The sequence below is a fragment of the Oncorhynchus mykiss genome, chromosome 14, assembly GCF_013265735.2.
Source record: "Oncorhynchus mykiss isolate Arlee chromosome 14, USDA_OmykA_1.1, whole genome shotgun sequence".
Taxonomy (NCBI): Eukaryota; Metazoa; Chordata; class Actinopteri; order Salmoniformes; family Salmonidae; genus Oncorhynchus; species Oncorhynchus mykiss.
In genome coordinates, this window is record NC_048578.1 from 28,063,036 (window position 1) to 28,351,393 (window position 288,358).

General features: G+C 44.2%; 4 protein-coding genes and 1 pseudogene across 10 annotated transcripts; 3 read left to right on the forward strand and 2 right to left on the reverse strand.

The window, feature by feature from the left end:
* Window positions 1-36,232: 36,232 nt before the first annotated feature.
* Window positions 36,233-61,106, reverse strand: LOC110489096 (LON peptidase N-terminal domain and RING finger protein 1). The gene is made up of 11 exons (XM_021561670.2): window positions 60,307-61,106; window positions 57,872-57,990; window positions 53,366-53,488; window positions 48,558-48,882; window positions 48,388-48,463; window positions 48,170-48,284; window positions 46,372-46,493; window positions 44,053-44,211; window positions 43,706-43,868; window positions 40,000-40,149; window positions 36,233-39,871 (listed from the first exon to the last, which is right to left on the reverse strand). Exons 1-11 carry the CDS (start codon window positions 60,602-60,604, stop codon window positions 39,722-39,724), a joined length of 1,800 nt encoding a protein of 599 aa, XP_021417345.2. The 5' UTR covers window positions 60,605-61,106; the 3' UTR covers window positions 36,233-39,721.
* An 8,106-nt stretch (window positions 61,107-69,212) lies between these two features.
* On the reverse strand, window positions 69,213-71,069 carry med7 (mediator complex subunit 7). Its single transcript, XM_021561671.2, has 2 exons — window positions 70,930-71,069; window positions 69,213-70,386 (listed from the first exon to the last, which is right to left on the reverse strand). Exon 2 carries the CDS (start codon window positions 70,375-70,377, stop codon window positions 69,628-69,630), a length of 750 nt encoding a protein of 249 aa, XP_021417346.2. The 5' UTR covers window positions 70,378-70,386; window positions 70,930-71,069; the 3' UTR covers window positions 69,213-69,627.
* Window positions 71,070-79,040: 7,971 nt separating this feature from the next.
* LOC118938756 lies at window positions 79,041-92,716 on the forward strand (annotated as a pseudogene).
* A 1,310-nt stretch (window positions 92,717-94,026) lies between these two features.
* LOC110487766 (cytoplasmic FMR1-interacting protein 2) lies at window positions 94,027-158,202 on the forward strand. 2 transcript variants are annotated; one of them, XM_036943248.1, is made up of 30 exons: window positions 94,027-94,210; window positions 109,892-110,041; window positions 110,135-110,224; window positions 110,908-110,985; window positions 119,472-119,573; window positions 119,738-119,919; window positions 120,833-120,929; window positions 127,368-127,496; window positions 129,737-129,841; window positions 130,771-130,859; window positions 131,227-131,464; window positions 131,667-131,819; window positions 134,042-134,181; window positions 134,529-134,676; window positions 134,864-135,017; window positions 137,822-137,978; window positions 138,156-138,252; window positions 138,362-138,438; window positions 138,531-138,639; window positions 140,217-140,336; window positions 140,724-140,923; window positions 141,112-141,199; window positions 141,305-141,448; window positions 141,592-141,682; window positions 142,406-142,536; window positions 154,162-154,234; window positions 154,375-154,469; window positions 154,758-154,996; window positions 155,211-155,358; window positions 155,974-158,202. In XM_036943248.1, exons 2-30 carry the CDS (start codon window positions 109,925-109,927, stop codon window positions 156,139-156,141), a joined length of 3,759 nt encoding a protein of 1,252 aa, XP_036799143.1. In that variant the 5' UTR covers window positions 94,027-94,210; window positions 109,892-109,924; the 3' UTR covers window positions 156,142-158,202. The 2 variants fall into 2 exon arrangements, with proteins under 2 accessions (XP_036799143.1, XP_036799144.1); XM_036943249.1 differs by lacking the exons at window positions 154,162-154,234; window positions 154,375-154,469; window positions 154,758-154,996; window positions 155,211-155,358; window positions 155,974-158,202 and adding an exon at window positions 150,968-152,157.
* A 190-nt stretch (window positions 158,203-158,392) lies between these two features.
* Window positions 158,393-176,999, forward strand: LOC110487767 (hyaluronan mediated motility receptor). Of its 6 annotated transcripts, none has more exons than XM_036943252.1 (20): window positions 158,393-158,576; window positions 158,985-159,089; window positions 159,255-159,340; window positions 164,015-164,092; window positions 164,435-164,623; window positions 165,012-165,098; window positions 165,409-165,520; window positions 165,671-165,712; window positions 165,807-165,880; window positions 167,476-167,549; window positions 167,731-168,098; window positions 168,301-168,437; window positions 168,554-168,789; window positions 172,462-172,578; window positions 173,146-173,343; window positions 173,807-174,311; window positions 174,384-175,132; window positions 175,382-175,448; window positions 175,641-175,817; window positions 176,049-176,999. In XM_036943252.1, the coding sequence occupies exons 1-20, from the start codon at window positions 158,531-158,533 to the stop codon at window positions 176,199-176,201; spliced, it is 3,600 nt and encodes a 1,199-aa protein (XP_036799147.1). In that variant the 5' UTR covers window positions 158,393-158,530; the 3' UTR covers window positions 176,202-176,999. The 6 variants fall into 6 exon arrangements, with proteins under 6 accessions (XP_036799147.1, XP_036799149.1, XP_036799146.1 ...); XM_036943254.1 differs by having other exon boundaries at window positions 173,807-174,176; window positions 174,363-175,132; XM_036943251.1 differs by having other exon boundaries at window positions 165,412-165,520; window positions 173,807-175,132.
* Window positions 177,000-288,358: the final 111,359 nt, after the last annotated feature.

Consider the following 288,358-nt stretch of genomic DNA (forward strand, 5'->3'; position numbering starts at 1 on the left):
TCCCAATACATTTAATGAAGACAGCTTCTCCATCCTGGAGGGGGAAACAATAATTTCCAGGCCCAGGTTGTCTGTGGTGACCTAAATGCCAGAACTGGACAAGAACCTGACACCTTCAGCACACAGTGGGACAAACACCTACCTGGAGGTGACAGCATTCCCTCCCCCATATGCTCCCCTAGACACAACTATGACAACATAACCAACAAAAACAGGTCACCACTCCTGCAGCTCTGTCGCACGCTGAGTATGTACATAGTCAATGGTAGGCTTCTAGGGGACTCCTATGGTAGGTACACCTCAAATCAAATCAAATTTTATTTGTCACATACACATCGTTAGCAGATGTTAATGCGAGTGTAGCGAAATGCTTGTGCTTCTAGTTCCGACCATACAGTAATATCTAGCAAGTAATCTAACAATTACACAACAACTACCTTAAACACACAAGTGAAAAGGAATGAATAAGAATATGTACATAAAAATATATGGATGAGCGATGGCTGAACAGATGCAGGCAAGATGCAGTAGATGCTATAGAGTACAGTATATAGATATGAGATGTAGGGTACGTAAATATTATATAAAGTGGCATTGTTTAAAGTGGCATTGTTTAAAGTGGCTAGTGATACATTTATTACATACAATTTTTTATTATTAAAGTGGCTAGAGATTTGAGTCAGTATGTTGGCAGCATTCACTCAATGTTAGTGATGGCTGTTTAACAGTCTGATGGCCATGAGATAGAAGCTGTTTTTCAGTCTCTCGGTCCCAACTTTGATACACCTGTACTGACCTTCCTTTCTGGATGATAGTGGGGTGAATAGGCAGTGGCTCGGGTGGTTGTTGTCCTTGATGATCTTTTTGGACTTCCTGTGACATCGGGTGGTGTAGGTGTCCTGGAGGGCAGGCAGTTTGCCCCCGGTTATGCGTTGTGCAGACCTCACTACCCTCTGGAGAGCCTTATGGTTGTGGGCAGAGCAGTTGCCTTACCAGGCGGTGATACAGCCCAACAGGATGCTCTCGATTGTGCATCTGTAAAAGTTTGGGAGTGTTTTTGATGACAAGCCGAATTTCTTCAGCCTCCTGAGGTTGAAGAGGCGCTGCTGTCTGTGTGGGTGGACAATTTTAGTTTTTTGTCCGTGATGTGTACGCCGAGGAACTTAAAACTTTCCATCGTCTCCACTACTGTCTCGTCGATGTGGATAGGGGCCTGCTCTCTCTGCTGTTTCCTGAAGTCCACAATCATCTCCTTTGTTTGTTGACATTGAGTGTGAGGTTATTGTCCTGACACCACACTCCGAGGGCCCTCACCTCCTCCCTGTAGGTCGTCTCGTCGTTGTTGGTAATCAAGCCTACCACTGTAATGTAGTCTGCAAACTTGATGATTATGTTGGAGGCGTGCATGGCCACGCAGTCATGGGTGAACAAGGAGTACAGGAGAGGGCTGATAATGCACCCTTGTGGGGCCCCAGTGTTGAGGATCAGCGGGGTGGAGATGTTGTTTCCTAACCTCACCACCTGGGGGCGGCTCATCAGGAATTCCAGGACCCAGTTGCACAGGGCGGGGTCGAGACCCAGGGTCTCAAGCTTAATGATGAGTTTGGAGGGTACTATGGTGTTAAATGCTGAGCTGTAGTCGATGAACAGCATTCTTACATGGGTATTCCACCATAAAAATAATGTTCCACCATAATTTGCAAATAAATTCATTAAAAATCCTACAATGTGATTTTCTAGATTTTTTTATTTATTTTGTCTGTCATAGTTGAAGTGTACCTATGATGAAAATTACAGGCCTCTCTCTTATTTTTAAGGGGGAGAACTTGCACAATTGGTGGCTGACTAAAAACCTTTTTGCCCCACTGTATCTATCCTATCCTGCCTTTCTAAGGTCTTTGAAAGACAAGTCAACAAACAGCTCACCGACCATTTCGAATCCCACCGTACCTTCTCCGGTATCCGAGCTAGTCATGGGTGCACCTCAGCCACACTCAGGGTCCTAAACAATGTCATAACTGTCATCGATAAGAGACAATACTGTGCAGCATTCATCGACCTGGCCAAGGCTTTCGACTCTGTCAATCACCACATTTTTATTGGCAGCCTTGGTTTCTCAAATGGCTGCCTCATCTGGTTCACCAACTACTTCTAAGACAGAGTACAGTGTGTCAAATCGGAGGCCCTGTTGTCTGGACCACTGGCAGTCTCAATGGGGGGGCCACAGTGTTCAATTCTTGGGCTGACTCTTTTCTCTGTATACATCAGTGGTGTCCCTCTTGCTGCTGGTGATTCTCTGATCCACCTCTACGCAGACGACACCATTCTGTATACTTCTGGCCCTTCTTTGGACACTGTGTTATCTAACCTAACGTCAATGCCATTATCTAGCTTCAATGCCATACAACTCTCCTTCCTGTGGCCTCCAACTGCTCTTAAATGCAAGTAAAACTAAATGCATGCTCTTCAACCGATTGCTGCCCGCACCTGCCCACCTGTCCCGCATCACTACTCTGAACAGTTCTGACTTAGAATATGTGGACAACTACAAATACCTGGGTGTCTGGTTAGACTGTAAACTCTACGTCCAGGCTCACATTAAGCATCTCCAATCCAAAATTAAATCTAGAATCGGCTTCCTATTTCGCAACAAAGCATCCTTCACTCATGCTGCCAAACATACAATCGTAAAACTGACTATCCTGCCGAGCCTTGACTTCGGCGATGTCATTTACAAAATAACCTCTAACACTCTACTCAGCAAATTGGATGCAGTCTATCACAGTGCCATCCATTTAGTCACCAAAGCCCCATATACTACCCACCACTGAGACCTGTATGCTCTCGTTGGCTGGCCCTCGCTTCATATTCGTCGCCAAACCCACTGGCTCCAGGTCAGCTATATGTCTTTGCTTGGTAAAGCCTTATCTCAGCTCACTGGTCACCATAGCAGCATCCACCCGTAGCACGCGCTCCAGCATGTATATTTCACTGGTCACCCCCAAATCCAATTCCTCCTTTGGCTGCCTTTCCTTCCAGTTCTCTGCTGCCAATGACTGGAACGAATTGCAAAAAATCACTGAAGCTGGAGACTAATATCTCCCTCACTAACTTTAAGCACCAGCTGTCAGAGCAGCTCACAGATCATTGCACCTGTACATAGCCCATTTGTAAATAGCCCATCCAACTACCTCATCCCCATACTGTAATAAAAATAATAATAATGTGCGCCTCCTTTTTTTTGCACCCCAGTACCTCTACTTGTACATTCATCATCTGCACATCTATCACTCCAGTGTTTAATTGCTAAATTGTAATTATTTCGCCACTATGGCCTATTTACTGCCTTACCTCCCTTATCTTGCCTCATTTACACACACTGTATATAGACTTTTCTATCGTGTTATTGACTGTATGTTTGTTTATTCCATGTGTATCTCTGTGTTGTTGTTTGTGTCGCACTGCTTTGCTTTATCTTGTCCAGGTCGCAGTTGTAAATGAGAACTTGTTCTCAGCTGGCCTACCTGGTTAAATAAAGGTGAAAAAAAATATATATATAAAATCAACAGCAACCTTGGGTAAATCCTCTGCATTATCATTAATAGCAGACTCATACATCCCTCAGTGAAAATAATGCACTTAGCAAATGTCAAATTGGCTTTTTACCAAATTATCCTATGATAGACCACATATTCACCCTGCACACCCTAATTGACAAACAAACAAACCAACACAAAGGCAAAATCTTCTCATGCTTTGTTGATTTCAAAAAACTCAATTTGACTCAATTTGGCATGAGGCTCTGCAATACAAATTGATGGAAAGTGTATTGGGGAAAAACACATGACATAATATCCCATGTACACAAAGAACAAGAGTGCGGTTAAAATGGTCAAAAAACACACACATTTCTTCCCATGGGGCCGTGGGGTGAGACAGGGATGCAGTTTAAGCCCCACCCTCTTCAACATATATATCAACTGTCACGACTTCCGCCGAAGTCGGTCCCTCTCCTTGTTCGGGCGGCATTTGACGGTCGACGTCATAGGCCTTCTAGCCATATCTGATCCACTTTTCATTTTCCATTTGTTTTGTCTTTGTTTTACACACCTGGTTTCAATCTCCCAATTACTTGTTCATTATTTAACCCTCTGTTCCCCCATGGTTTTTGTGAGTGATTGTTTGTATGTATACGGTCCATTATTGTGGGCTAGTTTAATGTGTTGTATATATTTGATTTATTGAATAAAGTACGTTCATTACTCATAGCTTCTGTCCTGCGCCTGACTCCTCCACACCAGCTACACACAGGCCGATTACATCAATGAATTTGCTAGGACACTACAACAGTCGGCAGCACCCGGCCTCACCCTACTAGAATCTGAAGTCAAATGTCTACTGTTTGCTGATAATCTGGTGCTTCTGTCACCAACCAAAGGAGGGCCTACAGCAGCACCTAGATAATCTGCACAGATTCTGCCAGACCTGGGCCCTGACTGTTAATCTCAGTAAAACTATTATAATGGTGTTCCAAAAAGGTCCAGTCGCCAGGACCACAAATACAAATTCCATCCAGACACCGTTGTCCTAGAGCACACAAATAACTGTAATACCTTGACCTAAACACCAGCGCCACAGGTAACTTCAACAAAGCTGTGAACGATCTGAGAGACAAGGCAAGAAGGGCATTCTACGCCATCAAAAGTAGCATAAAATGTGACATACCAATTAGCATCTGGCTAAAAATACTTGAATAAGTTATAGAACCCATTTCTCTTTATGGTAGTGAGGTCTGGGGTCCGCTCACCAACCAAGAATTCACAAAATGGGACACACCAAATTGAGACTCTGCATGCAGAATTCTGCAAAAATACCCTCCGTGTACAACATAAAACACCAAATAATGCATGCAGAGGAGAATTAAGCCGATACTTGCTAATTATCAAAATCCAGAAAAGAGCCATTAAATTCTACAACCACCTAAAAGGAATTGATTCAAAAGTCTTCCGTAACAAGGACATCACCTAAAGAGAGATGAACCTGGAGAAGAGCCCCAAAGCAAGCTGGTCCTGGGGCTCTGTTCACAAACACAAACAAATAGACCCTACAGAGCCCCAGGACAGCACCACAATTAGACACAATCAAATCAAGAGAAAACAAAGAGATAATTATCTGACACATTGGAAAGTAATTTACAAAAAAACTGCGCAAACTAGAATGCTATTTGGCCCTAAACAGAGAGTACACAGTGGCAGAATACCTGACCACTGTGACTTAACCAAACTTAGGGAAAGCTTTGGCTATGTACAGACTCAGTGAGCATAGCCTTGCTACTGAGAAAGGCCGCCATAGCCTGTCTTCTCTTGAGAGCCAGGTCTGCCTATGTGCACACTGCCCACAAAATGAGGTGGAAACTGAGCTGAACCTCCTAACCCCCGCCAAATGTATGATCATATTAGAGACACATATTTCCCTCAGATTACACAGATCCACAAAGAATTTGAAAACAAACCCGATTTTGATCAACTCCAATATCTACTGGGTGAAATACCACAGTGTGCCATCACAGCAGCAAGATTTGTGACCTGTTTCCACAAGAAAAGGGCAGCCAGTGAAGAACAAACACCATTGTAAGTACAACCTATATTTATGTTTATTTATTTTCCCTTTAACCATTTGCACATCGTTACAACACTGTATATATACGTAATATACTTGTAATGTCTTAATTATTTTGGAACTTCTGTGAGTGTAATGTTTACTGTTCATTTTTATTATTTATTTCACTTTTGTATATTATCTACTTCACTTGCTTTGGCAATGTTGACATATGTTTCCCATGCAAATAAAGCCCCTTGAATTGAATTGAAGAGAGAGGCAGAGAGAGAATGAGAGCGAGAGCAAGAGAGAGATATGTATGGTGGTTGACATGATGACAGATGAGGAGATTACAGAGCAGGCCTAGTCGCCACCACGATCAAACTGCAGGCATCTCATTGGACGGCCCTCTCGAACCCCAGCCAATCACAGAAACAGATGGGGTCAAATGAAAAGAAACAGGATATAGCTCCCATTTAATACAATATCTCACCCAAAGGAGCTAGAAAACCTTCTGTTAGAATACCTTTGCTCAAAGCAGTGATTATATTGTCCAAAACATCACTTTTAATGGACTTTTAGGCAAAGCAGAATACTTTTTGGCCGGTTGTAAAAGTTTAGTTTGAGGGTAAGATATTTCAGTTAGGTTCAGTTGAAGTCAAACTATGTGTTTTTTCAATGTCAAATGTCCTCTCTGTCAATGGTAATATCCTACACTGAAACATTCTTAGCTCGAATTTAGGCCTGGATTCAAACAGATTGAGCGTTAACCCGCTTTGGCAGGAATCTGCAGATGTTCTGATGGTATTGGAGGTGTAACTGCGTTATGAGCTCACATATCAGTGAGTGGCTGCTCGTGTGTCACCAACCAGTCCCTTCCTTATTATCCCTACTGCATGAGAAGTTGAAAACGGCGATGGAAAGTGTAGGCTCTGTCGAGGACAGAAATAATGACAGTTTTTATGTTCATTTGGATGGGGGGGGGGTTTATACTATAGCCTATAGTTTTAATCACTCATTCAAGTGTTTGAATTTGTAATGCGGCTGCATGTGATTGGGAGATATAAAGATTTCCTTGCATCGAATGGTTTCCGTGATAAACTAATGCAAGGAGCAGCTGCTGGATTTGACAGCACTAACAAAGTTCCGCCTCAAAACAATCGTTATGCGGATGTCGGCTAGCGCGAATCTGATAGCCCTTACTTCAGCTTCTGTTCTTAGTATAGAACTAATGCATATTTATACAGTACAAAAATATAAACGAAACATGTAAAGTGTTGGTTCCATGTTTCATGAGCTGAAATAAAAGAGCCCAGAAATGTTCAATACGCAAAAAGTTTGTCTGAAAAATGTTGCGCACAAATTTGTTTGCATCCCTATTCGTGAGCATTTCTCCTTTTCCAAGATAATCCATCCACCTGACAGGTGTGACATATTAAGAAGCTGATTAAATAGCATGGTCATTACAGTGCTTGGGACAATGAAAGGCCACTCCAAAATGTGCAGTTCTGTCACAACACAATGCCACAGATGTCTCAAGTTTTAAGGTTTTAAGGGAGCGTGCAATTGACATGCTGACCACAGGTATGTCATCCAGGGCTGTTGCCAGATAATTGAATGTTCAATTATCTACAATAAGCCGCCTCCAATGTCATTTTTGAGAATTTGGCAGTACTTCCAACCGGCCTCACAACCGCAGACCACGTGTAACCATGCCAGCCCAGGATCTTCACCTGCGTGATCATCTGAGACCAGCCACCTGGACAGCTGATGAAACTGTGGATTTGCACAACCACAAACTGTCAGAAACTATCTCAAGGAAGCTCACCTGCGTGCTCTTCGTCGTAACCAGGGTCTTGACCTGACTGCAGTTTGGCGTCATAACCGACTTCAGCGGGCAAATGTCACTGACACGTTGGAGAAGTGAGCTCTTCACAGATGAATCTCGCTTTCAACTACTGGGCGAGCGGTTTGCTGATGTCAACGTTGTCAACATTGTTAGTGTCCCATGGTGGCAATGGGATTATGCTATGGGCAGGTGTAAACTACGGACAACAAAAACAATTATGTTTTATCGATGACAATATAAATGCACAGACATACATTGACAAGATCCTGAGGTCCATTGTCGTGCCATTCATTCGCCGCCATCCCCTCAAATTTCAGCATGACAATGCACAGCCCTATGTCGCAAGGATTGAAAAACAATTATTCCATGGCTTGCATACTCACAATACATGTCATCACCCACTGAGCATGTTTGGGATGCTCTGGATCAATGTGTACGACAGAGTGTAACAGTTCCCGCCAATATCCAGCAACTTCGCACGCAAATGTGTGTATGTGTGTGTTTGTGTGTGTGTCTACCCGTATGCTATGTGAGTGTACGTAAGTGTGTGTGTTGGTGTGTGTGTTGGTGCGTGCTGGTGTGTGTGTGTCTGACAGTGTGTAATGTATGCGGGTGCGTGGTCGTGATTGTGGTAAACAGGCAATGTGAAGTAAAGCCAGTAGAATGATGGATTCCCAGTATGTGAGAGTAACCAGTGAACCTTAAACTCAGTCTATTGAAGTTTAATAACATTCTGAATGTCACAACGCACGACAGCCGAGAAATCTAATCCCTGTTCCCCACAGAGAAAGAGAGGCAGACAGACGTCTCTCTCTCTCTCTCTCTCACCACTCACTTTCTCAAACGGACACACACACAAAAATAGGCAGTGGAAATGTCTTTGAGATGGTCTGCAGTGATTTGAAACAGTGTTTATGCAGAGCAGTTAAATAAGTAGCAACTCCAGTTGATCATATCCCATGATGCTCCAGTTGATCATATCCCATGATGCTCCAGTTGAACAGTCATATCCCATGATGCACCAGCTGATCATATCCCATGATGTTCCAGTTGATCATATCCCATGATGCTCCACTTGAACAGTCATATCCCATGATGCTCCAGTTGAACAGAGTTCATATCAGAGTCATATCCTATTATGCTCCAGTTGAACAGAGTCATATCCCATGATGCTCCAGTATATATTTTACCTCTTGGGGATGTCATTCGAAAACATAATGTTAACTTTCACTGCTATGTGGATGACACATAGCTCTACATTACAATGAAACATGGTGAAGCCCCAAAATTGCCCTCGCTAGAAGCCTGTGTTTCAGACATAAGGAAGTGGATGGCTGCAAACTTTCTACTTTTAAACTCTGACAAAACAGAGATGCTTGTTCTAGGTCCCAAGAAACAAAGATATCTTCTGTTGAATCTGACAATGAATCTTAACGGTTGTACAGTCGTCTCAAACAAAACTGTGAATGACCTCGGCGTTACTCTGGACCCTGATCTCTCTTTTGACTAACATATTGTCACGGCTGGCTGAAGGACTGGACCAAGGTGCAGCATGGTAAGCGGACATTTTAACTTTATATAAAAATGACGCAGACAAAACGAAGAACAAAAAAACAACCGTGGAGCTTTGGGCTATGTGCCCTGAACAACTACAAAGTTAACTTCCCACCAAAACAGGTGGGGGAAAAGGGTACCTAAGTATGGTTCTCAATAAGAGACAACGATAGACAGCTGTCCCTGATTGAGAACCAAACCAGGCCAAGACTTAGAAATACCAACAAAGAAAAAAGGACATAGAATGCCCACCCTAGTCACACCCTGGCCTAACCAAAATAGAGAATAAAAAGCCTCTCTATGGCCAGGGCGTGACAGTACATACAGCTCTACTTTCCGGCTACCCGGATAAAGCACTAAATTAACTTCAGTTAGTGCTAAATACGGCTGCTAGAATCCTGACTAGAACCAAAAGATTTGATCATATTACTCCAGTGCTAGCCTCCCTACACTGGCTTCCTGTCAAGGCAAGGGCTGATTTCAAGGTCTTACTGCTAACCTACAAAGCATTACATGGGCTTGCTCCTACCTATCTTTCCGATTTGGTCCTGCCGTACATACCTACACATACGCTACGGTCACAAGACGCAGGCCTCCTAATTGTCCCTAGAATTTCTAAGCAAACAGCTGGAGGCAGGGCTTTCTCCTATAGAGCTCCATTTTTATGGAATGGTCTGCCTACTCATGTGAGAGACGCAAACTCGGTCTCAACCTTTAATTCTTTATTGATGACTCATCTCTTCAGTAGGTCCTATGATTGAGTGTAGTCTGGCCCAGGAGTGTGAAGTTGAACAGAAAGGCTCTGGAGCAACAAACCTGCTTGGCTGGCAGGTTCCCCTCTCTCCACTGGAATTCTCTGCCTCTAACCCTATTACAGGGGCTGAGTCACTGGCTTACTGGTGCTCTTCCATGTTGTCCCTAGGAGGGGTGCATCACTTGAGTGGGTTGAGTCACTGACATGATCTTCCTGTCTGGGATGGCGCCCCCCCTTGGGTTGTGCCGTGGCGGAGATCTTTGTGGGCTATACTCGGCCTTGTCTCAGGATGGTAAGTTGGTGGTTGAAGATATCCCTGTAGTGGTGTGGGGACTGTGCTTTGGCCAAGTGGACGGGTTTATATCCTGCCTGTTTGGCCTTTTCTTGGGGTATCATCGGATGGGGCCACAGTGTCTTCTGACCCCTCCTGTCTCAGCCTCCAGTAGTTATGCTGCAGTAGTTTATGTGTCGGGGGGCTAGGGTCAGTTTGTTATATCTGGAGTACTTCTCCTGTCTTATCCAGTGTCCTGTGTGAATTTAAGTATGCTCTCTCTAATTCTCTCTTACTCTCTTTCTTTCTCTCTCTCGGAGGACCTGAGCCCTAGGACCATGCCTCAGGACTACCTGGCATGATGACTCCTTACTGTCCCCAGTCCACCTGGCCGTGCTGCTGCTCCAGTTTCAACTGTTCTGCCTGCGGCTATGGAACTCTGACCTGTTCACCGAACGTGCTACCTGTCCCAGACCTGCTGTTTTCAACTCTCTAGAGACAGCAGGAGCGGTAGAGATACTCTTAATGATCGGCTATGAAAAGCCAACTGACATTTACTCCTGAGGTGCTGACTTGCTGCGCCCTCGACAACTACTGTGATTATTATTATTTGACTATGCTGGTCATTTATGAACATTTGAACATCTTGGCCATGTTCTGTTATAATCTCCACCGACACAGCCAGAAGAGGACTGGCCCATCCTCATAGCCTGGTTCCTCTCTAGGCTTCTTCCTAGGTTTTGGCCTTTCTGGGGAGTTTTTCCTAGCCATTGTGCTTCTACACCTGCATTGCTTGCTGTTTGGGGTTTTAGGCTGGGTTTCTGTACAGCACTTTGAGAAATCAGCAATGTAAGAAGGGCTATATAAATAAAATTGATTTGATTTGATTTGAATAGAGTCATATCCCATGATGTTCCAGTTGAACAGAGTTCATATCCCATGATGCTCCAGTTGAACAAAGTTCATATCCTCTGATGCTCCAGTTGAACAAAGTTCATATCCTATGATGCTCAGGTTGAACAAAGTTCATATCCCATGAAGCTCCAGTTGAACAAAGTTCATATCCCATGATGCTCCAGTTGAACAAAGTTCATATCCCATGATGCTCCAGTTGAACAAAGTTCATATCCCATGATGCTTCAGTTGAAAAGAGTTCATATTCCATTATGCTCCCTTTCTTGTCTGATCACTTCTCTGTTTAATATCTGCTCTGAAAGCTACACCACGACAGCCGTGACATCCTCCAGTTTGGTGTGTGTATGTGTGTGTGTATGTGTGTGTGTGCGTGTGTGTGTGTGTGCGCGTGTGTGTGTGTGTGTGTGTGTGTGTGTGTGTGTGTGTGTGTGTGTGTGTGTGTGTGTGTGTGTGAGCTTTGCTGAATGAAAATAAAATAACAATATGCACCTCTCTTTACAATGACAGCACAATGAGACACACACACACACACACACACACACACACACACACACACACACACACACACACACACACACACACACACACACAGGCCGTCAGTGCAGTATAATCCCCCTTGACTGTGTGCTAGAGTCCGTCCCTGCCACAGCTCCCTCTCTCTACATCAATAATTGAGCACCTCAGAAGGCAAAGTGATCGGAAACAACCAAGTGTCCTTTTAACATATTCCTTTTGAGCTGTTCCCTGCCTGACACAGAGAAGAGAGGAGTACTACCCTGCTACTATACTACTACTGCACTGCACCGCTACTGCACCACTACTGTACTGCAACTGCACTGCTACTGTACTGCAACTGCACCACTACTGTACTTCTACTGCACCACTACTGTTCTACTACTGCACCACTACTGTACTTCTACTGCACCACTACAGTACTGCAACTACACCACTCTACTGTACTGCTACTGGACCACTACGGTACTGCTACTGCACCACTACGGTACTGCTACTGCACCACTACTGTACTGCTACTGCACCACTACGGTACTGCTACTGCACCACTAATGTACTGCTACTGCACCACTACTGTACTGCTACTGCACCACTCTACTGTACTGCTACTGCACCCCTACTGTACTGTTACTGCACCACTACTGTACTGCTACTGCACCACTCTACTGTACTGCTACTGCACCACTACTGTACTGCTACTGCACAACTACTGTACTGCTACTGCACCACTACTGTACTGCTACTGCACCACTACTGTACTACTACTGCACCACTACTGTACTGCTACTGCACCACTACTGTACTACTACTGTACAACTACTGTACTACTACTGCACCACTACTGTACTGCTACTGTACCACTACTGTACTTCTACTGCACCACTACTGCACCACTACTGTACTACACCACTATTGCACTACTACTGTACTGCTACTGCACCACTACTGCACTACACCACTACTGTACTACCACTGTACTTCACCTGCACCACTACTGTATTACTACTGCACCACTACTGTACCTCTACTGCACCACTACTGCACTACACCACGACTGCACTACTACTGTACTGCTACTGCACCAGTACTGTACTCCTACTGCACCAATACTGTACTGTTACTACACCACTACTGTACTGCAGCTGCACCACTACTGTACTACTACTGCACCTCTACTGTACCTCTACTGCACCACTACTGCTACTGCACCACTACTGCACTACACCACTATTGCACTACTACTGTACTGCTACTGCACCACTACTGCACTACACCACTACTGTACTACCACTGTACTTCACCTGCACCACTACTGTATTACTACTGCACCACTACTGTACCTCTACTGCACCACTACTGCACTACACCACGACTGCACTACTACTGTACTGCTACTGCACCAGTACTGTACTCCTACTGCACCACTACTGTACTGTTACTGCACCACTACTGTACTCCTACTGCACCACTACTGTACTGCAACTGCACCACTACTGTACTACTACTGCACCACTACTGTACTGCTACTGCACCACTACTGTACTGCTACTGCACCACTACTGTACTGCTACTGCACCACTACTGTACTGCCACTGCACCACTGCTGTACTGCACCACTACTGTACAGTACTGCACCACTACTGCACCACTACTGTACTGCTACTGCACCACTTCTGTTCTACTACTGCACCACTACTGTACTGCTACTGCACCACTACTGTACTGCTACTGCACCACTACTGTACTGCTACTGCGCCATTACTGTACTGCTACTGCACCATTACTGTACTGCAACTGCACCACTACTGTACTGCTACTGCACCACTAATGTACTGCAACTGCACCACTACTGTACTGCTACTGCGCCTCTACTGTACTGCAACTGCACCACTACTGTACTGCTACTGCACCACTACTGTACTACTACTGCACCACTACTGTACTGCACCACTACTGTACAGTACTGCACCACTACTGCACTACTACTGTACTGCTACTGCACCAGTACTGTACTCCTACTGCACCACTACTGTACTGTTACTGCACCACTACTGTACTGCAGCTGCACCACTACTGTACTACTACTGTACTACTACTGCACCTCTACTGTACCTCTACTGCACCACTACTGCACTACACCACTACTGCACTACTACTGAGCTGCTACTGCACCACTACTGTACTCCTACTGCACCACTACTGTACTGCAACTGCGCCACTGCTGTACTGCACCACTACTGTACAGTACTGCATCACTACTGCACCACTACTGTACTGCTACTGCACCACTTCTGTTCTACTACTGCACCACTACTGTACTGCTACTGCACCACTACTGCACCACTACTGTACTGCTACTGCACCACTAATGTACTGCAACTGCACCACTACTGCGCCTCTACTGTACTGCTACTGCACAACTACTGTACTGCAACTGCACCACTAATGTACTGCAACTGCACCACTACTGCGCCTCTACTGTACTGCTACTGCACAACTACTGTACTGCAACTGCACCACTACTGTACTGCTACTGCACCACTCCTGTACTGCTACTGCACCACTGCTGTACTGCAACTGCACCACTACTGTACTGCTACTGCACCACTACTGTACTACTACTGCACCACTATTGTACTGCTACTGCACCACTACTGTACTGCAACTGCACTGCTACTAAATGACTACTGCACCACTACTGTACTGCTACTGCACCACTACTGTACTGCTACTGCACCACTACTTTTCTGCTACTGCACCACTACTGTACTACTACTGCACCACTACTGTACTACTACTGTACAACTACTCTACTGCTACTGCACCACTACTGTACTACTACTGCACTGCTACTAAATGACTACTGCACCACTACTGCACCACTACTGTACTGCTACTGCACCACTACTGTACTACTACTGCACCACTACTGTACTGCTACTGCACTGCTACTAAATGACTACTGCACCACTACTGTACTACTACTGCACCACTACTGTACTGCTACTGCACTGCTACTAAATGACTACTGCACCACTACTGTACTGCTACTGCACTGCTACTAAATGACTACTGCACCACTACTGTACTGCTACTGCACTGCTACTAAATGACTACTGCACCACTACTGTACTGCTACTGCACTGCTACTAAATGACTACTGCACCACTACTGTACTGCTACTGCACTGCTACTAAATGACTACTGCACCACTGTACTGTCAGGGCCCCAGCTGCCTGACTACTTAACATTACCTTGACCCATAATAAACCAACAGTTGAATATCTGTGACTAAAATTTAGCTCAATGCCATTTTAATTCAATCCGTTCAGGAATTCAATTAGGTTTCAGTTCAAACACTTTACAACGACATGTATAGTCGTATAGGATTTCTTCCCTCTTGAAATGGAATGAAATTCCAATTATTTTCCTGAATTGTGTCCGTTTAAATTTATTTGACCGCAATTCTGACTGTCTCTCAAATGGGCTGAGACTCAGGTCACAGGGAGTGCACTATAAGGGCAACGGGATGCCATTAGAGACTTACACCTGTGTCTACTTGCCTTGCTGCTGACTGTTACTAAAGATTAGGCTGTGTCCCAATTGGCACCCTTTTTCTGGTCAAGGGTAGTGTACTATATAGGGCACATGGTGTTATTTGGGATGCACACCAAGAAATATGGGTCTGTGAGATGTTGGGAGAATATGGTTAATGACACCCCATCTGTTACATAGGGTGTCGCTGCTGTAACATACCTATCTGTTACACAGGTCTGTTACAGTAATGACACACTATATGTTACATAGGTCTGTTACAGTAATGACACACAATCTGTTACACAGGTCTGTTACAGCAGTGACACCCCATCTGTTACACAGGTCTGTTACAGTAATGACACACTATCTGTTACATAGGTCTGTTACAGCAGCGACACCCTATCTGTTACACAGGTCTGTTACAGCAGCGACACCCCATCTGTTACACAGGTCTGTTACAGCAGCGACACCCCATCTGTTACACAGGTCTGTTACAGCAGCGACACCCCATCTGTTACATAGGTCTGTTACAGTAATGACACACTATATGTTACATAGGTCTGTTGCAGTAATGACACACTATCTGTTACATAGGTCTGTTACAGTAATGACACACTATCTGTTACATATGTCTGTTACAGTAATGACACAAAGCAAACTACCCTATATAGAAAGGGACAGTCTGAGAAAACCCCTGAAAACCCCAGTTTTCTGCTTTCACCTAATGGGTGAAGTTTGAACTGGGAAAAGGGAAGCGGATTCTAGATTTTTGCCAAAGGGCAACGTTTACCTGGGGCTACTATAGTGTGAGGATATAACTTCCAACTGAACAAGCTCACAGGGAGAGAATCAGCATTCAAGTACCAAGATTTAAAACAACCATTGAACATCCTATAATTGATTTAGTGTTAAGCTCCCAGTGAGAAAGACGAGATGAAGTCAACTGCTGGAGGAAGTTAACTGAAGGAGTGGAGGTGACTAAAATAATGTTGCTGTTTTAGTCTTTGTATCTAACTCATTCTCTCTCTCTCTCTCCAATTGAAGTGCTCTATTGGCATATGTTAACATTGCCAAAGCAAGTGAAGTAGACGATAAACAAAAGTGAAATAAACAATACAAATGTACATAAATTATTACACACAATATTACACGTTCCAAAATAATAAAGACATTTCAAATATCTTATTATGTGCAAATAGTTTTTACAAAGGTGTTTGTTCTTCACTGGTTGCCCTTGTGGCAACAAGTCACAAATCTAGCTGATCTAATACAGTATGGCCATACATTTGGCAGGAGGTTAGGAAGTGCAGCTCAGTTTCCAGCTCATTTTGTGGGCAGTGTGCTCATAGCCTGTCTTCTCTTGAGAGACAGGTCTGCCTACGGTGGCCTTTCTCAATAGCAATGCTCACTGAGTCTGAGCCTGTACATAGTCAAATCTTTCCTTAAGTTTGGGTCAGTCACAGTGGTCAGGTATTCTGCCACTGTATACTCTCAGTTTGGGGTCAACTAGCATTCTAGTTTGCTCAGTTTTTTTGTAAATTCTTTCCAATGTGTCGAGTAATTCTTTTTTTTGTTTTCTCATGATTTGGTTGGGTCTAATTGTGTTGCTGTCATGTTCTGTGTGGTATATTTGTGAATAGAACCCCAGGACCAGCTTGCTTAGGGCCTCTTCTCCAGGTTAATCTCTCTGTAGGTGATGTCTTTGTTACGGAATGTTTGGGAATCGCTTCCTTTTAGGTGGTTGTAGAACTTAATGGCTCTTTTCTGGATTTTGATAACTAGCAGGTATCGGCCTAATACTGCTCTGCATGCATTATTTGGTGTTTTACATTGTACACGGAGGATATTTTTGCAGAATTCTGCATGCAGAGTCTCAATTTGGTGTGTCCCATTTTGTGAATTCTTGGTTGGTGAGCGGACCCCAGACCTCACAACCATAAAGGGCAATGGCTGATATGACTGATTCAAGTATTTTTATCCAGATCCTAATTGGTATGTCCAATTTTATGTTCCTTCTCCAGGTTCATCTTTCTGTGGGTGATGGTGATGATCAATTTGTATAGCAGACCCTCATGCCAAATTGAGTCAAAAGCATGAGAAGTCTTTATCTTTGTTATGTTTGTTAGTCGAACAAGGTGTACAGGGCGAATATGTGATCTGTCGTACGGTAATTTGATAAAAAGACAATTTAGCATTTGGTCAGTATATTGTTTTCATTGAGGAGATGTGCAAGTCTGCTGTTAATGATAATGCAAAGGATTTTCCCAAGGTTGCTGTTGACGCATATCACATGGTAGTTATTGGGAGCAAATGTATTTCCATTTTTGTGGATTGGGATGATCAGTCCTTGGTTCCAAATATTGGGGAAGATGCCAGAGCTGAGGATGATGTTAAAGAGTTTTAGTATAGCCAATTGGAATTTGTGGTCTGTATATTTTAACATTTCATTGAGGATACCATCAACACCACAGGCCTTTTTGTGTTATAGTGTTTGTATTTTGTCATGTAGTTCATTCAATGTAATCGGAGAATCCAGTGTGTTCTGGTCATCTTTAATAGTTCATTCTAAGATTTGTATTTGATCATGTATATGTTTTTGCTGTTTGTTCTTTGTTATAGGGCCAAAAAGATTGAATAAGTGTGACATGGTTAGGTTGAACCCAGGTGCAGAGAAGAGACCAGACGAGGAATCAGTGGTTAAGGAGAAATATAATACTTTACTGAGAAACGGTAGCCACAGGATCACAGTACACTAGAAAAAACAAACACTAAGTCTCAAAAACTCACTCAGGAAACGAACGCACACGGTAAACAATTACATTTTCTGCAAATCATAAAACACACCTCTTTTAACACACCCCCCCCCCCTTCTAGGAGTGGCTTCAGCTGTGGAGCCAGGGCAACCACCATGTAGTTGGTTGAAGTACCGAACAAGTCCCCAATCCAGGATGTCCCGGGCAGGCACCCATGTCCGCTCCTCAGGGCCATAGCCCTCCCAGTCCACCAGGTGCTGCAGGGTGCTTCGAACCCGACGAGCCTCCAACAGACCTCGGACATTGTAGGCTGGGAGACCATCAATAAGTCGAGGGGGCAGAGGGGCAGGTGTGGGAGGGAGAGAAGGGACTGGTTCTTACCAGCCTGAGATGGGAGACATGGAAGGATGGACAGACCCTAATAGACCTGGGAAGCTGGAGACGATAGGTGACCGGGTTGATTGATGCGACTCGGGATCTTGAATGGTCCTACGTAACATGGAGCGAGCTTCCGTGAGTCTACTTTTAAGGGAAGATCACTGGTGGACAGCCACACCTGTTGCCCAGATCGGAGGAGCCGAAGAGGCCTTCGGTGCCAGTTTGCCTGATGTTGGTGTTGGTCAGAGGAGAGGAGCGGAGCAAGGAGGATCTCACTCTGATCCAGGTGCGGCAACATTGTTAAATGAACGCCTTGGCTGATGGCACCCCCGCTTCGGCCTTTTGTTCAAGAAACAGGGGGAACCGAAATGACACTCAAACGGCGACAGTCCAGTGGAAGAGTTTGGCAGTGTGATCATACTCCACCCAGACATGTAACTTGCTCCAGTTGCTGGCCTGGGTGGAGACGAAACAGCAAAGGAACTTCTCCAGCTCCTGGTTGGCCCGCTCCATTTGCCCATTCGACTGTAGGTGGAATCAGGAGAGACTCACTGATGGCCCCAACAGGGAGCAGAAGGCTTTCCAATACTGTGCAACGAACTGGGGCCCACAATCCGAGAAAATGTCCTGGGGAAGTCCGTGTAGTTGAAAGACATGGCTAATCATGTTATCAGCCGCCTCCTTCGCTGAGGGCAACTTGGGTAAGGCAATGAAATGGGATTCCATGGAGAACCGATCAACAACCACCAGGATAGTGGTAAGCCCTTGGGATGGAGGTAACCCTGTGAAAAAGTCTACGGACAGGTGGGACCAGGGACGGTTGGGGATGGGCAGAGGGTGGAGCAACCCAGCCGGTTGCTGTCATGAGGACTTGCTTTGGGCACAGGTAGAACAGGCCAGAACAAAGGATCTCACATACTCAATCATGTTGGGTCACCAGAATTTCTGACTCAGGAACTCCAGTGTCCGATTAACCCCTGGATGCCCAATTAATTTAGAGGAGTGTCCTCATTGTAGTTGTCGGGAATGGGCTGATCGCGGAACATAAAGTCTGTTAGTGTCTCCCCCGCTGGGGTCAGGTCTGAATACTTCATATAACAGGGGCCACAATGCGGGAGCTAGGGATGATGGGCTCAGAGTCCTTCTCCTCTTTAGAAACATTGTGTTGGCGGGGAGGGCGTCTGCTTTCTGATTCTTGGATCCTGGGAGATAGGCTAGTGTGTAATCGAACCTGTTAAAAAACAGCCTTGCGAGCATTCAACCTCTTGCCTTCTTGAATGTAGACCAAGTTCTAATGGTCCGTCCAGATAACAAAAGGATGAGGTGCCTTTGGAATGAAACTTGGGTATGTGGAACTCACACTTCTCTAGCTTGACATGAAGTTGGTTCTGCAGGAGGCGTCTCAGGACTTGGCGGACATGCAGTATGTCTTCCGGAAGGGTGTCATTGACCAATGCTTGAAAGACTGCCAGTGAGTTCGAAAACCGAAGGGCATGACTAAATACTCATAGTGACCACTAGGGGTGTTAAAGGCAGGTTTACACTCATCTCCCTCCCTGATTCTCACCAGATTGTAAGCATTGCGGAGGTCCAGGTTGGTGAAGAATTGGACCCCTTGGGCCAACTCCAAGGCAACTGACATCAGGGGTAGGGGGTAACGATTCTTGATCGTAATCTGGGTTCAGCTCTCTGTAATCCATAAAAAGCATGCAGGCCTCAATCCTTCTTACCTATGAAGAAGAAGCCTGTACCAGCTGGCGATGTAGAGGGGCGAATGAAACCTGCCTCCAGCAACTCCCGCATCTAATTGTCCATGACTGCTGCTTCAGGAGGGAATAAAGAGAGTAGGAGCTCTATGGCACAGTCGTATGGACAATGGGGGTAGAAGGGTGGCGGCTTGTCTCTTACTGAATGCCTCCTGGAGGTCGAAGTATTCGGGAGGGAGAGTGGAGAAGTCTTGATCTTCAATGGATTCAGGAGGACACTGCAAGGCTCTTGGTGGGGGTCTTAGACATTTAGTCTGGCAGTCCTTACCCCAGTCTAGTAGGTGTCCCGTGGACCAGGAGAATAGTGGGTTATGTAACGCTAGCCAGGGGTACCCTAGGATAAGGGGGTTCTCGGGAGCAGTGATCAAAAGAAAACTAAGTCTCTGAGTGGTTCACCCCAACCTGCAGTAGAATGGGCTTGGTCTGATATTCCACCTGACCGGAGTCAATGGGCCGTCCATCGAGGGCTTGAATCTGCAGAGGGATGGGACACTTCATGCAGAGGGATGGGACACTTCATTCTCTATGTTTTTGGTTGGATAGGTTTCTCAATTTCTTTCTTAGGTTTTTGCAATCTTCATAAAACCACTTTTTATTGTTGTTAATTTTCTTCAGTTTTCTGTTTGAAATGTTTTGATTTGATAGGGAAGCTGAGAGGTCAAAAACACTGTTTAGGTTTTCTACTGACAAGTTTACACCTTCACAATTACAGTGAAGCGTTTTGTCCAGGAAGTTGTCTAAAATGGATTGAATTTGTTGTTGCGTAATTGTTATTTGGTAGGTTAATACACTACTTTCCTTCCATCTATAGCATGTCTTAATATTATTCAGTTCCTTTGTCTTGAATGCCTCATGATTGAGTATTGCTCTGTTCAAGTAGACTGTGATTTGGCTATGATCTGATAGTGGTGTCAGTGGGCTGACTGTAAACTCTCTGAGAGACTCTGGGTTGAGGTCAGTAATAAAGTAGCCTACAGTACTACTGCCAAGGGACGAGCTATTGGTGTACCTGCCGTAGGAGTCCCCTCGAAGCCTACTCTTTCTCTCTGTGTGTGTTTCTAATGCATCCTCTCTTCCTCTCCTCTCTATGTCTCTCTCTCCACCCCTTATCCCCTCTTTCTCTCCAAACACCAACCCTTTCAGTCTCTCGCTCTCTCTTGAATAAAACCCCCCAGAATATATTCATATTCAGGAGGCAGCTTCTGAACCATCACACCGGTGGAATGTAAATTGATTGGTTGTCGCCGGGCGGAGTGGCAGAGGAGGGTGAAGGGGAAGAGAGGGTTGGGGTGGCGTAGCGGGTTCCATTGTGTGGTGTTTTTTTTAAGTCATGGCATTTTTAGATGATTATACTAATCCACCCCACCCAGGACCTCTCAGCCCCTCAGACCCTTTATCGCTCCTCCAACACACTCTGTCACTCATTAAAAGGCAATCACAGGCGACCAACTCTAACAAACCTTAAAGCTAAAGGGAAGATGAAGGGGGGAAGTGAGAGGGGGGAGATTGGGAGAGAGACAGAGAGAGAGAGAAAGAGAGGGCGAGAGAGAGAGAAATTACAGTTGGTCGGTCATCCAGCGTTCCTTCTCTTCTGAACGTGACACGAGGAACATAAATGTTCTTTCTAATCACTTCTGTTGGAAAACATGTTTAAGAATCTCTTGGTCGTTTTCGTTGTTTTGTTAATCCGTGTTAACAGGCTGTCCTTTAAATGAAAGGGAGGGATTATAGGAAACGTATGGTTGGGGTTTAAGGCAGCTGGTTGCACGTTGATTGTTTTTACTAGGCTTCTGAAACTCACTTGCATTGCACTTTTGAAGTCTCAGAGATTCAGACAATTTCTAAGCTGACTCACCCTGAGCCAAACACCTGAGAGCCAACCAACACCTCTTGATCTTGAAATCCCACACACACACACTGAAGTCCTGGCGTTAGACACACACACATGCAAGCACGCAAGCACCTCTGTCCCCCCTACCACTAGTCTAGTCCTCTAAAAAACTCTGCCTCCCCCTACCACCAGGCTACTCCTCTGCCTCCTCTGACTAACTCAGACTCCTGCAAACAGCACAATATATTCCCTATATATTGCACTACTTTTGACCGGAGTCCATATGCACTATATAGAGAATAAGGTGTCATTTGGGACTCTACTACAGATCAGATCCCCAATCAATCAATCAATTGTATTGATAAAGACCTTTTTACATCAGCCGATGTTACAAAGTGCTGTACAGAAACCCAGCCTAAAACACCAAACAACAAGCAATGCAGATGTAGAAGCACAGTGGCTAGGAAAAACTCCCTAGAAAGGCAGGAACCTAGGGAGAAACCTAGAGAGGAACCAGGCTCTGAGGGATGGTCAGTCCTCTTCTGGCTGTGCCGGGTGGAGATTATAACAGTACATGACCAAGATGTTCAAACGTTCATAGATGACCAGCAGGGTCAAATAATAATCACAGTGGTTGTAGAGGGTGCAACAGGTCAGCACCTCATGAGTAAATGTCAGTTGGCTTTTCATAGCCGAGCATTCAGAGTTAGAAACAGCAAGTGCGGTAGAGAGAGAGAGTCAAAAACAGCAGTTCCGGGACAAGGTCAGGGTTCCATAGCCGCAAGCAGAACAGTTGAAACTAGAGCAGCAGCACGACCAGGTGGACTGTGGACAGCAAGGAGTCATTAGGCCAGGTAGTCCTGAGGCATGGTCCTAGGGTGCATGTCCTCCAGGAGGGAAAGAAAGTGGGAGAGGGAGTGGGAGAGAGAGAATTAGAGGGAGCATACTTAAATTCACACAGGACACCGGATAAGACAGAAGAAGTACTTAAGATATAACAGACTGACCCTTGCCCCTCGACACACAAACTATTGCAGCATAAATACTGGAGACTGAGACAGGAGGGGTCGGGAGACACTGTGGCCCCGTCCGACTATACCCCGGACAGGGCCAAACAGGCAGGATATAACCCCACCCACTTTGACAAAGCACAGCCCCCACACCACTAGAGGGATATCTTTAACCACCAACGTACTACCCTGAGACAAAGCTGAGTATAGCCCACAAAGATCTCCCCCACGGCATGAACCCGATGGGGGCACCAAACCCGGACAGGAAGATTTGCAGGATGCTTTACTGTTGGCATGACACAGGACTGATGGTAGCGCTCACCTTGTCTTCTCCGGACAAGCTTTTGTCTGGATGCCCCAAACAATCGGAAAGGGTATTCATCAGAGAAAATGACTTTACCCCAGTCCTCAGCAGTCCAATCCCTGTACCTTTTGCAGAATATCAGTCTGTCCCTGATGTTTTTTCTGGAAAGAAGTGGCTTCTTTTCTGCCCTTCTTGACACCAGGCCATCCTTCAAAAGTCTTTGCCTCACTGTGCATGCAGATGCACTCACACCTGCCTGCTGCCATTCCTGAACAAGCTCTGTACTGGTGGTGCCCTGATCCCGCAGCTGAATCAACTTTAGGAGACGGTCCTGGTGCTTGCTGGACTTTCTTGGGCGCCCTGAAGCCTTTTTCACAACAATTGCACCACTCTCCTTGAAGTTCTTGATGATCCGAAAAAAGGTTGATTTAGGTGCAATCCTACTGGCAGCAATATCCTTGCTTGTGAAGCCCTTTTCGTGCAAATCAATGATGACGATACGTGTTTCCTTGCAGGTAACCATGTTTGACAGAAGAATAATGATTCCAAGCACCACCATCCTTTTGAAGCGTCCAGTCTGTTATTCAAACTCAATTAGCATGACAGAGTGATCTCTAGCCTTGTCCTTGTCAACACTCACTCCTTTGTTAACGAGACAATCACTGACATGATGTCAGCTGGTCCTTTTGTGGCAGGGCTGAAATGCAGTGGAAATGTTTTTGGGGGATTCAGTTCCTTTGCATGGCAAAGAGGGACTTTGCAATTAACTTCAATTCATCTGTTCACTCTTTATAACATTATGGAGTAAATGCATCATACAAACTGTGGTTGTAGACTTTGTGAAAATGTATATTTGTGTCATTCTCAAAACTTTTGGCCACGACTGTACAACCATCAAGATTAATTGTCAGGTCCAACAAAATATCTCTTTGTTTCTTGGGACCTAGAACTAGCATCTCTGTTTTTTCAAAGTATAAATGTAAAACATTTTCCACCATCCGCTTCCTTATGTCTGAAACACAGGTTTCCAGGGAGGGCAATTGGGGCTTGGTCTGACGCCATCAAAAGGTAATTTTCCACCTTCACGAGTGCAGTCTCAGTGCTATGATGGGGTCTAAAACCAGACTGAAGTGTTTTGTATACATTGTTTGTCTTCAGGAAGGCAGTGAGTTGTTGTGCAACAGCTTTTTCAAAAATTGTTGAGAAGAATGGGAGATTCGATATAGGCCAATAGTTTTTTATATTTTCTGGGTCAAGGTTTGACTTTTTCAAGAGAGGCTTTATTATAGCCACTTTTAGTGAGTTTGTTACACACCCGGTGGATAGGGAGCCATTTATTATGTTCAACATAGGAGAGCCAAGCACAGGAAGCAGCTCCTTCAGTAGTTTAGTTGGAATAGGGTTCGTTATGCAGCTTGAAGGTTCAGAGGCCATTACTATTTTCATGAATGTGTCAAGAGATATAGGATAAGAAATCTTGAGTGTCTCCCTTGATCGTAGGTCCTGGCAGTGTTGTGCAGAATCAGGACAACTGAGCTTTGGAGAAATACACAGATTTAAAGAGGAGTCCGTAATTTGCTTTCTAATGATCATGATATTTTCGTCAGTTCATGAATTTATCACTGCTGAAGTGAAAGCCATCCTCTCTTGGGGAATGCTTGATTGTTCTTATTCTCCTCAATTAAGTTGGAAAAACAGGATGTCGTTTGATGTAACCGATTAATGTACTGTACTCTTTCCTCAGTCTTTCTGCCTGTCTGTCTGCCAAAGGCTTAGGAAACAGTACAGTAAATTTATGGAAATGAAATGCATTAAAAATATGGAGTTGGAGAGCAGTTATCATAGAGTGTGATTCAGAGGTCTCTGAGACCTCTCTCTTTCTCTCTCTCTCTCTCTCTCTCTCTCTCTCTCTCTCTCTCTCTCTCTCTCTCTCTCTCTCTCCCCTTCCCTCTCTCTCTGTGTGTGTGTGTGTGTGTGTGTGTGTGTGTGTGTGTGTGTGTGTGTGTGTGTGTGTGTGTGTGTGGTCTTCAAGCGCTCACAGTCTCACGTCAGAATTAGAAGTCCATGTTTTTCATGGACATCAAAATTCAAAGTGTTTACTGTCAAGTTTAGGCATTAACTATGAATTTTTAGGTTAGGCATTAGCGCTGAATGATTAAGGTAAGGGTTACGTTTTGGGATAGGCTTAAAACAAAAATATCAAAAACAACTTTATATGAATGGATTCGAATATGCAACTTTCAACCATCCACCATCCCCATCCACAAAGCCCCAGCAAAACTGAAACCTACTTGAAGGTAACAGCACTCACTGTTGCCCCTAGTGGCCCGTTTTTATGTCATCTCCCAACGTCCTCAGACATGGATGGATGCGGAATACTGACTTGTATGACGGGTGACCTGGCTGGTACGGTAGGCAGGCTCAGTGCTCAATGTGCCCATGGATGACAGAAATCCTTCCCTATGTTCCCCAAATCCCCCACAGGGAGGAAAACAGACTGGACAGATTGTGTGTGTTGTGTTTCAGTCCAGGCTGTGCTTACTGGCTTTGGTGTGTGTGTATGGTTTATTCCAAGGATTTTGAGAGTGTGTATTCTTCTAGTTCTGAAGAGTTCCAAAGTGTGTGTGTGCATCACGTTCTCAGGCTTTGAAAATATTGTGTTTTGTGCAGCTTGTTCCAGAATTTAAGAGAGAGTACTAGATTTGACTGTTATCATATGCCTCCTCTAGTGTCCTGCAATGCTGGTAAAGCACACACACACTCACACCGCCAGCTCCATCTCCACGACAACAGCGAGACAAAACAATGCTCAAGGAGAAAGACCACAGAGCTATGTGATAATGAAAAGTGTCCACTCTGATAACATGCAGGGGGAGAGACAGACAATCAGATTCCAAGTAGGACAGATATCTTTGTCCTGTTGTGTATTCATTGGAACTGTTTGTTTTTTGGGCATATCCCAACTCTCCCTGAGACACCATCGGAGAGTGGAATCAAGACCAGGTTTTGCAATTATTAACAGCGACCCTGAAGCAATTAGGGTTAAAGGCACATTGACACATTTTTCACCTCGTCAGCTCAGGGATTCAAACTAGCAACCTTCTGGTTACTGGCCCAACACTCTAATCGCTAGGATATCTGCCTTTGGTTAGATACCAGCAGGAGAAAAGTAGCCAATCACATACCAGGTAGGAGAAAGGTAGCCAATCAGATACCAGTTAGGAGAGAGATAGCCAATCAGATACAAATAGAAGAGAGATACCTACTCTTACACAACTATCAGAAGTCCTATCCATTCATCCAGACTAGGCAGGGAGGCTCACTGGGTCCACCCAAACAACCATCACTCAAATCTCTTTTACTCAAACCAAACATAAGCAAACACATATCACAAACCCATAGCCTATTAACAGAGTATGCCAAAGCTACCACAACAAGGGTGAAAGAGAAATGGGGGAGGGATCTTGGGACCCAGATCAGAGAAGATCAATGGTCTGAAATGAATTAGCAATCCCAAAGAGTTTACATTAATACAAGATACAAGCTCTGTCAGTACAAATGTATTTATAGATCGTATATAACACCTTTAAAAATGACTCCTCTCCACCCTGGGGCGGCAGGGTAGGGTAGGGTAGGGCAGGGCAGGGTAGCCTAGTGGACTAGTAACCGGAAGGTTGCAAGTTCAAATCCCCGAGCTGACAAGGTACAAATCTGTCAATCTGCCCCTGAACAGGCCCACTGTTCCTAGGCGGTCATTGAAAATAAGAATTTGTTCTTAACTGACTTGCCTAGTAAAATAAAGGTAAAATAAAAATAAAACACTGCCCTCACTGTAAAGCAGACACAGGAACTCTATAATATCTGACATGAGCCAGCCATAAACATTAACAGTGGCGGCTGAAGATTGAAAATATCCTTCACAGGCAAATTGAACTCCCATGAGGACAATCCTTGATGATCTGTCCAATCTACATCTCACTTCTCAGAAAATAAAGCATTTCTTTAGCCAGAATCAATGTCTGTGGCTCGGCGGAAATCTAATTGCCATAATAAAAAAATCCCCATCAAAATCCGTCTGTTTAAGCTAGAGATATTTTTTTCATGGGCTTGTGTCTCAATCTCCCGCATTGGCCGATGTCAACCTTCCACATCTGGGGTGGAAGGTGGCAGAGCCACAGCAGTGTTTGTCAGACCAGGAGACATCACGAAAACGTCTGTAGCATCTGAATGGCTTGGCCAACAAACTAAAATGAAAAGATGAGACTCTCATGAACACAATGGTGTTCTCCATTTTGCTCTACAAATCCCACAAGTGTCACAGGACTCGTCTGAAGGTAACCCTGTACCGGTACCGCTGATGCGCCAACTTCTGTCGTCAATCCAACTGTTGTACCCCATCAGAACCCCCAAAAATGCTTGTTTTACTCCGATGTTTGTAAACAAAGTAAATGTAAACACTAAATAGACTCAAAACATGGTTAAACTATAATTGTGATGTCATTGACGGTCAGTCCTTGCATCCATAGCTCTGTCTATGAATTTGAGACCAGGCTCATCCCTTTGATATTGTTTGAACTGCTGATATATTTTTTAAATGTATACTCCTGTATACTCCTGAAATTGAAAATAAAATAGCTAAGTGTCCTTGGTATGACCATCTTAAAACAATTCCATATGTTAGCTCAGTAGAAACCCAGGCCCTTAGATCTTAAAGGGGTGGAACCATAAGGATCCTCCTACTATCACTCAATGGATTAATGAGGTCCGTTTTTGCATGCCACTAGAAAAACATGACAAAGGACATGCAAGGTAGTCCTTTCACAAGCCCTGAGATCCCTGGTTAGAATACATAGAGTCATTATAGAGACTTACTAGTGGGTAATGTACGTGTGTGTAGTATGTGATCTGATGTAGCATCTAGAATGGTGTGTTTGTATATGTATTCAGGCATTATTGTATGATATAATTGTGTGATGCATCTATATGCTGTGTGTTGTTTTGTCTCATTGATTGTTGTGCTGGTAATGTGGAAAAACAACATATCAAGTCACACCCACATAAATAGAATGACCAATCATTGGCTTGAATGGGGACGCCTGTTCTATTCATTCTATTTATAGAGTCATACCAATGTCTGATACCTTCGGGTTAGGGTTATGGTTACGGTTGAAGTTGAACTGGGGTGTGGACATGAAGCTAGGGTTACGTTTAACCATTTCCCTGCCCATAACCTTAACCCAAACCCTTTTGTCTGGTTACTTCCTGGTTCAGACAGAATAACTTCCAAAGGAAAACCTAACTAGACTCTTTCTGTTCTCCCTTTGTTATAGGGTTTACTGTAATAACCAAGCCAAAGGCTCAACTGGAAACATTATCTGGGGAACAGGTAGGGGGGAATAGAGAAAAAGGGAGGGAAAGAAAGAGGGAAAGAGTGAGAGAAGGAAGTGAAGTGAAGAGCACTAGCAGCCAGCTGTCTCTCAGCAGGAGTTCACTCAGCCAATCAGTGAGCTGATCAGATGACATCACATCCCCCGCAACGACACAGCTTCCTGTGTCACCCATCCTCCGTCTCACCACGGGGCGGTCCAACTGGCATCAAGACATTCTCTTTCTTTCTCTTCCCCAGTGACAGGTTTGTGACGGAGCTGTGGAGCTCCATCAACCACAAAGGGGAACAAAGTTTGAAGAGTTTTCCACCTGAGTAGAGTTTAAATTCCCCCCAGGGAACAAGTCATAAATCTTAGCTGTTAAAAAAGACGTTTCAAGTTTGACACCCAATGCACAGTGTTTCCTAAAGAAGTTGTCAGAGTTTGTTGCAGCTTTTTTTCACCTGTCTGTGGAGAGGAAAGGAGAAAGCGAGAGGAGAGGAGAGGAGAGGAGAGGAGAGGGAAAGGAGAGGAGAGGGAGAGGAGAGGGAGAGAAAGGAGAGGAGAGGGAGAGAAAAAGATCATTGGGGAAAAAGATCATTGAATTCCTCTCGGGTCTCTCTGAGTCTCTGTAGTTCCCTGATTGCCTCCATCAGTGTGTCTGATTACTCTGTTCCCTGAGCTGTAGCAGAACGTGGTGTTTGATATGTTTACCCTCTCAGAGACACATATAGAGACCGAGGGAGGATGGGTGCTGAGTACTCCAGGGTTTATCACAGAGACCGAGGGAGGATGGGTGCTGAGTACTCCAGGGTTTATCACAGAGACAGAGGGAGGATGGGTGCTGAGTACTCCAGGGTTTATCACAGAGACAGAGGGAGAATGGGTGGTGGGTACTCCAGGGTTTATCACAGAGACAGAGGGAGGATGGGTGCTGGGTACTCCAGGGTTTATCACAGAGACAGAGGGAGGATGGGTGCTGGATACTCCAGGGTTTATCACAGAGACAGAGGGAGGATGGGTGCCGGGTTCTCCAGGGTTTATCACAGAGACAGAGGGAGGATGGGTGCTGTGCACACCAGGGGGTTTATCACAGAGACAGAGGGGGGATGGGTGCCGGGTTCTCCAGGGTTTATCACAGAGACAGAGGGAGGATGGGTGCTGTGCACACCAGGGGGTTTATCACAGAGACAGAGGGAGGATGGGTGCTGTGCACACCAGGGGGTTTATCACAGAGACAGAGGGAGGATGGGTGCTGGGTACTCCAGGGTTTATCACAGAGACAGAGGGAGGATGGGTGCTGGGTACTCCAGGGTTTATCACAGAGACAGAGGGAGGATGGGTGCTGGGTACTCCAGGGTTTATCACAGAGACAGAGGGGGGATGGGTGCCGGGTTCTCCAGGGTTTATCACAGAGACAGAGGGAGGATGGGTGCTGTGCATACCAGGGGGTTTATCACAGAGACAGAGGGAGGATGGGTGCTGGGTGCTCCAGGGATTATCACAGAGACAGAGGGAGGATGGGTGCTGGGTTCTCCAGGGTTTATCACAGAGACAGAGGGAGGATGGGTGCTGTGCACACCAGGGGGTTTATCACAGAGACAGAGGGAGGATGGGTGCTGGGTACTCCAGGGTTTATCACAGAGACAGAGGGAGGATGGGTGCTGTGCACACCAGGGGGTTTGTCACAGAGACAGAGGGAGAATGGGTGCTGGGTACTCCAGGGTTTATCACGGAGACAGAGGGAGGATGGGTGCTGGGTTCTCCAGGGTTTATCACAGAGACAGAGGGAGGATGGGTGCTGGGTTCTCCAGGGTTTATCACAGAGACAGAGGGAGGATGGGTGCTGTGCACACCAGGGGGTTTATCACAGAGACAGAGGGAGGATGGGTGCTGGGTACTCCAGGGTTTATCACAGAGACAGAGGGAGGATGGGTGCTGTGCACACCAGGGGGTTTGTCACAGAGACAGAGGGAGGATGGGTGCTGGGTTCTCCAGGGTTTATCACAGAGACAGAGGGAGGATGGGTGCTGGGTTCTCCAGGGTTTATCACAGAGACAGAGGGAGGATGGGTGCTGGGTACTCCAGGGTTTATCACAGAGACAGAGGGAGGATGGGTGCTGGGTTCTCCAGGGTTTATCACAGAGACAGAGGGAGGATGGGTGCTGGGTACTCCAGGGTTTATCACAGAGACAGAGGGAGGATGGGTGCTGGGTTCTCCAGGGTTTATCACAGAGACAGAGGGAGGATGGGTGCTGTGCACACCAGGGGGTTTATCACAGAGACAGAGGGAGGATGGGTGCTGGGTTCTCCAGGGTTTATCACAGAGACAGAGGGAGGATGGGTGCTGGGTTCTCCAGGGTTTATCACAGAGACAGAGGGAGGATGGGTGCTGTGCACACCAGGGGGTTTATCACAGTGTTGTAGGGATTATACAGCAGAGAAACAAGCCACCTTTATCAGTGCTTTACCCTCACATATGCAAACACACACACGCACGCAGACACACTCAGCATCCTGTCAAATCATTCTAATCCCTAGCGCCGCATAAAAAGGGCAAAGAGTGCCACAGAAAACACACAGATTTGTCAAATTGAGCTCTCGCTCTCTTCCACTGTCTCTCTCTCCCTCGGTCTCTCTCTATCTCATCCCTTCATTCATACCTCCGTACACACATCTTCCTGTATTAGCTTAGTACAAATTGTCTCTCAAAACATTTCACACTTCAAGGACAAAGTTCGTTCATTTTCTAATTGATATTCCTGCTCTCCACTTTGTTTTCCTCTCACCTATCAGCTCTCTGTTCCTATAGCAACTAAGTGGCACTCAGTGTGTGTGTGTGTGTGTGTGCACATGCGTGTGTGAATGGTTTCGTGCTTGACTGACTCTTTAGATGAAGAATACACAGTGTAAGACCTTATTGTCATCCCTTTTTCTCATTTCTGATTGGCACCAAGGAAATTACATTTGTTTTTTTGCTTCTGATGATTTGTGGAATTTTGACACCTGCTCCATCAGACACACAGATAACTGTGTGTTGTTCAACGTTTATTTAGCCATTATTTAACTAGGCAAGTTAGTTAAGAACAAATTCTTATTTACAATGACGGCCTACCCGGACGACGCTGGGCCAATTGTGCGCCGCCCAATGGGACTCCCAATGACAGCCGGATGTGACGTAGCCTGGATTCAAACCAGGTACTGCAGTGACGCCTCTTGCACTGAGATGCAGTGTCTTAGACCACTGCGCCACTCAGGAGCACAATGTACAGGCAACCAGGTGAAAAATCCCAACAGCAATGCTCCCAGGTAGAGAAATAGAGGCTGCGAGAAGAGCCCTGTGGCTTCAAGCTATTTGGAGTGGGAGATGTGGTAAATGTGGGGACCCGTATGGAAAACATTTCATCACAGGTACGACCTAACTTGTTTAGTATAGTTTGTAACTCCACTCACTCATGTCTAGGAGGTGAGAACGGTAGGGAGACGCCATGTTGAAAGGTCCTCTTCAGACATGCTGTACTGTTCTTAAATGTACTAATGTAATTGACTAAAACAAGCAGACAAGAAAATTGTGTTTGAAAAAGGTCAAGTTTTTGCTGTGAGCCAATGGAGTAACCTAGGTAACCATGGGTTTCCTTCCCCCAAAGGCGGGAGGGGCCGCAACATTCTATCTAATACCAACTGGGACTATGCCCAGAAAGCTCAAGGCAATAATATAGTGACATTCTCCCATTCACTTTGGAAGTATTTTCTGTTGAAATAGATTTGCATACATGTTTCTGTCTCATACACACTTGAGCCACACACACAACCTAGTATTGTTTTAATCAGCTTGCCTTCAGTTGTCTGTAAGGTACCCTGGGCTGGTACACTTCATGAAAAATGCACTGCAAGTGGTTTGATTTGGCTTTATGTTGACTCTCTTGAAGAGAGCTAGCCAGTTTGTAGTCCCAAAACCGGAAATAAGCTACATCTGGTTCATTCAGCTATTCCTATGGGGAAAATTAATGGGGAAAGAATATCGTTTTGGAATAAACACCAAAAATGAAGTTAACACACGCATTGATTGACCTTCTACGTTTTATTCTATGAGGTAATGTCAGTCAGTTAACATTACTTTCATGATTTAGGGAGTCTTTATGTGCTCTCTGTGACTGCTTTTATTACATAAATAGTTAAAAATTCACAAAAAAGTCATGTTAGCTGAGGAAGATTATATCATAGAACAAAAATGATATGTATAATATCTCCTAATCCTGTGTTTACCAGACTTTACCATGGAGGAGTTAATGCTTACAAAAAGACGCCATTACTACTGCTCTCTCTTGAACAACTGTTCTCTTCAACAGAGTAATTCGCTCTACTTCCTGTTCCATAGAAGAACTCCAGCTGTCCATCCATAGCTACACACTGACCCCTGGTGGGGGCTTTGGTCATTACATCTGTATACATTTTAGAGAGATTCAAACATAATAATAATAATAATAATAATAATATGAAATGCTATTTAGCAGACGCTTTTATCCAAAGTGGATTATAGGCATGCGGGAAAAGAACACACTAAAATGGCAAGCGCCACACTCTACCAACTGAGCTACAGAGGATATACACCGAGTGTGCAAAACATTAGGAAAGACCTTAATATTGAGATGCACCCCCTTTGCCCTCAGAACTGCCTCAATTCGTCAAGGGGATGGATTTTATAAGCTGTCAAAAGCATTCCACAGGGATGCTGGTCCATGTTGACGCCAATGTTACCCACAGTTGTGTCAAGTTGGCTGGATGTCCTTTGGGTGGTGGACCGTTCTTGATTCACACGAGAAACTGTTGAGCATGAAAAAAGATCTTGGGAATAATAGAATGACTCTACTCCACTTCCTGATGGATCCATAAATGTACGATTGACTTTATTTAAGCCATTGGCTCCTATCAGGAGCATAGGCAATTGACCAATGTCCTCACTCGGATCAAGGCAAGATTTTCCAGGTTACATCAGTCGATGCCACTCAACTATCTCTGCCTGGATGTCTCCACTCCAAGGGTTTCTGGGTAACATTTGATTGCCAATCATCAAACTATCATTCAAACAAACAATGAATCAATCAAATTTATTTAAAAAAAACATAACATACAATTTCATTTGAAAAACTTTATTTATAATATTAACATTTGAAACATCATCCAGGGATATTTGAAGCAAATAAATCCATAAAGTATTGTACGGTTCTTCACCGGTTGCCAGGCAGCTTGTACACAGCAGAACAAGGGTGTATAAATATCAACTGTTTAGACAGAGTAGTGTAGTAGGCTAGAATGGCTTCCTGGCCAATACCTTTCCTCTATCATTTAATGTATATATCTCATTCGATAGAACTACACTGGCCAGAGAACACTAAATTAACTGAAGTCTCTGATGATGACTTGTGTCCTTATGTGTCAAAATCATTCCCAATCATTGGTTCTGATCCAATATCCACACTAGTGTACTAGCTACTTAGTATGAAGCAACGTAGTATGGAAGCAGTACAACACACCTGTCTATGTGTACCTACACAACTGAACATTCCTGTCTGTGTGTACTTACACAAGTGAACATTCTTGTCTGTGTGTACCTACACAAGTGAACATTCCTGTCTGTGTACCTACACAAGTGAACATTCCTGTCTGTGTACCTACACAAGTGAACATTCCTGTCAGTGTACCTACACAAGTGAACATTCCTGTCTGTGTACCTACACAACTGAACATTCCTGTCTGTGTGTACCTACACAACTGAAAATTCCTGTCTGTGTACCTACACAAGTGAACATTCTTGTCTGTGTGTACCTACACAAGTGAACATTCCTGTCTGTGTGTACCTACACAAGTGAACATTCCTGTCTGTGTGTACCTACACAAATGAACATTCTTGTCTGTGTGTACCTATACAAATGAACATTCCTGTCTGTGTGTACCTACACAAATGAACATTCCTGTCTGTGTGTACCTACACAAGTGAACATTCCTGTCTGTGTGTACCTACACAAGTGAACATTCCTGTCTGTGTGTACCTACACAAGTGAACATTCCTGTCTGTGTGTACCTACACAAGTGAACATTCTTGTCTGTGTGTACCCACACAAGTGAACATTCCTGTCTGTGTACCTACACAACTGAACATTCTTGTCTGTGTGTACCTACACAACTGAACATTCCTGTCTGTGTGTACCTACACAAATGAACATTCTTGTCTGTGTGTACCTACACAAGTGAACATTCCTGTCTGTGTGTACCTACACAAGTGAACATTCCTGTCTGTGTGTACCTACACAAGTGAACATTCCTGTCTGTGTGTACCTACACAAGTGAACATTCCTGTCTGTGTGTACCTACACAAGTGAACATTCCTGTCTGTGTGTACCTACACAAGTGAACATTCTTGTCTATGTGTACCTACACAAGTGAACATTCCTGTCTGTGTGTACCTACACAAGTGAACATTCCTGTCTGTGTACCTACACAAGTGAACATTCCTGTCAGTGTACCTACACAACTGAACATTCCTGTCTGTGTGTACCTACACAACTGAACATTCCTGTCTGTGTACCTACACAAGTGAACATTCTTGTCTGTGTGTACCTACACAAGTGAACATTCCTGTCTGTGTGTACCTACACAAGTGAACATTCCTGTCTGTGTGTACCTACACAAATGAACATTCTTGTCTGTGTGTACCTACACAAATGAACATTCCTGTCTGTGTGTACCTACACAAGTGAACATTCCTGTCTGTGTGTACCTACACAAGTGAACATTCCTGTCTGTGTGTACCTACACAAGTGAACATTCCTGTCTGTGTGTACCTACACAAGTGAACATTCCTGTCTGTGTGTACCTACACAAGTGAACATTCCTGTCTGTGTGTACCTACACAAGTGAACATTCTTGTCTGTGTGTACCCACACAAGTGAACATTCCTGTCTGTGTACCTACACAACTGAACATTGTCTGTGTGTACCTACACAACTGAACATTCTTGTCTGTGTGTATCTACACAAATGAACATTCTTGTCTGTGTGTACCTACATAAGTGAACATTCCTGTCTGTGTGTACCTACACAAGTGAACATTCCTGTCTGTGTGTACCTACACAAGTGAACATTCCTGTCTGTGTGTACCTACACAAGTGAACATTCCTGTCTGTGTGTACCTACACAAGTGAACATTCCTGTCTGTGTGTACCTACACAAATGAACATTCTTGTCTGTGTGTACCTACACAAGTGAACATTCCTGTCTGTGTGTACCTACACAAGTGAACATTCTTGTCTGTGTGTACCTACACAAGTGAACATTCCTGTCTGTGTGTACCTACACAAGTGAACATTCTTGTCTGTGTGTACCTACACAAGTGAACATTCCTGTCTGTGTGTACCTACACAAGTGAACATTCCTGTCTGTGTGTACCTACACAAGTGAACATTCCTGTCTGTGTGTACCTACACAAGTGAACATTCCTGTCTGTGTGTACCTACACAAATGAACATTCTTGTCTGTGTGTACCTACACAAGTGAACATTCCTGTCTGTGTGTACCTACACAAGTGAACATTCCTGTCTGTGTGTACCTACACAAGTGAACATTCCTGTCTGTGTGTACCTAAACAAGTGAACATTCCTGTCTGTGTGTACCTACACAAGTGAACATTCTTGTCTGTGTGTACCTACACAAGTGAACATTCCTGTCTGTGTGTACCTACACAAGTGAACATTCCTGTCTGTGTGTACCTAAACAAGTGAACATTCCTGTCTGTGTGTACCTACACAAGTGAACATTCAAAAGAAAGAAAAAAAGGGAAAGGAGAAAGTCTTTTTTTATTTTTATGATGAATAGTCGGACCAAATAACATGGATACCACTGCTGTCAATTAGAGAAAACAGGTCATGCAGATCTATTATACTGTGCAAGAATAGAAGTCTTCTTCTCCAATAATAAATCATTCGGGAGAGGGGAGTCGCCTCAATCAAGGACAAGTCAACTGTAGTCAATTTCCACCCAGTTGTTCATTTTAATAGTCAAGTCTGGTTCCTGGATAGAGCACAGACACTGATCGCTACCTGTTCTCATGTACATCATAATCACCTATGAGGATAAACCATGCAGACTTCTGCCTGTTCCTGATCAAAGTCCCTTTGAGTTGAATTAGCCAGGGGAATTCAAGATGGCCGAAGTGTAAAGTGATCAATGTTTTTGATTGGACCTCAAGTCTTTATGTTTCCATCGGCAAACAATCAGCTGAAGACGTCTATACACACTTCCTGTACATGTCTGACAGCCAGTGATCTGTAGTGATCCAGTCAAAATCTGAGCTTTAGAGTCGGTCTACATTGGACCTCATGATCGTTGCTGTATTGCGCATATTCAGAAAGCTGCTGTGGGTTCTAAGGTTCTGTGTGGGTACTGAACTGAACATAGCCGGTCAGATTGGATTTTACTTAGATGACCCGTCTAAACCAGCTCCAAAAGCGGTTTTCAGGAGTGTCAGCATCAACCACGTCCAACTGAACCAACTGAAGCCAAACTAACAAAAGGCAGGCCTTCCTCAGCGATGTTAGAGGGAAACATGGGCCACCAGGTTAAATGTTTGACTTATCCCCTGAGGTCAGAATAACCTAGGGCCGAGGCCCGGCCTGCCCGTGACCAACCATCCGTCCATTTGTCTGTCTGTCTGTCCTTTGGAGGGGTATCGTCGTGCGTAATGTCAGGCCTTTAAATGTGCCCCTCCAAAATCTAGCACACACACACACACACACACGTCAGTCCAATCACAGAGGGTTATTATCTATATTATAGCTACACTACTGTAGTCTATAAACAGGCGAGTTACAATGCTGAGTCACCTGTCTGTGAAAAACGATATGAGGTCAATCTAATGTGTCAGGTGGTAGCTGGTCCTTCACTGTCCAGCGGATAGAAAACATGGGGAATTCATTTCATCTTAATAAACATTTCATGACTGAATCCAACTAAATCTCTAAATAAAAACACACAATAACAGTATCTATGGCACAATTATTATAGTAGAAAAACACAGCTTGTGTACGTTTTCACCCAGTTCAAGCCTGTCTGTTAGTAAATCATGTTAAGATTTGCAGTTTCAACATTCCATGGAATGTGGCACTAATAAACTCAAAAAAGAAAAACAACGTTTGTCTATTTATTCCCTTCTGCTCAAACACAAAATGCTGCCTCCTAGTGGATGGCCAGGCACTGTAGTCCCCAACACTAGTGGTGAGAGGGCCACATGGGTAGGGGGCGCTACAGGGGGCAGAGGGTGGTGTGAGCCTGGGATGGGCTAGGGAGGCAACTCCTTTCTGTCCTGCCTGTGGGTGTGAAAGCTACCAGACCTGGGTTAAAGGAAATATTATTTGATTTATTTATTTCCAAACACTTTGAACGATTGACTGAGACTGATGGACATGGTGTGCACTTTTGGGACTATTGCGTCAGGCAAAATCACTAAAGTGCAACTCAAGCATTTGAAAGAAAACCCATACTATTTAAACTCAGGAGTGGTAGCTTTCATATTACACAGGTAGTCTCTTCAATACACACACACACACCTCTACTTTCCAACAAAGCATCAACTTGTTTGTGTTGTCAGAGGGAGGACTGCTATCCAAAGACTGTTTACATACAGGAAGCTGCTGTAGGGAGAACGGCTCATCATAATGTCTGGAACGGAGCTAATTAAACGGCTTCAAACACCTGGAAACCATGTTTACTGTTTTTGACACCATTCCACTGATTCTGCTCCAGGTATTACCACGAGCCCATTCCCACCAATTAAGGTGCCACCAGCCTCCTGTGCATACATACATATGCATGTGTACAGAACAACACACCTGTTTACACATGTGTAGAACAGCTAAGCTGTACCACCTGTCTGTCTTTTTCCACTTTATGTAACAAAGACCTGGGACTGAATCCCAAATAGCACCCTATTCCCTATATAGTGCACTACTTTTCACCACAGTCCTATTGCGGCCCTGATCAAAGGGAGTGCACAATGAAGTGATTAGGGTGCCATTTGGGATGGAACCCTGTTCAATACATCTTCAAACACTAAAGAGAAGGCAGGCTTCAGCAGCTTTAATTCACATTACTCTGAAATATTATTATTTTCACCCAGGCGGCGCCTTCTTATGTTTCAATGTTTCATAATAGATCATTACTGCAATAACACACTAATATTACATCCTACTCAATATTAGTAACAAGGCAGTAAAGATACAGTAACTGCAATAGTAATTATACTGTAATGCTTAGTCACTCAAAATGGCTGCTGACTGTGTTTGTCACAATATAGTAGCTTCCCAAGGTTTTAAAGAACCCCCCAAAAATACAATATGATTATTATAAACTATATATAACTTTAACCCAAGCCTTATAAATAGCATATTGTGCGCTACCCAGGAAATCAAGTTGTCAGCTCTGTCAGACTGAACCATCTGTGTCACTTTTTTAAATAGCTTTTCTTCAAGCACTTTACAGCCATAGTAATCAGATCATCTGATTCTGAGATGGTTGGTTATATCATGCATGGGGGTCAGTTGCCATGGCAGTGTTCTTTATGCTTGGCTGATAAGGGAAATAGTGAGAAAATGGACACCTAGTGGTTATCTGAGATATTACCACCAGGTTTGCATCCCTTGGCAAGAATCAGAACAGTTTGAGTTTAACCTTATACTGCAGGGGTGTCACACTTATTTTGCCCTGGGTGCTGATGGACATGGTGTGCAACGAGGTCCGGAAGGCCGCAATGAAAATGTGTTCCATTTCTTTGCCGTCAAAATTTATAAGAAATAGTCCAATATATCCAACGTTAGTGACTGTCTATCTTTAATTTGAGTGATTATTAGCGAGCTGGACACAAACAAGAAACAATATAGTTTCAAGTATTTCAAGCTAGTTTCACCCAAAAAGCACCTTTGATTCAATCTGATTTTTACCTATGATGTATCTACGAACAAACACATTATTCATGTAAGTGATAAAACAATCTCTTTCTGCTCTTGGCCAGGTAAAATGGGTTCAAGCTAGGACATATGATCTCCATGGCGACAGGCTCTAAACCTAATAACATCTTGCTGAAGATACAGGGGTGGGGAGTGGGCCTGACAGGTAGTGTATGTGGGGTCTGTGTGTGAGTGATATATTAGTGGGTGTGTGTGTGATGTTTCACGTTATCCAGTCTGTAGAGCTGATCCTCTCCTCTGTGTAGGGTACTGGATAAGCGGCAGAAAGCCCAGTAAACCTGTATCCCTTTATCTCCTCCTCTTCTCTAGCTCTGGGAGAAGTACTCCAGAACCATGCGCAGGTGTCCCAGGCGGTCGTTGAGGGAGGGCAGGGACAGGACGGTCGTCTGGTAGGCAGGATCCAGCTGGAGAACTGACAACAACCACCAACACCACGCTGGACCGTTGTTGGAAGCCTGATGGAGAGAGACAGGGAGATAAAAAGGAGAGAGAGAGAGAATGGGGAGATACAGGGGATTTTCGATACTAGATGAGTGCTGGTCTGGAAGTGATCGGCAAGGTCCATGTGTGTGTGTGTGTGTACCTGTATGTTGTTATCCTTGTCAGGCATGGTTCCATACTGTCTGCTGATCTGTTCTCTGAGCTGTGTGTTGAGGAGTGTGTACCAGTCCTGGGCCTGCTCATACACACTGTCATGGAGGCTCTGCAATAGCTCCAACTCTGACCCCTCAGCCTAGAAACAAAGGAGGAGATTCTCAATGCAAAATACAATAGATTCTCTTCTCTTAAGCAAAAAGGGTCGTTAACCTATGGTTGAACCGACTCAACTTAGCTCTGGGATGTTTAGATAAGGCAGCGAGGGTTTTCCTGGGTTTTCCATGATCTGAAACTGTCTTTTAAACAGTGATGGATGAAGGTGACCATTCCAGAAGTTAATCTAGATAAGTGTGTGTCTGGAGTGAGCGTGCTAGTGGGTTGGAATGAACTTTTCAACTTTGTTGTGTCCTGGTTGATAGTTTATAAAACGTTTTTTCCTCCTATGACGTCATATGTTGTATATAAACTGTTGTTCGTTACATGGCAGCGTGCTCCGAGAATAAATACTATTATCTAATTTTGATAAGACTGGTCTCTGTCTATTTTATGCAAATAAGAATCTTACATATTCTCATAAAATAGACTAAGTGAATTCAATTAATGAAAACATATTGGAATTATGAAATTATAATAACAATTGGTGACAGAAGCACCAGATCATCAGCAAACAGTAGACATTTGACTTCAGATTTTAGTAGGGTGAGGCCGGGTGCTGTAGACTGTTCTAATGCCCTCACCAATTCGTTGATGCATAAAATTGGGGGGGAAACGCATAGTAACAGCACACTTGTTTGTGTACATGGATTTTATAATATTGTATGTTTTTCCCCAAAACCATTTTCCATCCATTTGAATAGCAGACCCTCATGCCAAATTGAGTCAAAAGCTTTTTTGAAATCAACAAAGCATGAGAAGACTTATGTGTGTTAGTCGAACAAGGTGTGCAATGTGAATATGTGGTCTGTTGTACGGTAATTTGATAATTAATACAATTTAGCATTTGCTCAGTACATTGTTTTCATTGAGGAAAAGTGCAAGTCTGCTGTTAATGATGATGCAGAGGATTTTCTCAAAGTTGCTGTTGACACATCCCATGGTAGTTATTGGGATCAAATCTGTCTCCACTTTTGTGGACTGGGGTCATCAGTCCTCGTTTCCAAATATTGGAGAAGATGCCAGAGCTGAGGATGATGTTAAAGAGTTATAGTATAGCCAATCTGAATTTGTGGTTTGTATATTTGATAATTTCATTGAGGATACCATCAACACCACAGGCCTTTTGGGGTTGGAGGGTTTGTATTTTGTCCTGTAGTAATGTGCTTGGAGAATCCAGTGGGTTCTGGGAGTCTTTAATAGTTGATTCTAATATTTGCATTTGATCATGTATATATTTTTGATAGAGGACCAAAAGGATTGGAGAAGTTGTTTATCCGTGCATCTCTATTTGGGATAGATGACTCGCATTGGTTTTTCATTAGTGTGTTCCAATATTCCCAGAAGTGGTTACATTCTATGGATTCTTCAATTACATTGAGCTGATTTCTGACGTGCTGTTCCTTCATTTTCTGTAGAGTAATTCTGCATTGTTTTAGTGATTCACCATAGTGAAGACGTAGGCTCAGGTTCTGGTTTATCAATTCCTGTCTAAGGTTTTTGCAATCTTCCATCAAACCATTTGTCATTGTTGTTCATTTTCTTAGGTTGCCTGCTTGACAATTTTTGATTTGATAGGGAAGCCGAGAGGTGAAATATACTGTTTAGGTTTTCTACGGACAAGTTTACACCTTCACTATTACAGTGAAACATTTTGTCCAGGAAGTTGTCTGAAAGGGGTTGAATTTGTTGTTGCCTAATTGTTTTTTGGTAGGTTTCTACACTACTTTCCTTCCATCTATAGCATTTCTTACTATTATGCAGTTCCTTTGGCTTTGATGCCACGTGATTGAGTATCTCTTCAAGTAGACTGATTTTGCTGTGATCTGATAGTTGTGTCAGTGGGCTGACTGTGAACACTCTGAGAGACTCTGGGTTGAGGTCAGTGATAAAGTAATCTACAGTACTACTGTCAATGGATGAACTATAGGTGTACCTACCATAGGAGTCAACTTGAAGCCTACCATTGACTATGTACAGACCCAGCGTGTGACAGAGCTGCAGGAGTTGTGAACCATTTTTGTTGGTTGTTTTGTCATAGTTGTGTCTAGGGGGGCATATTTGGGAGAGAATGCTGTCGCCTCCAGGTAGGAGTTTGTTCTGAGTGTCAGGTTCTTGTCCAGTTGTGGAATTTACTAGGTCGCCACAGAGTAGTACATGTCTCTGGGCTTGGAAATGGTTGCTCTCCCCTTCTATGATGGAGAAGCTGTCATCGGGGGGGGGGGGGGGGGGGGGGGGAATATTGCTAGCACACAAGGACATTTTTCTCTGTTGAGATAAATTCCTTATTAATTTCTAGCCAGATGTAAAATGTTCCAGTTTTGACTAATTTAATAGAGTGGGTTGGGTCTACTCTACTACTATACCAAATTAGCATACCCCCTGAGTCTCTTCCTTGTTTCACACCAGGTAGTTTGGTGGATGGGACTACCAGCTCTCTGTAACCTAGAGGGCAACCAGTGGGTCCGTCTCCTTTATACCATGTTTGTAGTAGGATAACAATTCTCTTTAGGCCAAAGGCAGATGACCTCAGAACTTGTATGTTCCAGGATGACATGGTAAAAGTTTTGGATTCCATTGTGTCTAGTGTTGTTTTCATGTAGTTTAGGCTCTGACCTTTACAGTAGGTGTGAAGAAAGCATGCTGAGCCTTTAGTGCGCGAGCACACACACACACACACACACACACACCTCTAAGGTATGCCTGGTTGAGCACTGAGCATTGCTTTTACAAACTGTTGCTTGGAAACAGGCCAAGTACCAGAAAAACACTCACTGAACAACTAGCTAATAAAATAGCATTTGTAACCTTCCCCTGGAGTGTTAAATTCAACCAAAACTCTGCATTCACAGGGGTCATCCAGGGCCAGGATTAGGTTAGAACAACCTGTGATAACTTACCTTGTGGTCCTGCATGTATTCTATATCAGCAGTGTGGTATCTAGCTCTCTTCAGTGTGTGTGGGATTGTACCTTGTGGTCCTGCATGTATTTTATATCAGCAGTGTGGTATCTAGCTCTCTTCAGTGTGTGTGGGATTGTACCTTGTGGTCCTGCATGTATTCTATATCAGCAGTGTGGTATCTAGCTCTCTTCAGTGTGTGTGGGATTGTACCTTGTGGTCCTGCATGTATTCTATATCAGCAGTGTGGTATCTAGCTCTCTTCAGTGTGTGTGGGATTGTACCTTGTGGTCCTGCATGTATTTTATATCAGCAGTGTGGTATCTAGCTCTCTTCAGTGTGTGTGGGATTGTACCTTGTGGTCCTGCATGTATTCTATATCAGCAGTGTGGTATCTAGCTCTCTTCAGTGTGTGTGGGATTGTACCTTGTGGTCCTGCATGTTTTCTATATCAGCAGTGTGGTATCTAGCTCTCTTCAGTGTGTGTGGGATTGTACCTTGTGGTCCTGCATGTATTCTATATCAGCAGTGTGGTATCTAGCTCTCTTCAGTGTGTGTGGGATTGTACCTTGTGGTCCTGCATGTTTTCTATATCAGCAGTGTGGTATCTAGCTCTCTTCAGTGTGTGTGGGATTGTACCTTGTGGTCCTCCATGTACTCTATATCAGCAGTGTGGTATCCATCTCTCTGTCCTCTCTTCAGGACCCTGAAGCGACTTCCTCCCACACAGTCCACATACGAGCGGCCGTCAGGCAACACCTCTAGGCTATGAATCTCCAGCATACAGCCGTAGTCTGCAAATCTGGAGAACACACAGAGACACACAGACAGAGTTGTTGGAAGCAAGCTGAAAGAGTTATGTGAAAGACAATCAGATCCCCAGCACAGTGTGGCTCAGCATAGTAGTGTAAAAGGGGAAGAGAGTCAGATACACTCAGGGTTCATTTTCATACCAGTATTTTCAGATTGTATACATCACGACCCACCCTTTTCCATGTTCGTAGCTGCACATGCCAAACTTCCTGGTGCCCGTCTCCATGCATCGTCTCATCATGAGGCGATAACGAGGCTCGAAGATGTGGAGAGGACAGGGCACGCCCGGGTACGCCACCGTACACACAAAGATAGGGATGTCCTTAGTTAGACTGGGGGATGGAGGGAGAGAAACAGAGAGCGAGACAGAAAGCAGAAAGAGTGACAGAGGATGAAAAAAAGAGAGGATACAGAGAGACAAATATATATTTAAATCAGGGTAACAGTGGTGTTGAGGAGATGTGTATTTGATACACACAGTCAAAAGTTTGGACTCACCAACTCATTCAAGGGTTTCTTTATTTTTACTATTTTGTCAAATAATAGTGAAGACATCAAAACTATCAAATAACACATGGATTCATGTAGTAACCCAAAAATGGTAAAACAAAGTAGCCACCCTTTGCCTTGATGAAAGCTTTGCACACTCTTGGCATTCTCTCAATCAGCTTCATGAGGTAGTCACCTGGAATGCGTTTCAATTAACAGTTGTGTCCCCTGTTAAGTTATTTTGTGGAATTTCTTTCCTTCCTAATGCGTTTGAGGCAATCAGTTGTGTTGTGACAAGGTAGGGGTGGTATACAGAAGATAGACCTATTTGGTAAAAGACCAAGTCCATATTATGGCAAGAACAACCCAAATAAGCAAAGACAAACGACATGCCATCATTACTTTAAGGCATGAAGGTCAGTCAATGCAGAAAATGTCAAGAACTTTTTGCAGTCGTAAAAACCATCAAGCTCCATGATGAAACTGTCTCTCATGACAACCGGCACAGGAAAGGAAGACCCAGAGTTTCCTCTGCTGCAGAGGATAAGTTCATTAGAGTTACCTGCCTCAGAAATTGCAGCCCAAATAAATGCTTCACAGAGTTCATGTAACAGACACATCTCAACATCAACTGTTCAGAGGAAACTGTGTGAATCAGGCCTTCATGGTCGAATTGCTGCAAATCAAATCAAATGTTATTTGTCACATACACATGGTTAGCAGATGTTAATGCGAGTGTAGCGAAATGCTTGTGCCACTACTAAAGGACACCAATAATAACAGACTTGCTTGGGCCAAAAAAACACAAGCAATGAACATTAGACCGGTGTAAATCTGTCCAATGGTCTGACGAGTCTAAATTTGAGATTTCTGCTTCCAACCGCTATGTCGTTGTGAGACGCAGAGTAGGTGAACGGATGTTCTCCGCATGTATGGTTCACACCGTGAAGCATGGAGGAGGATGTGTGATGGCGTGGGGGTGCTTTGCTGGTGACACTGTCAGTTATTTATTTAGAATTCAAGGCACACTTAACCAGCATGGCTACCACAGCATTCTGCAGCGATATGCCATTCCATCTGGTTTGCACTTTGTGGGACTATCATATGTTTTTCAACAGGGCAATGACCCAACACACCTCCAGGCTGTGTAAGGGCTATTTGACCAAGAAGGAGAGTGATGGAGTGCTGCGTCAGATGACCTGGCTTCCACAATCACCCGACCTCAACCCAATTGAGATGGTTTGGGATGAGTTGGACCGCAGAGTGATGGAAAAGCAGCCAACAAGTGCTCAGCATATGTGGGAACTCCTTCAAGACTGATGGAAAAGCATTCCAGGTGAAGCTGGTTGAGTGAATGGCAAGAGTGTGCAAAGCTGTCATCAAGGCAAAGGGTGGGTTCTTTGAAGAATATAAAATATATTTGGATTTGTTTAACACTTTTTTGGTTACTACATGATTCCATAGGTATTATTTCATAGTTGATGTCTTCACTATTATTCTACAATATAGAAAATAGTAAAAATAAACCCTTGAATGAGTAGGTGTCCAAACTTTTGACTGCTACTGTATAAATATTTCAGATTTGCTCTTGTCCAGCAGCTGGTGTTGTTGCCTTGTGCGGTGCTTTGCCAATAACCTCACGGTCACAACGTCTACTCTCTACTGTATGAGGAGCCTGATGCCCGATGCCCGTTGCCATGGTTACCATTAAGGTTGCCAACTCGACCCCAAGCTCATTCTGTCGAGCATATGATAGCCAATCAACAAGTTCACGTTTCAGTCTTATTTCATTCAGGCATTAAGAATTTCTACCAAAATAGTTCCAAAGCTCAGTTTACAGGCAAGGGCCAATTTTGGTAGCCTGGTTAAAGTAGACTGAACGCTGCACTCAAAGATGAAACATAGAGAAATCAGATTGGGTGCCAGGTTACCGTTGTGGGAAACTCTAGAACAAACCGACCTCCGTTTACCCCTGGTTACAGTGCGTCAGCGACAGGACTCACTTGGATAGTTCGGCCATCTCAGTCTCGTGGACCTGCTTCCTCTCATCCAGCTGCAGGGGGAAGAGGTGAGACATGATCTCCTGCAGCAGCACCGTGGGGTTGTACTTCCTGTTCTTAAAGTACTACACAGGAAAGAAGAAGTGATTCCGCATTATTGGGAAGAAAAGTAACAAATAAGTGCATCCCAGTTAAAGCGATCTCCCTTGGGTTATAAACATGATAGCGACATAAAAACAGGACAAGCAGACCTTCCATTGCAATTGTTTCATTATGATGTTACATACAATGTGTTTCTGATTGAGTCCATGTACACAGACAAAGGCTCTAGTTATGTAATAGTGTACAGACAGTGTCTTGCAAAAGTATTCAGGCCGCTTGGATTTCTTTACAAAGTGGGATTCAAATGTATTTCATTGTAATTTTTTGTCAACAAACTGCACAAATTACTCTGTCAAAGTGGAATAACTATTCTATTCTTCTAAAGATTGATAGAAATGAAATAACTCAAATATAGTTGTTGTATAAGTATTCATCTCCCTAAGTCAATACATGTTAAAAACACCTTTGGCATTGATTACACCGGTGACTCTTCTTGGGGAAGTATATAAGAGCTTTGCCCACCTGGATTGAGCAATATTTGACCATGATTCTTTAAAATAAATCTTCAAGCTCTGTCAAGATGTTGAGGATCATGGCTAAACACCAATACAAGTCTTGCCACAGATTTTGAAACAGATTTAAGTCAAAACTGTAACTTGGCCACTCAGGAACATTCACTGTCTTCTTGGTAAGCAACTCCAGATTTGACCTTGTGTTGAAGGTTATTGTCCTGCTGAAAGGTGAATTCCTCTCTCAGTCTCTGGTGTAAAGTAGACTGAAGCAGGTTTTCCTCTAGGATTTTGCCTGTGCTTAGCTCCATCCAGTCATTTTTATCCTGAAAAACTCCAAGTATTTGCCGATATCAAGCATACCCATACCATGATGCAGCCACCACCATGCTTGAAAATAAGGAGGCAGATACTCAGTGATGTGTTGTGTTTTCCCATAAGGACTTTGCATTTAGGACAAAAAGTGTATTTTTTAGTAGTATTACTTTTGTACCTTACTGCATACAAGATTCATGTTTTGGAATATTTTATTCAGTATTTTTGTATTATTATTTTCACTCTGTCATTTATGTCATTATTGTGGAGTCACTACAATGTTGATCCATCCTCAATTTTCTCCTATCATAGCCATTGGACTCTGTAGCCATTTCAAAATCAACAATGGCCTCATGGTAACATCCCTGAGCAGTTTCCTTCCTGTCCTTCAGCTCAGTTCAGAAGGATGACAATATCTTTGAAGTGTCTGGGTGGTTTAATACATCATCCACTGCATAATTATTCACCTAACCATGCTTAAAGAGATATTCAATGTCTGATTTGTTATTGTTACCCATCTACCAATCACTGGCCTTCTTTATGAGGCTTTCCAAAAGCTCCCTGATCATTGTAGTTGAATCTGTGTAAGGGACCTTACAGAAGTAATTTAGGCTTGCCTAAACAAAGGGTCTGAATACTTATGCAATGACTATATTTTAGTTATTAAGGTTTTATTTATCTTATACTAAAAAAAACATCTTCCTCATCTACATTACATAGTATTTTGTGTTGATTGTTGACAATAAATGTGAATACTGAATATTTTTGCAAAGCAATATAGTTACGTAAGCCCTAGTTACGTAGGCCATAGTTACGTAGGCCATAGTTACGTAGGCCATAGTTACGTAGGCCATAGTTACGTAGGCCATAGTTACCTCCTGTAGTGGCTGTTTGCAGAGGGGGCAGCGGAGGTTGTGGTCTAGGCTTCTCTCGAGGCAGGTCCTACAGAAGGTGTGTCCACAGGGAGTGGTCACTGGCTCATAGAACAGCCTGTAGAGGTACAGCATTAAGATCAGAGTACAGCACAAGTTTCTCAACAATAACACAGTACCACAATACTCCACAGGATGTACCACTTATGGAAACTACTAACCTGATACAGAGGGGACATTCAAAGTCAGACACAGTGAGGACACTCAGAGATTCTCTTCTGTCCAGACGGCAGCCTCCTGAGGGAGACAACATAGAACCAATATCAACCATCTACATGTCTCTTCTCTCTTCCCGTATGTGTGTGTGTGTGTGTGTGTATGTTCTATGTACCCCTGCTGTGCCTCTCCTCCCTCCTCCTCATCATCATCTCCTCATCATCCTCAGCTGTAGGGAGGAAGGACACGGCCTGACAGAGACTGAGACAGCACTCAGTACTGGTCCCATGTTTCACCTTTGGCCCTGTCTCCAAGTCTCCTCTCCTGTCCCCGTCTGCCCCCTCCACCTGAGGGTATCGGAAGCTTTTGTTGAGGCAGTGTGTGTGGCTCTCAGGGAAGAGGATTGTGATGGGGGGGCAGTGGCCTCTGAGGTACTCTGAGACCACCTGGAGGATCTGGGGCACCTCCTCAGGCACTGACATGCCCTCCGTCTCCAGAATCTGACCAGGGAAAACATACACACAGATCAATCTATCCATCCATCCATCCCATCCATCATTTAAAAACATTATAGTGTTACTTCATAATACACGTTCCATCATTATAAACTTATCCCACAACAAAATTCATCCTACAACATCAGACGTGGCTTTAATCAATCAATCCATCAACCATTCATTTAGAAACCCACAACTTGCTGAATATTTCAAAATGACTAGGCTGAACATGTAAATGACTAGGCTGAACATGTAAATGACTAGGCTGAACATGTAAATGACTAGGCTGAACATGTAAATGACTAGGCTGAACATGTAAATGACTAGGCTGAACATGTACAGTGCCTTGCGAAAGTATTCGGCCCCTTGAACTTTGCGACCTTTTGCCACATTTCAGGCTTCAAACATAAAGATATAAAACTGTATTTTTTTGTGAAGAATCAACAACAAGTGGGACACAATCATGAAGTGGAACGACATTTATTGGATATTTCAAACTTTTTTAACAAATCAAAAACTGAAAAATTGGGCGTGCAAAATTATTCAGCCCCCTTAAGTTAATACTTTGTAGCGCCACCTTTTGCTGCGATTACAGCTGTAAGTCGCTTGGGGTATGTCTCTATCAGTTTTGCACATCGAGAGACTGACATTTTTTCCCATTCCTCCTTGCAAAACAGCTTGAGCTCAGTGAGGTTGGATGGAGAGCATTTGTGAACAGCAGTTTTCAGTTCTTTCCACAGATTCTCGATTGGATTCAGGTCTGGACTTTGACTTGGCCATTCTAACACCTGGATATGTTTATTTTTGAACCATTCCATTGTAGATTTTGCTTTATGTTTTGGATCATTGTTTTGTTGGAAGACAAATCTCCGTCCCAGTCTCAGGTCTTTTGCAGACTCCATCAGGTTTTCTTCCAGAATGGTCCTGTATTTGGCTCCATCCATCGTCCCATCAATTTTAACCATCTTCCCTGTCCCTGCTGAAGAAAAGCAGGCCCAAACCATGATGCTGCCACCACCATGTTTGACAGTGGGGATGGTGTGTTCATCTGTGTTGCTTTTACGCCAAACATAACGTTTTGCATTGTTGCCAAAAAGTTACATTTTGGTTTCATCTGACCAGAGCACCTTCTTCCACATGTTTGGTGTGTCTCCCAGGTGGCTTGTGGCAAACTTTAAATGACACTTTTTATGGATATCTTTAAGAAATGGCTTTCTTCTTGCCACTCTTCCATAAAGGCCAGATTTGTGCAATATACGACTGATTGTTGTCCTATGGACAGAGTCTCCCACCTCAGCTGTAGATCTCTGCAGTTCATCCAGAGTGATCATGGGCCTCTTGGCTGCATCTCTGATCAGTCTTCTCCTTGTATGAGCTGAAAGTTTAGAGGGACGGCCAGGTCTTGGTAGATTTGCAGTGGTCTGATACTCCTTCCATTTCAATATTATCGCTTGCACAGTGCTCCTTGGGATGTTTAAAGCTTGGGAAATCTTTTTGAATCCAAATCCGGCTTTAAACTTCTTCACAACAGTATCTCGGACCTGCCTGGTGTGTTCCTTGTTCTTCATGATGCTTTCTGCGCTTTTAACGGACCTCTGAGACTATCACAGTGCAGGTGCATTTATACGGAGACTTGATTACACACAGGTCGATTGCATTTATCATCATTAGTCATTTAGGTCGACATTGGATCATTCAGAGATCCTCACTGAACTTCTGGAGAGAGTTTGCCGCACTGAAAGTAAAGGGGCTGAATAATTTTGCACGCCCAATTTTTCAGTTTTTGATTTGTTAAAAAGGTTTGAAATATCCAATAAATGTCGTTACACTTCATGATTGTGTCCCACTTGTTGTTGATTCTTCACAAAAAAATACAGTTTTATATCTTTATGTTTGAAGCCTGAAATGTGGCAAAAGGTCGCAAAGTTCAAGGGGGCCGAATACTTTCGCAAGGCACTGTAAATGACTAGGCTGAACATGTAAATGCCTAGGTTGCCTTCTGTGACATTGCATTTCTAAAACGTATCCAACCTCAGATAACCTGAGGTTAGCCTACAACTGACCCTATAACTGTAACCGGTCCTCTAACTGACCATTTAGCATTTATGTAGAAGTGTTTAAATTGACTGATATTGTCCCATATCATATCCTTTTCTAGCATAGATGACCCCTCGCCTTAGTTGACCTGACACAGATAAGTGTTAGTAGATCGTCTGACAGTGTTCCATGACATATCATAGCATTTACAATGCTAGCCTGTCCTTGAATAACCCCACCCAGTCAGTCATCCTTGTTCTTGGTATACTGTTCATCAGGGGTGGATGTTATATGGCCCCCAAGCCAGATTCATTCCACGAGTCCATTCAATCCGGCCCAGGGGAGGTTTGAGGATTTTTTTTAACCTCCAGGACACTCTTGAACGTCTAAAACTAGGTAGAAAGCATGTAGAAACACTAATGGATCAATACATTTTCAAATAACTTTTTCTGGCCCGCAAATTGCTTTTGAAAAACAGATCTGAATTTTGAAATCCGATGTGGTCCTCGGGCTGAAATCATTGCCCACCCCTGCTGTATATAAAATCAGCAAAAAAAGAAACATCCCTTTTTCAGGACCCTGAAATCCAAATAACTTTGCAGATCTTCATTGTAAAGGTTTTAAACAATGTTTCCCCATGCTTGTTCAATGAACCTGTGGAACGGTCGTCAAGACACTAACAGCTTACAGACGGTTGGCAATTAAAGTCACACTTATGAAAACTTAGGACACTAAAGAGGCCTTTCTACTGACTCTGAAGAACACCAAAAGAAAGATGCCCAGGGTCCCTGCTCATCTGCGTGAACGTGCCTTAGGCATGCTGCAAGGAGGCAAGAGGACCGCAGATGTGGCCAGGGCAATAAATTGCAATATCCGTACTGTGAGACGCCTAAGACAGCACTACATGGAGACAGGACAGACAGCTGATTATACTCGCAGTGGCAGACCACGTGTCACAACACCTGCACAGGATCGGTACAGCTGAACATCACACCTGCGGGACAGGTACAGGACGGCAACAACAACTGCCCGAGTTACACCAGGAACGCACAATCCCTCCATCAGTGATCAGACTGTCCGCAATAGTTCTGAGAGAGGCAGGACTGAGAGGCAGGTCCTCACCAGACATCAACAGCAACAACGTTGCCTATGGGCACAAACCAACCGTCGCTAGACCAGACAGGACTGACAAAAAGTGCTCTTCTCTGACGAGTCACGGTTTTGTCTCAACAGGGATGAGTCAGATTCACGTTTATCGTCGAAGGAATGAGGGTTACACCGAGGCCTGTATTTTGGAGGTGGAGGGCCCGTCATGGTCTGGGATGGTGTGTCACAGCATCATCGGACTGAGCTTGTTGTCATTGCAGGCAATCTCAATGCTGTGTGTTACAGGGAAGACATCCTCCTCCCTCATGTGGTACCCTTCCTGCAGGCTCATCCTGACATGACCCTCCAGCATGACAATGCCACCAGCCATACTGCTCGTTCTGTGCATGATTTCCTGTAAGACAGGAGTGTCAGTGTTCTGCCATGGCCAGCGAAGAGCCCAGATCTCAATCCCATTGAGCACGTCTGGGACCTGTTGGATCGGAGGGTGAGGGCTAGGGCCATTCCCCCCAGAAATGTCCGGGAACTTGTAGGTCCCTTGGTGGAAGAGTGTGGTAACATCTCACAGCAAGAACTGGCAAATCTGGTGCAGTCCATGAGGAGGAGATGCACTGAAGTACTTAATGCAGCTGGTGGCCCCACCAGATACTGACTGTTAGTTTTGATTTTGACCCCCCCCCCTTTGTTCATGGACACATTATTCAATTTCTGTTAGTCAGATGTCTGTGGAACGTTCAGTTTATGTCTCAGTTGTTGAATCTTGTTAGGTTCATACAAATATTTACACATGTGAAGTATGCTGAAAATAAACACAGTTGACAGTCAGAGGACGTTTCTTTTTTTGCTGAGTTTAGTATACAGTACGTGTTGAGATTGTCTAACACTGTTCCAAGGCATCCCATTCCTTAAAGCATTCCTAGAAGCAGCAACTACCACCCATTCCTTAAAGCATTCCTAGAAGCAGCAACTACCACCCATTCCTTAAAGCATTCCTAGAAGCAGAAACTACCACCCATTCCTTAAAGCATTCCTAGAAGCAGCAACTACCACCCATTCCTAGAACCTTAACTGACCCCATACAGTCATTCAGCCAGGCAGTCACTGACACACTAAGCTAGTGAGACTGAATGAGCCAGTGAAGCAGTCAGGCAGACAGTCAATGAGTAGAAAACAGTCAGTCAGTGAGACTAACTCGAACAGTGAAACAGCCAGTAAAGCACAGTCAAGCCGACAGTCAGTAAGGGAAAAATAGTCAGTAAGTAACTGGACCAGTGATTGGTAAACAGTCAGTAAATGAGCCAGTTGGTAAATGAGCCAGTCAGTGTTGGCTATAGCTACTGACCTTTTTAATCTGGCTCTTGGCAGGAGTGAAGTCGGACTGTAGCTTGAGACAGCGGTGAAACTGGATCAGGGCTTCAGACTGACGACCCATCTCCAGTAATACATTACCTTTACGAAAGAAACCCTGGGGAGAACAGACAAGAGAATACTGGATGAGAGAGAGACTTAGATATAGAGAGAGACGGAGAGAGAAAGACCCAAAGAAATCAGAAACATAGACATCGTCATCCTACAAGAAACATGGTGGAGGAGACGGACCCACTGGTTGCCCTCTAGGTTACAGAGAGCTGGTAGTCCCATACACCAAACAACCAGGTGTGAAACAGGCAGGGGGTATGCTAATTTGGTATAGAGCAGACCTAACTCACTCTATTAAATTACTCAAAACAGGAATATTTTATATTTGGCTAGAAATTCAAAAGGAAATTATCTGAACAGAGAAAAATGTCCTCCTGTGTGCTACTTATATCCCCCCACAGGAATCCCCATACTTTAATGAAGACAGCTTCTCCATCCTGGAGGGGGGAATCAATCATTTCCAGGCCCAGGTAAATGTACTAGTCTGTGGTGACCTAAATGCCAGAACTGGACAAGAACCTGACATCCTCAGCACACAGTGGGAAAAACACCTACCTGGAGGTAACAGCATTCCCTCCCCCATATGCCCCCCTAGGCACAACTATGACAACACAACCAACAAAAACGGGTCACAACTCCTGCAGCTCTGTCACACGCTAGGTATGTATATAGACAATGGCAAGCTTCAAGGGTACTCCTACGATAGGTACACCTATATAGCTCATCTCTTGGCAGTAGTACTGTAGACTACTTTATCACCGATTACAACCCAGAGTCTCTCAGAGCGTTCACTGACACAACTATCAGATCATAGCAAAATCAGTCGACTACTTGAACAGAGCAATACTCAAATCATGAGGCATCCAAGACAAAGGAACTGTATAATATTACAAAATGCTATAGATGGAAGGATAGTAGTCTGGAAACCTACCAAACTTTAGACAACTTCCTGGACAAAAACATTCCACTGTAATAGTGAAGGTGTAAACTTGGCAGTAGAAATTATTATTTAAAATTTTACCCCTTTTTCTCCCCAATTTCGTGGTATCCAATTGTTTAGTAGCTACTATCTTGTCTCATCGCTACAACTCCCGTACGGGCTCGGGAGAGACGAAGGTTGAAAGTCATGAGTCCTCCGATACACAACCCAACCAAGCTGCACTGCTTCTTAACACAGCGCGCATACAACCCGGAAGCCAGCCGCACTAATGTGTCGGAGGAAACACTGTGCACCTGGCAACCTTGGTTAGCGCGCACTGCGCCCGGCCCTCCACAGGAGTCACTGGTGCGCGATGAGACAAGGATATCCCTACCGGCCAAGCCCTCCCTAACCCGGACGATGCAAGGCCAATTGTGCGTCACCCCACGGACCTCCCGGTCGCGGCCAGTTACGACAGAGCCTGGGCGCAAACCCAGAGTCTCTGGTGGCACAACCACTGCGCCACCCGGGAGGCCCCCGGCAGTAGAACATTTTAACAGTATATTTGACCTCTCAGCTTCCCTATCAAATCTAAACATTTCAAACAGAAAACTAAAAACAATAACAAATTTGATGAAGAATGCAAAAACCTAAGAAAGAAATTGAGAAACTAGTCCAACCAAAAACAGACCCAGAAAACCTGAGCCTACACTATGATGAATCACTAAAACAATACAGAAATACACTACGGAAAAAGAAGGAACAGCACGTCAGGAATTAGCAATGTAATTGAAGAATCCAAAGACTAACCATTTTTGTGAAAATTGGAAAACACTATATAAACTACAATACAAAGAGTTATCTATCCAAAACAGAGAAATATGGGTAAACCACTTCTCCAATTGTTTTGGCCTTATAACAAAAACATAGACATGATCAAATATAAATCTTAGAATGAACTATTAAAGATGACCAGAACACACTGGATTCTCCAATTACATTGAATGAACTACAGGACAAAATACAAACCCTCCAACCCCAAAAGGCCTGTGGTGTTGATGGTATCCTCAATGAAACGATCAAATATACAAACCACAAATTTCAATCAGCTTTACTTAAACTCTTTAACATCATCCTCAGCTCTGGCATCTTAACCAATATTTGGAAACATGGACTGATCACCCCAATCAACAAAAGTGGAGACAGATTTGATCCCAATGACTACCATGGGTTATGCATCAACAGAAACCTTGAAAAAATCCTCTGCATTATCATTAACAGCAGACATGTACATTTCCTCAGCAAAAACAATGTACCGAGCAAATGTCAAATTGGCTTTTTACTAAAACTACCAAACCACGTATTCACCCTGCACAACCTAATTGACAAACAAACAAAACAAAGGCAAAGTCTTGTCTTGCCATGCTTTGTTGATTTCAAAAAAGCTTTTGACTCAATTTGACATGAGGGTCTGATGTACAAATTGATGGAAAATGGTGTTGGGGAAAAACATACAACATTATAAAATCCATGTACACAAACAGGTTTGCGGTTAAAATTGGTGACCTATTATGACAACAACTGATCTGAAAACACAGTAGACTATTGAGCTGTACCCATAGATGACAGATCATTAAAGGGGAATAAACAGTGATATTAAGGGAAAACGTAGAAGCTGCAGCAGGCGTATAGACACCTAGGCAGGCCCGATTCAGTTACACCAGAAGATACTGTAACCTCGCTCCTGGTATGGTCTGACTTTCTACTTTTAAACTCTGACAAAACAGAGATGCATGTTCTAGGTCCCAAGAAATAAAGAGATCTTCTGTTGAATCTGACAATTAATCTTAATGGTTGTACAGTCGTCTCAAATAAAACTGTGAAGGACATCGGCGTTACTCTGGACCCTGATCTCTCTTTTGAAGAACATATCAAGACTGTTTCAAGGACAGCTTTTTTCCATCTACGTAACATTGCAAAAATCAGAAACTTTCTGTCCAAAAATGATGCAGAAAAATGTATCCATGCTTTTGTCACTTCTAGGTTAGACTACTGCAATGCTCTACTTTCCGACTACCCGGGTAAAGCACTAAATAAACTTCAGTTAGTGCTAAATACGGCTGCTAGAATCCTGACTAGAACCAAAAGATTTGATCATATTACTCCAGTGCTAGCCTCCCTACACTGGCTTCCTGTGAAGGCAAGGGCTGATTTCAAGGTTTTACTGCTAACCTACAAAGCATTACATGGGCTTGCTCCTACCTATCTCTCTGATTTGGTCCTGCCGTACATACCTACACATACGTTACGGTCACAAGACTCAGGCCTCCTAATTGTCCATAGAATTTCTAAGCAAACAGCTGGAGGCAGGGCTTTCTCCTATAGAGCTCAATTTTTATGGAATGGTCTGCCTACCCATGTGAGAGACGCAAACTCGGTCTCAACCTTTAAGTCTTTACTGAAGACTCATCTCTTCAGTGGGTCATATGATTGAGCGTAGTCTGGCCCAGGAGTGTGAAGGTGAACGGAAAGGCTCTGGAGCAACGAACCGCCCTTGCTGTCTCTGCCTGGCTGGTTCCCCTCTTTCCACTGGGATTCTCTGCCTCTAACCCTATTACAGGGGCTGAGTCACTGGCTTACTAGGGCTCTTTCATACCGTCCCTAGGAGGGTTGCGTCACTTCAGTGGGTTGAGTCACTGATGTGATCTTCCTGTCTGGGTTGGTGCCCCCCCTTGGGTTGTGCCGTGGGGGAGATCTTTGTGGGCTATACTCGGCCTTGTCTCAGGATGGTAAGTTGGTGGTTGAAGATATCCCTCTAGTGGTGTGGGGGCTGTGCTTTGGTAAAGTGGGTGGGGTTATATCCTTCCTGTTTGGCCCTGTCCGGGGGTGTCATCGGATGGGGCCACAGTGTCTCCTGACCCCTCCTGTCTCAGCCTCCAGCATTTATGCTGCAGTAGTTTGTGTCGGGGGGCTAGGGTCAGTTTCTTATATCTGGAGTACTTCTCCTGCAATCTCCGGTGTCCTGTGTGAATTTAAGTATGCTCTCTCTAATTCTCTCTTTCTTTCTCTCGGAGGACCTGAGCCCTAGGACCATGCCTTAGGACTACCTGACATGATGACTCCTTGCTGTCCCCAGTCCACCTGGCCGTGCTGCTGCTCCAGTTTCAACTCTTCTGCCTGTGATTATTATTATTTGACCATGCTGGTCATTTATGAACATTTGAACATCTTGGCCATGTTCTGTTGTAATCTCCACCCGGCACAGCCAGAAGAGGACTGGCCACCCCTCATAGCCTGGTTCCTCTCTAGGTTTCTTCCTAGCTTTTGGCCTTTCTAGGGAGTTTTTCCTAGCCACCGTGCTTCTACACCTGCATTGCTTGCAGTTGGGGGTTTTAGGCTGGGTTTCTGTACAGCACTTTGAGATATCAGCTGATGTACGAAGGGCTATATAAATTAATTTGATTTGAAATTTGATTTGACATAGCACTCTAATAACATGGTGTTTCTTACCTCTGACCAGTTGGGGTGAACGCAGCAGAGGTCTTCCAGGTCCCTCAGGGCATCAGAGAAAAGTCTCAGTCCCATATTGGCTTCCGCTCTCCACACCTTTAGACTCACATCACCAGGAGCTGGGCGAGGGAGGGAGGGAGGGAGGGAAGGAGTGGGAGGGAGTGGGAGGGAGGGAGGGAGGGAAGAGATAGTTCAATATAATTAACAGTGATCACTATCAGTGATTGTAGTATGACAGTTTCCCAGTCAGAATTGGTTTAGTTCGATTTGCCCTTGCAACTGCAATGCATAGGGAATATTAGATAACAAAAACCTGAAGTGACATGAGCTCAACCCAACTTCATTCTTGCTACAAATTGCACATCTGATCTCATACCCTCACCTTCCCTCCTCCCCCAAGACCAGGTATGCTACCTACTAGTTTTACAGCGAAGCCTGCAGAGTATTAATATAATGTGATTATGTGTATCAAAACAATGGCACAGCAGGGTTGCATTAAAACCAGAAATGCCATGCATAGTCCTGTGTGGTGCGTAGAAACGGTTATTTATGCAAAGTGTTTGGTGCACGGACACCCCCAGTATGACAAACCAGACAGAAAAGCAGTTAAACTACTGGTGGGTGGAGGAGAAAGACTCGTCACAGACTTACTCTTATAGGAAGTTGTTTCATTCTCTGTTGATCCACATTGAATGTAACGACAGACCATTAGTATGAGCCTTCACTATGAAACATAACTCCCTCACACCTCTGCATGTCTGTTACACGTTACTACCAATCTGATCTCAGCACCCAGAAACAAATCAGCCGCAGGATAAGGCTGTCACGAGAGTCACGACTCCAAACAGGGGGGAAAACCAGCAATGACAAAAATGCACCACAAGAAAGACAAGGAAACTGTGCCTATCACCTCAGGAGTAACCCTGGTCACCTTCCTAAACACTGCTGTGCTTCTCTGGCGGAGTGTCACGTGTGAAGACTACTGGCATTACTGACCAGCCATAGCAAAGAGGAACATTAACGAAGACGCAGGCACGCACGTGTGTCACCCACTCACAACAGATTACATGTCACTGGACCCAGTGTTACAGAAGTCTGGCTGAGTTGTTTGTGTACATTGATTTTATTATGTATGTTTTTCCACCAAAACAGCTTTCTATCAATTTGTATAGTAGACCTTCATGCCAAGATGAGTCAATTTGTATAGTAGACCTTCATGCCAAGATGAGTCAATTTGTATAGTAGACCTTCATGCCAAGATGAGTCAATTTGTATAGTAGACCTTCATGCCAAGATGAGTCAATTTGTATAGTAGACCTTCATGCCAAGATGAGTCAATTTGTATAGTAGACCTTCATGCCAAGATGAGTCAATTTGAGCCTCTGACCTCAACCCCATCGAACACCTTTGGGATGAATTGGAACTGCGACTGTGAGCCAGGCCTAATCGCCCAACATCAGTGCCCGACCTCACTAATGCTCTTGTGGCTGAATGGAAATAAGTCCCAGCAGCAATGTTCCAATATCTAGTGGAAAGCCTTCTCAGAAGAGTGGAGGCTGTTATAGCTGCAAAAGGGGGACCAACTCCATATTAATGCCCATGATTTTGTAATGAGATGTTTGACGAGCAGGGGTCCACATACACTACATGACCAAACGTATGAAAGCTCAGGGTGAGCAACCTCAGTTTCTTTAGGCAATGTTGGACCACTGTGACTGCAGTACTGCCTCCCACCCACCATGTGGCTCTTATGTGACAAGGCTATGGGCTACAAGAGGGAGTGCATGCCAGGCAGTGGCAATCTCGGTGGGGCAAACTCAACAAAAATAAAAATGTTGATACATGCCAGCAAAGCCACTACATAACACAACACTAAACAAGAGCACTGAGCTTTTACATTGCTTGCAAACTGATACTTGACACGTAAATGCCAAAAAAGCACGCAAAACAAGCACACAAAAAATATATATATATTTTTAAACAGGTGGGGCTCAATGCCTTGAATGACGGGTCGCCAATGATGCCAGGTCACTACACCACTAGCATATTATAGCAGTTCCAACAGTATTTTATTTAACCAGGAAAATACCGTTTTGCAAGGGGGGCTTGATTGTGTAGTCTATATTGCACTGAAGACAAAATCATTTCATCTAAACACATTAACATATAGGAATGAACTTCAAGTGCGTTTTTATGTGTCAGTATGATCATTTTATTTCATACGTCTTGGCTGGAGGTTTTTCGGGCAAATAGCTGTTTATGGTAAATTTACGTAATTAGGGTCGTGTGGGGCTTTTATAAGTGGGTGGATTCCATTTTATACAACGAACATACACATTTGATCATAGGTCTGTCCTGCAGCCTACTCGAGGGTTGCATAAGGAGATGTCTTCCCCAAACGTGCTCAAGTTCACACATTATTTTTAGGAACCTACCTAGTCGTATCCCTTCATTCGCGATGCGTAAAGCTTCTGTGAACTCGCTGGTTTTGAGTTTCTCCAGAATATGACACTTTATCCTCGTCTCTTCTGGGCAGCACTTCTCAATGACACTGAATAGTAGGATGTTGTTCTTGATGTTTTTGGCGTCTCTCTGTTTAAATATTTCCTTGCAGGCTGGACACCCGGATGACAAGTAGTTCCCCAGGCAGCTCCGGCAGAACGTGTGACCACAGGACATGGTGGCCGGTTCACACATGAGGAACAGGCAGATTGGGCACTCAAGTAGATCCATGGTGGCACAGTTGAGGGGTTATGTCACCACCGCCGGTCCGTGAGCAGTTTGAGTCCCTATCTAATCACCATCTAAGCAACGACAGACACTCTTCTCCGATTAACATGACCTGACTGCTAGACTCTCTGATTTAGTAAACAAAGGCTAGCGGAACCCAAGATCCAACCATAAAGACCTTAGTCTAATTCCAACTGACAAAACCCTTCCGATTCATTCACATGCGTTTTCCAAGCATAAAGTATTTGGTTTGGAACAACACCACGTAACGTCTTCTCTTTCCTGGCATCATGATGAACAGAAGGTCCGATCGTCTCTTCGCGGCTGGTTGTCTTCAACTCCGAGATCCATCAACACTAGACCAATATTGGGTCAGAATTTTAACAACGATTCCTTGAATGTTTCTGCCCAACTCTTACTGTAAAAGCACAGCCGGGAGAAGTAGGCTTCCTGCTCTGATGCGCATCGTGTGGATAGAGCTCGAAAAAGCCCAAGCCACACAGTGTAAGGCTTACCTTACATAAATAAAGATCATGTGACGGGAACGCTGGGTATGCTATTGGTGGACAGACCCGAGTCCCGCCCTGTTGTGAAACCGATTTCATAACACGCTTTTACTCCGACTGCTAGTGGCTTTATATATTTCTCGAAAATCATAAAACGCGCACCGACAAGTTACTAATCTCCAAACGCTATTATAATGACCTGGGCCGCTCTAGTGATCTAAATACAGGGAATCTGCCGCCTGCAGAAACATGATGTGACAGAAACACGTGAAACGTTTTTTTTTTCTGGCGTCTCTTCATTCAGGCTCATTAACTGCCTTTAAAAGAAATAGCTGATATGGCTGACTTGCTTAAACAAATGTGGTTTCTACTGACAATTGAGATGTACAAACTATGGCGTAAGGGGACGACAAGCAGATACGAGAAAATCCGTAGTTTCCATTAAGACATTAATGAACGAGATAGGACCGACGTGGTCAATATAACTATTTGTTCAGCAACATAATTCAGAACATGGGCCATTCTTACAGTATTCTCCCTGTAAATCAGAACCATAGGATAAATGAAGGGGGCATACTCTGGGATGCTGGCCTTCTAGGCAGAGATCCTCTGTCCAGTGTCTGTGTTCTTTTGCCCATCTTAATCTTTTATTTGCCAGTCTGAGATATGTATTTTTCTTTGCATCTCTGCCTAGAAGGCCAGCATCCTGGAGTTGCCTCTTCACTGTTGACGTTGAGACTGGTGTTTTGCAGCTACTATTTAGTGAAGCTGCCAGTTGAGGACTTGTGAGTTGTCTGTTTCTCAAACTACACACTCTAATGTACTTGTCCTCTTCCACAGTTGTGCACCGGGGTCTCCCACTCCGCTTTCTATTCTGGTTAGAGTCAGTTTGCACTGTTCTGTGAAGGGAGAAGTACACAGCATTGTACGAGATCTTCAGTTTCTTGGACATTTCTCGCATGGAATAGCCTGCAGTTCTCAGAACAAGAATATAGACTGACGAATTTCAGAAGAAAGTGCTTTGTTTCTGGCCATTTTGAGCCTGTAATCGAACCCACAAATGCTGATGCTACAGATACTCAACGAGTCTAAAAAAGGCCAGTTGTATTGCTTATTTAATTAGCACAACCGTTTTCAGCTGTGGGGTTTCTACTGATCAATTATTCATTAAAAATGCTAAACTTGGATTAGCTAACACAACGTGCCATTGGAACACTGGAGTGATGGTTGCTGATAATGGGCCTCTGGTTGCCTATGCAGATATTTCATAAAAAATCAGCGGTTTCCAGCTACAATAGTAATTTACAACATTAACAATGTCTACACTGTATTTCTGATCAATTTGATGTTATTTTAATGGACATAAAATCTGCTTTTTTTTTCAAAAACAAGGACATTTCTAAGTGACCCCAAACTTTTGAACTGTAGTGTACCTATATTGATATATATATATATATATATATAGAGTACCAGTCAAAAGTTTGGACACACCTACTGATTCTAGGGTATTTCTTTATTTTGTAGAACAAAAGTGAAAACATCAAAACTATTAAATAAAACATATGGAATCATGTAGTAACCAAAAAAGTGTTACACAAATCAAAATATACTGTATATTCTTCAAAGTAGCCACTCTTTGCCTTGATGACAGCTTTGCACACTCTTGGCATTGTCTCGACCAGCTTCACCTGGAATGCTTTTCCAAAAGTCTTGAAGGAGTTCCCACATATGCTGAGCGCTTTTCTTTCACTCTGCGGTCCAACTCACCCCAAACCATCTCAATTGGGTTGAGGTCAGGTGATTGTGGAAGCCAGGTCATCTGATGCAGCACTCCATCACTCTCCTTCTTGGTCAAATAGCCCTTACACAAGCTAGAGTTGTATTGGGTCATTGTCCTGTTGAAAAACATGATAGTCCCACTATGCGCAAACCAGATGGGATGTTGCTTAAGTGTGCCTTGAATTCAGTGTCATCAGCAAAGCAACCACACACCATCCCACCTCCACCTCCATGCTCCACGGTGGGAACAACACATGCGGAGATTATCCATTTACCTAATCTGCGTCGCACAAAGACACGGTGGTTGGAACCAAAAATCTCACATTTGGACTCATCAGACCAAAATACATATTTCCACCGGTCTAATGTCCATTGCTCGTGTTTCTTGGTCCAAGCAAGTCTCTTCTTTTTGTTGGTATCCTTTAGTAGTGGTTTCCTTGCAGCAATTTGACCATGAAGACCTGATTCACGCAGTCTCTTCTGAACAGTTGATGTTGAGATGTGTCTGTTACTTGAACTCTGTGAAGCATTTATTTGGGCTGCAATCTGAGGTGCAGTTAACTCTAATGAACTTGTCCTCTGCAGCAGAGGAAACTCTGGATCATTTCCTACGGTGGTCCTCATGAGAGCCAGTTTCATCATAGCGCTTGGTGGTTTTTGCGACTGCACTTGAAGAAACTTTCAAAGTTCTTAAAATTTGCCAGATTGACTGACCTTCATGTCTTAAAGTAATGATGGACTGATGTTTCTCTTTGGTTATTTGAGTTGTTCTTGCCATAATATGGAATCGGTCTTTTACCAAATAGGGCTATCTTCTGAATACCACCCCTACCTTGTCACAACACAACTGATTGGCTCAAACACATTAGGAAGGAAATAAATTCCACAAATTAACTTTTAACGGGGCACACCTGTTCATTGAAATTCCGGGTGACTACCTCATGAAGCTGGTTGAGAAAAGGCCAAGAGTGTGCAAAGCTGTCATCAAGGCAAAGGGTGGCTACTTTGAAGAATCTAATTTTAAAATATATTTGGATTTGTTTAACACTGTTTTGGTTACTACATGATTCAATGTGTTATTTCATAGTTTTGATGTCTTCACTATTATTCTAAAATATAGAAAATAGTAAAAAAAATAAAGAAAAACCCTTGAATGAGTAGGTGTGTCCAAACTTTTGCAAAAATAGATTTACAAAGAATATATATATATATATATATATATATATATATATATATATATATATATATATATATCACATTTACATACGTTTTTAGACCCTTTACTAAATACTTTGTTGAAGCACCTTTGGCAGGGATTACAGCATTGAGTCTTCTTGGTTATGACACTACAAACTTGATCTGGCTGGTTCACTCAAGGACATTTAGAGACTTGTCCCGAAGCCACTCCTGCGTTGTCTTAGCTGTATGCTTAGGGTCGTTTTTCTGTTGGAAGGTTTACCTGGCACCACACCGTCAGAGTGCCTAACTCCTCTCTGTAGGCCATCTCAACGTTACTGGTAATCAGGCCTACTACTGTTGTGTCGTCAGCGAACTTGATGGAGATGGAACTGTGTGAGGCCATGCTGTCGTGGGCATACAGGAGGGGGCTGAGGACACACCTTTGTTTGGCCCCCAGGGTGAGGATCAGTGTGGGCACCTGGCCCAGACATAGAGGAGAGCTGGGACGAGTGGAAAGCTGGGACAAAAAAATAAACGAGGCGAAAATAATTAACAGATCAATTTTCTCAGATAACACAGAAGCTAGAATGTATTGAAGTCCAGCATGTTCCTAAGTTTTGTTTTCATTCATTTGTATGATATAGCCCATTTTCACTGCACCAGTTTAAATTAGCCAGAGATAGTTTTGAGGAGATGGGATACTCCATTGGAATCGTATTAATGGCCATTGTCTACGTTGCCCATGCGTCTTCAATTGGCCACACGGTGCATTATGGCCTATTCTGGGACAAGGTGAGCTCTCCTTTAAGTAGTGAATGGGAGTCAATTGGGCGCTATCTCAAAAACCCAACATTAGCATGAATATCATGAACCAGAAGTACACTACAAATCTTTTCCGAGATTTGAGATAAATCACATGATCTCTGTGATATTCTATAGGTTTGTAAAAGTGATATTACATACTTTCAAGGACAATAGGAAGGTTTCTGAACATTTGCCACGTTCAAAACAACTGGGAACTCTGTACTCGGAAATCTTAGACTTCCGACTTTAGTGCATTCAAGACAACTGTAAACTTGGGGAAAAACAAGCTCCGACTGGGAAAAATTATTTTGAACGATCATCCAACTCGGAATTCCAAGTACGGAACTCTGGCAACTTTCTAGAGCTCCGACATTCCGAACTGACATTCACTGATGTCATGATTACATCTCATATTTCTCTGAGTTCCCAGTTGTCTTGAAAGCACCATCCTACCCTGACTTTGAGAAGGGATTGCGTGGTGATTGGTCGACAGTCTGCTGGGTGAAGCATAAAATGGTTCATGTAAGGGTTAATGTAAGAGGTAGGTGTTAGGGTTACTCACTGAGCACACACCTGGTTGAATCAATGTTGTTTCCATGTAATTTCAAAGATATTATGTTGGACAAATGTGGAATAGACGTTGAATTGACATCTGTGCCCAGTGGGTAGGGAAGGGACGTCCCAAAGCTCATTTTAGTTTTCCTGAATTCTTACGATATAGCCTATTTTGACTTTGTGCCTGTGGTAACTAGTGGAAACCCCCATGTTCCCCCACTGTCAGCCACTGGGCTTCCTCTCATCACCACATTTGGTGGTGAATGAAAATGCCAACCCAAAGCTTCATATTTATACGTGCAATGAAACATCTGTCTGTGTTAACTGTCTGTGTTAACGAGGCAACACTCCATTTAACTCCTCCTCCACATTTACTGGATTGGCTGAACAGTGCAGAAGAGACCCTCCCCTGACAGGTTTTTTTCTTATTTTCAAGACGTCTGTGCCAGGGTTTGTCACAAATCACCACAGCCACAAAGCCAAAATTGGGCTATTGTCAAATTTCATGAAAAATAAAATTGGTTTCGGTCTTAATTTAAGGTAACGGTTAGTAATAAGGTTAGCAGTGTGGTTAAGGTTAGGTTGAAAACCTGGGATGCTGGTGAGGGGAGGACGGCTCATAATAATGCGCAAATGGATACCGCTCCAGCCATTACCATGAGCCTGTCCTCCCCAATTAAGGTGCCACCAACCTCCTGTGATTTAAAATGTAATAAGAGAAATGATAGAAACAGGCGCGGTTTATGACTTTGCAGCTGTGACAACCCAACGACCTGTGCTGTTGCCAGAGGATCTTTTGTTTCTTTTACGCCTGCTAGGTTAGACCATGCACCGCCTTCACCCAATCTGGATTTGTCCAAATAATCAACGGCACAAACCCCAAACAGGAACAACTGCTGCTTGTAATCACATCATTCTGTGAGCCTTGACATGTTCTCACCGTTTCATCTGTCCATGAGTGATTGTGCAACAAAAAACATATTAGATGATTATTACAGCCTACTTGGCATTCCTTTAAACCCAACAAATATATGTGTTTTATAACAGCAGGGCAGGCTAAGTTGGCATCCCCATATAACCCAAATCAAATTGTATTTGTCACATGCGCCGTATACAACAGGCGTAGATCTTACAGTGAAATGCTTACTTACAAGCCCTTAACCAACAATACAGTTTTAAGAAAAAAAAGTGTTACAAGTATTTACTAAAATAAACTGAAATAAAATAACAAATAATTAAGGCGCAACAATAAAATAATAGTAGCAAGCCTACATACAGGGGCACCGGTTCCATGTACAGTTCTTCAGCTAGCTCCCCCTCCTCGTCCTACAGTAGTCTAAATAAAGCTGTAAACTCTCTGACCTTTCCCCCTTTGTTCTCCATGGCACAGGTAACACACATTATGTATGTCAGGGTTAGCCTAATTAGGGTTTAATCCCTGGTCCATCACAACACCTTTCCAGTTTTGGGGTAAATCACTGGGCGTGTGTCTCTGGCCAAGATAAGGGTTGTGTTTTAAATGGCACCCTATATTTTTGATTGAACCTTTTATTTAACTAGGCAAGTCAGTTAAGAACAAATACTTATTTACAATGACGGCCTTCCCCTGCCAAACCCTGACCCGGATGGCGCTAGGCCAATTGTGCGCCGCCCTATGGGAATCCCAATCACGGGATTCAGCCTGGAATCAAACCAGGGTCTGTAATGACACCTCTAGCACTGAGATGCGGTGCCTTAGACTGTTGCGCCACTCGAGAGCTATTCCCTATATTTGGCACTACATTTGACCAGGGCTCTGCACTATGTAGGGAATATGGGATCTGGTCAAAAGTAGTGCACTATGCCATTTGGGACGGGAAAAAAGGGATTGGAGCCATCCCTACAACATGCAGGTAGGTAGGCCAATAAGGCCATTTATTTAAAGACCGACATATCTAAACATAGTCAATCTGATGATAGGACACCCAGCCTTTAGCCCAGGTCAGCCGTAGCCAACTCTCCTCCTGGAAAGCTGAGCTAGCCTACTTGGTGTGCAGGTCTTTGCTCCAGACCAGTGCTAATACAACTGATTTAGCTAATCAATTGGGTTCCTCAGTGCCTTGATTAGCTGAATCATTGAATCAGGTGTGTTAAAGTAATCTCGGAACAACAGCCTTCCCACCTAGCATCTACAGACCCACATAATGCATCCCCTATGTCTTTCATAGACGGTCTAGGATTCTATAGCAACCACTTGAAAATGTAGGCCTCTCCTGACTTGAGTAGGAGTTCGATATCTGGGGCAGTAGTGTTGTTTTGATTGCTCTGCACAAAGACAGGGCCGACTGGTTAGGTAATGTATTGTGCTTTCTGTTTCTGTTGAAATAAAACATGCCTGATGTGACTACAGACTTCACAGACATGTTGAATCAGAGATAGTAGTATCTAGGCTACATTAAATACAGAAAAACAAGGCAATTATTTCCCAACGAGTTTTGTTATTGAACATGTTTTCATAACACAGGAATGGAAATTCAGATTCACATTTCACGGGCAGCAGTATATCTGTCCTCATTGATCCAAAACGAACACCACATCAATTCAATGCTTGTATGTATGCCGTAATAAGGGAATTAGAATCCTCCTAGGGGTTCAGTGTATCTGTCTGTCTATGGGACTAATGTACTAACATACTCAAATCAGTGGAGGCTGTTGGGAGGAGCTATAGGAGGACGGGCTCATTGTAATGGCTAGAATGGAATCAATGGAACGGTATCGAACACAAACAAATGGAAACCACGTTTGACTCCATTCCATTAATGCCATTCCACCCATTAGTGCCCTCCTGTATCTCATCCCACCAGCCTCCTCTGACTCACACCTTATCTTACACAACAAAGGCTTGCCTGCAGTACTAGCTCACCCCATGTTCTATAAGGTTTCAATTTCTTCGTCTGTCACCACCAATGAGCAATCTCACGTTACTGCATGTTTTAGTAGTTACATAGCACAGACCTAGTCATGCACTATGTAAATTATCCCAGTAATTGAATGGGCAAATCCCCATTTCAGCAGCAGTGCCTTCTTTAGGGTACAGGGCACTGTGTTGCCAAAAGGTTTGTGATTTACCCACTAAATTGTTGGGAGCATTTACATAGTGTGAGACTATTTCTATACAGTTTACTCTGGCTCAGTCAGCACCATCTACTAAAATGTTTGGGTGTGTACCAGCTCATGCTGTTCACTAGGCTAGGGGAAACTTCATCCCGGAGCGTGTCTATGTCACAACACACTAACCTCTGTCTCTCTCCAGCCAAACAGTGACAGAGACTAGGGTAGTGTAGCACACCTCTGACTGAGACATTAGCTCACATTGCTACAAGTATATAAGCTTACATAGCAAGCTGCTACACAAAGCTTCACAGACTAAACCCTTTGTCTAACAAAGACTGTTGCAGTATCACTGACATTTAATCACATTAGGTTATGACATGTGAATAGAGTTCAGGTTTGATCATAGTGCAAGATCTTTTCAGCATTCTTAGACTACATAGTGTAATGCAGTGATTCAGCTCCTAAACATGTTGTTTGTTCGTTCACACACGGACTCATCTAAGGTATGAAATATAACTAAGTAGAAAAGTGGTTTCTAGCCAGGAATCAGTTTTAAGACAACCTGAAAGGAATCAGCAGGACCCACTAGTGGTATAATACAACCAGTCTTAGATTAAAACTAAAAAAAGGGTGGTAGGCCTAATTGTCTAATACCATGATAGTGAAAATCAATCATATAAAATAGAATTACTCAATTATGTTACAGGACTTGGAAGTTGCTTTATTAACTTATCAAATTATGAATTTTAAAGAGCATCCAAACGTTAATGATAGCCCAAAACAATTCTGAACAAGGAAGGTGTTTATATTGTCCATGACACTTCATAGTCCATGAAAAATACTATAAAACTGCACAGCATATGTGATCAGAACTAGATTAAGCATACGGCACAATTAAACAGACCAATAACAGCAATAAAACAAACATACCAAAACAAGAGAAACCTATATTCAGCAAGGTGAATCATTTTGATTCTGAACATTACATATAGAAATATAATGAAGAGGACTCAATTCACAACAGACAATCTGTTTTACAGAACACATTTCTATCTGAACGTTCTTCATCATTACAGCCTTCTATAGAGACCCCAGGCCTAAATACAAAACTCAGGCAATCTCGTCGATAATACTACACATTGCTGCATCCTTGTCCCATACTCTATCCTTCTTAGCAGCACCACCCATGCTTTTGTCCTGTTGTGGCCCAACAGCCATACAGCTAGCCCCAGCCTCCTCCACTTCCATGGGCTCAGTCTTTAGCCTGACGGCCAACCCCAACGCTCCACCACCCCTCGCCCCATCCCCTACCCCACTCGAGGCCTCAGTCTGCAGCAGGTCATCGGGCAGGGAGGCCAGGCATCCCTGGATCATCTCCATGACCCTCTCCAGATGTTTCTGGAACCTCTCTGCAGTCTCCAGGCGCTGTCTCTTCTGCACTTCCATCATCACCCTCAAGGTCTCTCTGGCCTGGTGCGGACGGTACTCATTGATCAGATGGTGCATGTGGACAAACAATAGCTTCAGGTCCTCCAGCTTCTCCTCTCTCTTTATACTGCCAGGGCTCTTGATCAGGATGTCCAGGAGATCCAGGAAATTCACCAGGATGGACATGTTGAGCTTCTTGAGCTCCCGTTTGTGGTGAAACTGCATGGGGTGGAGCCGCTCGATGCCCTGGCTCTCCAGCGGTCGGATGATCAGGTCGTCACACTGGAACTGGTTGCCGAACATCATGTAGGTGTCTCGGATGGGAGGAGGGGGTTTGGGGGCGAGCCCCTTGCGGATGTTCTCCTCAGTGTACTCCTTGATGTACTGCATGGGAGGGGGAGGTAGGGCACTCACCTGCTGTGGTTCACCCATGGTGGAGGCCTGGATAGAGGAAGATGGGATGACATTTATTATAGCCTCCCACATTACTTCATCTTCCCACTTTGCCTTTATAGATGTCTTGTCATTGATAACAAATAAGCTGGGGAAAGAACCTGATGGCTATCATCCTGCTGATTTACAAAGAACATGGCTTACCTCTCTATATAGACTGTATTATCAAAGATATTTATGACTAGGACAATTTATAGGGTTCCCCTATTAATCTGGTAATAGTAGCTAGCTAGTAGCTAGCTTTGTGAGATACCCACCTTCTAGACGCTCATGCGTGACTACCTGGCTAGCTAATTAGCGTAGCTAGAAGTGTGTAGGCCAGCTGGACTACGTTGTCTAAAGGTAACCTGCTGAGCAAGGGGGACTAATGCGCTAGTTACAAGCCTACAAACGGATTGTGAACAATCTAGCTAGCTACAGTATTTTCAGTTGATTCAGTATCTAGCGAGCTAACGTTAGCTAGCTAACATGCGAGCTTGGTAGACTTGGAAGTCATTTCACAACAAGGAATGATACAAAGGCAAAACATACCTTTCTATCGCGTCATCAATTACTGCATTTAATATAGACTGAATTCGCCACCACAACTAACGTTATAGCTTTTCACAAGAAATGTGTTTGCACGACTTCGCTTCTCGTTTCCCTTTCATGCCCCTGTCATCCCATCCCATTGGTTGGATTTTTGTTTGACATGATTTGTTAGCAGTGCGGATTGGCCAGTTTCTCGTCAGTAATGCACGATTTGATTGGTTTTCACAGACTGGCCGCTTCATTTGATGTATTTTGGCAAGTTTCTTTAAGTGTTTCATCCAACACACTTGTACAATGTAAAGGTTTGTAACAAAGTGGCGTAAGAGAGGTCGAAAGTGCGATGTTCAATCTGACATAAATGAATGTCTCATTGTGATGTTCAACATACAGGTAGGTAACTGCCATAATAAAGGAAACACCAACATAAAGTGTCTTAATGGTCCAATGCAGCTGTTTATTTAAGTGATAATGTCCGATAAGCAGATGTTTGTAGGATTTACTGGCATGGGTGTTTGTCTCCGGCCGGCAAACCCTGACAATATATCCTCTAAACACCGGCTTCGAGGGCATTATCACTTTTACACAACGGGTTACCAACATATTCAAATAATGATTTACATATTTTAATTAAACACGCTATTTTATAAATGTATTCATACAATTTCATCTTTCCACAATATTTAGTCCCGAAACAAATCTAGGGTTTCTACCGACTGGTCGTTCGTTCTATCGCCTGAGAATCAAACCTGTCGTTACGTCTTTTTTTTCGGTATATATGTGTAACTGTATAACTTTAGACCGTCCCCTCGCCCATTCCCGGGCGCGAACCAGGGACCCTTTGCACACATCAATAACAGTCACCCACGAAGCATCGTTACCCATCGCTCCACAAAAGCCGCGACCCTTGCAGAGCAACTGACTTGCCTAGTAAAATGTAAAAAAAATACAAATTAAACAGTGCCATCCGTTTTGTCACCAAAGCCCCATTCACTACCCACCATTGCGACCTGTACGCTCTCGTTGGTTGGCCCTCGCTTCATACTCGTCGCCAAATCCACTGGTTACAGGTTATCTTCAAGTCTCTGCTAGGTAAAGCCCCGCCTTATCTCAGCTCACTGGTCACCATAGCAGCACCCACTCATACCACACGCTCCAGCAGATATATCTCACTGGTCACCCCCAAAGCCAATTCCTCATTTGTTCGTCTTTCCTTCCAGTTCTCTGCTGCAACCGACTGGAACGAATTGTAAAAATCTCTGAAGCTGGAGACTCACATCTCCCTCACCAGCTTTAAGCACTAGCTGTCAGAGCAGCTTACAGATCACTGCACCTGTACATAGCCCATCTGTAAACAGCCCATCTATCTACCTACCTCATCCCCATACTGGTATTTATTTATTTATTTTGCTCCTTTGCACCCCAGTATCTCTCTACCTGCACATTCATCTTCTGCCAATCTACCATTCCAGTGTTTAATTGCTATATTGTAATTACTTCGCCACCATGGCCTATTTATTTCCTTAACTTACCTCATTTGCACTCACTGTATATAGACTTTTTGTTTTCTTTTGTTCTACTGTATTATTGACTGTATGTTTTGTTTATTCCATGTGTAACTCTGTGTTGTTGTATGTGTCAAATTGCTACGCTTTATCTTGGCCAGGTCACAGTTGCAAATGAGAACTTGTTCTCAACTAGCCTACCTGGTTAAATAAAGGTGAAATAAAAAAAATAAACAACACCAAACAATACATAAATTGCACTATAACAGTGACAAACTGTCACACCCTGGTCAAAGTATTTTGTGTTTATCTTTATTTATTTGGTCAGGCCAGGGTGTGGCATGGGTTTTTGTATGTGGTGTGTATTTATGGGGATTGTAGCTAGTGGGGTGTTCTAGCTAAGTCTATGGCTGTCTGAAGTGGTTCTCAATCAGAGGCAGGTGTTTATCGTTGTCTCTGATTGGGAACCATATTTAGGCAGCCATATTCTTTGAGTTTGTCGTGGGTGATTGTCCTTTGTGTTCCTGTCTATGTGTTTTTCACCAGATAGGCTGTTTTAGGTTTTCGTTACGTTCATCACGTTCTTTATTTTGTAGTGTTTGCATTGATTCGTGTTTTACGTTTGTTCATTAAAACATGGATCGCAATCTACACGCTGCATTTTGGTCCGACTCTCCTTCTCATCAAGAAAACCGTTACAGAATCACCCACCACAAACGGACCAAGCAGCGTGTCAACAGGCAGCAACAGCAGCGTAAAGAGGAATGGACATGGGAGGACGTTTTAGATGGCAAGGGCTGTTACACTTGGGAGGAGATACTGGCTGGAAGAGATCGCCTCCCATGGGAACAGGTGGAGGCACTTAGGAGAGCAGAGGCAGCCGGAGAGAGGAGCCGGCGATATGAGGGAACACGGCTGGCAAGGAAGCCCGAGAGGCAGCCCCAAAAATTTCTTGGGGGGGGGCTAACAGGGAGTATGGCTAAGCCAGGTAGGAGACCTGGGCAGACTCCCTGTGCTTACCGGGGGGCTAGAGAGACCGGACAGGCACCGTGTTATGCAGTGGTGCGCACGGTGTCTCCAGTGCGGGTGCATAGCCCGGTGCGGTATATTCCAGCTCCGCGTGTCGGCCGGGCTAGATTGAGCGTCGAGCCTAATGCCATGAAGCCGGCTCTACGCAGCTGGTCCCCAGTGCGTCTCCTTGGGCCGGCTTACATGGCACCAGCCTTGCGCTCGGTGTCTCCGGTTCGCCTGCATAGCCCAGTGCGGGCTATTCCACCTCGCCGCACTGGCAGGGCGACCGTGAGCATTCAACCAGGTAAGGTTGGGCAGGCTCGGTGCTCAAGACCTCCAGTGCGCCTGCACGGTCCAGTTTTTCCAGTACCACCTCCACACCCCAGCCCTCCGGTAGCAGCTCCCCGCACTAGGCTTCCTGTGCGTGTCCTCGGCCCAGTACCACCAGTGCCAGCACCACGCATCAGGCCTACAGTGCGCCTCGCCTGTTTAGCGCTGTCGGAGCCCTCCTCCTCTCCAGCGCTGTCGGAGTCTCCCGCCTGTTTAGCGCTGTTAGAGCCTTCCTTCTCTACAGCGCTGCCGGAGTCTCCCGCCTGTTCAGAACTGCCAGTTAGCATAGAGCTGCCAGTTAGCATAGAGCTGCCAGTTAGCATAGAGCTGCCAGTTAGCATAGAGCTGCCAGTTAGCTTAGAGCTGCCAGTTAGCAGGGAGCTGCCAGTCTGCAAGGAGCTGCCAGTCTGCATAGAGCTGCCAGTCTGCATGGAGCTGCCTGTCTGCAAGGAGCCGCCAGAGCTGCCTGTCTGCAGGATGCCGCCAAAGCTGCCAGTCTGCAAGGAGCCGCCAGAGCTGCCAGTTAGCAAGGAGCCGCCAGAGCTGCCAGTTAGCATGGAGCAGCCAGGGCCGCCAGTCAGCATGGAGCAGCCAGGGCCGCCAGTCAGCATGGAGCAGCCAGGGCCGCCAGTCAGCATGGAGCAGCCAGTCAGCATGGAGCAGCCAGTCAGCATGGAGCAGCCAGAGCAGCCAGTCAGCATGGAGCAGCCAGTCAGCATGGAGCAGCCAGTCAGCATGGAGCAGCCAGTCAGCATGGAGCAGCCAGAGCTACCAGTCATCATGGAGCAGCCAGTCAGCATGGAGCTGCCAGTCGACCAGACTCTTCCAGAGCTGCCAGTCGACCAGACTCTTCCAGAGCTGCCAGTCGACCAGACTCTTCCAGATCTGCCAGTCGACCAGACTCTTCCAGATCTGCCAGTCGACCAGACTCTTCCAGATCTGCCAGTCGACCAGACTCTTCCAGATCTGCCAGTCGACCAGACTCTTCCAGATCTGCCAGTCGACCAGACTCTTCCAGATCTGCCAGTCGACCAGACTCTTCCAGATCTGCCAGTCGACCAGACTCTTCCAGATCTGCCAGTCGACCAGACTCTTCCAGATCTGCCAGTCGACCAGACTCTTCCAGATCTGCCAGTCGACCAGACTCTTCCAGATCTGCCAGTCGACCAGACTCTTCCAGATCTGCCAGTCGACCAGACTCTTCCAGATCTGCCAGTCGACCAGACTCTTCCAGATCTGCCAGTCGACCAGACTCTTCCAGATCTGCCAGTCAGCCAGGATCTGCCGAAACCACCAGCCAGCCAGGTAGATTCATCTCACTCCTGAGCTTCCCCTCAGTCCCGAGCTGCCTCAGTCCCGAGCTGCCCCTCAGTCCCGATCTGCTCCTCAGTCCAGTGGGGTTCTGGGTGAGGACTACTAGGCCATGGTCGGCGGCGAGGGTGGACTATCCAGGGACGCGAGGAGAAGGGACTAAGACATTGATTGAGTGGGGTCCACGTCCCGCGCCGGAGCCGCCACCATGGACAGACGCCCACCCGGACCCTCCCTATTGTTTTGAGGTGCGTTCGGGAGTCCGCACCTTAGGGGGGGGGTTCTGTCACACCCTGGTCAAAGTATTTTGTGTTTATCTTTATTTATTTGGTCAGGCCAGGGTGTGGCATGGGTTTTTGTATGTGGTGTGTATTTATGGGGATTGTAGCTAGTGGGGTGTTCTAGCTAAGTCTATGGCTGTCTGAAGTGGTTCTCAATCAGAGGCAGGTGTTTATCGTTGTCTCTGATTGGGAACCATATTTAGGCAGCCATATTCTTTGAGTTTGTCGTGGGTGATTGTCCTTTGTGTTCCTGTCTATGTGTTTTTCACCAGATAGGCTGTTTTAGGTTTTCGTTACGTTCATCACGTTCTTTATTTTGTAGTGTTTGCATTGATTCGTGTTTTACGTTTGTTCATTAAAACATGGATCGCAATCTACACGCTGCATTTTGGTCCGACTCTCCTTCTCATCAAGAAAACCGTTACACAAACGGTGCCCACAAACTGTTAGGTCCTGCGTAAAAGCTTTTTTTTCCAGCACCATGGAGTGAATCCTTACCACTGCTACACTTCACTATCAGCAAAGCCTTGTCTGGCAGCGATTCAGCCTCATTTACTGTCTTTAAAAAAAAACATAGCTGATATGGCTGACTTGCTTAGACAAATGTGCTTTCTATTGACAATTGAGATGTACAAACTATGGCATAAGGGGATGATGAACAGATAAGAAGCATTCCGTAATTTTGATTAAGACATTAATGAGTGAGCTAGGACAGACGTAGTCAATATAACTATTTGTTCAGCACTTTTGAAATGTACAGCGACAGAATTCAGAACATGGGCGTTCTTACAATATTCTCCCTGTAAACCAAGTCAGAACCTTAGGACAAATAAAGGGGGCATATAAGCAGACAATGAAAGCTCTTACAATATTTAATGATTACATTTCTTTAAAACAGGCTATAGGCTACATGTGCACCACCAAATCAGAAAAGTAGGCTAAGTTATGAGGGGGAAAGGGACCAAATTATTATGGTGAGGCACATGGGCTACTAACAGCTTACTAAACAACATACATTTTCTGGATTTATGGAGCTTTCAAGACAATTGGGAATTCGTTTTAAAAAAACAAGGTTGAATCATGACGTCAGTGATCTTCAGGTTGGAGCTTGAGAAAGAGGCCAGAGATCCTGACTTGGAAATCCTGGATGACTGTTCAAAATGTATTTTCCCTGTCAGAGCTCATTTTTTTTCCCTGTTCCCAGTTGTCTTGAAATCACTGAAGTCTGAGATTCTCCAGTTGTTTTGAATACGGCGGAAGTCATGTTGGATTGACAGCATGGCCAATGTATTCAACCTTTTCTGGCCCATAGTGTTAAATGTTTATCCTTTTATGCTTGGAAAAGAGACACTTAAACCCAGACTTAGACCACACACCCACTCCACTGAATAGCAGGCTAGTGATGGCTTTGCAACACTTGCAGTTAGCCCTGATTCCTTCCAAACCACTCATTGTTGAATTAGTGATATCTAACTTGTTGGGTAATGTTTATGTCTAACTTGTTGGGTAATGTTTATGTCCAATGGCCGAAGACCACTGATAGGCTTTATCTATAATTTCTCTTCATATGACAAGGATTGAAAATGATTTGCCTGTAGATTGTCAACTTGATTCATGATGATGACTGCTTGTCTTGCTTGCTAGCTAAGAGTTTGTTTGTTAACATGATCATTCCAATCAAAACTACGGTCTATATAAGTTATTTGATGTCATTTTATCTGTGGCCAATGACCTTGAGCCTTCTTGGATGGGCAATTCTAATGAAACTCTATGGCAGCACCCAAGGGGCTTGAATGTTCGAGCGCTCCCCGTAGATTTTGCAGTGACATAGTGTTGCCATGAGTAACAAAACACTGAGCCAATCACAGCTCAACTAGAGAACATTACCAACCCCTACACTCCGTATTTTCCGCTGGCTGCCCCACCACCACAGAAAACACTGAGCTAGCCTGAAACGCCTGCATTTTGGAACTGCCTTACTCAAGAAAGCAAAAACAGAGACCATGTTTGTATTCTGCTTTATTAACTCAATGATGATTTGTTTTTTACATTGTTTGCAAACTGATATGCGACACGTATTAATGCCAAAATTACATGCAAAACAGGCAACCCAAAAATATATATATTTCTTTAGCTAAACAGGTGGGGCTCGAAACAGATGGGGCTCTGATATATAGACCAATGATAGATGATAGATGAGTTTATTAGTCAGATGCACAGGGTCGCAGATGTAATCGCAGGGTGCAGTGAAATTAATATTCGCCGAGCTCCAACAGTGTGGGTAGGAAGTCTGAAGGGCATGAGGGGGACAGGTTGAGCAGGTGGCTGGCTGCCTAGTAGCTTTTCAGCAGCCTGATGGTCTGGGGGTAGAAGCTATTGGCCAGTCTGACAGTTTTTGCCATGATGCTCCTATACTGCCTGCGTCTGAGTGATGGAAGCAGGGAGAAGAGACCATGACTCGAGTGGCTGAGGTCCTTCATTGTGTTCAAATCAAATCAAATCAAATTTTATTTGTCACATACACATGGTTAGCAGATGTTAATGCGAGTGTAGCGAAATGCTTATGCTTCTAGTTCCGACAATGCAGTAATAACCAACGAGTAATCTAACTAACAATTCCAAAACTACTACCTTATACACAAAAGTGTAAAGGGATAAAGAATATGTACATAAAGATATATGAATGAGTGATGGTACAGAGCGGCATAGGCAAGATGCAGTAGATGGTATCGAGTACAGTATATACATATGAGATGAGTATGTAAACAAAGTGGCATAGTTTAAAGTGGCTAGTGATACATGTATTACATAAAGATGCAGTAGGTGATATAGAGTACAGTATATACGTAGACATATGAGATGAATAATGTAGGGTATGTAAACATTATATTAAGTAGCATTGTTTAAAGTGGCTAGTGATATATTTTACATCAATTCCCATTATTAAAGTGGCTGGAGTTGAGTCAGTGTGTTGGCAGCAGCCACTCAATGTTAGTGGTGGTTGTTTAACAGTCTGATGGCCTTGAGATAGAAGCTGTTTTTCAGTCTCTCGGTCCCAGTTTTGATGCACCTGTACTGACCTCGCCTTCTGGATGATAGCGGGGTGAACAGGCAGTGGCTCGGGTGGTTGTTGTCCTTGATGATCTTTATGGCCTTCCTGTGACATCGGGTGGTGTAGGTGTCCTGAAGGGCAGGTAGTTTGCCCCCGGTGATGCGTTGTGCAGACCTCACTACCCTCTGGAGAGCCTTACGGTTGTGGGCGGAGCAGTTGCCGTACCAGGCGGTGATACAGCCCGACAGGATGCTCTCGATTGTGCATCTGTAGAAGTTTGTGAGTGCTTTTGGTGACAAGCCAAATTTCTTCAGCCTCCTGAGGTTGAAGAGGCGCTGCTGCGCCTTCTTCACGATGCTGTCTGTGTGGGTGGACCAATTCAGTTTGTCTGTGATGTGTACGCCGAGGAACTTAAAACTTACTACCCTCTCCACTACTGTTCCATCGATGTGGATAGGGGGGTGTTCCCTCTGCTGTTTCCTGAAGTCCACAATCATCTCCTTAGTTGTGTTGACGTTGAGTGTGAGGTTATTTTCCTGACACCACACTCCGAGGGCCCTCACCTCCTCCCTGTAGGCCGTCTGCGTGTTGTAGGTGTCCTGGAGGGCAGGCATTGAGCATCCAATGGTGCATTCGGCTGAGCGTACCACCCTCTGTCGAGCCTTGTGGTCAGTGGTGGTGGAGTCGCCATACCATGCCATGATGCAGCCCGACAGTATGCTCTCAATGGTGCTCCTGTAGACCACCGCGAAGAGGCTTCCCGTGTGGGGCGCAGTGGTCTAGGGCACTGCATCGCAGTGCTATCTGTGCCACTAGAGATCCTGGTTTACGTCCAGGCTCTGTCGCAGCCGGCCGCGACCGGGTGACCCATGGAGCGGCTCACAATTGGCCCAGCGTCGTCCGGGTTAGGGAAAGGGTTTGGCCGGTAGGGATGTTCTTGTCCCAAGTCACTAGCGAGTCCTGTGGTGGGCTGGGCACAATGCACGCTGACATGGTCATCAGGTACACAGTGTTTCCTCTGACACATTGGTGAGGCTGGTTTCCGGGTAAAGCGAGCAGTGTGTCAAGAAGCAGTGCCGCTTGTCAGGGTCGTGTTTCGGAGGATGCATGGCTCTCGACCTTCGCCTCTCCCGAGTCTGTACAGGAGTTTCAGTGATAGGACTGTAACTACCAATTGGATACCACGAAATTGGGAAGCAAAAGGGGTAAAAAAAAAAGAATATTATAATATTAAATATATATGAAAAAAAGCTACAAACAAAATAAAACAAAGGAACAAAAAATTGGAAAAAGAAAGAAAAATAAAAAAGGTCCCTGGGGAACATATCACATCTCTTCAGGTTGAAGAATTGCTGCCGTGCCTTCTTCACCTCAGTGTCTGTGTGATTTTACCATTTCAGATCATTGGAGATGTGTATACCTTAGGAACTTGATGTTTTTCACCGTCTCCACAACAGCCCTGTTGATGAGGATGGGAGCGTGGTGTCGTGTCTTTGGCTATGCCGGATTAATTGATAAAACATGCTATTATATAAAATTATGTCTCAGTAATTAATATCACCTGATTGAGCTAATCATGTAAATGTAATTAACTAGAGAGTCAGGCACCACAAAATAATATTTATAGAGCTGTTATCTTCCGAACAAACTTAAAGACCTAGTAATATTTTACATCAATAGCAATCAATATCAATCGTCATCTTACTTTAGTCTCATCATCTGAAAGTTGTAAATTCTTGGTTATCTGCAAGAACCCTGGCTAACAAGTTGAATCAGCAATACAAAATGGGGTTTAATTATATATTTACTAAATACCTAACTAATCACACAGAATTCACATACACACAATTAATCATAACTTGATTACAAATGACATCATAAAGGAAAACGTCCCTAGCGGGCGGAACAGATATGACAGCTTGTTACACAAAGGAAAAGGGGCTGGGTTGATTGAAAGAGCGGGAGACTGGGGAACAAAGGAAAAAGCTGTGCTATCGTAAATACAGTGTCTTATGCATTCTAAATTACCACCCATTTGGAAAAGGAAAATGCAAAAAATATTTACTCTGAGCTGCGCTTCAGTAGGTTGGTGGTAGATGGAAGGCCGTGTTGCCAAACCGAGTCCTTTGTCCTTTGAAGAATGTCTCTTGTTGTCTATTGGATAAGTTGTAGTAACGTCGTAGGGTGATAGACTGTATACTCTGTCTGTTCCTTCCTAATCTGTGTTCACTATGCTCCCCACAGTAATCTTGAAGGGGACTCTCATCAAGAAACCTCAACAGAAGCGAAGGACGTCGCCCTGCAATTACAAGGAAAGATGATTTGTCTTGGACACCCAGGACCTGATTAATTCTGAACAGCGCCCTGGGGCATGTACAATATTTATTGATAAATTGTGTGGTTTGTTTGTTTAATAATTGCTGGCAAGAATTACATTTAGTTGAAATTATTTTACAGTTCAGCAGTGTAATTTTTTTAATCAGATATTGAGTTATGAAGGAATACGACTTTTACATGACAGTTGCTTTATGGAGGTTGTATTGTTTGATGTGCAAATGGAAAGTTGTGAAGATGTTAATAGTTAACTCTATTCAAAAAGCCCAGCCAGAAAGGCTGCATTGAGCTCTCCAATATCAACTGTGTGGAGATAGTGTGCAGTGAAGTCCCAATCCCCTGCAGCAACAAGTACCCCTTCCAGGTAAGACCACTGGAAAGCTAATTACTGGAAAGCTAATTACTGGAATGCTAATTACTGGAATGCTAATTACTGGAATGCTAATGACTGGAATGCTAATGACTGGAATGCTAATGACTGGAATGCTAATGACTGGAATGCTAATGACTGGAATGCTAATGACTGGAATGCTAATTACTGACAATTGGGAACACTTTACAATGACGTTCATTTATAAATAAGCCATGACACAGTTTTTTCAATTATGCATAAATGTCTCAACAGGTTGTCCACGACAACTGTTACCTATACAGTGGGGCAAAAAAGTATTTAGTCAGCCACCAATTGTGCAAGTTCTCCCACTTAAAAAGATGAGAGAGGCCTGTAATTTTCATCATATGTACACTTCAACTATGACAGACAAAATGAGAAAAGAAATCCAGAAAATCACATTGTAGGATTTTTAATGAATTTATTTGCAAATTATGGTGGAAAATAAGTATTCCAGATGACATGAGGATGTCCATACGTTTAAAAGGGCTAATTTCAACTACAACCTAACGAAATTAACATTTAGTTCCAGAAATGTTAGGACTGCTGTACTAATGTTTAAAATGGCAAATTACAACGTAAACTGTAAACGTACGTGGCCTAGGAAAGGACAGACAATCTCAGAAGAAGGACAGGGTACTTTAACCTGTTAAGTCTATAGGGGCGCTATTTCATTATTGGATAAAAAAACGTGCCCGTTTTAAGCGCAATATTTTGTCACAAAAAGATGCTCGACTATGCATATAATTGACAGCTTTGGAAATAAAACAGTCTAACGTTTCCAAAACTGCAAAGATATTACCTGTGAGTGCCACAGAACTCATTCTACAGGCGAAACCAAGATGAAACTTCAAACAGGAAATGAGCAGAATCTCTGAAGCTCTGCTTCTCCCTCCAACCCCGGACCCACAGGTAAATATGCATGATAAGTCACCTCTATTTACTTCACTGTGCCTGTAAATGTACAGTATGTTGCTGAGTCACATTAATGCTAATGATCAGTGTTTCCCTTACATCGTGCCACTAGCGGCGGCTCTCTGACCCGGGCCAGAGGGTGGTGTGGTGGTAGCGCTACAAAACTACAGTCCCCATGAAGACACAGACCTGCCCCTTCACAAAGACCAGGAGTACATCCTGACTGACAGTTCCCACCATAACTGGTGGACGGTACAGGACCACAGAGGGTAAGGAGAGACAGCGTGATAACCATATGACAACGCTATGTCAACCCCATGACAACCCCATGACAACCCCATGACAACCCTATGCCATATGATAACCTTATGACAACTCTGTGATCCTATCTGTAATATGTATTATTGGTTTTATAGTTGTACACACCTACAGTATTCATCCCATTTTGTCCATTCCTTCAACAGAAACTCAGGTTTTGTACCTTGCATGTACTGTATATAGCGGAGAAATCCTGCAACAACTTCAACAGGTTTGAGTGAGTCTGATATATACCAAATACGATTTTCCTGACTATTTATAAAGTATAAAATAACATTTGTACCCTGTTCAGCCTTTTATTTCAGACATCTTATTGGTTGTCTTTGTTGTTTCTAATTCACACTCTTTTTTTGCAGATGGTACAACAAAGACATAACGAGAGGGAGAGCTGAGGAACTTCTGATCACAGAGGTAAAACAACGCCGACCATCTTCAACTTGGTATTACACTGTACTACGGAAGAAAGAGGAAAGACATGTTGGGCTTGATTCAATCAAAAAGCAAGGTTATCAGAATTACAACCAGACTAAACTGAAACTAGAGAGAAAGCATTTTTTGTAATTTTTTGTAAGTTTTTGTAATCCCTAAAAAAGACATATATGCACACCACACCACACCACACACACACACCACATGCACACGCACGCGCACACACACCACACACACACACACACACACACACACACACACACACACATACATACATACATACATACATACATACATACATACATACATACACACAGACACACAGACACACACAGAGAGTGAAACATGACATTTGAAACTGCGGTGCAGTTTACTCAGGTCCAGGATTTCCTGTTGTAAATATGTCATGCTGGATTTTACAGACAGATGAGACATGGTGCATGGTGACAGTGGAAGGGTTGTATAGTGTGACAGTGGGAGGGGAGGGTTGTATAGTGTGACAGTGGGAGGGTTGTTTAGTGTGACAGTTTGAGGGTTGTTTAGTGTGACAGTGGGAGGGGAGGGTTGTGTAGTGTGACAGTTTGAGGGTTGTGTAGTGTGACAGTGGGAGGGGAGGGTTGTGTAGTGTGACAGTTTGAGGGTTGTGTAGTGTGACAGTGGGAGGGGAGGGTTGTGTAGTGTGACAGTGGGAGGGTTGTTTAGTGTGACAGTTTGAGGGTTGTTTAGTGTGACAGTGGGAGGGGAGGGTTGTGTAGTGTGACAGTTTGAGGGTTGTGTAGTGTGACAGTGGGAGGGGAGGGTTGTGTAGTGTGACAGTTTGAGGGGAGGGTTGTGTAGTGTGACAGTGGGAGGGGAGGGCTGTGTAGTGTGACAGTGGGAGGGTTGTTTAGTGTGACAGTTTGAGGGTTGTTTAGTGTGACAGTGGGAGGGGAGGGTTGTGTAGTGTGACAGTTTGAGGGTTGTGTAGTGTGACAGTGGGAGGGGAGGGTTGTGTAGTGTGACAGTTTGAGGGTTGTGTAGTGTGACAGTGGGAGGGGAGGGTTGTATAGTGTGACAGTGGGAGGGGAGGGTTGTGTAGTGTGACAGTGGAAGGGGAGGGTTGTGTAGTGTGACAGTGGAAGGGGAGGGTTGTGTAGTGTGACAGTGGAAGGGGAGGGTTGTGTAGTGTGACAGTGAAAGGGGAGGGTTGTGTAGTGTGACAGTGGGAGGGGAGGGTTGTGTAGTGTGACAGTTTGAGGGTTGTGTAGTGTGACAGTGGGAGGGGAGGGTTGTATAGTGTGACAGTGGGAGGGGAGGGTTGTGTAGTGTGACAGTGGAAGGGGAGGGTTGTGTAGTGTGACAGTGGAAGGGGAGGGTTGTGTAGTGTGACAGTGGAAGGGGAGGGTTGTGTAGTGTGACAGTGAAAGGGGAGGGTTGTGTAGTGTGACAGTGGGAGGGGAGGGTTGTGTAGTGTGACAGTGGAAGGGGAGGGTTGTGTAGTGTGACAGTGGAAGGGGAGGGTTGTGTAGTGTGACAGTGGAAGGGGAGGGTTGTGTAGTGTGACAGTGAAAGGGGAGGGTTGTGTAGTGTGACAGTGGGAGGGAGGGTTGTGTAGTGTGACAGTGGGAGGGGAGGGTTGTGTAGTGTGACAGTGGGAGGGGAGGGTTGTGTAGTGTGACAGTGGGAGGGGAGGGTTGTGTAGTGTGACAGTGGGAGGGGAGGGTTGTGTAGTGTGACGGTGGGAGGGTTGTGTAGTGTGACGGTGGGAGGGTTGTGTAGTGTGACAGTGGGAGGGTTGTGTAGTGTGACAGTGGGAGGGTTGTGTAGTGTGACAGTGGGAGTGGGAGGGTTGTGTAGTGTGACAGTGGGAGTGGGAGGGTTGTATAGTGTGACGGTGGGAGTGGAGGGTTGTGTAGTGTGACAGTGGGAGTGGGAGGGTTGTATAGTGTGACGGTGGGAGGGGAGGGTTGTGTAGTGTGACAGTGGGAGTGGGAGGGTTGTATAGTGTGACGGTGGGTGGGAGGGTTGTGTAGTGTGACGGTGGGAGGGGAGGGTTGTATAGTGTGACGGTGGGAGTGGAGGGTTGTGTAGTGTGGGAGTGGGAGGGTTGTATAGTGTGACGGTGGGAGGGGAGGGTTGTATAGTGTGACGGTGGGAGTGGAGGGTTGTGTAGTGTGGGAGTGGGAGGGTTGTATAGTGTGACGGTGGGAGGGGAGGGTTGTGTAGTGTGACGGTGGGAGTGGGAGGGTTGTGTAGTGTGACGGTGGGAGTGGAGGGTTGTGTAGTGTGACGGTGGGAGGGGAGGGTTGTATAGTGTGACGGTGGGAGTGGAGGGTTGTGTAGTGTGGGAGTGGGAGGGTTGTATAGTGTGACGGTGGGAGGGGAGGGTTGTGTAGTGTGACGGTGGGAGTGGGAGGGTTGTGTAGTGTGACGGTGGGAGGGGAGGGTTGTATAGTGTGACGGTGGGAGTGGAGGGTTGTGTAGTGTGGGAGTGGGAGGGTTGTATAGTGTGACGGTGGGAGGGGAGGGTTGTATAGTGTGACGGTGGGAGTGGAGGGTTGTGTAGTGTGGGAGTGGGAGGGTTGTATAGTGTGACGGTGGGAGGGGAGGGTTGTGTAGTGTGACGGTGGGAGTGGAGGGTTGTGTAGTGTGGGAGTGGGAGGGTTGTATAGTGTGACGGTGGGAGGGGAGGGTTGTGTAGTGTGACGGTGGGAGTGGGAGGGTTGTGTAGTGTGGGAGTGGGAGGGGAGGGTTGTATAGTGTGACGGTGGGAGGGGAGGGTTGTATAGTGTGACGGTGGGAGGGGAGGGTTGTGTAGTGTGACGGTGGGAGTGGGAGGGTTGTATAGTGTGACAGTGGGAGGGGAGGGTTGTGTAGTGTGACGGTGGGAGTGGGAGGGTTGTGCAGTGTGACGGTGGGAGTGGGAGGGTTGTGTAGTGTGACGGTGGGAGTGGGAGGGTTGTGCAGTGTGACGGTGGGAGGGTAGAGTGGGTGTTGTCTATTTCAAGCTCTTCTCCTTTGGGGAGTCTCACTGTGTAATCATGTCAAGCCTTATTCCCATAAATTGAGATTGTAAAAGCAATTTCCACATCACTCAAGAATGGTATGACATACAAAAAATTCAACCTAATGGACTCAACAGACACAATTATGATTCATCCTACTGAAATAAAATGTTGTGTTTGTTTGTGCAGGGTAAGAAAGGAGCTTTTGTGGTGCGAGACTCCAGGCATGCAGGCGTCTACACTGTGTCTGTCTTCACTAAAGCCCCAGGGTAACTACTGCCTGTTTCAGCCATGTCACTCAGCTTCAATGACAGTCAGTTAAAGGGGCAATCAGCGATTGGTATTGGGACATCCCTAGCTCTGTCTATGAATTTGAAAGTGGTTACATGTCTCCAGCCCCATCCCTCAGCTTTTTACCAAAACAGTGGTGGGTTGTCTGTTTGTTTGAACTGCATATATATGGCATAGTTACATGATGATGAACCATGTTCATATCCAACGGGCAGAAGAACCCGCGGGTGAAGCACTACCAGATCAGACAGTCAGAGGCAGAGACGTCCACGTTTTACCTGGCAGAGAAATACCTGTTCAGCACCATTCCTGAGCTCATCCAGTACCACCAACACAACGCTGCAGGTATTTACGTTATCTGTGGCTCACCTGAGCTACCTAATACATCTGTTTACAGCCAGGCCAGTGTGACCTATTTGGACATGCACCACAAGACTGTGTTTGTTAGTCCGTTGAGATAAAGGCACCTTCAGGGGTCATGTAAGGTTTCACCAGCACACGTGGATCTCCCACAGTAGAGAGGGAGATGGGAGAGGAGCGTTAATGTAGTTTGAAATGGTTCTATACGTTCTATGGTCCCGATGTTCTTCCCTTAGTATAGCGTGGAATCGTTTCCTTGCATCAACATTCTACAGAGGAAACTGCCTGTAAAATAATAGTTCATGAGTTCTATTGTTGAGGCAGAATAGCCTAATCCCTCTACATTATCTAACTCCCAGTATATGCAAATATAGTTTTGTTGTTTCATCTTGACATTCAACCTGTGTGTGTGTGTGTGTGTGTGTGTGTGTGCGTTCGTGTGTGGTGTGCGTGTCGTGTGGGTTCGTGCATATGTGTATTCTCTGCAGGTCTGATCACCTGACTGAGGCATCCTGTCTCTCAGGGTAGAGAGAATTCTCAGAGCCCTGCGGAACTCTCAGAAGGTCAGAGGTTGACCTGCTGCTTCTGTCTCCAGGCAGCCAGCAGCAATTTTGTTTGGTTATTGATTATGAAAGGTATCATAGAGATAGTTAGAGGACTCATTTTTGCATCTGTGCCATTATGGTGTCTGTTACAGCATGGGCAGATGAGTCCTCTAACTATCTCTATGGAAGTTTCCTAATCCTGAATTACATGACAATTCTAAAGATCAAACACAAAGCAGATAACACACCAGACGCTTATATGTTATAGATAAGTTACTGTGTAATAAAGATATGCTTTAACAACGCATATGCATGATAGTGAGAATTGGCGTGTGTTTTGCTATTCTAAAAGCATTAGGACTGTGATGACATAATTGGTGATGTAAGGTAGACTTGTGTGATGAGGTACCCAGGTGTAGCAGCCCCAGCTGTTACCAATAGGCAGGCAGCTCCACCAGACCCTGAAAACGTCCAGACAGGAGGGACTACCTGGAGGAGAATGTGGCAGGCAACCACAGTGTACCATGTTGTGTTCAGCCTTGATGTATTTTCCAATAATTGCATTAGTATGTCATTATTACCTCTGCACTCTCTCTCCCCCTTCCCCTCTTTCCTTCCTTCCTCCCTCTCCCCCTCCCTATCTCTCCCCCTCGCCCCTCGCCCCTCCCTCCTTCTCCCCCTCCCTCTCTCTTCCCCTCACCCCTCCCTCTCTCTGTCTCTCCCTCCTCCCTCCCTCTCCCATCTCCCCCTCTCTCCCTCCTCCCCCTCCCCCTCTCTCCCTCCTCCCTCCCCCTCTCTCTCTGGTCTTCTCCTGAGGTCATCAAGTACTGCAAGTTCAGCAGCAAGTCTGGTCCTTTGGTAGGTTTATTAATCCTCTCTGAGAGAGTCTGGTCCTTTGGTAGGTTTATTCTTCCTCTCTGAGACCGTCTGGTCCTTTGGTAGGTTTATTCATCCTCTCTGAAACCGTCTGGTCCTTTGGTAGGTTTATTCATCCTCTCTGAGAGAGTCTGGTCCTTTGGTAGGTTTATTCATCCTCTCTGAGAGAGTCTGGTCCTTTGGTAGGTTTATTCATCCTCTCTGAGACCGTCTGGTCCTTTGGTAGGTTTATTCATCCTCTCTGAGAGAGTCTGGTCCTTTGGTAGGTTTATTAATCCTCTCTGAGACCGTCTGGTCCTTTGGTAGGTTTATTAATCCTCTCTGAGAGAGTCTGGTCCTTTGGTAGGTTTATTCTTCCTCTCTGAGAGAGTCTGGTCCTTTGGTAGGTTTATTCATCCTCTCTGAGAGAGTCTGGTCCTTTGGTAGGTTTATTCATCCTCTCTGAGAGAGTCTGGTAATTTGGTAGGTTTATTCATCCTCTCTGAGAGAGTCTGGTCCTTTGGTAGGTTTATTCATCCTCTCTGAGACCGTCTGGTCCTTTGGTAGGTTTATTCATCCTCTCTGAGAGAGTCTGGTCCTTTGGTAGGTTTATTCATCCTCTCTGAGACCGTCTGGTCCTTTGGTAGGTTTATTCATCCTCTCTGAGAGAGTCTGGTCCTTTGGTAGGTTTATTAATCCTCTCTGAGAGAGTCTGGTCCTTTGGTAGGTTTATTCTTCCTCTCTGAGAGAGTCTGGTCCTTTGGTAGGTTTATTCATCCTCTCTGAGAGAGTCTGGTCCTTTGGTAGGTTTATTCTTCCTCTCTGAGAGAGTCTGGTCCTTTGGTAGGTTTATTAATCCTCTCTGAAACCGTCTGGTCCTTTGGTAGGTTTATTAATCCTCTCTGAAACCGTCTGGTCCTTTGGTAGGTTTATTAATCCTCTCTGAGACCGTCTGGTCCTTTGGTAGGTTTATTCATCCTCTCTGAGACCGTCTGGTCCTTTGGTAGGTTTATTCATCCTCTCTGAGACCGTCTGGTCCTTTGGTAGGTTTATTCATCCTCTCTGAGACCGTCTGGTCCTTTGGTAGGTTTATTCTTCCTGTCTGAGAGAGTCTGGTCCTTTGGTAGGTTTATTCATCCTCTCTGAAACCGTCTGGTCCTTTGGTAGGTTTATTAATCCTCTGAGAGAGTCTGGTCCTTTGGTAGGTTTATTCTTCCTCTCTGAGAGAGTCTGGTCCTTTGGTAGGTTTATTCTTCCTCTCTGAGAGAGTCTGGTCCTTTGGTAGGTTTATTCATCCTCTCTGAAACCGTCTGGTCCTTTGGTAGGTTTATTAATCCTCTGAGAGAGTCTGGTCCTTTGGTAGGTTTATTAATCCTCTCTGAGAGAGTCTGGTCCTTTGGTAGGTTTATTCATCCTCTCTGAGACCGTCTGGTCCTTTGGTAGGTTTATTCTTCCTCTCTGAGACCGTCTGGTCCTTTGGTAGGTTTATTCATCCTCTCTGAGAGAGTCTGGTCCTTTGGTAGGTTTATTAATCCTCTCTGAGACCGTCTGGTCCTTTGGTAGGTTTATTCATCCTCTCTGAGAGAGTCTGGTCCTTTGGTAGGTTTATTCATCCTCTCTGAAACCGTCTGGTCCTTTGGTAGGTTTATTCATCCTCTCTGAGAGAGTCTGGTCCTTTGGTAGGTTTATTCTTCCTCTCTGAGAGAGTCTGGTCCTTTGGTAGGTTTATTAATCCTCTCTGAGAGAGTCTGGTCCTTTGGTAGGTTTATTCTTCCTCTCTGAGAGAGTCTGGTCCTTTGGTAGGTTTATTCATCCTCTCTGAAACCGTCTGGTCCTTTGGTAGGTTTATTCTTCCTCTCTGAGAGAGTCTGGTCCTTTGGTAGGTTTATTCATCCTCTCTGAAACCGTCTGGTCCTTTGGTAGGTTTATTAATCCTCTCTGAGACCGTCTGGTCCTTTGGTAGGTTTATTCATCCTCTCTGAAACCGTCTGGTCCTTTGGTAGGTTTATTAATCCTCTCTGAGACCGTCTGGTCCTTTGGTAGGTTTATTCATCCTCTCTGAAACCGTCTGGTCCTTTGGTAGGTTTATTCTTCCTCTCTGAGACCGTCTGGTCCTTTGGTAGGTTTATTCATCCTCTCTGAGACCGTCTGGTCCTTTGGTAGGTTTATTCATCCTCTCTGAGAGAGTCTGGTCCTTTGGTAGGTTTATTCATCCTCTCTGAGACCGTCTGGTCCTTTGGTAGGTTTATTCATCCTCTCTGAGAGAGTCTGGTCCTTTGGTAGGTTTATTCTTCCTCTCTGAGAGAGTCTGGTCCTTTGGTAGGTTTATTAATCCTCTCTGAGAGAGTCTGGTCCTTTGGTAGGTTTATTCTTCCTCTCTGAGAGAGTCTGGTCCTTTGGTAGGTTTATTCATCCTCTCTGAAACCGTCTGGTCCTTTGGTAGGTTTATTAATCCTCTCTGAGACCGTCTGGTCCTTTGGTAGGTTTATTCATCCTCTCTGAGAGAGTCTGGTCCTTTGGTAGGTTTATTCTTCCTCTCTGAGACCGTCTGGTCCTTTGGTAGGTTTATTCTTCCTCTCTGAGAGAGTCTGGTCCTTTGGTAGGTTTATTCTTCCTCTCTGAGAGAGTCTGGTCCTTTGGTAGGTTTATTCATCCTCTCTGAAACCGTCTGGTCCTTTGGTAGGTTTATTAATCCTCTCTGAGACCGTCTGGTCCTTTGGTAGGTTTATTCATCCTCTCTGAAACCGTCTGGTCCTTTGGTAGGTTTATTCTTCCTCTCTGAGACCGTCTGGTCCTTTGGTAGGTTTATTCATCCTCTCTGAGACCGTCTGGTCCTTTGGTAGGTTTATTAATCCTCTCTGAGAGAGTCTGGTCCTTTGGTAGGTTTATTCATCCTCTCTGAGAGAGTCTGGTCCTTTGGTAGGTTTATTCATCCTCTCTGAGAGCGTCTGGTCCTTTGGTAGGTTTATTCATCCTCTCTGAGAGAGTCTGGTCCTTTGGTAGGTTTATTCATCCTCTCTGAGAGAGTCTGGTCCTTTGGTAGGTTTATTCATCCTCTCTGAGAGAGTCTGGTCCTTTGGTAGGTTTATTCATCCTCTCTGAGAGAGTCTGGTCCTTTGGTAGGTTTATTCATCCTCTCTGAGAGAGTCTGGTCCTTTGGTAGGTTTATTCATCCTCTCTGAGAGCGTCTGGTCCTTTGGTAGGTTTATTCATCCTCTCTGAGAGCGTCTGGTCCTTTGGTAGGTTTATTCATCCTCTCTGAGAGAGTCTGGTCCTTTGGTAGGTTTATTCATCCTCTCTGAGACCGTCTGGTCCTTTGGTAGGTTTATTCATCCTCTCTGAGACCGTCTGGTCCTTTGGTAGGTTTATTCATCCTCTCTGAGAGAGTCTGGTCCTTTGGTAGGTTTATTCATCCTCTCTGAGAGCGTCTGGTCCTTTGGTAGGTTTATTTGTTTCTCTGTGAGACTGTTGTCAGACACTGAGCTTCTTCAAATTCTAAACCGTTATCATATTAGAGGTATGATGAATGAATGTTGAATCTCCTCTCCTCCCCTTCTCCCCACTCCTCTCCTCCTGCCCTCCCCTTCTCCCCACTCCTCTCTCCTCCCCTCCTCCTCCCCTCTACTCTCCCTTCTCGCCTCTCCTCTCCTCCAGGTGTGTTTATGTGGGAGGTGTATACTGAGGGGCGTCTGCCCTATGAGAACCGGTCTAATCTTGAGGTGGTGGAGGCCCTGAATGCAGGTCTGTGGCTGCTAAAACCGAGACAGGCCCTAGAGGCTGTGCACCTCCTCATGGAGTTGTGCTGGAAGGAGGTGGGTGGGAAGAACCTACCTGTTTCACACCTGTAGCTTACTGACTCACCTGTACTGTTAGTGTAGTGCGGATGGGTGTAGTGTAGTGTAGGTGGGTGTAGTTGGGTGGGTGTGTGTGGGTTGGTGTAGTGTGGGTGGGTGTGGTTGTAGTGTGGGTGGGTGGGTGGGTGGGTGGGTGGGTGGGTGGTTGTAATGTGGGTGGGTGTGTGTAGTGTGGGTGTGTGTAGTGTGGGTGGGTGTAGTTGGGTGGGTGTAGTTGGGTGGGTGGGTGGTTTTAGTTGGGTGAGTGTGGGTGTAGTTGGGTGGGTGAGTGTAGTTGAGTGTAGGTGTAGTTGGGGGTGTGTAGTTGGGGGGGGTGTATGTAGTTGGGTGGGTGTGTGTGGGTGCGTGTGGGTGGGTGGGTGGGTGGGTTGAATTATTTGAATCAGTGCTAGGGTAAAAAATGAAATTTGAACCCCTTGGGGTCCCCAGGACCGAGTTTGGGAAATATTGCAGTAGACAGACTCACCTTTACCTTAATGATTCAGCTTGGTAGGTTGGTTCACCTGTACCTTACTGATTCAGCTTGGTAGGTTGGTTCACCTGTACCTTACTGATTCAGCTTGGTAGGTTGGTTCACCTGTACCTTACTGATTCAGCTTGGTAGGTTGGTTCACCTGTACCTTACTGATTCAGCTTGGTAAGTTGGTTCACCTGTACCTTACTGATTCAGCTTGGTAGGTTGGTTCACCTGTACCTTACTGATTCAGCTTGGTAGGTTGGTTCACCTGTACCTTACTGATTCAGCTTGGTAGGTTGGTTCACCTGTACCTTACTGATTCAGCTTGGTAGGTTGGTTCACCTGTACCTTACTGATTCAGCTTGGTAGGTTGGTTCACCTGTACCTTACTGATTCAGCTTGGTAGGTTGGTTCACCTGTACCTTACTGATTCAGCTTGGTAAGTTGGTTCACCTCCACCTTACATAATGTCTTGTGATTGAGCTGTCTTTTCCTGTGTAGAAACCAGACGACCGTCCTTCCTTTGCTCTCCTGCTGCACGAGCTGGCCTCGCTCTCAGACCTCTGAGCCTGAACAAACAAGCTTTTCAGCCAAACCTGGTGTGCTAACCAGCTATCCGCGGTGAATCATGGCAGAATAATTTTGCTCAACCAAACTGAAGATACTGTATGAAATATACTTAGCTAGCTGTGTTTATGTTATTTATTAATTTCCTTCAAGTTTCTATTTATTTTGTAGCAAATCATATTTTTATAAAATGTAGAAATCTACTTCTCTTGTGTCTTGATACATTTTTTCTGTCTATTGTGTTAATTAGTTGTTTCATAAGCTCACTTTAGTTTGATTTTACTGTCTGTCGCTCAAAGTCTGACCATCAGAGGGCACCCACAACCCATTTACCCATGATGTCATAATGCAGGCTATTCCCATCATCTACAGACTTTCTTATGTACTAGGATCTCTGTATAGCAGGCTACTGCAGTTTTACTACCAAATAACCACAATGCATAATACTCATTACAGTTCACTTGTCTATACCGTAACTGTAGTAGTCTAACTGTAGGTGGGTTTAATGTATCCAGTGTTCTCACGCAGACACACAAACACACTGCCCTGATAAAGTATGAACTGAGTCTGTGGGTTCCAGACAGCCCTACATGCCTGCTCTGGTTGCTGTGACAACGAGGTCTGACTGGGTACAAGAACTGGCATAGTAATACCCTGTCAGGCAGAAAGTATACATAGAATTACAAGTATGATCTCTGTGGGAGTATGGATGTATCTAGATGAATATAATAGATAAATAGAGATATATCGACATATACAGAAGCAGATAGATATAGATAACTCCATACAGTAGGGTACCTATGCAGTTTAAGGGCTTTTCCATTAAATCTCTATACAATCCATTGTAAGGTGACTGAATGAAATACTCAAAATATTTAGTTTTCTTCTAAAAACACCTGTGCCTCTATGGCATACTAGGCCTATACAGTTATGTAAAGGACTGGACGCTGTATCCTGTGTAGTTGATGTGATCAAAGTTCAGTTTGACACCATCTGTCCTGGAAACCGGGTCATTGACTTGCCTGTGCTGTGCATGGTAAGTAAGTAATATCCTGCAATATCCAATCAAATGGAAATGGGGAAGAATGTGAAGCACGTTTCAATGTTGTCCTAATGGCTATGATATAATTTCAAGGGGAATAGTTTTTTAGAGAATAGCGATAGATAGGTGACATTGCAAATACATTGTTTCATTTTGACGATACAATAGCCTCATCGCAAGGTAGAGTGTTGGTCTGTGCAACAACATTGGCCATATTCAGCACCACAGTTCCATCCTCCTGCCTGTGTGTGAGTAACTGTCTCTTTAAGGAAATGCACTTGCAGCCATTTTCTGCTCTTTGTGTGGGGTAGATTATAACGGATAGGCGCTGAGAGAATCGAGATCATCAGTCGGAGAAAAGGCCAAAAAAAACGTCAGTAAAACATTGGATTTTCGTCGCGGAGTTAGACATTGTCCGCCCAAATTTTCCTGGACGGACATGCAAGTTGCAGGTAAGTGCAAATGTAACGGAATATGCTGCCAGCACTCGGCAAATATGTGCGGGTAGCCTACGCTCGCTTCTCGACGGGAGGCTGCGATGGATGTTGAGAACCTGCGGTGTGTTTCCACTCTCTTGCATGGTGCACCATCATTTTACCATTGGAAGCAATTAATGTCTTTTTATTTTTTACATTGAAAACAAACGCATCGGATTCGATCATTCATTTTTGCGACCGTTTGCCTCTTCACTTATTCCGTGATGTGAATGAACCCCCCCCCCCCCCCCCCCCCCCCCAGTTATAACAGGCAGTGTATTGATAGCGTCATACTACGAGAGATGGGTGGGGTGGCAGAGGCTATAAGAAAAAATGCGTTTTCTTAATTTTTACATGAAAATACTACGGGAGATATGAATATCACACAATACATTTGATTGTCTTAGTAAAACATTTATACAATTGTTATTTTATAGGTAAATGTTCCAATAGATATATTGGCTACAGCTAGTGGAGGTTAGCTATTTAACGTGTGCTCTACCCGTAGACTAAATTCCTTATAGTTTAGATTTGTTTAATCATACACTGAACAAAAATATCAACGCAATATGTAAAGTGCTGGTCCCATGAGCTGAAATAAAAGATCCCAGAAATGTACCATATACACAAAAAGCTTATTTCTCTCAGATTTTGAGCACACATTTTTTACATCTCTGTTAGTGATAATTGTATCCTTTGTCAATATAATCCATCCACCTGACAGGTGTGGCACATCAAGAAGCTGATTAAACAGCATGATCATTACACAGGTGCACCTTGTGCTGGGGACAAAGGCCACTAAAATTTGCTGTTTTGTCACACAACACAATGCCACAGATGTCTCAAGTTTTGAGGGAGTATGCAATTGGCTTGCTGACTGCAGGAATGTCCACCAGAGCTGTTGCCAGAGAATGTAATGATAATTTGTCTATCATAAACCACCTCCGACATAGTTTTAAAGGGGGGGGGGGGGGATAATAAAGCCCTTTTGTGGGGAAAACCTCATTCTGATTGGCTGGGCCTGGCTCCCAAGTGGGTTGCCTACACCCTCCCAGGCCCACCCATGGCTGTGCCCCTGCCCAGTCATGTGAAATCCATAGATTAGGGCATAATACATGTATTTCTATTGACTGATGTGAACTGTAACTCAGCATAGTATTTGAAATTGTTGCACGTTGCGTTTTACATTTTTGTTCAGTATATTTTCTAATAGGACTTTTAAGTGGGCTATCAGCAATTTGTTACAATGTTTTCGTTAAGCATCACCTCATTGACAAAAGGCAGGTTTACAATGTAGACAAATGTTCATTGTACGATGCGTCCTTCCAACCCAGGCCCATGATGCTGTTCTAGCCAAATGCACGGATGGCAGGTTCACCGTCTTCCATTATGTAGCCTGTCGATTCTCTAACCTCAAATTAATGTTTTTTTTCCCCACCTCTCAAATAATTAATAACCATTTTACCTTGTTTGACTGTAATACTTGAAAGATTTGTTTATTTGGGTCCCCATTAACTTTTGCAGAAGCAGCAGCTACTTTTTCTGGGGTCCACAAAAAACACAGAACATGACAAGTAACAAAACATTGATAGACGAGGACTAACAATGACTAACAAGACAACTGTTTGAGCTGAATGTTATTTGATTATGTAGACAATCTATAATTTTTTGACAATATTATCAGACATGAATCAAGATGGGACAAGACCAGAGCCTGAACAACTAGTACAGTTCATTTTCTTGTGTCAAAAAGGCAGAACATATTTTTATGTAACATACATACCTCTCCCCATCTTCACAACAACTTTGTCATTATGACTTGACCATGGTAAATGACCATCCAATGTTATACCTAGAAGTTTAGCTCAACTTTATCAATGGTCACACCCTTTATGTACAACTCCAGTTTAGGTCTTAGAGAATGTTTTGAACCAAATACAATGTTTTAAATGTATTTAATACCAGTTTATTATGAATCACCTTCGAATACTGACTGTAACTCCTTATTTAGAATTTCAGTGAGCTCACTGGCTTTGGGTGCTGGCATGTAGAATATGGATTGATCCATGTACATAGCCATTCTACCTTTGTGTAAGACCAGTAGCAAATCAAATAGCTAAGAGTAACGGCCCAAGGCAACTGCCCTGAGGGACACCGCACTGTACATATGTGACCCATTTCAGGAAACTAGGTCACTACTTCACAGGAGAACCGTTTGAACATAAACTTTTTAAAATCAAAATGTGTTTTTTTGGCAGAAATGCCTTCTCGAACATGTGAACTTTCATGTGCCTTAATACCAAACTTGTATGCCATCTGTAAATACAAATGAAATTGTTAAATTGCGAGCCTAATTGGTTTAGCCACAGAAAAGTTAGCAACCTTCCCGCTAGCCATGATTGGCTGAGATGAGTGGGCTGGACATGCCAAGAGATGAGTTTGGATTGGTCTGTCATATAGCATGGTTCTGTCTATTTGAGCTGGTCAGTATGTTTAGTTAATCCTGTCTAACGTGGCTTTTAAAATGTATGTATATTTTATGTATATATTTTTTTACACGTATCGCATAGTAAAACTGCCTAAGTGTTTCTCTCCACTTTCTGGAGGACCGAATATTGAAGTCAGTGGAATTCGAGTATGGTTGCTAAGGAGATGGAGAAAACGCCTGTCTCCGGATTACATCTTCGAACTAAGGACAACCATGGCATCCGACAGGAGACACATCCATCCATGAATGATAGTCTCGCTAGCTACATTTTCAGATAATACATGTTTCTAATTTTGACAAAGTCGTTTCATTTCAAGTTAAAGTGTACTATTAGCTAGCTAACATTAGCTTTCTGGCTCGCTAGCTGACGCTATGTGTATTATCTTATTATTCCTATCTCAGAGCCATTTGCTTGGCTAGCTATAGACTGTTAGCTAGCTAACATTGAATCCAGTTGGTTAGCTACCTGCAGATTCATGCAGGGTAGTAACTCCATGAGTTGGGATTATGGTTCATTGTTAACCATTTTGTATGCGTTTGTAAATTCAGTCTGTTCATCTACTCTGATTTCACTCTCCGCTGAGTGTGAGTGTGCCAGAGCGCAGAATAACTGATGAATATGGCCGGTGTCAGTAAACGTTGGCAAAAAAGCATAATTAAATTGTTGCCAGCAGCACAGTTACAGTCAACAACGCTCTGGATAACATCAAAATAGCGCAACCAGCTCTGCTAGGGTGAGTAAAATGGTCAGAGTGGTGTGTTCTCTCATTTGTCTGGAAGCAGCTAACAAGCAAGCCAATGTTACCTTGGTGCTTGACTGCCGTTGAGAGGTCAGAACGTTCGGATCAACCCTACTCATCGGCCAAAGTGCACTGAACGCTCCGAGAGCGAAACGCTCTGAATTTACAAACGGACAATCTGACATCACAGTTGCAGTTACCAACACTCTGGATAACATAACAGCCTAACCAGCTTTGAGAGGGTGAGTAATGCTCCGTGAGCAGTTCTCTCATTTGTCTGGAAGTAGCTAGTTAGCTTGGGTGCTTGACTGCTGTTGTTACTACAGAACACTCAAGAGATGGATGGGGCTAAAGCTTAAGAGGGTGTGAACGATGCTGAATGGGTGTAGACAAGGAAGGGCTCTCCAGTAGTGGTACCAAAACATTCAACGGCCATTTTCTCAAAAGTGAGTTTACAAGTTTATCAACTTTCCTAGCAGAATTATTTTCCCATTGTTCCTTAACTGTAGTGTATGATATACCATTTTGAAGCTTTGAGTCTCTACTTTTATCTAATGTAAAAAACACTATTTAAAATGTTGCTACATTAGACCAATTTGAGCAGGTCGGTCACATATCGAATGTTAGAGAAGCTTCCATTGAAGAACACTCTCTGGGTTCTATTGGATAAATAACTCTCCAACCATGTGATAACAATGTATGATCAATAACATCAAAGACTGCACTGAAATCTGACAATACAGCTCCAACTGTCATCTTATTATCTATTTCTTTTAACCAATCATCTGTCATCTGAGTCAGTACAGTACAAGTTGAGTGCCTTCTCTATATTATATGCATGCTGAAAGTCTGCAGTTCATTTGTACTCTACAGTTCATTTGTACAATAGCATTGTATTTGGTCAAACACAATCCTCTCCATCAGTTTACTAAGAACAAGCAGTAAACTGATTGGGCGGCTGTTAGAGCAAGCAACGTGTGCTTTACTATTTTTAGGCAGTGGAATTACTTTAGCTTCCTTCCATGCCTGTGGGGGGACACACTTATTTGTATCACATTAGGCCCAACCTTTGGCACTTTGGGTTTCCTTGTTATTGCCAAAATTCTGTCATCTTTGCATTTTAGATTGTAAATAGTGTTCACACATTCAGTTACCTTATCATTTTCTGTCCTTCATTAAAACATTCCTTATTGCTGGGAGCCAAATTCTTCACCCACAGTCTAGTAATCCTCAAATACTTTAAGTACTTGATAGTTAAATGCTTTGTCCGGCACACCGAGGAGATCCTACATTAGTCCTAATTTCTCTTAACTGTTTGGCTAGAAATTAGACTGGGTTGGGTTGAATGCGGAAGACACATTTCAGTTTAACGCGTTCAGTTGTGCAACTGACAAGGTATCCCTTTCCCCTTATGGTCACTACAGCCAATGGCAACTGATATTGCTTTGGATTAAAGCAATGCAGCTTTAGTGAAGATATGATCAATGCAAGTAGATGTGACAAATCCAACACTATTGGTAAAAAATATACCTCTCTGTTATCACACACATTATCAAGCATTGCACACTTATTATCTAAATACTGACTGTTTGCACTGAGCAGCACACTAAACAGCGCTTTTAGCACTTAGCAGCTCTGTTAGCACTTAGAAGCTCGGTTAGCACATAGAAGCACTGTTAGCACTTAGAAGCTCTGTTAGCACTTAGAAGCTCTGTTAGCACTTAGAAGCTCTGTTAGCAATTAGAAGCACTGTTAGCACTTGTTGGCCTATAGCAGCACCCCAAAGAGGAGGTTTAGACGAGTCAGGTGAACTTGCAACCACAACACTTCAACACATTGTTTTACGTTACAGCCTAATTCTAAAACGGATAAATAAAAAACATCAGCAATCTACACAAAATACCCCATAATGACAAAGCGAAAACAGTTTTTTTATAAATTTTAGCTAATTTATTTAAAATAAAAACAGATACATTATTTACGTAAGTGTTCAGATCCTTTGCTATGAGACTCAAAATTGAGCTCAGGTGCATTTTGTTTCCATGTATCATCTTTGAGATGTTTCAACAACTTGATTGGAGTCCACCTGTGGTAAATTAAATTGATTTGGAAATGATTTGGAAAGGCACATGCCTGTAAGGTCCCACAGTTGACAGTGCATGTAAGAACAAAAACCAATCCATGAGGTTGAAGGAATTGATCGTAGAGATCCGAGACAGGATTGTGTCGAGGTACAGATCTGGGGAAGGGATCCTAAACATTTCTGCAGCATTGAAGGTCCCCAAGAAAATTGGAACCACCAAGACTCTTCCTTGAGCTGACCGCCCGGCCAAACTGAGCAATTGGGGGAGAAGGATCTCTCTGTACTTTGCTCCGTTCATCTTTCCTTCAATCATGACTAGTCTCTCAGTCCCTACCGCTAAAAAAACATCACCACAGCATGATGCTGCCACCACCATGCTTCACCATAGGGATGGTGCCACGTTTCCTCCAGACGTGACGCTTGGCATTCAGGCCAAAGAGTTCAACCTTGGTTTTATCTGACCAGAGAATCTTGTTTCTCATCGTCTGAGAGTCCTTTAGCTGCTTTTTGATCAACTCCAAGCGGGCTGTCATGTGCCTTTTAGTGAGGTGTGGCTTCCATCTGGCCACTCTACCATAAAGGCCTGATTGGTGGAGTGCTGCAGAGATGGTTGTCCTTCTGGAAGGTTCTCCCATCTCCGCCGAGGAACTCTGGAGCTCTGTCAGAGTGACCATCCCCTCCGTGACCAATGCCTTCTCCCCCGATTTCTCAGTTTGGCTCGGTGGCCAGCTCTAGGAAGATTCTTGGTGTTTCCAAACTTCTTCCATTTAAGAATGATGAAGTCCACTGTGTTCTTGGGGACCTTCAATGCCGCAGACATGTTTTGGTACCCTTCCCCAGATCTGTCCTTCGACAGAATTCTGTCTCTGAGCTCTACGGACAATTTATTTGACCTCATATGGCTTGGTTTTTTGCTCTGACATGCACTGTCAACTGTGGGACCTTATATAGACCGGTGTGTGCCTTTCTAAATCATGTCTAATCCATTGAATTTACCACAGTTGGACACCAACCAAGTTGTAGAAACATCTCAAGGATGATTGATGGAAACAGGATGCACCTGAGCTCATTTTCTAGTCTCATAGCAAAGCGTTTGAATACTTATGTAAATAAGCTATTTCTGTTCTTTATTTTTAATACATTTGCAAACGTTTCTAAAATCCTGTTTTCGTTTTCTCATTATGAGGTATTGTGTGTAGATTGATAAGGACATTTTTTTCATTTAATCCATTTTAGAATAAGGCTGTAACGTAACAAAATGTGGAAAAATGGAAGGGGTCTGAATACTTTCCGAATGCGCTGTATATTAATATGGACTAGCCCTTTCCTTGGTAGCTTATTGGAGATGGACAGAATACGTGTGTGTGTGTGTGTGTGTGTGATGTTGGGCTGAAGCTACTGAAAGATGAAGGAATGTGTCCGTATTTCATCAACCAATCCGTTAACCAATTGTGTGGGTAGCCACTACACTTGCTGCGGGCTGACATCATCACTGTGTTAATATAGATGCTATCTGACCCCCTGTTTCCAGTCCTATTGGTTTATTCCCTCTCAATTATTGAACGATTAAGTGATAAACTGAGCACCGATTCATTGGTGATTGCATGGCCAGTTATCAATAACCACCACCTTGAATCCCAACCACAGATGGTAGTCTACACACTACACTACCACTACCTTGAGTTTATTGAAGCCTGAGGAAAGGGACCTACTAGGCAACATTCCTTGGCCCTCTCTTTTCTCTGAATCTGTCACTAGGTTGGGTCATGTGACCTCCCAAATGTATTTTGCTCAGGAATATTCGTGAGGTGTGTAATGTTATTAGTTGGTTGGAATGTAGATTTGTGACATCATGAGGGAGTTACTGTTGTAGTGCGAGGATGGTTGTGTGCCCCCCACACACACACACAGTCCAAACCATCATCTCTCCCTGAATATGAATTCCTCTGTCTGTGTTCCACTATGTCGCTCATAAACTGTGTGTGTGTGTGTGTGTGTGTGTGTGTGTGTGTGTGTGTGTGTGTGTGTGTGTGTGTGTGTGCTCAATATGAGGCGAGGATGGTAGAAAATTCTGAGAATGCCCCGAGGGAAACCCATTGAGTTGTGTGACCCGGACGTGACACACTTTCTCTCTCTTTCTCTCTCTCTCCCCTTTCTTTCTTGCTATCACACTTCCTTTTTGCCTCTCAAATGTGCTTTATTTGCATGATATCTAAACTTGACTCTCAACCGCAGTCATAAATGTATATCATAAATGAATGCCCATATCTCTCTACTCTCACTGCTCTCCTTAGACCAGGGGTGTCAAACTCATTCCATGAATGGCCTAGTGTCTGCGGGTTTTTCGTTATTCCTTTCAATTAAGACCTAGACCTAAACCAGGTGAGGGGAGTTCTTTACTATTTAGTAACCTTAATTCATCAATTAATGTCAAGTGAGGATAATGTCAAGTGAGGAGCGAAAACTCGCAGACAGTCCACCCTCTGTGGAGTGAGTTTGACACGTGCCTTAGACTAGCTTCTCATCCTGTATAGGGTTGGAGATGATGATAAGGAATGGCTTGGATAGAGATATCTATCTCACTCCTCCTCCTACACTCAGCCCTCTCCTCCCCCATCCTCCATCTACAGTCACTTCTCCTCCTACACTCAGCCCCCTGCTCCCCCATCCTCCGTCTACAGTCACTCCTCCTACACCCAGCCCCTCTACTCCTATGTCTTGTCACTCCTCAGCCTACACTCAGTCTCCCTCCTCCTCCATCTAGTCACCCTTCCTCCGTCTACAGTCACTCCTCCTCTGTCTAGTCACTCCTCCTCCTATACTCAGTCCCCCTCCTCCGTCTAGTCACTCCTCCTACTATACTCAGCCCCTCTCCTCCCCTCCTCCTCCGTCTACAGTCATTCCTCCTCCTACACTCAGTCCCCCTCATCTCCCTCGTCCTCTATTTACAGTCACTCCTCCTCCTACACTCAGTCCCCCTCCTCCTCCGTCTAGTCACTCCTGCTCCTACACTCAGTCCCCTTCCTCCCTTCCCACTCCCCTCCTCCCCTGTCTAGTCACTCCTGCTCCTACACTCAGTCCCCTTCCTCCCTTCCCACTCCCCTCCTCCCCTGTCTAGTCACTCCTCCTCCTACACTCACTACATGACACAGATTGCCAATCTGTGCGTAATTGAGATTTCCACATAATCTATCAATTAGGACTGACCTCAATTATTCGACTTGTATTTAGGCTGTTGTTCGACCGAGATTTTTTAGTTGAGCAGTAGCATATATACAATACCAGTCAATTTGGACACACCTACTCATTCAAGGGTTTTTCTTTATTTTTTACTATTTTCTACATTGTGGAATAATAGTGAAGATCATCAAAAACATTAAATAACAACATATGGAATCCTGTAGTAACCATAAAATTGTTAAACAAATCAAAATATATTTTATATTTGAGATTCTTCAAAGTAACCACCCTTTGCCTTGATGACAGCTTTGCAAACTCTTGGCATTCTCTCAACCAGCTTTTTGAGGTAGTCACCTGGAATGCATTTCATTTAACAGGTGCGCCTCGTTAAAAAGTCTCTGGTGGCACAGCTAGCGCTGCGATGCAGTGCCCATAGCCACTGCGCCACCCGGGAGGCCCCAATATATATTTTTAAACCTGCATATTTAGTTAATATTGCCTGCTAACATGAATTTCTTATAATTAGGGAAATTGTGTCACTTCTCTTGCGTCTTGGTAGGCAGCAGCAGGCTTGTAAGCATTCATTCAAACAGCACTTTCATGCGTTTGCCAGCAGCTCTTTGCTGTGCTTCAAGCATTGAGCTGTTTATCACTTCAAGCCTATCAACTGCCAAGATTAGGCTGGTGTAACCGATGTGAAATGGCTAGCTAGTTAGCGGGGTGCGCGCTAATAGCTCTTCAATCGGTGACGTCACTCGCTCTGAGACTTGGAGTAGTTGTTCCCCTTGATCTGCAAGGCTTTTGTGGAGCGATGGGTAACGCTGCTTCGAGGGTGGCTGTTGTCGACCTGTTTCTGGTTTGAGCCCAGGTAGGGGCGAGAGAGGGACGGAAGCTATACTGTTACACTGGCAATACTAAAGTGCCTATAAGAACATCCAATAGTCAAAGGTATTTGAAATACAAATGGTATAGAGAGAAATAGTCCTATAATTCCTATAATAACTACAACCTAAAACTTCTTACCTGGGAATATTGAAGACTCATGTTAAAAGGAACCACCAACTTTCATATGTTCTCATGTTCTGAGCAAGGAACTTAAACGTTAGCTTTTTTACATAGCACATATTGTACTTTTACTTTCTTCTCCAACACTTTGTTTTTGCATTATTTAAACCAAATTGAACATGTTTCATTATTTATTTGAGGCTAAATTGATTTTCATGTATTCTATTAAGTTAAAATAAGTGTTCATTCAGAATTGTTGTAATTGTCATTATTATTATTTTATAATAAAAAAAATCTTTAAAAAAATGGCCGATTAATCGGTATCGGCTTTCTTGGTCCTCCAATAATCGGTATCGGTATCAGCATTGAAAAATCATCGGTCGACCTCTACAAGATAGGTGTGGTTTACGGAAGATAGCCCTATTTGGTAATAGACCAAGTCCATATTATGGCATGAACAACTCAAATAAGCAAAGAGAAACATCAGTCCATCATTACTTTAAGACATGAAGGTCAGTCAATCCGGAAAATTTCGAGAATTTTGAAAGTTTCTTCAAGTGCAGTCTCAAAAACCATCAAGCACTATGGTGAAACTGGCCCTCATGAGGACCGCCACAGGAAAGGAAGACCCAGAGTTACCTCTGCAGAGGATTAAATCATTAAAGTTACCAGCCTCAGAAATTGCAGCCCAAATAAATGCTTCACAGAGTTCAAGTAACACACATCTCAAAATCAACTGTTCAGAAGAATTGCTGCAAAGAAAGCAATACTAAAGGACACCAATAAGAAGAAGAGAGTAATGGACTCTAGACAGGTGGAAATCTGTCTTTTGGTCTGATGAGTACAAATGTGATATTTCTGGTTCCAACCACCATGTCTTTGTGAGATGCAGAGGAGGTGAACGGATGATCTCCGCATGTGTGGTTCCCACCGTGAAGCATGGAGGATGAGGTGTGATGGTGTAGAGGTGCTTTGCTAGTGACACTGTCGATGATTTATTTAGAATTCAAGGCACACTTAACCAGCATGGTTTGCGGGTAGTGGGACTATCATTTGTTTTTCAACAGGACAATGACCCAACACACCTCCAGGCTGTGTAAGGGCTATTTGACCAAGAAGGAGAGTGATGGAGTGCTGCATCAGATGACCTGACCTCCACAATTACCTGACCTCAACCCAATTGAGATGGTTTGGGAGGAGTTGAGTCAAGGAAAAGCAACCAAAAAGTGCTCAGCATATGTGGGAACTCCTCCAAGACTGTTGGAAAATAATTCCAGGTGAAGCTGGTTGAGAATGCCAAGAGTATGCAAATCTGTCAAGGCAAAGGGTGACTACTTTGAAGAATCTCAAATATATTTGATTTGTTTAACACTTGTGTTTTTTTCTACATAATTCCTTAAGTTATTTAATTTTAGTTTAGTTTTGATGTCTTCCCTATATTCTACAATGTAGAAAATAGTAAAAATAAAGAAAAACCCTTGAATGAGTAGGTGTGTCCAAACTTTTATAATATATAATATATCGTTTTTTTATGGCACACGAGACACCTGTCAGTGTCCATCTCAGTGAACTAATCCATTGTGGAGGCTGAGACTGATCCATACTGGAGGCCGCGGGGATGGCACAGTCCAAGAAGGGGAGTGTGGCTGCACAATGCACATCTCTCTCCAGAAAGCACTCTCTCCCGCTAATTTGTGCACATTCATTGTTTCATAACTTCACTGTGTGAATTGTTTGCGTTTTGATTGTTAGTGTCCATCAATTCCCCATTACATATCACCAGTAGTACATTTACCGTTAATTCTTATCGTTTCTAATCTACAATGTTTGTTTAGTTACTGTCTGTTAAAGCATTCAATACATTATTATTCCAGTATTTTACTGTTCTCATTGTCAGTGGACACGTTTGCAGAGCGCCCAACCAGTGTTTATCTTGTGTGTTTTGTCAATTTAGTCATTGTCTTTTCTTTTGAGCGCTCCTGTCAATGTTGAGTAAGTACGCGCACCTGATTACGCATAGTTGTCGCAGACTATTCATGATGTCACTATCAAACTTGTTGTTGTTATGAAAAGGTATAAATACAGAAAATGACAGGCTGCATGACATCAGCAGCCTGGTGGTCCAAAATAGCATAACTGGTGTATTTTAACACCAATAAACCCATCCGTTTGAAAATGAATTTAGTATATGTCAATCTAGCAAACCAGGCAACTAAAGCAACAATGTTTTGGTTAGTTTCTAGTTAGCTAACGTAAACTCACCCCATTCCGTACAAATGTGCGCAACCGCAACATTCAAACGAGGCTACAAAGAAAACTAATGCGACTGTAGCCACTGTGTTGACTTCAAAATCGTGGGTGTGAACAACGTTTCTATTCAAGCGTTGATCGACATGGTAATGGCTCTATAGTATTGGAGAAAAGTTGAAAAAACAGATCCTCTGTTACATTGTGACGTGTCATGTCGTAACGTACAGCACGCATAAAGCAACTATTTCTGTCTTACAATCTCTCTCCACCAGGTGTAGCACTTCTCTCATCGTTTAAAAACAAAAATAGGACAGTGACGGGGGTAAGGGGGGATACCTAGGCATTTTTTGCGTCATCATTGCATGCGATCATCATTCTCAAGTACTTCTAAAATCACTTTAGCACCGCCCTAAAAACCCGATTTTCAAATAGGTATGTAATGACACATTATATAAACTCTTTATAGTGTTTTATTTACATTTCAGAGGCGATAAGGTGATAAGTTGGACAGATCGAGTGAAAAAAAAGTACTTTTCCCACACAGCTCCTCTCCTTCTCACTATCACGCATTAGTATCGCTTCCCCACCCGCCAATTCAGTTTCAGTAATTCCGTTAGACTTTTCGGTGATTTAAAAAAAAAAAAAAAAAAAAAATAATAATATATTTTTTGTGGAACATTGATGGAATGTTTCATCGCTGCAACTCCCCAACGGGCTCGGGAGAGGCGAAGGTAGAGTCATATGTCCTACGAAACATAACCAGTCTAACCACGCTCCTTAACACCTGCCAGCTTAACCCGAAGCCAGCAGCACCAATGTGTCGGAGGATACAGCGTTCAACTGGGGACCCTCAGCCCTTAGGCACCCGGCCAAACCCTCCCCTAACCCGGATAATGATGTGCCAATTGTGCGCCGTCCTATGGGACTCCGGGAATGAACCCGGATCTGTAGCAATGCCTCTAGCACTGCGATGCAGTGCTTTAGACCGCTGCGCCACTCGGGAGGCCCTATGGAATATTTTTCTAACCCTCAGAAAACTGGACACATTAATGTTATTGTAACGTCCCATGAAACGTATCTAGAACATTTTAATATTGTTATTTCTGATAACATGGCAACCATGGTTTGGTGGAACGTTGATGTAATATTCTCCCTCAGAAAATTCTGAGAACATTGTAACCACGTTCTAGAGAAGTTCGGTGTGACACTAACTTTAACACAAACATGCTAAAAATGTTCTCAGAAGGTTTTTGCTAACATAGAACGTTCTCTTTACTAACAGAAAACGTGTCACTCAAACATTAGGGGAACATTACAAAAACGTTCTCTCCCTAGAATTGTTAGCTGGGCTCTTCCCTCCTCACCCCCCTTTGTCTCCCTTACTGTTCCTTCTTCTGGCTGGAGGAAATTAAGCCGATTTTTATCAGGCTTGTCAATCAGGTCAGACTTAAAAACACACTCCTGAGAGGCACATGATGTAGAGGCTAAGCCCTGGGCCAGACAGTGTGTCGTCCACTATGTAGGGAATAGGGTGGCATTTGGGACATAGACACACACTGTTCCTGCTCAGACCCAGACTGGCTGTAAGGGTCTATGGTCTTCTTGACAATCCAGGTATACAAGGCTTCTGTGTGCAAGAGAGCAATAGTGTAGTCGATTGATTGATGTGCCTTTCAGTAGTGCTGTTTGGTAAGCTATATGTGTATCTTTCAGTAGTGCTGTTTGGTAAGCTATAGGTGGGCCTTTCAGTAGTGCTGTTTGGTAAGCTATAGGTGGGCCTTTCAGTAGTGTTGTTTGGTAAGCTATAGGTGGGCCTTTCAGTAGTGCTGTTTGGTAAGCTATAGGTGGGCCTTTCAGTAGTGTTGTTTGGTAAGCTATAGGTGTTCCTTTCAGTAGTGTTGTTTGGTAAGCTATAGGTGGGCCTTTCAGTAGTGCTGTTTGGTAAGCTATAGGTGGGCCTTTCAGTAGTGCTGTTTGGTAAGCTATAGGTGGGCCTTTCAGTAGTGCTGTTTGGTAAGCTATAGGTGGGCCTTTCAGTAGTGTTGTTTGGTAAGCTATAGGTGGGCCTTTCAGTAGTGCTGTTTGGTAAGCTATAGGTGGGCCTTTCAGTAGTGCTGTTTGGTAAGCTATAGGTGGGCCTTTCAGTAGTGTTGTTTGGTAAGCTATAGGTGTTCCTTTCAGTAGTGTTGTTTGGTAAGCTATAGGTGGGCCTTTCAGTAGTGTTGTTTGGTAAGCTATAGGTGTTCCTTTCAGTAGTGCTGTTTGGTAAGCTATAGGTGTTCCTTTCAGTAGTGCTGTTTGGTAAGCTATAGGTGGGCCTTTCAGTAGTGTTGTTTGGTAAGCTATAGGTGGGCCTTTCAGTAGTGTTGTTTGGTAAGCTATAGGTGGGCCTTTCAGTAGTGCTGTTTGGTAAGCTATAGGTGGGCTGTTCAATAGTGCTGTTTGGTAAGCTATAGGTGGGCCTTTCAGTAGTGTTGTTTGGTAAGCTATAGGTGGGCCTTTCAGTAGTGTTGTTTGGTAAGCTATAGGTGGGCCTTTCAGTAGTGTTGTTTGGTAAGCTATAGGTGGGCCTTTCAGTAGTGTTGTTTGGTAAGCTATAGGTGGGCCTTTCAGTAGTGTTGTTTGGTAAGCTATAGGTGGGCCTTTCAGTAGTGTTGTTTGGTAAGCTATAGGTGGGCCTTTCAATAGTGCTGTTTGGTAAGCTATATGTGTATCTTTCAGTAGTACTGTTTGGTAAGCTATAGGTGGGCCTTTCAGTAGTGTTGTTTGGTAAGCTATAGGTGGGCCTTTCAGTAGTGTTGTTTGGTAAGCTATAGGTGGGCCTTTCAGTAGTGCTGTTTGGTAAGCTATAGGTGGGCCTTTCAGTAGTGCTGTTTGGTAAGCTATAGGTGGGCCTTTCAGTAGTGCTGTTTGGTAAGCTATAGGTGGGCCTTTCAGTAGTGCTGTTTGGTAAGCTATAGGTGGGCCTTTCAGTAGTGTTGTTTGGTAAGCTATAGGTGGGCCTTTCAGTAGTGCTGTTTGGTAAGCTATAGGTGGGCCTTTCAGTAGTGCTGTTTGGTAAGCTATAGGTGGGCCTTTCAGTAGTGCTGTTTGGTAAGCTATAGGTGGGCCTTTCAGTAGTGCTGTTTGGTAAGCTATAGGTGGGCCTTTCAGTAGTGCTGTTTGGTAAGCTATAGGTGGGCCTTTCAGTAGTGCTGTTTGGTAAGCTATAGGTGGGCCTTTCAGCACCATTTTTGTCAATCTTCAATCAAGTGTTAATGACCTACTTGTCTGCATGTGAATTAGCCTACTCAGCAGTTTGATTTCAGTGCAGAGCAGACAGAACATGTATACCATTATGTATACCAGTGTGCTACATAACATTCAGCAGTATCATGTCTGAACGACAATTAAACACAGGCAATTTACTGCTCCTTCTCTCTCTCTCTCTCTCTCTCAAAAGAATGACGGCGTTGTCTAGCATTACAAAATGTCTTGTTCTCACTATTGTCTTTTCATGGTGTCACAAAGGCTGTTTGTCTGATGACATTTATCTGCCAGTTGTAAAAGGGAAACATGCCATGCCCAGTGCCCACACTGTGTGGAGAGACAGGGAAGCACACACACAGACGTACAGGTTACAGACAGACAGACAGACAGGTGCACAGACAGACAGACAGACAGACAGACAGGTGCACAGACAGACAGGTGCACAGACAGACAGGTGCACAGACAGACAGGTGCACAGACAGACATATGTGCTGTAGCAAGTGGTTCCTAAAGAGGAAATGAGAGCGAATACCAGCCAATGTATGACAGTTCTCCTGGTGGAAGGAATCTATACTGGTTTAGATTGGGATTTGTCCTCTTTTTATTCTTTCTTTTACTGAGAGTTTGTGGTTTGCTTCTCTCTCTGTCTCGCTCTCTGTCAGACTGGCCGGTTGTGTGAGTGACCTCTTGTAGCCATGACGACCCACGTGACCCTGGAGGATGCTCTGTCTAATGTGGATCTGTTGGAGGAGCTGCCCCTCCCTGACCAGCAGCCCTGCATCGAACCTCCACCTTCATCCATCATGTACCAGGTACACACACACACACACACACATACATACGCACCTGAGATTTCTAATTAATTGCAAGAGTACTAAACTCTCTCTCTTTCTTGTTCTCTCTAGGCTAACTTCGACACAAACTTTGAGGACAGGAATGCGTTTGTGACGGGGATAGCTCGCTATATCGAGCAGGCTACTGTCCACTCTAGTATGGTGAGGAAGCAACCTGGAGGGATTGGTTTGGAACGGGGGTTGGAGTTGGGCCTCTGTGCTTTGTGGATACTTTAGTTTTTCAATGGGAACAGTTAGGGAATGATTCTCAGATCCTTTTCATCATTATTCTCAACTCTTGGCGAACATACAGACATACACACAAATTCACACATTCACACACCCACCACAAAAGAGCCTTGTGTTTTATTGTCATTTCTGCACTGAGGGTTTGGCCTTGTTAGCGGTTTCTGTTGACGCGCACACACACACACACACACACACACTGAGGGATGAATCAGGCAGTCACTAGGCTAGACCTCTTCCTGAATGTAATGAATAGGGAGTGTGATTTGACTGACAGAAGAGGAAACTGTCTCTTAAATAAACTTTTAAATCAGGAAGTTCCATTCAGATAAATTATCTATTTTCCAACAGAGACCTGAGGTTACTCATTTGTCTAGAGAAGTGTATTTCACACTAGAGAATATTCACCGTAGTGAATGCAAGTGTGAGGAGATATTACACAGAAAGCATTTTATAACAGACTATTTTAATAACAATTTTATGTTTTGAAACATACTTGTGAAGATTAATCAAGAAAATATGCATACGTTTTGGTGCATCCATCATAGGATGGCCTGTGTTGTATGTCTAATGTGTATAACTCTGTTCTCTCTCGCCAGAATGAGATGCTGGAGGAGGGCCATGAGTACGCTGTCATGCTCTACACCTGGAGAAGCTGCTCAAGAGCTATACCACAGGTAACTCTCTCTCTCGCTCTCTCCCTCTGTCACTGTCTCTCTCTTTGTCTCTCTTTCTCCTCACTTTCACACAATCACAAGATAGTGTAAGCATAAACAAAGAAAAGGTACTCTGTAATAGGCTTGGGCAGTATCCCAAAGAGAATGCTAACGAGCGCGTTGCCAACGTTTTATACAGTCTCTGACATAAACTATTTGCAGATCAGATATCCCAGCTCATAAAAGTATACTAGTAACTAAAAAATGCTACTCAGTTTGCTGAACACACAAAACAAATATAAGACAGCAAGGCCCTTGATCCAGAAGGGGATTCTCTGCTGTTACCAAGCGATGCTTGATTTTGGAAGAAGCTAATCACTTAGCTACTAAATTAGTAAACTAAATGCACAACTACAGAGCATTTAGCATATTTTAGGCTGTTAACTTAATAGTTATAAGATTTCTAGCTGGCAAACATTTAGTTGTGAATTCCATACTATAGCTAGATTACCATGGCGTGTGCTGCACAACATTGAGTGACTCAAAACGCTCTGGTCTCTCGTCGTTGTGTGCTTGTAAACAAACACCACGTGACTGAGGACTAAGCTTCATCATGAAAAACGATGTGACGGGTGAAATGAAGAACACAACATATTGCACAAGTTGACTGCAGGTATTTACATAAAAAGTACTTACAAATATTCAAATGTATTAACAAACTAAAAAGGTATTGCAAAACCATCCCGTGGCTATTTCCAAGTACTCCGGTATATGGTATTACCGCCCAAGCCTACTCTGCAATGAGAAGGGTAGAAGGGTGTTCTTTCAATAACCCTCGACTTCACCACACGTTCCTCCGCTGTCTTTTTCTCATTAGAACAGTTCAACCCTAAACATGCAAATTAGTCTATTTTTACCACGTCACTCACCACTCTACAACCACAGTCTACTTTACAGTTAACTGCCAAAATAAAGGAAACACTTAAAAATGCTGGGCATGTCATTATTTTGAACATGATTTTGGCTACCATAACTATGTTTGCCCGGATGACAATGCCCCCATCCACAGGGCAGGAGTGGTCACTGAATGATTTGATGAGCATGAAAATGATGTAAACCATACACCATGGCTATCTCAGTCACCAGATCTCAACCCAACTTAACACTTATGGGAAATTCTGGAGCCACGCCTGAGTCAGCGCTTTCCACCACCATCAACAAAACACCAAATTATGGAATTTCTGGTGGAAGAATGGTGTCACATCCCTCCAGTAGAGTTTCAGACACTTGTAGAATCTACATCAAGGTTGAAACTGTTCTGGCTCATGGTGCCCAACGCCCTATTAAGTCACTTCATGTTGGTGTTCCCTTTATTTTGGCAGTCACCTGTATATCAGCCAGAAAGGGAAGCTGTAATAGTATTGTAATGTATTAGAGCTGAATTTGTAACCTCAGGGACACATAATTTGTTTGCTTCCCAAATAGCACCCTATTCATTATGTAGTGCACTACTCTTGACCAGGGTCCATAGAGGCCATTTGTGACACACAGGGTCCATTTGTCATCCCCATAAATGTTAAGGTTAGGGGTAGAGCTGGGCGATATGGACAACTCCATATCGTGATAAATTGCCTGAATTGATGCGATGACGATAAATGGAACGAAAAGTTTAACATTAATGTGCACCAGTTGTAGCCATCAATTGTCCCATTAACAATTAGCCATATTAAAAACTGTCGTTATTTTAACAGGGTAGACATAGAGACCTATGTCTATTTTACAAATATAATACAACATAAATATACACATACAGTGAGGGGGAAAAAGTATTTGATCCCCTGCTGATTTTGTACGTTTGCCCACTGACAAAGAAATGAGTCTATCATTTTAATGGTAGGTTTATTTGAACAGTGAGAGACGGAATAACAACAAAAAAATCCAGAAAAACGCATGTCAAAAATGTTATAAATTGATTTGCATTTTAATGAGGGAAATAAGTATTTGACCCCCTCTCAATCAGAAAAATGTCTGGCCCCCAAGTGTCTTTTATACAGGTAACGAGCTGAGATTAGGGGCACACTCTTAAAGGGAGATTTTTGACATGCGTTTTTCTGGATTTTTTTGTTGTTATTCTGTCTCTCACTGTTCAAATAAACCTACCATTAAAATTATAGACTGATCATTTCTTTGTCAGTGGGCAAACGTACAAAATCAGCAGGGGATCAATATTTTTTCCCTCACTGTATCTTATAGGGATATACAATACCAGTCAAAAGTTTGGACACACTTACTCATTCAAGGGTTTTTCTAGTTTAAAAAAATGTATTTTCTACATTGTAGAATAATAGTGAAGACATAACAACTATGAAATAACACATATGGAATCATGTAGTAACCAAAAAAGTGTTAAACAAATAAAAATATATTTGAGATTCTTCAAAGTAGCCACCCTTTAACTTGATGACAGCTTTGCACACTTGGCATTCTCTCAACCAGCTTCTAGGTAGTCACCTGGAATGCATTTGAATTAACAGGTGTGCCTTGTTAAAAGTTTAATTTGTGGAATTTCTTTCCTTAATGTGTTTGAGCCAATCAGTTGTGTTGTGACACGGTAGTGGTGGTGTGCAGAAGATGGCCCTATTTGGTAAAAGACCAAGTCCATATTATGGCAAGAACAACTCAAATAGGCAAAGTGAAACATCAGTCCATCATTACTTTAAGACATGAAGGTCAGTCAATCCAGAACATTTCAAGAACTTTGAAAGTTTCTTCAAGTGCAAGTCGCAAAAACCATCAAGTGCTGTGATGAAACTGGCTCTCATGAGGCTCGCCACAGAAAAGGAAGACCCAGAGTTACCTCTGCTGCAGAGGATAAAGTCATTGGAGTTACCAGCCTCAGAAATTGCGGCCCAAATAAATGCTTCACAGAGTTCAAGTAACACACATCTCAACATCAACTGTTCAGAATAGAATTGCTGCAAAGAAACCACTACTAAAGGACACCAATAAGAAGAGACTTGCTTGAGCCAAGAAACACAAGCAATAGAAAGCATTCAGGCCCCTTGACTTGTCACATTTTGTTACGTTACAGCTTTGTTTTTTTCCTCATCAATCTACACACAATACCTCATAATTACAAAGCAAAGGTTTTCAGAAATGTTTGCTGATTTATAAAAAATTACAAATAAACGGAAATTACATTTACATAAGTATTCAGACCCTTTACTCTGTTGAAGCACCTTTGGCAGTGATTATAGCCTTGAGTCTTTTTGGGTATGACGCTGCAACTTGGCACACCTGGATTTGGGGAGTTTCTCCCATTCTTCTCTGCAGATCTTCTCAAGCTCTGTCAGGTTCGATGGGGAGAGTTGCTGCACAGCTATTTTCAGGTCTCTCCTGAGATGTTCGATGGGGTTCAAGTCCAGGCTCTGGCTTGGCCAATCAAGGACATTCAGAAACTTGTCCTGAAGCCACTCCTGTGTTGTCTCTGCTGTGTGCTTAGGGTTGTTGTACTGTTGGAAGGTGAACCTTCACCCCAGTCTGAGATCCTGAGTTCTCTGGAGAAGGTTTTCATCAAGGATCTCGCTATACTTTTCTCCGTTCATCTTTCCCTTGATTTTGACTAGTCTCCCAGTTCCTGCCGCTGAAAAACATCCTCACAGCATGATGCTGTGGTACAGCATATACTGTACCACAGCTGTATGTTGGTACCCTTCCCCTGATCTGTGCCTCAACACAATCCTGTCTCTGAGCTTTACATACATTTCCTTCAAACTTATGGCTTGGTTTTTGCTCTGACATGCACTGGCAACTGTGGGACCTTATGTAGACAGGTGTGTGCCTTTCTAAATCATCTCCAATCAATTTAATTTACCGCTGTCATAGTCTACCTAGAAGATAGCGAAGGACACAGGCGCAGGACACAGGTAAGAGCAAAAAACACTGTATTTCCTCAATCCAAGAACGGAACAAAAATCCCGTTATCAAACAAGGACAAAACAGGACTGGAATTCCAACACACACAAAAGACAATCACGCACAAAACAAAAAGGGAAACCAGAGGGTTAAATAAGGAACATAATTATGAGATGGGAACCAAGTGTGTAAACAGACAAAACAAAAGGAAAAATTAAACATGGATCGGTGGCAGCTAGAAAGCCGGTGACGCCGAACGCCGCCCGAACAAGGAGAGGGAACAACTTCGGTGGAAGTCGTGACAACCACAGGGGGACTCCAATCATGGACTCCAATCATGTCTCATAGCAAAGAGTCTGAATACTTATGTAAATAAGGTATATCTTTTTTACATTTTTTATAGATGATTTTTTTTTTAAATCTAAAAACCTGTTTTCGCATTGTCATTATCTGGTATTGTGTGTAGATATAATATTTTTTATTTAATCCATTTTAGAATAAGACTCTAATGTAACAAAATGTGGAAAAAGTCAAGGGGTGTGCATACTTTCCTGAAGGCACTGTACATACAGTCGTGGCCAAAAGTTTTGAGAATTACATTAATATTAATTTCCACAAAGTTTGCTGCTTCAGTGTCTTTAGATATTTTTGTCAGATGTTACTATGGAATATTAAAGTATAATTACAAGCATTTCATGTCTGTCTGGGACTTCTTTTTGGTTTATGTCTATGTTCTGTCTGGTTGTGTATTTCCTCTCTGTTCATTTTGTCTGGCTGTCTTCCTTTACGAAACAAAAACATTTCAAAATGGCATTTTCACATGTTGAGCTTAAAGTCGTGGCCAAAAGTATTAAGAATGAAACAAATATTAAGTTTGCTGCTTCAGTGTCTTTAGGTATTTTTGTCAGACGTTACTATGGAATACTGAAGTATAATTACAAGCATTGCATAAGTGTCAAAGGCTTTTATTGACAATTACATGAAGTTGATGCAAAGAGTCAATATTTGCAGTGTTGACCCTTCTTTTTCAAGACCTCTGCAATCCGCCCTGGCATGCTGTCAACTTCTGGGCCACATCCTGACTGATGGCAGTCCATTCTTGCATAATCAATGCTTGGAGTTTGTCAGAATTATTTTCTTTTTCTTTTGTCCCCCCGCCTCTTGAGGATTGACCACACGTTCTCAATGGGAATAAGGTCTGGGGAGTTTCCTGGCCATGGACCCAAAATATCAATGTTTTGCTCCCTGAGCCACTTAGTTGCTCCATCATGCTGGAAAAGGCATTGTTCGTCACCAAACTGTTCCTGGATGGTTGGGAGAAGTTGCTCTCGGAGGGTGTGTTAGTACCATTCTTTATTAATGGCTGTGTTCTTAGGCAAAATTGTGAGTGAGCCCACTCCCTTGGCTGAGATGCAACCCCACACATGAATGGTCTCAAGATGCTTTACTGTTGGCATGACACAGGACTGATGGTAGCGCTCACCTTGTCTTCTCCGGACAAGCTTTTTTCTGGATGCCCCAAACAATCGGAAAGGGGATTCATCAGAGAAAATAACTTTACCCCAGTCCTCAGCAGTCCAATCCCTGTACCTTTTGCAGAATATGAGTCTGTCCCTGATGTTTTTCCTGAAGAGAAGTGGCTTCTTTGCTGCTCTTCTTGACACCAGGCCATCCTCCAAAGGTCTTTGCCTCACTGTGCGTACAGATGCACTCACACCTGCCTGCTGCCATTCCTGAACAAGCGTTAGGAGACAGACCTGGCGCTTGCTGGACTTTCTTGGGCGCCCTTCACAACAATTGAACCGCTCTCCTTGAAGTTCTTGATGATCTGATAAATGGTTGAATTAGGTGTAATCTTACTGGCAGCAATATACAGTGCCTTGCGAAAGTATTCGGCCCCCTTGAACTTTGCGACCTTTTGCCACATTTCAGGCTTCAAACATAAAGATATAAAACTGTCTTTTTTTGTGAAGAATCAACAACAAGTGTGACACAATCATGAAGTGGAACGACATTTATTGGATATTTCAAACTTTTTTAACAAATCAAAAACGGAAAAATTGGGCGTGCAAAATTATTCAGCCCCTTTACTTTCAGTGCAGCAAACTCTCTCCAGAAGTTCAGTGAGGATCTCTGAATGATCCGATGTTGACCTAAATGACTAATGATGATAAATACAATCCACCTGTGTGTAATCAAGTCTCCGTATAAATGCACCTCCACTGTGATAGTCTCAGAGGTCCGTTAAAAGCGCAGAGAGCATCATGAAGAACAAGGAACACACCAGGCAGGTCCGAGATACTGTTGTGAAGAAGTTTAAAGCCGGATTTGGATACAAAAAGATTTCCCAAGCTTTAAACATCCCAAGGAGCACTGTGCAAGCGATAATATTGAAATGGAAGGAGTATCAGACCACTGCAAATCTACCAAGACCTGGCCGTCCCTCTAAACTTTCAGCTCATACAAGGAGAAGACTGATCAGAGATGCAGCCAAGAGGCCCATGATCACTCTGGATGAACTGCAGAGATCTACAGCTGAGGTGGGAGACTCTGTCCATAGGACAACAATCAGTCGTATATTGCACAAATCTGGCCTTTATGGAAGAGTGGCAAGAAGAAAGCCATTTCTTAAAGATATCCATAAAAAGTGTCGTTTAAAGTTTGCCACAAGCCACCTGGGAGACACACCAAACATGTGGAAGAAGGTGCTCTGGTCAGATGAAACCAAAATTGAACTTTTTGGCAACAATGCAAAATGTTATGTTTGGCGTAAAAGCAACACAGCTGAACACACCATCCCCACTGTCAAACATGGTGGTGGCAGCATCATGGTTTGGGCCTGATTTTCTTCAGCAGGGACAGGGAAGATGGTTAAAATTGATGGGAAGATGGATGGAGCCAAATACAGGACCATTCTGGAAGAAAATCTGATGGAGTCTGCAAAAGACCTGAGACTGGGACGGAGATTTGTCTTCCAACAAGACAATGATCCAAAACATAAAGCAACATCTACAATGGAATGGTTCAAAAATAAACATATCCAGGTGTTAGAATGGCCAAGTCAAAGTCCAGACCTGAATCCAATCGAGAATCTGTGGAAAGAACTGAAAACTGCTGTTCACAAATGCTCTCCATCCAACTTCACTGAGCTCGAGCTGTTTTGCAAGGAGGAATGGGAAAAAATTTCAGTCTCTCGATGTGCAAAACTGATAGAGACATACCCCAAGCGACTTACAGCTGTAATCGCAGCAAAAGGTGGCGCTACAAAGTATTAACTTAAGGGGGCTGAATAATTTTGCACGGCCAATTTTTCCGTTTTTGATTTGTTAAAAAAGTTTGAAATATCCAATAAATGTCGTTCCACTTCATGATTGTGTCCCACTTGTTGTTGATTCTTCACAAAAAAATACAGTTTTATATCTTTGTTTGAAGCCTGAAATGTGGCAAAAGGTCGCAAAGTTCAAGGGGGCCGAATACTTTCGCAAGGCACTGTACACTGCTCAAAAAAATAAAGGGAACATTTAAACAACACAATGTAACTCCAAGTCCATCACACTTCTGTGAAATCAAACTGTCCACTTAGGAAGCAACACTGATTGACAATACATTTCACATGCTGTTGTGCAAATGGAATAGACAACAGGTTGAAATTATAGGCAATTAGCAAGACACCCCCAATAAAGGAGTGGTTCTGCAGGTGGTGACCACAGACCACTTCTCAGTTCCTATGCTTCCTGGCTGATGTTTTTTAGTCACTTTTGAATGCTGGCGGTGCTTTCACTAGTGGTAGCATGAGACGGAGTCTACAACCCACACAAGTGGCTCAGGTAGTGCAGCTCATCCAGGATGCCACAGCTCGCATTCATTCATTCAGATCTAGGATGTGTTATTTTAGTGTTCCCTTTATTTTTTTGAGCAGTGTACTTGCCGGCAGCAATATCCTTGCCTGTGAAGCCCTTTTTGTGCAAAGCAATGATGACGGCACGTGTTTCCTTGCAGGTAACCATGTTTGTCAGAGGAAGAACAATGATTCGAAGCACCATTTTCCTTTTGAAGCTTCCAGTCTGTTATTCAAACTCAATTAGCAAGACAGCCTTGTCCTTGTTTTCACAGGTGTGAGTGTTGATGAGAGAATCACTGACATGATGTCAGCTGGTCCTTTTGTTTGCAGGGTTAAAATGCAGTGGAAATGTTTTTGGGGTTTCAGTTCATTTGCATGGCAAAGGGGGACTTTGCAATTAATTGCAATTCATCTGATCACTCTTCATAACATTCTGGAGTATATGCAAATTGCCATCATACAAGCTGAGGCAGCAGACTTTGAAAATTAATATTTGTCATTCTCAAAACTTTTGGCCACGACTGTATAACACAATCATGGGAAACACAAATAAAACATCACAAATGACCCAGAAAAACAGTTAAATTTCATTTCACATTTCTCTATTATAGGCTGCCTATCGTAATGAACGATAAGAAAAATGTCTGATAAGTGATCGTTGTGGTCTGTGGTGATAATTTTCAGTTTATCATCTCAGCGCTCGTTAGGGAGATCTGAGTGAGCAGGCTGTGTTCCCCTCTGTGTTCTCCAGGTGAAGTGTAACGAACAGCCCAACAGGGTGGAGATCTATGAGAAGACTGTGGAGGTGCTGGAACCAGAGGTCACCAAGCTCATGAAGTTCATGTACTTCCAGGTGAGAGACCAGTGATGGATGTATTCATTAATACATTTAATGGGTTGTTCATTCATTTTATCATATTTGAATTAGAACTCTGTCAGTCAATCATATCAGTCCTAAATATATCTGAGAATCTCTTTTCTCTCTATCGTCTCCTTTTCCCCTGTCCTCCCCTGCAGCGTAAGGCCATCGAGCGTTTCTGCGGGGAGGTGAAGCGTCTCTGCCACGCTGAGCGGAGGAAAGACTTTGTCTCTGAAGCCTACCTCCTCACCCTGGGCAAGTTCATCAACATGTTCGCTGTGCTCGACGAACTCAAGAACATGAAGTGCAGCGTCAAGAACGACCACTCTGCCTATAAAAGGTACGGAGGGAAGACAGACACAATGTGGAGGTGCATCTCAATAGCCTGCAGTGGCTTCCTCTCCCTATCACCTCTCCTATGCCTGCACTGATCCTGAAAACACAGGATAGGGGAAAGCAGTGTAGTAGAGGCTAAGGGGGATTTGCTTTCACCTGTCTAGGTTCCTTCACATTAGCTCAAATGAAGGAAAGTGGAGTCCCTGGGTTCGCGCCCAGGCTCTGTCGTAACCGGCCGCGACCGGGAGGTCCGTGGGGCGACGCACAATTGGCCTAGCGTCGCCCGGGTTAGGGAGGGCTTGGTCGGTAGGGGTGTCCTTGTCTCATCGCGCACCAGCGACTCCTGTGGCGGGCTGGGCGCAGTGTGCGCTAGCCAAGGTGGCCAGGTGCACGGTGTTTCCTCCGGCGCATTGGTGCGGCTGGCTTCCGGGTTGGATGCGTGCTGTGTTAAGAAGCAGTGCGGCTTGGTTGGGTTGTGTATCGGAGGACGCATGAATTTCAACCTTTGTCTCTCCCGAGCCCGTACGGGAGTTGTAGCGATGAGACAAGATAGTAGCTACTAAACAATTGGATACCACGAAATTGGGGAGAAAAAGGGGTAAAATTCAATAAATAAATAAATAAATAAATAAATAAATAAATAAAATAAAATGAAGGAAAGTGATGGAGTGACAGGGCCAATTTACCCCACTATTGAGATGCACCCAATTGACTCATGTTAAACAGTGTTGTGAGGTGCTGTTACAGAATTAGATCTGTGGTATTATTTGTCTTCAGGGCGGCTCAGTAAAACAGAAGCTGTGAGGTGCTGCTACAGAATTAGATCTGTGGTATTATTTGTCTTCAGGGCGGATCAGTAAAACAGAAGCTGTGAGGTGCTGCTACAGAATTAGATCTGTGGTATTATTTGTCTTCAGGGCGGCTCAGTTCCTGAGGAAGATGGCTGACCCTCAGTCCATCCAGGAGTCACAGAACCTCTCCATGTTCCTAGCCAATCACAACAGGATCACTCAGGTGTGTGTGTGTGTGTGTGTGTGGTGCAGTAGCAGTAATAGTGTGTATATTTCTCTGTAGTGTCTGCAGCAGCAGTACTAGTGTGTATATTTATCTGTAGTGTCTGCAGCAGCAGTAATAGTGTGTATATTTCTCTGTAGTGTCTGCAGTAATAATGTGTATATTTCTCTGTAGTGTCTGCAGTAATAGTGTGTATATTTCTCTGTAGTGTCTGCAGTAATAGTGTGTGTATTTCTCTGTAGTGTCTGCAGCAGCAGTAATAGTGTGTATATTTCTCTGTAGTGTCTGCAGCAGCAGTACTAGTGTGTGTATTTCTCTGTAGTGTCTGCAGTAATAGTGTGTGTATTTCTCTGTAGTGTCTGCAGTAATAGTGTGTATATTTCTCTGTAGTGTCTGCAGCAGCAGTACTAGTGTGTATATTTCTCTGTAGTGTCTGCAGTAATAGTGTGTATATTTCTCTGTAGTGTCTGCAGTAGCAGTACTAGTGTGTATATTTCTCTGTAGTGTCTGCAGTAGCAGTACTAGTGTGTATATTTCTCTGTAGTGTCTGCAGTAATAATGGGTATATTTCTCTGTAGTGTCTGCAGTAGCAGTACTAGTGTGTATATTTCTCTGTAGTGTCTGCAGCAGCAGTAATAATGTGTATATTTCTCTGTAGTGTCTGCAGCAGCAGTACTAGTGTGTATATTTCTCTGTAGTGTCTGCAGTAATAATGTGTATATTTCTCTGTAGTGTCTGCAGTAGCAGTACTAGTGTGTGTATTTCTCTGTAGTGTCTGCAGTAATAGTGTGTATATTTCTCTGTAGTGTCTGCAGCAGCAGTACTAGTGTGTATATTTCTCTGTAGTGTCTGCAGTAGCAGTAATAATGTGTATATTTCTCTGTAGTGTCTGCAGCAGCAGTACTAGTGTGTATATTTCTCTGTAGTGTCTGCAGTAGCAGTAATAGTGTGTATATTTCTCTGTAGTGTCTGCAGCAGCAGTACTAGTGTGTATATTTCTCTGTAGTGTCTGCAGTAGCAGTACTAGTGTGTATATTTCTCTGTAGTGTCTGCAGTAGCAGTAATAGTGTGTGTATTTCTCTGTAGTGTCTGCAGCAGCAGTACTAGTGTGTATATTTCTCTGTAGTGTCTGCAGTAGCAGTAATAGTGTGTATATTTCTCTGTAGTGTCTGCAGCAGCAGTACTAGTGTGTATATTTCTCTGTAGTGTCTGCAGTAATAGTGTGTATATTTCTCTGTAGTGTCTGCAGTACTAGTGTGTATATTTCTCTGTAGTGTCTGCAGCAGCAGTACTAGTGTGTATATTTCTCTGTAGTGTCTGCAGCAGCAGTAATAATGTGTATATTTCTCTGTAGTGTCTGCAGTACTAGTGTGTATATTTCTCTGTAGTGTCTGCAGTACTAGTGTGTATATTTCTCTGTAGTGTCTGCAGTAATAGTGTGTATATTTCTCTGTAGTGTCTGCAGCAGCAGTAATAGTGTGTATATTTCTCTGTAGTGTCTGCAGTAATAGTGTGTATTTCTCTGTAGTGTCTGCAGCAGCAGTACTAGTGTGTATATTTCTCTGTAGTGTCTGCAGTAATAGTGTGTATATTTCTCTGTAGTGTCTGCAGCAGCAGTAACAGTGTGTGTATTTCTCTGTAGTGTCTGCAGTAATAATGTGTATATTTCTCTGTAGTGTCTGCAGCAGCAGTACTAGTGTGTATATTTCTCTGTAGTGTCTGCAGCAGCAGTAATAGTGTGTATATTTCTCTGTAGTGTCTGCAGTAATAGTGTGTATATTTCTCTGTAGTGTCTGCAGTAATAATGTGTATATTTCTCTGTAGTGTCTGCAGCAGTAGTAATAGTGTGTATTTTTCTCTGTAGTGTCTGCAGCAGCAGTAATAATGTGTGTATTTCTCTGTAGTGTCTGCAGTAATAGTGTGTGTATTTCTCTGTAGTGTCTGCAGCAGCAGTAATAGTGTGTGTATTTCTCTGTAGTGTCTGCAGTAATAGTGTGTGCATTTCTCTGTAGTGTCTGCAGTAATAGTGTGTGTATTTCTCTGTAGTGTCTGCAGCAGCAGTACTAGTGTGTATATTTCTCTGTAGTGTCTGCAGTAATAATGTGTATATTTCTCTGTAGTGTCTGCAGTAATAATGTGTATATTTCTCTGTAGTGTCTGCAGCAGCAGTACTAGTGTGTATATTTCTCTGTAGTGTCTGCAGTAATAATGTGTATATTTCTCTGTAGTGTCTGCAGTAATAGTGTGTATATTTCTCTGTAGTGTCTGCAGCAGCAGTAATAGTGTGTATATTTCTCTGTAGTGTCTGCAGCAGCAGTAATAATGTGTGTATTTCTCTGTAGTGTCTGCAGTAGCAGTACTAGTGTGTGTATTTCTCTGTAGTGTCTGCAGTAATAGTGTGTATATTTCTCTGTAGTGTCTGCAGCAGCAGTACTAGTGTGTATATTTCTCTGTAGTGTCTGCAGTAGCAGTAATAATGTGTATATTTCTCTGTAGTGTCTGCAGCAGCAGTACTAGTGTGTATATTTCTCTGTAGTGTCTGCAGTAGCAGTAATAGTGTGTATATTTCTCTGTAGTGTCTGCAGCAGCAGTACTAGTGTGTATATTTCTCTGTAGTGTCTGCAGTAGCAGTAATAGTGTGTATATTTCTCTGTAGTGTCTGCAGCAGCAGTACTAGTGTGTATATTTCTCTGTAGTGTCTGCAGTAGCAGTAATAGTGTGTGTATTTCTCTGTAGTGTCTGCAGCAGCAGTACTAGTGTGTATATTTCTCTGTAGTGTCTGCAGTAGCAGTAATAGTGTGTATATTTCTCTGTAGTGTCTGCAGCAGCAGTACTAGTGTGTATATTTCTCTGTAGTGTCTGCAGTAATAGTGTGTATATTTCTCTGTAGTGTCTGCAGTACTAGTGTGTATATTTCTCTGTAGTGTCTGCAGCAGCAGTACTAGTGTGTATATTTCTCTGTAGTGTCTGCAGCAGCAGTAATAATGTGTATATTTCTCTGTAGTGTCTGCAGTACTAGTGTGTATATTTCTCTGTAGTGTCTGCAGTACTAGTGTGTATATTTCTCTGTAGTGTCTGCAGTAATAGTGTGTATATTTCTCTGTAGTGTCTGCAGCAGCAGTAATAGTGTGTATATTTCTCTGTAGTGTCTGCAGTAATAGTGTGTATTTCTCTGTAGTGTCTGCAGCAGCAGTACTAGTGTGTATATTTCTCTGTAGTGTCTGCAGTAATAGTGTGTATATTTCTCTGTAGTGTCTGCAGCAGCAGTAACAGTGTGTGTATTTCTCTGTAGTGTCTGCAGTAATAATGTGTATATTTCTCTGTAGTGTCTGCAGCAGCAGTACTAGTGTGTATATTTCTCTGTAGTGTCTGCAGCAGCAGTAATAGTGTGTATATTTCTCTGTAGTGTCTGCAGTAATAGTGTGTATATTTCTCTGTAGTGTCTGCAGTAATAATGTGTATATTTCTCTGTAGTGTCTGCAGCAGTAGTAATAGTGTGTACTTTTCTCTGTAGTGTCTGCAGCAGCAGTAATAATGTGTGTATTTCTCTGTAGTGTCTGCAGTAATAGTGTGTGTATTTCTCTGTAGTGTCTGCAGCAGCAGTAATAGTGTGTGTATTTCTCTGTAGTGTCTGCAGTAATAGTGTGTGTATTTCTCTGTAGTGTCTGCAGTAATAGTGTGTGTATTTCTCTGTAGTGTCTGCAGCAGCAGTACTAGTGTGTATATTTCTCTGTAGTGTCTGCAGTAATAATGTGTATATTTCTCTGTAGTGTCTGCAGTAATAATGTGTATATTTCTCTGTAGTGTCTGCAGCAGCAGTACTAGTGTGTATATTTCTCTGTAGTGTCTGCAGTAATAATGTGTATATTTCTCTGTAGTGTCTGCAGTAATAGTGTGTATATTTCTCTGTAGTGTCTGCAGCAGCAGTAATAGTGTGTATATTTCTCTGTAGTGTCTGCAGCAGCAGTAATAATGTGTGTATTTCTCTGTAGTGTCTGCAGTAATAATGTGTGTATTTCTCTGTAGTGTCTGCAGCAGCAGTACTAGTGTGTATATTTCTCTGTAGTGTGTGCAGTAATAGTGTGTATATTTCTCTGTAGTGTCTGCAGTAATAGTGTGTGTATTTCTCTGTAGTGTCTGCAGCAGCAGTAATAGTGTGTATATTTCTCTGTAGTGTCTGCAGTAATAGTGTGTATATTTCTCTGTAGTGTCTGCAGTAATAGTGTGTATATTTCTCTGTAGTGTCTGCAGCAGCAGTAATAATGTGTGTATTTCTCTGTAGTGTCTGCAGCAGCAGTAATAATGTGTATATTTCTCTGTAGTGTCTGCAGTAATAGTGTGTATATTTCTCTGTAGTGTCTGCAGCAGCAGTAATAGTGTGTATATTTCTCTGTAGTGTCTGCAGCAGCAGTAATAATGTGTGTATTTCTCTGTAGTGTCTGCAGTAATAATGTGTGTATTTCTCTGTAGTGTCTGCAGCAGCAGTACTAGTGTGTATATTTCTCTGTAGTGTCTGCAGTAATAGTGTGTATATTTCTCTGTAGTGTCTGCAGTAATAGTGTGTGTATTTCTCTGTAGTGTCTGCAGCAGCAGTAATAGTGTGTATATTTCTCTGTAGTGTCTGCAGTAATAGTGTGTGTATTTCTCTGTAGTGTCTGCAGCAGCAGTAATAGTGTGTATATTTCTCTGTAGTGTCTGCAGTAATAGTGTGTATATTTCTCTGTAGTGTCTGCAGCAGCAGTAATAGTGTGTATATTTCTCTGTAGTATCTGCAGCAGCAGTAATAATGTGTGTATTTCTCTGTAGTGTCTGCAGCAGCAGTAATAGTGTGTGTATTTCTCTGTAGTGTCTGCAGTAATAGTGTGTATATTTCTCTGTAGTGTCTGCAGCAGCAGTACTAGTGTGTATATTTCTCTGTAGTGTCTGCAGTAATAATGTGTATATTTCTCTGTAGTGTCTGCAGTAGCAGTACTAGTGTGTATATTTCTCTGTAGTGTCTGCAGCAGCAGTAATAGTGTGTGTATTTCTCTGTAGTGTCTGCAGTAGCAGTAATAGTGTGTATATTTCTCTGTAGTGTCTGCAGCAGCAGTAATAGTGTGTATATTTCTCTGTAGTGTCTGCAGTAATAGTGTGTATATTTCTCTGTAGTGTCTGCAGTAATAGTGTGTATAATTCTCTGTAGTGTCTGCAGCAGCAGTAATAATGTGTATATTTCTCTGTAGTGTCTGCAGCAGCAGTAATAGTGTGTATATTTCTCTGTAGTGTCTGCAGTAATAGTGTGTATATTTCTCTGTAGTGTCTGCAGTACTAGTGTGTATATTTATCTGTAGTGTCTGCAGCAGCAGTAATAGTGTGTATTTCTCTGTAGTGTCTGCAGCAGCAGTAATAATGTGTATATTTCTCTGTAGTGTCTGCAGTAATAATGTGTATATTTCTCTGTAGTGTCTGCAGCAGCAGTACTAGTGTGTATATTTCTCTGTAGTGTCTGCAGTAATAGTGTGTATATTTCTCTGTAGTGTCTGCAGCAGCAGTAATAGTGTGTATATTTCTCTGTAGTGTCTGCAGTAATAGTGTGTATATTTCTCTGTAGTGTCTGCAGTACTAGTGTGTATATTTCTCTGTAGTGTCTGCAGCAGCAGTACTAGTGTGTATATTTCTCTGTAGTGTTTGCAGTAATAGTGTGTATATTTCTCTGTAGTGTCTGCAGTACTAGTGTGTATATTTCTCTGTAGTGTCTGCAGTAATAGTGTGTATATTTCTCTGTAGTGTCTGCAGTACTAGTGTGTATATTTCTCTGTAGTGTCTGCAGTACTAGTGTGTATATTTCTCTGTAGTGTCTGCAGTAATAGTGTGTATATTTCTCTGTAGTGTCTGCAGCAGCAGTACTAGTGTGTATATTTCTCTGTAGTGTCTGCAGTAATAGTGTGTATATTTCTCTGTAGTGTCTGCAGCAGCAGTACTAGTGTGTATATTTCTCTGTAGTGTCTGCAGTAATAGTGTGTATATTTCTCTGTAGTGTCTGCAGTAATAATGTGTATATTTCTCTGTAGTGTCTGCAGTAATAATGTGTATATTTCTCTGTAGTGTCTGCAGCAGCAGTACTAGTGTGTATATTTATCTGTAGTGTCTGCAGCAGCAGTAATAGTGTGTATATTTCTCTGTAGTGTCTGCAGTAATAGTGTGTATATTTCTCTGTAGTGTCTGCAGTAATAGTGTGTATATTTCTCTGTAGTGTCTGCAGTAATAGTGTGTATATTTCTCTGTAGTGTCTGCAGTAATAGTGTGTATATTTCTCTGTAGTGTCTGCAGTAATAGTGTGTATATTTCTCTGTAGTGTCTGCAGTAATAGTGTGTATATTTCTCTGTAGTGTCTGCAGTACTAGTGTGTATATTTCTCTGTAGTGTCTGCAGTAATAGTGTGTATATTTCTCTCTGTAGTGTCTGCAGCAGCAGTTGGAGGTGATTCCTGGCTATGAGGAGTTGTTAGCAGACATTGTCAACATCAGTGTTGATTACTATGAGAACAAGATGTACCTGACGCCCAGTGAGAAACACATGCTGCTCAAGGTAAGAGCCTCATCTAGCTCTTTGTCTTACCTGCCTTTCTCTAGATACCTGTCTCTGTCTGGATCTTAACTACCTGTTTCTGTCTGGATCTTAACTACCTGCCTTTCTCTAGATACCTGTCTCTGTCTGGATCTTAACTACCTGCCTTTCTCTAGATACCTGTTTCTGTCTGGATCTTAACTACCTGCCTTTCTCTAGATACCGGTCTCTGTCTGGATCTTAACTACCTGTCTCTGTCTGGATCTTAACTACCTGCCTTTCTCTAGATACCGGTATCTGTCTGGATCTTAACTACCTGTCTCTGTCTGGATCTTAACTACCTGCCTTTCTCTAGATACCTGTCTCGGTCTGGATCTTAACTACCTGCCTTTCTCTAGATACCTGTCTCTGTCTGGATCTTAACTACCTGCCTTTCTCTAGATACCTGTCTCGGTCTGGATCTTAACTACCTGCCTTTCTCTAGATACCTGTCTCGGTCTGGATCTTAACTACCTGCCTTTCTCTAGATACCTGTCTCGGTCTGGATCTTAACTACCTGCCTTTCTCTAGATACCTGTCTCTGTCTGGATCTTAACTACCTGCCTTTCTCTAGATACCTGTCTCGGTCTGGATCTTAACTACCTGCCTTTCTCTAGATACCTGTCTCTGTCTGGATCTTAACTACCTGCCTTTCTCTAGATACCTGTCTCGGTCTGGATCTTAACTACCTGCCTTTCTCTAGATACCTGTCTCGGTCTGGATCTTAACTACCTGCCTTTCTCTAGATACCTGTCTCTGTCTGGATCTTAACTACCTGCCTTTCTCTAGATACCTGTCTCGGTCTGGATCTTAACTACCTGCCTTTCTCTAGATACCTGTCTCTGTCTGGATCTTAACTACCTGCCTTTCTCTAGATACCTGTCTCGGTCTGGATCTTAACTACCTGTTTCTGTCTGGATCTTAACTACCTGCCTTTCTCTAGATACCTGTCTCTGTCTGGATCTTAACTACCTGCCTTTCTCTAGATACCGGTATCTGTCTGGATCTTAACTACCTGCCTTTCTCTAGATACCTGTCTCTGTCTGGATCTTAACTACCTGCCTTTCTCTAGATACCTGTCTCTGTCTGGATCTTAACTACCTGCCTTTCTCTAGATACCTGTCTCTGTCTGGATCTTAACTACCTGCCTTTCTCTAGATACCTGTCTCTGTCTGGATCTTAACTACCTGCCTTTCTCTAGATACCTGTCTCTGTCTGGATCTTAACTACCTGCCTTTCTCTAGATACCTGTTTCTGTCTGGATCTTAACTACCTGTCTCTGTCTGGATCTTAACTACCTGTCTCTGTCTGGATCTTAACTACCTGCCTTTCTCTAGATACCTGTCTCTGTCTGGATCTTAACTACCTGCCTTTCTCTAGATACCTGTTTCTGTCTGGATCTTAACTACCTGCCTTTCTCTAGATACCTGTTTCTGTCTGGATCTTAACTACCTGCCTTTCTCTAGATACCTGTCTCTGTCTGGATCTTAACTACCTGCCTTTCTCTAGATACCTGTTTCTGTCTGGATCTTAACTACCTGCCTTTCTCTAGATACCGGTATCTGTCTGGATCTTAACTACCTGCCTTTCTCTAGATACCGGTATCTGTCTGGATCTTAACTACCTGTCTCTGTCTGGATCTTAACTACCTGCCTTTCTCTAGATACCTGTTTCTGTCTGGATCTTAACTACCTGCCTTTCTCTAGATACCTGTTTCTGTCTGGATCTTAACTACCTGCCTTTCTCTAGATACCGGTATCTGTCTGGATCTTAACTACCTGCCTTTCTCTAGATACCGGTATCTGTCTGGATCTTAACTACCTGTCTCTGTCTGGATCTTAACTACCTGCCTTTCTCTAGATACCTGTCTCGGTCTGGATCTTAACTACCTGTCTCTGTCTGGATCTTAACTACCTGCCTTTCTCTAGATACCGGTATCTGTCTGGATCTTAACTACCTGTCTCTGTCTGTATCTTAACTACCTGCCTTTCTCTAGATACCTGTTTCTGTCTGGATCTTAACTACCTGCCTTTCTCTAGATACCTGTCTCTTTCTGGATCTTAAAATGCTAATAGCCTCCTTACTCTTGCTTAGCGGTCCTCAACTGTAGCTTCCAGTAGTGTTCAGAATATGTAGAGTTATATCTGAATGTCCGTCAAATATCATTGATCCAGCTTTGTATAAGATCACTGTGTTTATGTGTGTGTATCTGTGTGTGTCAGGTGATGGGTTTTGGTCTCTATCTGATGGACGGTAACGTCAGTAACATCTACAAACTAGACGCCAAGAAGAGGATCAACCTGGGAAAGATTGACAAATTCTTCAAGGTCAGTGTGTGTGTGCTCCACACCAAAACAGCCATCTAACTTTTCATTGTGGCTCTGTCTGTACTTTCACATCATGATATTCTTTGATCACCCTCCTCCCCTTTTCTGTGTGTGTGTGTCTTGTTTGATTCCTTCCTGACTGAATCATCTCTGTCTGTCTGTCTGTCTGTCTGTCTGTCTGTCTGTCTGTCTGTCTGTCTGTCTGTCTGTCTGTCTGTCTGTCTGTCTGTCTGTCTGTCTGTCTGTCTGTCTGTCTGTCTGTCTGTCTGTCTGTCTGTCTGTCTGTCTGTCTGTCTGTCTGTCTGTCTGTCTGTCTGTCTGTCTGTCTGTCTGTCTGTCTGTCTGTCTGTCTGTCTGTCTGTCTGTCTGTCTGTCTGTCTGTCTGTCTGTCTGTCTGTCTGTCTGTCTGTCTGTCTGTCTGTCTGTCTGTCTGTCTGTCTGTCTGTCTGTCTGTCTGTCTGTCTGATTCTCTCTCTTTTTCTCTTTCTTTCTCTCTCTGTCTGTCTGTCTGATTCTCTCTCTTTTTCTCTTTCTTTCTCTCTCTGTCTGTCTGTCTGATTCTCTCTCTTTTTCTCTTTCTTTCTCTCTCTGTCTGTCTGTCTGATTCTCTCTCTTTTTCTCTTTCTTTCTCTCTCTGTCTGTCTGTCTGATTCTCTCTCTTTTTCTCTTTCTTTCTCTCTCTGTCTGTCTGTCTGATTCTCTCTCTTTTTCTCTTTCTCTCTCTCTCTGTCTGTCTGTCTGATTCTCTCTCTTTTTCTCTTTCTCTCTCTCTCTGTCTGTCTGTCTGATTCTCTCTTTTTCTCTTTCTCTCTCTCTCTGTCTGTCTGTCTGATTCTCTCTCTTTTTCTCTTTCTCTCTCTCTCTGTCTTGTTTGATGCTTTCCTGACTGAAGCCCTCTCTCTCTCTCTCTGTCTTGTTTGATGCCTCAGCTGCAGGTGGTGCCTCTGTTTGGAGACATGCAGATAGAACTATCACGTTACATAGAGACCAGCGCCCACTACGAGGAGAACAAGTCCAAGTAAGAACATCAGCCATCTTTAGCTCATAAATTCAGACCTCTAACAAGTCCTGAACCCCAGCTCCTAACTCACAGGTGTCAAACTCATTCCACGGAGGGCCGAGTGTCTGCAGGTTTTCACTCCTCCCTTGTACTTGACTGATGAAATAAGGTCACTGATTAGTAAGAAATTCGCTTGCCTGGTTGTTTAGGTCTTAATTGGACACAAATTGAAAGGAAATAGAAAAAAACAGCATACACTCAGCCCTCCATGGAGGCCCTCCCCCCTATCCCCTGACTCTCTCTCTTGTAGGTGGACATGTACCCAGAGCTTCACCTCCCCCAGTACAACCTATGTGAACCCTGACCTCTAACCTCTCTCCTACAGGTGGACGTGTACCCAGAGCTCCATCTCTCCCCAGTATAACCTGTGTGAGCAGATGGTTCAGATTCGTGATGACCACATCCGGTTCATCTCTGAGCTGGCTCGCTACAGTAACAGTGAGGTAGTGACCGGGTCAGGTCTGGACAGTCAGAAATCAGATGAGGAGTACAGGGAACTGTTTGACCTGGCACTCAGAGGGTTACAGCTGCTGTCCAAGTGGAGCACACACGTCATGGAAGTGGTGAGTAGGGGTGTGTGTGTGTGTGTGTGTGTGTGTGTGTGTGTGTGTGTGTGTGTGTGTGTGTGTGTGTGTCAAAGAAGGGGCAGTGTGTAGTCCGTTCTTGGTCCCATAAAAATATCATTATTTGAATGAATAAAGTCATTATATTTCTACCAGGTCCTGTGATTTTCAGTTTACTCTGACACCATATTCTCTCTCTCAGTACTCATGGAAGTTGGTCCACCCGACAGATAAGTTCTGTAACAAGGACTGTCCTGGCACAGCGGAGGAGTATGAGAGAGCTACACGTTACAACTACACCTCAGAGGAGAAGTTTGCCCTGGTCGAGGTCATCGCCATGATCAAGGGACTGCAGGTCAGAAACACACACTGTACCTACAGAGAGCTTTGTCATGACATCGTTGGGAGACTTACAGAATAGTAACATAGCAGCATTTCACCACCGTGCATCTTGGTTGAAATGTGGCTACATTGGTGGTGATGATGGTGGAGGTAATGGAGGTGGTGGTGATGATGATGGAGATGATGGTGAATGAGGTGGTGGTGATGGTGGTGATGATTATGGAGGTGGTGGTGGTGGTGATGATTATGGAGGTGGTGGTGGTGGTGATGATGATGATGATGATGAATGAGGTGGTGGTGATGATGATATGGTGATGATGATGATGGAGGTGGTGGTGAATGAGGTTGTGGTGATGTAGGTGGTGATGATGGTGGTGGTGATGATGATGGAGATGGTGGTGAATGTGGTGGTGGAGGTAATGGAGATGGTGGTGGTGGTGGTGATGGTGGTGATTATGATGGTGAATGAGGTGGTGATGATGGTGGTGATTATGATGGTGAATGAGGTGGTGGTGATGATGATGATGGAGGTGGTGGTGGTGATGGTGATGGTGAATGAGATGGTGGTGATGATAATGGAGGTGGTGGTGGAGGTAATGGAGGTGGTGGAGGTAATGGAGGTGGTGGTGGTGATGATGTTGAGGTAATGGAGTTGGTGGTGGTGATGGTGAATGAGGTGGTGGTGATGATGGTGGTGGAGGTGGTGGTGGTGGTGGTGGAGGTGGTGATGATGTGGAGGTGGTGATGATGTGGAGGTGGTGATGATGTGGAGGTGGTGATGATGTGGAGGTGGTGGTGATGGTGGAGGTGGTGATGATGTGGAGGTGGTGGAGGTGGTGATGATGTGGTGGTGGAGGTGGTGATGATGTGGAGGTGGTGGTGATGGTGGAGGTGGGGATGATGTGGAGGTGGTGGTGATGATGTGGAGGTGGTGGAGGTGGTGATTATGTGGAGGTGGTGATTATGTGGAGGTGGTGATTATGTGGAGGTGGTGGTGGAGGTAATGGAGGTGGTGATGATGGTGGAGGTGGTGATGATGGTGGAGGTGGTGATGATGGTGGAGGTGGTGATGATGGTGGAGGTGGTGATGATGGTGGAGGTGGTGATGATGTGGAGGTGGTGGTGATGGTGGAGGTGGTGATGATGTGGAGGTGGTGGTGATGATGTGGAGGTGGTGGAGGTGGTGATTATGTGGAGGTGGTGATTATGTGGAGGTGGTGATTATGTGGAGGTGGTGATTATGTGGAGGTGGTGGTGGAGGTAATGGAGGTGGTGATGATGGTGGAGGTGGTGATGATGGTGGAGGTGGTGATGATGGTGGAGGTGGTGATGATGGTGGAGGTGGTGATGATGTGGAGGTATTTATTTTTGTGTGTATTTTGTTATGGTGGTGGTGATGGAGGTGGTGGTGGTGGAGGAGGGGCTGGTTGTGGTGGTGGTGATGATGATGGTGGTGGTTGTGATGGTGTTTGTGGTGGTGGTGGTTGTGATGGTGGTGGTGGTTGTGATGGTGGTGGTGGTTGTGATGGTGATGGTGCTATTTGGTATTTTTGGGGGTATTATGGAAGAGGGGGTGGTTGTGGTGGTGGATGGGGTGGTTGTGGTGGTGGTTGTGGTGGTGGAGGGGGTGGTGGAGGGAGTGATGGTGGTGGAGGGAGTGATGGTGGTGGAGGGAGTGATGGAGGTGGTGATGGTGATGGTGATGGAGGTGGTGATGGTGATGGAGGTGGTGATGGTGATGGAGGTGGTGATGGAGGGGGGGGGGTGGTGATGGAGGTGGTGATGGTGATGGAGGTGGTGATGGTGATGGAGGTGGTGATGGAGGGGTGGTGATGGTGATGGTGGTGGTTGTGATGGTGCTATTTGGTATTTTTGGGGGTATTATGGAAGAGGGGGTGGTTGTGGTGGTGGATGGGGTGGTGGTGATAGTGATGGAGATGGTGGTGGTTGTGATGGTGATGGTGCTATTTGGTATTTTTGGGGGTATTATGGAAGAGGGGGTGGTTGTGGTGGTGGAGGGGGGGTGGTGGTGGTGATAGTGATGGAGATGGTGGTGGTTGTGATGGTGATGGTGCTATTTGGTATTTTTGGGGGTATTATGGAAGAGGGGGTGGTTGTGGTGGTGGAGGGGGGGTGGTGGTGGTGATAGTGATGGAGATGGTGGTGCTGGTGATATTTGTATTTTTTTTGTATATTATTATGGATGTGGTGATAATGAGGGTATCTGTGTTGTAGGTGTTGATGGGTCGTATGGAGAGCGTATTCAACCAGGCCATAAGGAACACCATCTATGCAGCCCTGCAGGACTTTGCCCAGATGACCCTCAGGGAGCCTCTACGTCAGGCCGTACGCAAGAAGAAGAACGTTCTCATCAGGTACCATACTGGCTGCACTCATTCTTGTTCAACTAGTAACACATTTCAGGCAAGATAACCTCCTAAGATGTTCTGTAACATCTTGTTTTCTAGGTGGTCTTGATAAATAAAAAAAACACCTTGAAAAAAAGGTTCAAGTCCCCTCAAAGGCTCATGTGTGCATATGGCACAATTCTCACTGTTTGCTAGAGACAGAATAACCATGGACCTTCTATAGTTAGCTAGTCTGTCCTAAATGGCACCCTAACCCCATGGGCACTACATAGGGAATAGTGTTCCATTTGGGTTACGTCAGATGGTCATTTCCTATAATGCTGATTCTCTGATAACCCTTGGTCTCTCTCTAGTGTCCTGCAGGCAATCCGTAAGACCATCTGTGACTGGGAGGGGGCTCGGGAGCCTCCCAATGACCCCTGTCTCAGGGGGGAGAAGGACCCCAAGGGAGGGTTCGACATCAAGGTGCCCCGCAGAGCTGTGGGACCCTCGAGCACACAGGTACACCAGGGGGAGAGAGAGAAGGATAACAGAGGGCTAGGGGAATTAGGAACAGGGGATGGAAGAGACAGATGTTGGTCAGGGATAAAGGCAGGTTGTAGGGGCAGGATCAAGTACAGGGACTTTGAAGGGAAATGGTAAGAATAGTATTATTTCGTTTTTTCTCACTCTCTCCCTGTCTCGCTAGCTGTACATGGTTCGTACCATGCTGGAGTCGTTGATAGCTGATAAGAGTGGTTCTAAGAAGACTCTACGCAGCAGTCTGGATGGACCCATAGTACTGGCTATAGAAGACTTCCACAAACACTCCTTCTTCTTCACTCACCTGCTCAACTTCAGCGGTATGTACACACACACACACACACACACACACACACACACACACACACACACACACACACACACATGCTTTCCTATCAGGGCTCAGGATAAGACCCATATGCAGACAGTTAGAATAACAGACGTTTATTATAAAACGGGGCAGGCAAACTATAGGTCAGGGCAGGCAGAGGTCCAGGGCCGTGTCAAAGTGTACAGAACGACAGGCTCAGGGTCAGGGCAGGCAGAGGTAAGTAAGTAATCCAGGGCAGTGTCAAAGGTTACAGAACGTCAGGGTCAGGGTCAAGGCAAGCAGAGGTCAGTAATCCAGGGCAGTGTCAAAGGGTACAGAACGTCAGGGTCAAGGCAAGCAGAGGTCAGTAATCCAGGGCAGTGTCAAAGGGTACAGAACGTCAGGGTCAGGGTCAAGGCAAGCAGAGGTCAGTAATCCAGGGCAGTGTCAAAGGGTACAGAACGTCAGGGTCAGGGTCAAGGCATGCAGAGGTCAGTAATCCAGGGCAGTGTCAAAGGTTACAGAACGTCAGGGTCAGGGTCAAGGCAAGCAGAGGTCAGTAATCCAGGGCAGTGTCAAAGGGTACAGAACGTCAGGGTCAGGGTCAAGGCAAGCAGAGGTCAGTAATCCAGGGCAGTGTCAAAGGGTACAGAACGTCAGGGTCAGGGTCAAGGCAAGCAGAGGTCAGTAATCCAGGGCAGTGTCAAAGGGTACAGAACGTCAGGGTCAATGCAAGCAGAGGTCAGTAATCCAGGGCAGTGTCAAAGGGTACAGAACGTCAGGGTCAAGGCAAGCAGAGATCAGTAATCCAGGGCAGTGTCAAAGGGTACAGAACGTCAGGGTCAAGGCAAGCAGAGGTCAGTAATCCAGGGCAGTGTCAAAGGGTACAGAACGTCAGGGTCAGGGTCAAGGCAAGCAGAGGTCAGTAATCCAGGGCAGTGTCAAAGGGTACAGAACGTCAGGGTCAGGGTCAAGGCAAGCAGAGGTCAGTAATCCAGGGCAGTGTCAAAGGGTACAGAACAAATGATCAAAACCGGGATAACTAGAAAACATGTGTTCAAGAAAACAGGAGTAGGAAAAACACGCTGGTAGGCTTGACGAGACAAACTGGCAACAGGCAAACAGAACACCGGTATACATGCACAGCGGAGAATGGGGAAGATGGGCAACACCTGGAGGGGTTGGAGACAATCACAAGGACAGGTGAAACAGATCAGGATGTGACACTTTCTTACACTACCACCCTCAAGATCGTCATCAATCCCCACCTTGTACTTTTTTCTTTCCTTTCCCTCCTGTAATAATATCATGTTATTCACCTTCTGTCCTGTAATAATATCATGTTATTCACCTCCTCCTGTAATAATATCATGTTATTCATCTCCTTCTGTAATAATATCATGTTATTCACCTCCTCCTGTAATAATATCATTTTATTCACCCCCTCCTGTAATAATATCATGTTATTCTCCTTCTGTCCTGTAATAATATCATGTTATTCATCTCCTCCTGTAATAATATCATGTTATTCACCTCCTCCTGTAATAATATCATGTTATTCACCTCCTCCTGTAATAATATCATGTTATTCACCTCCTCCTGTAATAATATCACGTTATTCTCCTTCTGTCCTGTAATAATATCATGTTATTCACCTCCTCCTGTAATAATATCATGTTATTCACCTCCTCCTGTAATAATATCATGTTATTCTCCTTCTGTCCTGTAATAAAATAATGTTATTCACCTCCTCCTGTAATAATATAATGTTATTTACCATCCCTCCTGTAATAATATCATGTTATTCACCTCCCCTCCTGTAATAATATCATGTTATTCACGCCCCTCCTGTAATAATATCATGTTATTCTCCTTCTGTCCTGTAATAATATCATGTTATTCACTTCATCCTGTAATAATATCATGTTATTCACCTCCCCTCCTGTAATAATCATGTTATTCACTTCATCCTGTAATAATATCATGTTATTCACTCCCCTCCTGTAATAATATAATGTTATTCTCCTTCTGTCCTGTAATAATAGCATGTTATTCACTCCCCTCCTGTAATAATATCATGTTATTCTCCTTCTGTCCTGTAATAATATCATGTTATTCACCTCCTCCTGTAATAATATCATGTTATTCACCTCCTGTAATAATATCATGTTATTCATCTCCTCCTGTAATAATATAATGTTATTCTCCTTCTGTCCTGTAATAATATCATGTTATTCACCTCCTCCTGTAATAATATCATGTTATTCACCTCCTGTAATAATATCATGTTATTCTCCTTCTGTCTTGTAATAATATCATGTTATTCACCTCCTCCTGTAATAATATCATGTTATTCACCTCCTGTAATAATATCATGTTATTCTCCTTCTGTCCTGTAATAATATCATGTTATTCATCTCCTCCTGTAATAATATCATGTTATTCTCCCCCCCTCCTGTAATAATATCATGTTATTCTCCCCCCTCCTGTAATAATATCATGTTATTCACCCCACCTCCTGTAATAATATCATGTTATTCTCCCCCCCTCCTGTAATAATATCATGTTATTCACCCCACCTCCTGTAATAATATCATGTTATTCACCTCCCCTCTTGTAGAGGTGGTGCAGCACTGCTGTTACTACATAAGGTCGATGCCCACGCTGAAATCTAATTGGGGGGGATTTTCCACAATGCTGGAAGGGGGACCCCGAGTGAAAAGGGACACTGCAGCACTGTTGTTTCCTGTCTCAAATGTGGTTCAGAAAGTGCTTCCTCTAATAATGTCATGTTATTCCCTTCCCATCCTGCAGAGGCGCTGCAGCACTGCTGTGACCTGTCTCAGCTGTGGTTCAGAGAGTTCTTCCTGGAGTTGACCATGGGTCGCAGGATCCAGTTCCCCATCGAGATGTCCATGCCCTGGATTCTCACAGATCACATTCTGGAGACCAAGGAGCCATCCATGATGGAGTAAGACCCTGTTTAGACCACTCTGTGTGTGTGTGTGTGTGTGTGTGCAGGTGAGAAAGAGGAAGTGATGGAAAGTGACAGAAAGATGGTGTGTGTTTGTCTCTCTGTTGTCATTGTGTCCATACTGAGTCTGTGTGTGTTTGTGCCTGCTGATGCCATCCTGACTGTTTCTCCCAGGTATGTGTTGTACCCTCTGGACCTCTACAATGACAGTGGCTACTACGCTCTGACCAAGTTCAAGAAACAGTTCCTCTACGATGAGATCGAGGCTGAGGTAAACTAGCACAAAACAAAGATGGCCGCCTCAGAAATCAAATAATGACAAGTAATTCATCGGCAATCCCCACAAGAGTAGTGAGTTACGGATGCTGTTTTTCCTACAGGTGAACCTGTGCTTCGATCAGTTTGTCTACAAGCTGGCTGACCAGATATTTGCCTACTACAAAGCCATGTCTGGAAGGTAAGCGACGGCTGGAAACTGAATCATGTTGATATGGGGTGGGGGGGTTAAATCAAGCAGTGAAGGATGTTGTTGTGTGTTTTGCTCCACAGTGTCCTCCTGGACAAGCGTTTCAGGGCAGAGTGTAAAAACTATGGTGTGATCATCCCCTACCCCCCCTCCAACCGTTATGAGACGCTGCTCAAACAGAGACACGTACAGGTAGGTCTGTCTTACATCGCCCTGGAATACACCCTGGCAAGGGTGACCACAGTCCTGCCTTTTGGCCCTTTGTTACTTACAAAAAGCATGTGTCTAATGGAGAGCTACAAAGGAAGGAAATAGCCGATTTAAACCGACAGATAAAAGGTCATTTCGTAAAACTTGAGGCTCTCTATGCTTATTAGTTGCGCTTCAATTAGCTTGCTAGCTAGTTTGGTGCAGCGGGAGGGAGATTTATTTTGTGTGTGGTGGGAGGGGGGATTATTAATGTGTTGGCTACACTGTCCTGCGAATGTCCCGAAAAATCATCCCGCTGTCCCGAATTTGGGTATTTAAACTTGGTCACCCTAGTCCTGTCATACGCCGCCCTGTCATACGCCGCCCTGTCATACGCCGCCCTGTCATACGCCGCCCTGTCATACGCCGCCCTGTCGTACGCCGCCCTGTCGTACACCGCCCTGTCGTACGCCGCCCTGTCGTACGCCGCCCTGTCGTACGCCGCCCTGTCGTACGCCGCCCTGTCGTACGCCGCCCTGTCGTACGCCGCCCTGTCGTACGCCGCCCTGTCGTACGCCGCCCTGTCGTACGCCGCCCTGTCATACGCCGCCCTGTCATACGCCGCCCTGTCATACGCCGCCCTGTCAATGGCCGCCCTGTCAATGGCCGCCCTGTCAATGGCCGCCCTGTCGTACGCCGCCCTGTCGTACGCCGCCCTGTCGTACGCCGCCCTGTCGTACGCCGCCCTGTCGTACGCCGCCCTGTCGTACGCCGCCCTGTCGTACGCCGCCCTGTCGTACGCCGCCCTGTCGTACGCCGCCCTGTCGTACGCCGCCCTGTCGTACGCCGCCCTGTCATACACCGCCCTGTCATACACCGCCCTGTCATACACCGCCCTGTCATACACCGCCCTGTCATACGCCGCCCTGTCATACGCCGCCCTGTCATACGCCGCCCTGTCATACGCCGCCCTGTCATACGCCGCCCTGTCAATGGCCGCCCTGTCAATGGCCGCCCTGTCATACGCCGCCCTGTCATACGCCGCCCTGTCATACGCCGCCCTGTCATACGCCGCCCTGTCATACGCCGCCCTGTCATACGCCGCCCTGTCATACGCCGCCCTGTCATACGCCGCCCTGTCATACGCCGCCCTGTCAATGGCCGCCCTGTCAATGGCCGCCCTGTCATACGCCGCCCTGTCATACGCCGCCCTGTCATACGCCGCCCTGTCATACGCCGCCCTGTCATACGCCGCCCTGTCATACGCCGCCCTGTCATACACCGCCCTGTCATACACCGCCCTGTCATACGCCGCCCTGTCATACGCCGCCCTGTCATACCTGTCATTGCGGTACACTTTCAGAGATCTTTGTGAGACTGACCACATGGTCAGTTTTTAACATTAAATCACACAACACCTCTCTCTCCTCTCCTCTCTCTAATTTCCTACTCTCTTCCCCCTCTCCTCTCTCTCTACCGCACTCCTTTCCTCACTCTATCTCTCTCATCCTCTTCCACCTCTCTCACTCTCTTCCCTCCCTCCCTCCCTCTCTCTCATCCTGTCCTCTCTCTCTCTCCAGCTCCTAGGTCGCTCCATCGATCTGAACCGTCTGATCACCCAGAGGATCTCAGCAGCCATGTACAAGTCTCTGGACCAGGCCATCAGTCGCTTTGAGAGTGAAGACCTCACCTCCATTGTGGTGAGAACCAGGAGAGGGGCATACTGTATACTGTGGTCTCAACCTTCACACACACACACACACACAACCCTCCTTCACACTCCCAGTCCTGGGTCATATGTACTCTCTCAGATAGCATACTGTCAGTCCTTGGTAACATATCACACACTAGGCTCATTCTCATAGGCCCTTTCCTGTCCTCTGGGGCCCATGACCTACTGGCCACATTATATTACCAGCTTTAATTATCTGTCTCACCATTCCACCCATCAGCAGTTGATGTTGTTTATGATGTTGATTTTTCTCTCCCATGACTCAATCACTCACTACCCCACCCCTCTCTCTCTTTTTCCCTCTCTCTCACTCACTACCCCACCTTTCTCTCTCACACACCACTCCACCCATCAGGAGTTGGAGTGGCTGATGGACATCAACAGACTGACTCATCGTCTGCTTTCGAAGCACATGACCCTGGACAGCTTCGACGCCATGTTCCGTGAGGCCAACCACAACGTGTCTGCCCCCTACGGACGCATCACGCTCCATGTCTTCTGGGAACTCAACTTTGACTTCCTCCCCAACTACTGCTACAACGGCTCCACCAACCGGTCAGTGGGGGGGGGGGGGTCATTATTGATAGTCTCGGACATGTTCCCTAGCTTACAGTTCTTTGCAGGTCTACCAATACATCGCTCAGGTTCAGCAGTTGGTTATCTATATTCCATTTAGTCATTACCTAAGTGGACTCCTGCTCATGACCCCTTACCTCTAGCTCGTTCATTCTTTGTGTCCTCAGCTTCGTGCGGACTGCCATCCCCTTTACCCAGGAGCCTCAGCGAGACAAGCCGGCCAACGTGCAGCCGTACTACCTGTATGGGTCTAAGGTATGTACTGTATACGGTCTCCTATTTGAGTACAACTCTAGAAATGAGAAACATTTGTAACTATTTTGAGAGCATGCTTCTGATGTTTTTTTCACCCTCCCCCAGCCTCTGAACATTGCCTACTCCCACATCTATAGCTCCTACAGGAACTTCGTAGGCCCGCCCCACTTCAAAACCATCTGCCGTCTCCTTGGTTACCAGGGCATCGCCGTGGTGATGGAGGAACTGCTCAAGATAGTCAAGAGCCTGGTATTATGGGCTATTTGTGTCTTTTACTATTGTCTGAATGTACTCCTACATACCAGCGCTCTGTTAAAAACACTATATCCAACTAATCTCATCTTTTTACCCTCCTTCTCCCTCTTCATCTTCCTCTTCTCTTTCCTCTCTAGTTGCAGGGCACTATCCTGCAGTATGTGAAGACTCTGATCGAAGTGATGCCCAAGATCTGTCGCCTGCCGCGCCACGAGTACGGATCCCCAGGTCGGTTGATGTACTGTAGTCAGATGTAGTTCAGTGAATGTCTAGGCTTTATCTCAGAGGGCTAACACAGCCATGACTCATACAGACAATCCAGGTTTGAAACCCAGTTGGTCCCAGACAATAAAACTTCCTGTTGTTGCCCAATCATATTACAGTCGTCTGACAGATCAAATGAGATATGCAGGTTTACCATGTCTCTCTATGACCAGGGATTATAGGCTAGGTAGATTAGGGGTGTTCTGTACCGTAACAGGCTGTACTGAACATTTAATGGACTTCCTGTATGCCTGATCTCGGTCATAGAGAGCACAGTGACGGAATATACATCGTCATAGTCAACAGGATGCAGTTCATAATCCTACCATACCTGGATGTTCCATAATGATACTGATGTGTGCCTATCAGTCAAGGACAGTCCCTTTCGTAGTATAACTCCATGTGATCAGATCTGTTGTTTTAACATTTAACTCTTTTCACTTTGAAGATGTAACTTTTAACTGTGTTCAGGCCTTATTGGCCACATGCACTTGTATAATCTCCACCCAGCACAGCCAGAAGAGGACTGGCCACACCTCAGAGCCTGGTTCCTCTCTAGGTTTCTTAGCCCCTGTGCTTCTACATCTGCATTGCTTGCTCTTTGAGGTTTTAGGCTGGGTATCTGTAACAGTGCTGATGTAAAAAGGGCTTTCTAAAATACATTGATTGATTGTCCTTCCCTGCCAGGTATCCTTGAGTTCTTCCACCACCAGCTGAAGGACATTATAGAGTACGCAGAGCTGAAGACTGACGTCTTCCAGAGTCTCAGAGAGGTGGGGAACGCCATCCTCTTCTGTCTGCTCATCGAACAAGCTCTGGTGAGTCCCTCCTCCTCTTCTCCTCTTTCACTTCTTTCCTTTCCTCTCCTCTGTTCTGTCCTTCCCTCCTTTTCCCACCCTTTTCTGCTTCACCTGTATACCTTTGTTTCTCTTTACCCTTCCCCTCTCATTCTCTCATCACCTCTCCACTCTCCCTCCTCTCCCCTCTCATACTCTCCCCTCTCATACTCTCATCACCTCTCCCCTCTCATACTCTCATCACCTCTCCCCTCTCATACTCTCATCACCTCTCCCCTCTCCCTCCTCTTCCCTCTCATACTCTCATCACCTCTCCACTCTCCCTCCTCTCCCCTCTCATACTCTCATCACCTCTCCCCTCTCATACTCTCATAACCTCTCCCCTCTCATACTCTCATCACCTCTCCCCTCTCATACTCTCATCACCTCTCCCCTCTCCCTCCTCTCCCCTCTCATTCTCTCATCACCTCTCCCCTCTCCCTCCTCTCCCCTCTCCCCTCTCATACTCTCATCACCTCTCCCCTCTCATACTCTCATCACCTCTCCCCTCTCATACTCTCATCACCTCTCCCCTCTCCCTCCTCTCCCCTCTCATACTCTCATCACCTTTCCCCTCTCATACTCTCATCACCTCTCCCCTCTCATACTCTCATCACCTCTCCCCTCTCATACTCTCATCACCTCTCCCCTCTCCCTCCTCTCCCCTCTCATTCTCTCATCACCTCTCCCCTCTCCCTCCTCTCCCCTCTCCCTCCTCTCCCCTCTCCCTCCTCTCCCCTCTCCCTCCTCTCCCCTCTCATACTCTCATCACCTCTCCCCTCTCCCTCCTCTCCCCTCTCATACTCTCATCACCTTTCCCCTCTCATACTCTCATCACCTCTCCCCTCTCATACTCTCATCACCTCTCCCCTCTCATACTCTCATCACCTCTCCCCTCTCCCTCCTCTCCCCTCTCATTCTCTCATCACCTCTCCCCTCTCCCTCCTCTCCCCTCTCCCTCCTCTCCCCTCTCCCTCCTCTCCCCTCTCATACTCTCATCACCTCTCCCCTCTCCCTCCTCTCCCCTCTCATACTCTCATCACCTTTCCCCTCTCATACTCTCATCACCTCTCCCCTCTCATACTCTCATCACCTCTCCCCTCTCATACTCTCATCACCTCTCCCCTCTCCCTCCTCTCCCCTCTCATTCTCTCATCACCTCTCCCCTCTCCCTCCTCTCCCCTCTCCCTCCTCTCCCCTCTCATACTCTCATCACCTCTCCCCTCTCATACTCTCATCACCTCTCCCCTCTCATACTCTCATCACCTCTCCCCTCTCCCTCCTCTCCCCTCTCATTCTCTCATCACCTCTCCCCTCTCCCTCCTCTCCCCTCTCCCTCCTCTCCCCTCTCCCTCCTCTCCCCTCTCATACTCTCATCCCCTCTCCCTCCTCTCCCCTCTCATACTCTCATCACCTCTCCCCTCTCCCTCCTCTCCCCTCTCCCTCCTCTCCCCTCTCATACTCTCATCACCTCTCCCCTCTCATACTCTCATCACCTCTCCCCTCTCATACTCTCATCACCTCTCCCCTCTCCCTCCTCTCCCCTCTCCCTCCTCTCCCCTCTCCCTCCTCTCCCCTCTCATACTCTCATCACCTCTCCCCTCTCATACTCTCATCACCTCTCCCCTCTCCCTCCTCTCCCCTCTCATACTCTCATCACCTTTCCCCTCTCATACTCTCATCACCTCTCCACTCTCCCTCCTCTCCCCTCTCATACTCTCATCCCCTCTCATACTCTCATCACCTCTCCCCTCTCATACTCTCATCACCTCTCCCCTCTCATACTCTCATCACCTCTCCCCTCTCCCTACTCTCCCCTCTCATACTCTCATCACCTCTCCCCTCTCATACTCTCATCACCTCTCCCCTCTCATACTCTCATCACCTCTCCCCTCTCATACTCTCATCACCTCTCCCCTCTCATACTCTCATCACCTCTCCCCTCTCATACTCTCATCACCTCTCCCCTCTCATACTCTCATCACCTCTCCCCTCTCATACTCTCATCACCTCTCCCCTCTCATACTCTCATCACCTCTCCCCTCTCATACTCTCATCACCTCTCCCCTCTCCCTCCTCTCCCCTCTCATACTCTCATCACCTCTCGACTCTCCCTCCTCTCCCCTCTCATACTCTCATCACCTCTCCCCTCTCCCTCCTCTCCCCTCTCCCTCCTCTCCCCTCTCATACTCTCATCACCTCTCCCCTCTCATACTCTCATCACCTCTCCCCTCTCCCTCCTCTCCCCTCTCATACTCTCATCACCTTTCCCCTCTCATACTCTCATCACCTCTCCACTCTCCCTCCTCTCCCCTCTCATACTCTCATCCCCTCTCATACTCTCATCACCTCTCCCCTCTCATACTCTCATCACCTCTCCCCTCTCATACTCTCATCACCTCTCCCCTCTCCCTACTCTCCCCTCTCATACTCTCATCACCTCTCCCCTCTCATACTCTCATCACCTCTCCCCTCTCATACTCTCATCACCTCTCCCCTCTCATACTCTCATCACCTCTCCCCTCTCATACTCTCATCACCTCTCCCCTCTCATACTCTCATCACCTCTCCCCTCTCATACTCTCATCACCTCTCCCCTCTCATACTCTCATCACCTCTCCCCTCTCCCTCCTCTCCCCTCTCATACTCTCATCACCTCTCGACTCTCCCTCCTCTCCCCTCTCATACTCTCATCACCTCTCCCCTCTCATGCTCTCATCACCTCTCCACTCTCCCTCCTCTCCCCTCTCCCTCCTCTCCCCTCTCATACTCTCATCACCTCTCCCCTCTCATACTCTCATCACCTCTCCACTCCCCCTCCTCTCCCCTCTCATACTCTCATCACCTCTCCCCTCTCATACTCTCATCACCTCTCCCCTCTCCCTCCTCTCCCCTCTCATACTCTCATCACCTCTCCACTCTCCCTCCTCTCCCCTCTCATACTCTCATCACCTCTCCCCTCTCATACTCTCATCACCTCTCCCCTCTCATACTCTCCCTCCTCTCCACTCTCCCTCCTCTCCCCTCTCCCTCCTCTCCCCTCTCATACTCTCATCACCTCTCCACTCTCCCTCCTCTCCCCTCTCCCTCCTCTCCCCTCTCATACTCTCATCACCTCTCCCTCCTCTCCCCTCTCATACTCTCATCACCTCTCCCCTCTCCCTCCTCTCCCCTCTCATACTCTCATCACCTCTCCACTCTCCCTCCTCTCCCCTCTCCCTCCTCTCCCCTCACATACTCTCATCACCTCTCCCCTCTCATACTCTCATCACCTCTCCCCTCTCCCTCCTCTCCCCTCTCATACTCTCATCACCTCTCCACTCTCCCTCCTCTCCACTCTCCCTCCTCTCCCCTCTCCCTCCTCTCCCCTCTCATACTCTCATCACCTCTCCCCTCTCATACTCTCATCACCTCTCCCCTCTCATACTCTCCCTCCTCTCCACTCTCCCTCCTCTCCCCTCTCCCTCCTCTCCCCTCTCATACTCTCATCACCTCTCCACTCTCCCTCCTCTCCCCTCTCCCTCCTCTCCCCTCTCATACTCTCATCACCTCTCCACTCTCCCTCCTCTCCCCTCCGCTCTCATACTCTCATCACCTCTCCCCTCTCATACTCTCATCACCTCTCCCCTCTCATACTCTCATCACCTCTCCCCTCTCATACTCTCATCACCTCTCCCCTCTCATACTCTCATCACCTTTCCCCTCTCATACTCTCATCACCTCTCCACTCTCCCTCCTCACCCCTCTCATACTCTCATCACCTTTCCCCTCTCATACTCTCATAACGTTTCCCCTCTCATCACCTCTCCCCTCTCCCTCCTCACCTCTCCCCTCTCCCTCCTCACCCCTCTCATACTCTCATCACCTCTCCCCTCTCATACTCTCATCACCTCTCCCCTCTCATACTCTCATCACCTCTCCCCTCTCATACTCTCATCACCTCTCCCCTCTCATACTCTCATCACCTCTCCCCTCTCATACTCTCATCACCTCTCCCCTCTCATACTCTCATCACCTCTCCCCTCTCATACTCTCATCACCTCTCCCCTCTCATACTCTCCCCTCTCATACTCTCCCCTCTCATACTCTCATCACCTCTCCCCTCTCATACTCTCATCACCTCTCCCCTCTCATACTCTCATCACCTCTCCCCTCTCATACTCTCATCACCTCTCCCCTCTCATACTCTCATCACCTCTCCCCTCTCATACTCTCATCACCTTTCCCCTCTCATACTCTCATTACCTCTCCCCTCTCCCTCTCCCCTCTCATACTCTCATCACCTCTCCCCTCTCATACTCTCATCACCTCTTTCCTCTCATACTCTCATCACCTCTCCCCTCTCATACTCTCATCACCTCTCTCCTCTCCATCGTCATCACCCCTCTCCTCTCCCTCCTCTCCATCGTCATCACCTCTCTCCTCTCCATCGTCATCACCTCCCTCCTCTCCATCGTCATCACCTCCCTCCTCTCCATCGTCATCACCTCTCTCCTCTCCATCGTCATCACCTCTCTCCTCTCCATCGTCATCACCTCTCTCCTCTCCATCGTCATCACCTCTCTCCTCTCCATCGTCATCACCTCTCTCCTCTCCATCGTCATCACCTCCCTCCTCTCCATCGTCATCACCTCCCTCCTCTCCATCGTCATCACCTCTCTCCTCTCCATCGTCATCACCTCTCTCCTCTCCATCGTCATCACCTCCCTCCTCTCCATCGTCATCACCTCCCTCCTCTCCATCGTCATCACCTCCCTCCTCTCCATCGTCATCACCTCTCTCCTCTCCATCGTCATCACCTCTCTCCTCTCCATCGTCATCACCTCTCTCCTCTCCATCGTCATCACCCCTCTCCTCTCCCTCCTCTCCATCGTCATCACCTCTCTCCTCTCCATCGTCATCACCTCCCTCCTCTCCATCGTCATCACCTCCCTCCTCTCCATCGTCATCACCTCTCTCCTCTCCATCGTCATCACCTCTCTCCTCTCCATCGTCATCACCTCTCTCCTCTCCATCGTCATCACCTCTCTCCTCTCCATCGTCATCACCTCTCTCCTCTCCATCGTCATCACCTCCCTCCTCTCCATCGTCATCACCTCCCTCCTCTCCATCGTCATCACCTCTCTCCTCTCCATCGTCATCACCTCTCTCCTCTCCATCGTCATCACCTCCCTCCTCTCCATCGTCATCACCTCCCTCCTCTCCATCGTCATCACCTCTCCCCTCTCATACTCTCATCACCTCTCCCCTCTCATACTCTCATCACCTCTCCCCTCTCATACTCTCATCACCTCTCCCCTCTCATACTCTCATCACCTTTCCCCTCTCATACTCTCATCACCTCTCCACTCTCCCTCCTCACCCCTCTCATACTCTCATCACCTTTCCCCTCTCATACTCTCATAACGTTTCCCCTCTCATCACCTCTCCCCTCTCCCTCCTCACCTCTCCCCTCTCCCTCCTCACCCCTCTCATACTCTCATCACCTCTCCCCTCTCATACTCTCATCACCTCTCCCCTCTCATACTCTCATCACCTCTCCCCTCTCATACTCTCATCACCTCTCCCCTCTCATACTCTCATCACCTCTCCCCTCTCATACTCTCATCACCTCTCCCCTCTCATACTCTCATCACCTCTCCCCTCTCCCTCCTCTCCCCTCTCATACTCTCATCACCTCTCCCCTCTCATACTCTCCCCTCTCATACTCTCCCCTCTCATACTCTCATCACCTCTCCCCTCTCATACTCTCATCACCTCTCCCCTCTCATACTCTCATCACCTCTCCCCTCTCATACTCTCATCACCTCTCCCCTCTCATACTCTCATCACCTCTCCCCTCTCATACTCTCATCACCTCTCCCCTCTCATACTCTCATCTCCTCTCCCCTCTCATACTCTCATCTCCTCTCCCCTCTCATACTCTCATCACCTCTCCCCTCTCATACTCTCATCACCTCTCCCCTCTCATACTCTCATCACCTCTCCCCTCTCCCTCCTCTCATCACCTCTCCCCTCTCCCTCCTCTCCCCTCTCATACTCTCATCACCTCTCCCCTCTCATACTCTCATCACCTCTCCCCTCTCCCTCCTCTCCCCTCTCATACTCTCATCACCTCTCCCCTCTCCCTCCTCTCCCCTCGCATACTCTCACCTCTCCCCTCTCATACTCTCATCACCTCTCCCCTCTCATACTCTCATCACCTCTCCCCTCTCATACTCTCATCACCTCTCCCCTCTCCCACCTCTCCCCTATCATGCTCTCATCACCTTTCCCCTCTCATACTCTCATCACCTTTCCCCTCTCATACTCTCATTACCTCTCCCCTCTCCCTCTCCCCTCTCATACTCTCATCACCTCTCCCCTCTCATACTCTCATCACCTCTTTCCTCTCATACTCTCATCACCTCTCCCCTCTCATACTCTCATCACCTCTCTCCTCTCCATCGTCATCACCCCTCTCCTCTCCCTCCTCTCCATCGTCATCACCTCTCTCCTCTCCATCGTCATCACCTCCCTCCTCTCCATCGTCATCACCTCCCTCCTCTCCATCGTCATCACCTCTCTCCTCTCCATCGTCATCACCTCTCTCCTCTCCATCGTCATCACCTCTCTCCTCTCCATCGTCATCACCTCTCTCCTCTCCATCGTCATCACCTCTCTCCTCTCCATCGTCATCACCTCCCTCCTCTCCATCGTCATCACCTCCCTCCTCTCCATCGTCATCACCTCTCTCCTCTCCATCGTCATCACCTCTCTCCTCTCCATCGTCATCACCTCCCTCCTCTCCATCGTCATCACCTCCCTCCTCTCCATCGTCATCACCTCCCTCCTCTCCATCGTCATCACCTCCCTCCTCTCCATCGTCATCACCTCTCTCCTCTCCATCGTCATCACCTCTCTCCTCTCCATCGTCATCACCCCTCTCCTCTCCCTCCTCTCCATCGTCATCACCTCTCTCCTCTCCATCGTCATCACCTCCCTCCTCTCCATCGTCATCACCTCCCTCCTCTCCATCGTCATCACCTCTCTCCTCTCCATCGTCATCACCTCTCTCCTCTCCATCGTCATCACCTCTCTCCTCTCCATCGTCATCACCTCTCTCCTCTCCATCGTCATCACCTCTCTCCTCTCCATCGTCATCACCTCTCTCCTCTCCATCGTCATCACCTCTCTCCTCTCCATCGTCATCACCTCTCTCCTCTCCATCGTCATCACCTCTCTCCTCTCCATCGTCATCACCTCCCTCCTCTCCATCGTCATCACCTCTCTCCTCTCCATCGTCATCACCTCTCTCCTCTCCATCGTCATCACCTCTCCCTCCTCTCCATCGTCATCACCTCTCTCCTCTCCATCGTCATCACCTCTCCCTCCTCTCCATCGTCATCACCTCTCCCTCCTCTCCATCGTCATCACCTCTCCCTCCTCTCCATCGTCATCACCTCTCCCTCCTCTCCATCGTCATCACCTCTCCCTCCTCTCCATCGTCATCACCTCTCCCTCCTCTCCATCGTCATCACCTCTCCCTCCTCTCCATCGTCATCACCTCTCCCTCCTCTCCATCGTCATCACCTCTCCCTCCTCTCCATCGTCATCACCTCTCCCTCCTCTCCATCGTCATCACCTCTCCCTCCTCTCCATCGTCATCACCTCTCCCTCCTCTGCATCGTCATCACCCCTCTCCTCTCCATCGTCATCACCCCTCTCCTCTCCCTCCTCTCCATCGTCATCACCTCTCTCCTCTCCATCGTCATCACCTCTCTCCTCTCCATCACCCCTCTCCTCTCCATTGTCATCACCCCTCGACTCTCCATTGTCATCACCCCTCTCCTCTCCATCGTCATCACCTCTCTCCTCTCCATCGTCATCACCTCTCCCTCCTCTCCATCGTCATCACTTTTCCCTCCTCTCCATCGTCATCACTTTTCCCTCCTCTCCATCGTCATCACCCCTCCCTCCTCTCCATCGTCATCACCCCTCCCTCCTCTCCATCGTCATCACCCCTCCCTCCTCGCCATCGTCATCACCCCTCTCCTCTCCATCGTCATCACCCCTCTCCTCTCCATCGTCATCACCTCTCTCCTCTCCATCGTCATCACCTCTCTCCTCTCCATCGTCATCACCCCTCTCCTCTCCCTCCTCTCCATCGTCATCACCCCTCTCCTCTCGTCCTCCCATTCCTGCTTTCTCTTATCTCTCTCTCTCTCTCTCTCTCTCTCTCTCTCTCTCTCTCTCTCTCTGAGTATATGAGAGAGAGACTGATACATGTCAGGCTATTTCTCCTCCTTCTGTCTGGTTGAATATATCTGTTTCTATCTTCGTCTCAATAAAGTTTCACCCTCCAGAAATGTTGATATTGGCTGTATCTGAATTGCAACTCTATTCTTTATTACACGCTGGCAAACTACTACAGGTGGTAAGAATCTAGGTCTTGTCTTTGGTATAAAAAAACACACACCCTGACTGATCTCCCATCTCTCTCTCTCTGTTGGCTTGGGCTGTCACACACCCTGACTGATCTCCATCTCTCTCTCTGTTGGTTTGGGCTGCCACACACCCTGACTGATCTCCATCTCTCTCTCTCTGTTGGCTTGGGCTGTCACACACCCTGACTGATCTCCATCTCTCTCTCTCTGTTGGCTTGGGCTGTCACACACCCTGACTGATCTCCATCTCTCTCTCTCTGTTGGCTTGGGCTGCCACACACCCTGACTGATCTCCATCTCTCTCTCTGTTGGTTTGGGCTGCCACACACCCTGACTGATCTCCATCTCTCTCTCTGTTGGTTTGGGCTGCCACACACCCTGACTGATCTCCATCTCTCTCTCTGTTGGTTTGGGCTGCCACACACCCTGACTGATCTCCATCTCTCTCTCTGTTGGTTTGGGCTGCCACACACCCTGACTGATCTCCATCTCTCTCTATGTTGGTTTGGGCTGCCACACACCCTGACTGATCTCCATCTCTCTCTCTGTTGGTTTGGGCTGCCACACACCCTGACTGATCTCCATCTCTCTCTCTGTTGGTTTGGGCTGCCACACACCCTGACTGATCTCCATCTCTCTCTCTCTGTTGGTTTGGGCTGCCACACACCCTGACTGATCTCCATCTCTCTCTCTGTTGGTTTGGGCTGCCACACACCCTGACTGATCTCCATCTCTCTCTCTGTTGGTTTGGGTGCCACACACCCTGACTGATCTCCATCTCTCTCTCTGTTGGTTTGGGCTGCCACACACCCTGACTGATCTCCATCTCTCTCTCTGTTGGTTTGGGCTGCCGTGTTTCTCTGTTTTTACATTCACCATCTTACTTTGACACACAAAGTTTTACCTCCGGAGGACAATGAATGCCAAAGATTGAGATTTGGAAATTATTGTAAGAAATAAAGAACAATCCAAGATTGCAATCATTATTCTATCATTATTGGAAATAAATTGATAATAAAAAGTGATTATCTTAAAGTATCTCTCCATGTCCTTGGCTCCCATGATAGAGGTGACCTGTGTGTTTCTGGGTGGCTGTCTGTAAAGTAAACTCAGCAAAAAAATAAACGTCCTCTGACTGTCAACTGTGTTTATTTTCAGCAAACTTAACATGTGTAAATATTTGTATGAATTTAACAAGATTCAACAACTGAGACATAAACGGAACAAGTTCCACAGACATCTGACTAACATAAATGGAATGTGTCCCTGAACAAAGGAGGGGTCAAAGTCAAAAGTAACAGTCAGTATCTGGTGTGGCCACCAGCTGCATTAAGTACTGCAGTGCATCTCCTCCTCATGGACTGCACCAGATTTGCCAGTTCTTGCTGTGAGATGTTACCACACTCTTCCACCAAGGGACCTGCAAGTTCCCAGACCTTTCTGGGGGGAATAGCCTTAGCCCTCGCCCTCCGATCCAACAGGTCCCAGACGTGCTTGAGATCCTGGCTCTTCGCTGGCCATGGCAGAACACTGACATTCCTTTTTTGCAGGAAATCACACACAGAACGAGCAGTATGGCTGGTGGCATTGTCATGCTGGAGGGTCATATCAGGATGAGCCTGCAGGAAGAGTACCACATGAGGCAGGAGGATGCCTTCCCTGTAACGCACAGCATTGATATTGCCTGCAATGACAACAAGCTCAGTCCGATGATGTTGTTACACACTGCCCCAGACCATGATGGACCCTCCACCTCCAAATCGATCCCGCTCCAGAGTACAGGCCTCGGTGTAACGCTCATTCCTTCGACGATAAATGCGAATCCGACCACCAGGGGTGGTGAGACAGAACTGCGACTCGTCAGAGAAGAGCACTTTTTGTCAGTCCTGTCTGGTCGGTGGGTTTGTGCCCATAGGCGACGTTTTTGCCGGTGATGTCTGGTGAGGACCTGCCTTACAACAGGCCTACAAGCCCTCAGTCCAGCCTCTCTCAGGCTTTTGCAGACAGTCTGAGCACTGATGGAGGGATTGTGTGTTCCTGGTGTAACTCGGACAGTTGTTGTTGTATCCTGTACCTGTCCCGCAGGTGTCATGTACCGATCCTGTGCAGGTGTTGTTACACGTGGTCTGCCACTGCGAGTATGATCAGCTGTCTGTCCTGTCTCCATGTAGCGCTGTCTTAGACGTCTCACAGTACGGATATTGCAATTTATTGCCCTGGCCACATCTGCAGTCCTCATGCCTCCTTGCAGCATGCCTAAGGCACGTTCATGCAGATGAGCAGGGACCCTAGGCATCTTTCTTTTGCCGTTTTCCAGAGTCAATAGAAAGACCTCTTTAGTGTCCTATGTTTTCACAAATGTGACCTTAATTGCCAACCGTCTGTAAGCTGTTAGTGTCTTGACGACCGTTCCACAGGTGCATGTTCATTAATTGTTTATGGTTCATTGAACAAGCATGGGAAATAGTGTTTAAACTCTTTACAATGAAGATCTGTGAAGTTATTTGGATTTTTACGAATTATCTTTGAAAGACATGGTCTTGAAAAGGGGATGTTTCTTTTTTTGCTGAGTTTATGTGCTCAACTTCACTTCTACCTCCATACTCTCTGTCAACACTGACTTCTCTCTCCACGTCTGTCACTCTTTACACCCTTATACCCTCTGGTCTGTCTGTCTGTTTCTCCCTCTGACTGCCTCAGGGGGTGTGTGGGTTGGATTTGGTGGGTGGGTGTTTGTACTGGTGGATCACAGCATGCAGATCATCCTGTCTTCCATAGTGTTTTAGTGGAGCTTTCCTGATCTGGATCTCTTGTCGTTTGCTGATTCCATATTCCAGTCATTCCTATTGGTTAGCCAGACCTGTGTGAGAGTAGCCTGTAGTGCGACTGGGGGGGGGGGGGGTGACCAGACCAATGACAGTGTAATGTACTGTACTTAGTGCACGAGCCATACACATGCCTAGGGTTATCTCATCATAACTGTACTAGCCTACTACTTTCTCACTTAAACACACGTTCTCACAGCTTATGTACCTCTGACTCCACTCCTTACTAATGAGTATAACACCTCCCTCCCATCACAACTAACTACCCCATGTAGTGTACATGTGTCCAGGAGAGATGTTGGCTGGTGTTCAATGTCACCTCTCTCTGCCTCTGTCTGTGTGTGTGTTAACCACAGTCCCAGGAGGAGGTGTGTGACCTGCTTCATGCAGCCCCCTTCCAGAACATCCTCCCCAGGGTCTACATCAAAGGTATGTGATATAGGTCCAGGCGTGTGGATCCAGATCGAGAACAAGGTGGATGGGTGGGATAAGGACTTCAATATTGTTATGCATATCTGTCTGATGTGATTGGTGTAGTAACGTGTGTGTGTGTGTGTGTGTGTGTGTAGAGGGGGAGCGTCTGGAAGTCAGGATGAAGAGGCTGGAGGCTAAGTATGCTCCACTCCATCTGGTGCCCCTCATTGAGAGGCTGGGGACCCCTCAGGTGAGCTCTACCTTCTTGTCATCACCATCATACCTCATCACCTAGCTCTCTGTCCTGACCCACAGCCATTAGACAGTTTCAGCAATCTTGGTTTGAAATGTAGAATTTGAAAGGGCAGCCATATTGGCACCAAAGTTCCAAGGCAATTACTTTCCCTATTTGATCTGCTCCTCCTTACTCCCTGTTCTCCTTCCTTCCTTCCTCTCCTAATGTATCCTTTCCTTCTTCCTTCCTCTCCTAATGTATCCTTTCCTCCTCCCTTCCTGTCCTAATGTTTCCTTTCCTCAGCAAATAGCTATAGCCCGTGAGGGGGATCTGTTGACCAAGGAGCGTCTTTGCTGTGGCCTGTCCATGTTCGAGGTGATCCTTACGAGGATCCGTAGTTTCCTGCAGGACGCTGTGTGGCGAGGCCCGCCCCCCACCAATGGCGTGATGCACGTGGACGAGTGTATGGAGTTTCACCGCCTTTGGAGCGCCATGCAGTTTGTTTACTGCATCCCCGTCGGCACTCACGAGTTCACCGCAGAGTGAGTTACTGTAGGGGGCATGGCAGTGTACGCACACTCACACACCATAACAATGTAGTTACTGTAGTCCTCTCAGGGCACCAAAGACTTTACTGCAGATTTACAGTAGTAGATAAACCCATCAATCAAGCTTGATTTGTAAAGTGTTTCCTACAAATGCAAAGTACTTACTAAGTTAGTAACAGCAAGCCGTCCCTGTGCGTGTCCTCTGCAGGCAGTGTTTTGGTGATGGGCTGAACTGGGCAGGCTGCTCCATCATCGTGCTGTTGGGTCAGCAGCGCCGCTTCGACCTGTTTGACTTCTGCTACCACCTGCTCAAGGTGCAGAGGCAGGACGGCAAGGATGAGATCATCAAGAACGTGGTGGGTACACACTGACGCTACGCACGCATCTACACACTTTTAACCAGCATGCTAGCACAGAAATAAGAAGGGATTTAGGGCACAGGTGGTGGCACCTTAATTGGAGAGGACAGGCTCGTAATGGCTGGAGCAGAATCAGTAGAATGGTATCAAATACATCATAGTTTCCATGTGTTAGATGCCTTTCCATTCGCTCCATATTAGCCATTATTATGAGCTGTCCTCCCCTCAGCAGCCTCCACTGATTTAGGGATATGTCAACTGCTGGTGATTTTTTTTTTTTTTATTTACGAGAAAGATTGATATGGGGAGAGGAAGCTCATCATCTTTGTGGCAAGATCTTGGCTACTACAATCCTGGTCTGTGGTCTGTGGTTTTAATTCTATCATACGATTCAAACCCTCCCTCTCTCCCTCTCGCTATCCCTCCCTCTCGCTATCCCTCCCTCTCGCTATCCCTCCCTCTCGCTATCCCTCCCTCCCTCTCGCTATCTCTCCCTCCCTCCCTCCCTCCATCTATCCCTCTATCCCTCTCTCTATCCCTCTCTCTATCCCTCTCTCTATCCCTCTCTCCCTCTATCCCTCCCTCCCTCTATCCCTCCCTCTCTCTCCACAGCCGCTGAAGAAGATGGCTGATCGGATCAGGAAGTACCAGATCCTGAACAATGAGATCTTTGCCATCCTTAACAAGTACATGAAGGCTGTGGAGACTGATAGTTCCACCGTGGAGCATGTCCGCTGCTTCCAGCCACCTATACACCAGTCCCTGGCCACAACGTGCTGAGAAGAACATACACACACAGTACAAATACACACACACCAACCCAAATCATCACCACACACTCTGCCTTTCTTTGATCTTTTACTCAGACTCTCAGAGCCTTAGGATTCCAGAGTTCTGTATGACTGTACACCATTTGGGCACCAAATATTCCATACCAATGACATTCCAGTTTGCATTCTAAAATGCAATTGTCTTGGAACTTTTGGTGGGAACATAGCATCCATAAAAAGTCTAAATCTCAAACGTAGTTTTCTGAACTCCAGTCTAAAACCACAGTCTAGTTTTTCGAGTTGTGGGTGTTTTCAGATGTTTTTCTGTTCTCAAACCCATGTGACTCTCACACCCAGCATGCCTTCTCCTGTCCCAAGAGATATATGTCACATGGATGGCCTCAGTAACACACAACTGCCAATCCTGAGTGGTTACAGATCTGCAGTACCACTCAGCTTCCCCTCTAGTCACAATCAACAGTCTCATTTATCTCTGAAAAACCATTTAGTGTGCAACAACAATCAACCTACATAAAAGATGATAGATATGCTGGAATAATCTCCAAAACCTCAACGCATACAAATAATCAGATTCTGAAATGACCTATAACCTGAGATTATTATTTCGTAGATTACATACGAAAGCAAACCTAACGGCTATTTATTGAATTGCTTATTGAAGTCCACACAGGTGCTAAGTATTACGATGATACTTAATAACACCAATGTCATCAGTGTAATCCCCCCCCCATAACATCCATGATATGATCATCACACAAGTCAACAAAATAATTAATGAATCCCAGAAGCTAACACGGGAGTGCCCCAAATGGAATCCTATTCCCTATAAAGTGCACTACTTTTGACCAGCGCCTACAGGGCTCTGGTCAAAGGTAATGCACTATATAAGGAATAGGGTTCCATTTGGATGCAGCCCAAATCTCCCTGGACATACCCAAGCATAGTAAACCAGTGTCATAGGAGTAGTTAGCCACACCTCACCTCTTCTCTCCCCACACAACCCTACTGTTTCACAACAAGGACACTTGACTGCATAACAAGGACACTTGACTGCTTTTCTGAGTTGCTTTTATTTATTTTTACCCATATTTTGGGGGTTTTAGCTTCTTGAGTATATTTTTATTCTGTTCCATTGTAAATTTCACTGTTGAACTAAAAAGAGAAGTTGAGTGTTGTAATTCTTATTGTTTTTAATTAATTATTGATAATGACATTTTTCATCCTTGGTATAACTTGCCTCTTCTGATGAGAAACCTCACCTACTGTCTTGTCAGTTTATTGAAGCGTTTTTATATTCTGTATGTGCGCTTAATAGTGTTATTGTTTTTCATTTTACAAATTATTGACATCGTCTGCGCTAATGTGTTTTATTTGAGTTTTTTTTCTGTAATAAAACATTAGAAATACTTCTTGATTGTAAAATAAAAAAAAGAGGCCAGGATGATGTTACTGTATTAGATTTGTTCAGAGAGTGAATGGGACCAAGCGAACTCCTGTAGAGTTCATTCCCTCCTATAGAAGAAGATCTAAAGTAGTTGCCTTTTTCCAGTTTAGGTACGAAATACACACCAGAAATGGAGAAAGGGACCTTTCCTAAATGTATTCACTATTGTTTGACTTTTTTCCCCTTTAGCTTAAGCAGTGTTATCAAAATATTTTGTCCCAGTTTTTTATTCTTATGAAGGAAAATGATCGTTACATCAATGAAGGAGCAACCACATTTTCCCCTTTCTGTTTAATTTATTGTTCCAATGGTCCTTTTTGTTTTATTTATTCACACAACTATACTTTTATTGTTCATTCAATGGGTGAATATGTTGATAAGTAAAAGTTATCAATGCATCATTTTCGAACCTTTTGCATGAAAAGAAAAGCGATATATTGTCATTACGGATACATTTGTGACCTTAGGTTTTTGTGATGATATTAATGATATTGTTGTACAAGTGTTCATGTTTTGAAATACAAAAATGAGAAAATAAGAATATAAAGATGTACAACGAATGGTCCTGCAAAATGAAATTAAATTGTTGTATTTCCATTAAATAAATGTCTAACTAAAGTTTTATTAAGAATCATGTATGACCGTGTACATTGTAATTTAAAAAATACTAAATATATTTGAATATAGCCACAGCGATCATGAGGAGAAGGAGGGGCTTGTGGGCGCTGGCGGAAGTCTAATTTCCTCTGCCCTGATTGGTTAAGTATGTGTCGTCTCTTTTCTGATTGGTTATGACGTAACTGGTTTTGAAATTTCACAGGGGTTCGGTTTGTGTTGATGTTTTGAATTTGGAGCGCTGTTTTGGCACTTATCGTGACCAGCTATAACTTAAACTGTAACTACCGATTTTCTAGTGAACTATTTATTCCAAACCATGTCTTTTTCAAGAGCTCCAGTGAAGCGATTTAATGAAAATATCGGTAAATTAATTGAGCGAACCTAGCCAACTAACTTAACGTGTTGCTTTTGCCAAACAGTTAATATAACGTTAGCGCTGATCTAGCTAACGTAGCTGTCCAACAATATTTTGTATAACATTGTTTACTAGCTAGCTAACGTATTGTTGGTTTGGTAACTAGCTAGGAATGCCAAACCTTACTCCGTTTCAAGCAAAGGGCAAAATATCCATGTCGGTTACGTTAGCTACATGCCATGACATGTTAGCTAGCCCACAGCGTTTACACAGGCAGCCCAATTCTACTATTTTTCTCACTAATTTGTCGTTTGACCAATCCGTTATTTTTTTTTACAATAATTTAGCAAAATATGGGAATTGGGCTACCTGTGTAAACGCAGGCTAAGTCTTGTTTTCAACACGTTTTGTTCAGGCTGCGCCCCAGCACCGAGCACCTACGAGCTGAAACCAGGAGAGGTGAAGGGACCTGCCGCTTTCCTCCGGTCAGAGCGCTTCAAACTGCTCAAGGCCAGTGATGGTAAGTTTAACTGTCAAACAACTGAAGTTTTAGTAAAAAAAATACCTCATACTATTGACAATAGATCTATATTTAAACATTTATGATTAGACTGTCATTGAACCTAGATGTGTTTTTACTTTCTACACCATTCTAATTTCCAAATTCCCTTCCCTCCCAACTCAGCTCCCAGCATCCTACCACCATCTCCTTCTAAAGATGTGCCCACGTCACCTGTGGCTGTGCGTAGGACCATGTCTGTGAATGGACTGGTAAGTTGGTGTTCACACAATAATCACATTGTTCCTGGTTGGCACAGCCACACCATCAAGATAACCTTGAAGTACTGGGGTCTATTTATTAGTCGGATTCTTGCAACGGAAAACCTTTACAATTTTTTTTATTTCACCTTTATTTTATTTAACCAGGTAGGCCAGTTGAGAACAAGTTCTCATTTACAACTGCGACCTGGCCAAGATAAAGTAAAGCAGTGTGACACAAACAACAACACAGAGTTACACATGGAATAAACAAACATACAGTCAATAACACAATAGAAAAGTCTATATACAGTGTGTGCAAACGAGTTAAGATTAGGGAGGTAAGGCATTAAATAGGCCGTAGTGGCGAAGTAATTACAATTTAGCAATTAAACACGAGAGTGATAGATGTGCAGAAGATTAATGTCCAAGTAGAGATACTGGGGTGCAAAGGAGCAAAAAAAAAAAAAAACAATATGGGGATGAGGTAGTTGGATGGGCTATTTACAGATGGGCTATGTACAGGTGCAATTATCTGTAAGCTGCTCTGACAGCTGATGCTTAAAGTTAGTGAGGGAGATATGTGTCTCCAGCATCATTGATTTTTGCAATTCGTTCCAGTCATTGGAAGCAGAGAAGGAAAGGTGGCCAAAGGAGGAATTGGCTTTGGGGATGACCAGTGAAATATTACTGCTGGCGCGTGTGCTATGGGTGGATGCTGCTATGGTGACCAGTGAGCTGAGATAAGGTGGGGCTTATAGATAACCTGGAGCCAGTGGGTTTGGCGACGAATATGAAGCGAGGGCCAGCCAACGAGAGCATACAGGTCTCAGTGGTGGGTAGTATATGGGGCTTTGGTGACAAAATGGATGGCACTGTGATAGACTGCATCCAATTTGCTGAGCAGAGTGTTGGAGGCTATTTTGTAAATGACATCGCCGAAGTCAAGGATTGGTAGGATAGTCTGTTTTACAAGAGTATGTTTGGTAGCATGAGTGAAGGAAGCTTTGTTGTGAAATACTAAGCCGATTCTAGATTTAATTTTGGATTGGAGATGCTTAAAGTGAGTCTGGAAGGAGAGTTTACAGTCTAACCAGACACCTAGGTATTTGTAGTTGTCCACATATTCTAAGTCAGAACCGTCCAGAGTAGTGATGCTAGACGGGCAGGCAGGTGCCAGCAGCGAGCGGTTGAAGAGCATGCATTTAGTTTTACTTGCGTTTAAGAGCAGTTGGAGGCCACGGAAGGAGAGTTGTATGGCATTGAAGCTTGTCTGGAGGTTAGTTAACACAGTGTCCAAAGAAGGGCCAGAAGTATACAGAATGGTGTTGTCTGCGTAGAGGTGGATCAGAGAATCACCAGCAGCAAGAGCGACATCATTGATGTATACAGAGAAAAGAGTCGGCCTGAGAATCGAACCTTGTGGCACCTCCCATAGAGACTGCCAGCGGTCCGGACAACAGGCCCTCTGATTTGACACACCGAACTCTGTCTGAGAAGTATTTGGTGAACCAGGCGAGGCAGTCATTTGAGAAACCAAGGCTGTTGAGTCTGCCGATAAGAATGCGGTGATGGACAGAGTCGAGAACCTTGGCCAGGTCAATGAATATGGCTGTACAGTATTGTCTTTTATCGATGGTGGTTATGATGTCGTTTAGGACCTTGAGCGTGGCTGAGGTGCACCCATGACTAGCTTGGAAACCAGATTGCAATGAGGAGAAGGACGGTGGGATTCGAAATGGTCACTGATCTGTTTAACTTGACTTTCAAAGACCTTGGAAAGGCAGGGTAGGATAGATATAGGTCTGTAACAGTTTGGGTCTATAGTGTCTCCCCCTTTGAAGAGGGGGGTGACTGGCAGCTTTCCAATCTGTAGAGATCTCAGACATTACGAAAGAGGTTGAACAGACTAGTAATAGGGGTTGCAACAATTGCAGCGGATAATTTTAGAAAGAGGGTCCAGATTGTCTTCCCCAGATGATTTGTAGGGGTCCAGATTGTCTAGCCCAGCTGATTGTACTGGTCCAGATTGTCTTCCCCAGATGATTGTACTGGTCCAGATTGTCTTCCCCAGATGATTGTACTGGTCCAGATTGTCTTCCCCAGATGATTGTACTGGTCCAGATTGTCTTCCCCAGATGATTGTACTGGTCCAGATTGTCTTCCCCAGATGATTGTACTGGTCCAGATTGTCTTCCCCAGATGATTGTACTGGTCCAGATTGTCTTCCCCAGATGATTGTACTGGTCCAGATTGTCTTCCCCAGATGATTGTACTGGTCCAGATTGTCTTCCCCAGATGATTGTACTGGTCCAGATTGTCTTCCCCAGATGATTGTACTGGTCCAGATTGTCTTCCCCAGATGATTGTACTGGTCCAGATTGTCTTCCCCAGATGATTGTACTGGTCCAGATTGTCTTCCCCAGATGATTGTACTGGTCCAGATTGTCTTCCCCAGATGATTTGTAGGGGTCCAGATTTTGCAACTCTTTCAGAACATCAGCTATCAAGATTTGGGTGAAGGAGAAATGGGGAGGCTCGGGCAAGTTGCTGTGGGGGGTGCAGAGCTGTTGACCGGTGTAGGGGTAGCCAGGTGCAAAGCATGGTCAGCCGTAGAAAAATGCTTATTGAAATTCTTGTGGATTTATCAGTGGTGACCGTGTTTGTTTCCTAGCCTTAGTGCAGTGGGCAGCTGGGAGGAGGTGCTCTTATTTTCCATGGACTTTAGTGTCCCGGAACTTTTGGGAGTTTGTGCTACAGGATGCAAATATCTGTTTGAAAAAGCTTGCCTTTGCTTTCCGAACTGCCTGTGTATATTGGTTCCTAACTTCCCTGAAAAGTTGCATATCGCGTGGGCTATTCGATGCTAATGCAGTACACCACAGGTTGTTTTTTGTGCTGGACAAGGGCAGTCAGGTCTGGAGTGGACCAAGGGCTATATCCGTTCTTGGTTCTACATTTTATTTGAATGGTGCATGCTTATATAAGATAGTGAGGAAAGCACTTTTAAAGAATTACCAGGCATCCTCTACTGACGGAATGAGGTCAATATCCTTCCAGGATACCTGGGCCAAGTCGATTAGAAAGACCTGCTCGCTGAAGTGTTTTAGGGAGCGTTTGACATTGATGAGGTTGGTCGTTTGACCGCAGACCCATTACGGACGCAGGCAATGAGGCAGTGATCGCTAAATACATAACAGAGGTGTATTTAGAGGGCAAGTTGGTCAGGATGATATCTATGAGGGTGACCATGTTTACGGATTTGGGGTTGTACCTGGTAGGTTCATTAATAATTTTTGATCGATTGAGTGCATCTAGCTTAGATTGTAGGACGGCCGGGATGTAAGCATGTCCCAGTTTAGGTCACTTGACAGTATGAGTTCTGAAGAGCGATGGGGAGGCAATCAATTCACCTTTGGTGTCCAGGGCACAGTTGGGGGCTGAAGGTGGTCTATAACAAGCGGCAACGGTGAGAGACTTGTTTCTGGAAAGGTGGATTTTTAAAAGTAGAAGCTCAACTTGTTTGGGCACAGACCTGGATAGTAAGACATAACTCTGTAGCCTATCTCTGCAGTAGATTGCAACTCCACCCCCTTTGGCAGTTCTATCTTGTTGAAAAATGTTATCGTTAGGGATGGACATTTAGTATTTTTGGTGGCCTTCCTAAGCCAGAATTCAGACACGGCTAGTACATCCGGGTTGGCAGAGTGTGCTAAAGCAGTGAATAAAACAAACTTAGGGAGGAGGCTTCTAATGTTAACATGCATGAAACCAAGGCTTTTGCGGTTACAGAAGTCATCAAATGAGAGCACCTGGGAATGGGAGTGGAGCTAGGTGCTGCAGAGCCTGAATTAACCTCTCATCACCAGAGGAGGAGTAGGATAAGGGTACGGCTAAAGGCTATAAGAACTGGTCATCTAGTGCGTTCGGAACAGAGAGTTAAAGGAGCAGGTTTCTGGGCGCGGAAGAATAGATTCAAGGCATAATGTACAGACAAGGGTATGGTAGGATGTGAGTGGAGGTAAACCTAGTCATTGACGATGAGAGAGGTTTTGTCTCTAGAGACACTATTTAAACCAGGTGAGATCACCGCATGTGTGGGAGGGGGAACAAAAGGGCTAGCTGAGGCATATTGAGCAGGGCTGGAGGCGCTACAGTGACATAAGACAATTTACTCGAGGAAGCAAACATAATGAAACATGGAGGGACCTACCTGAACTTGTACTTGATCAACTCTAAACGATTTTCGTTTGGTGTAAACAGTTTGTGTTGCAAAATGTTTTGCAGTGGAATCTGACTAATGAATACACCCTGGTGCTTTAAAGGGATAGTTTGAGATTTTGGCAATGAAGCCCTTTATCGACTTCCCCAGTCAGAAACATGGATACCATTTGTATGTCTGTGTCTGGTATGTATAAAGGAAGCCAATGCTTACTAGTGTTAGCACAATGACTGAAAGTCTAGCATGCTAGCTGTTCCCATAGACTTCCAGTAATTGTGCTAATGCTGGTTAGCAATAACACTAGTTGACGTCATCCTTCAAATTCAATGCAAAGACATAAAAATGGTATCCATGGGTTCATCTGATGGATAAAAAGCTTAATTGCCAAAATCCTGAACTATCCCTTGAATCCTAATGCAATGGCTCTCCTTTGCGATTAATTCGTCCATTCCTCCTTCACCCAGGTTGACGGGTCCATGTCAAAGAAAGACAAGAGTGGCCTATCGATGCAGATGAAACGGCAGAAACTCCTGGAGAAAGAGGTTGTATAGTTATACAGACTGGTTTGAGGAGCAAATATGTCTTGTCTGTCGCAATAGTCGCCGTTACCAGTTGAAGAAAAAAAAAATGCGACAAGATTTATCATTGATGTTTCAGTAGCTGTGACCTACAGCAGCTGTTGTGACCTACAGCAGCTGTGACCCACCTTACTGCATGCCTTCATTCTTCAACTAACACACAAACCCCCACCACTGCTGCTGCACCAGGGAGCGGATCTAACCGTAAAAGCCTTGGTTTCATGCATGTTAACAGTAGAAGCCTCTTCCCTAAGTTTGTTTGATTCACTGCTTTAGCACACACTAACCGTCTCCTCCCTCCTGTAGATCCGCTCCCTGGTGCAGCAGCGCGGGGAGCAGGACAGGCGCCTGGTAACCCTGGAGGAGGAGCTGAGGAAGGTGGAGGCCAAGCTGTTGTCTGTGGTCAGGGAGAAGACTGGTCTGGCAGCTAACGTCACCACCCTGGAGAGACAGCTGGCTGAGTTCAAGAAGACTAACGACTTCCTCAAGAACAAGGTAATGTGGTGTTTGATGGTACAATCAAGAGTTGGCATGCTCATCTCAATGGGCTGCTTTTCCACTGATTTGGCCTAATCCTGGAGTTAAAAGCTATTTCAATGGAGAATCTCCTTTTAGAATTATTTTTAGTCTTGGACTAGGCTTAATCTGTGTCTGGGCAACCGGCCCAATGGTCTTAAAGCAAAAGTCTTTAGCTACAGGGTTAAAAAGGTATAAACTGGTTGTTATGGTTATAGGTTATGTGTCATCTGGGTCTAGTTGACAAAGCAATACTTCCACCCTGCTATCGGCTACTACCCTAGCTTGTCCAATAACAGATGTTGACATTTTCTGTTTGTATCTTGTTTTGTAAATGTCTGACTGTGTTGTCGTTGTGTTCCTCTAGGTTTCTGCAGACACAACTAAGAAACGATTCCAGTCTATGTCTATGGAGCTGATGGAGGCAAGAAACAAACTGGATGTCAAGGACAAGGTACGACACCTGGGACACGTCAGTGGTACGCAGCGTTTCCTTATATTCACATTGAAATACGCTACGTAGAGTAAGTTACACGTCGGCTCTATTCATCGCATTTCTATCTGCAATGTTTGGTTACTCAAAGTGTCCCTGTTCACACACCATTCACTATCCTGTCTGTATATCGGTGTTTGCCTTGCCTACATCTCGCTCTAAATCAAATTGTGTGCTGATATTGTGTTTTTGTTCAGGAGCTGTGTTTCCTGCATGTGTAGTGTCTCTGAGCAGTGTGGTTGGTTGAGTGACATTTGTGTTGTCCTATAAGGAGCTGAGTTTCCTGCAGATCAGTACAGTGGGCCAGGTGATGTTGCTGGAGACAGACCTGGAGGCAGCCAGAGCTACACTCACCACCCTGAGGGAGAGGAACGAGGACCTGGGTGAGACCACCTGACCTCACTGACACAGCATCGTTAGCCTGCCTAGTTATTATCAATCAATTAAACGTTATAAACAGCACATCTATTTAAAAGATGTTTTTGAAATGTAATGTTTCGTTTTCACAACGGACCTCCACCACGACACCAAAGTCCACAACGAGGGGCTGGAGAATGAGATGGGTACACTGCAAGGTAAGTAGTTTGTCTCTGTGTGTCCATTCTCCCATCCCTTTCTGTATAATTAGATAGCATCATTCTAACAATGTTCTGTATCCCTGTCTCTCAGCTGTGATCCAGGAGCTGAGAGAGGAGGTCAATGTTCTACAGGGTTACCTGGACACAGCCAACGACCACATCCAGGTATAAACATATACTGGTCACTGAGGGAAGAAACATGTATCTAGTGTATCTATCCTATCTACAGCTGAAGTCAGAAGTTTACATACACTTAGGTTGGAGTCATTAAAACTCGTTTTTCAACCACTCCACAAATTTCTTCTTAACAAACTATAGTTTTGGCAAGTCGGCTTGGACATCTACTTTGTGCATGACACAAGTCATTTTTCCAACAATTGTTTACAGACAGATTATTTCACTTCTAATTCACTATCACAAATTCATTGGGTCAGAAGTTTACATACACTAAGTTGACTGTGCCTTTAAACAGCTTGGAAAATTCCAGAAAATTATGCCATGCCTTTAGAAGCTTCTTATAGGCTAATTTACATAATTTGAGTCAATTGGAGGTGTACCTGTGGATGTATTTTAAGTCCTACCTTCAAACTTTGCTTGACATCTTGGGAAAATAAAAAGAAATGAGCCAAGACCTTGGAAAAAAAATTGTAGACCTCCACAAGTCTGGTTCATCTTTGGGAGCAATTTCCAAATGCCTGAAGGTACACGTTCATCTGTACAAACAATAGTATGCAAGTATAAACACCATGGGTACACGCAACCATCATACCACTCAGGAAGGAGACGCGTTCTGTCTCCTAGAGATGAACGTACATTGGTGCGAAAAGTGAAAATCACTCCCAGAACAACAGCAAAGGACCTTGTGAAGATGCTGGAGGAAACGGGTACAAAAGTATCTATATCCACAGTAAAACGAGTCCTATATTGACAACTCGAAAGGCCACTCAGCAAGGAAGAAGCCACTGCTCCAAAATCGCCATAGAAAAGCCCGACTACAGTTTGCAACTGCACATGGGGACAAAGATTGTACTTCTTGGAGAAATGTCCTCTGGTCTGATGAAACAAAATAGAACTGTTTGGCCGTAATGACCATTGTTTTTTTGGGAGGACAAAGGGGGAGGCTTGCAAGCCGAGGAACACCATCCCAACCGTGAAGCACGGGGGTGGCAGCATTCTGTTGTGGAGGTGCTTTGCTGCAGGAGGGACTGGTGCACTTCACAAAATAGATGGCATCATGAGATAGGAAAAGCATACTTCCAAAGTTGTAGAAAAATAGCTTAAGGACAACAAAGTCAAGGAATTGGAGTGGCCATCACAAAGCCCTGACCTCAATCCTATAGAAAATTTGTGGGCAGAACTGAAAAAGTGTGTGCGAGCAAGGAGGCCTACAAACCTGACTCAGTTACACCAACTCTGTTAGGAAGAATGGGCCAAAATGCATCAACTTATTGTGGAAGGCTACCCGAAACGTTTGATCGAAGTTAAACAATTTAAAGGCAATGCTACCAAATACTAATGGAGTGTATTGAATCTGCAGACCCACTGGGAATTGTGAAACTGAGTTTAAATGTATTTGGCTAAGGTGTATGTAAACTTCCGACTTCAACTGTATCTATCCTAACACAATACTGTTTACTGAAGGAAGAAATGTGTATGGAGAAACTACTTGAATAGTCCATGATCGTGCTTACATCGGGATGTGGAAATGATAATTTAGAGGTAGTTCTAAACTGTTATAACATACTGTTATGTCTCCTTAGGACCTGCATATGAAGCTTCGTGAGAAGACAGAAATGGAGAACAGCATGTCTGAGTCTCAGCACAAGAAACTGGGGTGAGCAAATGCACATCTCTTCCCTGAACAACTGCTTTCAGAATAATTGAAATGAATAGCTTTATTTGTGAAGAATGCTGTCCTCTCGACCTCTTCTTATATGTCTCTCTGTGTTGAAATTGATGACATCAGTTCCCTAATGGTCTTGGTTGACATGCAAAACAAAAGCATTTGATCTCAGTCATCTTGAGCAGCAGCTGGAGCAGTGCACCGCGGAGCTCCGGATCTCTCAGAACATTCTCCGTCAGAAGGAGGAGGAGTCAGAGAAAGGTCAACAGGACCTGCAGGCTTCCCGGGATGCATTGCAGGAGACTGAGAAGCTTCTGGAGTGGCGAGAGGCGGAGCTGACGTCCTCCCAGAAGGCATTGGGAGATATGGAAACACAGATGCAGCGGGCCAACCAGGAAATGTCTGACTCCCAGAGTGCAGTGCGGCAACAGGATGCGGAGGTAGTGCGTCTGAGGGAATTGCTGAGGAGGACAGTGAAGGAGCTGGATGAGAGAATAGCTCATCTGGGAGAGAAGTGCAAAATCCTGGAGGAGGAGAGAAGTAAACAAATACATACAGCCCTACTCCCTAATTATATTACTGACATACCCTAAACTAATGGGAAGAATGGGTCTAATGGGAACTTATCTTGAGCAGATTTATCAGGAATTATCAGGAAGAGTCAGGGTTTTGGGGAAATGTCTCCAGGTTGCTGTTATCAGTGTTGGCTCTATACCAAGTGTCTGTGTGTATCTGTCTTTAGATAGGGGCCAGGGGAGAGTGGAGGAGCTGACTACAGAGCTGAGCCTCCTGCAGGAGAACTGGAGGAGTGAGAAGGAGGTGCAGGAGCAGCTGGCGCAGGCGCACACCTCCCTGACTGAGGAGCTGAAGAAGGAAAAGGTTAGTGGCGTTGGGGGTGACTTGGCTCCAATATGGCCCCCATTTAAAATCCCACACCTGACTCTGCACAGTAGACTACTCACCTACTTACTGGTTCTGTGTCTCTTTCTCCCCAGGAGCGTGCAGCCTCCCTGGCCTCGGGATTGGAGAGAGTTAGGGAAGAGACCGAGGACGAGAGGAAACAGTTGGAGGATGAGTTGGAGGAGGCTCTAGTGGAGCTGTCAGTTCTGGAGTTGCAGGAAGAGAGGAGGGAGGAGGAGGAGAAAAGGAGAGAGGAGGCCTTACAGAGTTTCCAGCTGGAGAAGACTGAGATGGAGAGGGAACTGACTGAGACCAGAGCACTGCTAGACAGGTGAGGGGGGGTTTGGAAGCGGGGGGGGAGTAGAACTAAACTGAGAGAATGAATGAATAAAACAGGCTCTGTCGGGTTTGAAATAGTGTTTAATTTTTTTTTAAGTATCTTGACTGGAGTTGCCGTGGAGTTTAGCTGCAGTCAGACTGGACTCAATCAATGATCTTGTATCCCAAATAGTTACTCATTATGCAGGGCTTTTTTTAGCCACCAAATAAAATGCATTATTATCATTATTATTGCTACCGTGGAGAATCAGACATAAATGTAAGCTTCACTCTGCCTATTGGCTTCTTTGCATATTCAAGTCTGTCTCAAAATACAGCACTGCCCCTTTAAGGCTCTTCTGGAGGATGGTTGGCCACCCTTCATAGCCTATAAAATACTGCAACATTACAATTACAACCAAATGCTTTTTGTCTTTATCAAATAATTGCCTCGTTCAATTAATCAGGGATCAAATTGCTATGGTAGGCTACTTCTAAGCAAGACAACTAATTAAGATATGCGTATCTATAACCTTGTAAGGCTAAAATATTCTATGGTAATGATTATCACTGAATGATGAAAATATTGGAATAAAGTAGGCTAATGTAGTTGAAGGCATCTCACATGTGTTGCTTACTGAAACTCCCAAAGTCACCCGACTGTTAATAAATGAAAGCAGTAGCTGCGTGTGGAATAGAGGGTCCTTTCAGCACTGTATTGATTGAGACAGCCTCACCGCTCTATGGGACGAGCGTCGGGCCGTCGCGGGGAGCGTCGGGCCGTCGCGGGGAGCGTCGGGCCGTCGCGGGGTACCCGTCTTCACTAAATCAAACGGTCAGATTTTGGTTGTCATTGAATCTCCGTTTTGGATATTTGATTACAATTCGGTTGAGAAAGTGTTCGCTGAGGTGAATGCTCATTATCGTCTTTAGTCTAGTTTGCTCATCTCAACGAGTGTATTATTTTCCTCTTCACTCGTGTAGTAGCCTTCTCCCGCCCAAACACCCATGACTTGTGTGATAGATTCATCAATCAATGGGATTTTGTTTCACCGAATCGCTGTAAATCTCTGGCTGGCCTAATAAGTGGAGGGGGTACAGCCCATCTGTTTGTTGGTTCATCTATCACTGATCAGAAACCTTCAACACCCTACACCTGCTCCCTACTCGGCTTAGAATGTATGCCTGGGTGTAGCTCCTAGCAACCGGCCCTGGTGATTTGAATAAGATACAATACAGTTGTACTCTAATGCGGTCTGCAGTTACTAAAACATCCATCCAGAGGACGATCTGATCCTATTTCTGATCTGCGTAAAAGTTTCATACTGGGATTTTTATTTTATTTTTCTACTATTCCATTCAGACAACTTAAATCTATATTCTGCTTGCCCGACAATTTACATTTAAATCTATATTCTGCTTGCCCGACAATTTAAATTTAAATCTATATTCTGCTTGCCCGACAATTTAAATTTAAATCTATATTCTGCTTGCCCGACAATTTAAATTTAAATCTATATTCTGCTTGCCCGACAATTTAAATCTATATTCTGCTTGCCCGACAATTTAAATTTAAATCTATATTCTGCTTGCCCGACAATTTAAATTTAAATCTATATTCTGCTCGCCCGACAATTTAAATTTAAATCTATATTCTGCTTGCCCGACAATTTAAATCTATATTCTGCTTGCCCGACAATTTAAATCTATATTCTGCTTGCCCGACAATTTAAATTTAAATCTATATTCTGCTGGCCCGACAATTTAAATTTAAATCTATATTCTGCTTGCCCGACAATTTAAATTTAAATCTATATTCTGCTTGCCCGACAATTTAAATTTAAATCTATATTCTGCTTGCCCAACAATTTAAATTTAAATCTATATTCTGCTTGCCCGACAATTTAAATTTAAATCTATATTCTGCTTGCCCGACAATTTAAATCTATATTCTGCTTGCCCGACAATTTAAATCTATATTCTGCTTGCCCGACAATTTAAATTTAAATCTATATTCTGCTTGCCCGACAATTTAAATCTATATTCTGCTTGCCCGACAATTTAAATCTATATTCTGCTTGCCCGACAATTTAAATTTAAATCTATATTCTGCTTGCCCGACAATTTAAATTTAAATCTATATTCTGCTTGCCCGACAATTTAAATTTAAATCTATATTCTGCTTGCCCGACAATTTAAATTTAAATTCTGCTTGCCCGACAATTTAAATCTATATTCTGCTTGCCCGACAATTTAAATCTATATTCTGCTTGCCCGACAATTTAAATCTAAATTCTGCTTGCCCGACAATTTAAATCTATATTCTGCTTGCCCGACAATTTAAATCTATATTCTGCTTGTCCGACAATTTAAATTTAAATCTATATTCTGCTTGCCCGACAATTTCAATTTAAATCTATATTCTGCTTGCCCGACAATTTCAATTTAAATCTATATTCTGCTTGCCCGACAATTTAAATTTAAATCTATATTCTGCTTGCCCGACAATTTAAATTTAAGTCTATATTCTGCTTGCCCGACAATTTAAATTTAAATCTATATTCTGCTTGCCCGACAATTTAAATTTAAGTCTATATTCTGCTTGCCCGACAATTTCAATTTAAATCTATATTCTGCTTGCCCGACAATTTCAATTTAAATCTATATTCTGCTTGCCCGACAATTTCAATTTAAATCTATATTCTGCTTGCCCGACAATTTCAATTTAAATCTATATTCTGCTTGCCCGACAATTTCAATTTAAATCTATATTCTGCTTGCCCGACAATTTCAATTTAAGTCTATATTCTGCTTGCCCGACAATTTCAATTTAAATCTATATTCTGCTTGCCCGACAATTTCAATTTAAGTCTATATTCTGCTTGCCCGACAATTTCAATTTAAATCTATATTCTGCTTGCCCGACAATTTCAATTTAAATCTATATTCTGCTTGCCCGACAATTTAAATTTAAATCTATATTCTGCTTGCCCGACAATTTCAATTTAAGTCTATATTCTGCTTGCCCGACAATTTCAATTTAAATCTATATTCTGCTTGCCCGACAATTTCAATTTAAATCTATATTCTGCTTGCCCGACAATTTAAATCTATATTCTGCTCGCCCGACAATTTAAATCTATATTCTGCTTGCCCGACAATTTAAATCTATATTCTGCTTGCCCGACAATTTAAATCTATATTCTGCTTGCCCGACAATTTAAATCTATATTCTGCTTGCCCGACAATTTAAATCTATATTCTGCTTGCCCGACAATTTAAATCTATATTCTGCTTGCCCGACAATTTAAATCTATATTCTGCTTGCCCGACAATTTAAATCTATATTCTGCTTGCCCGACAATTTAAATTTAAATCTATATTCTGCTTGCCCGACAATTTAAATTTAAATCTATATTCTGCTCGCCCGACAATTTAAATTTAAATCTATATTCTGCTTGCCCGACAATTTAAATCTATATTCTGCTTGCCCGACAATTTAAATCTATATTCTGCTTGCCCGACAATTTAAATCTATATTCTGCTTGCCCGACAATTTTCATTTACTTGTCCCGGGCAAGCGGACAGGTGTTAATGTCGAGCCCTGTTATCAAGATTAGGGATAATGCACCTCACCTCTGCTCAAAGTGCTCCTTTCAACGGTGTGAGTTGCATCTCCTTCCAGGAGAAGCAGTGCCGTAGAGGCGTTGGAGAAGGTGCACGGTGCTGAAACGAGGAGGCTGCAGGAGGAACACACCACCTCCCTCAGCAAGATAGGACACATGGCCACTGAACTGGAGAGGTAAGGAGTTGCCCCTGCCCTGTTGTCCAGTACAAATGTGCTTCAAGGGACAGTTTTGTCTTTCACTCTCCTTTCACAAGGAAAAACGTTTCACTCTTGTTTCACTAAAGTTATCTTTTGACAGATAAAAAAAATGCAGTTTCAGATGTTAAGTGAACTGTCCCTTTAACTTTGGGGCAAAGTATTAGCAGTCATGGCTCTGTAAAGGCAATTTGTGTGGTCAATCCAGAATCTGCAGTGTCAGAACAGCATTTACGGACCGTTCAAGACAGTCCTACTTCTTGTGCCTCGTGGAGCTGAGCTGTTATGAATGAAGTTGTCAAGGAAGTGCGTTTGTGTTTATACAGGATATACTGCCCCCATCTACTGTCAATCAATCCTGCGGCGCTATACAGAGCTTGCATTGTTACACAATTTGGGAGGCACACGGTATTGCCGTACGGACATTGATTTGGCCTCCTGAGCCTCCACAATTGTCACACCCTCCATACAGAGCCTCCGCACTGCATTTCCGGATCGAGCATTAATCGTCTTTAAGACATAAAAATGTGTATTTTATTCCACCAGCACCAGACAGGCCCTGAAGGGAGCAGAGGATAGGAGTAGAGAGCTGGAGGATGAGGTGGAGAGGGTGACAAAGCAGATGGAGAGAGTGAATCAACAGGAGGAGGAGGTGAAAAAGCTGAGGGAGGAGATGGAGGAGGAACAGGAGAAACATCTAGCTAACCAGCAGGGTCAGGAGAAAGCCAGAAAGGAGTATGCAAGGTGAGCTCATCATGAGGCTTCTCAATATCTGGTGATTGAATGTGAATGTTGATGGGATTTTGACTGACTCTCTCTCCCCCCTCTGACTCTTTCGCCTTCCCCCCCTCCATTCTCTCTCTCCCCCCTCCATTCTCTCTCTCCCCCCCTCCATTCTCTCTCTCCCCCCCTCCATTCTCTCTCTCCCCCCTCTCCATTCTCTCTCTCTCCCCCCTCTCCATTCTCTCTCTCCCCCTCTCCATTCTCTCTCTCTCTCCCCCCTCTCCATTCTCTCTCTCTCTCCCCCCTCTCCATTCTCTCTCTCTCTCCCCCCTCCATTCTCTCTCTCCCCCCTCCATTCTCTCTCTCCCCCCTCCATTCTCTCTCTCACCCCCTCCATTCTCTCTCTCACCCCCTCCATTCTCTCTCTCACCCCCCTCCATTCTCTACTCCCCCCTCTCCATTCTCTCTCTCCCCCAATCTCTAGAATTCTGTTGGAGGTACAGACACGTCTAGCTCAGAGAGATGATGAAATAAAGAGGGCTGAGGAGGAGGTGCAGAGACAGCTGCAGGAGGAGAGGATGGAGAAAGGGGAGGTGCAAAGGCTACTCCAGCAAGCTAGAGAGGAGAAAGAGGAGCTTCAGAGGCTATTTAAGCAAACTAAAGAGGGGGTGCAGAGGCTACTGGAGCAGGAGAAAAGAGAGGGGGAAGTGCAAGGCATGTCAGAGGAGGTGAGGGGGCGAGAGAGACTGGTGGAGGTGGTAGAGGAGGAAAAGCTAACTCTTCAGTGCTTGGTAGGGAAGGTGAAGAAGGAGAAACTGAGTCTTCAAAACCAGTCGGAGAAGATGGAGGACCAGGTAAAGAAATATCTGCCATCTCTAGAGAACCACATGAATGAGGTAGAGAAAGAGAGGGATGATCTGAAAACAGCAGTGATGTTTGAAATAGACAAACAGGGCCTTCAGAACCAGGTAGAACTGATGGAAGAGAAGGTTTCTCTCCAGAGCCAGGTGGATGTGGAGGTGCAGGAGGTTTCTCTCCAGAGCCAGGTGGAAGTCCAGGAGGTTTCTCTCCAGAGCCAGGTGGATGTGGAGGTCCAGGAGGTTTCTCTCCAGAGCCAGGTGGAGGTGCAGGAGGTTTCTCTCCAGAGCCAGGTGGATGTGGAGGTGCAGGAGGTTTCTCTCCAGAGCCAGGTGGATGTGGAGGTCCAGGAGGTTTCTCTCCAGAGCCAGGTGGAAGTCCAGGAGGTTTCTCTCCAGAGCCAGGTGGATGTGGAGGTGCAGGAGGTTTCTCTCCAGAGCCAGGTGGAGGTGCAGGACGTTTCTCTCCAGAGCCAGGTGGATGTGGAGGTCCAGGAGGTTTCTCTCCAGAGCCAGGTGGATGTGGAGGTCCAGGAGGTTTCTCTCCAGAGCCAGGTGGATGTGGAGGTCCAGGAGGTTTCTCTCCAGAGCCAGGTGGAAGTCCAGGAGGTTTCTCTCCAGAGCCAGGTGGATGTGGAGGTGCAGGAGGTTTCTCTCCAGAGCCAGGTGGAGGTGCAGGACGTTTCTCTCCAGAGCCAGGTGGATGTGGAGGTCCAGGAGGTTTCTCTCCAGAGCCAGGTGGATGTGGAGGTCCAGGAGGTTTCTCTCCAGAGCCAGGTGGATGTGGTGGTCCAGGAGGTTTCTCTCCAGAGCCAGGTGGATGTGGTGGTCCAGGAGGTATCTCTCCAAAGCCAGGTGGATGTGGAGGTCCAGGAGAAGGTGACTCTCTATTGGGAGATGGAGGAACAGAGAAGAGACTTCCAGAGAATGCTGCTGGAGACTCGAGACAAGAGGTGAGGAGGACCACTGACTGACTGACTGACCGACCGACCGACCTGTATTCATGAACTATCTTAAGGTTGTTTCCCGTTTTTAGATTAATTAATAAATACAATTGCATGGACAGGCAGGGAACTGATCCTGGATCAGCACCCTACTCTGAGACTATGAATATGGACCCAGATCATCAAGTAGAAGACAATGGTATTATAAGACAATAGGCTTTAAATACACTGTTCTAACTCTGTCCTTTCCTCTCTCAGTGATGCAGAGACGGAACACTGGAGGAGACAGTACGAGGAGCTCTACGCCAAGGTCAAGCCCTTCCAGGTCAGTCCACTGCTGCGTTGTGGGAAATGTACTTCATCTGAGTGTTTTCTTATGTGTTGTCAATGTTCAATTATATTCCCCCATAGAAGTAGTATGAGTAGAAGTGGTCATTGACTTAAAGACGGGCCCAATTCACAGTTTTTTAAATTCTATGTTCCCCCATCTCTGCTTCCGGTTGGTTTGTCCCTGCAGGAGCAGCTGAATGGGTTTGCTGCTGAGCGGGAATTGCTACTGAACGAGAACGGGGCGAACCAGGAGGAGCTAACACGGCTAGCGGATGCCTACGCTCGTCTGCTGGGCCACAAGAACCAGAAACAGAAGATCAGACACGTGGTGAAGCTCAAAGATGAGAACATTTCCCTCAAACAGGTCAGTTTGCTGATTTAAATATAAGCATGGGCTATATTGTTTAAAGTAAACAAAATATAGTTATAGTAACAATTCCACTTTAGTTGCCACCAACTTGTGCAGTAGGAGTTTCACCATCATTGTTTTCATATATCCACTTCTTTTAAATCCACGAGGGACTGGGTGTTGCCAAAAGCTTTTTGGGTGTACTACAGTCAGACATGATTGTAAAGCGTGTGTGTGTGTGTGTAGGAGCTGTCTAAGCTGCGTGCCCAGGTGTCCCGTCAGAAGAAGGGAGGCCAGCCCCAACGCAGGGTTGACCCCAGCAAAGCCTTCAACAACCAGGACAGCAAGGAGAACCTGCTGCCACACCTCAGACACACCAGCATTTCCTTTAGCGGGTAATTGACAGCTTTTGGACATTTTTTAAATGTATTTATTATTCTCTTTTTTTGAGACCTAACAACCGGCACACAAACAGTTGGACACATTGTTTGACAGATAATATCCAATCACATCGGCTGCATTGTGGTTTGTTCAAGTTGTCTATCAATGGCATCACCTCTACTCTGCCTCTGCCTTGAGTTCGTCCTCCCATAGTGGACTTGCAACAACAACATGGTCTGACCTGCGATACACAGCTGGTTTTTTGTGCAGGGGAGAAGTCTTCATGTATTTTATGAATGCTTTTTCTAGTTAAACCTTCCAAGAACTGACAGAAATGTCCACTAATGCCTATTTAACATTGTACGTCAGGTTAGCTAGCTACAGATATAGGGTCTTAATTTGAGCCAGTTTGCTACAGCAGGAAAATAATCCTGCAGCAACAGGAAATGTGAATTGTTATGTGGATCATGATTATTGGACATTCTTTTTGGGGTTGATAAATTTTTCAAAGTTGAAATTGCAAACTTCAGAAGACATTTTTAAATCTAAAATATACTACCACCACCTGCCAGGCGCCCCCCCCCCCTCATCGGAGGACAATATATATATATTTTTTTTTATTTTTTGAACGGAAACTTAAACGTTCTGGGAATTATGTGTAACTTCCTGCATGGTTTAGTGGTGAGGCTGTAGCCTTACAGATCTAGACAGTAGGAATTATGTGTAACTTCCTGCATGGTTTAGTGGTGAGGCTGTAGCCTTACAGATCTAGACAGTAGGAATTATGTGTAACTTCCTGCATGGTTTAGTGGTGAGGCTGTAGCCTTACACATAATTCCTACTGTCTAGATCTGTAAGGCTACAGCCTCACCACTAAACCATGCAGGAAGTTACACATAATTCCTACTGTCTAGATCTGTAAGGCTACAGCCTCACCACTAAACCATGCAGGAAGTTACACATAATTCCTACTGTCTAGATCTGTAACTTCCTGCATGGTTTAGTGGTGAGGCTGTAGCCTTACAGATCTAGACAGTAGGAATTATGTGTAACTTCCTGCATGGTTTAGTGGTGAGGCTGTAGCCTTACAGATCTAGACAGTAGGAATTATGTGTAACTTCCTGCATGGTTTAGTGGTGAGGCTGTAGCCTTACAGATCTAGACAGTAGGAATTATGTGTAACTTCCTGCATGGTTTAGTGGTGAGGCTGTAGCCTTACAGATCTAGACAGTAGGAATTATGTGTAACTTCCTGCATGGTTTAGTGGTGAGGCTGTAGCCTTACAGATCTAGACAGTAGCCAATAGGTTTTTGGGGCATTATGTAGGCCTTCCAACAAAACCAATGGAGCAAATCCCATAATATTTTCACATGGAAATAGCTTTTGATTTCTATGATATAGCCTACATGTGATGTTCAATGCAGGTCTACATTGCATGAGACTTACATTATGAAGGGCTTGACATTAATAAATGATTTTGTACCTGGTCTGTAACACCGTAGGCCAAATAGGTGACTGTAAATTGTTGTATGATGCAAGAAACCACTTTACAAAATATAATGAATTATTATTACTATACATGGCATTAGACAATGTAGACTAGCCCTCTGCATATGGGCTTATTTACATATTCAAGTCTGTCTCAAAGCACAACACTGCCTCTTTTTATTAAGACATAAGCTTTTTACCTGACTGGCTTTTCAAAGACAGCTTGAAATGTAGCCTCCACATTCTGTGGAAGCAGTAGCTCCAGAGATAATGCAAATACACAGTGCATTTGGAAAGACTTTTTCATGTTACCTCATTTTTTTTCTTTGAATCTACACACAATACCCCATAATGACAAAGCAAAAGCAGCTTTTAAAAAAACATAACATAAGTATTCAGACCCTTTACTCAGTACTTTCTTGAATCACCTTGGGCAGCAATTACAGCCTCAAGTATTATTGGGTATGAGACTACAAGCTTGGCACACCTGTATTTGGGGAGTTTATCCCATTCTTCTCTGCGGATCCTCTCAAGCTCTGTCAGGTGGAGGGTCGGAGCCCAGCTATTCTCATGTCTCTCCAGAGATGTTCGATGGGGTTCAAGTCCGGGCTCTGGCTGGGTCACTCAAGGACATTCAGAGACTTGTCCTGAAGCCACTCCTGCGTTGTATTGGCTGTGTGCTTAGGGTCATTGTCCTGTTGGAAGGTGAACCTTCTCCCCACTCTGAGGTCCTAAGCGCTCTGGAGCAGGTTTTCATCAAGAATCTCTCTATACTTTGCATCTTTCCCTCGATCCTGACTAGTCTCCCAGTCCCTGCTGCTGAAAAACATCCCCACAGCGTGACGCTGTCAACGCCATGATTCACCGTAGGGAGGGTGTCAGGTTTCCTCCAGACGTGGTGCTTGGCATTCAGGCCAAAGAGTTCGATCTTGGTTTCATCAGACCAGAGAATCTTGTTTCTCATGGTCAGAGTCCTTTTAGGTGCCTTTTGGCAAACTCCAAGCAGGCTGTCATGTGCCCTTTACTGAGGGGTGGCTTCCGACTGGCCACTCTACCTTAAAGGCCTGATTGGTGGAGTGCTGCAGAGATGGTTGTCCTTCTGGAAGGTTCTCCCATCTTCACAGAGGAACGCTGGAGCTCTGTCAGAGTGACCATCGGGTTCTTGGTCACCTCCCGGACCAAGGCCCTTCTCCCACGATTGCTCAGTCTTGGTGGTTCTGAACTTCTTCCATTTAAGAATGACGGAGGCCACTGTGTTCTTGGGGACTTTAGAAATGTGTTGGTACCCTTCTTCAGATCTGTGCCTCGACACAATCCTGTCTCGGAGCTCTACGGACAATTCCTTTGACCTCCTGTCTTGGTTTTTGCTATGACATGCAGTCAACTGTGGGACCTTGTATAGACAGGTGTGTGTGTGTGTGCCATTCCAGATCATGTCCAATCCAATAGAATTTACCACAGGTGGACTAATCAAGTTGTAGAAACATCTCATGGATGATCAATGGAAACAGGATGCACCTGAGCTCAATTTAGAGTCTCATAGCAACGGGTCTGAATACTTATGTAAATAAGGTATTTCCGTTTTATCTTGAATAAATGAGCAAAACATGTTTTGCCTGTTTACTTTTACTTTTTTTTTGTAATTCTGGTATATTGTGTGTAGATTGAGGAAAACATGAATTGAATCCATTTTAGAATGAGGCTGTCACGTAACAATGTGGAAAAGGAGATGGGTTCTGAATACTTTCTGAAGGCACTGTACGTTTCAGAATTATTTTAGCATGATTTTTTTTTTGTGTAATCAACATTTTTGGTTAATTTCTTTCCAGAGGCGGAAACCTCTTTGACTTTACAATTATACTTTTTTACGTTCTTCCAAAATACTGACTCTTTTTTTTCTCTAAATAAAACTCAATGTTTGCCCTTCTCCTTCACTCTGAGAGAAGCGGGAGGATTGTTTTCAATGTATTGATGTTCTGAGTGTGTTGTATTCGATAAGGGATCCCGGTGGGATCATCCCACACAAAGCCTGTTGAAATGACTTTGTTATGACTTACCCTTGTCTGCCAGGGACCTGTTTGATTGTTTAAAAAGTGTTAGAAATAAAGAAATGAAATGTATTCAACATCCAAGGCTTCTAGACTCCTATACTAGTTTGATTTGACACTACTGTGAATCAGCGTACATGCTAGTAAGAGCATATGCACTAATGTATAAACATTAGGAACACCTTCGCAATATTGACTTGCGTCCATGTTTAACCTCAGAACACCTTCAATTCTTCGGGACAGACTACAAGGTGTCAGAAGCGTTCCACAGGGATGCAGGCCCAGGTTGACTCCAGTGCTTCCCACAGTTGTGAAGTTATCTGAAAATCCTTCGGGTGGTGGACCATGCTTGATGCACACAGGAAACTGTTGTGTGAGAAACCAGCAGCGTTGCAGTTCTTGACTTACTCGAACTGGTGCGCCTGGCACCGACTACCATACCCCATTCACCCTCTGAATGGCACAGATACACAATCCATGTCTCATTTCTTTTTTATGTTATTTAACTAGGCAAGTCAGTTAAACAAATTCTTATTTACAATGACGTCCTACCCCGGCCAAACCCTAACGACGCTGGGTCAATTGTGCGCCGCCCTGTTGGTCTCCCAATCACGGCCAGTTGTGATATCGCCTTGAATCAAACCAGGGTCTCTAGTGACACCTCTAGCACTGAGAGGCAGTACCTTAGACCCCTGTGCCACTCGGGAGCCCTCAAGGCTTAAACATCCTTCTTTAACCTGTGTCCTCCCCTTCATCTACACTGATATGAAGTGGCATCAATAAGAGGATCCTAGCTTTCACCTGGTCAGTTTCTCATGGAAAGAGTACCTAATGTTTTGTACAGTCAGTGAATTTTGAATATTGTTCTAAATCTAGACATTGTTGCATCATTATTTATATTCCCCATGTTTTATGGGGTACGTTGGTAAATTCACACTGAAACCTCAACGCTAAAACCTCAATGTCCCAGTTCTTTAAATACATTGCTCTGCTGCTTCTCTCCTGGTGTTAACAGCTATATCCCTCTGTAGTCAGTAGAGGGCACTCTATGACTGCAATCCCATCACACTCTGCAGACATCGTCTTGCCTCGAGGTTTTTTTTACCCCGATTTCTTATCTCCTTCCTTTTCCTTCCTAACTTACCACACTGGAACTAAGACCTGCTGTCGACATTCCAACTCAGTCTAAGGTTACTGGTCATGCAAATGTTTCATGTTTTTCTACTCCCCCCAATTGTTTATACTAGATTTACATTATCCTTCCTTCCACCAGTAGCACTTGAGGTTAGTCTGCACTCTTGTCAATAGTGTAGGATATGATTTGATTCCGTTGGTCAGTCACAGTAGCTCTGCAGGTGGCTGAAGCTACTTGGTGAACGACAGCACTGTTCCACAATGCCTCTCTTCACCTTCTGATCTTTATGGTCCTTTCGTGGACGTTCCTGCTTCACCCTCCAACCCTGTCTGCTCCTCTTAGACGGGGACCCTTTTGATGTAGAGGGAGAGAGGAAAGTAGAAAGACAGATGGATGGAGAGAGAGTGCTTGTAGAAAAAGGGAGGGGTATATAGAGTTTAACAGAGACTTAATGGGCGTGTAATCTGATCTTCACAATCCGTTTAGTCTTGTTTAATAAGGCTCTCCACATCCTTCAGAGAAGAGGTCTGACAGGTGTCACAACTTCCTACCTCTAAAGTAAAGTTAACTTCAGACACGACATAGGGATTTTAACTGAGGTGTCAGATCCACTTAGATCATGTTCTAGGAGAGAATATAATGAGGGATCTGTTTAGATCCACATAGATCATGTTCTAGGAGAGAATATAATGAGGGATCTGGATAGATCCACATAGATCATGTTCTAGGAGAGAATATAATGAGGGATCTGTTTAGATCGACATAGATCATGTTCTAGGAGAGAATATAATGAGGGATCTGGATAGATCCACTTAGATCATGTTCTAGGAGAGAATATAATGAGGGATCTGGATAGATCCACATAGATCATGTTCTAGGAGAGAATATAATGAGGGATCTGTTTAGATCCACTTAGATCATGTTCTAGGAGAGAATATAATGAGGGATCTGTTTAGATCGACATAGATCATGTTCTAGGAGAGAATATAATGAGGGATCTGGATAGATCCACTTAGATCATGTTCTAGGAGAGAATATAATGAGGGATCTGGATAGATCCACATAGATCATGTTCTAGGAGAGAATATAATGAGGGATCTGGATAGATCCACATAGATCATGTTCTAGGAGAGAATATAATCTGGAGAATTCACACGATTCTTATTGTGATTTCTCACACGAACGTGGTAGTTAGGAGTGGTTCCAAAAGATCAATATGAAAAGCTATGAGAGTGTATGGAGAGGGGAGTGTGGGCAGGAGGGGGGGCTACAGACTTATTAAAGGTTACAGGTAAGCATGCTAGCAGATACCCATAGACTTCCAGTCATTTAACATTAGTTGGCATTGGCTCGCAAAACTAACTTCCTTCCTACTGGACACAGAGACATAAATGGTATCCACTAGTTCATATGACAATGGGGAAGTAGATACAGGGCCTCATTGCCAAAATCCTGAAGTATCCCTTTAGCAATATACCCTCTCTTTCAAAATGTCGGCTTATAATAAGAGCAACATATATTGAATATAGTGCCACCCTCCAAATCAACCCCTGGTCTCAGTCTCACAGATGAGGAGTTGCAGGTGTAGGTCTCTGGGGGTTCTGTTGGGGTTCTAGAGGATCCCTTGTTCCCCACAGACCAGGGCATCTACCAGGTGAGAGACAAACAGGTGCTGAGCAGACCCCCGTGGATGACAGGATCAGCAGTAACAAAATAGACAGGGCCCATAGTTCAACAAACATATCTGATCTGGAGAGAGAGAGAGACCATAGTACCACAGAAATATACGACCTGGAAAGAGAGAGAGACCATAGTACCACATAAATATACGACCTGGAGAGAGAGAGAGACCATAGTACCACAGAAATATACGACCTGGAGAGAGAGAGAGACCATACTTCAACAGACATATACAATCTGGAGAGAGACCATAGTACCATAGACATATACAATAGAAAAAGAGCTGGGTGAGAGAACATAGAGAGCAGTATAGATAAGAACCAGTATACAACAGAGAGAGTGAGGATGTCTCTGCCCATTTCACAGGGACAGGCAGGGTGTGCATGGTTTTGTTCCAGCCCAAGCACCAACACACCTGATTCAACTAATCAACTCATTATTAATCCAGGATTGACATTATAAATACTCTGAGACAGATGGACAGACAGAGAAATGTAAAGAGTTTAGGAACCAGGGTTTAGGTCAATTTAATTTGAATTTCCAATTCTCTTCCCCTAAATGAAATTCCAAATTATTATTTTTTAATTGAAAAGCATGGAAGAGAATTGGAATTTCAGTGTAGTTCCTGAATTGACTGTAATTGAAATGGAATTGAGCCCAACCCTGTTATGAACCCATTTACCTGTGGTGGAGCTAGGCCAGTACAGAGAAACAGCCAGCCAGCCAGTCAGGCGAGGTGAGAAGAGCAGCCAGGTAACAGGTAGAGAACGCATGACTGTCCACCCCTCCCTCTCTTTCTCTCAGCCAGGCCTTTGTTTGACAGCATAAGCGGAAAAAGCTATGTTCCTGACTGTCATTAAACCCTTTGAGCTTTGATGAGCTGCCCGTTGAGCTGCTGTAAGAGATACTGGGAGATCTATCTGGCTTTAAATGGGCTTTTTCCGTAGCAGCACCCGAGTGTCTCCAGTAATTTTAATGTAAGCTCTCGTGTTATTTATATGGAAGTGTGACACTAAACACCTGTGAAGAGCAGAATCGTCATCCTCTGCATCTTCAACAGTTGCTTTGCGAGGTGTTAACCGTGGATGGTGTTGACCCATGTTCACAGTTACTTATTGTTATGGAAAGGCCGTCCGAAAAGTCCCCAGCGTCCTCGTCTGGCCAAAAGACAGCAGGTCTGCAGAGGCCATGGCCCAGTGAGTCACGAACCGGGCCGTGGATGTGGAAACATCTTAGCCTTTTTGGTAAAACACATGGGTAAAACACGAGCGTAAAAGACCTGATTCACCTAGTCAAGGGCCTGATGATTGGTTGAGAGGATGAATAAGGTGTGCTAGCGCTGGAATTTATCAAATACATGGAATGGCTGGTCCAGGAGCCCCTGTGCTGCTAGTGCTGGGGCAAATGGCTTTGACTGCAGTCTGTATTTATGACAGCAGAGGCCTATTACATGGAGTGTTGTTACTGACCACTAGTGGATGATAAGAGGTACTGCTGACCACTAGTGGATGATGAGAGGTACTTCTGACCACTAGTGGACGATGAGAGGTACTTCTGACCACTAGTGGACGATGAGAGGTACTTCTGACCACTAGTGGACGATGAGAGGTACTTCTGACCACTAGTGGATGATGAGAGGTACTTTGGACCACTAGTGGACGATGAGAGGTACTACTGACCACTAGTGGATGATGAGAGGTACTTCTGACCACTAGTGGATGATGAGAGGTACTTCTGACCACTAGTGGATGATGAGAGGTACTTCGGACCACTAGTGGACGATGAGCGGTACTTCTGACCACTAGTGGATGATGAGAGGTACTTCGTACCACTAGTGGACGATGAGAGGTACTACTGACCACTAGTGGATGATGAGAGGTACTACTGACCACTAGTGGACGATGAGAGGTACTACTGACCACTAGTGGATGATGAGAGGTACTGCTGACCACTAGTGGATGATGAGAGGTACTTCTGACCACTAGTTGACGATGAGAGGTACTTCTGACCACTAGTGGATGATGAGAGGTACTACTGACCACTAGTGGACGATGAGAGGTACTTCTGACCACTAGTGGACGATGAGAGGTACTTCTGACCACTAGTGGACGATGAGAGGTACTTCTGACCACTAGTGGACGATGAGAGGTACTGCTGACCACTAGTGGACGATGAGAGGTACTTCTGACCACTAGTGGACGATGAGAGGTACTTCTGACCACTAGTGACGATGAGAGGTACTACTGACCACTAGTGGATGATGAGAGGTACTACTGACCACTAGTGGACGATGAGAGGTACTGCTGACCACTAGTGGACGATGAGAGGTACTGCTGACCACTAGTGGACGACTAGAGGTACTTCTGACCACTAGTGGATGATGAGAGGTACTTCTGACCAATAGTGGACGATGAGAGGTACTACTGACCACTAGTGGACGATGAGAGGTACTTCTGACCACTAGTGACGATGAGAGGTACTACTGACCACTAGTGGATGATGAGAGGTACTACTGACCACTAGTGGATGATGAGAGGTACTGCTGACCACTAGTGGACAATGAGAGGTAATGCTGACCAATAGTGGACGATGAGAGGTACTGCATGGATATAGATTGTGTCTATGGAAGGACCAGCTATGAGCACGTCCGTGGCTGACACGCTTTATTCTAACAAAGCACTGAGGTCATAATATTCAAGAAGGAAGGATTCTTCTGAGGCGGACAGATGTCCGGGACTGAGGACCTCAGGGTCTGCTAAAAAACAGAGTAATGAAAGATAAGCCTCTTTAAGAGAGGGATGAAAGAGGAGGAGGAGAATAAAGTGACAGAGCACCTTGGCAGAGTGAGAGGGAGAGTGTTAAATGTGGAACCAAGGAGAGGTTTGACGCTGGCTAGTGTTGAAAGAGGCTCCTCAGGGGAACGGGAGCAAAGCAGCTGGAGAGATGGAGATGTAATGGAACAACACACACAATCACGCACAGGCACACACACCCTCACTCTGGCTTCAAACACACCACAACGACACCACAGACACACACACACACACACACACACACACTCCACATATCAAATATAGCACGACACCTAGACTAAGAGATGGAGACATTCAGACAGAAGTTGGCAGAAAAGTCGGTCAGGCCCCTAAGGTGGGGGTTGCGCAACTCCTGTCTCCCTTTCCTTCTCCCCCGTCTGAGCAGATAACAGGGGAACATGGAGTTCAGTCTCTTTTCTCCTCCGTCTGAGCAGATAACAGGGGAACATGGAGTTCAGTCTCTTTTCTTCTCCCCCGTCTGAGCAGATAACAGGGGAACATGGAGTTCAGTCTCTTTTCTTCTCCTCCGTCTGAGCAGATAACAGGGGAACATGGAGTTCAGTCTCTTTCCTTCTCCCCCGTCTGAGCAGATAACAGGGGAACATGGAGTTCAGTCTCTTTTCTTCTCTGTCTGAGCAGATAACAGGGGAACATGGAGTTCAGTCTCTTTTCTTCTCCTCCGTCTGAGCAGATAACAGGGGAACATGGAGTTCAGTCTCTTTTCTTCTCCCCCGTCTGAGCAGATAACAGGGGAACATGGAGTTCAGTCTCTTTTCTTCTCCGTTTGAGCAGATAACAGGGGAACATGGAGTTCAGTCTCTTTTCTTCTCCCCTGTCTGAGCAGATAACAGGGGAACATGGAGTTCAGTCTCTTTTCTTCTCTGTCTGAGCAGATAACAGGGGAACATGGAGTTCAGTCTCTTTTCTTCTCCTCCGTCTAAGCATATAACAGGGGAACATGGAGTTCAGTCTCTTTACTTCTCCCCCGTCTGAGCAGATAACAGGGGAACATGGAGTTCAGTCTCTTTTCTTCTCTGTCTGAGCAGATAACAGGGGAACATGGAATTCAGTCTCTTTTCTTCTCCTCCGTCTGAGCAGATAACAGGGGAACATGGAGTTCAGTCTCTTTTCTTCTCCCCCGTCTGAGCAGATAACAGGGGAACATGGAGTTCAGTCTCTTTTCTTCTCCTCTGTCTGAGCAGATAACAGGGGAACATGGAGTTCAGTCTCTTTTCTTCTCCTCCGTCTGAGCAGATAACAGGGGAACATGGAGTTCAGTCTCTTTTCTTCTCCCCCGTCTGAGCAGATAACAGGGGAACATGGAGTTCAGTCTCTTTTCTTCTCCTCTGTCTGAGGAGATAACAGGGGAACATGGAGTTCAGTCTCTTTTCTTCTCCTCTGTCTGAGCAGATAACAGGGGAACATGGAGTTCAGTCTCTTTTCTTCTCCTCTGTCTGAGGAGATAATAGGGGGAACATGGAGTTCAGTCTCTTTTCTTCTCCTCTGTCTGAGCAGATAACAGGGGAACATGGAGTTCAGTCTCTTTTCTTCTCCTCTGTCTGAGGAGATAATAGGGGGAACATGGAGTTCAGTCTCTTTTCTTCTCCTCTGTCTGAGCAGATAACAGGGGACCATGGAGTTCAGTCTCTTTTCTTCTCCTTCGTCTGAGCAGATGGAGTTCAGTCTCTTTTCTTCTCCCCCGTCTGAGCAGATAACAGGGGAACATGGAGTTCAGTCTCTTTTCTTCTCCGTCTGAGCAGATAACAGGGGAACATGGAGTTCAGTCTCTTTTCTTCTCCTTCGTCTGAGCAGATGGAGTTCAGTCTCTTTTCTTCTCCCCCGTCTGAGCAGATAACAGGGGAACATGGAGTTCAGTCTCTTTTCTTCTCCTTCGTCTGAGCAGATGGAGTTCAGTCTCTTTTCTTCTCCCCCGTCTGAGCAGATAACAGGGGAACATGGAGTTCAGTCTCTTTTCTTCTCCTCCATCTGAGCAGATAACAGGGGAACATGGAGTTCAGTCTCTTTCCTTCTCCCCCGTCTGAGCAGATAACAGGGGAACATGGAGTTCAGTCTCGTTTCTTCTCCGTCTGAGCAGATAACAGGGGAACATGGAGTTCAGTCTCTTTCCTTCTCCCCCGTCTGAGCAGATAACAGGGGAACATGGAGTTCAGTCTCTTTTCTTCTCTGTCTGAGCAGATAACAGGGGAACATGGAGTTCAGTCTCTTTTCTTCTCCTCCGTCTGAGCAGATAACAGGGGAACATGGAGTTCAGTCTCTTTTCTTCTCCTCCATCTGAGCAGATAACAGGGGAACATGGAGTTCAGTCTCTTTTCTTCTCTGTCTGAGCAGATAACAGGGGAACATGGAGTTCAGTCTCTTTTCTTCTCCGTCTGAGCAGATAACAGGGGAACATGGAGTTCAGTCTCTTTTCTTCTCCTTCGGCTGAGCAGATGGAGTTCAGTCTCTTTTCTTCTCCCCCGTCTGAGCAGATAACAGGGGAACATGGAGTTCAGTCTCTTTTCTTCTCCCCCGTCTGAGCAGATGGAGTTCAGTCTCTTTTCTTCTCCTCCATCTGAGCAGATAACAGGGGAACATGGAGTTCAGTCTCTTTTCTTCTCCTCCGTCTGAGCAGATAACAGGGGAACATGGAGTTCAGTCTCTTTTCTTCTCCTCTGTCTGAGCAGATAACAGGGGAACATGGAGTTCAGTCTCTTTTCTTCTCCTCTGTCTGAGCAGATAACAGGGGTAACATGGAGTTCAGTCTATTTTCTTCTCCTCCGTCTGAGCAGATAACAGGGGAACATGGAGTTCAGTCTCTTTTCTTCTCTGTCTGAGCAGATAACAGGGGAACATGGAGTTCAGTCTCTTTTCTTCTCCTCTGTCTGAGCAGATAACAGGGGAACATGGAGTTCAGTCTCTTTTCTTCTCCTTCGTATGAGCAGATGGAGTTCAGTCTCTTTTCTTCTCCCCCGTCTGAGCAGATAACAGGGGAACATGGAGTTCAGTCTCTTTTCTTCTCCTCTGTCTGAGCAGATAACAGGGGGAACATGGAGTTCAGTCTCTTTTCTTCTCCTCTGTCTAAGCAGATAACAGGGGAACATGGAGTTCAGTCTCTTTTCTTCTCCTCTGTCTGAGCAGATAACAGGGGAACACTGAGTTCAGTCTCTTTTCTTCTCCGTCTGAGCAGATAACAGGGGAACATGGAGTTCAGTCTCTTTTCTTCTCCTTCGTCTGAGCAGATGGAGTTCAGTCTCTTTTCTTCTCCCCCGTCTGAGCAGATAACAGGGGAACATGGAGTTCAGTCTCTTTTCTTCTCCTCCATCTGAGCAGATAACAGGGGAACATGGAGTTCAGTCTCTTTTCTTCTCCGTCTGAGCAGATAACAGGGGAACATGGAGTTCAGTCTTTTTTCTTCTCTGTCTGAGCAGATAACAGGGGAACATGGAGTTCAGTCTCTTTTCTTCTCTGTCTGAGCAGATAACAGGGGAACATGGAGTTCAGTCTCTTTTCTTCTCCTCCATCTGTGCAGATAACAGGGGAACATGGAGTTCAGTCTCTTTTCTTCTCTGTCTGAGCAGATAACAGGGGAACATGGAGTTCAGTCTCTTTTCTTCTCCTCCGTCTGAGCAGATAACAGGGGAACATGGAGTTCAGTCTCTTTTCTTCTCCTTCGGCTGAGCAGATGGAGTTCAGTCTCTTTTCTTCTCCTCCGTCTGAGCAGATAACAGGGGAACATGGAGTTCAGTCTCTTTTCTTCTCCTTCGGCTGAGCAGATGGAGTTCAGTCTCTTTTCTTCTCCTCTGTCTGAGCAGATAACAGGGGAACATGGAGTTCAGTCTCTTTTCTTCTCCGTCTGAGCAGATAACAGGGGAACATGGAGTTCAGTCTCTTTTCTTCTCCTCTGTCTGAGCAGATAACAGGGGAACATGGAGTTCAGTCTCTTTTCTTCTCCTCTGTCTGAGCAGATAACAGGGGAACATGGAGTTCAGTCTCTTTTCTTCTCCTCTGTCTGAGCAGATAACAGGGGAACATGGAGTTCAGTCTCTTTTCTTTTCCTCTGTCTGAGCAGATAACAGGGGAACATGGAGTTCAGTCTCTTTTCTTCTCCTTCGTCTGAGCAGATGGAGTTCAGTCTCTTTTCTTCTCCCCCGTCTGAGCAGATAACAGGGGAACATGGAGTTCAGTCTCTTTTCTTCTCCTCCATCTGAGCAGATAACAGGGGAACATGGAGTTCAGTCTCTTTCCTTCTCCCCCGTCTGAGCAGATAACAGGGGAACATGGAGTTCAGTCTCTTTTCTTCTCCGTCTGAGCAGATAACAGGGGAACATGGAGTTCAGTCTCTTTTCTTCTCCCCCGTCTGAGCAGATAACAGGGGAACATGGAGTTCAGTCTCTTTTCTTCTCCTCTGTCTGAGCAGATAACAGGGGAACATGGAGTTCAGTCTCTTTTCTTCTCCGTCTGAGCAGATAACAGGGGAACATGGAGTTCAGTCTCTTTTCTTCTCCTTCGTCTGAGCAGATGGAGTTCAGTCTCTTTTCTTCTCCCCCGTCTGAGCAGATAACAGGGGAACATGGAGTTCAGTCTCTTTTCTTCTCCTCCATCTGAGAAGATAACAGGGGAACATGGAGTTCAGTCTCTTTTCTTCTCCGTCTGAGCAGATAACAGGGGAACATGGAGTTCAGTCTTTTTTCTTCTCTGTCTGAGCAGATAACAGGGGAACATGGAGTTCAGTCTCTTTTCTTCTCCTCTGTCTGAGCAGATAACAGGGGAACATGGAGTTCAGTCTCTTTTCTTCTCTTCCATCTGAGCAGATAACAGGGGAACATGGAGTTCAGTCTCTTTTCTTCTCTGTCTGAGCAGATAACAGGGGAACATGGAGTTCAGTCTCTTTTCTTCTCCTCCATCTGAGCAGATAACAGGGGAACATGGAGTTCAGTCTCTTTTCTTCTCTGTCTGAGCAGATAACAGGGGAACATGGAGTTCAGTCTCTTTTCTTCTCCTCTGTCTGAGCAGATAACAGGGGAACATGGAGTTCAGTCTCTTTTCTTCTCCTCCGTCTGAGCAGATGGAGTTCAGTCTCTTTTCTTCTCCTCCGTCTGAGCAGATGGAGTTCAGTCTCTTTTCTTCTCCTCCGTCTGAGCAGATGGATTTCAGTCAGCTGGGAAGCCCACAAAGTGCCCAGCTTTTCTTTTTTTAATAATCTCACTTTCTTGTGATGAAAACTACTTCGTCGGCCTTTGTGATTTGAGCTGTTGTTCTTCAAAGAGACAGGAAGAGATGGTGTGTGTTCAAAGAGACAGGAAGAGATGCCTTGTGTTCAAAGAGACAGGAAGAGATGGTGTGTGTTCAAAGAGCCAGGAAGAGAAGGTGTGTGTTCAAAGAGACAGGAAGAGATGCCTTGTGTTCAAAGAGCCAGGAAGAGAAGGTGTGTGTTCAAAGAGCCAGGAAGAGATGGTGTGTGTTCAAAGAGACAGGAAGAGATGCCTTGTGTTCAAAGAGCCAGGAAGAGATGCTGTGTGTTCAAAGAGACAGGAAAAGATGGTGTGTGTTCAAAGAGACAGGAAGAGATTATGTGTGTTCAGACACAGGAAGAGATGCCTTGTGTTCAAAGAAACAGGAAGAGATGGTGTGTGTTCAAAGAGCCAGGAAGAGATGGTGTGTGTTCAAAGAGCCAGGAAGAGATGGTGTGTGTTGGAAGAGACAGGAAGAGATGATGTGTGTTCAGACACAGGAAGAGATGCCTTGTGTTCAAAGAAACAGGAAGTGATGATGTGTGTTCAAAGAGACAGGAAGATATGGTGTGTGTTCAAAGAGACAGGAAGATATGGTGTGTGTTCAAAGAGCCAGGAAGAGATGGTGTGTGTTGGAAGAGATGGTGTGTGTTCAAAGAGACAGGAAAAGATGGTGTGTGTTCAAAGAGACAGGAAGAGATGGTGTGTGTTCAAAGAGACAGGAAGAGATGGTGTGTGTTCAAAGAGCCAGGAAGAGATGGTGTGTGTTGGAAGAGATGATGTGTGTTCAGAGACACAGGAAGAGATGCTGTGTGTTCAAAGAGACAGGAAGAGATGGTGTGTGTTCAAAGAAACAGGAAGAGATGGTGTGTGTTCAAAGAGACAGGAAGAGATGGTGTGTGTTCAAAGAAACAGGAAGAGATGGTGTGTGTTCAAAGAGAAAGGAAGAGATGGTGTGTGTTGGAAGAGCCAGGAAGAGATGGTGTGTGTTCAAAGAGACAGGAAGAGATGGTGTGTGTTCAAAGAGACAGGAAGAGATGGTGTGTGTTCAAAGAGACAGGAAGAGATGGTGTGTGTTCAAAGAGACAGGAAGAGATGGTGTGTGTTGGAAGAGACAGGAAGAGATGGTGTGTGTTCAAAGAGACAGGAAGAGATGGTGTGTGTTCAAAGAGACAGGAAGAGATGGTGTGTGTTCAAAGAGACAGGAAGAGATGCTGTGTGTTCAAAGAGACAGGAAGAGATGGTGTGTGTTCAAAGAGACAGGAAGAGATGCTGTGTGTTCAAAGAGACAGGAAGAGATGGTGTGTGTTCAAAGAGACAGGAAGAGATGGTGTGTGTTCAAAGAGACAGGAAGAGATGGTGTGTGTTCAAAGAGACAGGAAGAGATGGTGTGTGTTGGAAGAGACAGGAAGAGATGGTGTGTGTTCAAAGAGACAGGAAGAGATGGTGTGTGTTCAAAGAGACAGGAAGAGATGGTGTGTGTTCAAAGAGACAGGAAGAGATGCTGTGTGTTCAAAGAGACAGGAAGAGATGGTGTGTGTTCAAAGAGACAGGAAGAGATGCTGTGTGTTCAAAGAGACAGGTAGAGATGCTGTGTGTTCAAAGAGACAGGAAGAGATGGTGTGTGTTGGAAGAGACAGGTAGAGATGCTGTGTGTTCAAAGAGACAGGAAGAGATGCTGTGTGTTCAAAGAGACAGGAAGAGATGGTGTGTGTTCAAAGAGACAGGAAGAGATGCTGTGTGTTCAAAGAGAAGGAAGAGATGGTGTGTGTTCAAAGAGACAGGAAGAGATGGTGTGTGTTCAAAGAGACAGGAAGAGATGCTGTGTGTTCAAAGAGACAGGAAGAGATGCTGTGTGTTGGAAGAGACAGGAAGAGATGGTGTGTGTTGGAAGAGACAGGAAGAGATGGTGTGTGTTGGAAGAGACAGGAAGAGATGGTGTGTGTTGGAAGAGACAGGAAGAGATGGTGTGTGTTGGAAGAGACAGGAAGAGATGGTGTGTGTTGGAAGAGACAGGAAGAGATGGTGTGTGTTGGAAGAGACAGGAAGAGATGGTGTGTGTTGGAAGAGACAGGAAGAGATGGTGTGTGTTGGAAGAGACAGGAAGAGATGCTGTGTGTTCAAAGAGACAGGAAGATATGGTGTGTGTTCAAAGAGACAGGAAGAGATGCTGTGTGTTGGAAGAGACAGGAAGAGATGCTGTGTGTTCAAAGAGACAGGAAGAGATGGTGTGTGTTGGAAGAGACAGGAAGAGATGGTGTGTGTTCAAAGAGACAGGAAGAGATGGTGTGTGTTGGAAGAGACAGGAAGAGATGGTGTGTGTTCAAAGAGACAGGAAGAGATGGTGTGTGTTCAAAGAGACAGGAAGAGATGGTGTGTGTTCAAAGAGACAGGAAGAGATGCTGTGTGTTCAAAGAGACAGGAAGAGATGGTGTGTGTTCAAAGAGACAGGAAGAGATGCTGTGTGTTCAAAGAGACAGGTAGAGATGCTGTGTGTTCAAAGAGACAGGAAGAGATGGTGTGTGTTGGAAGAGACAGGTAGAGATGCTGTGTGTTCAAAGAGACAGGAAGAGATGCTGTGTGTTCAAAGAGACAGGAAGAGATGGTGTGTGTTCAAAGAGACAGGAAGAGATGCTGTGTGTTCAAAGAGAAGGAAGAGATGGTGTGTGTTCAAAGAGACAGGAAGAGATGGTGTGTGTTCAAAGAGACAGGAAGAGATGCTGTGTGTTCAAAGAGACAGGAAGAGATGCTGTGTGTTGGAAGAGACAGGAAGAGATGGTGTGTGTTGGAAGAGACAGGAAGAGATGGTGTGTGTTGGAAGAGACAGGAAGAGATGGTGTGTGTTGGAAGAGACAGGAAGAGATGGTGTGTGTTGGAAGAGACAGGAAGAGATGGTGTGTGTTGGAAGAGACAGGAAGAGATGGTGTGTGTTGGAAGAGACAGGAAGAGATGGTGTGTGTTCAAAGAGACAGGAAGAGATGGTGTGTGTTGGAAGAGACAGGAAGAGATGGTGTGTGTTCAAAGAGACAGGAAGAGATGGTGTGTGTTCAAAGAGACAGGAAGAGATGGTGTGTGTTCAAAGAGACAGGAAGAGATGCTGTGTGTTCAAAGAGACAGGAAGAGATGGTGTGTGTTCAAAGAGACAGGAAGAGATGCTGTGTGTTCAAAGAGACAGGAAGAGATGGTGTGTGTTCAAAGAGACAGGAAGAGATGGTGTGTGTTCAAAGAGACAGGAAGAGATGGTGTGTGTTCAAAGAGACAGGAAGAGATGGTGTGTGTTGGAAGAGACAGGAAGAGATGGTGTGTGTTCAAAGAGACAGGAAGAGATGGTGTGTGTTCAAAGAGACAGGAAGAGATGGTGTGTGTTCAAAGAGACAGGAAGAGATGCTGTGTGTTCAAAGAGACAGGAAGAGATGGTGTGTGTTCAAAGAGACAGGAAGAGATGCTGTGTGTTCAAAGAGACAGGTAGAGATGCTGTGTGTTCAAAGAGACAGGAAGAGATGGTGTGTGTTGGAAGAGACAGGTAGAGATGCTGTGTGTTCAAAGAGACAGGAAGAGATGCTGTGTGTTCAAAGAGACAGGAAGAGATGGTGTGTGTTCAAAGAGACAGGAAGAGATGCTGTGTGTTCAAAGAGAAGGAAGAGATGGTGTGTGTTCAAAGAGACAGGAAGAGATGGTGTGTGTTCAAAGAGACAGGAAGAGATGCTGTGTGTTCAAAGAGACAGGAAGAGATGCTGTGTGTTGGAAGAGACAGGAAGAGATGGTGTGTGTTGGAAGAGACAGGAAGAGATGGTGTGTGTTGGAAGAGACAGGAAGAGATGGTGTGTGTTGGAAGAGACAGGAAGAGATGGTGTGTGTTGGAAGAGACAGGAAGAGATGGTGTGTGTTGGAAGAGACAGGAAGAGATGGTGTGTGTTGGAAGAGACAGGAAGAGATGGTGTGTGTTGGAAGAGACAGGAAGAGATGGTGTGTGTTGGAAGAGACAGGAAGAGATGCTGTGTGTTCAAAGAGACAGGAAGATATGGTGTGTGTTCAAAGAGACAGGAAGAGATGCTGTGTGTTGGAAGAGACAGGAAGAGATGCTGTGTGTTCAAAGAGACAGGAAGAGATGGTGTGTGTTGGAAGAGACAGGAAGAGATGGTGTGTGTTCAAAGAGACAGGAAGAGATGGTGTGTGTTGGAAGAGACAGGAAGAGATGGTGTGTGTTCAAAGAGACAGGAAGAGATGGTGTGTGTTCAAAGAGACAGGAAGAGATGGTGTGTGTTCAAAGAGACAGGAAGAGATGCTGTGTGTTCAAAGAGACAGGAAGAGATGGTGTGTGTTCAAAGAGACAGGAAGAGATGCTGTGTGTTCAAAGAGACAGGTAGAGATGCTGTGTGTTCAAAGAGACAGGAAGAGATGGTGTGTGTTGGAAGAGACAGGTAGAGATGCTGTGTGTTCAAAGAGACAGGAAGAGATGCTGTGTGTTCAAAGAGACAGGAAGAGATGGTGTGTGTTCAAAGAGACAGGAAGAGATGCTGTGTGTTCAAAGAGAAGGAAGAGATGGTGTGTGTTCAAAGAGACAGGAAGAGATGGTGTGTGTTCAAAGAGACAGGAAGAGATGCTGTGTGTTCAAAGAGACAGGAAGAGATGCTGTGTGTTGGAAGAGACAGGAAGAGATGGTGTGTGTTGGAAGAGACAGGAAGAGATGGTGTGTGTTGGAAGAGACAGGAAGAGATGGTGTGTGTTGGAAGAGACAGGAAGAGATGGTGTGTGTTGGAAGAGACAGGAAGAGATGGTGTGTGTTGGAAGAGACAGGAAGAGATGGTGTGTGTTGGAAGAGACAGGAAGAGATGGTGTGTGTTGGAAGAGACAGGAAGAGATGGTGTGTGTTGGAAGAGACAGGAAGAGATGCTGTGTGTTCAAAGAGACAGGAAGATATGGTGTGTGTTCAAAGAGACAGGAAGAGATGCTGTGTGTTGGAAGAGACAGGAAGAGATGCTGTGTGTTCAAAGAGACAGGAAGAGATGGTGTGTGTTGGAAGAGACAGGAAGAGATGGTGTGTGTTGGAAGAGACAGGAAGAGATGGTGTGTGTTCAAAGAGACAGGAAGAGATGGTGTGTGTTGGAAGAGACAGGAAGAGATGGTGTGTGTTCAAAGAAACAGGAAGAGATGATGTGTGTTCAAAGAGACAGGAAGAGATGCTGTGTGTTCAAAGAGACAGGAAGAGATGCTGTGTGTTCAAAGAGACAGGAAGAGATGCTGTGTGTTCAAAGAGACAGGAAGAGATGCTGTGTGTTCAAAGAGACAGGAAGAGATGCCTTGTGTTCAAAGAGAAGGAAGATATGCTGTGTGTTCAAAGAGACAGGAAGAGATGCTGTGTGTTCAAAGAGACAGGTAGAGATGCTGTGTGTTCAAAGAGAAGGAAGATATGGTGTGTGTTCAAAGAGACAGGAAGAGATGGTGTGTGTTCAAAGAGACAGGAAGAGATGCTGTGTGTTCAAAGAGACAGGAAGAGATGGTGTGTGTTGGAAGAGACAGGAAGAGATGCTGTGTGTTCAAAGAGACAGGAAGAGATGCTGTGTGTTCAAAGAGACAGGAAGAGATGCTGTGTGTTCAAAGAGACAGGAAAAGATGGTGTGTGTCAGAAAGACCAGGTCCGTTTTCCTCAAAGGCAAGGAGCCTGCCCTATTTCTGACTGACCCAGACACACTGTCTGGCTCTCTCTCTCTCCTCTCGCTATCTCTCTCTCTCTCTCAATGCAGTTAATTTCAATTCAAGGGGCTTTATTGGCATGGGAAACAATATGTTTCCCATGCCAATATGTTAACATTGCCACAGCAAGTGAAGTAGAAAAAAAAGAGAAATAAACAATAAAAATTAACAGTAAACATTACACTTACAGAAGTTCCAAAAGAATAAAGACATTTCAAATGTCATATTATGTCTATATACAGTGTTGTAACGATGTGTAAATGGTTAAAGTACAAAAGGGAAAATAAATAAATATAAATATGGGTTGTATTTACAATGGTGTTTGTTCTTCACTGGCTGCCCTTTTCCTGTGGCAACAGGTCACAAATCTTGCTGCTGTGATGGCACACTGTGGTATTTCACCCAGTAGATATGGGAGTTTATCAAAATCGAGTTTGTTTTCAAATTCTTTGTGGATCTGTGTAATCTGAGGAAAATATGTGTCTCTAATATACATTGGACAGGAGGTTAGGAAGTGCAGCTCAGTTTCTACCTTTTGTGCCTGTCTTCTCTTGAGAGCCATGTCTGCCTATGGCGGCCTTTCTCAATAGCAAGGCTATGCTCACTGAGTCTGTACATAGTCAAAGCTTTCCAATTTGTCAAGTAATTCTGTTTTTGTTTTCTCATGATTTGGTTGGGTCTAATTGTGTTGCTGTCCTGGGGCTCTGTGGGGTGTGTTTGTGTTTGTGAACAGAGCCCCAGGACCAGCTTGCTTAGGGGACTTTTCTCCAGGTTCATCTCTCTGTAGGTTATGGCTTTGTTATGGAAGGTTTGGCAATCGCTTCCTTTTAGGTGGTTGTAGAATTTAACGTCTCTTTTCTGGATTTTGATCATTAGCAGGTATCGGCCTAATTCTGCTCTGCATGTGTTTTTTGGTGTTTTACATTGTACACAGGGGATATCTTTGCAGAATTCTGCATGCCGAGTCTCAATTTGGTGTTTGTCACATTTTGTGAATTCCTGGTTGGTGAACGGACCCCAGACCTCACAACCATAAAGGGCAATTATTTTGTTTTTACTGAGATTTACTGTCAGGGCCCAGGTCTGTCAGAATCTGTACAGAGGATCTAGGTGCTGCTTTAGGCCCTCCTTGGTTGGTGACCGAAGCAACAGATCATCAGCAAACAGTAGACGTTTGACTTCAGATTCTAATAGGGTGAGGCCAGGTGCTGCAGACTGTTCTAGTGCCCTCGCCAATTCATTGATATAGATGTTGAAGAGGGTAGGGCTTAAGCTGCATCCTTGTCTCACCCCACGACCCTGTGGGAAGAAATGTGTTTTTTTTTGCCAATTTTAACCACAGACTTGTTGTTTGTGTACATAGATTTTATAATGTCATATGTTTTTCCACCAACATCACTTTCCATCAATTTGTATAGCAGACCCTCATCCAAATAGAGTCGAAGGCTTTTTTGAAATCAACAAAGCTTGAGAAGACTTTGCCTTTGTTTTGGTTTGTTTGTTTGTAAATTAGGATGTGCAGGTTAAATACGTGGTCTGTTGTACGATCATTTGGTAAAAAGCTAATTTGACATTTGCTCAGTACATCGTTTTTGCTGAGGAAATGTATGAATCTGCTGTTAATGATAATGCAGAGGATTTTCCCAAGGTTCCTGTTGACGCATACCCCACGGTAGTTATTGGGGTCAAATTTGTCACTGCTTTGTGGTTTGGGGTGATCAATCCTTGGTTCCAAATATTGGGGAAGATTCCAGAGCTAAGGATGATGTTAAAGAGTTTAAGTAGAGCCAATTGGAATATGTTGTCTGTATCTCTCTCTCTCACTCACTCACTCACATTCACACACATATTTTGTTGAAGTTTGGTACAAAGCTAAAATTGAACATTATAAAGGTGGACAACACAGCGTGATAATGACATAAAGCTCTTGTAGAGAAAAAATGCCATAGTGGGTCAATTTAGGGCTTATGGATTTTAGGAAGCTACAGGCACAAATGTATCTTCCTTCCCAGGCGTTTTCTGTCTCAACGTGATGAGGATACAATTCAACTCCCACAATTCACCCTATTACAGTTGAATAACATAGAACCCTGACCGTAAGCCTCCAAAGTCATATAGACAAACATTGAGAATGTCCTATTTGAACCAGGCTGTTGTGAGGTTTTGTAAACACACACACACACACACACACACACACACACACTGTGTCACAGATCAAAGCCAACAGGGTGTGACTCACACGGAGGGTGCTGCCTGAAGCAGAGGGAAGTGTCCATTTCTGTCAGAGTCAGTATGGCCAAGCATGTGTGTGTGTGACAGGGTGCCCCGCTGTCTGCTCTCTTCTGTCCAGCCAGTGACAGTTACTAATGCAGCACTAACCTCTGTCACGACCTGCTTTGTGCCATGACACCCCTCTCAAGACCAGTAGAACATACACACGCTCTCTCTCTCTTTCCAAACACACTTGTCCCCGAAGATAAAGTTTGAAGTGAGAATAGTTTAATGATTGCTTTTCTTCCGGAGATTAAAAAAAATTGAAACTAAAGAGCAGGATGCAAAAAGTAATATTCATTTTAATCCTGTCTGCTCTTTGCATGCTCTTGCAAGCGCACACGCCTTCTCTAAAATTTATCTTTGGCCGATTACAATGAAAAATTTGAGTATTCTGCTCAGTGGTAGAGGAGGGTGTGACTATGACAATCGATTGAGAAAATGAGAAAATGACTCCATGTTATGAATGTGACAACACCCTGGAGAGATGAGACGACAAGCTCGTTTGATTTCTCACCATAGAAATAGATCTATTTAAACTCATGATTGCCCTCTTGGACCTGTACTTAGTGAGATGGATGGAGAGAAAACAACATTTAGAAGAGCGGGTTGTCTTCGCTACTGTGTGTGTGTGTGTGGGTGGGTGGGTGTGTGGGTGGGTGTGTGGGTGGTAGTTTGATGGATTGATATGAGTGCTCTTTTCTATCAATGTTATGTTTCCTATCTGAGAAACAGGATAGTGTAATTTCTCTCGGGAGTCACTTCGTACAGTAACCTCACCAAATGACCATTATTACACCTTAAGGCTGTGGAATACAGGCAGATCGTTCAAGAGTGACTTCGTAATTGGATGTCTTTCCATGTCCTGAGGATGTCAGGAAATGCCTTCAAATCCGGCCACTACGGCTCTGGATCAGGTTTTGTGTTTGATCCCAGTGGTGGACAACAGTTTTTGTTTTAACCCTATCACAAACCTTAACCTTTACCTTAATAACTATTTGAAATGAGTGCCTAAAAGCAATGTTGAAACCTTATCACAAATCTTAATCTTTAATTAACCTTTCTAAATATGACGTTTGGAGAAATGTGGATAAACGTCTAATTCTGCCATGAGACTATGAGAGCTTGTTGCAGGAATAAGGTGTTGCCTGTTTAAAATATGCTCCTTGTGTTGTGTTCCACACAGACCAAAGGTTGTTTCTCTGTTGAGTATGAAGTGCATCAGTCTGATTGTTGACAGAAGTGGGAATTCAACTTGAAAATTGCCTGAAACAGGATGGATAGATTGGTGTGTGTGTGATGTCATATGTGTACTTAGCCTATGATATGTGTGGGGGCAGAGGGAGCAGCGAGAGATAGAGGAGAGGGAGGAATCCAGAGAAGTTGGGGAGCGGTTAAGTTTAGGTGGAGGAGTGGAGGATTAGCAGAGAACAACACTGGAGGAGAGCGTAATGAGGTGGGCTCTGTAGAGGGAGGACAGGAGCGAGGGAGGAGGGTGGGTGGGGTTAATCAATGATCTTTAATGGGATTGCGCGTGCCAAAGTTTGTGTGTGTGTGTGTGTGCGTGTGCGGCTAATCGATATCTTTGTATCACTCCCCTGGGTCCAACTCCCACGCTGCAGGAGATAAACCTGTCTCTGCTCTACTGGTGTGTGTGTGTGTGTGTGTGTGTGTGTGTGTGTGTGTGTGTGCGTGTGCGCGTGCGTGTGTGTGTGCGTGCGTGCGTGTTACAGCCAGAGAGAGGACTTGGATTTGCAGCTACCATAAAAAGTTATTTAGAGAGAGAGGGAGCGAGCAAGAGAGGTAGAGGGAGATTTGAGGGATTTCAGCATTGTATTAGATTGTGGAGAATGAGAAATGCTTTTGCTGCAGTAGCTGTCAAACCTAAGGTCAGAACCAATCAATTCACCAGAGCAGGCTGGATCAATGTTGATACATTCAATGCTTAGGAGTAGTGATGAGGTGATGCTGTGAAGTTGAGCTTTGATATGATATGCTGATCAGCAGAGCATTGTTTCTCTTGTCTGTCACGTATTCTGTTTGGCCAATATCTGTGTCCCAAACAGCACCCAACACATTTACAATCAACACTAACTGACCTCTTTGTCTCAATGTAGAAATGATATGTGACATTTCACTTTCTAACTGATTTCACCCTAAAGTACATTTTCTTTACTTTTCTGTTTTGAGTGAAAGGACATGTAAATCCTTGAAAACAAGAGGATCAGAGAAACGGCAAAGAAAAACAGCGATCTAATTTTTGTTGACGAAGCATCTTCAGACACAATCAGTTCACGTAACCCCGTCTTACTCCATACCAGTTGGGCCAACTGCTATAAAAAAAAAATCCCTCCCTCCCTCCTTTCTTTTCCCCCTTCATTTTCACTGCAAAAAATGTTCAGTTTCAGTGTCCTTAGTTTGGACTGTTCAGCACTAAACCGGGGGTGCGAGACCTCCTATAAACCAAGCAGGCTAGATGAATGTCTCTGGCTAACCTGTCCTCGCCCAGCCAATCCCTCTAAAAGTACCTGTCTGATTTATCCCTTCTCTCCTCAATAGAGGCTGTAATGGGCTGTATTCATATATTTTTATTTTATGAAAGGGGATGAGAGGGGTCGAGACAGACATTACCCAGATTGATGGTGTGTGTTGGGTAAAGAAGATGCCATAAAGCCTTTAAAAGTTAATGCTGGTGTGTGTGTGTGTGTGTGCGTGTGTGCGTGTGTGCGTGTGCGTGTGTGTGTGTGCGTGTGCGCCCGTGTGTGTGTGTGTGTGTGTGTGTGTGTGTTTGTTCTCCCTAGTGAAACCATGATGTGGAGGTAAGGAGGGGCATACGGACAGTAGTTAACAAGCCGTAACTCAGAACAGGTAATGCTGTATGACTGGGATACAAGATGAATGACGCCCGGCAATGTTATGGAGACTATTTTGGAGCCCAGGCACATTTGCACCCATTATTTATGACCCATAATGAAGAGCATGATGAAAAGTGGACGCAACTATAAATATGAGCAGGGAGTGGAACATAGAGTGGCGGGGGGTGATCATTGATGCAATTAACATGTTGCACCAACGGACACACAAAGAGAGAGAGTGAGAGCGAGAGACTGCCACCTCTTCTGCAATCCTCCTCTCCTCCTCTTCTTCTACTCTCGTTCTCTCCTCCTCTTCTGCTCTACTCTCCTCCTCCTGCTCGAGGTGTATTTTATCCTGGAACATCACATTTAGTCATATTGGTTAGCTGGTGTAAATCCACTCGTTCTATACGGTACTGGTTTGGTATTTCAAATATGTTACATCTGCAGACATTAAGCATTTTTTATACACTTATTTTCTGTATTTCTTTGTAGTCTGGTGTGTTGAACATTCATCATATTAAACTACTTGTGTCTAATTCCACTACAGCTGATTCTATAGCACGCAATGACGACATCAAGCTTGTAACTCTACGAACTTGTTGGATACATTTCCTGTTTGTTTTGGTTGTGTTTCAGATTATTTTGTGCCCAATAGAAATGAACAGTAAATAATGTATAGTGTCATTTTGGAGTCACTTTAATTGTAAATAACAATATAATATGTTTCTAAACACTAAATTAATGTGGCTGCTAACATCTACATGTACATGTACAACCACATCCACAAATACAACCACATCCACATATACATGTACAACCACATCCACATGTACAACCACATATACATGTACAACCACATCCACATGTACAACCACATATACATGTACAACCACATCCACATGTACAACCACATATACATGTACAACCACATCCACATGTACAACCACATCCACATGTACAACCACATCCACATGTACAACCACATATACATGTACAACCACATCCACATGTACAACCACATCCACATGTACAACCACATCCACATGTACAACCACATCCACATGTACAACCACATCCACATGTACAACCACATCCACATGTACAACCACATCCACATATACAACCACATCCACATATACATATACAACCACATCCACATATACATATACAACCACATCCACATATACATATACAACCACATCCACATATACATATACAACCACATCCACATGTACAACCACATCCACATGTACAACCACATCCACATGTACAACCACATCCACATGTACAACCACATCCACATGTACAACCACATCCACATGTACAACCACATCCACATATACAACCACATCCACATATACATATACAACCACATCCACATCCACATATACAACCACATCCACATGTACAACCACATCCACATGTACAACCACATCCACATGTACAACCACATCCACATATACAACCACATCCACATATACATATACAACCACATCCACATATACATATACAACCACATCCACATATACATATACAACCACATCCACATATACAACCACATCCACATATACATATACAACCACATCCACATATACAACCACATCCACATATACATATACAACCACATCCACATATACATATACAACCACATCCACATCCACATGTACAACAACATCTACATGTACATGTACAACCACATCCACATATACAACCACATCCACATATACATATACAACCACATCCACATCCACATGTACAACAACATCTACATGTACATGTACAACCACATCCACAAATACAACCACATCCACATATACATGTACAACCACATCCACATGTACAACCACATCCACAAATACAACCACATCCACATATACATATACAACCACATCCACATATACATATACAACCACATCCACATATACATATACAACCACATCCACATATACAACCACATCCACATATACATATACAACCGCATCCACATATATGGATGTTGTTGTACATGTGGATGTGGTTGAATATGTGGATGTGGTTGTACATGTAGATGTTGTTGTACATATATATGTGGATGTTGTTGTACATGTAGATGTTGTTGTATATGTGGATGTGGTTGTACATGTGGATGTGGATGTGGTTGTACATGTGGATGTGGTTGTACATGTGGATGTGGTTGTACATGTGGATGTGGTTGTATATGTGGATGTGGTTGTATATGTGGATGTGGATGTGGTTGTACATGTGGTTGTACATGTGGATGTGGTTGTACATGTGGATGTGGTTGTATATGTGGATGTGGATGTGGTTATACATGTGGATGTGGTTGTACATGTGGATGTGGTTGTACATGTGGATGTGGTTGTATATGTGGATGTGGTTGTACATGTGGATGTGGTTGTATATGTGGATGTGGATGTGGTTGTACATGTAGATGTTGTTGTACATGTAGATGTTGATGTGGTTGGATATGTGGATGTTGTTGTATATGTGGATGTGGTTGGATATGTGGATGTGGATGTGGTTGTATATGTAGATGTTGTTGTACATGTATATGTGGATGTGGTTGGATATGTGGATGTTGTTGTATATGTGGATGTGGTTGTATATGTGGATGTGGATGTGGTTGTATATGTGGATGTGGTTGTACATGTGGATGTGGTTGTATATGTGGATGTGGTTGTACATGTGGATGTGGTTGTATATGTGGATGTGGTTGTACATGTGGATGTGGTTGTACATGTGGATGTGGTTGTACATGTGGATGTGGTTGTATATGTGGATGTGGTTGTACATGTGGATGTGGTTGTATATGTGGATGTGGTTGTACATGTGGATGTGGTTGTACATGTGGATGTGGTTGTACATGTGGATGTGGTTGTATATGTGGATGTGGTTGTACATGTGGATGTGGTTGTACATGTGGATGTGGTTGTACATGTGGATGTGGTTGTACATGTGGATGTGGTTGTATATGTGGATGTGGATGTGGTTGTATATGTGGATGTGGTTGTATATGTGGATGTGGTTGTACATGTGGATGTGGTTGTACATGTGGATGTGGTTGTACATGTGGATGTGGTTGTACATGTGGATGTGGTTGTACATGTGGATGTGGTTGTACATGTGGATGTGGATGTGGTTGTACATGTGGATGTGGTTGTACATGTGGATGTGGTTGTATATGTGGATGTGGTTGTATATGTGGATGTGGTTGTACATGTGGATGTGGTTGTACATGTGGATGTGGTTGTATATGTGGATGTTGTTGTACATGTAGATATGGTTGTACATGTGGATGTGGTTGTACATGTGGATGTGGTTGTACATGTGGATGTGGTTGTACATGTGGATGTGGTTGTACATGTGGATGTGGTTGTACATGTGGATGTGGTTGTATATGTGGATGTGGTTGTACATGTGGATGTGGTTGTACATGTGGATGTGGTTGTATATGTGGATGTGGTTGTACATGTGGATGTGGTTGTACATGTGGATGTGGTTGTACATGTGGATGTGGTTGTACATGTGGATGTGGTTGGATATGTGGATGTGGATGTGGTTGTACATGTGGATGTGGTTGTATATGTGGATGTGGATGTGGTTGTACATGTGGATGTGGTTGTACATGTGGATGTGGTTGTACATGTGGATGTGGTTGTATATGTGGATGTGGTTGTACATGTGGATGTGGTTGGATATGTGGATGTGGTTGTATATGTGGATGTGGTTGTACATGTATATGTGGATGTGGTTGTGGTTGTACATGTATATGTGGATGTGGTTGGATATGTGGATGTGGTTGTATATGTGGATGTGGTTGAACATGTGGATGTGGATGTGGTTGTACATGTGGATGTGGTTGTACATGTGGATGTGGTTGTACATGTGGATGTGGTTGTATATGTGGATGTGGTTGTACATGTGGATGTGGTTGTACATGTGGATGTGGTTGTACATGTGGTTGTACATGTGGATGTGGTTGTACATGTGGATGTGGTTGTACATGTGGATGTGGTTGTACATGTGGATGTGGTTGTATATGTGGATGTGGATGTGGTTGTATATGTGGATGTGGTTGTACATGTGGATGTGGTTGTATATGTGGATGTGGTTGTATATGTGGATGTGGTTGTACATGTGGATGTGGTTGTACATGTGGATGTGGTTGTACATGTGGATGTGGTTGTACATGTGGATGTGGTTGTATATGTGGATGTGGATGTGGTTGTATATGTGGATGTGGTTGTACATGTGGTTGTACATGTGGATGTGGTTGTACATGTGGATGTGGTTGTACATGTGGATGTGGTTGTACATGTGGATGTGGTTGTACATGTGGATGTGGTTGTACATGTGGATGTGGTTGTGGTTGTACATGTGGATGTGGTTGTACATGTGGATGTGGTTGTACATGTGGATGTGGTTGTACATGTGGTTGTACATGTGGATGTGGTTGTACATGTGGATGTGGTTGTATATGTGGATGTGGTTGTATATGTGGATGTGGTTGTACATGTGGATGTGGTTGTACATGTGGATGTGGTTGTACATGTGGATGTGGTTGTACATGTGGATGTGGTTGTACATGTGGATGTGGTTGTACATGTGGATGTGGTTGTACATGTGGTTGTATATGTGGATGTGGTTGTACATGTGGATGTGGTTGTACATGTGGATGTGGTTGTATATGTGGATGTGGTTGTACATGTGGATGTGGTTGTACATGTGGATGTGGTTGGATATGTGGATGTGGATGTGGTTGTACATGTGGATGTGGTTGTATATGTGGATGTGGATGTGGTTGTACATGTGGATGTGGTTGTACATGTGGATGTGGTTGTACATGTGGATGTGGTTGTATATGTGGATGTGGTTGTATATGTGGATGTGGTTGTACATGTGGATGTGGTTGTACATGTGGATGTGGTTGGATATGTGGATGTGGTTGTATATGTGGATGTGGTTGTACATGTATATGTGGTTGTGGTTGTACATGTATATGTGGATGTGGTTGGATATGTGGATGTGGTTGTATATGTGGATGTGGTTGAACATGTGGATGTGGTTGTACATGTGGATGTGGTTGTACATGTGGATGTGGTTGTACATGTGGATGTGGTTGTACATGTGGATGTGGTTGTACATGTGGATGTGGTTGTACATGTGGATGTGGTTGTATATGTGGATGTGGATGTGGTTGTATATGTGGATGTGGTTGTACATGTGGATGTGGTTGTATATGTGGATGTGGATGTGGTTGTATATGTGGATGTGGTTGTACATGTGGATGTGGTTGTACATGTGGATGTGGTTGTACATGTGGATGTGGTTGTACATGTGGATGTGGTTGTATATGTGGATGTGGATGTGGTTGTATATGTGGATGTGGTTGTACATGTGGATGTGGTTGTACATGTGGATGTGGTTGTACATGTGGATGTGGTTGTACATGTGGATGTGGTTGTACATGTGGATGTGGTTGTACATGTGGATGTGGTTGTACATGTGGATGTGGTTGTGGTTGTATATGTGGATGTGGTTGTACATGTGGATGTGGTTGTACATGTGGATGTGGTTGTACATGTGGATGTGGTTGTACATGTGGATGTGGTTGTATATGTGGATGTGGTTGTATATGTGGATGTGGTTGTACATGTGGATGTGGTTGTACATGTGGATGTGGTTGTACATGTGGATGTGGTTGTACATGTGGATGTGGTTGTACATGTGGATGTGGTTGTACATGTGGATGTGGTTGTACATGTGGATGTAGTTGTACATGTGGATGTGGTTGTATATGTGGATGTGGTTGTACATGTGGATGTGGTTGTACATGTGGTTGTGGTTGTATATGTGGATGTGGTTGTACATGTGGATGTGGTTGTACATGTGGTTGTACATGTGGATGTGGTTGTACATGTGGATGTGGTTGTACATGTGGATGTGGTTGTACATGTGGATGTGGTTGTATATGTGGATGTGGTTGTATATGTGGATGTGGTTGTACATGTGGATGTGGTTGTACATGTGGATGTGGTTGTACATGTGGATGTGGTTGTACATGTGGATGTGGTTGTACATGTGGATGTGGTTGTATATGTGGATGTGGTTGTACATGTATATGTGGTTGTACATGTATATGTGGTTGTGGATGTGGTTATACATGTATGTGAAGAGAAAGACAGCTGTTATTCTCATTGAGACACAGGTAAGTACACCACAGACAGGAAGAAGGCCTAGCGCAGGTACAGAGATTCAGAATAACATGTGACCTATCTGAGGAGGGACGGATGGTAGAGGAAGGACAGGGACAGAGATAGGAGGAGAAGAGAGAGGTAGAGAGAGGAGAACAATGGACAGCGCGATATAAAGGAGGAGAGTAGAGGACATCTACACACCACCGCCAGGTTCATTCCTGTAATAGCCATCTATTTCCTCCTCCACTAGAAGCCACTCCGGCGAACGGTGTGACACCAGGATGACTTCGTCTCGTCTCCTCGCCTGAGAGAGTGTTGTCTCGTTTCTGATTGGCAGTGTGGCAGGCGTACAAATGGAGAATGGTGAGATGGAGCAGAGGCATTTTCTGCATCCTGAATGCTACCCTATTCTCTATATAGTGCACTACTTTTGACCAGGGCCCATTGGGGCATGGTACACAGTAGTGCACTATGTAGGTAATAGGGTGCTATTTGGGAGGCATCCACTGATTTGCGCTCCGGGGATCAGATTAAATTGCCCCCCTTCTGCCATCGTCTGCCCCCCACTCCACCCACCACCCCCTCCCACACTCAGACCCTGCTAACGTGTGTGTGTGTTTGTGTGTGTGTACCACATGTCGCCCTGACTCCGGGACTAACCCTGTCATTTTGCGCCTGTCACATTCTGTTAAGTGTGGTTAACACTCCTCTTCTCCTCCCTCCATCTCCAACTACATCCATCACATCAGTCGAGACCCCCGCCGGTAAACACCATCTCCCATTCTGGTGTCTGATTCATTACCTCCCTTAAACCTCCTCCTGAAAGAACGTCTTGGTGGCCCAGTCTCCAATCATTAGCTCCAGCCCTCAATCCATTCCTTCGCCCTCTCTATTTCTATTTCTCTCTCTCCTTCTCTCTCTCTCTCTCTCTATATATATAAATATATACATATATATATATCTATTTCTCTCTCTCTTCATCTCCCCCCTAACTATTTCTCTCTCTCTCTCTCTCTCAATCCAATTCAAATTTTTAAAAAGCTTCATTTTCATGGAAGGATAAAACCAGTGCTGCCAAATCAATACACACAACAGATAGTAAATATACATCCTATGAATTTCTCCATGATACTTCAGATTTTATGCATCCATAACATTTAAATGTTCCCTTAAGATGGATGAAGTTAAACTGCAAGATTAGCCAATGCTATCCTGTGAAGAAGAGCAGGGAGCAACTGCATTCACATTCATTTGTGTCATTCCACATCAAAATAGGTTTTTAATGTGTGATATACTTTGATTTGTTCTTTTGGATGCTTCTTATATAGGGATTTCTACCACACTTGTGCACTGGATCAAGAAAATATTGAACACAGTCATTAACAATACATTGGTTTTGGTTGTTGGGGTGAGGTTTTGGAAGAATGTGGTTCTATGAGTGAGGAGAGCTTTTAATTTTTGGGAAAGAACTGATTTGATTGAATACATTACATACTGTGAGTGCTGAATCACCTAGTTTGTATCCACTAACCACTGGGCACAAACTGATTTAATCAACGTTGTTTCAACATAATTTGTAAATGTATTGTGACTTGGAATCTACGTGGAAAATACATTGGATTTGAAAAAGTCATCAACATAAACTGTTGTTTTGAGGGTCACATTTCTACCACAGGATTGTCATCATGTAAGGGGGGGCAGGTAGCCTAGTGGTTAGAGCGTTGGGCCAGTAACCGAAAGGTTGCTGAATCGAATCCCCGAGCTGACAAGGTAAAAATCTGTCATTCTGCCCCTGAACAAGGCAGTTAACCCACTGTTCCCCGGTAGACCGCCATTGTAAATAAGAATTTGCTCTTAAAACGGACTTGCCTAGATAAAAAAATGTTACATTTAAAAATTCTGGAAACCAAATTTCAACATTGACAAACTTGTATAAAATATGTTAAATTTGTACCTTTAAAAGAATGTCAGACCTTCAACATATGCCCACTATCAGAAGAAAAATAACAATAAGCTGGACAGCATCTCCTACTGGAGAATTCAGGGTTTTAACCAAGCCCAGTCCTGCTTAGCTATGATGTCACTGACTATTACCAATGTGCTATCGTGAGAATGATTGTTGAGAGATTTCCTCTATCAAAGTCATTCCAAAGGGTAGGTTTAACGGAGCAAATGTGACCATACTTTATCACTCATACATCACAAATGATGCTATTTAGGCCTATATAGCATTAGCAAAGTCATTAACAGCTATTGTTTCAATTCAACCCAGGATTCAAAGAAAAATGGACAGTAGACAGGCCTAGGGTTTCAAGCTCTGGTTGATTTAAAATGTAATGAAATTGAGTGATATTGAATTATGTTTGGTTGTCGACGCAACCAAATATCAACATTTGAAGGAAATGTACTGTATCTTCAGCTTAGATATTTCCATCTGGGCCACAGACTTAGTCTGGCTTTAATTCCATTTTGTTTTCAAATGAATAATTGATATGTTGGATTCACGTCTCCATCTTAATCAAAGATCTAAGTTAAAGAATAGGACTAAATCAAATTAAACTTTATTTAAAGGTAATTTAAAGTTTGATTTGATTAGTCCTACTTAGATTTCTGGTTGCGATGGAGACGTGAATCCAACACAACAATTATTAATTTGGTGACAAAATGGAATTGAAGCCAGACAGTGGCACAGATGGAACTATGAAAGCAGAAGCTTCATTTCCTTCAAATGTTGATATTTGACTGTGTTGACAACCAAACACAATTCAGTATCACTTTTGAAATACAATAAATAGCCTATTAACTTGTTAACAGATGATATGTTGAATTCACATCTCCATCTCAACCAAAGATAAAAGTGAATAAAAAAATGGGAATAAGCCAGTGTCTCAGATGGAACTATCCAAGCAGTAGATACATCTCCTTTAAATGTTAATATTCGGTTGTGTTGTCAACAAAACACAACTCAACATTACTTGTGTAATACAGTAAATAGTCTAAAGTTAAAGGTCCAATGCAGCAGTTTTTATCTCAATATCAGTTAATAATCAGTAATATCAATTACTGTAGGTTACTGTAACTATAAATGTTTTCTTATGTAAAGCTAGAATGTTCAAGATAGCATGCATATGTCGTTGCAGGTCTGTGGAGTTCTTCACAATTGATGCAATAATCTGCACAGAATGTCAAACGGCTTTGATCAATTGCACCATGTACTTTTAATGTAATCTCAATTGCTATCCAGGTAATTTGGTTCTGCTGTTAGATGAAGGACAGTGATCAGAAACACAGTCGGTTGTATAAATAAACACAATATCTGACATTGTGTTCCGATTTGAACTTTGATGTGCTTTTAAATAGTTGAAAGGGCAGTGATAGACATTTGGGTGACAACTAAACCAAAAATCAGACATTGTTTTTTCATTGGAATTTGGTGGTGCTTTTAGATGGTAGAAAGCGTAGCATGATAATACCCCTTTTGTCTTGCCCATTCACGCTCTGAAAGACACACACACACACACCATCCATGTCTCAATTGTCTCCAGGCTTAAAAATCCTTCTTTAACATGTCTTCTCCCCTACACTGATTGAAGTGGATTTAACAAGTCACACTCACCTGGATTCACTTGGTCAGTCTTTGTCATGGAAAGAGCATAATGTTTTGTACATTCAGTGTAGGTTGTCATCTCATTGATCAATGTCTCAATCGAATATGACCCAATTATCCACGTTGAAATGACGTGGTGGGTCAGGCGGGTAGTTTAATGTCTTACAGACCTATAGCTAACCATCCCATTCTTAACCACTTTCTTAGTCATTTTTCTATAACAATTCTACATGGAATCATTTATTAATTGATGTGCCCTTTCAGTTAATCATAGTTACAATATGCTCATGTGTGTTTCGCTACAAACAACTCAGTCACCGTGACTCTTTTACCACAGGAATTGGCTAAAACAACCCCTGCCTCCCCATTCCACACAGCATCTAGGCCCAAGCCATAACCCATTCATATTGTCAGTCCAAAGATTCACGCACCAATAGGTGGCAGTAGAGATCTTTAACAGATAACCTGTTCTCCCCCAGTCTGCCGTGGTCTCCCCCGGTCCTCTCAAAGGTAGCCTATAGCGTTGATGTATTTGTTTGTAAAATGTTGAGTAGGCTTTAATGTATTGGCCTGCTGTCTACCTTGGCTCACCAAAGCTTGGCTGCAGACAGATGAACAGATAAATGGATCTGTGTGCACAGGATTCGGATGTGAGATACCGACCTCACTAATCAATACTTATTGTCCAGCAAAGGTCTCTGGAAAGAGTCAAGGAGCAAGGAGCTCTCTTTCTCCCTTTATTTCTTATTCTCTATCTTTTCCTTTCCTTCTCTAGCTCTCTCTCTCTCTTTCTGTCTCTTTCTCCTCTCTCACGTAAAGTACCCGACTGTACTGTATATGAGTGTAAGCTTGTTTCCCAGTTGGTCATTGCGTTATCACTATGTGGCCTATAATGTCAAAAGTCCTAGTTGGCTTGTGTTTAATTGTCCAGTCTTCTTACATGTTGTGCATTAACATTCCCACCACTAACAGAGATGCTTCCATCCAGAGAGACTTACATCAAATACATTTTGATTTGTCACGTGCTTCCTAAACAACAGGTGTAAACTAACAGTGAAATGCTTACTTAGAGCTCTTCCCAACAATGCAGAGAAAACAAGAGAAATTATAGAAAAATAATAATAATGGAAGGAATAAATATACAATGACTAACAATAACAAGCTACATACACTACCATTCAAAAGTTTGGGGTCACTTAGAAATGTCCTTGTTTTTGAAAGAAAAGCACATTTCTTGTCCATTAAAATAACATCAAATTGATCAGAAATAAAGTGTAGACATTGTTAATGTTGTAAATGACTATTGTAACTGGAAACGGCTGATTTTTTATGGAATATCTACATAGGTGTACAGAGGCCCATTATCAACAATCATCACTCCTGTGTTCCAATATGCACATTGTGCTAGTTAATACAAGTTTATCATTTGAAAAGGCTAATTGATCATTAGAAAACCCTTTTGTAATTATGTTAGCACAGCTGAAAACTGTTCTTCTGATTAAAGAAGCAAAAAAAAATGCCTTCTTTAGACTAGTTGAGTATCAGGAGCATCAGCATTTGTGGGTTCGATTACAGGCTCAAAATGCCCCGAAACTTCTGATACTCATCAGTCTATTCTTGTTCTGAGAAATGAAGGCTACTCAATGCAAAAAATTGCAAAGAAACTGAAGATCTCGTACAACGCTGTGTACTATTCCCTTTACAGAACAGCTAAAAAGGTCTCTAACCAGAATAGAAAGAGGAGTGGAGTGGTGAACAACTGAACAAGAGGACAAGTACATTAGAGTGTCTAGTTTGAGAAACAGATGCCTCACTAGTCCTCAACTGGCAGCTTCATTAAATAGTAGCCACAAAACACCAGTCTCAATGTCAACAGTGAAGAGGCGACTCCTGGATGCTGGCCTTCTAGGCAGAGTTCCTCTGTCCAGTGTCTGTGTTCTTTTTCCCATCTTAACCTTTTCTTTTTATAGGCCAGTCTGAGATATGGCTTTTTCTTTGCAACTCTGCCTTTATTTTAAGAATTTGAAATGTCAGAATAATAGTAGAGAATTATTTATTTCAGCTTTTATTTATTTCATTCCATTCCCAGAGGGTCAGAAGTTTACATACACTCAATTATTATTTGGTAGCATTGCCTTTAAATTGTTTAACTTAGATCAAACGTTTCGGGTAGCCTTCCAGAAGTTTCCACACTAAGTTGGGTGAATTTTGGCCCATTCCTCCTGACAGAGCTGGTGTGACTGAGTCAGGTTTGTAGGCCTTGCTCGCACACGCTTTTTCAGTTCTGCCACACATTTTCCATAGGATTAAGGTCAGGGCTTTGTGATGGCCAGTCCAATACCTTGACTTTGTTGTCCTTAAGACATTTTGCCACAACTTTGGAAATATGCTTGGGATCATTGTCCATTTGGAAGACCCATTTGCGACCAAGCTTTCACTTCCTGACTGATGTCTTGAGATGTTGCTTCAAAATATCCACATAATTTTCCTACCTCATGATACCATCTATTTTGTGAAGTGCACCAGTCCCTCCTGCAGCAAAGCACTACCACAACATGATGCTGCCACCCCCGTGCTTCACAGTTGGGATGGTGTTCTTCGGCTTGCAAAACTCCCCCCTTTTCCTCCAAACATAACGATGGTCATTATGGCCAAACAGTTCTATTTTTGTTTCATCAGACCAGAGGACATTTCTCCAAAAAGTACAATCTTTGTCCCCATGCGCAGATGCAAACGATTGTCTGGCTTTTTTTTATGGCGTTTTTTGAGGAGCGGCTTCTTCCTTGCTGAGCGGCCTTTCAGGTTATTTTGATATAGGACTAGTTTTACTGTGGATATAGATACTTTTGTACCTGTTTCCTCCTGCATCTTCACAAGGTCCTTTGCTGTTGTTCTGGGATTGATTTGCACTTTTTGCACCATAGTATGAGTGGTCCCATGGTGTTTCTACTTGCATACTATTGTTTGTACAATAATGAATGTGGTAACATCAGGTGTTTGGAAAGGATGAACCAGGTCTACAATTTTATTCTGAGGTCTTGACTGATTTCTTTTGATTTTCCCATGATGTCAAGCAAAGAGGCATTGAGTTTGAAGGTAGTACTTGAAATACATCCACAGGTACACCTTCAATTGACTCCAATGATGTCAATTAGCCTATCAGGAGCTTCTAAATCCATGACATCATTTTCTGGAATTTTCCAAGCTGTTTAAAGGCACAGTCAACTTAGTGTATGTAAACTTCTGACCCACTGGAATTGTGATACAGTGAATTATAAGTGAAATAATCTGTCTATAAACAATTGTTGGAAAAATTACTTGTGTCATGCACAAAGTAGATGTCCTAACCGACTTGTCAAAACTATAGTTTGTTATCAAGACATTTGTGGGTGGTTGAAAAATGAGTTTTATTAATGACTCCAACCTAAGTGTATGTAAATTTCTGACTTCAACTGTAGTTCAATAGTTAACAAATAGCTACCCGGGCTAACTATTTAGCAGTCTTATGACTTGGGGGTAGAAGCTGTTCAGGGTCCTGTTGGTTCCAGACTTGGTGGACCAGTCCCACTTGCTGTGCGGTAGCAGAGAGAACAGTCTATGACTTGGGTGGCTGGGTTCCGAAAATTTTTCGGGCCTTCCTCTGACACCACCTGGTATTAAGGTCCCTGATGGCAGGGACCTCATCCCCAATGATGTACTGGGCCTCACACACTAGCCTCTGTAGCGCCTTGCGGTCGAATGCCTAGCAGTTGCCACACCAAGTGGTGATGCAGCCAGTCAAGATGCTCTAAATGGTGCAGCTGTAGAACATGTCGACTCTTTGCGACCTTTTGCCACATTTCAGGCTTGAAACATAAAGATATAAAACTGTATTTTTTTGTGAAGAATCAACAACAACTGGGACACAATCATGAAGTGGAACGACATTTATTGGATATTTCAAACTTTTTGTAACAAATCAAAAACTGAAAAATTGGGCGTGCAAAATTATTCAGCCCCTTTACTTTCAGTGCAGCAAACTCTCTCCAGAAGTTCAGTGAGGATCTCTGAATGATCCAATGTTGACCTAAATGACTAATGATGATAAATACAATCCACCTGTGTGTAATCAAGTCTCCGTATAAATGCACCTGCACTGTGATAGTCTCAGAGGTCTGTCAAAAGCGCAGAGAGCATCATGAAGAACAAGGAACACACCAGGCAGGTCCGAGATACTGTTGTGAAGAAGTTTAAAGCCGGATTTGGATACAAAAAGATTTACCAAGCTTTAAACATCCCAAGGAGCACTGTGCAAGCGATAATATTGAAATGGAAGGAGTATCAGACCACTGCAAATCTACCAAGACCTGGCCGTCCCTCTAAACTTTCAGCTCATACAAGGAGAAGACTGATCAGAGATGCAGCCAAGAGGCCCATGATCACTCTGGATGAACTGCAGAGATCTACAGTTGAGGTGGGAGACTCTGTCCATAGGACAACAATCAGTTGTATATTGCACAAATCTGGCCTTTATGGAAGAGTGGCAAGAAGAAAGCTATTTCTTAAAGATATCCATAAAAAGTGTTGTTTAAAGTTTGCCACAAGCCACCTGGGAGACACACCAAACATGTGGAAGAAGGTGCTCTGGTCAGATGAAACCAAAATTGAACTTTTTGGCAACAATGCAAAACGTTATGTTTGGAGTAAAAGCAACACAGCTCATCACCCTGAACACACCATCCCCACTGTCAAAAATGGTGGTGGCAGCATCATGGTTTGGGCCTGCTTTTCTTCAGCAGGGACAGGGAAGATGGTTAAAATTGATGGGAAGATGGATGGAGCCAAATACAGGACCATTCTGGAAGACTCCTGATGGAGTCTGCAAAAGACCTGAGACTGGGACGGAGATTTGTCTTCCAACAAGACAATGATCCAAAACATAAAGCAAAATCTACAATGGAATGGTTAAAAAATAAACATATCCATATCTCACTGAGCTCAAGCTGTTTTGCAAGGAGGAATGGGAAAAAATGTCAGTCTCTCGATGTGCAAAACTGATAGAGACATACCCCAAGTGACTTACAGCTGTAATCGCAGCAAAAGGTGGCGCTACAAAGTATTAACTTAAGGGGGCTGAATAATTTTGTACGCCCAATTTTTCAGTTTTTGATTTGTTAAAAAAGTTTGAAATATCCAATAAATGTCGTTCCACTTCATGATTGTGTCCCACTTGTTGTTGATTCTTCACAAAAAAATACAGTTTTATATCCTTATGTTTGAAGCCTGAAATGTGGCAAAAGTTCGCAAAGTTCAAGGGGGCCGAATACTTTCGCAAGGCACTGTATTCCAGTCTTTACTAGTGAAACAGTCCTGTAGCTTAGCATCCACTTCATCTGACCACTTCCGTATTGAGTCTGTCACTGGTACTCCCTGTTTGAGTTTTTGCTTGTAAGCAGGAATCAGGGGGATAGCGTTATGGTTAGATTTGCCAAAGGAAGAGAGAGGAGAGACTTGTATGCACCTCTGTGTGTGGAGTGAAGGTGATCTAGAGCTAGAATTTCAGTTTTCCTGCATGAAAGTCACCAGCCACTAGGAGCGCCACTTCTGGGTGATCATTTTCTTGTTTACTTATGACCCTATACAGCTTGTTGAGTGCCGGCTTAGTGCCAGCATTGGTTTGTGGTGGTAAATAAACGACGAAAAATATTAATGAAAACTTTCTTGTTTAATGGTATGGTTTACAGCTTATCATGAGGCATTCTTACTCAGGAGAGCAGAACCTAGATACTATCTTAATATTAGAGATTGCGCCCCAGCTGTCGTTAACACAGAGTCACACATCACTCCCCTGAGCTATCCCGACGCCACCGTTCTGCCGACGTATAGAAAAAACAGTTAGATTTACATTAACCATGTCCTTGTTTAGCCATGACTCTGAGAAACATAGGATATTACTGTTCTTCAGATCACGTTGATAGGATAATCTTGAATGGAGCTCATCCAGTTTATTCTCCAGTGATTACACGTTTGCCAATAGAACGGAGGGTAGTGGTGGTTTGTCCACTCTCCTAGGTACTATCGTCAGGTATCCCGCACTCTGGCCTCTATAGCGCTGTCTCCTCCTTCGAGTCATGGGTGATTTAAGCCTGGTCCCGAATAATCAACATGTCTTTCGTCATCGACTCACTGAAGTAGATTCCTTGTCCAAATGAAGGTTAATGATATAGCTGTTCTGATGTCCAGAAGCTCTTTTTGGTCATAGGAAATTATTGGCGGAAACATATAAAAAAATGTAAGATCAGTGCAAAAACATACACAAAATAGCACAATTGGTCAGGAGCCCGTAAAACTGACACCCTCCAGCGCCATGACCACCTACTGCATATTGTAAACAGTACTGCATATTGTAAACAGTACTGCATATTGTAAACAGCACTGCATATTGTAAACAGTACTGCATATTGTAAACAGTACTGCATATTGTAAACTGCATTGCATATTGCATACAGTAAGAATACTTAACAGGCCATGGAGTTTGCATTATGGATTAAATAACGACAACATTTAGTTCATTTGTAGGGCAAGAGACTAGGCTACTTGGGGAATATTATTATTTCTTCATGTCTTATAGCCAACCTCTCAAACTATGCAAAATTACTGTCGGTTGTTGCAGCCTATTGTTAATTTCAATGGAAATTAATTTCCTTTCAATTCCATTTTGCAAGGTCAACTAACTTTGCATAGCTGAAGCGACTGTCCACTATTGTCATAAAATTTGTCCTGATTGGAGTTTGCCTCAGATTAACTGTTCATATCCTTCAAATAGAACAGGAAATTATGGGTTTTAACCTTCTGGGAGGGTGATAATGCAACCTTTCCTGTTTTAATGAATCAATGTGTGGTAGAAAGATACATTTATTACGTTCATAAATTTTGCCTATTGAAATCGACAAATAAATTAAATTCAAAGCAATCAAGTAGAGAGAGAGAAATGTAATTTGTCATCTAAATTAAACAGCGATGAAAAACGTCATTAATTACTGAGGAACAATAAGAGAATAGTTGGGGGAAGTTAATTTCTTTTGTTTGAGTAATGAATGGTAAATGAGTGGTTATGGATGGTGTGTTTCTGTAACTGCAATGGCTCTTTCAGCGCTTTTGAACCGAGACTGGGAACAACACAACAGTGAGTGGATTCATCAATATACACACACTGCTCTCCTCTCCCTTAGACCAGACCCATGTAGTCCTGGCTTCTGTTCTCATCAGCACTTCCCTCCTGTGATTTAATGAGAGAGACAGAGACAGAGACAGAGAGGGACAAATTCAGAGACAGACAGAGAGAGACAAATACAAAGACAGACAGAGAGAGAGACAAATACAGAGACAGACAGAGAGAGATAGAGACAGTGAGAGACAGATACAGAGAGAGACAGAGACAGAGAGAGAGACAGAGACAGAGAGACAGAGACAGACAGATACAGAGAGGGAGAGAGAGACAGAGAGAGACAGACAGAGAGAGAGAGAGACAGAGAGAGAGAGACAGATACAGAGAGAGGGAGATGGAGAGAGAGAGACAGATACAGAGAGAGAGAGAGACAGAGAGAGACAGAGAGAGAAAGACAGATACAGAGAGAGATACAGTGACAGAGAGATAGAGACAGACACAGAGACAGAGAGAGAGAGACAGAGAGAGAGAGACAGATACAGAGACAGAGAGAGACAGAGAGAGACAGATACAGACAGAGAGAGAGAGAGAGATACAGAGACAGAGAGAGAGAGATAGAGAGAGAGAGATACAGAGACAGAGAGAGAGAGAGAGAGAGACAGAGAGAGAGAGAGAGAGAGAGAGAGAGAGTCAGAGACAGAGAGAGACAGATACAGACAGAGAGAGAGAGACAGATACAGAGACAGAGAGAGAGAGATAGAGACAGAGAGAGAGACACAGAGAGAGAGAGATACAGAGACAGAGAGAGAGAGATAGAGACAGAGAGAGAGACACAGAGAGAGAGAGAGATACAGAGACAGAGAGAGACAGAGACAGAGAGAGAGACACAGAGAGAGAGAGATACAGAGACAGAGAGAGAGACAGATACAGAGACAGAGAGAGACAGAGAGAGACAGATACAGACAGAGAGAGAGAGACAGATACAGAGAGAGAGAGATAGAGACAGAGAGAGAGAGAGAGAGATACAGAGACAGAGAGAGACAGAGAGAGAGACAGAGAGAGAGACAGATACAGAGAGAGAGAGAGAGAGAGATACAGAGAGAGAGAGATAGAGACAGAGAGAGAGAGAGAGAGATACAGAGACAGAGAGAGACAGAGAGAGAGACAGAGAGAGAGACAGATACAGAGAGAGAGAGAGAGAGAGAGACAGAGACAGAGAATATGAATTGGCTGATTATCTCTACTCTGTCAGAGATACGAAGCAGAGACAGATCCTTACCAAGTACAGGCTGAGTGACCACCGATTGGCAATAGAAACCGGCAGACATAAAAAGACATGGCTACCCAAAGAGGAGCGTGTATGTGGTCACTGCATGACAGGGGAGGTAGAGACAGAGATGCACTTTCTCCTTTACTGTGATAAATATTCCTCACAAAGAGATTCATTATTCACAGAAATGACTACATATATTCCACATTTTTACAAATTGAACCCAGAGGAAAAACTAAGAATACTCATGGGCGAAGGAGCAATGGCTCCTCTTGCAGCCAAATATGTATTTTCCTGCCATAGCCTGAGGGACACTGAATAATAACATCTGCATAGTAAACAGTAACTTACTTATTATTACTATTATTGTTATTACTATAATTATTAATGTTTACTGTAGACTGTTACCATTTTATTGTATTTATTTTTGTATTATTATTTACTACCATTTTATATTATTATTTGCTATCATTTATAATTTTGTTACAATGTATATTGTATACATTGTTGCTTTGGCAATATTGACACAATGTTTTTCATGCCAATAAAGCAGCTTGAATTTGAATTTGAATTTGAATTTGACAGAGACAGAGAGAGATACAGAGACAGAGAGACAGATACAGAGAGAGAGAGAGAGAGAGAGAGAGACAGATACAGAGAGAGAGAGAGAGAGAGAGACAGATACAGAGAGAGAGAGAGAGAGAGAGAGAGAGACAGAGACAGAGAGAGACAGAGAGACAGATACAGAGAGAGAGAGAGAGAGAGAGAGAGAGAGAGAGACAGAGACAGAGAGAGACAGAGAGAAAGAGAGAGAGAGAGAGACCGAGAGAGAGACACAGATACAGTTTACTTACTGCTCAGCTCTTGGGACAAGTGTAGTCGATTATGCCATCACTGACATTGACCCCTCCTCCATTAGTGCATTCACTGTCAGACCACAGACACCATTGTCAGATCACAGTCAGATCAACGTGTTTCTGAAGAAATTAACCGGCAATATTCATTCAAAAAAACAGCCCAATAAACTTTACAACATAAACCAATCGTTCAGATGGGCTCCAAACAGTGCAGAGGCATTCATTGAAACATTGAACTCAAATGAAATGATGAAGTCTATACAGTTTTTCAATAACTCACAGTACCAAAACAATAAAGATGGTGTCAATTCAGCTACCCAAAACATCAACTGCATATTCCAAAAAGCAGCATCGAAAGCAAATTTGAGAAAACCAAAGCAATGCAACATCAGAAGCAAAAATCTAAATGTTTCTGACAAATGGTTTGATAATGAATGTAAAACAATTAGAAAACACCTAAGACAAATGTCAAACAAAAAACATAAGCAGCAAAACAACCCAGAGCTACGATATGAATACTTAGAAACTCTGAAACAGTATAAACAAACACTGAAATGCAAGAAATTGAATTATACCAACAAGACACTTGATGAAATTGAAAACGCAATTGACCAAAATCAGTTCTGGGACATGTGGAACAATTTAAGCACATCAAAGCCACAAGAATTAGCCATACAAGATGTAGGAATTTGGAAAACTTACTTTGATAATCTATACAAAAACATCCCACAAAAAGACTTACAACAGAACCAATTAGAAATTAAAGAAAAATTGAACATCCTTGAATCAGTCATTAAAAACAACCAAAATCCATTAGATTACCCAATAACCCAACAAGAACTAAATGAAAAGCTAAAATCTAGTAAATCAAAAAAGGCTTGTGGTGTAGACAACATCAGAAATGAAATGCTGAAAAACAGCACACCTGAGTTGCAAAATGCTGTGCTTAAATTGTTCAACATGGTTTTAACTTCTGGCTGCTTCCCTGATGTCTGGAACCAGGGGCTCATCTCCCCTATCCACAAAAGTGGAGACAAATCAGACCCCAATAATTACAGGGGAATTTGCGTCAACAGTAACTTGGGAAAGATTTTCTGTAGCATTTTGAATTCAAGAATTCAAACCTTTCTTCAAGAAAAAAATGTAATAAGTAAATGTCAAATTGGCTTTCTCCCTAACCATCGCACTACTGACCATACATACACCTTACACACACTAATTAATAAACACGTCCACCAAAAAAAAGAGGGCAAAATCTTTGCTTGCTTTATTGACTTTAAAAAAGCATTTGATTCGATTTGGCACGAAGGGCTATTCTACAAAATTCTACAAAGTGGGCTTGGTGGTAAGGTGTATGACTTAATAAAATGTATGTACACAGAAAATAAGTGTGCAATAAAAATCAAAAACCAAAGAACATAATTTTTTTCACAATGTTGAGGTGTGAGACAAGGCTGCAATTTGAGTCCAAATCTTTTTAACATTTATATCAATGAATTAGCAGACATGTTGGACCAATCTCCAGCCCCAGGACTCACACTATTTGACACAGAGGTGAAATACCTGCTATATGCTGATGACTTGGTACTTCTATCACCAACCAAAGAAGGTCTTCAACAAAACATTAATATTCTGGAGCAATATTGCCATAATTGGGCCCTGGCAGTAAATTTCCAAAAAACTAAAATCATGATTTTCCAAAAAAAACCCAGATGTCAGAAACACAAATGTAAATTCACCCTGAACAACACCTTAATTGAACACACAAAAAATTACACCTACCTTGGTCTGACCATATCTGCATCGGGAAACTTTAATATGGCAGTGAAGGCACTCAAAGAAAAAGCCCGCAGAGCAATGTATGCAATAAAAATGAAATTATTCAAAATCAACATCCCAATTAGAATTTGGACTAAAATATTTGACAGTGTAATCCTACCAATAGCACTTTATGGAAGTGAGGTTTGGGGGCCACTCAATGAACTGGATTTTAAAATGTGGGACAAACATCCAATTGAGGCCCTACATGCAGAATTCTGTCGGAAAATTCTACAAGTCCAGAGAAATACACCAACTAATGCATGTAGGGCAGAATTGGGCTGTTTTCCAGTAATAATGAAAATACAGAAAAGATCATTAACATTTTGGCTACATCTAAATTCAAGTCCAAATTCGAGTCTGCAATTTCAAGCACTTCAAGAGCTGAGCCCAGAAACGAGCACTCTCAGTCAGATGGTGTTGGACCTCACCAACCAAGCTGACACCAGCACTGCTTCAAAAGAAAGAATTCCAATAAACAAAATCATGAACCAATCAAAGGAATCATATTTACAATACTGGAAAAACGAAACAAAATCCCAAAGCCGACTAAATTGCTATCTGACCCTAAACAGAGAATATGAATTGGCTGATTATCTCTACTCTGTCAGAGATACGAAGCAGAGACAGATCCTTACCAAGTACAGGCTGAGTGACCACCGATTGGCAATAGAAACCGGCAGACATAAAAAGACATGGCTACCCAAAGAGGAGCGTGTATGTGGTCACTGCATGACAGGGGAGGTAGAGACAGAGATGCACTTTCTCCTTTACTGTGATAAATATTCCTCACAAAGAGACTCATTATTCACAGAAATGACTACATATATTCCACATTTTTACAAATTGAACCCAGAGGAAAAACTAAGAATACTCATGGGCGAAGGAGCAATGGCTCCTCTTGCAGCCAAATATGTATTTTCCTGCCATAGCCTGAGGGACACTGAATAATAACATCTGCATAGTAAACAGTAACTTACTTATTATTACTATTATTGTGATTACTATAATTATTAATGTTTACTGTAGACTGTTACAATTTTATTGTTATTATTTTTGTATTTAATTTTGTATTATTATTTACTACCATTTTATATTATTATTTGCTATCATTTATAATTTTGTTACAATGTATATTGTATACATTGTTGCTTTGGCAATATTGACACAATGTTTTTCATGCCAATAAAGCAGCTTGAATTTGAATTTGAGAGAGAGAGAGAGATAGAGAGACAGATACAGAGAGAAAGACAGATACAGAGAGAGATACAGAGACAGAGAGATAGAGACAGATAGAGAGACAGACACAGAAACAGAGAGAGAGAGAGACAGAGAGAGAGAGACAGATACAGAGACAGAGAGAGACAGATACAGACAGAGAGAGAGAGAGACAGAGAGAGAGAGACAGATACAGAGACAGAGAGAGAGATAGAGACACAGAGAGAGAGAGAGATACAGAGACAGAGAGAGACAGAGACAGAGAGAGAGACACAGATACAGAGAGAGACAGAGAGATACAGAGAGAGAGAGAGATACAGAGACAGAGACAGAGAGAGACAGAGAGATACAGAGAGAGAGAGAGAGATACAGAGACAGAGACAGAGAGACAGATACAGAGACAGAGAGACAGATACAGAGACAGACAGAGATAATGAGGGAGAGAGATAATGCAATGGAAAGAGAGAGTAAATGGGAGAAGGAAGAAAGAGCGAGACAGAAAGAGAGAGTTAAGCCAGCTCTGGAAAGAGACCAAGGCCACATTTCGAATAGTAGAGGGGATGAGAGGAGAGAATACAAGAGATATCCACTACCAGAGAGAGAGAGCAGTTGAGAAAGTGAAAAAGAGAGGGAGAGAGAGAGAGAGCGCGAAAGAGAGAGGTATGCTGAGCAGTGTAATTATGGTGAGAAGCGTGTATGTATGTGTGTGTGTGTGTGTGAACTTTCAGCCAGACTTTCTCTCCAATGACACTAAGACTGTGACTCTGTGACACTCCTCCCACTGCGAGCTGTTATCTATCCTGTAGTCATATCAATTCAGATGCCAGTATCTAGCTTTAACATTATCTATCCTGTAGTCATAACACTCGGTCACTCACTCTCTCTCTCTCTCTCTCTCTCTCTCTCTCTCTCTCTCTCTCTCTCTCTCTCTCTCTCTCTCTCTCTCTCTCTCTCTCTCTCTCTCTCTCTCTCTCTCTCTCTCTCTCTCTCTCTCTCTCTCTCTCTCTCTCTCTCTCTCTCTCTCTCTCTCTCTCTCTCTCTCTCTCTCTCTCTCTCTCTCTCTCTCTCTCTCTCTCTCTCTCTCTCTCTCTCTCTCTCTCTCTCTCTCTCACTCTAATGCACGCATGCACACACACACACACACGCACACACACACACACACACACCTCCCTTCCTCCCTCCCTCCTAAACGGCTTTGTCTTCCCACCATGAAGATCATCACTAATTCAACACTCTACCCTCAAAGTGAGGAACAAAAACTGTTCCACTGAAAGAACAGGGAAGTAATGGGCAGCTCTGCGGAACATGGTCTAATGCCAACCCTGTATAGAAAACCCGTAGCACCATTCTCTATGAAACTCTGGAAAATGGTGATTCAATTTCATTGTGTGAATTATCATTTTAATTTGGGATCAAAATAATCAATTTCTAAGTCTGGCTAGCGGGAAGCATTCCCCTGTAACACGTCAGCTACACTGAACATGAGACAGGGGCAAACTATGGACACACCAGGGGAGAGGACCTTACTATGGACAGACCAGGGGACAGGACCTTACTATGGACAGACCATGGGACAGGACCTTACTATGGACATACCAGGGGACAGGACCTTACTATGGACAGAACAGGGGACAGGACCTTACTATGGACACACCAGGGGACAGGACCTTACTATAGACACACCAGGGGACAGGACCTTACTATAGACACACCAGGGGACAGGACCTTACTATGGACAGAACAGGGGACAGGACCTTACTACGAACTGACTAGGGGACAGGGCCTTTCTATGGACAGACCAGGGGACAGGACCTTACTATGGACACACGAGCCGGTCCCGGGTGCACCTCAGCCACGCTCAAGGTACTAAACGATATCATAACCGCCATCGATAAAAGACAGTACTGTGCAGCCGTCTTCATCGACCTTGCCATATTCTTATCGGCAGACTCAGTAGCCTCGGTTTTTCTGATGATTGCCTTGCCTGGTTTACCAACTACTTTGCAGACAGAGTTCAGTGTGTCAAATCGGAGGGCATGCTGTCCGGTCCTCTGGCAGTCTCTATGGGGGTGCCACAGGGTTCAATTCTCGGGCCGACTCTTTTCTCTGTATATGTCAATGATGTTGCTCTTGCTGCGGGCGATTCCCTGATCTACCTCTACGCAGACACCATTCTATATACTTCCGGCCCGTCCTTGGACACTGTGCTATCTAACCTCCAAACGAGCTTCAATGCCATACAACACTCCTTCCGTGGCCTCCAACTGCTCTTAAACGCTAGTAAAACCAAATGCATGCTTTTCAACCGTTCGCTGCCTGCACCCGCACGCCTGACTAGCATCACCACCCTGGATGGTTCCGACCTTGAATATGTGGATATCTATAAGTACCTAGGTGTCTGGCTAGACTGTAAACTCTCCTTCCAGACTCATATCAAACATCTCCAATCGAAAATCAAATCTAAAGTCGGCTTTCTATTCCGCAACAAAGCCTCCTTCACTCACGCCGTCAAACTTACCCTAGTAAAACTGACTATCCTACCGATCCTCGACTTCGGCGATTTCATCTACAAAATTGCTTCCAACATTCTACTCAGCAAACTGGATGCAGTTTATCACAGTGCCATCCGTTTTAATTGTTTACTCCATGTGTAACTCTGTGTTGTCTGTTCACACTGCTATGCTTTATCTTGTCCAGGTCGCAGTTGCAAATGAGAACTTGTTCTCAACTGGCCTACCTGGTTAAATAAAGGTGAAATATTTAAAAAATTTAAAAATAAACACCAGGGGACAGGACCTTATTATGGACATACCAGGGAACAGGGTCTTACTGTGGACAGACCTGGGGAGAAGACCTTACTATGGACACACCAGGGGACAGGATCTTACTGGACCTTACTATGGCCAGACTAGGGGACAGGACCTTACTATAGACAGACCAGGGGACAGGACCTTACTATGGACATACCAGGGGACAGGATCTTACTATGGACAGACCTGGGGAGAAGATCTTACTATGGACAGACCTGGGGACAGGACCTTACTATGGACAGACTAGGTGACAGGACCTTACTATGGACAGACCTGGGGACAGGACCTTACTATGGCCAGACTAGGGGACAGGACCTTACTTTGGACAGACCTGGGGAGAAGACCTTACTATGGACAGACCAGGGGACAGGACCTTACTATGGACAGACTAGGGGACAGGCCCTTACCGAGGACAGACCAGGGATGGGGAGCTGACTTAAACCATGGCATCAAAGTTTGTGTGTGTGTGTGTGGGGGGGGGGGGGGGGGGGGGGTTCATTGAGAAAGCAGGAGAGAGAGAGATACAAGTCCTTGACTCATCAGTTTCACAACCTGGTCAAAAGTTATTGTTTTTCAAAGCTGCAAAATCCTTTTCGCAACTATCACTTTGAAATTCCATGGCATCAGTATGATATATATTGCTGAACAGATCCTATTATTATGGATAGGTGCTGAATATAATGAGATGTTGGTTTTAGTGTGGAGCAGAGAGAAGAGGTATTATAGGCTGTATAGACAGTTTGTGTCTGTGTGTGTGTGTGTGTGTGTGTGTGTGTGTGTGTGTGTGTGTGTGTGTGTGTGTGTGTGTGTGTGTGTGCGTGTGGGTGTGGGTGTAGATCAGAGAGGTTCATTTTCCTATGCTGTGCATAGTTGCTACCGTGCTGTGCTGTCATGTTTTGCTGCCTTGTTATGTTGTTGTCTAAAGTCTCTTTTTATGTAGTGTTGTGTCTCTATTGTTGTCTCTCTTGTTGTGATGTGTGTTTAGTCCTATATTTGTATTGTATTTGTTTTTATATTTTTTAATCCCAGCCCCCCGTCCCCACAGGAGGCCTTTTGCCTTTTGGTAGGCCTTAATTGTAAATAAGATTTTTTTCTTAACTGACTTGCCTAGTTAATTAAAGGTTAAATAAAAAATAAATAAAATAAAAAGTATAGAGAAGCCAGGTCAGTCGTGATTAAAGTCATCTACGTCCATCCATGTCTGTGAACGTCGGGAGATGACTTGAAAACCGGCCACTAAGGGCAACAGTGAGTGCTGTTACATTCAACACCTGCCTCTGATTCCAAAGGTTGGAAGTTTGATTCCAGTGAAAGAAAGCTGTTTTTGAGAGAAAAAATGTATCCCAAACCTTAACCATTAGAAGTTAATGCATTAACTTAACCTTAAACATTAGAAATTTGACGTATGGATGAACGTCTAATTCTGATGTGAGACTGTGAGAGCTAGTTGGTATAGAGGGGCTGCTGTATGTATGGGGTCAGCAAGGTCGTGATCTGAGCAGAATTCTAGTTAGGGCTCGTTACCTAGCTAATAAGGGAGAGTCCAGAGGGCACATATACACGCGCACACATGCGCACACACTCCCCCTCTCTCCCTCGGTGGTGTAAATCATCATTATCGAACACACTGCCTCCATTACAAAGAATGTTTTTGGCAATAACTTCCCCTGGATGAGACAAATGAGGACAGCAGGGACACTGCCAGGAATAGGGGCCAATAGGAAATGTGTGTGTGTGTGCGTTTATCCGTTGTTTGATTGCCAGGAGAGGAGTATTAATATGCTGCCTAGCCCCTTGTTAAGAGACGATTGGTAATGATTACAAAACAAGGCCAGCCGTGCGCCTCTGGAGTGGAGCAGCGGTCTAAAGGCACTGCATTGCAGTGCTAGCTGTGTCACTACAGATCCTGTTTCGATCCCAGGCTGTGTCGCAGCCGGCTGCGACCGCGAGACCCATGAGGCAGCGCATAATTGGCCCATCGTCGTCCGGATTAGGGGAGGGTTTGGCCGGCCGGGTTGTCCTTGTCCCATCGCACTCTAGCGACTCCTGTGGCGGGTGCTATGCATGTTGACACAGTTGCCAGTTGTACAGTGTTTCCTCCGACACATTGGTGTGTGCGGCTGGCTTCCGGGTTAAGAGAGCGTTGTGTCAAGATGCAGTGTGGCTCGGCAGGGTTGTGATTCGGAGAACACACAGCTCTCGACCTTTGGCTCTCCCGAGTCTGTACGGGAGTTGCAACGATGGGACAACACTGTAACAACCTATTGGATATCATGAAATTGGGGAGAAAAAGGGCAAAAAAATAATAATATAAATAAATATATTATAATATAACATAAATAAAATAAAAATTACCAGCCCCAATACAATCCACAATACCAGCCCCAACACCAGCCCCAACACCAACCCCAATACAATCCACAATACCAGCCCCAAAACCAACCCCAATACAATCCACAATACCAGCCCCAACACCAACCCCAATACAATCCACAATACCAGCCCCAACACCAACCCCAATACAATCCACAATACCAGCCCCAACACCAACCCCAATACAATCCACAATACAATCCACAATACCAGCCCCAACACCAACCCCAATACAATCCACAATACCAACCCCAATACCAGCCCCAACACCAGCACCGATACCAGCCCCAACACCAGCCCCGACACCAGCCCCGACACCAGCCCCGACACCAGCCCCGACACCAGCCCCGATACCAGCCCCAACACCAGCCCCGATACCAGCCCCAATACCAGCCCCAACACCAGCCCCAATACAATCTACAATACCAGCCCCAATACAAGCCCCAACACCAGCCCCAATACAATCCACAATACCAGCCCCAATACCAGCCCAGATACCAGCCCCAATACAATCCACAATACCAGCCCCAATACAATCCACAATACCGGCCCCAACACCAGCTCAAATACAATCCACAATACCAGCCCCAATACCAGCTCCAACACCAGCCCCGACACCAGCCCCAATACAAGCCACAATACAAGCCACAATACTAGCCCCAATACAATCCACAATACCAACCCCAATACCAGCCCCAATACAATCCACAATACCAGCCCCAATACAATCCACAATACCAACCCCAATACCAGCCCCGATACCAGCCCCAATACAATCCACAATACCAGCCCCGATACCAGCCCCGATACCAGCCCCAACACCAGCCCCAATACAATCCACAATACCAGCCCCGAAACCAGCCCCGATACCAGACCCAATACCAGCCCCAACACCAGCCCCAATACAATACACAATACCAGCCCCAATACCAGCCCCGATACCAGCCCTAATACAATCCACAATACCAGCCCCAATACAATCCACAATACCAGCCCCAACACCAACCCCAATACAATCCACAATACCAGCCCCAACACCAACCCCAATACAATCCACAATACAATCCACAATACCAGCCCCAACACCAACCCCAATACAATCCACAATACTAACCCCAATACCAGCCCCAACACCAGCCCCAATACAATCCACAATACCAGCCCCGATACCAGCCCCAATACAATCCACAATACCAGCCCCGATACCAGCCCGGAGACCAGCCCCGACACCAGCCCCGACACCAGCCCCGATACCAGCCCCGATACCAGCCCCGATACCAGCCCCAATACCAGCCCCAACACCAGCCCCAATACAATCTACAATACCAGCCCCAATACCAGCCCAGATACCAGCCCCAATACAATCTACAATACCAGCCCCAATACCAGCCCAGATACCAGCCCCAATACAATCCACAATACCAGCCCCAATACAATCCACAATACCGGCCCCAACACCAGCTCAAATACAATCCACAATACCAGCCCCAATACCAGCTCCAACACCAGCCCCGACAACAGCCCCAATACAAGCCACAATACAAGCCACAATACCAGCCCCAATACAATCCAAAATACCAACCCCAATACCAGCCCCAATACAATCCACAATACCAGCCCCAATACCAGCCCCAATACAATCCACAATACCATCCCCAAAACCAACCCCAATACCAGCTCCAATACAATCCACAGTACCAGCCCCAATACCAGCCCCAATACAATCCACAATACAATCCACAATACCAGCCCCGATACAATCCACAATACCAGCCCCAATACAATCCACAATACCAACCCCAATACCAGCCCCGATACCAGCCCCAATACAATCTACAATACCAGCCCCAACACCAGCCCCAATACAATCCACAATACCAGCCCCAATACCAGCCCAGATACCAGCCCCAATACAATCCACAATACCGGCCCCAATACAATCCACAATACCGGCCCCAACACCAGCTCAAATACAATCCACAATACCAGCCCCAATACCAGCTCCAACACCAGCCCCGACACCAGCCCCAATACAAGCCACAATACAAGCCACAATACCAGCCCCAATACAATCCACAATACCAACCCCAATACCAGCCCCAATACAATCCACAATACCAGCCCCAATACAATCCACAATACCATCCCCAATACCAACCCCAATACCAGCCCCAATACAATCTACAATACCAGCCCCAATACAATTCTCAATACCAGCCCCAATACCAGCCCAATACAATCCACAATACCAGCCCCAATACCAGCTCAAATACCATCCCCAATACAATCCACAATACCAGCCCCAATGCCAGCCCCAATACCAGCCCTAATACCAGCCCCAATACCAGCCCCAACACCAACCCCAATACAATCCACAATACCAACCCCAATACCAGCCCCAACACCAGCCCCAATACAATCCACAATACCAACCCCAATTCCAGCCCCGATACCAGCCCCAATACAATCCACAATACCAGCCCCAACACCAGCCCCGATACCAGCCCGGAGACCAGCACCGACACCAGCCCCGACACCAGCCCCGATACCAGCCCCAATACCAGCCCCGATACCAGCCCCAACACCAGCCCCAATACAATACACAATACCAGCCCCAATACCAGCCCCGATACCAGCCCTAATACAATCCACAATACCAGCCCCAATACAATCCACAATACCAGCCCCAACACCAGCTCAAATACAATCCACAATACCAGCCCCAATACCAGCTCCAACACCAGCCCCGACACCAGCCCCAATACAAGCCACAATAAAAGCCACAATACCAGCCCCAATACAATCCACAATACCAACCCCAATACCAGCCCCAATACAATCCACAATACCAGCCCCAATACAATCCACAATACCAGCCCCAATACCAACCCCAATACTAGCCCCAATACAATCCACAGTACCAGCCCCAATACCAGCCCCAATACAATCCACAATACCAGCCCCAACACCAGCCCCGATACAATCCACAATACCAGCCCCAATACCAGCCCCAATACAATCCACAATACCAACCCCAAAACCAGCCCCGATTCCAGCCCCGATTCCAGCCCCAATACAATCCACAATACCAACCCCAAAACCAGCCCCAATACCAGCCCCAATACAATCCACAATAACATCCCCAATACAATCTACAATACCAGCCCCAATACAATCCCCAATACCAGCCCCAATACCAGCCCAATACAATCCACAATACCAGCCCCAATACCAGCTCAAATACCAGCCCCAATACAATCCACAATACCAGCCCCAATACAATTCACAATACCAGCCCCAATGCCAGCCCCAATACCAGCCCCAATACCAGCCCCAATACAATCCACAATACCAGCCCCAATACCAGCCCCAATTCAGTCCACAATACCAGCCCCAATACAATCCACAATACCAGCGCCAATACCAGCTCAAATACCAGCCCCAATACAATCCGCAATACCAGCCCCAATACAATCCGCAATACCAGCCCCAATACAATTCACAATACCAGCCCCAATACAATTCACAATACCAGCCCCAATACAATTCACAATACCAGCCCCAATGCCAGCCCCAATACAATCCACAATACCATACCCAATGCCTGCCCTAATACCAGCCCCAATAACAGCCCCAATACCATCCACAAAACCAGGCCCAATACCATCCCCAATACCAGGCCCAATACTATCCCCAATACCAGCCCCAATACCATCCCCAATATCAGCCCCAATACCATCCCCAATACCATCCCGATACCATCCACAACACCAGCTCCAGTACCAGCCCCAATACCAGCCTCAATACCATCCCCAATACCATCCTCAATACCAGCCCCAATTCCAGCCCCAATACCAGCCCCAATACAATCCACAATACCAGCCCCGATGCCAGCCACAATACCAACCTCAATGCCATCCACAACACAAGCCCCAATACCAGCCCCGATACCAGCCCTAATACAATCCACAATACCAGCCCCAATACAATCCACAATACCAGCCCCAACACCAACCCCAATACAATCCACAATACCAGCCCCAACACCAACCCCAATACAATCCACAATACAATCCACAATACCAGCCCCAACACCAACCCCAATACAATCCACAATACTAACCCCAATACCAGCCCCAACACCAGCCCCAATACAATCCACAATACCAGCCCCGATACCAGCCCCAATACAATCCACAATACCAGCCCCGATACCAGCCCGGAGACCAGCCCCGACACCAGCCCCGACACCAGCCCCGACACCAGCCCCGATACCAGCCCCGATACCAGCCCCAATACCAGCCCCAACACCAGCCCCAATACAATCTACAATACCAGCCCCAATACCAGCCCAGATACCAGCCCCAATACAATCCACAATACCAGCCCCAATACAATCCACAATACCGGCCCCAACACCAGCTCAAATACAATCCACAATACCAGCCCCAATACCAGCTCCAACACCAGCCCAGATACCAGCCCCAATACAATCCACAATACCAGCCCCAATACAATCCAAAATACCAACCCCAATACCAGCCCCAATACAATCCACAATACCAGCCCCAATACCAGCCCCAATACAATCCACAATACCATCCCCAAAACCAACCCCAATACCAGCTCCAATACAATCCACAGTACCAGCCCCAATACCAGCCCCAATACAATCCACAATACAATCCACAATACCAGCCCCGATACAATCCACAATACCAGCCCCAATACCAACCCCAATACCAGCCCCGATACCAGCCCCAATACAATCTACAATACCAGCCCCAACACCAGCCCCAATACAATCCACAATACCAGCCCAGATACCAGCCCCAATACAATCCACAATACCGGCCCCAATACAATCCACAATACCGGCCCCAACACCAGCTCAAATACAATCCACAATACCAGCCCCAATACCAGCTCCAACACCAGCCCCGACACCAGCCCCAATACAAGCCACAATACAAGCCACAATACCAGCCCCAATACAATCCACAATACCAACCCCAATACCAGCCCCAATACAATCCACAATACCAGCCCCAATACAATCCACAATACCATCCCCAATACCAACCCCAATACCAGCCCCAATACAATCTACAATACCAGCCCCAATACAATTCTCAATACCAGCCCCAATACCAGCCCAATACAATCCACAATACCAGCCCCAATACCAGCTCAAATACCATCCCCAATACAATCCACAATACCAGCCCCAATGCCAGCCCCAATACCAGCCCTAATACCAGCCCCAATACCAGCCCCAACACCAACCCCAATACAATCCACAATACCAACCCCAATACCAGCCCCAACACCAGCCCCAATACAATCCACAATACCAACCCCAATTCCAGCCCCGATACCAGCCCCAATACAATCCACAATACCAGCCCCAACACCAGCCCCGATACCAGCCCGGAGACCAGCACCGACACCAGCCCCGACACCAGCCCCGATACCAGCCCCGATACCAGCCCCGATACCAGCCCCGATACCAGCCCCGATACCAGCCCCAACACCAGCCCCAATACAATACACAATACCAGCCCCAATACCAGCCCCGATACCAGCCCTAATACAATCCACAATACCAGCCCCAATACAATCCACAATACCAGCCCCAACACCAGCTCAAATACAATCCACAATACCAGCCCCAATACCAGCTCCAACACCAGCCCCGACACCAGCCCCAATACAAGCCACAATAAAAGCCACAATACCAGCCCCAATACAATCCACAATACCAACCCCAATACCAGCCCCAATACAATCCACAATACCAGCCCCAATACAATCCACAATACCAGCCCCAATACCAACCCCAATTCAGTCCACAATACCAGCCCCAATACAATCCACAATACCAGCCCCAATACCAGCTCAAATACCAGCCCCAATACAATCCGCAATACCAGCCCCAATACAATTCACAATACCAGCCCCAATACAATTCACAATACCAGCCCCAATACAATTCACAATACCAGCCCCAATGCCAGCCCCAATACAATCCACAATACCATACCCAATGCCTGCCCTAATACCAGCCCCAATACCATCCACAATAACAGCCCCAATACCATCCACAAAACCAGGCCCAATACCATCCCCAATACCAGGCCCAATACTATCCCCAATACCAGCCCCAATACCATCCCCAATATCAGCCCCAATACCATCCCCAATACCATCCCGATACCATCCACAACACCAGCTCCAGTACCAGCCCCAATACCAGCCTCAATACCATCCCCAATACCATCCTCAATACCAGCCCCAATTCCAGCCCCAATACCAGCCCCAATACAATCCACAATACCAGCCCCGATGCCAGCCACAATACCAACCTCAATGCCATCCACAATACAAGCCCCAATACCAGCCCCGATGTCATCCACAATACCATCCACTATACCAGCCCCAATACCAACCCGGTGACATCCACAATACCAGCCCCGATGCCAACCTCAATATCAGCCCCGATACCATTCACAATACCAGCCCCGATGCCAACCACAATACCATCCCCAATACCAGCCACAATTCCAGTCCCAGTCCAAGATAATACCAGCAATTGATCCTGTTTCTATAGAAACCTCATCTACACCTCATTCTCGGGCCGACTCTTTTCTCTGTATACATCAATGATGTCGCTCTTGCTGCTGGTGATTCTCTGATTCACTTCTCTGCAGACGACACCATTCTGTATACTTCTGACCCTTCTTTGGACACAGTGTTAACTAACCTCCAGACAAGCTTCAATGCCATACAACTCTCCTTCCGTGGCCTCCATCTGCTCTTAAATGCAAATAAAACCAAATGCATGCTCTTCAACCAATCGCTGCCCGCACTTGCCCGCCCGTCTAGCATCACTACTCTGGATGGTTCTGACTTAGAATATGTGGACAACTACAAATACCTAGGTGTCTGGTTAGACTGTAAACTCTCCTTCCAGACTCACATTAAGCATCTCCAATCCAAAATTAAATCTAGAATCGGCTTCCTATTTCGCATCAAAGGTTCCTTCACTCATGCTGCCAAACATACCGTCGAAAAAACGGACTATCCTTCCTATCTTGACTTCAGCGATGTCATTTACAAAATAGCCTCCAACACTCTACTCAACAAATTGGATGCAGTATATACCCCATATACTGCCCACCACTGCGACCTGTATGCTCTCATTGGCTGGCCCTTGCTTCCCATTCGTCGCCAAACCCACTGGCTCCAGGTCATCTATAAGTCTTTGCTAAGTAAACCCCCGCCTTATCTCAGTACACTGGTAGCAGCACCATAGCAGCACCATAGCAGCACCCACCCGTAGCACGCGCTCCAGCATGTATATTTCACTGGTCACCCCCAAAGCCAATTCCTCTTTGGTCGCCTTTCCTTCCAGTTCTCTGCTGCCAATGACTGGAACGAATTGCAAAAATCACTGAAGCGGGAGACTCATATCTCCCTCGCTAACTTTAAGCATCAGCTATCAGAGCAGCTTACAGATCATTGCACCTGTACGTAGCCCATCTGTAACTAGCCCATCCAACTACCTCATCCATTTACTGTTATTTCTTTTATTTACATATTTTTTGCTCCATTGCACCCCAGTATCCCTACTTGCACATTCATCTTCTGCACATCTATCACCCCAGTATCCCTACTTGCACATTCATCTTCTGCACATCTATCACCCCAGTATCCCTACTTGCACATTCATCTTCTGCACATCTATCACCCCAGTATCCCTACTTGCACATTCATCTTCTGCACATCTATCACCCCAGTATCTCTACTTGCACATTCATCTTCTGCACATCTATCACCCCAGTATCCCTACTTGCACATTCATCTTCTGCACATCTATCACCCCAGTATCTCTACTTGCACATTCATCTTCTGCACATCTATCACCCCAGTATCCCTACTTGCACATTCATCTTCTGCACATCTATCACCCCAGTATCTCTACTTGCACATTCATCTTCTGCACATCTATCACCCCAGTATCCCTACTTGCACATTCATCTTCTGCACATCTATCACCCCAGTATCTCTACTTGCACATTCATCTTCTGCACATCTATCACCCCAGTATCCCTACTTGCACATTCATCTTCTGCACATCTATCACCCCAGTATCCCTACTTGCACATTCATCTTCTGCACATCTATCACCCCAGTATCCCTACTTGCACATTCATCTTCTGCACATCTATCACTCCAGTATTTATTTGCTAAATTGTCATTTTTTTGCCACTACGGTCTATTCATTGCCTTACCTCCCTAATCTTACTTCATTTGCACACACTGTACATAGACTTTTCTATTGTGTTATTGACTGTACGTTTGTTTATTCCATGTCTAACTCTGTGTTGTTGTTTGTGTCGCACTGCTTTGCTTTATCTTGCCCAGGTCGCAGTTGTAAATGAGAACTTGTTCTCAACTAGCCTACCTGGTTAAAGAAAGGTGAAATCATCCTTGACTGATTCAGTGGATGGCCATGTGGATGTGTGTGAGTGTGTCTGTCCGGCGGACGTGTGCATGCGGAAGTGCCTTTGTGAGTAAGTGTGCGTCCTTGCGTGTGTGTGTGTGTGTGTGCGTGCGTGCATGTGCACGCGTTCGCGATTGTGTGCATTGTGATGGCCAAGAAAGTATCTGTGATTAACCTTGACTGTTCTGTGTTTTCGGCTGAGTAAGTGGAACACTGACTGTACTTAAATCAAACTAAGTTATTCTCCAACTCATATTGATGCATCCTGGGTAAATATTTGTCATATCGATTTTGTCCCTGATCCTCCTCTGAAGGTAAACAGACATTTTGTATTCATAGGGGTATGAGTTAACATTGCTCAGTATGGTAATAATGCTGTCACAAAGTGTGTGTGTGCGTTGCAATGTTGTCTCTACCTGAATTATGAAGGCTGGCTCATTCAAATCACACAGACTTATTTGTGTCAACGACATTATTAATGAATTTCACACAAACACACTTACAGTACATACATTCACAAACACCCTACACTCTGCTAGCTGACCCCCTGACCCCTGTAAGATAGTGCCAAACAAGAAAGTGGGAAGTGTAAACGCTTTCTAAACCATGATAGTTCTGTCAGATAATGACCGATATCCACCATGGTTCACACTATTACCGGGTCAGGAAGCGAGGAGCGGAGAGGAGTCGCATCAGTTCATTACAGTGCGAGCAATAGATAGCACAGACGTGACCGATTGTGGACACAGAGTAAATCAGTAGAAATAGAGAAAATTATAGAGAGCGTCAAATAAAAACAATCTAGAAGTAGAGGGAAAGAGAGAAAGCGAGAGACGGATAAAGAGAGAGCGAGATGGAGAAATAGAAAGAAAACAGAATGACAGAGAGATTAGAGACAGAGAGAAGGAGAACAATAGAGTACGAGAGAGAGACTAAGACAGAGAAAGAAAGGGGGAGACAGAAACAAGTCTTATGACTCTCCTCATTAGCATAGCGGCAGGCGAGCTACAAGCTGAGGTCACCAATTCCCTCTACTTCTCTAAATAGATCTATTTTTTCTCTCCCATCTCCTTTCCCTCTCTTCTTCCAATTTCTCTCTATGGCTTTTTATCTGTGTTCTTTGTTACAGCGCAGTGCGGCTCCTCTGTGGTCAAATTATGTTTTCTAAATAGCGGGCCGTACATGAGAGTCGATCTGCTTTAGACTTTCACACCTTGTCTTATAAAACACACACATAGCACACACATGCTCTCTCTCTCTCTCTCTCTCTATATTCTCCTCTCTCTCTCTCTCTCTCTCTCTCTCTCTCTCTATATTCTCCTCTCTCTCTCTCTCTCTCTCTCTCTCTCTCTCTCTCGCTACATCCAACGGTAAGTCTTTATGTTATGAGTTGTCAGGAGCTCTGGTCTCTGTGAATGGAAAAGTCCTGCGTTCAGATTCAGGAGAGGCTGTAGCAGGGAGTAGAGGAGAAGGCTGTTTTAAATCATATGTTATGCTGCTACAGTTGATCATGTTGGTTGTCATAGTAATATCTTAAGAACAATCTCATTAATGGCATGATATCAAGTTGGTGTCAGAGGGAGAGTAGAGTAGGACACTGTTCCAAATAGCTCTCAGTCTCACGTCAGAATGAGACGGTCATCCATGTTTCTGAAACGTCACATTTCTAAGTTGTTGCAAACATCAAATTTCAAAGTGTTTAATGTTGAGTTTAGGCATTAACTCTGAATGGTTAAGGTAAGGGTTAAGTTTAGGCATTAACTCTGAATGGTAAGGGTTAAGGTTAGGTATTAACTCTGGATGGTTAAGGTAAGGGTTAAGGTTAGGCATTAACTCTGACTGGTTAAGGTAAGGGTTAAGGTTAGGCATTAACTCTGAATGGTTAAGGTATGGGTTAAGGTACGCCGTAGCAAAATCGAATCCTACTTGAAGGTAACAACGCTCACTGTTGCCCCCTAGTGGCCGGTCTCCGCATCATCTCCCAACGTCCTCAGACATGGATCGACTTCAAATACTGACTTTTATCCCGGGTGACCTGGCTGCACTGTTCAGCTTTCTATTCCCTTACATTAAGTCCTGAAGAGTACTTCTGGAGAAGGGACTACGCTGCTCAGTGTGTTTTAAAATGCTTGAATCAAATGATGCCTAGGGTGTATTTACCTGATACACCTCTCCTCTCCTCTCCTCTCCTCTCCACGATCAATACTCCTAACGAGGCTAAGTGAGCCACCTTGATGAATCGGTGTGTGTGTGGTTTGTTTGAGTGTTGTTCTGTTAATCGGTGTGTGCGTGTGATCTGTGTGTGCGTGCATGTTTGTGTGTGTCATCCTGATAAATCGGTGTGTGTGTTTCGTTAACGCCACTCCTTCAGGAGTAATGAGCAGGTTGCCCCTGGTGTGTGTGTGTGTGTGAGAGAGAGAGAGAGAGAGAGAGAGAGAGAGAGAGAGAGAGAGAGAGAGAGAGAGAGAGAGAGAGAGAGAGAGAGAGAGAGAGAGAGAGAGAGAGAGAGAGAGAGAGAGAGAGAGAGAGAGAGAGAGAGAGAGAGAGAGAGAGAGAGAGAGAGAGAGAGAGAGAGAGAGAGAGAGAGAGAGAGAGAGAGAGAGAGAGAGAGAGAGAGAGAGAGAGAGAGAGAGAGAGAGAGAGAGAGAGAGAGAGAGAGAGAGAGAGAGAGAGAGAGAGAGAGAGAGAGAGAGAGAGAGAGAGAGAGAGAGAGAGAGAGAGAGAGTTTTTATAAAACCTTTATTTTTTACTCAAGTGTTAACATAAATAATGACACACTGCCTTTTCAGAAATGAAATAACAAATGTAATTCCTAAACAAAAATAAATACATAACATATACATTCAACTTATTTCAGCAGCAAAAAATAATTTCCCCTCCTCTACAAAACAAAGCGCTCCTTCGTAAGCCCACTTCTAAACACATCTTACATCCTGCCCATATCCCGTTTCTATCTTATGTTTCCTACTCAGAAAAATTGACATCTTAGCTTGTCCCAAAATAAAATTTAACATTTGACATTTTCTTTTCTGTTGTTTACTATATTGAAACCCCAAAATAAAAACAGTGTTATTGAAAAACTCCCCTACAGCTTTAAACAAAGATTCCAACATTTCCAATAGCGGTTTTATCCTCTCACACTCCATAAAACAGTGAAAAATGGTTTCTCTTATATTACAAAAAGGACATCCATCTCTAACATCTGAGTTAATAACAGATACAAAAGCATTAACTGCAATGATGCCATGTAAAACCCTCCATTGCATATCACCAGTACCCTTTTGTAACGGTGGTTTGTACAGTGCTCTCCATGCTGGCTTTACCTTGTCATCAATGCCCAATTTTACCCTCCATGGAGTATCTTTTCTATTTTTCAATTTATCTTTATTCAACACCTTGACACACCCCCTATACAATTCCTTCCCATTCACCTCATCCAAACCCACCTCCTCCAACCCTCTCAAATCCAGCAATAACGCCTTTCTTTCTGACTCTGGGATATTTGGTGTAATCCCTAGTTTTGGAAATGAGACGTCTTCATCTTGCACCTTCTTCTTGTGGCTACTAAGCATATCCCATTCTTCCGCTGACAGAGCCTTCCTACAGCTCCCCAGCATTTGTCCGACAATCCTTTCCGACCTCATCCCCAAATGTTCTGCCTCTATAAAACGGAGGTACTCCCTCCCTAGAAATCTGGCTACTATCAACCAGAAATAAAGCCTTCTTTAAACCTAATCCTCCAACCCTCTGTAATATAAGACCTGCCACCCCTCCCCACACCACATTTTCCGGTCCATAAAGCAACCTTTGAATAAACTGAAACCGGAAAGCAGCAGCCCTACTAGCAAGATGTACAAGACCTTGTCCCCCCTCCTCTTTTGACAAATACAAAACACTTTGTGGAACCCAGTGATATTTATCCCAAAAGAAATCCACAATAATTGCCTGTATCTTAGCCAGAAGGCCAGATGGTGGTTCTAAAACTGACAACCGATGCCACAGTGCAGAGGCAATCACATTGTTAACTATAATAGTGCGCCCTCTATATGACATACGAGATAGTAACCAACGCCATCTCCTCATCCTCCCTTCCACCATTTCAACCACCCCACTCCAATTTTTTTCCATAGTCCCCTCATCTCCTAGATACACTCCAAGATACTTAAAACCTCCCTTACACCATTCTAGCCCCCCTGGCAAAGCCATGATCCCTCCAGACCATTCTCCAATCTGTAAAGCACAACTCTTTTCCCAATTTACCTTTGCAGAGGATATTCCTCTAAAACGATCAACCATTAGACTCAAGCTATCCACCTCCGCTTGATTTTTCACTAGCACAACTACATCATCAGCATAGGCTGAAAGACGAATAGGAGGAATATCCTCTGAAAGGCACACCCCTGCAATGCGACTTCTAATGCTATTTAGTAGTGGCTCTATAGCAATAGCATATAACATCCCAGACATAGAACATCCCTGCCTAATACCTCTACACACTTTAAAAGGAGCACTCAAACCACCGTTAACTTTCAATACACTTTCAATGTCACCATATATCACCTTTATCATGGCAATAAAACCAGAGCTGAACCCAAACGCCTTAAACGTGTGCCATAAATATTGATGTTCAACTCGGTCAAATGCCTTTTCCTGATCAATTGAAATTAGACCAGCATCCAACCCAATAGCCCTAGAGACGTCCAAAAAATCACGAATCAGAGAAATGTTATCCCCTATCTGCCTGCCAGGAACACAGTAGGACTGATCCGTATGTATGATTTGCCCCATCACCTTCCTCAGCCTGTTGGACAAAGCCTTTGACAATATCTTATAATCAGTACACAATAAAGCCACCGGCCTCCAGTTCTTCACCTCCCTCGGGTCACCCTTTTTGGGCAGTAGGGTGAGGACAGCCCTTCTGCAGCTTATTGGTAGTAACCCTCCGGTTAAACTATCATTAGCTACTTCTAACCAATCCTCTCCCAACATAGCCCAAAAAGACTTAAAAAAGTCAACGGGAAGCCCATCAATGCCTGGTGCCCTTCCATTTTCCATGCCTTTTAATGCAGTGTATAAATCCTGCAAAGACAATGGTTGCTCAAGCTCAACCTGAGCTTCTGCAGGCACCTTTGGGAGCCCATCAAAGAACTGCTGTGTCACTGTTTTGTCCTCTTTGTACTCACACTTGTAGAGCTCAGCATAGAACTCTACTGCCCTCTTTCTAATTTCACTAGGGCTAGTGAGCTCTTGTCCAACAGCTGATTTGAGACAATGAATAATTTTTCTTTGTCCAATCTTTTTCTCTAAACCAAAGAAAAATTTGGATGAGGCATCCATTTCAGATATGCCCTGAAATTTACTTCTCACCAGTGCCCCCTGTGCTCTGATACCCAGCAGATCTGCCAATGCAGCTTTTCTCCTCTTGAGGGCCTGAGTATGGCCTCGATCTCCTGTGGTCTCAACCAACGTCATGAGTTCCACTATTTCAATCTCTAGGGCTTTCATTGATCTGGTGATATCCTTGGTGACATTCCTCGTGTATTGATTACAAAATTGTTGAATCTGGATTTTCCCTATATCCCACCATTGTTGAAGGGATACAAAACTGGCCCTTTGAGACCTCCACCTCTCCCAAAAAATACTGAAACATTTCCTGAAGTGAGCATCACTCAATAAAGTTATATTAAAATGCCAATATGCGCTTTTAGGTTTTACATCGTTAATGAACACCACCTCTGTTATTAAACAATGATCAGAAAATCCCACTGGAGTTATCACACTTGATTTACAGACCTGAGATTGATGCTCAAAAACATAAAACCTATCTAACCTGGCCATAGAGATGATGTTCTCTCTCACATGCGCCCAGGTGTACTGCCTTGTTCCTTCATGTTGACTCCGCCAAATATCACACAGTTCATTTGTTACAATAAGGCGTTTTAAAAACATCCTTGAGGCTATATGAGGTTCTTGGTGATTTCTATCTAAATCGCTAACTGTGCAGTTAAAATCCCCAGCAATAAACAAATAATCTTCTTTGTTACATTTCTCAATGGTATTTGATAATGTCTCTAAAAAACATACCCTCTCAACTGTCACCACTGGGGCATATACATTTATCAGACACATATTGATATTTTCATACCTTGCTCTAACTTTTAATAACCTCCCCTCAACTACCTCTTCAACCTCGTATGACAAAGGCAAAAACCCTTTTGAGAACAAGATAACCACACCCCCACTTTTTGAGTTTTTATGACTACACACCACTGTCCCCCCCCACTCCTGTTGCCACATAACTTCATTTTCCAAATTACTATGCGTTTCTTGCAGAAAAATTATGTCACTTCCCTTTCCCCTCATTAACTCATACACCATGGCTCTTTTTTGAACATCTCTTGCCCCATTTACGTTTAAAGAAGAGATCTTAAAACTGCTCATGGATAAGAAAAAAAAACAGAGGAAGATACAGCCACCACATCTCTTTACAGAGTTAAAACTGCAACTGAACTCTTTCATTTTCTTTAGAATTTACATCACTTATTACTCTCGTGACCACTTTCTTGAGTCTAGCAATTTCAGGGCTTTTCAAACCTCCCCCTGTAATTTTTGACATCAGAAACTTTGCTGATTCAATAAACAATTCACGTTCAGGAAAAAAATCAGTTACATTGTAATCCTGCATATATTTCTTCCCTTTTGTCAACTTCAGAAATTGACGTATCTTCTCGATCCCATACCTCCCTTCCACCCCATCTATCTCACTATATTGTTGTGACGCGTCAGATGACTCACTCTCGCTATCCTCCCCAGAAGAAAACCCCATCTCTACAACCTGTTCATCTTCACCTGATTTATCCATCTCTACCTTTCTCTTAGAATTAGACCCTTCACCACCCCTTAAATTCTTCCTTTTACTCCTCGGTATTTTGAAAACATCCGCTTCCTTTTCCGTTATTTCAATCTCCTCTTGACCTTCAATTTCATTTTCCAGCACCACCTCAGCGACGGCAGTCGCAATCTCACCTACTGTTTCCCCTCCCTCTTTGTTCTGATCTACCACAATTGCCCCCGTATCCACAATGCCTTCCTCTCCTACTTTTCCAACCACATCTGCCCACCTTCTCTCTTCCCCTACACCTGTAGTATTTTCATCCCTTCGCTGTGGTACGTCAGTTGCACCCGCACTAAAGCTACTACCAGGCTCAGCGCGCTCATTCTCGGAACAATTACGCACCAAATGCCCCTCTCTTCCACATCCAAAACATTTCATTGATTCAGTAGATGCATAGAAGACATAATCAAATCCATCAATCTTAAAACTAAACGCTAAATTCAGTTCATCTCCTTCCTTTTTTAAAATCATATGCACTTGTCTCCTATGAGACACGACATGTTTCAATAACGGAGATTTGCATCCAAAAAGAACCTTCTTTATTGTAGATACGATTTGACCATGGCGAGATAACTCTCGCTCTAACACTTCATCTCTAACAAATGGTGGCACGTTAGAAAGCATAACTTTCTTCGCAGGATTCATAAGCGGAAATACCGGCGTCTCCCGCAACACAACACCCCTCTCAACTATCTTATTCACCTTTTCAATTGAATCTAAGAATATCACTACAGCGCTATTCATCCTTGAGGCTGATTTGATGCTATCATACCCAATGATAGCACCCACAGCCAAGCTACATTCTTCCACTGAACACCCAGCCGCAGCAGGAATTTTTACTCCATGCCTCCGACTAAGTTTTTCAAACTCTACATTCCCGCGAGTGGCCATTGCAACCAGCCCCACCCGCTGGTTGTGCCCTCGCGAAAAACCAACCTCAAAGATCCCACCACCCCTATACGTGCTTAGTGATAGTTAAACAATATACCCTTAAAACAACTAAACTAATCAATATATATATATGTACATACCAAAACCCAATAGAGTGAAAAGAAATTCCATTCGCTCTCGCAAACACTCTGCTTGACGACTCACTCCCAGCATGCACTCCGACGAGAGAGAGAGAGAGAGAGAGAGAGAGAGAGAGGGAGAGAGAGAGAGAGAGAGAGAGAGAGATAGATAGATAGATAGATAGATAGATAGATAGATGAGCCGAATGTGCCCAGACAGGGTCATCTGGTAGACTGTACACTGGTCAGTATAAATGCTGTGGTAGTGGCTGGATGTCAGTGGTTTTCCTATACCTTCAATTATCCTGTACCCTCTATTGTTCAGTACCCTCTATTATCCTATACCCTATATTATCCTACACCCTCTATTATCCTATGCCTTCAATTATCCTATACCCTCTATTATCCCATACCCTTATTTTCCTATACCCTCTATTATTCTATACCCTCTATTGTCCTATACCCTCTATTATCCTATACCCTCTACTATCCTATACCTTCAATTATCCTATACCCTCTACTATCATATACCTTCAATTATCCTATACCCTCTATTATCCTATACCCTCTCTACTATCCAATACTCTCTACTATCCTATACCCTCTACTATCCTATACCCTCTATTATCCTATACCCTCTACTATCCAATACTCTCTACTATCCTATACCCTCTACTATCCTATACCCTGTATTATCCTATACCCTCTACTATCCTATACCCTCTACTATCCTATACCCTGTATTATCATATACCCTCTATTAATCTATACCCTCTATTATCCTATACCCTGTACTATCCTATACCCTGTACTATCCTATACCCTGTTCTATCCTATACCCTGTACTATCCTGTACCCTCTATTGTTCAGTACCCTGTATTATCCTATACCCTGTATTGTCCTATACCCTCTATTATCCTATACCCTGTACTATCCTGTACCCTCTATTGTTCAGTACCCTCTATTATCCTACACCCTCTATTATCCTATACCCTCTATTATCCTATACCCTCTATTATCCCACACCCTCTATTATCCTATACCCTCTATTATCCTATACCCTCTATTATCCTATACCCTCTATTATCCTACACCCTCTATTATCCTACACCCTCTATTATCCTACACCCTCTATTATCTTATACCCTCTATTATCCTATACCCTCTATTATCCTATACCCTCTATTATCCTATACCCTCTATTATCCTACACCCTCTATTATCCTATACCCTCTATTATCCTATACCCTCTATTATCCTATACCCTCTATTATCCTACACCCTCTATTGTCCTATACCAAATCAAATCAAATCAAAGTGTATTTCACATGTGCCGAATACAACAGTGAAATGCTTACTTACAGGCTCTAACCAATAGTGCCAAAATGTATTAGGTGAACAATAGGTAAGTAAAGAAATAAAACAACAGTAAAAAAAACGTAAAACATTTGGCTATTTTCAATTGTGCATAGATTCTTTGTGTGTACGTCTGCCTATCCATTAGCTTCCATAAAGCATGCCTCATTTGTTTAGCTGTTTCACGACTGTTTCACCACTGTTTCACAACTGTTTCTTTACAGTTTCACCACTGTTTCACCACTGTTTCGTTGCTATTTCGTTACTGTTTCACCACTGTTTCACCACTGTTTCGTTACAGTTTGACTACTGTTTCGTTACAGTTTCGCCACTGTTTCGCTACAGTTTCACCACTGTTTTACCACTGTTTCACCACTGTTTCACCACTGTTTCGTTACAGTTTCAACACTGTTTCACCACTGTTTCACCACTGTTTCGTTACAGTTTCAACACTGTTTCACCACTGTTTCACCACTGTTTCATTACAGTTTCAACACTGTTTCACCACTGTTTCACCACTGTTTCGTTACAGTTTCAACACTGTTTCACCACTGTTTCACCATTGTTTCACCACTGTTTCGCCAAAGTTTTGTTACTGTTTCACCAATGTTTCATTACTGTTTCACCACTGTTTCACCACTGTTTCATTACAGTTTGACCACTGTTTTGTTACTGTTTCACCACTGTTTCGCCACTGTTTCATTACTGTTTCATTATTTTTTTCACCCCCGTTTCACCACTGTTTCACCACTGTTTCACCACTGTTTCACCACTGTTTCGTTACTGTTTCACCACAGTTTCACAACTGTTTCACCACTGTTTCACCACTGTTTCGTTACTGTTTCACCACTGTTTCATTACTGTTTCACCACTGTTTCGTTACTATTTCACCACAGTTTCACCACAGTTTCACCACTGTTTCACCACAGTTTCACCACTGTTTCACCACTGTTTCACCACTGTTTCATTACTGTTTCACCACTGTTTCATTACTGTTTCACCACTGTTTCACCACTGTTTCACCACTGTTTCGTTACTGTTTCACCACAGTTTCACCACTGTTTCACCACTGTTTCACCACTGTTTTGTTACTGTTTCACCACTGTTTCACCACTGTTTCATTACTGTTTCACCACTGTTTCGTTACTGTTTCACCACAGTTTCACCACAGTTTCACCACTGTTTCACCACTGTTTCACCACAGTTTCACCACTGTTTCACCACTGTTTCGTTACTGTTTCACCACTGTTTCACCACTGTTTCACCACTGTTTCGTTACTGTTTCACCACTGTTTCACCACTGTTTCATTACTGTTTCACCACTGTTTGACCACTGACCAAACCTTGACAGCTGTGTCATCTACTTGACTTACGTTCTTTACAATCTGCCATCAGTAGAATACATTGCAACATTAGATCTCTCACCTTGTAATTAATTGCTGCTGCCGTGGCCCAGAGAGAGAGATACAGTGACTTACTCATCTTTCAACGTGAGGTAGCATGTTGCTGTGTTTCGATTTACTATCGATAGTCTATTACGACTGCCGTTGTCCCCTGACCTGATATGGTGGAGTGTGTGTGTGTGTGTGTGTGTGTGTGTGTGTGTGTGTGTGTGTGTGTGTGTGTGTGTGTGTGTGTGTGTGTGTGTGTGTGTGTGTGTGTGTGTGTGTGTGTGTGTGTGTGTTTGTGTTAGTGTGTGTGTATGTGTGTTTGTGTGTGTGTGTGTGTGTGTGTGTGTCTGGAGTTATCAAATCACATCTACCTCAGTGTTGCTTTTATGAGTGCTGTTGTTTCTCCCCTGACCCGATGCGCCGATGATTCAATTACATTGTGACAAGAAAAGGCCACATCGCCCAGCCAGACACATCTCCTGTTGACCGTGTCTTTATGTAGCCAGTAAAAATACACCCTCAATAAACAGAGGGCTTCACCTCCATGGAAAAGTGACCTTGAGAAAGGAGAAGGAATGTTGCAAACTTTGTCCAGTTGTGTGTGTGTGTGTGTGTGTGTGTATGTATATGTGCACGTGTGCATGCGTGTGTGCCGCGGTATCCAGGGACAACCACCTGGAGTGAAGCAGAGTGTGTTCTAAAAATTCTGGTGTCCATTTTGTCTACCCTGTTTTTGTAGCTTTAATCGTTTGATTCTTTTCTAACATGTTCTGTCTGTTGTGTTGTTGGTGCTCCGCTCTGCTCTGTCGGGGGTGGAAGGAGACTGATATGAGGTTTGGCTCCTGGCAGCACCACTCTGGGAGGAAAATGATAACACAGAGAAGGACACACACACACACACACACACACACACACACACACACACACACACACACATATATACCTCCTGCTGGTCTGTCCACACCATGCTGTTAACGGGACAATTCAGACCTGGCAATTTAGGGCTGGGAGAAGATTGAAGGAGAAGCCTAAAATACAGATTGGGGAGGGAGGGAAGAGGAGGAGGAGGAGGAGGAGTAGGAGGAGGAGAGAAATTGCCTAAAGTAGTGAGGGTGGTGAGAGAGGAACTAAGGAGGAAAACAGGAGCCATGTGGAGGGATTGGTAGAACAGGAGGGGACAGATGGCATTTTCAGGATGGATGAGAGGGATGCAATTTAGCAATTCTGTGTGTGTGCATGTGTGTGTTGTGTGCACATGAGTGTGCTTGTGTATATGTATGTGATGTAGAGCAATACAGATGGTGTACCTGGCAGATCAGATCAGATCAGTGGAACAGTGTGAAAGAGCTGAATGGCCAAAGAGAGACTGGAAGAGAGAATATGTTCAACACTGCTATTGTAACTACAGTACCAGTCAAAAGTTTAGACACACCTACTCATTCAACTGTGTTTCTTTATTTTTACTATTTTATACATTGTAAAATAATAGTGAAGACCTCAAAACTATGAAATAACACATCTAAATATATTTTATATCGAGGTTCTTCAAAGTAGCCACCCTTTGCCTTGATGACAGCTTTGCATACTCTTCGCATTCTCTCAACCAGCTTCATGAGGTAGTCAACTGGAATGCATTTAAATTAATAGGTGTGCCTTGCTAAAAGTACATTTGTGGAATTTCTTTCCTTCTTAATGTGTTTGAGCCAATCAGTTGTGTTGTGACAAGTTAGGGGTGATATACAGAAGATAGACCTAAGTCCATATTATGTCAAGAACAGCTCAAATAAGCAAAGAGAAACAACAGTCCATCATTACTTTATGACATGAAGGTCAGTCAATCCAGAACATTTCAAGAACTTTAACTAAGTTTCTTCAATTGCAGTCACAAAAACCATCAAGCTCTATGATGATACTTGCCAAATTGCTGTTAAGAAACCACTACTAAAGGACACCAATAATAAGAAGAGATTTGTTTGGGCCAAGAAACACAAGCAATGGACATTAGACTGGTAAAAATCTGTCCTTTGGTCTGATGCGTCCAAATTTGAGATTTTTGGTTCCTACCGCCGTGTCTTTCTGAGATGCAGAGTAGGTGAACGGATGATCTCTGCATGTTTGGTTCCCACCATGAAGCATGGAGGAGAAGGTGTGATGGTGTGGGGCTGCTTTTTTGGTGACACTTTTTGTGATTTATTAGGATTCAATGCACACTTAACCTTCATGGCTACCACAACATTCTTCAGTGATACGCCATCCCATCTGTTTTGCTCTTAGTGGTACTATCATTTGTTTTTTGGACAATGACCCAACACACCTCCAGGCTGTGTAAGGGCTATTTGATCAAGAAGGAAAATGATGACGTGCTGCATCAAATGACCTGGCCTCCACAATTACCCGACCTCAACCCAATTGTGATGATTTGGGATGAGATGGACTGTCGATAGAAGGAAAAGCAGCCAACAAGTGCTCAGCATGTGTGGGAACTCCTTCAAGATTGTTGGAAAAGCATTCCAGGTGAAGCTAGTTGAGAGAATGCCAAGAGTGTGCAAAACTGTCATCAATGCAAAGGTTGGCTACTTTGAAGATTCTCAAATATAAAATATATTTTGATTTGTTTAAAACTTTTTTGGTTGCTACATGATTCCATATGTGTTATTTCATAGTTTTGATGTCTTCACTATTATTCTTCAATGTAGAAAAATAAAGAAAGATCATTGAATGAGTAGGTGTGTCCAAACTCTTGACTGGTACTATAAGTAACTAAACACTCATATTTGAAGAAGATTTGACTTATGATGCTCTTTCTTTATGATTTAATTTCCCATATTTAAATGCACTCATTGCCAGGTGCAATATGGGACGTTTTCTATACTAGACTTGAACAACTGATATTCCTAATAGTCCCAATGTTTTTGAACTATTAGTTGTTCTTAATTTCTCTCTGCATCTGTCTTGCTGGGGCACTGTTGCATACTGAACATTGTTTATTTTATTTTTTATACTTAACCTTTATTTAACTAGGCAAGTCATTTCAAAACAAATTCTTATTTACAATGATGGCCTAGGAACAGGGGTTAACTGCCTTGTTCAGGGGCAGAACAACAGATTTTTACTTTGTCTGCTCTGGGATTCAATCTAGCAACCTTTCGGTTACTGGCCCAATGCTCTAAACACTAGGCTACCTGCTGCCCTTTGGCATACTGAACATTATTCATTACATTATTATACTGGTAAATACTGAACATTATTTATTGCATTATTATACTGGTAAATACTGAACATTATTCATTACATTATTCTACTGGTAAATACTGAACATTATTCATTACATTATTATACTGGTAAATACTGAACATTATTCATTACATTATTCTACTGGTAAATACTGAACATTATTTATTGCATTATTATACTGGTGCATACTGAACATTATTTATTGCATTATTATACTGGTGCATACTGAACATTATTTATTGCATTATTATACTGGTGCATACTGAACATTATTTATTACATTATTCTACTGGTAAATACTGAACATTATTTATTGCATTATTATACTGGTAAATACTGAACATTATTCATTACATTATTCTACTGGTAAATACTGAACATTATTCATTACATTATTCTACTGGTAAATACTGAACATTATTCATTACATTATTATACTGGTAAATACTGAACATTATTCATTACATTATTATACTGGTGCATACTGAACATTATTTATTGCATTATTATACTGGTAAATACTGAACATTATTCATTACATTATTCTACTGGTAAATACTGAACATTATTCATTACATTATTCTACTGGTGCATACTGAACATTATTCATTACATTATTATACTGGTAAATACTGAACATTATTCATTACATTATTATACTGGTGCATACTGAACATTATTTATTACATTATTCTACTGGTAAATACTGAACATTATTTATTGCATTATTATACTGGTAAATACTGAACATTATTCATTACATTATTCTACTGGTAAATACTGAACATTATTCATTACATTATTCTACTGGTGCATACTGAACATTATTTATTGCATTATTATACTGGTGCATACTGAACATTATTCATTACATTATTATACTGGTGCATACTGAACATTATTCATTACATTATTCTACTGGTAAATACTGAACATTATTTATTGCATTATTATACTGGTAAATACTGAACATTATTTATTGCATTATTCTACTGGTAAATACTGAACATTATTTATTACATTATTCTACTGGTAAATACTGAACATTATTTATTGCATTATTATACTGGTAAATACTGAACATTATTTATTGCATTATTATACTGGTAAATACTGAACATTATTTATTGCATTATTATACTGGTAAATACTGAACATTATTCATTACATTATTCTACTGGTAAATACTGAACATTATTTATTGCATTATTATACTGGTGCATACTGAACATTATTTATTGCATTATTATACTGGTGCATACTGAACATTATTCATTACATTATTATACTGGTGCATACTGAACATTATTCATTACATTATTCTACTGGTAAATACTGAACATTATTTATTGCATTATTATACTGGTAAATACTGAACATTATTTATTGCATTATTATACTGGTGCATACTGAACATTATTCATTACATTATTATACTGGTAAATACTGAACATTATTCATTACATTATTCTACTGGTGCATACTGAACATTATTCATTACATTATTATACTGGTGCATACTGAACATTATTTATTACATTATTATACTGGTGCATACTGAACATTATTTATTACATTATTCTACTGGTAAATACTGAACATTATTTATTACATTATTCTACTGGTAAATACTGAACATTATTTATTACAGTATTCTACTGGTAAATACTGAACATTATTCATTACATTATTATACTGGTGCATACTGAACATTATTTATTACATTATTAAACTGGTGCATACTGAACATTGTTCATTACATTACCTCTTGCTATTTATGTCCCACATTTACCCCTGAGAAAATAATAAAAAATGTTGATGCACTTTCTATTCTGGAGATGGAGAAATTTACTCCTGCATAAGCAGAAAGCCATATCTGTTATTTTGACACCAAAGGGAGATGAAACATTAAAACGTTAATGTTTGGTAAATTGGACAATTTGAATAGCAGAGACCTAGAAATTAAAAGTGAACTAAGGACGTATTCATCTTTAAAAAATCTTGAAACTACAAGACTGTGTCTGAGACTTGTACATCTAAGTATATACAGTATCATAGACAGATCGAGTTCCTTTTCTGGGCCTCATTTCCCAGTTGCAATGCAACTTAAGCATTACAATGACTGTACCAGATGCATGGTTATTTACCAGCCAACATTTTAAGAGTGTTTCCCAAACAAGCACGCTGAGAGAACGTTCACTAAGTGCATCGTTAGACCATCTGTCCATACTGAGACAATCGAAAGAAAACCAGCTCTGCTCTCTGATCAGCTTTCTCAATTCAAATCTTACTTAACAATTGGAGTTATTATACAATACTGATGACAGATCAGCTCCTAAAGAGATATTACCACTTATGGCTGCAAATATTGAAGCGGCTTAATTCTAAATGCTTTACTCAATAATTATGCACTAAATCAAGATTTGGCACATCATTTCCCACATGTTGTTACACGTCATGACGTCATGACATCATGACATCAAGAAGTACAGAAAATAGCCTAGAATTAAACAAATAATTAAATTAAATCAACAACAAAAAACAATGTGATTGAAATATATATGCCTATATCGACTATAATGTATTTATCTTGTTTGTAACAATTGCAAAGACATTGGCAACTTTGTAGGCTATTTGTAATCAACTTTGTTCTGATGTTATCGGCGGTCACAGAGACAGATATCTTGATTCTGTGTTTAGCGATGATCTTCTGTGTATATTTTGGAAAGGGATGTGGAAGGGCAGAAAAGCATGAAACGACGTACTTCTGTTCTCTAAATCACACGGAGAGACGGCGTCAACGGCCTCATCGGCGTGCCCAAGTAGAGAACGTCATTTCACCCTGCGAAGCATTATGCTGACTTAATTCTCACGCGAATCCATAATGATGTTCTTTTTGACCTTATATGTCCAGTTTATAAAGAATTTAGCTAGTCTTGTTCTTTCTACATAACAGTATTCTGGGTTGAAATGGGAGTTCCTGGAGTTCTCCAGCTGTTGCCTGCCTAAGCTATATGCCACTGATCAAAATCTACACAGGTAGGCATAACGCTACGGAGGCCCTGGTTTCCTTTTCGGCATATCAAGTCTTACCATGTGTCCGAGACTAGAATACTTTTTTTGTGTGTATATTTTGTATTATCTATAACATATCTAAAACAAATCAAACTCATCCCAGTCTAAGAAAAATCCTCACAAAACCCTCTCTCCCTGCAAGCCATACTCACTATCCCATCCTCTCCCTCTCTTACTGTTAGGTTCCCCAGTTTATGTGTTGTAGTTTGTGTATTTGCATGTGTTTTATTTCAGGAAAATAGCTTCCTGAAATCCCTCAAGCAGCTGATTGGTCGACTCCAGGGCTAATTGGAGAGCTGACCCCGCCCCCTCGTCAAGACACAGCTGTCTCCAATTGCCCATTCCTTCTGAAGCTATATAAAAGCCAGTGTTCTGTTCAGTGTTCTGTTCATTGCAGAGCGATTGATTGTGATAGAGAGATTTTGCTAGAGGTTAATTTTGATGGGAGTTCATTGCTGGGAAGTTGGTATGTTCTGTGAGTTTGTTGCTCAGGTAGAGCTTATTTGATGTCCTTTGTTTCTTAGTTTGTTTGTGAAATTGTTTAATATTCTGTTTCATTTGTTCCCAGAGGGGAAGGGGAAGGCACCTTGGGAGTGCTTAGGCAAGAGGCCTGCGGGCATACATATACCCGTAGTATATTCACTGTCTAGGCACACTAGGTAAGACCTGGGCGGACCACCCCCTGTATTTTGGTTAGGGCACCAGGTGGTGCTAAATTAGGTAAAAGTGGTTAGGCAGGTAAGATAAGGAGAGGGGGGGGCTTTGAGATTTACTTTCTTTGCTTTGGTTCCGTCCAGCCCCTTTTCCCCATATTACCGTGTAAAGGAATAAAGTCCTTGTAAACGGTACCACATTCTGACTGTTGTCATTCTTACTCGCACCGACAGTCCATACCTTTTTCACTTCACAGAGTTTAGTTGTAGCAGGGTGTTGCGTTCCCTCTTCAGAGGTGTGCGTAACACTTACTCCCTCTCTCCCTGCAAGCCATACTCACTATCCCGTCCTTTCCCTCTCTCTCTGCAAAGCCATACTCACTATCCCGTCCTCTCCCTTTCTTACTCCCTCTCTCTCTGCAAGCCATACTCACTATCCTGTCCTCTTCCTCTCTTACTCCCTCTCTCTCTGCAAGCCATACTCACTATCCTGTCCTCTTAATCCCTCTCTCTCTGCAAGCCATACTCACTATCCCGTCCTTTTCCTCTCTTACTCCCTCTCTCTCTGCAAGCCATACTCACTATCCCGTCCTCTCCCTCTCTTACTCCCTCTCTCTCTGCAAGCCATACTCACTATTCCGTCCTTTTCCTCTCTTACTCCCTCTCTCTCTGCAAGCCATACTCACTATCCCGTCCTCTCCCTCTCTTACTCCCTCTCTCCCTGCAAGCCATACTCACTATCCCGTCCTTTCCCTCTCTTACTCCCTCTCTCCCTGCAAGCCATACCCACTATCCCGTCCTCTCCCTCTTACTCCCTCTCTGCAAGCCATACTCACTATCCCGTCTTCTCCCTCTCGATTTCTCTCTCACTCCCACCTGAGTGACAGTGTGGTGTCACGTTTAATTCCGTCCTCCTATTACCCTGAGGGACAGTGATGTTACGTTTAATTCCGTATTCCTATTACCCTGAGGGACAGTGTGGTGTCACGTTTAATTCCGTATTCCTATTACCCTGAGGGACAGTGTGGTGTCACATTTAATTCCGTATTCCTATTACCCTGAGGGACAGTGTGGTGTCACGTTTAATTCCGTCCTATTACCATGATGGACAGTGTGATGTCATGTTTAATTCCGTCCTCCTATTCTGTCACGGTCATGAGGAGAGACAGACCAAGGCGCAGCGTGATTGGAGTTCCACATCTTTATTTTAGTAAAACTTAAACAAACCAAGAAACAACGACGTGAAGTACCGTAGTGCTACTTGCACTCAAAACAATGTCCCACAAAGCAGGTGGGAGAAAGGGCTTCCTAAATATGATCCCCAATTAGAGGCAACGATTACCAGCTGCCTCTAATTGGGAACCATACAACCCAACCACATAAAAAAATCAATGACTAGAACACCCCCTAGTCACGCTCTGACCTTAATACCATAGAGAACCGATAGCTGTCTATGGTCATGGCGTGACCTTACCCACCCCAGGCTCCGGCCTTGGAGCTGGACTGGACACCGTGCCTGGACTGGGCACCGGCGCAGAGGAAGGCTCCGGTCTTGGAGCGGGACTGGACACCGTGCCTGGACTGGGCACCAGCGCAGAGGAAGGCTCCGGTCTTGGAGCGGGACTGGACACCGTGCCTGGACTGGGCACCGGTGCAGAGGAAGGCTCCGGCCTAGGAGCGGGACTGGGGAGGCACACTGGAGGCCTGGTGCATGGAGCCGGCACAGGTGGCACCAGACTGTTGACACACACTTCAGGGCGAGTGCAGGGAACTGGCACAGGACGTACCGGACTGGGGAGGCACACTGGAGTCCTGGTGCATGGAGCCGGCACAGGTGGCACCAGACTGTTGACACACACTTCAGGGCGAGTGCAGGGAACTGGCACAGGACGTTCCGGACTGGGGAGGCACACTGGAAACCAGATGCGTGAAGCCGGCACAGACTTCACCAGACTGCTGACAGGCTCTTCAGGTCGAATGTTGAGCAGAACACACTTGAACAACATCTCTCTCCTCTCTCTCTCTCCCAACTTCTCCATCGCCTCCCTGACGGTCTCTGGCTCTTCAGGGTGAGTACGGGGAGCTGGCACAGATGGCACTGGACTGATGACCCGCTCTTCCACTTTCAGCTGTTCCGCCGACCAACCCTTGTGCCCCCTCCCAAAAAATCTTGTGGTTTCTGTGGCCACGGTCCCCGGCGTCGTCGCTGTCCTTCCACCTTCCTTGGTGTCTCCAAGGAAGGTGTCTCAAATCCGGACATGATTTCCTCCCATGTCCAAAACTCCTTAATCTCCTTAACACGCTGCTTGGTCCTGCGTTGGTGGGATATTCTGTCACGGTCGTGAGGAGAGACGGACCAAGGCGCAGCGTGAATGGAGTTCCACATCTTTATTTTAGTAAAACTTAAACAAACAACGACGTGAAGTACCGTAGTGCTACTTGCACTCACTCAAAACAATATCCCACAAAGCAGGTGGGAGAAAGGGCTTCCTAAATATGGTTCCCAATTAGAGGCAGTTGGTAACCAACTGCCTCTAATTGGGAACCATACAACCCAGCTAATTGGGAACCACACAACCCATTGGGAACCACACAACCCATTGGGAACCATACAACCCAGCTAATTGGGAACCATACAACCCGCTGGGAACCATACAACCCATTGGGAACCATACAACCCAGCTAATTGGGAACCATACAACCCAGCTAATTGGGAACCATACAACCCATTCATACAACCCAGCTAATTGGGAACCATACAACCCATTGGGAACCATACAACCCAGCTAATTGGGAACCATACAACCCATTGGGAACCATACAACCCAGCTAATTGGGAACCATACAACCCATTGGGAACCATACAACCCAGCTAATTGGGAACCATACAACCCAGCTAATTGGGAACCATACAACCTATTGGGAACCATACAACCCAGCTAATTGGGAACCATACAACCCACTGGGAACCATACAACCCAGCCAAAATCAATGAATAGAACACCCCCCTAGTCACGCTCTGACCTAAACACCATAGAGAACCGAGGGCTCTCTATGGTCAGGGCGTGACAATTACTCTGAGGGACAGTGTGGTGTCACGTTTAATTCTGTCCTCCTATTACCCCAAGGGACAGTGTGGTGTCACATTTAATTTTGTCCTCCTATTACCCTGAGGGACATTGTGGTGTCACGTTTAATTCCGTCCTCCTATTACCCTGAGGGACAGTGTGGTGTCACGTTTAATTCCGTCCTCCTATTACCCTGAGGGACCGTGTGGTGTCACGTTTAATTCTGTCCTCCTATTATCCCGAGGGACAGTGTGGTGTCACGTTTAATTCCGTCCTCCTATTACCCTAGGGGACAGTGTGGTGTCACGTTTAATTCCGTCCTCCTATTACCCTGAGGGACAGTGTGGTGTCACGTTTATTTCTGTCCTCCTATTACCCTGAGGGACAGTGTGGTGTCACGTTTATTTCTGTCCTCCTATTACCCTGAGGGACAGTGTGGTGTCACGTTTAATTCCATCCTCCTATTTCCCTGAGGGACAATGTTGAGGTGAGCTAAACAAAATGATGATGTCATGATGTCACCATAAACACAACAAGTCAGACTCTCGTTGTAAACCTGCCCTCTCTCTCATCCCTCTCTCTTCTTTCCCTTCTTATTCCCTCGCTAGTTAGATGGGGATGGGGTGCTACAGTGGCGCCCACATATTAAAGGATCAGTTTGAGTTTTTATGTATATGACTCTATTGATACAGCTCTATAAAGACATCATACACATCGTAGACAGTCAGACTGTTCATGTTGTCTGTCTGTCTGTCTGTTACACGATGAGTTGAGATGTCATAGCACTGATGGAAATAGACCGAGTGTTGTTCATGTTGTCTGTCTGGCTGGTTGTTACATGAGTTGAGATGGCACAGCACTGATGGAAATAGACAGAGTGTTGTTCATGTTGTCTGTCTGGCTGGCTGTTACATGAGTTGAGATGGCACAGCACTGATGGAAATAGACAGAGTGTTGTTCATGTTGTCTGTCTGGCTGGCTGTTACATGAGTTGAGATGGCACAGCACTGATGGAAATAGACAGAGTGTTGTTCATGTTGTCTGTCTGGCTGGCTGTTACATGAGTTGAGATGGCACAGCACTGATGGAAATAGACAGAAGCTGATGTGTTACTCTTTTGTCATTCTTGTCACGACGAGATGTCTGTTATTGTGGTGGACGGTGGATGTGTGTGTGTGCGTGCCCTTCATTGAAACTAGCAGAGATAAGAGGCTTCTAAACAAGTCATGCTCAGCAAGAACTACTTTACGACACACACACACACACACAACCTCAAACAGCTTTATTATGGCACACCTGCGGGTTACAGATTTGTATGGTCTCTCTGGGTGTATGATTTTACATTTTCTGGTTGGCAGGGCTGATATAAACAAACCTTCTGTGATCTGGGGAAAAGTTTCCTTTAGGCACAGATCAAGGATCAGTTCACCATCCCCTATCCTAACCTCAACCATTAGGATTCCTCTAGTTACAGATCTAGGATCAGTTCACCTTCCCCTATCCTAACCTCAACCATTAGGATTCCTCTAGGCACAGATCTAGAATCAGTTCACCTTCCCCTATCCTAACCTCAACCATTAGGATTCCTCTAGGCACAGATCTAGAATCTAGAATTAATCTTCAGCTGTCCATTAAAGGCAGTTATCAAAGGCAGTTTATAATCAATCCATTCCAGCTATTAAACATGCTTGTATGTGTATTAGAGTTTTTCATTTAACAAAATATCCTCTGGAAATAGCATTCTATAAGTTCTGATGAGTCAACAAAGACTTCCCAGTGTTTAACAGCTCTAGGAGGACCCATAAGTGAGTGGGTCCCACATAGAACCCTATTACCTGTACAGTGCACTACTTTTGACCAGGGCACAAGTAATGCACTATATATGGAACACTGTGTCATTTTGGGACGCATCCATCTGCGTGCACTCTGCATACGTAGCCTGGCTGAGAGAGGCTGACTTTGGGGAAAGCAGTTTAACAAGTTTAATATATCTTTGGTGCTCAGCGCAGCACCTCAACTCTACTCTTTTGGGGGCCGTTGAAAGCAGAGCTGAACGTTCTGTTTTCATGGCTTCATATTACCGTGCTGCTGTCCCACTGTCTGTCTGGACACTCCCTGTTTTATCACTGGATACAAACAGAGATACATGTTGCTGAGGAGATTTTAAAAGTTGCATGAACCTCTGCACAATATCTGTGTGTGTGTGTGTGAGCTGTCATCTTGTGGTCTCCTACATCCCAGAGCAGGAAGAGCATCCTCAGCAGAACAGAGAGAGAAGCAGCTAGCAGCCGAGTCGGCAAAACTCTCACACACAGTTAACAAACACACAGGCTCAGGGTTTAACACACACACACACACGCTGAGGAACAAGCGTTTTTGTGTGTCCTTCTTTACCAAGTGAAAGTTGGAGAGGAGGGTTATCTGCCCTCACACAAAGGGTCACACACATTACCTTCATGACAGTTAGACCATCAATGCTTAATCAGCCCAGTCGGGACTTTTGTCTGGTTTGTGTGTTGATGACAAAAGTGTTCCACAGGGAGGCTGGCCCATGTTGACTCCATTGCTTCCCACAGTTGTGTCAAGTTGTCTGGACATCATTTGGATGTTGGACCATTCTTGATACACACAGGAAATTGTTGAGAGTGAAAAACCCAGCAGCTTTGCAGTTCTTGACACACTCAAACCGGTGCGCCTGGCACCTACTACCATACCCTGTTCAAAGGCACTTAAATATTTTGTCTTGCCCATTCACCCTCTGAATGGCACATATACACCATTCATGTCTCAAATGTCTCAAGGCTTAAAAATCCTTCTTTAACCTGTCTCCACCCTTTCATCTATACTGATTTGAGTGGATTTAACAAGTCACAACAATAAGGGATCATAGCTTTCACCCTGATTCACCTGGTCAGTCTATGTCATGGAAAGAGGAGGTGGAGTGAAGAGAGAGAGGGGGGAGGGATGTGGGCCCAGCATCCTTGTCACAGTATTATGTTTCTGAATCTCTTTTTCCTGCTCCTCCTCCTCTCTTTCACTTGATATTTCTCCCTCTGTGTTTTCTGCTCAAGCATTGCATTTATTCTACTTCGGCCTCTATTCTCTTCTTCACCTACAAACTGCCTCTGTCCAGACTCACAGACAGTCACAGACCCTGAGACACAAATTCTACGGTAGCTGACGAATTGTGTTCCGAGAAGAGAAGTGACATGAGACACACAACACACCCTAAACATTGGAAGAAAGTGTACCATGCCGATACTGAGCTCGGTCCAGAGCGACAGAGACATACAGACAGGAATTGAGCCGAGCTAAGCTGAGCTGGACTGGGATACTCTGGACTCTCCCAGAGCTCTGTTCAGCGATGGGCACAGGTACGACGCCAGGGGAACGTGTGTGTGTCAGAGAGAGGGAGTGTGTGTGTAAGCGGCTCAGTGCCATACTGCATGCTCAGCAGCTTAGAAGACTTCTGAGAAAGTTTCCCTCATTATGCAAAATGCCTACCGAGACAGAGGAGATGTATGTCTGTACATGCTTGTCTGAAATAGTTCTGTACACTGTACGTGTGTGGCTATGACGGTGCGTATAGAGAACGTCATTGTGCTTGTGAACATGAGGTCAATCTTACAGGGACCAACGGTTGGGCTACACACATAGTTATGTTGAGTTGCTCTGTGTGTGCTGAGCACATTTATACAACAACTGGTGAGGTGGCAGGAACATGGACATGAAGACAGCATTCCTAAAGTGTCTGTGGAATCAAATACTCAGACACCTTTTGTCTGCTTTTAGAACACACGAGCTGTGAGACAGAGAGAAGAGAGGACTATTCCATTTTAGATTACCACAGGGAGTCTGAGGATTCTTCCAATGTCTCGTACGTCTTAAACTCTGTCCCTGGAGACTCACAACAGACATTCAGTGGATTTTCAATTTCCGTTTTGTCTCCTGTGATGAGTACTACTGTTTGTCTAACCTTTATATTGGCAGGAAGGTTCTTGGAAGTTTTAAGTGCTAACCCTAACCTTAACCTTACCCCTAGCCTCAACACTAACCTTAACCATAGCCTCAACACTAACCTTAACCATAGCCTCAACCCTAACTAGTGCTGAGCAATTAACCAACATTTTGTTTTTTAGGGAGGGGGACCGATGTCGTTTTTCTGAGAGTCCAAATCGCCATTTCAGTTAGAGAGAAATCCAATCATTCTGGAGAGAAATCAAGTCAATAACTGTATTGGATGTTGTGCTGAAGGGAGCTATTTTCACGAAGCAAATATTCAACCTAGTTCAGCGCAGAAACAATTAACTGCAATGACCATAACCATAGTCAGCTGTAGAAGATAGGGGACATTGAAACAGTGATAACAGTGAGTTGTAGAGGATAGGGGACAGTGAAACAGTGAGTTGTAGAGGATAGGGGACAGTGAAACAGTGAAACAGTGAATTGTAGAGGATAGGGGACAGTGAAACAGTCAGCTGTAGAGGATAGGAGACAGGGAAACAGTCAGCTGTAGAGGATAGGGGACAGTGAAACAGTCAGCTGTAGAGGATAGGGGACAATGAAACAGTCAGCTGTAGAGGATAGGGGACAGTGAAACAGTGAGTTGTAGAGGATAGGGGACAGTGAAACAGTGAGTTGTAGAGGATAGGGGACAGTGAAACAGTCAGCTGTAGAGGAAAGGGGACAGTGAAACAGTGAAACAGTGAGTTGTAAAGGATAGGGGACAGTGAAACAGTCAGCTGTAGAGGATAGGAGACAGTGAAAGAGTGAGTTGTAGAGGATAGGAGACAGTGAAACAGTCAGCTGTAGAGGATAGGGGACAGTGAAACAGTCAGCTGTAGAGGATAGGGGACAGTGAAATAGTCAGCTGTAGAGGATAGGGGACAGTGAAAAAGTCAGCTGTAGAGGAGAGGGGACAGTGAAACACTGTGTTGTAGAGGATAGGGGACAGTGAAACAGTGAGCTGTAGAGGATAGGGGACAGTGAAACAGTCAGCTGTAGAGGATAGGGGACAGTGAAACAGTGAGTTGTAGAGGATAGGGGACAGTGAAACAGTGAGTTGTATAGGATAGGGGACAGTGAAACAGTCAGCTGTAGAGGATAGGGGACAGTGAAACAGTCAGCTGTAGAGGATAGGGGACAGTGGAACAGTGAGTTGTAGGGGATAGGGGACAGTGAAACAGTGAGATGTAGAGGATAGGGGACAGTGTAACAGTGAAAAAGTAACTTGTAGAGGATAGGGTACAGTGAAACAGTCAGCTGTAGAGGAGAGGGGACAGTGAAACACTGTGTTGTAGAGGATAGGGGACAGTGAAACAGTGAGCTGTAGAGGATAGGGGACAGTGAAACAGTCAGCTGTAGAGGATAGGGGACAGTGAAACAGTGAGTTGTAGAGGAGAGGGGACAGTGAAACAGTGAGTTGTATAGGATAGGGGACAGTGAAACAGTCAGCTGTAGAGGATAGGGGACAGTGAAACAGTCATCTGTAGAGGATAGGGGACAGTGGAACAGTGAGTTGTAGAGGATAGGGGACAGTGAAACAGTCAGCTGTATAGGATAGGGGATAGTGAAACAGTGAGTTGTAGAGGATAGGGGAAAGTAAAACAGTCAGCTGTAGAGGATAGTGGACAGTGAAACAGTGAGTTGTAGAGGATAGGGGACAGTGAATTAGTCAGCTGTAGAGGATAGGGGACAGTGAAACAGTGAGTTGTAGAAGATAGGGGACAGTGAAACAGTGAGATGTAGAGGATAGGGGACAGTAAAACAGTCAGCTGTAGAGGATAGTGGACAGTGAAACAGAGAGTTGGAGAGGATAGGGGACAGTGAAACAGTGAGTTGCAGAGGATAGGGGACAGTGAAACGGTGAGTTGTAGAGGATAGGAGACAGTGAAACAGTGAGTTGGAGAGGATAGGGGACAGTGAAACAGTGAGTTGTAGAGGATAGGGGACAGTGAAACAGTGAGTTGTAGAGGATAGGGACAGTGAAACAGTGAGTTGTAGAGGATAGGGGACATTGAAACAGTGAGTTGGAGAGGATAGGGGACAGTGAAACAGTGAGTTGTAGAGGACAGTGAAACAGTGAAACAGTGAGTTGTAGAGGATAGGGACAGTGAAACAGTGAGTTGTAGAGGATAGGGGACAGTGAGACAGTCAGTTGCAGAGGATAGGGGACAGTGAAACAGTGAAACAGTCAGTTGTAGAGGATAGGGGACAGTGAAACAGTGAAACAGTGAGTTGTAGAAGATAGGGGACAGTGAAACAGTGATTTGTAGAGGATAGGGGACAGTGAAACAGTCAGTTGCAGAGGATAGGGGACAGTGAAACAGTGAAACAGTCAGTTGTAGAGGATAGGGGACAGTGAAACAGTGAAACAGTGAGTTGTAGAGGATAGGGGACAGTGACACAGTGAGTTGTAGAGGATAGGGGACAGTGATAACAGTCAGCTGTAGAGGATAGGGGACAGAGAAACAGTCAGCTGTAGAGGATAGGGGACAGTGAAACAGTGAGATGTAGAGGATAGGGGACAGTGAAGCAGTCAGCTGTAGAGGATAGTGGACAGTGAAACAGTGAGTTGTAGAGGATAGGGGACAGTGAAGCAGTCAGCTGTAGAGGATAGTGGACAGTGAAACAGTGAGTTGTAGAGGATAGGGGACAGTGAAACAGTGAGTTGTAGAGGATAGGAGACAGTGAAACAGTGAGTTAGAGAGGATAGGGGACAGTGAAACAGTGAGTTGTAGAGGATAGGGGACATTGAAACAGTGAGTTGGAGAGGATAGGGGCAGTGCAACAGTGAGTTGTAGAGGATAGGGGACAGTGAAACAGTGAAACAGTGAGTTGTAGAGGATAGGGTACAGTGAAACAGTCAGCTGTAGAGGATAGGGGACAGTGAAACAGTGAAACAGTGAGTTGTAGAGGATAGGGGACAGTGAAACAGTGAGTTTTTAGAGGATAGGGGACAGTGAAACAGTGAGTTGTAGAGGATAGGAGACAGTGAATCAGTGAGTTGGAGAGGATAGGGGACAGTGAAACAGTGAAACAGTGAGTTGTAGAGGATAGGGGACAGTGAAACAGTGATTTGTAGAGGATAGGGGACAGTGAAACAGTCAGTTGCAGAGGATAGGTGACAGTGAAACAGTCAGTTGTAGAGGATAGGGGACAGTGACACAGTGAGTTGTAGAGGATAGGGGACAGTGATAACAGTCAGCTGTAGAGGATAGGGGACAGTGAAACAGTCAGCTGTAGAGGATAGGGGACAGTGAAACAGTGAGATGTAGAGGATAGGGGACAGTGAAGCAGTAAGCTGTAGAAGATAGTGGACAGTGAAACAGTGAGTTGTAGAGGATAGGGGACAGTGAAACAGTGAGTTGTAGAGGATAGGAGACAGTGAAACAGTGAGTTGGAGAGGATAGGGGACAGTGAAACAGTGAGTTGTAGAGGATAGGGGACAGTGAAACAGTGAGTTGTATAGGATAGGGGCAGTGAAACAGTCAGCTGTAGAGGATAGGGGACAGTGAAACAGTCAGCTGTAGAGGATAGGGGACAGTGGAACAGTGAGTTGTAGAGGATAGGGGACAGTGAGACAGTGAGTTGTAGAGGATAGGGGACAGTGAAACAGTCAGCTGTAGTGGATGGGGGACAGTGAAACAGTAAGCTGTAGAGGATAGGGGACAGTGTAACAGTGAAAAAGTAACTTGTAGAGGATAGGGTACAGTGAAACAGTCAGCTGTAGAGGATAGGGGACAGTGAAACAGTGAAACAGTGAGTTGTAGAGGATAGGGGACAGTGAAACAGTGAGTTGTAGAGGATAGGGGACAGTGAAACAGTGAGATGTAGAGGATAGGGGACAGTGAAACAGTGAGTTGTAGAGGATAGGGGACAGTGAAACAGTGAAACGGTGAGTTGTAGAGGATAGGGGACAGTGAAACAGTGATTTGTAGCGGATAGGGGACAGTGAAACAGTCAGTTGCAGAGGATAGGGGACAGTGAAACAGTGAAACAGTCAGTTGTAGAGGATAGGGGACAGTGACACAGTGAGTTGTAGAGGATAGGGGACAGTGATAACAGTCAGCTGTAGAGGATAGGGGACAGTGAAACAGTCAGCTGTAGAGGATAGGGGACAGTGAAACAGTGAGATGTAGAGGATAGGGGACAGTGAAGCAGTCAGCTGTAGAGGATAGTGGACAGTGAAACAGTGAGTTGTAGAGGATAGTGGACAGTGAAACAGTGAGTTGCAGAGGATAGGAGACAGTGAAACAGTGAGTTGGAGAGGATAGGGGACAGTGAAACAGTGAGTTGTAGAGGATAGGGGACAGTGAAACAGTGAGTTGTATAGGATAGGGACAGTGAAACAGTGAAACAGTCAGTTGTAGAGGATAGGGGACAGTGACACAGTGAGTTGTAGAGGATAGGGGACAGTGATAACAGTCAGCTGTAGAGGATAGGGGACAGTGAAACAGTCAGCTGTAGAGGATAGGGGACAGTGAAACAGTGAGATGTAGAGGATAGGGGACAGTGAAGCAGTCAGCTGTAGAGGATAGTGGACAGTGAAACAGTGAGTTGTAGAGGATAGTGGACAGTGAAACAGTGAGTTGCAGAGGATAGGAGACAGTGAAACAGTGAGTTGGAGAGGATAGGGGACAGTGAAACAGTGAGTTGTAGAGGATAGGGGACAGTGAAACAGTGAGTTGTATAGGATAGGGGCAGTGAAACAGTCAGCTGTAGAGGATAGGGGACAGTGAAAAAGTCAGCTGTAGAGGATAGGGGACAGTGGAACATTGAGTTGTAGAGGATAGGGGACAGTGAAACAGTGAAACAGTGAGTTGTAGAGGATAGGGGACAGTGAAACAGTGAGTTGTAGAGGATAGGGGACAGTGATAACAGTCAGCTGTAGAGGATAGGGGACAGTGAAACAGTCAGCTGTAGAGGATAGGGGACAGTGAAACAGTGAGATGTAGAGGATAGGGGACAGTGAAGAAGTCAGCTGTAGAGGATAGTGGACAGTGAAACAGTGAGTTGTAGAGGATAGGGGACAGTGAAACAGTGAGTTGTAGAGGATAGGAGACAGTGAAACAGTGAGTTGGAGAGGATAGGGGACAGTGAAACAGTGAGTTGTAGAGGATAGGGGACAGTGAAACAGTGAGTTGTATAGGATAGGGGACAGTGAAACAGTCAGCTGTAGAGGATAGGGGACAGTGAAACAGTCAGCTGTAGAGGATAGGGGACAGTGGAACAGTGAGTTGTAGAGGATAGGGGACAGTGAAACAGTGAGTTGTAGAGGATAGGGGACAGTGAAACAGTCAGCTGTAGTGAATAGGGGACAGTGAAACAGTAAGCTGTAGAGGATAGGGGACAGTGTAACAGTGAAAAAGTAACTTGTAGAGGATAGGGTACAGTGAAACAGTCAGCTGTAGAGGATAGGGGACAGTGATAACAGTCAGCTGTAGAGGATAGGGGACAGTGAAACAGTCAGCTGTAGAGGATAGGGGACAGTGAAACAGTGAGATGTAGAGGATAGGGGACAGTGAAGCAGTCAGCTGTAGAGGATAGTGGACAGTGAAACAGTGAGTTGTAGAGGATAGGGGACAGTGAAACAGTGAGTTGTAGAGGATAGGGGACAGTGAAACAGTGAGTTGTAGAGGATAGGGGACAGTGAAACAGTGAGATGTAGAGGATAGGGGACAGTGAAACAGTCAGCTGTAGAGGATAGTGGACAGTGAAACAGAGAGTTGGAGAGGATAGGGGACAGTGAAACAGTGAGTTGTAGAGGATAGGGGACAGTGAAACAGAGAGTTGGAGAGGATAGGAGACAGTGAAACAGTGAGTTGGAGAGGATAGGGGACAGTGAAACAGTGAGTTGTAGAGGATAGGGGACAGTGAAACAGTGAGTTGTAGAGGATAGGGACAGTGAAACAGTGAGTTGTAGAGGATAGGGGACAGTGAAACAGTGAGTTGTAGAGGATAGGGACAGTGAAACAGTGAGTTGTAGAGGATAGGGGAAATTGAAACAGTGAGTTGGAGAGGATAGGGGACAGTGAAACAGTGAGTTGTAGAGGACAGTGAAACAGTGAAACAGTGAGTTGTAGAGGATAGGGGACAGTGAAACAGTGATTTGTAGAGGATCGGGGACAGTGAAACAGTCAGTTGCAGTGGATAGGGGACAGTGAAACAGTGAAACAGTCAGTTGTAGAGGATAGGGGACAGTGAAACAGTGAAACAGTGAGTTGTAGAGGATAGGGGACAGTGACACAGTGAGTTGTAGAGGATAGGGGACAGTGATAACAGTCAGCTGTAGAGGATAGGGGACAGAGAAACAGTCAGCTGTAGAGGATAGGGGACAGTGAAACAGTGAGTTGTAGAGGATAGGGGACAGTGAAGCAGTCAGCTGTAGAGGATAGTGGACAGTGAAACAGTGAGTTGTAGAGGATAGGGGACAGTGAAACAGTGAGTTGTAGAGGATAGGAGACAGTGAAACAGTGAGTTAGAGAGGATAGGGGACAGTGAAACAGTGAGTTGTAGAGGATAGGGGACATTGAAACAGTGAGTTGGAGAGGATAGGGGCAGTGCAACAGTGAGTTGTAGAGGATAGGGGACAGTGAAACAGTGAAACAGTGAGTTGTAGAGGATAGGGACAGTGAAACAGTGAGTTGTAGAGGATAGGGGACATTGAAACAGTGAGTTGGAGAGGATAGGGGCAGTGAAACAGTGAGTTGTAGAGGATAGGGGACAGTGAAACAGTGAAACAGTGAGTTGTAGAGGATAGGGGACAGTGAAACAGTCAGCTGTAGAGGATAGGAGACAGGGAAACAGTCAGCTGTAGAGGATAGGGGACAGTGAAACAGTCAGCTGTAGAGGATAGGGGACAATGAAACAGTCAGCTGTAGAGGAAAGGGGACAGTGAAACAGTGAGATGTAGAGGATAGGGGACAGTGAAGCAGTCAGCTGTAGAGGATAGGGGACAGTGAAACAGTGAGTTGTAGAGGATAGGGGACAGTGAAACAGTGAGTTGTAGAGGATAGGCGACAGTGAAACAGTGAGTTGGAGAGGATAGGGGACAGTGAAACAGTGAGTTGTAGAGGATAGGGGACAGTGAAACAGTGAGTTGTATAGGATAGGGGCAGTGAAACAGTGAGTTGTAGAGGATAGGGGACATTGAAACAGTGAGTTGGAGAGGATAGGGGACAGTGAAACAGTGAAACAGTCAGTTGTAGAGGATAGGGGACAGTGAAACAGTGAAACAGTGAGTTGTAGAGGATAGGGGACAGTGACACAGTGAGTTGTAGAGGATAGGGGACAGTGATAACAGTCAGCTGTAGAGGATAGGGGACAGTGAAACAGTCAGCTGTAGAGGATAGGGGACAGTGAAACAGTGAGATGTAGAGGATAGGGGATAGTGAAGCAGTCAGCTGTAGAGGATAGTGGACAGTGAAACAGTGAGTTGTAGAGGATAGGGGACAGTGAAACAGTGAGTTGTAGAGGATAGGAGACAGTGAAACAGTGAGTTGGAGAGGATAGGGGACAGTGAAACAGTAAGTTGTAGAGGATAGGGGACAGTGAAACAGTGAGTTGTATAGGATAGGGGCAGTGAAACAGTGAGTTGTAGAGGATAGGGGACATTGAAACAGTGAGTTGGAGAGGATAGGGGACATTGAAACAGTGAGTTGTAGAGGATAGGGACAGTGAAACAGTGAGTTGTAGAGGATAGGAGACAGTGAAACAGTGAGTTGGAGAGGATAGGGGACAGTGAAACAGTGAGTTGTAGAGGATAGGGGACAGTGAAACAGTGAGTTGAATAGGATAGGGGCAGTGAAACAGTGAGTTGTAGAGGATAGGGGACATTGAAACAGTGAGTTGGAGAGGATAGGGGCAGTGAAACAGTGAGTTGTAGAGGATAGGGGACAGTGAAACAGTGAAACAGTGAGTTGTAGAGGATAGGGACAGTGAAACAGTGAGTTGTAGAGGATAGGGGACAGTGAAACAGTGAGTTGTAGAGGATAGGGGACAGGGAAACAGTCAGCTGTAGAGGATAGGGGACAGTGAAACAGTCAGCTGTAGAGGATAGGGGACAATGAAACAGTCAGCTGTAGAGGATAGGGGACAGTGAAACAGTGAGTTGTAGATGATAGGGGACAGTGAAACAGTGAGTTGTAGAGGATAGGAGACAGTGAAACAGTGATTTGTAGAGGATAGGGGACAGTGAAACAGTCAGCTGTAGAGGATGGGGACAGTGAAACAGTGATAACAGTGAGCTGTAGAGGATAGGGGACAGTGAAACAGTGATAACAGTCAGCTGTAGAGGATGGGGACAGTGAAACAGTGATAACAGTGAGCTGTAGATGATAGGGGACAGTGAAACAGTGATAACAGTCAGATGTAGAGGATAGTGGACAGTGAAACAGTGAGTTGTAGAGGATAGGGTACAGTGAGTTGTAGAGGATAGGGAACAGTGAGTTGTAGAGGATGGGGACAGTGAAACAGTGAAAACAGTGAGCTGTAGAGGATGGGGACAGTGAAACAGTCAGTTGTAGAGGATAGGAGACAGTGAAACTGAGTTGTAGAGGATGGGGACAGTGAAACAGTGAAGCAGTCAGCTGTAGAGGATAGGGGACAGTGAAACAGTGAATTGTAGAGGATGGGGACAGTGAAACAGTGAGTTGTAGAGGATGGGGACAGTGAAACAGTCAGTTGCAGAGGATAGGGGACAGTGAAACAGTGAAACAGTCAGTTGTAGAGGATAGTGGACAGTGAAACAGTGAGTTGTAGAGGATAGGGGGCAGTGAAACAGTGAATTGTAGAGGATGGGGACAGTGAAACAGTGAGTTGTAGAGGATAGGGGACAGTGAAACAGTGAGTTGTAGAGGATAGGGGACAGTGAAACAGTGAAACAGTCAGCTGTACAGGATGGGGACAGTGAAACAGTCAGCTGTAGAGGATAGGAGACAGGGAAACAGTGAGCTGTAGAGGATAGGGGACAGTGAACAGTGATAACAGTCAGCTGTAGAGGATGGGGACAGTGAAACAGTGAGTTGTAGAGGATAGGAGACAGTGAAACAGTGAGTTGGAGAGGATAGGGGACAGTGAAACAGTGAGTTGTAGAGGATAGGGGACAGTGAAACAGTGAGTTGTATAGGATAGGGGCAGTGAAACAGTGAGTTGTAGAGGATAGGGGACATTGAAACAGTGAGTTGGAGAGGATAGGGGACAGTGAAACAGTGAAACAGTCAGTTGTAGAGGATAGGGGACAGTGAAACAGTGAAACAGTGAGTTGTAGAGGATAGGGGACAGTGACACAGTGAGTTGTAGAGGATAGGGGACAGTGATAACAGTCAGCTGTAGAGGATAGGGGACAGTGAAACAGTCAGCTGTAGAGGATAGGGGACAGTGAAACAGTGAGATGTAGAGGATAGGGGATAGTGAAGCAGTCAGCTGTAGAGGATAGTGGACAGTGAAACAGTGAGTTGTAGAGGATAGGGGACAGTGAAACAGTGAGTTGTAGAGGATAGGGGACAGTGAAACAGTGAGTTGAATAGGATAGGGGCAGTGAAACAGTGAGTTGTAGAGGATAGGGGACATTGAAACAGTGAGTTGGAGAGGATAGGGGCAGTGAAACAGTGAGTTGTAGAGGATAGGGGACAGTGAAACAGTGAAACAGTGAGTTGTAGAGGATAGGGACAGTGAAACAGTGAGTTGTAGAGGATAGGGGACAGTGAAACAGTGAGTTGTAGAGGATAGGGGACAGGGAAACAGTCAGCTGTAGAGGATAGGGGACAGTGAAACAGTCAGCTGTAGAGGATAGGGGACAATGAAACAGTCAGCTGTAGAGGATAGGGGACAGTGAAACAGTGAGTTGTAGATGATAGGGGACAGTGAAACAGTGAGTTGTAGAGGATAGGAGACAGTGAAACAGTGATTTGTAGAGGATAGGGGACAGTGAAACAGTCAGCTGTAGAGGATGGGGACAGTGAAACAGTGATAACAGTGAGCTGTAGAGGATAGGGGACAGTGAAACAGTGATAACAGTCAGCTGTAGAGGATGGGGACAGTGAAACAGTGATAACAGTGAGCTGTAGATGATAGGGGACAGTGAAACAGTGATAACAGTCAGCTGTAGAGGATAGTGGACAGTGAAACAGTGAGTTGTAGAGGATAGGGTACAGTGAGTTGTAGAGGATAGGGAACAGTGAGTTGTAGAGGATGGGGACAGTGAAACAGTGAAAACAGTGAGCTGTAGAGGATGGGGACAGTGAAACAGTCAGTTGTAGAGGATAGGAGACAGTGAAACTGAGTTGTAGAGGATGGGGACAGTGAAACAGTGAAGCAGTCAGCTGTAGAGGATAGGGGACAGTGAAACAGTGAATTGTAGAGGTTTTGGACAGTGAAACAGTGAGTTGTAGAGGATGGGGACAGTGAAACAGTCAGTTGCAGAGGATAGGGGACAGTGAAACAGTGAAACAGTCAGTTGTAGAGGATAGTGGACAGTGAAACAGTGAGTTGTAGAGGATAGGGGGCAGTGAAACAGTGAATTGTAGAGGATGGGGACAGTGAAACAGTGAGTTGTAGAGGATAGGGGACAGTGAAACAGTGAGTTGTAGAGGATAGGGGACAGTGAAACAGTGAAACAGTCAGCTGTAGAGGATGGGGACAGTGAAACAGTCAGCTGTAGAGGATAGGAGACAGGGAAACAGTGAGCTGTAGAGGATAGGGGACAGTGAACAGTGATAACAGTCAGCTGTAGAGGATGGGGACAGTGAAACAGTGAGAACAGTGAGCTGTAGAGGATAGTGGACAGTAAAACAGTGATAACAGTCATCTGTAGAGGATAGGGGACAGTGAAACAGTGATAACAGTCATCTGTAGAGGATAGGGGACAGTGAAACAGTGATAACAGTCAGCTGTAGAGGATAGTGGACAGTAAAACAGTGAAACAGTCAGCTGTAGAGGATAGGGGACAGTGAAATAGTGATAACAGTCAGCTGTAGAGGATAGGGGACAGTGAAATAGTGATAACAGTCAGCTGTAGAGGATAGGGGACAGTGAAACAGTGATAACAGTCATCTGTAGAGGATAGGGGACAGTAAAACAGAGAATTATAGAGGATAGGGGACAGTGAAACAGTGAGTTGTAGAGGATAGGGGACAGTGAAACAGTGAGTTGTAGAGGATAGGGGACAGTAAAACAGTGAGTTGTAGAGGATAGGGGACAGTGATAACAGTGAGTTGTAGAGGATAGGGGACTGTGATAACAGTCAGCTGTAGAGGATAGGGGACAGTGATAACAATGAGCTGTAGAGGATAGGGGACAGTGAAACTGTGAGCTGTAGAGGATAGGGGACAGTGAAACAGTCAGCTGTAGAGGATAGGGGACAGTGAAACAGTCAGCTGTAGAGGATAGGGGACAGTGAAACAGTGATAACAGTGTTGGGTAAGAGAGGAGGGAACAGTAATTGAATCTCTGGTGTTATTGATTTATCCAGATCAGAGCAGCAGGAGGTCCAGAGGCCTAACTCTCTCATTGACATATACTGTACAGGAGAACATTATAGTAGTTACCCTCGTTCTGTAATTGAATTCTCTTTCTCTCTCCAGTCCTCCGTCTCTTTCTTCTACCCTTGTCCCTTACCCCTGCTGGGTAAAAGCTCAGTAGTTATATTCAGCAGGCTGCCTGCCAAAGAGCCAGTAGAGAAAGAGTACAACATTAAAGCAATGTTTTACAGTGTGGTACGGCAGGGGCAGGGAGATGGGAACTGCAGCGGTGGCACTTTCCCACTTCTGCCCCCCCCCAGCCCCCAACCCCCCAGGGACCTATAGAGTCAGCACTGAGGATCTATTGATGCCTCCATGCATAAATGTTTAATTGCAGGGAAAACATTAGCATGTGTAATTAAAACAGTAATTTAGTCCCAGACGACTATTAGGAGACATGATCTTCCTGAGGAGTATGCAGACAGAGAGACAGCGAGGCACATACATACAACACACACACACACACACACACACACACACACACACACACACACACACACACACCATACTGCATACTTTCTGCTGAAACACAGTAATTAGTCATCACTTGATTACACTGGAGCTTTAATTTAGATGATGATGTGGAGCGTGGAGCGGAATGCTGAAGTGTGTGTGTGTGTGTGAGTGAGAGAGTGAGTGTGTGTGTGTGTGTGTGTGAGTGAGAGAGTGACTGTGAGTGTGTGAGTGTGTGTGTGTGAGAGAGTGTGTGAGTGAGTGTGTGAGTGAGTGAGTGAGTGAGTGAGTGTGTGCGTGAGTGAGTGAGTGAGTGAGTGAGTGTGTGTGTGTGTGAGTGAGTGTGTGTGAGTGAGTGAGTGTGTGAGTGAGTGAGTGAGTTTGTGTGAGTGTGTGAGTGAGTCAGTGAGTGAGTGTGTGTGTGTGTGTGTGAGTGAGTGAGTGAGTGAGTGTGAGTGAGTGAGTGTGTGAGTGTTTGTGTGTGAGTGAGAGTGTGTGTGTGTGAGTGATTGTGTGTGTGTGTGTGTGTGTTTACATGCATGTATGGCACAAGTGTATGTTTGTGTGCTGGGTACTGTGTATTTAACTGTCAGTCATGTGTTGTGTCTACGATCCAGATCACATTAGATTGAAACTGAATAATGGTAAATATTGTGTCAAACAATAGCTGGACACTTTCAAATATTGTCTTAGATCCCTGTGAGGATGATGACTTGCTGTCCTATTAGCTTACTTCTCTTCCCTCCCTTCTCCATCCATCCCTCTCTCCCTTTCTTCTCCTCTTCCTCCATACTCAAGCCTTTTCTCTTTATCCTTATTCTCTATTTCATTGTCCTTCCCGCTCTCTCTCTCTCTCAATTCAGATGACTTTATTGACATGGCAAGTTCATTATTACTCACATTGACGAAGTAGACATTGAAAAATAAAAAATATATATTTACAATAAATATATATGTATACATAAATAAATAGTGGGACCAACAGCAATAATAATAGTAGTAGTGGACATGGGATTACATTGCACTTTTCACTGGCTGTCCCTCAGGTTGTGGCAGGAGGACACATATTTGGCTGCCAAAATTGCACATTTTGGCTTTTCACCCAATAAATATTAGATGTTTTCTTCATCTTTTATAGTTTCAAATTCTTTATATTGAATTATAATTTTGGGAAAGAAATATTCTCTTAGGTCTGAGTATTTGTCACAGTGTAATAGGAAATGCAGCTCTGTCTCTACCTCTCCCCTGGAGCAGAGTGAGCACAGCCTGTCCTCTCTGGGTCGCCAGGTTTGTCTGTGATGACCGGTCTCTATAGCCAGACTGTGCTCACTGAGTCTGTACCTAGTCAATGTTTTCCTCAGTTTTCTATCAGTCACAGTGGTCAGATAGTCTGCCACCATGTACTGTCTGTTTACAGCCAAATTGCATTGAAGTTTACTTTTATTTTTTTGTGGTGTCTTTCCAATAGGTGATATATTTTTGTTTTTGTTTTGTGATGATTTGGTTGGGCCAGATTTTCTGAGTGCTGTCCTGAGGCTCTATGGGGTTGGTTTGGGTTTGTAAACTGAGCCTCAGAACCAGCTGGCTGAGGGGACTCTTCTCTGGTTTCATCTCTTGACATTGTAGAGCTGTGTGATGGAATGTTTTAGGGTCACTTGTTTTTAGATGGTTGTAAAATTTCTTTTTTCTATTGGAATGTGAAGGGGGTATTGACCCAATTCTGCTCTACATGTGTGATTTTGAGGTTTTCTTTGCACTTGCAATACAGTCTTGTAAAACTCTGCATGCAGTATTTGAATTGGATGTTTGTCCCATTTGGTGAATTCATTATTAGAGAGTTGACCCTATACTTCACTGCCATATAGAGCAATTGGTTCTATTACTGATTGGAACATTTTGAGCCAAATTATGGATTGGAATTTAGATTTTAATGTTCCTTTTAATGGCACAGAATGTCTTAAACTCTTCTTGCTTTGTCTCTCAGCTCATTCACAGCCATGTGAAAGCTACCTGTGTTGCTGATATTTAGTCCTAGATATGTGTAGTTTTTGGTGTGTTCTGATAGAACTGAGTCCAAATAGAATTTATATTTGTCATCCTGATTTCCGGACCTTTTTTGGAATATCACTATATTTGTTTTTTTTAGGTTCATGGTCAGAGCCCAGGTCTGACAGAACCTGTGCAGATGATCTAGGGGCTGCTGTAACCTTTAGTGGGAGACAGCAGCACCAGGTCATCTGCGTACAGCAGGCACTTGATTTCAATGTTGTGTAGGGTGATACCAGGTGCTTCCGATTCTTCTAATGTTTTTGCCAATTCATTAATGTAGATGTTAAACAGTGTTGCACTTATTGGGCAGCCCTGTTTCACTCCCCGTCCCTGAGAGAAGAAGTCTGTTTGCTTGTTGCCAATTTTAACCGTACATTTGTTTTTAGTGTACATTGATTTAATAACATCATATGTTTTCACTCCAATACCACTTTCTATTAGTTTATAAAACATATTGGGGAAAATACCTGCAGTGAGGATAATGTTGAAGAGTTTGAGTATAGCCAATTTGAATTTGTGGTCTGTATATGATCATTTCATTTAAAATACCATCAGCACCACAGGCCTTTTTGGGTTGGAGAGTGCATAGTTTTGCCAATAATTATTCTTCTGTAATTGGGGTGTCCACAGGATTCTGATAGTCTGACTGCTGATTCAAGGATTTGTCATTTTTCTTGAATATCTTTTTGTTCTGGGCTCTTTGTTATATTGCTGTAGAGGTTTGCAAAGTGATTTCTCCACATGTCCTAATTTTGGATAGCCAATTCCTCCTGATGAGGTGTTTAGTTTATTCCAATTCTCCCAGAAATCAAATCAAATCAAATGTATTTATATAGCCCTTCGTACATCAGCTGATATCTCAAAGTGCTGTACAGAAACCCAGCCTAAAACCCCAAACAGCAAGCAATGCAGGTGTAGAAGTAGGGTGACTCTGAGGGGGGAATGTATGTGGCACAGAGGAAGATGTTTTTGTCTGTCAAGATAGCCTCCTTGTTGATTTTTAACCATATAAAGAATTCTCCTGTTTTGATCAATTCGATTGAATTAATTAGTTTAGATTTATACCACATTAGCATTCCCCCTGAGTCTCTGCCCTGTTTGATTCTTTTTAATTTGGTGGATGGTATGATTATCTCCCTATAACCTGGTGGACAGCCAGTGGAAACATCACCTCTGCACCATGTTTCCTGTTGTACTACAATATCAACATCATCAATTTCTTTCAGGACGTCTGGGTTTCTGCTCTTTCGTCCAAAAGCAGAGGACACCCACCTTGTAAATTCCATTCCAAATTTCTTCTTATTTACCTTCAAAATGAGACAAACACTCACAATCTAACAAGAACTATTAAAATAGGATTTTTCAATTAAAGTAAACTCTTATTATTCAAATGTGATTTGTTTATCATTTAAGATAGAATTTGTGTCTTGCCACTTGGGTGGGTGTAGTGTGAGGATGGTGGAGTTCTTGTGCTCATCTTACCATGACCCTCGGCCTATCACATGTGAGCATAGTAGACTCGGCATTTGTTTAATGTCAGTCATTTGGTTGGTGGGGGCTGGGCCAGTTGCTCCTCCCACAGCCTGTGCGTAGCTCTGCCTGCTGGGCTGTGGCTCCTCCAAGTGTGGAAGCAGCTCCATGGCACAATGCATTGTTGGGCACCACACCTTTCTCGTGTTGTGTCTAGGGAGGGTGTTGGAGGTGGGGTGTGGCTGGTCTTTGCGGGTGCTGCTGTCAGTGAGAGGCTGTTCTGTGGGCTGGGGAGGAGGGGTGCAGCAGGCAGGGCTGGGAAGCCTGGCTGGTTGAGCTGGGCTCCTCTGCTGTGTGAGGGCAGGTCATAGAGTGGTCATCTAGCTGCAGCCTGTCCTCTGTTCTCTTTCTCTCCTGCAGCTCCTCTCTTAGTGTGGTCAGATCGTTATTACTGTTCTGCCCATCTTTTTGGAGCTCTCTCACCTCCTTTGTTAGATCAGCCAGCTCTCTCTTGAGTCCGTCTATCTCTTGCTGAACCTCTCAGCTGTGTTGCATGGCTGCTGTCCTCACCTTGGTTAGGTGGCTGTTTGCTCACGCTCTCCCTCAGCAGGACCACCTCCCCCTACAGTTTGGTGAACTCATCCCTCATGGCAGCCATGGTGGTGAGGAGGGCCTGAGCCTGCTCTGCACTGAGCGGGTCGCTCTCCTCCTGGGGTGTGTCCTCCACTATGGTGGCTAGAGAGGTGCTGGATGTGCCTTTTTGGGTGGGGAGAGTAGGGGTGAGGGTGGTGCTGGTGGAGTTTGTCTTGTGGGAGGGCATGTCACTGGTGGTGTCCTTCTCTCTCTCTGCTCTCTCCTTAATGGTCTGAAAGTCTGTTTCAAACTGCCTAATGTTACCTTGCACCATGACAGTCCCAGTCTTGTGGAGGTTGATTGTTATCATGGTGCTGTCAGGGTCATCTGTCTCTTTGACTTTCAGCTTCCACCCATTACAGATTCCCTCTTTCTTTATGGATGGGTAGTGAGAGCAGACTGCTGAGTGCCATGCATTTGGTTGGTCAGTGAGGAAGATGAGATTACTCACGTCACCGTTTTTGTAGAGGTCTACGAAAAGGGTTTCTGGCCTCCCCTTTAGTAGTTTCTGTTTAAAAGCTTTCCTCGTTGTGTCATTTTTGGCCTCTTTAGGGTAGAGAATGGATTCTGCGCTGAGGGGGAGTGCAGACATGGTGCCTGTCAAAACTTCTTAACTTCAGGCGCAAAGTTACTTTTTTTCTATTCTGAATGAATAGAGTTGTTGTTCATCCCTTCTTGTCTGGAATTCTTTTTCGATTAGAGTGTTTATCTCATTCTAAAAACAAAGAAATATGAAATATATCAGGAGCTCATGTTGAGCATGACTCTCTCTCCCTCTTGTTCTCTCTCTCTTTCTCTCTCTCTCTCTCTCTCTCTCTTTCCCTCTCCCTCTCCCTCTCTCTCGCACTCTGCCTCTCCTGCTCAATTCAATTCAAGGGCTTTATTGGCATGGGATACATATGTTAACATTGCCATAGCAAGTGAAATAGATAATTAACAAAAGTGAAATAAACATTAAAAAAGAAAAGTAAACATTACACTCACAGAAGTAAAAAAAAAACATGAAGAAATGTCAAATGTCATATTATGTCTATATACAGTGTTGTAGCGATGTGCAAATAGTTGAATTACAAAAGGGAAAATAAAAAAACATAAATATGGGTTGTAATTACAATGATGTTTGTTCTTCACTGGTTGCCCTTTTCTTGTGGCAACAGGTCACAAATCCCGCTGCTGTGATGGCACACTGTGGTATTTCACCCAGTAGATATGGGAGTTTATCAAAATTGGGTTTGTTTTTTAATTCTTTGTGGATCTGTGTAATCTGAGGAAAATATGTGTCTCTAATATGGTCATACATTTAGCAGGAGGTTAGGAAGTGCAGCTCAGTTTCCACCTCATTTTGTGGGCAGTGTGCACATAGCCTGTCTTCTCTTGAGAGCCAGATCTGCCTACGGTGGCCCTTCTCAATTGCTATGCTCACTGAGTCTGTCAAAGTTTTCCTTAAGTTTGGTTCAGTCACAGTATTCAGGTATTCTGCCACTGTGTACTCTATGTTTAGGGCCAAATAGCATTACAGATTGCTCAGTTTTTTTGGTTAATTCTTCCAACGTGTAATCCAAAGTAATTATCTTTTTGTTTTGTCATGATTTGGTTGGGTCTAATTGTGCTGTTGTCCTGGGGCTTTGTAGGGTGTGTTTGTGTTTGTGAACAGAGCCCCAGGACCAGCTTGCTTAGGGGACTCTTCTCCAGGTTCATCTCTCTGTGGGTGATGGCTTTGTTATGGAAGGTTTGGGAATCACTTCCTTTTAGGTGGTTGTAGAATTCAACTGCTCTTTTTTTGGGATCTTGATAATTAGCGGGTATCGGCCTAATTCTGCTCTGCATCCATTATTTGGTGTTTTACGTTGTCCACAGAGGATATTTTTTGCAGAATTCTGCATGCAGAGTATCAATTTGGTGTTTGTTCAATTTTGTGAATTCTTGTTTGGTGAGCGGACCCCAGACCTCACAACCATAAAGGGTAATGTGTTCAATAACTGATTCAAGTATTTTTAGACAGAATTTTATGTTCCTTTTGATGGCATAGAAGGCCCGTCTTTCCTTGTCTCTCAGCTCGTTCACAGCTTTGTGGAAGTTACCTGTGGCACAGATGTTTAGAATGAGGTGTGTATAGTTGTTTGTGTGCTCAAGGGCAATGGTGTCTAGATGGAATTTGTATTTGTGGTCCTGGTGACTAGACCTTTTTTGGAACACCATTATTTTTGTCTTACTGAGATTTACTGTCAGGGCCCAGGTCTGGCAGAATCTGTGCCGAAGATCTAGGTGCTGCTGTAGGCCCTCCTTGGTTGTGGACAGATGCACCAGATCATCAGTAGACATTTGACTTCAGATTCTAGTAGGGTGAGGCCGGGTGCTGCAGACTTTTCTAGTGCCCTCGCCAATTCGTTGATATATATGTTGAAGAAGGTGGGACCTACGCTGTATCCCTGTCTCACCCCAGGCCCTGTGGGAAGAAATGTGTGTGTTGTTTGCCAATTTTAACCACATGTATTTTATAGCGTGGTAGGTTTTTTCCCCAACACCACTTTCCATCAATTTGTATAGCAGACCCTCATGCCAAATTGAGTCAGGCTTTTTTAAATCAACAAAGCATGAGAAGTCTTTGCATTTCTTTTGGTTTGTTTGTTTGTCAATTAGGGTGTGCAGGGTGAATATGTGGTCTGTCATATGGTAATTTGGTAAAAAGACAATTTGACATTTGCTCAGAACACTGTTTTCACTGAGGAAATGTATGAGTCTGCTGTTAATGAAAATGCAGAGGGTTTTCCCAAGGTTGCTGTTGACGCATATCGCATGATAGTTATTGGGGTCAAACTTGTCTCCACTTTTGTGGATTAGGGCGATCAGTCCTTGGTTCCAAATATTGGGTAAGATGCCAGAGCTAAGGATGATCTCTCTCTCTCTCTCTCTACTAACCTGTCTCAGACCTTTGGGGGAAACTTCATTCTTTTTCATTAAACCAAAGTGATGGTATAATGGCTCTGAGGGAAGATGATGTGTTTTTCTGTTTTACTGTTCTATCTAAAGTCCTTATGAGTGTTATGGGGTCATGGATTGCTGTTTCGGAAGAAATATGGTTGTGTTGCATTTGTGCGCTTGTATGTGTGTGTGTGAATGTGTATGTATGTATGTGTATGCATGTTTAATGGTTCTGTATAGTCAGACCACTGGGATGGGTGCTAGAGGCCCTGTGAGACCAATAGCTCTCTCTCATCATCTCTCTGGTTCTTTATTGCTCTTTCCCTCTCTGAGTGTGTCTCTCTCTTTCTATCTCTTTCACCAGCTCTGAATGTGTCTCTCTCTTTCCCTCTCTTTCACCAGCTCTGAATGTGTCTCTCTCTTTCCCTCTCTTTCACCAGCTCTGAATGTGTCTCTCTCTTTCTATCTCTGAATGTGTCTCTCTCTTTCTATCTCTTTCACCAGCTCTGAATGTGTCTCTCTCTTTCTATCTCTTTCACCAGCTCTGAATGTGTCTCTCTCTTTCCCTCTCTTTCACCAGCTCTGAATGTGTCTCTCTCGTTCCCTCTTTCACCAGCTCTGAATGTGTCTCTCTTTCTATCTCTGAATGTGTCTCTCTCTTTCGATCTCTTTCACCAGCTCTGAATGTGTCTCTCTCTTTCTATCTCTGAATGTGTCTCTCTCTTTCTATCTCTGAATGTGTCTCTCTCTTTCTATCTCTGAATGTGTCTCTCTCTTTCTATCTCTGAATGTGCCCCTCTCTTTCCGTTTCTTTCACCAGCTCTGAATGTGTCTCTCTCTTTCACCAGCTCTGAATGTGTCTCTCTCTTTCTATCTCTGAATGCGCCTCTCGCTTTCCGTTTCTTTCACCAGCTCTGAATGTGTCTCTCTCTTTCACCAGCTCTGAATGTGTCTCTCCCTTTCTATCTCTGAATGCGCCTCTCTCTTTCCGTTTCTTTCACCAGCTCTGAATGTGTCTCTCTCTTTCTATCTCTGAATGTGTCTCTCTCTTTCTATCTCTTTCACCATCTCTGAATGCGTCTCTCTCTTTCTATCTCTGAATGCGCCTCTCTCTTTCCGTCTCTTTCACCAGCTCTGAATGTGTCTCTCTCTTTCCCTCTCTTTCACCAGCTCTGAATGTGTCTCTCTCTTTCTAACTTTGAATGTGTCTCTCTCTTTCCCCCTCTTTCACCAGCTCTGAATGTGTCTCTCTCTTTCTATCTCTGAATGCGCATCTCTCTTTCCGTCTCTTTCACCAGCTCTGAATGTGTCTCTCTCTTTCCCTCTCTTTCACCAGCTCTGAATGGGTCTCTCTCTTTCTATCTCTTTCACCAGTTCTGAATGTGAATGCTGAATGCTTCAATACCGGCCGTAGCTAATGCAATAGAGCTTCAATACCGGCCGTAGCTAATGCAATAGAGCTTCAATACCCGCTGTAGCTAATGCAATAGAGCTTCAATCCCGGCTGTAACTAATGCAATAGAGATTCAATACTGGCTGTAGCTAATGCAATAGAGCTTCAATACCGGCCGTAGCTAATGCAATAGAGCTTCAATACCGTCCGTAGCTAATGCAATAGAGCTTCAATACCGGCCGTAGCTAATGCAATAGAGCTTCAATACTGGCTGTAGCTAATGCAATAGAGCATCAATACCGTCCGTAGCTAATGCAATAGAGTTTCAATACCGGCTGAAGCTAATGCAATAGAGCTTCAATACCGTCCGTAGCTAATGCAATAGAGCTTCAATACCATAGCTAGTACAATAGAGCTTGCAGTGAGAGTTTTCTATTGTGTTGGAATAGTTGAACAGGGTAAGTGGCTGATAGCTTCTCAAGGTAACACCGGGTGAATCTTTTCATTCATTCATTCATTCATTCACATTGATCTGAAGGACATAGACAGGTAAAAGAGGCAGACATCTTTTTCATGTTTTGTAAAAATAAAATATCACTTTTCACATTCTAGTCTTTTTATTATGATATCTGGCCACACAGCGAACTTCACAGAGAGTGGCCTCATGACTGTATGACCTTCCCACCTAGTAAAAACCAACACTTTCTATTCATTCCCCGTCTGGATGTGGAATACTCCTCTGGTCCTCTCTCTGCCTGCTGATAGCACTTTACTGTGTAACACTATGGAGTTGCATCAGCTCTAAGTTATTATTTGTATTTATATTTATCAAGGATCACCAGTGTGTGTGTGTGTGTGTGTGTGTGTGTGTGTGTGTGCGTGTGTGTGTGCGTGCGCTCGCGTCACATTGGTTGCTGTATCTTCATTCACTAGTCTTTGTATTTATTATAGTAGCTGCTGCTCCTGGGGTTTATTATGGATCCCTGTTAGTTCCTGCCAAGGCAGCAGCTCCTCTTCCTGGGGTTTATTATGGATCCCCATTAGGACTGTTGTCCGGACCTCTTGCAGTCTCTATGGGGGTACCACAGGGTTCAATTTTTGTGCAGACTCTTTTCTCTGTATATATCAACGATGTCGCTCTTGTTGCGGGTGACTCCCTGATATACCTTTACGCAGACGACACCATTCTGTATACATCTGGCCCTTCTTTGGACACTGTGTTAACAAACCTCCAAATGAGCTTCAATGCCATACAACGCTCCTTTCATGGCCTCCAACTGCTCTTAAATGCTAGTAAAACTAAATGCATGCTTTTCATCCGTTCGCCGCCCGCACCCGCCCGTCTAGCATCACTAAATCAAATCAAATCATCAAATCAAATGTATTTATAAAGCCCTTCTTACATCAGCTGATATCGCAAAGTGCTGTACAGAAACCCATCCTAAAACCCCAAACAGCAAGCAATGCAGGTGTAGAAGCAGACCTCTGGATGGTTCTATGTGGACAACTACAAATACCTTGATGTCTGGTTAGACTGTAAACTCTCCTTCCAGACTCATATTAAACATCCGCATCAAAGCCTCCTTCACTCACGCCGCCAAACATACCCTCGTAAAACTGACTATTCTACCAATCCTTGACTTCGGCGATGTCATTTAAAAAACAGCCTCCATCACTCTACTCAACAAACTGGATGCGGTCTATCACAGTGCCATCCGTTTTGTCACCAAAGCCCCATATACCACCCACCACTGCGACCTGTATGCTCTAAAAGTCTTTGTTAGGTAAAGCTCCGCCTTATCTCAGCTCACTGGTCACGATGACAACACGCGCTCCAGCAGGTATATCTCACTGGTCATCCCCAAAGCCAAGACCCCCTTTGGCTGCCTTTCCTTCCAGTCCTCTGCTTCCAATGACTGGAATGAATTGCAAAATTCGCTGAAGCTGGAGACTTACATTTCCCTCACTAACTTTAAACATCAGCTATCCGAGCATCTAACCGATCGCTGCAGCTCTACATAGCCCATCTGTTTATAGCCCATTCAATCTACCTACCTCATCCCCATATTGTTTTTAATGTACTTTTCTGCTATTTTGCACACAATTATTTATACTTGCACATCATCCTCTGCATATCTATCACTCCAGTGTTAATTTACTAAATTCTAATTACTTGCTACTATGGCCAATTTATTGCCTTACCTCCTCACGCCATTTGCACACACTGTATATAGACTTTATAGACTATAGATTATAGATATATATATTTATAGATTATAGACTACTTTATAAACTTTTTTTTGTATTGTGTTATTGACTGTATGCTTGTTTATTCCATGTGTAACTCTGTGTTGTTGTTTGTGTCGCACTGCTTTGCTTTATCTTGGCCAGGTCGCAGTTGTAAATGAGAACTTGTTCTCAACTAGCCTACCTGGTTAAAGAAAGGTGAAATAAAAAAAATAAACAAGCAGCTACTCTTCCTGGGATTTATTATGGTTCTCCATTTGTTCCTGCCAAGGCAGCAGCAACTCTTCCTGGGATTTATTATGGTTCTCCATTTGTTCCTGCCAAGGCAGCAGCAACTCTTCCTGGGATTTATTATGGTTCTCCATTTGTTCCTGCTAAGGCAGCAGCAACTCTTTCTGGGGTCCAGCAACATTAAGGCAGTTATCTACAATTTTAAATATTACATGTCATTACATTTCATATCACTTTTCACAACAAATTAAGTGTGTGCCCTCAGGCCAAAAATCTCCTACCACATATCTACAAGTGTACGTGTGTGTAGAATGTGTGTCTTATCATGTGTATGTATGTCTGTGCCTGTGTGTGTGTCTCTTCATAGCCCCCCTGTTCCATAAGGTGTATTTTATCTGTTTTTTAATTCTGATTCTACTGCTTGCACCAGTTACCTGATGTGGAATAGAGTTCCATGTAGTCATGACTCTATATAGTACTGTGCACCTCCAATAATCTGTTCTTGACTTGGTGATTGTGAAGAGACCTCTGGTGACATGTCTTGTGGGGTAAGTATGGGTGTCTGATCTATGTGCTAGAGGTTTAAACAGACACCTCGGTGCACTCAGCATGTCAACCAACACCTCTTACAAAAACTAGTGATGAAGTTAATCTCTCCTCCACTTTGAGCCATGGGAGATTTACATGCATACTATTACATTTAGCTCTCTGTGTACATTTAAGGGCCAGCCGTGCTGCCCTGTTCTGAGGCATTTGTAAAATTCCGCGGTCCCTCTTTGTGGCACCTGACCAACCTGCTGAACCATAGTCCAGGTGCAACAAAACTAGAGCCTGTAGGACCTGCCTTGTTGAAGTGCTGTTAAGGTAGAACATCACTTTATTATGGACAGACTTCTCCCCATCCTAGCTACTGTTGTATCAATGTGTTTTAACCATGACAGTTTATAATCCAGGGTTACTCTAAGCAGTTTAGTCACCTCAACCTGTTCAATTTCCATATTATTTATTACAATGATTAGTTGAGGTTTAGGGTTTAGTGAATGGTTTGCCACAAATACAATGCTTTACGTTTTTGAAATATTTAGGACTAACTTATTCCTTGCCACCCATTCTGAAACTACCTGTAGCTCTTTATTATTAAGTGTTGCAGTGATTTCACTAGCTGTAGTAGCTGACGTGTACAGTGTTGAGTCATCTGCATACATCGACACGCAAAGCAACTGACATGTCATTATAGTAAGAAGCCTAGACAGTTCCCTTGGGGAATTCCTGATTCTACCTGGATTATGTTGGAGACGATTCCATTAAAGAACACCCTCTGTGTTCCGTTAGACAGGTAACTATTTATCAACAATAACATGGGGTGTAATGCCATAAAGCCATAACACGTTTTTCCATCAGCAGACCATGATTGATAATGTCAAAAGCTGCACTAAAGTCAAACAAAACAATATCTTTATTATCACTTTGTCTCAGTCAATCATCAGTAATTTGTGTAAGTGCCGTGCTTATTGAATGTCCTTCCCTATAAGCATCCTGGAAGTCTGTTCTCAATTTGTTCACTGTAAAAAGCATTGTATCCGGTCAAACACAATATTTTCCAAAAGGATACTTCGGGTTGGTAACAGACTGATTGGTCAGCTATTTGAGCCAGTAAAAGGGGCTTTACTATTCTCTGTTAGCGGAATGCCTTTGCTTCTCTTCGGGTCAGAGGGCACACACGTTCTAGTAGGCTTAGGTTGAAGATATGGCAAATAGGAGTAGTAATATCGTCCACTCTTATCCTCAGTAATTTTCCATCCAAGTTGTCAGACCCCGGTGGCTTGTCATTGTTGATAGACAACAATCATTTTTTCTGCTCTTCCTTTGCGGAATTTAATATTACAATGCTTGTCTTTTATAATTTGGTTGACATACTTGGATGTGTTGTGTCAGCGTTTGCCTAAGTGTATCATGCCTAAGTGAAGCCTTTGGAACTTTGGTTTTCCTAGATATGGCTACTATATTGTGATCACTACATCCAATGGATTTGGATACGGCTTTAAACCACATTTCTGCAGCATTAGTAAAGATGTGATCAATACATGTGGATGATTTCATTCCTGTGCTGTTTGTAATTACCCTGGTAGGTTGACTGATAACCTGAACCATGTTGCAGGCAATGGTTACAGTTTGAAGCTTTTTCTTAAGTGGGCAGCTTGATGAACGCCAGTCAATATTTAAATCACCCAGAAAATATGCCTCTCTGTTGACATTATATACATTATTAAGCATTTCACACGCTTTTATATTGTTTCCCCTTGGATACACATACTCACGCACACGTGCACACACACGCACACACACACACACACACACACACACACACACACACACACACACACACACACACACACACACACACACACACACACACACACACACACAAACAGAGTCCTTGGTGTACTGTATGTGTGTATCTGTGGCATTTTATGATGGCATTGACTTTTATATTACTTTTGATACCTGCGAAACAGGAAAGAGACCTTGGTAATCAAATTTATTTGACAGGAATGTACGGTCCCTTAAAAGCTTTGGAGTCTGTAGCCTTTAGTTCAAGGCCATATGGGAGGAAGAGAGAGCGTCTATCTGATAGCTCCTGTGTGAAGTACTCTACAAAATAAATGTCATCCCCTTGATCCTGTGAGCTGCTTTGTCTTTGAAAGATGGTTGGATTAATTGGAAAATTATGAAGTCTGTTTGAAATACTAGGTTGTCCTATTGGAGTGGTATTACGACCTATAACTCTCTCTCTCTTCCTCTCTCTGTCTTGCACACACACGCCACGGACAAACCATCTCTACCCAAAAACACCCCCCCCCCCCACACACAAACACACTCCTCTCCATCCATTACCCTGAAGTGATTTTGTTACTTTATGTTCAGCGTTGAGTAAAACAGCAATTACACTGACCCATCACTAGCAACTACTTACACTGACCCATCACTAACAACTACTTACACTGACCCATCACTAACAACTACTTACACTGACCCATCACTAGCAACTACTTACACTGACCCATCACTAGCAGCTAAGTACACTGACCCATCACTAGCAACTACTTACACTGACCCATCACTAACAACTACTTACACTGACCCATCACTAGCAACTACTTACACTGACCCATCACTAACAACTACTTACACTGACCCATCACTAGCAACTACTTACATTGACCCATCACTAGCAACTACTTACACTGATCCATCACTAGCAACTACTTACACTGACCCATCACTAGCAACTACTTACACTGACCCATCACTAACAACTACTTACACTGACCCATCACTAACAACTACTTACACTGACCCATCACTAGCAACTACTTACACTGACCCATCACTAGCAGCTAAGTACACTGACCCATCACTAGCAACTACTTACACTGACCCATCACTAGCAGCTACGTACACTGACCCATCACTAGCAGCTACTTACACTGACCCATCACTAGCAACTACTTACACTGACCCATCACTAACAACTACTTACACTGACCCATCA

Coding starts and splice junctions, on each gene's coding strand:
- LOC110487767 (XM_036943250.1), top strand. CDS start 158,531: ATGTCTTTTTCAAGAGCTCCAGTGAAGCGATTTAATGAAAATATCG. Junction 164,624..165,011: donor ACGACTTCCTCAAGAACAAG/GTAATGTGGTGT, acceptor GTGTTCCTCTAG/GTTTCTGCAGACACAACTAA. Junction 165,099..165,408: donor AACTGGATGTCAAGGACAAG/GTACGACACCTG, acceptor TTGTCCTATAAG/GAGCTGAGTTTCCTGCAGAT.
- LOC110487766 (XM_036943248.1), top strand. CDS start 109,925: ATGACGACCCACGTGACCCTGGAGGATGCTCTGTCTAATGTGGATCTG. Junction 110,042..110,134: donor CTTCATCCATCATGTACCAG/GTACACACACAC, acceptor TGTTCTCTCTAG/GCTAACTTCGACACAAACTT. Junction 137,979..138,155: donor AAGGAGCCATCCATGATGGA/GTAAGACCCTGT, acceptor TGTTTCTCCCAG/GTATGTGTTGTACCCTCTGG.
- LOC110489096 (XM_021561670.2), bottom strand. CDS start 60,604: ATGGATCTACTTGAGTGCCCAATCTGCCTGTTCCTCATGTGTGAACCG. Junction 48,883..53,365: donor CCAAGAGCCAGATTAAAAAG/GTCAGTAGCTAT, acceptor TTCCCTGGTCAG/ATTCTGGAGACGGAGGGCAT. Junction 48,285..48,387: donor GAATGTCCCCTCTGTATCAG/GTTAGTAGTTTC, acceptor GTACCTCTACAG/GCTGTTCTATGAGCCAGTGA.
- med7 (XM_021561671.2), bottom strand. CDS start 70,377: ATGGGTGAACCACAGCAGGTGAGTGCCCTACCTCCCCCTCCCATGCAG.